The 288,358-nt window shown below is 42.2% G+C and overlaps 3 protein-coding genes across 3 annotated transcripts; all 3 read left to right on the top strand.

Moving 5' to 3' along the window:
* The first annotated feature begins 43,337 nt into the window (after positions 1–43,337).
* On the top strand, positions 43,338–226,263 carry LOC134353480 (mucin-2-like). The gene is made up of 62 exons (XM_063061484.1): positions 43,338–43,458; positions 44,196–44,273; positions 45,276–45,537; positions 47,450–47,564; positions 50,704–50,791; positions 50,875–50,981; positions 53,226–53,445; positions 53,558–53,683; positions 66,593–66,710; positions 66,835–66,973; positions 71,605–71,715; positions 71,821–71,890; positions 79,875–80,012; positions 80,121–80,285; positions 84,301–84,395; positions 87,767–87,893; positions 88,806–89,058; positions 98,428–98,480; positions 100,043–100,143; positions 109,256–109,407; positions 109,519–109,657; positions 110,253–110,363; positions 115,824–116,003; positions 117,022–117,261; positions 119,126–119,282; positions 119,940–120,068; positions 120,812–120,959; positions 122,496–122,539; positions 125,181–128,231; positions 129,177–129,386; positions 131,947–132,156; positions 134,657–134,869; positions 137,370–137,582; positions 140,085–140,297; positions 142,803–143,006; positions 145,501–145,713; positions 150,929–151,141; positions 156,349–156,561; positions 159,062–159,274; positions 161,779–161,991; positions 164,487–164,699; positions 167,196–167,399; positions 169,903–170,115; positions 172,618–172,830; positions 175,332–175,544; positions 178,040–178,252; positions 180,756–180,968; positions 183,469–183,681; positions 186,185–186,388; positions 188,892–189,104; positions 191,604–191,807; positions 194,311–194,523; positions 197,027–197,239; positions 199,740–199,952; positions 202,456–202,668; positions 204,300–204,509; positions 205,171–205,383; positions 207,017–207,226; positions 210,316–210,525; positions 221,748–221,966; positions 223,839–224,023; positions 226,078–226,263. The coding sequence occupies exons 1-62, from the start codon at positions 43,338–43,340 to the stop codon at positions 226,261–226,263; spliced, it is 13,767 nt and encodes a 4,588-aa protein (XP_062917554.1).
* A 25,625-nt stretch (positions 226,264–251,888) lies between these two features.
* On the top strand, positions 251,889–262,321 carry LOC134353481 (intestinal mucin-like protein). The gene is made up of 8 exons (XM_063061485.1): positions 251,889–251,961; positions 253,070–253,139; positions 253,244–253,353; positions 253,711–253,742; positions 253,848–254,025; positions 259,800–259,904; positions 260,024–260,064; positions 262,172–262,321. The coding sequence occupies exons 1-8, from the start codon at positions 251,889–251,891 to the stop codon at positions 262,319–262,321; spliced, it is 759 nt and encodes a 252-aa protein (XP_062917555.1).
* A 65-nt stretch (positions 262,322–262,386) lies between these two features.
* LOC134353846 (mucin-5B-like) lies at positions 262,387–282,897 on the top strand. Its single transcript, XM_063062317.1, has 5 exons — positions 262,387–262,472; positions 270,558–270,686; positions 270,774–270,813; positions 274,455–274,572; positions 282,407–282,897. Exons 1-5 carry the CDS (start codon positions 262,389–262,391, stop codon positions 282,600–282,602), a joined length of 567 nt encoding a protein of 188 aa, XP_062918387.1. The 5' UTR covers positions 262,387–262,388; the 3' UTR covers positions 282,603–282,897.
* The last annotated feature ends 5,461 nt before the right edge of the window (positions 282,898–288,358 follow it).

The raw sequence follows: 288,358 nt of genomic DNA on the forward strand, positions 1-288,358 counted from the left end.
AGAGAATGTGGAGCATTTGGAGAAGATGCGAATGAGGTTCATCAGGATACTGCCTGGATTAGAGGGTTTATGCTATAAGGAGATGCTGGATAAACTTGGGTTGTTGTACCTGGAGGCTAAAGGGAGACCTGATCAAAGTTTATAAGGTTAAGAGAGGCATAGACAGAGGAGGTAGCTTGTATCTTTTCCTCAGGGTTAAAATGTCTAATATTAAGAAGCATGCATTTAAGAAGAGAGGAGGTAGTAGCAAAGAGATGTGTAGAGCAAGTTTTTACAGAGATTTGCTGATGCCTGGAATGTGCTGCCAGGGGTGATGGTTGTGGCAAATTTGTTAGAGGCATTGGAAAGGTTCTTGGATAGGCACATGCATGTGCATAGAATGGAGGGATATGAACATTATTTCAGCAGCAGGGATTAGTTAGGCATTTAATTATTCACCATTTAGGCTTGCTGCTGAAGAAAAGCACACTCATCGGAAAAACAGCTCCAAGATAACAATAGAGGACAACGCCTTCAAGTGCAGTCGATGCAGCCGAGACTGTCACTCCCGTGTGGGCCTCTACAGCCACAACAGACGCTGCTCTAACACAGACTGAAGCAAGACCTTCCAGGCGCAGATCCATGGTCTCGCGAGACTAACGGATGCCACCAATTTATCCTGTTCCTGTGCTGTTCTGTTTCAGTCCCTAAAAGCATGCTCCAACTTGACCAATAAACACCTTAATTGGCTGGAGGATGTTATGGTTAAGAGGCAGTGTTGGAGCTTTTGAAAAACACTAGGAGAGATATGTTTCCAAGGCAGGACAAGATATATCCCAGGTTACAATGGGATGCAACTGAAGGGATTGCTGTCAGGTTGGCAATGATCTTTGTGTCCTCACTGTCCGGAGAAGTAGTAGCAACAATTAGAGGATAGCAAATGATGCTCTGTACTTCAAGAAAGGTAATAAGGGAAAGCTTGGGAATTATAGACCAGTGAGTCTTACATCATTGGAAAGTAAACATTTGACAAGGATTCTAAGGGACAGGATCTACAAGCATTTGTGAAGCACATTCTTATTGGGGATAGTCTGCATGGCTTTGTGAGGAGCAGCGTGTTCCTCAAGCCTGATTTACTTTTTTGTAGAAGTGATAAAATAAATTGATGAAGGTAAAGTGGTGAACATGCTCAGAAGGATTTGAGTAAAGTTCCCATGGTAGACTCATTACAACAGTCAGGAGGATTGGGATAGAAAGAAACATCGTGTGGATTTGGATTTGCTTGCCCACAGAGCATGAGAGTGGATAGAACGTACTCTGCCGGATCAATTCTGGGTCCCTGACTCTTTGTGATATTTTTTATTAATGATTTTGAGAAAGTGGAAGGGTGGTTTAGTAAATCTGCAGATGACACGAACATTGATTGTGTTGTAGATAGTATAGAAGGTTGTTGTAGGTTATGACGGGATATAGACAGGATGCAGAGCTGGTTGGAAAAGTGACAAATGGAGTTAAATTTCAAGGTTAAACTTGATGGCAGACTACAATTATTAATGGCAAGGTTCCTGCAGTATGGAGGAACAGCCAGAACTTGAGACCAAGTCCCCAGATCCCTTAAAGTTGTCACGCAATTTGATAGGGTGATTAAGAAGGCAGGTGATATGTTGGCCTTCATTATTGGTGGAGTAAGTTGAAGAGTTGCGAGGTGATACTGCAGTTCTGTAAATGCCTGGTTACACCATACTGGAGTATTGTGTTCATTTCTGGTCACACGTTATAGGAAAAATGTGGAAGATTTAGAGAAGATGCAGAAGAGATTTACAAGGATTACTATTTTACGTTCTGTGAAAGATGGGCCAAACAATCAAGGTTATGATGTTGAGTAAGACCATAAGACCATAAGACATAAGAGTAGAATTAGGCCATTCAGCCCATCGAGTCTGCACCACCATTCCACCCTGATCCCACTCAACCCCATACACCTGCCTTCTCACCATATCCTTTGATGTCCTGACTAATCAGGAAACGATCAACATCCACCTTAAATATACACATGGACTTAGCCTCCACCACAGTCTGTGGCAGTGCATTCCACAGATTCACTACTCTCTGGCTAAAAAAATTCCTTCTTAATTCTGTTCTTAATGGTCACCCTCAATTTTGAAGCTGTACCCTCTAGTTCTGGATACCCTCACCATAATAAACATCCCCTCCACGTCCACCCTATCTAGTCCTTTCAACATTCAGTAGGTTTCAATGAGATCCACTTGCATTCTTCTAATTTCCAGTGGTTACAGGCCCAAAGTTGCCAAATGCTTCTATATATTAACTCCTTCATTCCCAGAATTATCCTCATTAACCTCACTACAGGTCACCTCACTACAGGAAGGATGTGGAAACCATAGAAAAGGTGCAGAGGAGATTTACAAGGATGATGCCTGGATTGGGGAGCATGCCTTACGAAAACAGGTTGAGTGAACTCGGCCTTTTCTCCTTGGAGCGACGGATGAAGAGAGGTAACCTGATAAAGGTGTATAAGATGATGAGAAGCACTGATTGTGTGGATAGTCAGAGGCTTTTTCCCAGGGCTGAAATAGCTTGCATGAGAGGGCACAGTTTTAAGGTGCTTTGAAGTAGGTACAGAGGAGATGTCAGCGGTAAGTTTTTTTTACGCAGAGAATGGTGAGTGCCTGGAATGGACTGCCTGCGATGGTGGTGGAGGCGGATACGAGAGGGTCTTTTAAGAGACTCCTGGATAGGTATATGGAGCTTAGAAAAATAGAGGGCAATGGGTAATCCTAGATAATTTCTAAGGTAAGGACATGTTTGGCACAGCTTTGTGGGCTGAACGGTCTGTATTGTGCTGTAGGTTTTCTATGTTTCTATGTTTCTAAAATAAGTCAAAATCAGCATAGTTTCCATAAAGGGAAATCGTGCCTGACGGATATGTTAGAGTTTGAGGATGTAACAAGCAGGTGGACAAGAATGAGGCAGTGGATGTCACTTACTTGGATTTTCAGAAAGTGTTTGATAAGGTGCCACACGAGGCTGCTTAACAAGAAAAAACCCTATGGTTACAAGAAAGGTACTGGCATGGATAGCGGAATGGCTGACAGGAAGGAGGCAGAGAACATGCAGACTGTGTAGCATTAGAAAACATGCAGATTGTGTACTGATAAAAAATATGCAGACTATGTCCAAGAGAGAAAATGCAGACTGTGTACAAATAGAGAACATGCAGACTGTTCACCGGTAGAGAACATGCAGACTGTGTCCCGATTGAGAACATGCAAACTGTGTACCAATACAGAACATGCAGACTGTGTACCGATACAGAACATGCAGACTGTGTCCCGATTGAGAACATGCAAACTGTGTACCAATACAGAACATGCAGACTGTGTACCAATACAGAATATGCAGACTGTGTACCGATAGAGAACATGCAGACTGTGTACCAATACAGAATATGCAGACTGTGTCCCGATAGAGAACATGCAGACTGTGTCCCGATAGAGAACATGCAGACTGTGTCCCGATAGAGAACATGCAGACTGTGCCGATAGAGAACATGCAAACTGTGTACCAATACAGAACATGCAGACTGTGTACCGATAGAGAACATGCAAACTGTGTACCAATACAGAATATGCAGACTGTGCCGAGACAGAACATACAAACTGTGTCCCGATAGAGAACATGCAGACTGTGTCCCGATAGAGAACATGCAGACTGTGCCGATAGAGAACATGCAGACTGTGCCGATAGAGAACATGCAGACTGTGCCGATAGAGAACATGCATTCTGTGTCCAACAGAGAACATGCAGATTCTGTACCGATATAGAACATGCAGACTGTTTTCAATAGAGAAAATGCAGACTGTGTCCAATAGAGAAAATGCAGACTGTGTCCAATAGAGAAAATGCAGACTGTGTTCAATAGAGAAAATGCAGACTGTGTACCGATAGAGAACAGGCAGACTGCGTACCGGTAGAGAACATGCAGACTGTGTACTGATAGAGAACATACAGACCATGTGCATCATACAGACTGATATCTCTTTTGAATGTAGATTCAAAAATATTTTCAAAAATTCTAGCCACTAAGTTAGAGAAGGTATTACCTCAAATTATATCTATAGATCAAACCGGGTTTATTAAAAATCGTTATTCATCTTTTAATATTAGGAAGTTAATGAATATTGTTTATACCCCTTCACTTACTACTCCAGAATGTATTATCTCATTAGATGCCGAGAAAGCCTTTGACAGAGTTGAATAGCCTTATTTATTTAATGTCCTTGAGAAATTTAATTTTAGTCGGACATTTATATCTTGGATTAAATTGTTATATTACTCCCCGGTAGCCTTGGTTTGTACTAATAATCATAGGTCTTCTTTTTTTTGGCTCTTTCGTGGCACTAGGCAAGGATGTCCTCTTAGTCCTTTATTATTCAATATTGCCCTTGAACCTTTAGCAATTACTATCCACGACTCGCCCAATATTTTTGGTATTACCCGCGGAAATGAAATACATAAATCATCATTATACGCAGATGATTTGTTGCTATATATCTCTAACCCGGATAAGTCAATTCCTGCTATTCTAGATTTGTTGGCTCAATTTAGTAATTTTTCTGGTTACAAATTGAATCTTAATAAGAGTGAATTATTTCCCTTAAATAAGCAGGTACCTATCTATGGATGTTTACCATTTAAATTGGTTACTGATTCATTTATATATTTAGGGATAACAATTACGAAAAACTATAAAGATTTATTTAAAGCTAATTTTTTACCTTTAATTGATCAGATTAAGCTGTTGTTTACTAAATGGTTACCAATCTCTTTGTCTTTAATTGGCTGAATTAATGCTATTAAGATGATTATTTTGCCCAAATTTCTATATGTATTTCAATCGGTTCCAATTTTTATCCCAAAATCTTTTTTCGATAACGTAGATTCAAAAATTTCCTCATATATATGGCAGAACAAAAATTTTAGGTTAAGTAAAAAGTATTTACAGAAATCTAAAAAGGAGGGGGGGGGCGCTTGCCCTCCCGAATTTTAGATTTTATTATTGGGCAATTAATATCTGATATTTTAATTTTGGTTATGAGATTTGGAGGTACCTTTAAATCCACATTGGGTAAATCTTGAATGTAATTCTTTACAAGGGTTCTCCTTGGGCTCAATTTTAGGAACTTCGCTTCCTTTTACTTTTTCTAAATTGTATAAACAAATCAATAATCCAAAAGTTAAGCACACTTTACGTAATGGTTTCAATTTCAAAGATTTTTTGGGTTTAATCAATTTATTTTAGCAAGTCCTATCTTATCTAATTTCCTTTTTCAACCTTCCACTATGGATAAAGCTTACTTTGATTGGAAAACCAAAGGTATAATATGTTTTCGTGATTTATTTTTGGATAATTGTTTCATGTCATTTGATCAACTTTCTAATAAATATAACTTACCCAGATCTCACGCTTTTAGATATTTACTGATTAGAAACTTCTTAATTACTGTTTCTCCTAATTTTCCACACCCATACCCAATGGACACTTTGGAAAAAATTTTAGATTTAAATCTTTCTCAGAAAAGTGTTGTAGCAATTATATATAATATAATTATGAATTTATCCCCTGATGTTTCCAATAAAATTAAAGCTGATTGGGAAAGAGAACTTAAGATTGTCATACCGACTGAAAAGTGGAAAAAAATTCTTCAATTGGTTAATTTATCCTCTATATGTGCCAAACGTGTGTTGATACAGTTTAAAGTAGTGCACAGGGCCCATATGTCCAAAGATAAACTATCTCGTTACTACTCTTACATTAACCCAATATGTGATAGATGTCATTGCGAGATAGTTTCTTTAACTCACATGTTTTGGTCATGTCCTTTGTTGGAAAAATATTGGAAAGATATTTTTCTCATTATTTCAACGGTTTTGAATATAGACTTATTACCTCACCCAATTACTGCTACCTTTGGATTACCAATGATAGATTCAAGTTATTTAACCTCTTCAGCACGTAGGATGATTGCATTTCTTACTCTAATGGCTAGAAGATCTATTTTGCTGAATTGAAAGATATTAACCCTCCTACTGTATTCCATTGGTTTTCACAAACTATGGTGTGTTCAAATTTGGAAAAAATTACAAGTGCGGTTTATGACCCTTCCAATAAATTTGAAAAAATTTGGAGACCATTTATTCAGTATTTTCATTTGATGTAAGTTGACCATTTCCAAACTTGTTTTATCTCTCTGTACTGCTGGTTGAGAGGAGCGGAGTTGTCGACACTAAGGTTTTCTTCTTTCCCATTTTTAAGTTGTTAGTACTGCCCAAGTCTTTAGTTTAGTTGACTAATTCTGTTTAGTTTTTTTGGGGGGGATAGGATTCTTTTTTTCTTTTTTTTTCTTTTTCATGTTTTTTTTGCTTTGTTCCTATTCTACACGATTGGGAGTTTTGTCAATTTATACTATTTGGTCTTATAATTATTTATTTTAACTGTAACAATGTATCTCCTATTTGTAATATTGTTATGTTATGTTTTCATTCTATGAAATTAATAAAAAGATTGAAAAAGAAAGAAAAGAGAACATACAGACTGTACCGATAGAGAACACGCAGACTGTCTACCGATAGAGAACATACAGACTGTACCGATAGAGAACATGCAGACTGTGTACAATAGAGAACATGCAAAGTGTGTACCGATAAAGAACATGAAAACTGTGTACCGGTAGTGAACATACAGACTGTGTACCGATTTAGAACATGCAGACTATATACCTATAGGGAGCGTGCAGACTGTACCGATAGAGAACATGCAGACTGTGTACTGACAGACAATATGCAGACTGTGTACCGATAGAGAATATGCAGACTGTCTATCGATAGAGAACATGTAGACTGTACCGATAGAGAACATGCAGACTCTGTACCAACAGAGAACATGTAGACTCTGTACTGATACAGAACGTGCAGACTGTGTAACAAAAGAGAAAATTCAGGCTGTGTACTGATACAGAACATGCAGACTATGTCCAATAGAGAACATGAAAAAGTGTGTACCCATAGAGAACATGGAAACTGTGTACCGATAGAGAACATGAAGTGACTGGGAGAGAACATACGGACTATGTACCGATAAAGATCATGCAGGCTGTGTACCGATAGATAGGATGCAGACTGAGTACCGATAGAGAACACACAGACTCTGCACTGATAGAGAACACGCAGACTGTATACCGATATAGAAAATGCAGACTCTATACCGATAGAGAACACGCAGACTGCGTACTGACAGTGAACATGCATACGGTGTTTCGATAGAGAACATGAAATCTGTGTGACACATGTAGACTGTGTACTGACAGAAAACCTGCAGACTGTAGACTGATAGCATTTATCATGTTCAGGAGTGAACGTGCCTCAGGACCTGCACCACCTTATCACTCATTCTAAGTGCAAAGTGTGCCTTTACAATGAATATATGTTGTTCTGGATTAGAAAAGTCCTCAGAAAGAGTGAGACTGACATGCACCTGTGGAATTTAGCAAACAAACAAGTAGTGTCCTTGAGCAAGGTGCTGACTTCTGGTCACATGGATTCAAAATTATGAGCTTGTGGTAGATACCTGCTTGTGTAAACTGAGTGGTCTGCAGTGGAAATGGTGGTGGGCCTATCCTGGGGCCTGCACATAGATGCAATCAGTTTCTCTATTCTCATAGATATTTACAGAGATTCAGCACATCAATACAGGTCACCGGAGGGCAGGACTAAACACAGGTCACTGGAGGTCAGGACCGAACGCAGGTCACTGGAGGTCAGTATTGAATACATGTGACTGGAGGTCAGGATTGAACACAGGTTACTGAGGGTTGGGAGTGAACACAGGTCACTGGAGGTCAGGATCAAACGCAGATCACTGGAGGTCAGGACTGAACGCAGGTCACTGGAGGCAGTATTAAACACATGTGACTGGAGGTCAGGATTGAACACAGGTCACTGAGGGTCAGGATTGAACACAGATGACTGGAGGTCAGGACTGGACACAAGTCACTAGAGATTAGAACTGAACACAGGTGACTGGAGGGCAGGATTGACACAGGTCTGTGGATCTGCAAGGCAGCAGCACTACCAGATGAGTGACTTTAACTTCCCTAATATTGATTGGCACCTGATTAGTTCCAAGGGTTTAGATGGGGCAGAGTTTGTTAAGTGTGTCCAGGACGGATTCCTGTCACAGTATGTGGACAGGTCGACTGGGGGGAATGCCATACTAGATCTAGTACTAGGTAATGAATCGAGTCAGGTCACAGATCTCTCAGTGGGTGAGCATCTGGGGGACAGTGACCACTGCTCCCTGGCCTTTAGCATTATCATGGGAAAGGATAGAATCAGAAAGGACAGGAAAATTTTTAATTGGGGAAGGGCAAATTATGAGGCTATAAGGCTAGAACTTGCGGATGTGAATTGTGTTTTTGCAGGGAAATGTACTATGGACATATGGTCGATGTTCAGAGATCTCTTGCAGGATGCTAGAGAAAAATTTGTCCTGGTGAGGAAGATAAAGAATGGTAGGGAGAAGGAATCATGGGTGACAAGTGAGGTGGAAAATCTAGTCAGGTGGAAGAAGGCAGCATACATGAGGTTTAGGAAGCAAGGATCAGATGGGTCTATTGAGGAATATAGGGAAGCAAGAAAGGAGCTTAAGGAGGGGCTGAGAAGAGCAAGAAGGGGGCATGAGAAGGCCTTGGTGAGTAGGGTAAAGGAAAATCCCAAGGCATTCTTCAATAATGTGAAGAACAAAAGGATGACAGGAGTGAAGGTAGGACCGATTAGAGATAAAGGTGGGAAGATGTACCTGGAGGCTGTGGAAGAGAGCGAGGTCCTCAATGAATACTTCTCTTTGGTATTCTCCAATGAAAGGGAACTTGATGATGGTGAGGACAATATGAGTGAGGTTGATGTTCTGGAGCATGTTGATACTGAGGGAGAGGAGGTGTTGGAGTTGGTAAAATACATTAGGATGTTTAAGTCCCCGGGGCCTGACGGAATATTCCCCAGGCTGCTCCATGAGCCTTTGGCTAGGATCTTTATGTCCTTGTTGTCCACGGGCATGGTACCGGAGGATCGGAGGGAGGCGAATGTTGTCCCCTTGTTCAGAAAAGGGAGTAGGGATAGTCTGGGTAATTATAGACTAATGAGCCTTACGTCTGTGGTGGGAAAGCTGTTGCAAAAGATTCTTAGAGATAGGATCTATGGGCATTTAGAGAATCATGGTCTGATCAGGGACAGTCAGCATGGCTTTGTGAAGGGCAGATCGTGTCATCGTGTCTAACAAGCCTGATAGAGTTCTTTGAGGCGGTGACCCGGCACATAGATGAGAGTAGTGCAGTGGATGTGATCTATATGGATTTTAGTAAGGCATTTGACAAGGTTCAGAAAGTCAGAAGGCATGGGATCCAGGGAAGTTTGGCCAGGTGGATTCAGAATTGGCTTGCCTGCAGAAGGCAGAGGGTCATGGTGGAGGGAGTACATTCAGATTGGAAGATTGTGACTAGTAGAGTCCCACAAGGATCTGATCTGGGACCTCTACTTTTCGTGATTTTTATTAACGAATTGGATGTCGGGGTAGAAGGGTAGGTTGGCAAGTTTGCAGACGACACAAAGGTTGGTGGTGTTGTAGATAGTGTAGAGGATTGTCGAAGGTGGCAGAGAGACATTGATTGGATGCAGAAGTGGGCTGAGAAGTGGCAGATGGAGTTCCACCCGGAGAAGTGTGAGGTGGTACACTTTGGAAGGACAAACTCCAAGGCAGAGTACAAAGTAAATGGCAGGATACTTGGTAGTGTGGAGGAGCAGAGGGATGTGGGGGTACATGTCCACAGATCCCTGAAAGTTGCCTCACAAGTAGATAGGGTAGTTAAGAAAGCTTATGGGGTGTTAGCTTCCATAAGTCGAGGGATAGAGTTTAAGAGTCGCGAGGTAATGATGTAGCTCTGTAAAACTCTGGTTAGGCCACAATTGGAGTACTGTGTCCAGTTCTGGTCACCTCACTATAGGAAGGATATGGAAGCATTGGAAAGGGTACAGAGGAGATCTACCAGGATGCTGCCTGGTTTAGAGAGTATGCATTATGATCAGAGATTAAGGGAGCTAGGGCTTTACTCTTTGGAGAAAAGGAGGATGAGAGGAGACATGATAGAGGTGTACAAGATAATAAGACGAATAGATAGAGTGGATAGCCAGCGCCTCTTCCCCAGGGCACCACTGTTCAATACAAGAGGACATGGCTTTAAGGTAAGGGGTGGGAAGTTCAAGGGGGATATGAGAGGAAGGTTTTTTTACTCAGAGAGTGGTTGGTGCATGGAATGCACTGCCTGAGTCAGTGGTGGAGGCAGATACACTCCTGAAGTTTAAGAGACTACTAGACAGGTATATGGAGGAATTTAAGGTGGGGGGTTATATGGAAGGCAGGGTTTGAGGGTTGGCACAACATTGTGGGCCGAAGGGCCTATAATGTGCTGTACTATTCTATGTTCTATGTTATGCTTCCACAGTCGTTCAGATGATTGCAGAAAATTATAGTGTGGACATAAATTTCAACACAGAATTCAATCTGGAAAGTGAATTGTTTAAAGGCAACAAAAATGAAATGTTTCTTACATGACAGGAACAATAAGCACTGAGGAACAACCAGTCATAAAATCAAGCTGCATCAGAGAGTTAATTTATTTATTTATTGAGATACAGCATAGAATTGGCCCTTCTGCCCCTTCAAGCTGCACTGCTCTGCAATCCACCAATTTAATCCTCACCTAACGCTGGGACAATTTACAACAACCATTTAAGCTGCCAACCTGTACGTCTTTGTACTGTGGGAGGATACCGGAGCTTCCGAGGAAAACTCATGTGATCGTATAACTCCTTACAGGCAGCAGCAGGATTTATATCCATTAAATCAAAACAGTTTGATCGATTCTTGATTAATTTGTTGATTGGGGAATTAATAACTCGGGGACAAAGAGTTTTCGATGAGTAGGGAGAGATTTAATAGAAACCTGTGGGACAACTTTATCACCCAGAATGTGGTCAGTATGTGGAAAAAGTCATCAAAGGAACACGTTGGAAAGGTACTTGAACAGGAAAGGTTTAGAGGGGAAATGGGACTAGTCTAGATGGTCCAGTTAGGTCAAAGGGTAAGTTTTCATGTTATACCTATGATGTGGTGTTTTACTGAGAGAGCTTTATGATTCAGTTGAGTAGCTGGACTCCACATTTTGCCTGTATAGAATCTTGTGCTTTCATGAGCTGCTGGAAGTCTCCAGTATTTCCTGTGATTGCCTATGGAGGGCTGTGCTCAGTTTTGGGGGCCCAGAAAGGGTCCAGTGTTTTATCACCATTGGTTCTGAAACACAAGGAGTGGGAAAACAGACTGTTCAGACTTTTGAGCTTCCCCAACACTCATTCAGATGCTGACTGTCCCTGAATCCCGGATACCATCCCCTGCCACCCCACTCACTCTCAATGATCTCCTGCTTGGCCTGTCCTGAGCCTGAGCCTGAGTCTGACACTTGCTGGCAGAGTAAGATCCAGTGTTACAACCACGGATTCGGCAGTGCAGCAGATCGTGAATATGCATGTGTCAGCTAATTATTATTTCATTCTGATGGTAATTAACTCCATTCTTTTCGTCGTAGCGCTTGTCAAGACTTCAACAAAGTATAGCAACACTTCACTACCTGCTTGCATTCTGCCTTGCTTGAGAAATTGGACTGTTCAGTTAACTAACTCTGAAGACTAGTGGTATTTATTTTATATTTAGTTACTCCTTTCAGCAGTAGTGTTGGCTTCGTTTTCCATTTGAGAGTTTTAGGCCTGTTTGGCCTAGCATTTATTGTTTTCTTTTCCCTCTAACTCTGTTCGCATTAAAGTCTGTGAACTACTGACCAGCTTCAGTGTCTCTCACACTGCACTTTGGCCATATCTGAACACAGTGACACCCAGGCCTTCAGTTCCCCCTCAAACCATTCACAACTCTTGATCTGCATTGATGACGTACAGGTTTCCGTCTTCTCAGAACTGGAGAGCATTTGAAAGTGCAGAAGGTACAGCCTGCAACGTGTGCACTGCTGATTTGAGGGTTGTTGGACCTGCATCTAGTTTTTTGACTTGTACTCTATCATACAGTTAACACTGCATTATGTTTGGACTTTCTGTCATCACTAGATTCTATCAGAGCTGTCGACACTTCTAAAGCATCTTCAGCACCTTGTTCACCACCTGGCTGAGAAAGGCTAAACAGTTTGGGTGAATCTTTAAATTTAACAGAAGTCAGAAGTACTGCAGACAATATGCAACGTTGGACAGTCATGACATTTCGTGAGTATTATTTCCATTTTTCCCCTTGCCACTCCATCCATTTCCTCCCAACCCCTTACTCACTTTTCCCCAGCCTTCACAAACTCATCCTCACAATGTGTACCATTTTACCTCTGTCTCTCTGAGACACGGCCCGTCCCTGGTAATCCCTTTACACTCCTCATTTTCATCCATTCCACACTGCTCCCAATCCACTGTCCATGTCTTCCTAACCCTGCCATCCTTATCACTTCCCCTCTCACCATGCATCCCCAACACTTCGCACACCTTCCTCATCCCCCTCACAAACACTCCTTCTCTTTTGCACAACACCCCCACCTTCATCATCCCCAAACTTCCCAATGGTTCTCCATACAGACTCCATTCCCCTTTCTAAAACCTCCTCACAACCCTGCACCCCCCATGGCATACAATCCCACTCTTTCTCAAATCTCCCACATTCCATAACCATTACCCATATGTGCAACCCCACCCCCCCCAGCCCCTGTCCATACAGCCTGCACCTCCACCATGCTCCCCCCCATACATGACTTCTTTCTTTGGAAGATGAAAGACTGAGGGGACACTTGATAGAGGTATACAAAATTATGACAGGTATAGATGGGGTAAATGCAAGCTGACGTTTTCCACTGATGTTGGGTGGGACTACAACCAGAGGTCATGGGTTAAGGGTGAAAGATGAAAAGTTTAAGGGGAACATGAGGGAAACCTCAGAGGATTGTGAGAATGTGGAACGAGCTGCCAACACAAGTGGTGCATGTCAGCTCTATTTCAACATTTAAGCGAACTTTCGATGGTGCATTGATGGTAGGGCTATAAGACCATAAGGCATAGGAGCAGAATTAGGCCATTCAGCCCATCGAGTCTGCTCTGCCATTCCATCATGGCTGATCCAGGATTCCACTCAACCCCATACACCTGCCTTCTCGCCATACCCTTTGGTGACCAGACCGATCAGGAAACAAATAACTTCTGACTTAAGTATACCCACAGATGGAGGACTAAGGTCCCGGTGCAGTTCGATGCAACTAGGCATTTTAAATGGTTTGGTACAGACTAGATGGGCCAAAGGGCCTGTTTCTGTGCTGTACTTCTCTATGACTCTACAACATGAGTTGCTGCCAGTGGCATTTAAGTCTTTATCATTAAGTTAATGATACCACCAAACTGTCTCAGCAGCCAATCACATCAAGACATTATCAACCCGTGATGTGAAAAACACTTAAAAAATATTTGAAATACTCGACAGAAGGCAACATAATGACAGACATCTGAGATTAAGGGAAGAATTTGAAGTATCAAATTTTAGAATGATTTCTTAAAATTTAGAACATAGAACAGTATAACACAGGAGTATGACCTTCAACCCAGGATATGCCAGACTAATTAAACTAATAAATAGCTAACTAAACAAATCTTGCTGCCTGCACAATATCCATATCTCTCCATTCACCACACATCCATGTGTCTAAGAACTTGTTAAACATTTCTATCGTATTTACCTCTATCACCCTGGCAGGCTCCGACCACTCTGTAAAGGTAAATCTCATTTAATCTTACCCCCATGACCTTAATGCATACTCATTAGCATTAGATATTTCAAATTTGGGAAAAAGATACAAGTTGTCTATCTATACCTTTGTTAATCTTATAAGCTTCTGTCAGGACTCCCCTTAGCTTCTTAGTATTAAATGTAAATCTGTTACAAAGGAAAACATTGCGTTTTGCAAATACACTTCTGTGCTACTTCCTTTCTGCATTCTCTGCCATTGATTGATTGAAGAGGAGAATTTTGCATCAATTTAAAATGCACGTGGTTCCTTCAGGTTGTCATAGCTTGGAGGTAGGCATGGTGGCAGGTGATGGTAGTGGGGCTGAGTTATTAAATGCTCCCAATGACATGAGTTTCAAATAGCCTCTGACAAGCAAGTCCAGCTCAGCTCCTGCCCTCCACATGTGGTTTAGTTACTAAGCCTGGCAGAGCCATTTCTACTGACAAGGCAGGTTACTGGTGCCTGAAAGCCAGTTGCTCCAGAAAGATGGGGATCAACAGGGTGGTTGGCAGCTTATGATCTCAAATCTCCAACACACACAAAGTGCTCAGTAGGCCAGGCAGCATCTGTGGAAAAGAGTAAACAGTCAATATTTCAGCAGGACTGGAAAAACAAGATGAGAGGTAGATTTAAAAGGTGGGGAGAGGGAAGGGAGAAACACAAAGCTGATAGATGAAACCGAGGGCAGGGGGGTTTCGGTTGAAGTAGAGAGCTGGGAAGTTGATTGGTGAAAGAGATACAGGGCTGGAGAGGGGGGTAATCTAATAGGAGAGGACAGAAGGAAATGGAAAAAAGAAAAAGTTGGAGGTGCACCAGAGGGAGGTGATGGACAGACAAGGATATGAGGTGAGAGAGGGAAAAGGTGATGGTGAAGTTGAGGTGGCGGGGGGGGGGGCAGGGTTCCATTACCAGAAGTTTAAGAAATTGATGTTCATGCTATCAGGTTACCCAGATAGGTTACTCCTACTGAGTGTGGCCTCTTCGCAAAAGTAGAAGAGGCCATGTATTGACATATCAGAATGGGAATGGGAAGTGGAATTAAAATGGGTGGCCACTGGGAGAACCTGCTTCTTCTGGTAAGAGCACAGCAAAGTAGCCTCCTAAACTATGTCGAGTCACACCGATATACAAGAGGCCACACCAGGAGCACTGGATACAGTAGGTGACCCTACTAGTCTCACAGTTGAAGTGTTGACTGTTCAGGGCCATGAATAGTTGAGAGGAGGAGGTATAGGGGCAGGTGCAGCACATGTTCCACTTGCAAGGATAAGTGCCTGGAGGGAGATCAGTGTGGGGAGGGACAAATGGACAGGGAAGTCAAGTAGGGAGAGATCCCTGCGGAAAGCAGAAAGTGGGGAGGTGGGGGGAGGAAAGGTGTGATTGGCGGTGGGATTCGAGATGGCGGAAATTATGGAGAATTATGTGGTGGATGCAGAGGCTGGGGTGAAGACAAGAGGAACCTTACCCTGGTAGGGTGGCGGGAGGATGAGGTGAGAGCAGACGTGCGTGAAATGGAGGAGATGTGGCTGAGGGAAACGTTGATGATGGAGGAAGGGAAGCCCCTTTCCTTGAGAAAGGAGAACATCTGCTTCATTCAAGAATGAAAATCCTCATCCTGAGAGTAGATGCAGCAGAAACACGAATTGAGAGATGGGGATGGCATTTTTACAAGTTAGAGTGAGACCCGACGTAGATCCTTCAGTCCTGCTGTAGGGTCTCAGCCCAAAATGTCAACTGTACTCTTTTCCATAGATACTGCCTGGTCTGCAGAGTTCCTTCAACATTTTGTGTGTGTTGCTTGGATTTCAAGCATCTACAGATTTTCTCTTGTTAGTGATCTCAAACCTCTGCTGCCTTGTAGCCTGAGGGAAAAATCTGGAGCTGGAGTCCCTCAGACTGTCTTGTGTTGACAGGCAACTGCTGCGACTCCACTGGTGCCAAACTCTTATCAGTGTCTGCCATTCCTTTGGATTGATCAGCTGCGTGTAAAGGGATAACCTGCTGCATGGGCAATGGCTTGCTCTCTATATCGCACTGCCCAGGCTTTCATACTGGCTTGTATACATCTAGAATATTACATCCATGGTCAACCCTGACCAATGAAGAGCTTGCTCCTCAAAATATATGACCGACTAGCTCTTGGTTATTGCATTTGCACTTGACGGCAATTACAATCTTCATGTGCAAAATTTAAATTATCTGAGAATTGATTATCTCAGAATTGTAAGCTCTCAGTTTGCATCCAGAATTCTCATGTCACTGACAAAGAATATCTAATAATATTGAGCCTTCCATTTTGAATCACAAAAGTTCTGTTGAACCTGATGAAATGTCACTAGAGCATCAGAGCACAGGAAATAAGTTGCACTGCTCTTTTAAAGTTTAGAATTATGTGATTTTAATTTGAGTGGTTGCCTGGGTTATACTTAATCTACAATAGTCGTTTTGCTTTTTATGAAAATAAGCTGAAATAGTGAATTTCATTCCCAATATTATGCAAAATAAATGTAAAAACACATTTTTAGTCTCTTTATATTTAATAAGAGACGAGCAGATGTAGACTAAAGCTAGAGGATATAAGTTGAAGGCGAGAGGGAATATCCTGAGAGGTATTATTTTCATACAGAATGTGGTGGGTATGTTGGAGAAACTCATTAGAAGTGATAGAAGTGGGGGCATTACAGTTTTAGCACATTTGGAAGGATGTGTAGGTAGGAACGGTTGAGAGGGGTTTGCAGACAAATTGGATCAGCTCAAGTAGGTGAGGATGGCTGAAGAACCTGTTTCTGTTCTGCATAGGTCTATGAGCAACATTTGACACTTCCTATGATGGTGGGTTTTGTTTGTGTTTTACCCTCAACTTAAGATTTCGAATTGCAGTGTAAAGCATAATTATTTAAAGGGTAAGGAGATAACATATAACTTGTTAATGTGTTCCTACAGTGATCTGATGAACCCTTTGAAGGATTTGTTTGAACAATTGCGAAATTTAGAGCTTATCACTTGATGCCTCTATTCTCAGTTGGGCATTATGACGGGAATGTCAGGATACAAGGATGAAATTCTGATGGCCCAATCAGTGGCTGGAGTAGGCTACAGTGATGAGGTTTCTTGAAGGTTGGCAACACTTGTTTAAATATATAGAAGGGACAAGCAGTACAGCCTTGGTTGGGAGCAGACCAGTGGTGAGGGTAGGAGAGTGGGTCAGGCTTTGGCTCAAAGGAGACTTCAGCTTGGAAGAGCTGTTGGCTCTGGGTAAGGTTCTGTTAAGGTTCCATTTTTGTTTTCTCTTACTGTACCTAGTGTAGTAAATGGCTGTTGTGTGCTCTTCATGTCAGATGTTGGAGTCCTGGCAGACCCGGAGTCTGTATGAAGTGCATCCGGCTGCAGCTCGTTGGAGCAGCAGCTGGTTGACCTTCAGCTTGTACGGAGGAGTGAGAAGATAATCAGAGTTAGAGAAAAGTAGTCACCCCTAAGTTGCAGGAGGTGAGTAGATGGGTGATTGTCAGGAGAAGAAATGGAAATGTGAATAGGCAGTTAGCACAGAGCACCCCTGTGGCCATTCCCCTCAGTAATTGTACCGTTTTGGATACTGCTGTAGGGGATGACCTTCGAGGATACCATGGTTAATGGCACTGAGTATGCGTTCATGGTGCAGAAGGGAAAGAGGGAGAAGAGGGTAGTGATAGGGGACTTCACATTCAGGGGAATAGAAAGGAGATTCTGTGGACATGAACAGAACACCCGGATGGTACGTTGCCTCCCAGGTGCCAGGGTCAGGGACGTCTTGGATTGTGTTCACAACATTTTGGAGAGGGAGAGAGAGCAGCCAGATGTCCTGATACATGTTACATTGGAAGGAAAAGCAAAAAGATCCTGAAAAGAGAATTTAGAGAGCTAAGCAGAAAGCTGAGAAGCAGGGCTTTCAGTGTAGCAATTTCTGGATTGCTGCCCGTGCCACACGCCAATGAGGGTAGAAACAGGATGATCTGGCAGATTAATGTGTGGCTGAGAAGCTGGTACAGGGGGCAGGGCTTCAGGTTCTTGATCATTGGGATCTCTTCTGGGGGAAGTATGGCCTGTTCAAAAGTGACAGGTTGCATGGGAGGCCAATGTTCTCACGGGCAGGTTTGTTAGAGCTGTCGGGGAAGGTTTAAAGTAATTTGGTGGTGGGAGGAATGGGAATCAGAGTGAAGGGACTCAGGATAGGACAGATGTTAAGCAAATATAGCGTGCAATCAGACTGTCAGGAAGGGCAGGAAGATAGCAGGCTGAGTATCAGTGCATTAGGGATGTAGAATCAAAAAGGGCAGCAAATGCAGCACTCAGAGTGTTAATCTCTATGCACAGAGAATAAGAAATTAAGTGGATGATCTTGTTGCACCAGTACAGATTGTCAGGTATGATGTTGTGGCCATTAATGAACCCTGCTGAAGGATGGTTGTAGTTGAGAGCTGAATGTCCAAGGTTACACATTATATCAGAGGTGTAGGAAGATCAGCAGAGGAGATGGCGTGGCTCTGCTGGTAAAGGATGGAATCAAATCAGTAGAAAGATGTGACATAGGATCGGAAGATAATGAATCCTTGCGGATTGAGTTAAGAACCTGCTGAAAGGACCCTGATGGCAGCTACATACAGATCTTTCAACAGAAGCTGGGATGTGGACCACAGATTGCAACAGGAAATAGAAAAGGCAAGTCAAAAGGGCAATGTTTTGATAGTCATGGCAGATTTCAACAGGTCGATTGGGAAAATCAGGTTGGTAATGGATCCTGAGTTTGTTGAATGCCTACGAGATGGCTTTTTAGAGTAGTTTGTCATTGAGCCTATGAGGGGATTAGGTACTGAACTGGGTGTTATGTAATGAACCAGAGGTGATTAGGAAGCTTAAGGTAAAAGAGCACTTAGGAGATAGTTATCACAATATGATTGAGTTCAACTTGAAATTTGATAGGGAGAAAGTAAAGTCTGACATAGTAGTATTTCAGCAGAGTAAAGGAAATTACAGTAGTATGAGACCGGAGTTGGCCAAAGTAAATTGAAAGGAGCATCTGGCAGGGATGACAGCAGAGCAGCAATGGCTTGAGTTTCTAGGAAAAATGAGGAAGGTGCAGGAAATACGTATTCCAAAAAACAAAGAAATACTGAAATGGCAAAATAGTACAACCGTGGCTGACAAGGGAAGTCAAAGCTAACGTAAAAACAAAAGAGAGGGCATACAACAAAGCAAAAATTAGTGGGAAGACAGAAGATTGAGAAGCTTTTAAAACCCTAGAGGGCAACTAAAAGAATCATTAGGAGGAAAAAGATGAAATATGAAAGCAAGCTAGCTAACAATATCAAAGTGGATAGTAAAAACTTATTCAAATTTTTTTTAAAAAATAAGAGGTAAGTGGATATAGGTGCGCTAAAAATGTGGACGGATAAATAATAGGAGACATGGAAATGGCAGGTGAACCATATGAGTATTTTGCATCAGTCTTCACTGTGGAAGACACTAGCAGTGTGCCAGAAGTTGAAGGGTGTAAGGGAAAAGAAGTGAATGCAGTTACTATTAAAAGGGAGAAGGTGCTCAAAAAGCTGAGAGACATAAGTCACCTGGGTCAGATGAACTGCATCCTAGGGTTCTGAAAGAAGTAGTGGTAGAGATTGTGGAGGTATTAGTAATAGTCTTTCAAAAATCGTTGGACTCTCGCATGGTGCCAGAGGACTAGAAAATTGCAAACGTAACTCCACTCTTTAAGAAAGGAGGAAGGCAGCAGAAAGGAAATTAGACCAGTTAGCCTGACCTCAGTGGTTGGGAAAATGTTAGAATCAGTTGTTAAGAATGAGGTTATGGAGTACTTGGTGACACAGGATAAGATAGGACAAAGTCAGCATTGTTTCCCTAAGGGGAAATCTTGCCTGATGAACCTCTTCGAGTTCTTAAAGGAGATTACAAGTAGGATAGATAAAGGGGATGCAGTGGATGTTGTATATATGGACTTTCAGAAGGCCTTTGACAAGGGGCCACACATGAGACTGCATACCAAGTTAGAGCCCATGGTATTACAGGAAAATTACTGGCTTGGTTAGAGCATTGGCTGATTGGTAGGAAGCAGCAAGTGGGAATAAAAGGATCCTTTTCTGGTTGGCTGCCAGTGACTAGTGGTGCACCACAGGAATCACAGGGGTCGGTGTTGGGACCATTTTATTGCTGTATATCAATGATTTAGATGATGGAATAGATGGATTTGTTGCCAAGTTTGCAGATGATACGAAGATTGGTGGAGGGTCAGGTAGTGTTGAGGAAACAGGTAGGCTGCAGAAGGATTTAGACCGTTTAGGAGAATGAGCAAGATAGTGGCAAATGAAATACAATGTTGGAAAATGCATGATCATGTACTTTGCTAGAAGAAATAAATGTGCAGATTATTTTCTAAATGGGGAGAAAATCCAAAAATCTGAAATGCAAAGGGATTTGGGAATCCTTTACAGAACACGTTAATTTCAAGAGTTTTAGAATGCAAAAGCAGAGATGTGATGCTGAGGCTTAATAAGGCCTTACCTTGAGTATTATGACCCGTTTTGGGCTTTTCATCGAAGAACAGAAGTACTGGCATTGGAGAGGGTTCAGAGGAGGTTCTCAAGGATGATTCCGGGAATGAAAGGGTTATTGTACAAGGAACATTTGGCTCTGGGTCTGTACTCACTGGAATTTAGAAGGATGATCAGGGGGATCTCTTTGAAACTTTTTGAATGTTGAAAGGCCTAGTTAGAGTAGATACGGAAAGGATGTTTCCCACGGTGGGGGAGTCTAGCTCAAGACGGCACAGCCTCAGGATAGTGGGGCGTCCATTTAAAACAGATGCTGAGAAATTTCTTTTGCCAAAGGGTGATGACTTTGTGGAATTTATTACCACAGGCAGCTGTGGAGACCAGGTCATTGGGTGCATGGCATCAAAGGAAGAAGGCTGAGGAGTTGGGTTGAGGAAGGGAAAAAAGCATCAGCCATAATTGAATAGTGGAGCAGACTGGATGGGCCAAATGGCCTAATTCTGCTCCTATGTCTTATGGTCTTACAGGTGGTGGTAGTATGGTTGAGCTCCCACTACCTATTAAATGCTCCCAATGAAAATGCCAACAAACAAAATCGAATCAGGTTTGCAAAGTAAGACACTGGAGCAAAATTTCAATTTCTTCATAACTCTGTTGTCGCTGCTCTGAAGTGATGGGGAAGGGAAGATTTACAAGATCACAATCTTGAGTGTTCCACAGGCTTGTTCTCTACAGCAATAAAGTAGCCTGTTGCCCTTGTGAAATAGGAGCTGAGAAGGATGAATTCCAGTTCTTGACTAGGGAGCAATATTTACAGAAATTACAAATTTGTGATGGGCAAATTGGTATTACAGCTCAGATTAGATTAGATTAGATTATGAGAACACTCAGTCCTCTTTTATTGTCATTTAGAAATGCATACATGCATTAAGAAATGATACAATGTTTCTCTGGAGTGATATCACAGAAAACAAGACAGACCAAAGACTAATAAATATTCTGATTGTACTTGCCGTAAATAGCTTGCAATGATGTGAACACTGTGCACAATTATTCCACAAGCCTTAACCACCCTATTGACCTGTGTAGCCACTTTCAAGGAGCTATGAACTTGGATCCCAAGGTCTCTCTGTTCAACACCACTGTTAAGGATCTTGTACTTAACACTGTACTGTCTCCTTGCACTTGTCCTACCAAGGTGAAACTCTATCTGCTCATAACTGCAACTGGTCTATCTCACCCTATATTCTTTGCCAGTCTTCTACATTATCCACAACTCCAAAGATCTTGGTATCATCTGCAAATTTACTAACCCACCCATCTACATTTTCATCCAGGTCTTTTATATACATCACAAACTGAGAAGTCCCAGCACAGATCCTTGTGAAACACCACTAATTACAGACCTCCAGCTTGACTAAGTCCCTTCAATCACTACCTTCTGTCTTCTATGCACAAGCCGATTCTGAAATCAAACAGGCAATTTTTCCCAGACCCCATGCATCTCAACCTTCTGGATTAGCCTCCCATGAGGGACTTAGTCAAACACCTTACTAAAATCTATGTAGACAACTTTCACTGCCCAATGCTCATCAATCTCTCTCAACACCTTGGCTCTCTCTAATTAGGCCACGGGTTTCCAAATGCTCATATTTCCTATCCCTGTGAATTTTCTCCAGCAATTTCCCTAAAACTGATGTGAGACTCACCAGTTTATAGTCCACAAGATTTTCCCTTTTTCCCTTCTTAAATAGAGGTTCAACATTAGCCAGTCCTCCAGGGCTGCCTGTGGCTGGAAAGGACACAAAGATACCGGTCAAGACCACAGCAATCTCATTTCTTGTCTCCTTCAATAACCTGGGGTAAATCCCACCACGTCCTGGGGCCTTTTCTCCGTAACGCTCATTGAGACCTGTTACGTACCCCGTAACTGGGTTGCCAAACCAGCAGAAATGGATCACTCAGTTGGAGTCTGGAGTACTAGAACTAAGAAAGTTTTATTAAAGAAACAAGCAACACAGTAATCGAAAGGATAATAAATGCAACAGTTCAGCGATGATAAACACACATGTGCACAGAATTAAGATAACAGCATCAATCAAGCTCTATCGTTGTCTAGGGGTAAAAAATGACCAAATTTCAAAGTGACTCAAAGTTCAGTTCGCAGTAATCGTTGCCATGGCGATGGACAATGTGGGGGAAGAGAGAGATAGAACAGGAACAACTGATCATTCAGCACAGCTTCACTCACAGACCGGCGAGATTGCTCACAAGCAACTTTTGGGTGGGTCCTTGGTGATGTCACCTGAGGTCACCGACTGTGACCCCTCCTCCAGATGCGGTCGATCCTCTGCAGTGAACCCGGCACCCAGGCAAGGGCGGACACACACCGGGTTCCCGCTGATCGTACCTTTCCACCCTGGTCGTTGTCTGATACTTCTCACCCACTCGTGAGAGGTGCACCGCTTCCAGGGTCTCGTTACCTCGGGTGGCGTGTGTGTCCTGCCTTAGTGAACCGGTCCCTTTTTATCCCCCTGCTGGGCTATCGCCTGTCCATCACTTCAAACAGTTCAGGGTTCAAAGGGGGAGCCGCTCCAGACAGCTCTCTCTCTCCCACGTCCCTTCATTACACATCTCCAGACGCTGCTCCATTGTTCCTTATCTCTCCTTCCCCTGAGGGCAGGTGGCAGACCACTTGCTGATGTCACTGATGTTAACCCAGGCCAGCAAACATCTTAATTTTATGTGTATTCTCGTCACACTTCCCCCCTTTAAGGATTTTTACCGGGAGGTAAAAATTACAAACATGAATACATTATTTGATACATACACAAATATACATCTTTAACAGCTATTTGGCTAGCACAGCGAGTTTGAAGCTGTCAACACCTTGACAGACAGTCATCACATTTTCTGTTCCTTTTACACGTGTTATTAATAATCCCTTAGACCAGGCTCCAACTCAGCAAACTTCATAGTGGCCAAAAACACTGATGAATTGCGACCAATGTAACCTCTCATTTGGTTTTGTCCCGGACCACAATAACAAGGGTCGTCCCATTCCGACTCAGTTTTCTCTCGCAAGGGCTTAGTAGGAGGGGGACGGGTATTGACCACAGAGTAATTGCAAAACTTCCTGCAGTACCCCACCATCTCCAAGAGCCTTCTGAGGGCCCTCTTGTCTGTCGGGGTTGGGAGATCAGCGATAGCCTGCACTGTAGCTTGCATCGCTGCCAGCTGCCCCTGTGTCACCACAATTCCCAGGTAAGTGACCTTCGTGTGGCCGAATTCATTTTTTTCAAGGTTCACTATCAAGCTGGCTTCAGACAGCCGTATTAAATTGCCAATACACACCTCTGTGTTCATCAGCCCTTTAGTCACTGAATTACTCATTAAATATGGGTGTTGTTTACTTGGCTGCAACACTTCCCCTTTTTGACCTCTAAACACCCTAATGTTTTTATACACACAGCACTGATTTCCTGATCTTCCATATCCTTTTCCTTGGTAAATACTGAATCAAAGTACTCATTAAGTACCTCACTCACACTGCAATCTGTTGTGATTTATTTATATTTGAATTATTTGCTTTTCAAGGTGTGGGAAGTTTTGATGTAACCACCTACAATTCTCCTTTGTGCAGCGCTTACAATCTTGTGCTGTCATTCCAGTGCCACAATTACACCTCATTGAAACTTCACATTACATATTATCTTTCATATTATAATGGGTGCCCTGGAAGGGGCCAGTCACTGTAGCAACCACATTTTACATTGATTTTACCTGTAAATGTATTACAACGGCTTCTCTGTACAACACCCACTCAGAGACATGCACCTACGAGCAATTAAAAAGTTGGAAAAGTGAAAGGGCTATTGCCAGGTGAACTTCTCAAAACAGATACAGACATTATGGTAGAAGTTAAAGGAAAAGCCTATTTCTGTACATACGGGAAAGATGGAGTGGTGTGGCATTCCATAGGATGTCAAACTTAATTATTTAAACTAAATTAAAACTTTTGCAAAAGAACGATTGTTACAGAGACTGGGCTTGAGAACAGTCTGGCGACATTTCCTTTACCCATTCTCACTACAAGATTGTCAAAGGCCTTCTGAAAATACAAGTACACAACATCCAATGATTCTCTGTGTCTATCCTGCTTGTTATTTCTTCAAAGAATTCCAACAGATTTGTCAAGCAAGAATTTTTCCTTAAGGAAACCATGGTGACTTTGGCCTACTTTATCATGTGCCTCCAAGTACCTTAAAATTGCATCCTTAACAATCGACACCAACATCTCCCAAACTACTGAGCATGTGGCTATTGACTATGTTCCCGTTGAAGATCAGCAAGAAACTGGGCCAGTTAACCTTGAGGAGAGCATGAGTTGATTAGCTAGGAACATGATCATGTGGGTTGAAACCAGGAACATAGTTCAATTGGTTCTTCTGGGTTGTATGCCTGGATCCTAGTTTCACTAAATATATATAACTGGTAACCTACCTGAGTTCAATCCTGACTTTGGTTGCTCTCTGCGTGGAGTCTACAAGTACTACGTGTGACTATGCGAATTTCCTTCGGATGATGTGGGTGAAGTGGTTAAGAAAGCATACAGTGCATTGGCCTTCATCAATCATGGGACTGAGTTTAGGAGTCGAGAGGTAATGTTGCAGCTATATAGGATGCCGGTCAGACCCTACTTGGAGTACTGTACTGTACTCAATTCTGGTTACCTCACTACATGAAGGATGTGGAAACCATAGAAAGGGTGCAGAGGAGATTTACAAGGATGTTGCCTGGATAGGGGAGCATGCCTTATGAAAATAAGTTGAATGAACTCGGCCTTTTCTCCTTGGAGCGACGGAGGATGAGAGGTGTATAATCGTGTGGATAGTCAGAGACTTTTTCCCAGGGCTGAAATGGCTAGCACGAGAGGGCACAGTTTTAAGGTGCTTAGAAGTAGGTACAGAAGAGATGTCAGGCAACACACACAAAATGCTGGCGGAATGCAGCAGGCCAGGCAGCATCTATAGGAAGACTTCTTCCTACAGATGCTGCCTGGCCTGCTGCGGTCCACCAGTATTTTCTGTGTGTTGCTTGAATTTCCAGCATCTGTAGTTTTTCTCGTGTTTGAGGAGATGTCAGGGGTAAGTTTTTTATGCAGAGAATGGTAAGTGCATGGAATGGGCTGCCGGCAACGGTGGTGGAGGCGGATACGATAGGGACTTTTAAGAGACTCCTGGACAGGTATATGAAGCCTAGAAAAATAGAGGGCTATGGGTAACCATGGGTAATTTCTAAGATAAGGACATGTTCGGTATAGCTTTGTGGGTCAAAGGGCCTGTATTGTGCTGTAGGTTTTCTGTTTCTATGATGTTGTGTCCTCCCACATCCCCAAATCATACAGGTACTTGGCTGCTATAAGTGGTCATCTGGATAAGTGAGAAGTGGAATCCGGTAGGAGTTGGTGGACAAAAAATGGGGCTAGTGAAGGATGGTGTAAATGGGTGTCTGGTGGTCAGGATGGTTACTGTTTCTGTGCTCTATATCTCTATAACCATCTAAAGATCTGTCTCTCTCTGTTTTGAACGTATATTATTGAAGCCCCACCCACCCAATTGTGCCAGGAATGTGGTGAAAATTTATGCATCTATTAAATCTAATTATAAAACAATCATGGGGCCTTCACATATTGACTGGTTAGATGAAATTGTGCGTGTAGGTTATAGAGCCATTGAGAAAGACAGCATGGATACAGGTCCTTTGTCCCCTGTTGACCATGGAGTTCACATTGCTTGTCCTCATTTCCTGTGCTCAGCCCATATGCCTCAAAGTCCCACACCTCCATGTACCACCTATCCAAGTGTATTTTAAATTATGCAAAGAGCCTGAATTTATAGAGTTGGCTTTCCAGATTATTATGTTGAGGGGTTGAAGAAGCAAGAGGTCGTTCAGGTATCTTAATATTGTTCCATTGACATTGGCTCAGAAAACAGAATGACACCTCAAAGCTGAGCATCTAGGAAACACTGTGGACAGTTTGCGGAAATGTTCACAACCACACACTGTAAGCTCCTGCCATGGCCTCTCTTAGCTGTTACAGCCAGATCAGAACTGAGAGTGGTTGCCACACCATCCTGATAGTAATGGATTGCAGAGCCGTAGGAGCCGAGATATTGAGAATCAAAAGGGAAACACTGCATGGTTAGAATCACATCTCACACAAAGAAAGCCCAAGGACATCCCAGATGCAAACATCTTCAGTTGCCTCATCAATGACCTCATAGAGGAAACTCACAATGGTCAGGTCTCTGGCACTGAGTCTGCCTTTTGTGACTCAGATGGGAAGGGGGAAGATGCACACTGTAGTGATAGGGGATTTATTAGTTTGAGGAATGGACAGGAGGTTCCGTGGTGAGAACAAGATACCAGGATGGTATGTTGCTTCATGGGTACTAGGGTCCAGGATATCTTGGATTGAGTCCTCAGCACTCTTAAGTTGGAAAGTGAACAGCCAGAAGTCGTGGTCACGTAGGTACCGAATGGTAAGGGTAGGTTCTGCATAGGGGGTTAGATGCTAAGTAAAAGGCCAGGACCTCCAAAGTTCTGATCTCAGCATTGCTACCCATGTCATGTACTAGTGAGGCCAGATCTAGGAAGATTATACAGTTTCATACATGGCTAAGGAGTTGGTGTAGGAGGGAGGGCATAAATTTTTTGGATCATTGAGCTTTCTTCCAGGGAAGGTGAGACCTGTACAGAAGGGACGGTTTACACCTGAACTGCAGAGGGACTAAAATCCTAGTGCAGTGGTCCCCAACCACCGGGCCGCGGACTGGTACCGGGCCACAAAGCATGCGCTACCGGGCCGTGAGGAAACGATATGCTTTGGCGATACGAGTCAGCTGCACCTTTCCTCATTCCCTATCACGGCCACTGTTGAGCCATTACACATGCAAGGTCAGTATCCGCGCGTTATCCGTGTTGATCCGTGAAGGAGATCAACTCCTCGAGCTTGCAAATGATGGCGGGCTGAAAACTATGTTTGACATAACATCTCTGCCGGCATTCCGGATCAAAGTCAAGGCTAAATATCCTGAGATAGCCACAAAAGCACCGAAAACGTTGCTTCCAACATATTTCTGTGAAATGGAGTTTTCTGCAATGAATGCAATGAAAACTAAACTGCGGAATAGACTGGACACAAGGAACCCCCTTCGAGTATCATTGTCTCCCATCACCCTTTGATGGGACCGTCTTGTTGCAGGGAAACAAGCCCAGGGCTCCCACTGATTCAGCGATATTGGTGTGTTGCAATGATTTTATATGTTCATACAGGGAAAATATGTGCTGTGTGTTTAATATCCAAACGTTACTTAAAATGTTATGATGCTATTGACTTATATAACCATATAACAATTACAGCACGGAAACAGGCTATCTCTGCCCTTCTAGTCCGTGCTGAACACTACTCCCACCGACCTGCACTCAGCCCATAACCCTCCATTCCTTTCCTGTCCATATACCTATGCAATTTTTCTTTAAATGATAATATTGAACCTGCCTCTACCACTTCTACTGGAAGTTCGTTCAACACTTACTTCAAGCTCCCCTGTCCTCCCCTGTCCTCTCCTGATAATTGACATCACTGTATTCATGCGAGGAAAATATGCGCTGGGTGTTTAATATTAAATTCATTAGATAAACCCTTTTAGGAATGAACTTGAGTGTATTAGCCATTTATCACCTATATTCTGGTCGTGATTAACCCCCACCCAACCAAACAGAATCGCCAAAAACAATTTGCAGGGAAAAAAAATCGGCAGGCACACGCATACGCAGGTTACGCATGTGCACTAGTGCCCGCCCAAGGCTTCACAGTCATTGTAGTCTCTCTTGGGGTAAGCACAATGTATTTGACTGTTACTCTTGTCCGTTGGCAACCCTACCCCCCCCACCCACCCCCCCAGGTTGGCCAGTCTGCAAGAATATTGTCCACATTAAACCGGTCCACAGTGCAAAAAAGGTTGGGGACCCCTGTCCTAGTGGGAAAGTTTGCCAATGCTGTATAGTGGAGTTTAAACTAGAAATGCAGGAGGATGGAAACCAGCATGGCAAAAAGTTAGTGGAGAGGTTGTGGAGGCAGATGTTAGTAAGACCTCAGACAAACTTAGTAATCAGAAGGTTGAGCGTGGTATGACAAAATTGAAAAGGACTGAAGTTGTATTTGAATGTGTACAGAATACGGAATAACGTAGATAAAATTGTAGCATAGCTGCAGATTGGCAGGTATGATAGAAACATAGAAAATAGGTGCAGGAGTAGGCCATTCGGCCCTTCGAGCCTGCACCGCCATTTATTATGATCATGGCTGATCATCCAACTCAGAACCCAGCCTTCCCTCCATACCCCGTGACCCCTGTAGCCACAAGGGCCATATCTAACTTCCTTTTAAACATAGCTAATGAACTGGCCTCAACAGTTTGCTGTGGCAGAGAATTCCACAGATTCACCACTCTCTGTGTGAAGAAGTTTTTCCTAACCTCGGTCCTAAAAGGCTTCCCCTCTATCCTCAAACTGTGACCCCTCGTTCTAGACCTCCCCAACATCGGGAACAATCTTCCCGCATCTAGCCTGTCCAATCCCTTTAGGATCTTATACGTTTCAATCAGATCCCCCCTCAATCTTCTAAATTCCAACGAGTACAAGCCCAGTTCATCCAGTCTTTCTTCATATGAAAGACCTGCCATCCCAGGAATCAATCTGGTGAACCTTCTTTGTACTCCCTCTATGGCAAGGATGTCTTTCCTCAGATTAGGGGACCAAAACTGCACACAATACTCCAGGTGTGGTCTCACCAAGGCCTTGTACAACTGCAGTAGTACCTCCCTGCTCCTGTACTCGAATCCTCTCGCTATAAATGCCAGCATACCGTTCGCCTTTTTCACCGCCTGCTGTACCTGCATGCCCACTTTCAATGACTGGTGTATAATGACACCCAGGTCTCGTTGCACCTCCCCTTTTCCTAATCGGCCACCATTCAGATAATAATCTGTTTTCCTATTTTTGCCACCAAAGTGGATAACTTCACATTTATCCACATTAAATTGCATCTGCCATGAGTTTGCCCACTCACCCAACCTATCCAAGTCACCCTGCATCCTCTTAGCATCCTCCTCACTGCTAACACTGCCACCCAGCTTCGTGTCATCCGCAAACTTGGAGATGCTGCATTTAATTCCCTCATCCAAGTCATTAATATATATTGTAAACAACTGGGGTCCCAGCACTGAGCCTTGCGGTACCCCACTAGTCACCGCCTGCCATTCTGAAAAGGTCCCGTTTATTCCCACTCTTTGCTTCCTGTCTGCTAACCAATTCTCCACCCACACCAATACCTTACCCCCAATACCATGTGCTTTAAGTTTGCACACTAATCTCCTGTGTGGGACCTTGTCAAAAGCCTTTTGAAAATCCAAATATACCACATCCACTGGTTCTCCCCTATCCACTCTACTAGTTACATCCTCAAAAAATTCTATGAGATTCGTCAGACATGATTTTCCTTTCACAAATCCATGCTGACTTTGTCCGATCATTTCACCGCTTTCCAAATGTGCTGTTATCACATCCTTGATAACTGACTCCAGCAGTTTCCCCACCACCGACGTTAGGCTAACCGGCCTATAATTCCCCGGTTTCTCTCTCCCTCCTTTTTTAAAAAGTGGGGTTACATTAGCCACCCTCCAATCCTCAGGAACTAGTCCAGAATCTAACGAGTTTTGAAAAATTATCACTAATGCATCCACTATTTCTTGGGCCACTTCCTTAAGCACTCTGGGATGCAGACCATCTGGCCCTGGGGATTTATCTGCCTTCAATCCCTTCAATTTACCTAACACCACTTCCCTACTAACATGTATTTCGCTCAGTTCCTCCATCTCACTGGACCCTCTGTCCCTTACTATTTCTGGAAGATTATTTATGTCCTCCTTAGTGAAGACAGAACCAAAGTAATTATTCAATTGGTCTGCCATGTCCTTGCTCCCCATAATCAATTCACCTGTTTCTGTTTGCAGGGGACCTACATTTGTCTTTATCAGTCTTTTCCTTTTTACATATCTATAAAAGCTTTTACAGTCCGTTTTTATGTTCTCTGCCAGTTTTCTCTCATAATCTTTTTTCCCCTTCCTAATTAAGCCCTTTGTCCTCCTCTGCTGAACTCTGAATTTCTCCCAGTCCTCAGGTGAGCCACTTTCTCTGGCTAATTTGTATGCTACTTCTTTGGAATTGATACTATCCCTAATTTCTCTTGTCAGCCACGGGTGCACTACCTTCCTTGATTTATTCTTTTGCCAAACTGGGATGAACAATTGTTGTAGTTCATCCATGCAACCTTTAAATGCCTGCCATTGCATATCCACCGTCAATCCTTGAAGTGTCATTTGCCAGTCTATCTTAGCTAATTCATGTCTCATACCTTCAAAGTTACCCCTCTTTAAGTTCAGAACCTTTGTTTCTGAATTAACTACGTCACTCTCCATGTTAATGAAGAATTCCACCATATTATGGTCACTCTTACCCAAGGGGCCTCTCACGACAAGATCGCTAATTAACCCTTCCTCATTGCTCAAAACCCAGTCCAGAATAGCCTGCTCTCTAGTCGGTTCCTCGACATGTTGGTTCAAAAAACCATCCCGCATACATTCCAAGAAATCCTCTTCCTCAGCACCTTTACCAATTTGGTTCACCCAGTCTACATGTAGATTGAAGTCACCCATTATAACTGCTGTTCCTTTATTGCACACATTTCTAATTTCCTGTTTAATACCATCTCCGACCTCACTACTACTGTTAGGTGGCCTGTACACAACTCCCAGCAGCGTCTTCTGCCCCTTAGTGTTACGCAGCTCTACCCATATCGATTCCACATCTTCCCGGCTTATGTCCTTCCTTTCTATTGCGTTAATCTCTTTTTTAACCAGCAACGCCACCCCACCTCCCCTTCCTTCGTGTCTATCCCTCCTGAATATTGAATATCCCTGAACGTTGAGCTCCCATCCCTGGTCACCCTGGAGCCATGTCTCTGTGATCCCAACTATATCATAATCATTAATAACAATCTGCACTTTCAATTCATCCACCTTATTACGAATGCTCCTTGCATTGACACATAAAGCCTTCAGGCGCTCTTTTACAACTCTCTTAGCCCTTTTTAATGCTTGCCCTGGATTTGTCGGCCTGCCACTTTTACTTTTCCCCTTTGTACTTTTTGCTTCTACGCTCACTTTACACTCCTCTGTCTCTCTGCACTGGTTCCCATCCCTCTGTTGTGAACTAACCTCCTCACACCTAGCCGCTTTAATTTGATTCCCACCCCCCAACCATTCTAGTTTAAAGTCACCTCAGTAGCCCCCGCTAATCTCCCTGCCAGGATATTGGTCCCCCTAGGATTTAAGTGTAACCCGTCCTTTTTGTACAGGTCACACCTACGCCAAAAGAGGTCCCAATGATCCAAAAACTTGAATCCCTGCCCCCTGCTCCAATCCCTCAGCCACGCATTTATCCTCCACCTCATCGCATTCCTACTCTCACTGTCGCGTGGCACAGGCAGTAATCCCGAGATTACTACCTTTGCGGTCCTTTTTCTCAACTCCCTTCCTAGCTCCCTATATTGTAGGAATGTTGTAGGAATCATGGAATCATAGCTGAAAGAAGAATATAAGAGCAGGAATGTGATGTTGAGGCTCTATAAGGCACTCGTGAGACTACACTTGTGTGCAGTTTTGGGCTCCTTAGTCTAGAAAGGATATACTTACATTGGAGAGGGTTCAGAGAAGATTCACAAGAATGATTCCAGGACTGAAAGGGTTACCGTATGAGAAACGGCGGGCAGCTCTTCGGCTGTATTCCCTGGAGTTCAGGAGAATGGGAGGATCTCATAGAAATATTTCAATGTTAAAAGGCCTAAAGAGATTAGATTGGCAAATTAATTTCTTAGGACAAGTGGGCACGACTCCAGGATTGAAGGACGTCCATTTAGAACAGAGATGCGGAGAAATTACTTTTGTCAGAGGGTAGCAAATCTAAGGAATTTGTTGCCACAAGTGAGTGTGGAGGCCAAGTAATTGAATACATTTAAGGCAGAGATAGATAGGTTCTTGATTAGCCAGGGCATCAAAGGGTATGGGGAGAAGGCAGGGGAGTGGGGATGACTGGAAGAATTGGATCAGCCCATGATTGAATGGCCTATTTCTGCTCCTATGTTTTATGGTCTTATGGTCTTATTAAGATTATAGCTGGAAGCTTAATGTCGCAGGATACACAGTCTACTGAAAGGATAGGCAGGAAGGCAGAGGGGGTGGTGTTGTTCTGTTGGTAAAAATTGAAATCACATCATTAGAAAGGGGTGACATAGGATTGGAAGGTGTTGAAAAACTGTGGATAGAGCTAACGAAATGCAAGGGCAAAGAGATCCTGATGGGAGTATAAAGACCCCCAAACAGTAATAAGGATGTGGCCTACAATTTACAATGGGAAATAGAAATGCATGCTAAAAGCACAATGTTACAATAGCCATGGGGGATTTTCTAGAATGTCTAATGAGGTGGCTTTCTAGAGCAGCTTATGGCTGAGAGTTGAGGGTAGAAGACACCAACAGAATCAACAAACTCATTCGTAAGGCCAGTGATGTTGTGGGAATGGAACTTGACTCTCTGACGGTGGTATCTGAAAAGAGGATGCTCTCCAAGTTGCATGCCATCTTGGACAATGTCTCCCATCCACTACATAATGTACTGGGTGGGCACAGGAGTACATTCAGCCAGAGATTCATTCCACCGAGATGCAGCACAGAGCGTCATAGGAAGTCATTCCTGCCTGTGGCCATCAAACTTTGCAACTCCTCCCTTGCCACCATTCAGGGCCCCAAACAGTACTTTGAAGTGAGGTAACACTTCACTTGTGAGTCTGTTGGGGTCATCTATTGCATCCGGTGCGGCCTCCTCTACATCAGTGAAACCCGACGCAGATTGGGGGACCGCTTCGTCCAGCACCTCTGCTCCATCCGCCACAACAGACAGGATCTCCCAGTAGCCACCCACTTCAACTCTGCTTCCCACTCCCATTCAGATATGTCCATACATGGCCTCCTCTACTGCCATGATGAGGCTAAACTCAGGTTGGAGGAGCAACACCTCATATACCGTCTAGGTAGTCTCCAGCCCCTTGGTATGAACATAGAATTCTCCAACTTCCGGTAATTCCCTCCCCCTCTCTTCCCCTATCCCTATGTCACTCTGCCCCCTCCCCCAGCTGCCTATCACCTCCCTCATGGTTCCGCCTCCTTCTACTACCCATTGTGTTTTCCCCTATTCTTTCTTCACCTTTCCTGCCTATCACCTCCCTGCCTTCTTCCCCCCACATCTTTATCTTTCCCCTTACTGGTTTTTCACCTGGAACCTACCAGCCCTCTCCTTCCCACCCTCCCCCCACCTTCTTTATAAGACCTCTGCCCTTTCCCCCTACAGTCCTGACGAAGGGTTCCGGACCGAAACGTCAACTGATCATTTCCACGGATGCTGCCCGACCTGTTGAGTTCCTCCAGCGTGTTGTGAGTGTTGCTTTGACCCCAGCATCTGCAGATTATTTTGTGTTTACAACTCCTCCCTTGGAGGGTCAGACAGCCTGAGCCAATAGGCTGGTCCTGGACTTATTTCCTGGCATAATTTACATATTACTATTTAACCATTTATGGTTTTATTACTATTTATTATTTATGGTGCAACTGTAATGAAAACCAATTTCCCCCGGGATCAATAAAGTATGACTATGACTATGATTGAGCCCACTACTAGAGAATCAGCTATTCTGGGTTGGGTGTTGTGCAATGAACCAGAATGGATTAGAGAGTTTAAAGTAAAAGAACCCTCAGGGGTAAGTGATCATAATATGATCAAATTTACCCTGAAATTTGAGAAAGAGAAGCTAAAGTCAGATGTATCAGTATTACAGTGGAGTAAAAGGTATTAAAGGCACAAGAGAGAGGCCAGGGTTAGCCTCCTCACAAAAATGATTCCAGGATTAGCTCAGCAGGTCGGGCAGCATCCATGAAAACGATCAGTCAATGTTTTGGGCCGGGACCCTTTGTCAGTCAGTCCTGATGAAGGGTTCCGGCCTGAAACGTTGACTGATCATTTCCACGGATGCTGCCCGACCTGCTGAGTTCCTCCAGCGCGTTGTGAGTGTTGCTTGGACCCCAGCATCTGCAGAGTATTTTGTGTTTAAGATTCCAGGACTAAATGGCTTGTAATATGAAGAACGCCTGATAGCTCTGGGCCTGTATTCACTAGAATTCAGAAGAATGAGGGGTGACTTCATTGAAACCTAGCAAATGGTGAAAGGCCTTGATAGAGGGGATGCGGAGAAGATGTTTCCTATGGTGGGAGAGTCTATGACCAGAGGATACTGCCTCATAATAGAGGGGTTTCCTTTTAGAACAGAGATGAGGAGGAATTTCTTTAGCCAGAGGGTGGTGAATGTGGAGTTCTTTGCCACGGGCAGCTGTGGAGGCCATGTCTTTATGTATATTTAAGGCAGAGGTTGATAGATTCTTGATTGGTTTGGGTACGAAGGCAGCCGGGCAGAAGGCAGGAGACTGGGGCTGAAGAAAATTGGATCAGCCATGATGAAATGGCAGAGCAAACTCAATATGCCAAATGGCCTAATGTTCCTCTTAAATCTTACGGTCTTATGAACTTTATTTATTGAGATACAGTGTGGAATAGGGCCCTACAAGCCTTCGAGTCACACCACCCAACAACCTTTGATTTAATCCTAGCCTAATATGGAACAATTAACAACAAATTAACTTACCGACTGGTACGACTTTGGACTGTGGGAGAAAACCAGAGCACCCGGAGAAAGCCCAGGTACTCAGGGGGAGAACATACAAACTCCATATAGACACTGGTGGGAAATGAACCCAGTTCACTGGGACTGTAAAACGTTGTGCTAACCACTACACTGTCGTACTGCTCTTCCACCATAGGGATATTTGTTCATGTCTACACAATACCATTCCCAGACCTCTGCAAGTGAAACACCCCACGCCAAGACAATATTCAGGCAAGGACTGGTAAGTGCGTCAAAAGTGCCAGGCAATGACCATTTCCCATGTGAGGGAATTTACAACCTGCCTTTAACATTCAAAGTCATGAGATAGGTTTGCCCCTACTAGTGTCCCAGGTTTACCATTTAACCAGAATAACAGCTAATCATATAAATGAAAATGTCACAATAGCAGGTTGGAGGCTGAGGATCCTGCAGCAAGTGACCTTCCCCCTGCCCCCCACCACCACCACCACCATATCTCTACCATCTTCAAGTCACATGTTGTGTTGGGAATGTGATAGAATGCTCTACAACATGCCTGAGTGCAACTTCAACTACTTTCAAGGATCTCAAAAGTATCCAGCAGAAAGCAACCTGCTGAACTGACACCCTTACACCTTGTTCATTCATTCACATCAACAGCAGTGCAGTGTGGCTGTGGTGCACAGCACCTACAACATGCACCGACTACTCTAACAGCACCTCCGAAAGCCTATGACCTCAACACCTTGGAGACCAGGGGCAGTGGGCATAGGTTCCGCTTCAAACACCATGCTGACTTGGAAGTGAATTGAGACTTATGTCCAGCTCGCTATTTCTTCAGACCCTCTAAAGTTCAAGGGAACAGTCATTGCATTTATCAGCTAAATATAAGGGAAATGTGAAAAGATAGATTTGCAGAAAATTTGTTTAATTGAATTTAAAGAAAACAACTCCAGTATTGTCCTGAACGACAGACACAAAGTGCTGGTAGGACACAGGCATGAAGGGTCTTGGCCTGAAACATTGACTGTTTATTCATTTCCATAGCTGCTGCTGAGTTCCAGCAGTATTTTGTGTGTGTTGCTCTGGATTTCCAGTATCTGCAGGAGCTCTTGTGTTTACCTAGTATTGTCTCATTAGGATAGTGTGGTGGAGTAGCTAGTAGAATTGCAGCCAATTCAGATAAGGGCAATGGACACAGTGGGCTGAAGTGCCTGTGTCTGTACTGTGTGACTCCAGTGTGACCAGCGACCCAATTCAGTCCTGATCTCAATTAGTGCTTGTCTGAAGATTGCATGTTCTCCATGTGACTTGCTATGGATGCCCTGGTTTCCTTCTGCACTCCAGAGGCTAGTGGGTTGATACGTTCATTGGCAGCTGCAAATTGTTCCTGGTGCGTGAGCTCCACCATTTCATTATAGCTGATCCCAGATCCTATTTATCCCCATACACCTGCCCTCTTACCATATCCCTTGATGCTCTGACCAATCAGGAACCTATCAACTCCACTTTACCGTGGCAAACATTCCACAGATTCACCACTCTTTGGTTAAAAATTTCCTCCTTACCTCTGTTCTAAAAGGTCACCCTCAGTTTTGAGGCTGTGCCCCGTATTTCTGGATACTCCCAGCACAGGAAACATCCTCTCCACATCCACCCTATTTCATCCTTTCAATATTCGGTAGGTTTCAATGAGATCTCCCCTGCATTCTTCTAAATTCCAGTGAGCAAAGGCCCAAAGCTGCCAAATACTCCTCATATGTTAACCCCTTCGTTCCTGGAATCATCCTCGTGAAACTCCTCTGGACTCTCCAATGACAACAGATCTTTTCTGAGATAAGGGGCCCAAAACTGTTGACAATACTTCAAGTGCTGCTCGTTTACTGATTGGTCCGGACATCAAGCGGTATGGTGAGAAGGCAGGTGTACGGGGTTGTCTGGGATCCAGGATCAGCCATGATGGAATGACAGAGCAGAGTCAATGGGCTAAATGGCCAAATTCTGCTCCTATGTCTTATGGTCTTAAGTGCGGTCTGACTAGTGTCTTATGAAAACAACAGGAATTCTGCAGATGCTGGAAATTCAAGCAACACACATCAAAGTTGCTGGTGAACGCAGCAGGCCAGGCAGCATCTATAGGAAGAGGCGCAGTCGACGTTTCAGGCCGAGACCCTTCGTCCTGACGAAGGGTCTCGGCCTGAAACGTCGACTGCGCCTCTTCCTATAATGTCTTATGAAACCTTTTTTGCACTGCGGACCCGGTTTAATATTGACAATATTCTTGCGGACTGGCCGACCCGGGGGGTGTGGGGTGGGTGGGTAGGGTTGCCAATGGACAAGAGTAGCAGTCAAATACGTTATGTTTACCCCAAAAAAAGACTACAATGACCACGAAGCCTTGCGCGGGCACCAGTGCGCATGCGTAACTTGCGTATGCGTGTGCCTGCCGATTTTTTCCCCTGCAAATTGTTTTTGGCGATTCTGTTCGGTTGGGTGGGGGTGGAGGTGGGTGTTAATCACGACCGGAATATAGGTGATAAGTGGCCAATACACTCAATTTCATTTCTAAAAGGATTTATCTAATGAATTTAATATTAAACACACAGCGCATATTTTCCTCGCATGAATACAGTGATAAGTCAAAACGAACTTCCAGTAGAAGTGGTAGAGGCAGGTTCGATATTATTATTTAAAGAAAAATTGGATAGGTATATGGACAGGAAAGGAATGGAGGGTTATGGGCTGAGTGCAGGTCGGTGGGACTAGGTGAGAGTAGCGTTCGGCACTCTAAGTCCTGTTGCAATCGCATTACTTCCACAGCACTACCTACCCATCCACTTATCTTCGTTATCATCTGCAGGCTTTGCCACAAAGCCATCAATTCCACTATCTACATCATTGACAAGCAATGTGAAAAGTAACTATCCCAATACTGACCCTTGAGGAACACCACTAGTCGAACAGAAAAGACCCCCTTTATTCCCACTCTCTCCCTCCTGCCTGTCAACCATTCCTCTATCCATGCCGTATGTTTCCTGTACTGCCAAAGGATTTTATCTTGTTAAGCAGCCTCATGTGAGGCACCTTTATCAAATGCCTTCTGAAAATCCAAGTAAATGACATCCACGGCCTCTCGTTCGTCCACCCTGCTTGTTACTTCCTTGAAGAACAGATTTGTTAGGCAAAGCAGATTTGTGGGGAGAATAAAACAGGATTAACATAAAATCAGTGTAAATCTCTTAAGGTTGTTTGATGCCTGGGTCTGTTTCTGTGCCGTTTTATCCATGAATCAATCCAGCAAAACATTTGTCACAATCTGACAAGTTTATGTATCAAAAATTTCACTATATTTCTAATAAACATATCTTATGCGAATAAAATATCAATATTGGTGGCTAGAATCCTCTTTCACTTGCAGATCAATCACTTCAATATTAATATGACAGAGTACAGAATAACTTGTTCTCATTTTAATTTCAGAAGTGTATATTTATAAAACAATTACATCCCTTCACTGTTTGAGCAGAATTTTACCTATAAGTATCAATTTTTGGCAAGTTCTGGGAAATTAATGGAAATACCTTGAAGATTGCACTGCTTAAAACATTTACATCTGTAAGGGAATTTTGCAGGATTATGTTTTGCTGTGGGAATCTGTGAATTGATTTATTTTCAGAAAAAAAATGTTTCTGTGTTTCTCAAGATTGCCGACAAATAATTTTAAATTAGGAAATAATTTGTCAACCTGTCAGTTACATTCTGATTGTTACTTCTTTTATCTTTTTCACTTTTTTGAGTAAACAAACCACGTAGTTTCTACTCCCACTTAGCAAACAATCTTTGGTTAAATCAGATCGCAATATTGTTTTGCCGTTTACCATTGGGCATGAAACAAATTCTGTCTTCACAAGCTCCACCCGATAATCACTTGCAATCTGGACACATGCCGAATTTTCTTGTATAAAAGACTGAGCCACAGGTATTCAACATCCTACGTGAACCTCGGTATCTCATACCGAGTTCTCACCAAGATGACAACCAGTAGGACTTCATCAGTATGGATCCTAATACTGATAATTTCATCCTCTTATGGTTTGAGCGGCTCAAAATGTAAGAATATCCTTTTCATAACTTTTTAATAACTTAGATGTAAATTGTAAGTAAGGTTCATGGTTTTGCAAAAATAAAGACTAGTCTATTGGCCTGATGAAGTGCATGCTTTGAGGCTCTGTTGCAAGACTATGCTGTGGAGGTTCAGAAAAGCACACCGAAAATAACTTGCTGATCTGCTGTGCAAGAAGTATTCTAAATTTACATGAAGTCTATTTTCTGTTAAATAAGTCTGTTGATTATTACAGAAAATAAAGTAATTTTATGTTCTTAATGAATTTCTACAGATTTGATCAATTAAAATTCCAAATGACTTGATAATTTTTGTTAAAAAGTGTTCACAATATACATTAGAATTTCACATTTAATTAAAAGTAACATTCTTTTGGATTCATCATTTTTCCCTGAATATGTGGCCATTCCTATGTGCTAATTTTATCTTAGGCATTTGTATGTTACCTTCAAAAAGAGAGGAAATTATGGAAACATGCACAAAATCTTGGGAATATGTAAATTCCTTTTAATTTAAACTGGAAAATCTTAGAGGGATAGATAATATTAAGGTAATAGCGGTGTTTGCTGTAGGATGTTTTGTGAATGGTATTTACTGTACTTGCAGTGTCTTGGCAGTGGAGAGAGTTAATACTTAAAGTAGTGAACCAAGTGAGCATGCCTTATCCTGACTCTGCACTTATAGAGAAAATAGGTAGAGTTCTATCACACTCTTGACATATGATCTGTATGACCATAAGATATAGGAACAGAATTGGGCCATTCAGCTTATCGAGTCTTCTCTGCCATTCCATCATGGCTGATTTATTAACCCTCTCAACCCCAATCTCCTGCCTTCTTCCCGTAACCTTTGATGCTCTAACTAATCAAGAACTTAGCAACATTCACCTTAAATATTCCCAAGGACTTGGCCTGCACAGCTGTCTATGGTTTTGAATTTAACGAATTCACCATCTTCTGGCTAAAGAAATACCTTCACACACGTCTGTTTTTGAAGGGATGTTCCTCTATTCTGAAGCTGTGCTCTCTGGTGTCACCCACTAGAGCAAACATCCTCTCCACATCGACTCTGCTTAAGCCTTTCAGTATTTGATAGGTTTCAATGAGATCCCCACCTCATTCTTTTAAACTCCAGTGATTACAGGCCCAGAGCCATCAAACACTACTTGTACATAAGAAACAAGAAAGGTTTAGGGAATCAGAATACCCAGCCTCTGACTCTGCCTTGAAGTCAGTGCATTTGGTGGCTGCTCATGGTACGTTTTTGGCCGTCTTATAGAACATTGAAGAAACAGAATTCAATTCTATCACACCTTCATCTCTTCACTTTCCATAAAATGAGGAGATCCACCATGAATCAGCCAGGAGTGTAGAGCAGCACAGCAGCAGTAGCTGCAGAATTCAGAAGAGGCATAATATTTTTTAAGACACAACACATATGTGCTACACAATTGAAAACAGTGTGCAGTCGGTGTAGATAAATGTCCTTAGATCAAGCCACAGGAGCATTCCAATTCCAACAATGACTGATCCCAGCCCATGTGAGCAAAGAAAAGCTTCAAGCTTTTGCAACCATCTTCCACTGAGTGACAAGAGGACAGCCCATCTTGGTTTCATTATTGTGGAAGCTAAACTTCCAGTCTTTCCCCAAATCAAATCCCTCCATGTGCAACTGGGACAGTGAGCAGAATGTGTGTGAAACCACACTAACTGAACTGAAGAACTAACCATGCCTTTAACAAGAGAAAATCTGCAGATCCTGGAAATTCAAGTATCACACACAAAATGCAGGAGGAACTCAGCAGGCCAGGTAAAAAGTACAGTCGACGTTTCAGGCTGAAACACTTTGTTAGGACTGGAGAAAAAATGCTGAGGAGTAGGTTTAAAAGGTGAGGGGAGAGGAGGGTGAAACATCAGGTGATAGGTGAAATCTGAAGGGGGAGGGATGAAGTGAAGAGCTGAAAAGTTGATTGGTGAAAGAGACAGAAGACCATGAAAGAAAGAAAAAAGGGGGAGGACAGCAGCAGAGGGAGATAAAATGACCAAGGGACAAGGGGATGGGAATGGTGAAGGGATGTTACGAGGGGGAGGCATTACCAGAAGTTTGAGAAATCGATGCTCATGTCATCAGGTTGGAGGCTACCCAAACGGAATGTAAGGTGTTGTTCCTCCAACCTAAGTGTGGTCTCATCACAACAGTGGGGGAGGCAATGGGTGGACATATCGGAATGGAAATGGGAAGTGGAATTAAAATGGGTTGCCACTGAGAGATCCTGCTTCTTCTTGTGGCTGGAGAATAGGTGCACACTGAACAATTGCAGAATATTCTGTGTTACTTCGATCTGAATCCAAAATTAGCAATAATTGAAGGGTCATGATTGATAGATATTTGAGACTGTTGAAGGCTTTTTATAGTGGAATTCTGCAAAACTCCAGTTTGTGGGCTCTGTTGTCAGTAACATGCATACAGTTCATTCCTGTTTGCAGCAATATTTGGGTGTGGTTGGGTCATACCAAATTATTTGTATTGCCACAGGGTTATCTCCACCAAGAGTGTCTAATCTCTTTACAACCAATTGAGTTCTTACCATCAGTTGAATTGCAGTACCAATAGTATCTATAATGAAGTAGCCCACTTCTCTGGTGTCTATCCGCCACATTAAACATTCACTGCTTCTGCACTGTCGTCATTTAGATAACCATATATCAATTACAGCACGGAAACAGGCCATTTCGGCCCTTCTAGTCCGTGCCGAAACAGCTGTTGCTACAGCCTCTCACCCTGTGCCTTCTATCACCAAGAGGGCAAGAAGAGGAAGTAGAACCCCTTCAAGTTATACCTGAACATGTTACCTCCTGATGCTGAATATCCTGTTGAATGGTATTCTGGCATTACTTTCACCAAAAGCTTCTGGAAAGTGGTCCAGCACCACCTTTTCAAACGAATTAGGCTCCCATCTCAGAAACAAAGTCAAATATAAATCTGGGTCCATGAGGTTTGTAAATACAACTTGACCTGAGTATAAAACTGTCTATGCAGTGTTTTGATAAAGTAATCTTTCGTACAATATTAATGCATGAGGTAGGCAGAGGATGGCAAATAGAATTAAGTCCGGAGAAATAGGAAGCAGTGTACCTGCAGAGGATGGATTGAGATACATGTGGTCATAGAGGTATAGTACATGGAGGAAGACCCTTCAGTACAACTTGTCCGTGCTGAGAAAGATACACACACAAAATGCTGCAGCAATGCCAATTCTGGCAGCATCCATGTAGGGGGAAAAAACAGTTGATATTTCAGGCCAAGACCTTCATCAGAACTGGAAAGAAAGGGGAAAGAAGCCAGAATAAGAAGGTTAAGGGAGGGGAAGAATTACATGGTAGCAGGCAATAAGTGAAATGAGGTGAGGGAGTAGTTAGATGTGTGGGGAAGGAGGGATGAAGTAAAAAGCTGGAAGGTGATTGGTAGAGAATAAAGGCTGAAGAAGAAGGCAGATAGAAGAGGACAGTGGACCATGGGAGAAAGGGAAGAAGGACACCAGAAGGAGATGATGGGCAGATGAAGAGAAGAGAGAAGGAGGGAGAGGGAATCCAGAATGGGGAATGAAAAAAGTGAGGAGGTGGAGTGGGGAAGAATTATTGGAAGCCAGAGAAATTGATGTTCATGTGATTAGGTTGGAGGCTACCCAGATAGAAAACGAGGTGTTGCTTCTCAAATCTCAATGTGGCCTTATTGTCTAAACTGAGGAGGCCATAGACTGACAATGTCAGGATGGGAATGGGAAGTGGAGTCGAAATTGATGACCACTGTAAAATCTTGCTATTTGTGGCTGCCAGAGGGAAGGTGCTTGATGAAACAGTCCCCTAATCTATGTCAGATCTCATCAACGTAGAGGAGGTTGCACTAGTAGCACTGGATTCAGTAAATGACCCCGACAACCTTAGTGATAAAGTTTTGCATCACCTGGAAGGACTATTTGGGACACTAAATGGTAATGAGATTGGAAGTATAGTGGCAGGTGCAGCACTTGTCCTGTTTGCAAGGATAAGTATGAGGAAAGAGATCAGTGAGGAGTGATGACTGGACAAGGGAGTGCTACACTAAGGTATACTATTGGGATCTAAGATAATCCCAGTTGCTTGCATTTGGCCCATATCCTTTCAAACCTTTCCTATCCAAGAAGAACCTATTCAAATGTGATTTTTTTTAATTGTACCTGGCTCTTCCACTTCTTCTAATCAGTCTTTCACATACAAACCATCCTTTGTGTGGAAAAGTTACCCCTTAGGTCCCCTTTAAATCTCTCCTCTCTCATCTTAAATCTGTGCCTTCTTGTTTGAGGCTCCCCTATTCTCGAAATAAAACTGTGACCATTCACCTTATCTGTGTCATTATGATTTTATAAACCTCTCTCAGGTCACCCCTCAATTTCCTTCACTTCAGGGAAAACAGTTTCAACCAATTCAATATCTCCTTATAACCCAAGGAGTTATGGATTGAAAGCAAGAAAATTGGGATTAGTCTGAAATTGTTCTTTTGCAGCTCCGTTGGACATGATGGGTCAATCAAATAACGGGCTTCTTTGCCATTCTATACAATTCCATGTTCTTTTGAATTTGAATAGACCCTTCTTCTAATAGTGTGCTGTTAAAACTGTTTTAAACATGTGGCTATTCACATTTCTGTGATCAGTCCACTATTAAAATGCAATTTGTCATGTGTTTTTAGACAAAGCGCCTGAAGCCACTTTCGCTAACAAGAATGTGATACTGCTTCCTGGAATATCATCGGCTCCAGTTTTCACAAGTAACTAAACAACAAATTAACACAATTATTTCCCTGCATTAAAACTTTATCTCTTTTATGAAAATTGAGAAAAATATTATTAGTTAAGTTTCCTAGCTTGGATATTTCAATGCTTCAAAATGGTAAATTGGGATTAATGAACAAGTAGTGACAGTTCAAAATTTAACTCCTGAAAAGTTAACAGTTTAGAAGAGAAGATTAAGGGAAATAACAACTTACAAAGTTTTCAAATCTAAGCAAAGAACTAGTATGATAAATTCTAGTGAGGACTCTAGTGGGAAAAAAGATGATTTGTACAACACATGGTACATATAGAATAAAAAGGAATAAAAGGAACACTCAGAAGGTTAATGACTGAAAGAAGCACAGAACTCAGAAAGAGAACAAAAATATGACATAGTGGAAAATGCTGAAGGATAGAAAAGGGAGAGAAAACCAATCCACTATGAATTTCATTTTTGTATAATACGAATAAAATTTGACAAATGCTTACAGTGCCTTTCCAGAAATATGAGTGGTTTCCAATTCCTGATTTAATTCAGCTTCAGATAAGGGGACAGAAATTTGATTTCCTTGTACCATTACACCAGAAAAGGTGATGACATTTTCTGCAAACAGAAGTTCTTTGCAGTGAAAAGCAGGTAGACAAAAGTCAGAATTTCTCAGAAAAAAACAGCTTTTGAAGTATGTACCAACAGTAGCACCTTTACATGACTAATTGCATGTTGTGTACCCACTAGCCATGATTAGGAAAATGTGACCAATAAAGCACAACCTAATTTATTTAAATATACATGGTAGATCTTTCTTTCTGAAAACAATGATGAATCAGATATGTGTGTTCTAAATATTATCACTGTATCAGACATAAAACCTGCAAGAGGATAATCTTACATGTGCAAATACTTTTTTTAGAACCTGGTATTCTATGGGTTATCTTTTGAAAATCATCATGCAAATCACCTCTCCTCAAAGTGATTGTACACTTTTCTCACTCCATAGGTCACAATCCAAACCACAATCACAGAGTTTGCAGTACCTGGGGCAATTACCACTTCAAAACTTTTGATGGAGATGTTTATTATTTCCCTGGAACCTGCAATTATGTCTTCGCCTCACAGTGTTTGAATTCTTATGAGGATTTCAACATCCAACTGAGGCGTAACAGTGTTGAAGGACATCCAAGGATCACTCAAATTGTCATGAAAGTTGATGGATTGGTTGTAGAAATAATTAATTCAATTATTTCGGTCAGTGATAAAGTGTAAGTAGTTTGTGATGCAATATCTGAATTTGCTTTTTTAAATATTTTGCTCTCAAACTGGTACATTGCACTGTGTGGTGAGAAGGTCCACAATAGATGCCATCACATTGGCTCTTCACACAACTTGAATCATCCAGACAGCAAAGGTGCATACATCAGGATGCTCTTTATTGATTACAACTCAACATTTAATACCATCATCCCTCAAAACCAATAAGTAAACTCCAAGATCTGGTCCTGTATACCCCCTTGTGCAATTGGATCCTGGATTTCCTTACTTACAGGCCCCTGCTTGTTTGGATTGGTTGGCAAAATCATCACCTCCACAATCTCCATCAGCACAAACGTACCACAGGGCTGCGTGCTTCACTTCCTGCTCTACTTGCTTTACACCTATGACTGTGTGGCTAAGTACAGTTCCAACACCATATTCAAATTTGTTGATGACACCACTGTCGTGGGCTGTATCAAAGGGGGTGATGAATCAGCATACAGGAGGGAGACTGAATCTGAGTGGTGTCATAACAACCTCTCACTAAATGTCAACAAGACCAAGGAACTGATTGTAGACTTCAGGAGAGGGAAACCAGAGGTGCATCCAGTTCTCATCGGAGAATTAGAGGTGGAGAGGGTCAGTAACTTTAAATTCTAGGAAGTCACCATCTCAGAGGACCTGGGCCGATCCTATAAATATAATTGCAAATAAAGCACGGCAACACCTCTACTTCCTCAGGAATCTGTGGAGATTTGGTATGACACCAAAAAAACTGACGAAGTTCTATAGATGTGTAGTGGAAAGTGTATTGACTTGCTGCATTATGGCCTGGTATGGGAACACCACTGCCTTTGAATGGAAAATCCTACAACAGGTAGTGGATTCGACCAAGTACATAATGAGTAAAGCCCTCCCAAGCACTGAGCACATATACATGAAAGACTGTCGTAGAAAAGCAGCATCCATCACCACCCAGGCCATGCTCTTATCAGGCAGAAGGTACAAGTGCCTCAGGACTTGCACCACCAGGTTCAAGAACCGTTACTACACCTCAACCATCAAGCTTTTGAACAAAAGAGGATAATTACACTCATCTATTTATATGTTCCCACTACCAATTATCTCATTATAAGGACTCTTTATTTCATGCTCTCATTATTTACTGATATTTATTTATAGTTGCATTTCAAGTTTGTTGTCTTCTATGCTCTTGCTCTTTCATTGATCCTGTTTATAGATTTGCTGAGTATGCCTGCAGGAAAAAGAACCTTAGGGTTGTATGTGGTGACATATACGTATTCTGATAATAAATTTTACTTTGAACTTCAGTAGTGATCAAGTGTATTGGGACCCCTGGTGCTGCAGGCTATATGTTGATGATAATTGGACAGAGATTTTTTTCAAACAAATCTGATGATTTCCACAACTATGATTTGAAAGTTGTTTCTTGTTTGTTGTTTTAATATCTTGAGTGCTCACATAATGTCGGCCTTTGGTCGTATATAAACTGCAGTAAGGATAATGGAGGAGAAGTCTCTTGGTAAGAAAAACGGTTGACTCTTAGATGTTGCTGGTTGGGAGAACAAGGTTGTGACAAAATGGCTGCATCCAAGCACCACAAGAGTTTATCATGAAACAGAGTCCTTCTTTTATCCTTCTCTAAATCAACAGTCTGGTCCACCCTATATATCAAGAACCCCTTGGGTCTTATCAATGTATCTGGCATGTCCAGATTCAGCCATGTCTTCGCAAAACACCTATCTATCATCAGTGCACTTATATACCATGACCTGTACATGCACAAACACAGTGGTTCCTATCGGGGAAATTTGGGGCCAGAAGCATAAAATCATTATGCTAGTTAACAAAGAAACTTAAAAACCATGCTGAAAATTGAATTCATTCTTTTTATTGCAGGGTGACACCACCTTTTGCCTATTCTGGGATTATGATTGAGAATGTCAGTAATTACACCCGAATTACAGCAAAGATTGGCTTGGTTGTCACTTGGAATGGAGATGATGCCCTAGAGGTACGTGAATCCCAAGTTCAATAAAGCAGCATATAAAGCGTGTTTTACAAGAAATTTTCTGTGTTTCAAGATCCTTACCATCATTAAATGATGGATGTTGGGTTTCCTGATTTTTGTTTTGTTACTTTTTCTTCACTGTTTTTTTTACACAGAGTGAATTTGTTTTTTTCATAACTATGTATCTACTGTGATTACTGGACATGTTGTGTCATCCACATTCAGTACCTTGAGAAACATTTTTGTCCATGCAAATACTGTGGCAATGGGATCAGGTCAGAGACTTGCAGTGAGTGACTTCCTTTTGCCAGAATAGTGTAGGTCTGTGGAGACCTAAACTGTGCAACGATGAGTGGGTGATTGATAGGTGCTGTGAGAAAGTATTTGCTAGGAAAGGACATATGTATTTGCCATCTTTTTCTTCAGGTGGTAGAGTATTTCAAATCTGGGAGGAGCCGTAAGACTATACGATATAGGAGCAGATTTAGGTCATTTGGCCCATCAAGTATGCTCTGCCATCTCATCATGGCTGATCCATTTTCCCTCCCAGCCCCAAACTCCAGCCTTTTCCCCATATTCCTCCTTGCTCTGACTAATCAAGAATCTATCAACATCTGTCTAAAATATACTCAGTGACTTGGCCTCCACAGCAGCCTGTGGCAATGAATTCCACAGATTTATCACTATCTGTGAAAGAAACTCCTCCTCATCTCAGTTCTAAAAGGAAAACCTTTGAGGCTGTATCCTCTAGTCTGAGACACCCCCACCATGGTAAACATCCTCTCCACATCCACTCTATCAAGGCCATTCAACATTCGTTAGGTTTCAATGAGGTCAGCCCTCATTCTTTTGAATTCCAGTGAATACAGGTCTAGAGCCATCAAATGCTTTTCATATGACAAGCCTTTCCATCCCAGAATCATTTTTGTGAACCTCCTCTGAACCCTCTCCAACGTCAGCACGTCCTTTCTCAGATAAAAGGCTCTAAACTGCTCATAATACTCCAAGTGAGGCTTCACCAGTGCTTTATAAAGCATCAACATTACATCCTTAACACGAAATACTCTGCAGATGCTGGGATCAAAGCAACACTCACAACACTCTGGAGGAACTCAGCAGGTCGGGCAGCATCCGTGGAAACGATGAGTCGACGTTTCAGGCCGGAACCCTTCATCAGGACTGTAGAGGGAAGGGGCAGAGGCTCTATAAAGAAGGTGGGGGAGGGTGGGAAGGAGAAGGCTGGTAGGTTCCAGGTGAAAAACCAGTAAGGGGAAAGATAAAGGGGTGGGAGAGGGGAAGCAGGGAGGTGATAGGCAGGAAAGGTGAAGAAGGAATAGGGGAAAACACAATGGGTAGTAGAAGGAGGCGGAACCATGAGGGAGGTGATAGGCAGCTGGCGGAGGAGGCAGAGTGAAATAGGGATAGAGGAAGGGGGGGGGAAGGAATTACTGGAAGTTGGAGAATTCTATGTTCATACCAAGGGGCTGGAGACTACCTAGACAGTATATGAGGTGTTGCTCCTCCAACTTAGTGAGGCAACACTTCACTTGTGAGTCTGTTGGGGTCATCTACTGCATTTGGTTCTCCCAGTGCGGCCTCTTCTACATCAGTGAAACCTGACGCAGGTTGAGGGACCACTCCGTCGAGCACCTCCGCTCCGTGCACCATAACTGACAGGATCTCCCGGTAGCCACCCACTTCAACTCTGCTTCCCATTACCATTCAGATATGTCCATACATGGCCTCCTCTACTGCCATGATGAGGCTAAACTCTGGTTGGAGGAGCAATTTTCTCTCCACTTATTTCTTCCACCAAAATACATGACCAGACACATCCTGACACTGTATCCAGCTTCCACTTCTTTGCCCCTTTTGTCTGTAGCCTTTCTTCTTCAAAACTATCTGCCCCTCCGACTATATTTGTATCATCCGCAAACTTTGCAACAAAGCCCTCAATTCCATCATCCAAGTTATTGACATATAATGTAAAAAGCAGTCCCAACACAGATCCCTGTAGAACACTGCTACTCACCAGCAATCAACCAGAAAAGGCTCTCTTTATTCATATTCTTTTCCTCCTGTCAATCAGCAACTGTTTTATCCATGCTAATATCTCTCCTGAAATACTATGGGATCTTGTTAAGCAGCCTCATGTCAAAGGAAAAGTCTTGAAGAATTAAATCAAATCGGATGGTAGCACTGCACCAACCATACGTTTGTGATACAGGATTGCGTACTCAAGGCTGGATCTGCATGCCTATCTATAGGGCTATTTGTCTAAGATGATGTCAACCGTAAGGGGAGAATCTTACATCGTGACTTGTAGGCAGTGAAAGGCTATGAGACTCATCAGAACCAGTTTAGTAAAGCTATGGCTACAAATGCAAGTCAAACACTGAGAAGGCAGAAACAACTAACTTACTTCCTGACACCGAATGCCTTTTCCACCGATTGCAGGGCACATATCAGGAGAATGATGTAATACTTCTCACTCACCTGGTTGAGTGCAATTCCAATAATTTAAGAGGTTTAGCACCATCAAGGAAAAAACATCTCTCTTAATCAGCCTCATATTCAATGCCCCAAACATTCATTAGTTGGTACACCTTGGCAGTAGGATTCAACGTCTATAAATAGAACATGTTATTCATTCTGACTAAGAGAACCTCCCAAACCCACAACCTGTACCACCAACTGTATCAGAACCCCACCACCTGAAAAGTACATATAGATAGATAGATACTGTATTGATCCCAACAGAAATTACATTGGCACAGTAGCATTACAAGTTACTTCACTTGGAAATATCAACATCACTTGGAAATTTCTTGCTAGTCTTTCATCATTACTGTGCCCTGATCTTGGAACTTCCTCTTTAACAGCGCTGTGAGTACATCTTCACCAGTAAGATTACAGCAATTTAAGGCTCACCACCATCTTATTAATGGCAATTAGGAATGGGCAATAAATGCTTACCTTGCCTTGCCGGTCATGTCCAGATCCAGAAAATGAACAAATAAAGCAATCATGTCTAACTATTCAGCTCTTTTCAAAGCTTTCTTACTGAAAACAATATTTTTAATAACTTACTTGAAATGAGACTGACAGTACTTTTCTAAAAGCATTCTTTCTTTTGCATTAGCTTGAACTGAGTCAGCAGTTTGTCAATACAACTTGCGGATTATGTGGTGACTTTAATGGCATACGTGATAATGAATTTTTTTCAAATGGTATGTATAATGGATAGCATTTAGTTGTAATTTAGCTAATATTGGATGTATAGCATTTATTCATTGTCCATCATTGATTACAGGCTATCACCTGACTCCTATCCAGTATGGAAATTTGCAAAAACTGAACGGCCCCACAGAACAATGCAAGGATGTGCCATCTGACAGTGCAAAAAATTGTTCAGAATTTGTGAGTGGGTCATTCTCTTTCATTCAACTCCACCTCCTATAGTCAATTTAATTCTGCTCTGTCAATGTTACAACTGATGCTTACAGGTTTAAAAAATGGTTTCTTTCCACTGCAGGCAATCCCCATCTGGGAGGATAAATGCCCTACTAGAAAATAGTCCTTATGATGATTTTCTATGATGTTAAACTTTATCATGTGTGTATACATCTAAAAATGCAAGTTGAGAAATAGATTTTACTCATTTTCTTTACATAAATTCCATGAGCACAAATTTTATTCCATAACTGAAATTTTTTGATAGTGATTTGTGAATTCTGTAAAGGTGAATTCCCATTACCTGAATGGCCATTATGTGAGTGTCACCTGTAGCATCCTAGAGCAGGCTAAAGCCTCAGATCATTTCTTGGTATTTATGTATCTAGCTATTTATTTATTGATTGATTGATTGATTGAGACACAGGACAGAAAATGCCCTTCGAGCTGAACTGACCAGCAATCCCCGCCTAATCACAGGACAATTTACAGTGACCAATTAACCTGCGACCGATATGCCTTTGGATTGTGGGAAGAAGCCGGAGCACGCAAAGGAAACCCACACGGTGACAGGGAACATGTAAAAGTTCTTACAGACAGTGGCAGGAATTGGACCCTGGGACGCTGGTGCTGTGCTAACCACTATGACATCGTGTCGGCTTTTTGTACCAAGAAAGTAAAATTCCATCCCGGCATTTTTTCTCAATAAGTACACTTCTGTCCTGATTTCTGTGGATGGAAATAATTCATACAGAGTCTAGAATTTACCTTCAGAACATATTCTCTCTTTATTTCAAGCTGACATCAACAGGAGAGTCACTCATCCTAAACCGAGTGTTCCTCCAAAGTTTTCATTATTCTTACACTATTTCCAATTTACTTCCCCACCTCTCTCTACCTCTGTACTGCTTGTACCACGTATGCATAGTGAGGAAGCTCTTTGTAGTGTCAAGCTTCAGCAACTATGTTCCATGTGAGCTGTGTACGGTTCCACTTTTAACTTGTATATACAATGGTAATCCTCCATCCTAGAGTTTCATGAAACAGGCATGAGTTTACTATAGCAACACACATCAAAGTTGCTGCCTGGCCTGCTGCGTTCACCAGCAACTTTGATGTGTGTTGCTTGAATATCCAGCATCTGCAGAATTCCTGTTGTATGAGTTTACTATTGTTCACATTGGCCTGCAGATTGTGGCTCCACCCACTCAAGCCTGTTACAGATGTTCATTGCCTTATCCTTACCCCATAGGGTCCTTTTACCTCACTACTGCATGCTCATCACTCCCTCTCTGTGTGCTGCAGTATAGAACCAATTTTCTATTCTGAATCAGGATTTGCTGGGGCAGTGTGGTTCGAAAGGCCGGGAAAGCCTGTTCTGTTAATGTGGATGTCTCAGGGATAGCCTGCATTACAGAGAAGGTAATAGAGGCATTAAGAAGTATGTAGGGAGGTAAATTTCCAGGGCTAGATAATGAATATCCAAAATCACCCTGGGAAGCTAGAGGAGAAAATGCGGGACCCTGACCGAGTTATACGCTCCTTCATTAGTGATGGATGAGATTCCAGAAGACTGGAGTTTGCTAATGCTATGACTTTATTTAGAAAGGGCTGCAGAGCAAAACAAGGGAACCATAGACCAGTAAGCCTAGCATTTGTGATAGGTAACCTACTGGAGAAGGTTGCAAGAGAAAAGGACTGATTAAGCTGGGCTTTGTGTATGACTGATCATGCCTCAAGAATTTGATTGAACTTTTTGACGAAGTGACCAAAAAGTTTAATGAGGGCAGTAGACATAGCGAATGCCTTGACATTTTACAAATTTCTTGAGAGAAGTAGTTACCAAGCTCATGAATAAGTAACCATTTTACAGGATGATGTACAGAAGATATTGGGGTCCAAGTCCACAGCTCCCTGAAAGTGGCTGTACAAGTTTACAGCATGGCAAAGGTGGTGCTTCATGTTTGCCTTCATTAGTCAAGAACAGAGTTCAAGAGTCAGGAAATTATACTACAGCTTTATAAAACTGATTTGGCTGTATCTGGAGTATTGCATTCTACTCTGGTCACCTCATTACAGATATGGACAGATTAATTTAATTAGGCATCATTAGCTTGATTAATTCAGCATAACATGGTGGGTTGAAGGGCTTGTTTCTATGCTGAATTCTGATTTTCATTCTTATCCCCATTAAATAATTTGCCTTTACAGAAATCTGTATGTGAAAGTATACTCTCAAGGCCAGAGTTTTCTAGCTGCTACAACATACTGGATGTATCATCCTTCATCAAGAGCTGCACACTGGACTTATGCCTATGCACAGATTTGAATAAATCATCATCCTGCCTCTGTGAAACCCTGTCAGAGTTTTCTAGACAGTGTGCCCATGTTGGAGGGAAACCGGCCAACTGGAGAGGGAAAGATTTATGTGGCAAGTACCTTCTAAAGTAATCTCCCCCAATCTATTTGTTTTATTCCTGATGTGCTTATTTACATATGTAAATGATGATGAATCTAAAGCAGGTCATTTTCCCTCTCTTTAGAGGAAACATGCCAGCTAAATATGATCTATGAAGAATGCGGGACTTCATGTGCAGATACTTGCTCAAATCCTGACAGGAGTCATATCTGTGATGACCACTGCATTGATGGCTGCTTCTGCCCTCCCGGTAAGATACCAAACATCAGAAAATATCATGGCTTGTGACTATATTTTCCTGCTCTGATGCAGGCAGAGAGTAAGCTTCATATGACCATATAACGTTTTGGTTAAAGGTATCTAGACCATCACACATTCAACAGAAAATATTTTATTGTTCTGCTTCATGACTTTTAGATGTCCATTGTCAGTATTTTATGGTTTTGTTAGTTTAGCACCACTTGCAGTATCTTATAATTTACCTCTATTACTGCGGCACTGATGTGGGATGTGCTGATCACTGAACCAAAGAGACAAAATCTAAGCTCTATATCCCTCCTGTGAAGAGCTTTGGGACATCTTTTAATAAATTGTGGGTCTGCACAACTGGAAGCTGTTGCTATTGATTAGCAGTAGGATTGTTACAAATTAATTACAGCTCGAAGCACTGCACTGCAAGTAAAAGTTAGGAATTAAAGCAAAAAGTGAACTCAGCAGACCAGGCATAATCTGTGGAAGCAGGGTGACTGTCAACATGACAGCATAGGGCCCTGTATCAGGACTGAGAGAGTAGTGCAGATAACCAGTATAAAGACGTGAGTGGGAGGGAAAGCAAGCACTAGTAGGCGATAGGTGGATCCAGTGGTGGAGAGTGATTGATAGATGGAGTCAGGTAAGGGATGAAAGAGTGGAAGTAGTGACAGAGTCTGTGAAGTGAGGGTGAAGGCAGGTGATGTGAAAGGAAGATGGTGAATGGAACTACCTAAGGGAGGGGAAGAGGCAGACAGGAAAAGTCAGGGATGGGTTAACGGGACCCAATGGGAGGAGTGTGCGAGCAACAAGTAGATAGTGTAGTGGAGAGGGGACATGAATTTGTTAACTGTTTTGGGAGTGGGTGGGGGGTTGGAAGGAAGGGTGTGTGCATGTCTGTGTCCGAGCATGTCTGAGTATGTATATGTGTGTGTGTATAAATATATATATACATACACACACACACACCCCTACATAGATTTATATAATCACCTATGTACATGTAGTTATTTAGAGAATTTTTCAGTTATTATGATGAAATTGCTGTGCTTCTGTATTTTTTGTAAACTTCTTACTTTTTAGTAGCAGGTGTCATGCCCCCTGAATCTAGCTGTTGTGTAGGTTAATTATTGTCATTGCAGTTTGCTATTATCTGTGGTTTTGTATGAGATGACTACGATTACCTTTATAGACTGGATTTACAGCTGTAACCAACATTCTTGACTTCCAAAGATTCATTTGGAACACAGATTACAATAATTTGACCATGAATCAATGGTAGATACTGAAAATCTGAAATAAAATTAGAAATAGCTGCCTGCACAGGTGAGTAGGTCACAGCAGAGGATAGACTGGCCATGGAGCAGTGATAGAACTGCAGAGAAGGCATCACTTTCTTAATTGTAAGAGGCTTTACTGATTTACATAAGCAAACTTGCCTTTGGTTCTGAAAAACTCAGCAGAAGCATGCTTGAACTTTTATTAGCAAATCCAGAAGAATCTCACTACAATGAAATTAGCCCATAAGAGGTAAATATCAGTAAAGGCCTAGCACTGACGAGTAGACTACCATTAATTGTTTTGGTAAAGCTTCAAGCCAGTAACTTGAACATGGAACACAAAACAGCATGGGATAGGAACAGGCCCTTTGGCCCATGATAGTACACTCAGCTAATTAAGCTATTGACACTGAATTCAACAAATCCCTTCTGCCTTCACAAGGTGCATATCCCTCCATACGCTGCATAATTCTCTACTCATTGGTGACAACACAGATTGCCATCTTGTGTGGTGGGTAACACACACAGCCAACATACTTTTCGTCCCTCTTCCCTCCGGGAGAAGGATCAGGAGCTTGAAGACTCGTACGGCCAGATTTGGGAACAGCTTCTTTCCAACTGTGATAAGACTGCTGAACGGATCCTGACCCAGATCTGGGCCGTACCCTCCAAATATCCGGACCTGCCTCTCATTTTTTTTGCACTACCTTACTTTGCAAAGACGAGTGGGAAGCCGAAGAATTGGGAAACTTTTAAAGAGCAAGAAAAGGTAACTAAAAAGGCAATATGAGGAGAAAAAAATGAGGTACAAAGGTAAACTAGCCAAGAATGTAAAGGAGGATAGTAAAAGCTTCTTTAGGTATGTGAAAAGGAAAAAAATAGTTAAGACCAAAATTGGGCCCTTGAAGACAGAAGCGGGTGAATTTATTATGGGGAGCAAGGAAATGGCAGACGAGTTGAACAGCTACTTTGGATCTGTCTTCACTAGGGAAGACACAAACAATCTCCCAGATGTAATAGTGGCCAAAGGACCTAAGGTAATGGATGAATTGAAGGAAATTTATATTAGAAAGGAAATAAGACGAGGCAAGACAAAGGAGCAGAACTCGGCCATTCGGCCCATCGAGTCTGCTCCGCCATTTTATCATGAGCTGATCCATTCTCCCATTTAGTCCCACTCCCCTGCCTTTTCACCATAACCTTTGATGCCCTGGCTACTCAGATACCTATCAATCTCTGCCTTAAATACACCCAATGACTTGACATCCACTGCTGCCTGTGGCAACAAATTCCATAGATTCACCACCCTCTGACTAAAAAAAATTTCTTCGCATTTCTGTTCTGAATGGGCGCCCCTCAATCCTTAAGTCATGCCCTCTCGTACTAGACTCACCCATCATGGGAAACCACTTTGCCACATCCACTCTGTCCATGCCTTTCAACATTGAAAATGTTTCTATAAGGTCTCCCCTCTTTCTTCAAAACTCCAAGGAATACAGTCCAAGAACGGACAAATGCTCCTCATGTGTTAACCCGCTCATTCCCAGAATTATTCTAGTGGATCTTCTCTGTACCCTCTCCAACGTCAGCACATCCTTTCTTAAATATGGAGACCAAAACTGCCCACAGTACTCCAAGTGAGGTCTCGCCAGTGCCTTATAGAGCCTCAACATCACATCCCTGCTCCTATACTCTATTCCTCTGGAAATGAATGCCAACATTGCATTCCCTTTTTTCAATACCGACTCAACCTGGAGGTTAACCTTAAGGGTATCCTGTACAAGGACTCCCAAGTCCCGTTGCATCTCAGAACTTTGAATTCTTTCCCCATTTAAATAATAGTCTGCCCGTTTATCACTTCTGCCAAAGTGCATAACCATATACTTTCCAACATTGTACTTCATTTGCCACTTCTTTGCCCATTCTTCCAATCTATCCAAGTCTCTCTGCAGACTCTCCGTTTCCTCAGCAGTACCGGCCCCTCCACCTATCTTCGTATTGTCAGCAAACTTAGCCACAAAGCCATCTATTCCATAATCCAAATCGTTGATGTACAATGTAAAAAGAAGCGGCCCCCAACACGGACCCCTGTGGAAAACCACTGGTAACCGGCAGCCAATCAGAATAGGATCCCTTTATTCCCACTCTCTGTTTCCTGCCAATCAACCAACGCTCTATCCACGTATGTAACTTTCCCATAATTCCATACTTGTTAAGTAGCCTCATATGTGGCACCTTGTCAAAGGCCTTCTGAAAATTCAAATATACAACATCCACTGCATCTCCCTTGTCTAGCCTACTGGTAATTTCCTCAAAAAAATTGTAATAGGTTACAATCCAGAACCATGCCAGAATCTATCGACTTTTGAAAGATCATCGCTAATGCCTCCGTAATCTCCACAGCTACTTCCTTCAGAACACGCGGGTCCATTCCATCTGGTCCGGATGATTTATCTACCTTTAGACTACTCAGCTTCCTGAGTACTTTCTCTGTCGTAATCGTGACTGCGCACACTTCTCTTCCCTGCCACTCTTGCGTGTCCGGTATACTGCTGATGTCTTCCTCAGTGAAGACTGATGCAAAATACTTGTTCAGTTCCTCTGCCATCTCCTTATCTCCCATTACAATTTCTCCAGCATCATTTTCTATCGGTCCTATATCTACTCTCACCTGTCTTTTACTCTTTATATACTTTAAAAATCTTTTAGTATCCCCTTTGATATTATTTGCTAGCTTCCTTTCATAGTTAATCTTTTCTCTCTTAATGACCTTCTTAGTTTCCTTTTGTAAGATTTTTAAAACTTCCCAATCCTCTGTCCTCCCACTAATTTTTGTTTCCTTGTATGCCCTCTCCTTTGCTTTAACTCTGGCTTTGACTTCTCTTGTCAACCATGGTTGCATCCTCTTTCCATTCAAAAATTTCTTCTTTTCTGGAATATACCTGTCTTGCACCTTCCTCACTTCTCGCATAAACTCCAGCCACTGCTGCTCTGCCGTCTTTCCCGCCAGTGTCCCTTCCCAGTCAATTTTGGCCAGTTCCTCTCTCATGCCACTGTAATTTCCTTTACTCCACTGAAATACATCAGATTTCGGCTTCTCTTTTTCAAATGTCACAATGAACTCAATCATGTTATGATCACTGTCTCCTAAGGGTTCCTTCACCTCAATCTTTCTAATCACCTCCGGTTCATTACACAATACCCAATCCAGTACAGCCGATCCCCTAGTGGGCTCAACAATGAGCTGTTCTAAAAAGCCATCTGGCAGACATTCTACAAATTCTCTCTCTTGAGATCCAGTGCCGACCTGATTTTCCCAATCCACTCGCATGTTAAAATCCCCTACAATTATCATAACACTGCCCTTCTGACAAGCCTTTTCTATTTCCTGTTGTAATTTGTAGCCCACATCCCTGCAGCTGTTTGGAGGCCTATAAATAACTGCCATCAGGGTCCTTTTACCCTTGCAATTTCTTAGCTCAACCCATAAAGATTCTGCACCTTCTGATCCAAATCACCTCTTTCTAATGATTTAATATCATTTCTTACCAATAAAGCCACGCCTCCCCCTCTGCCTACGTTCCTATCTTTCCGATACACCATGTATCCTTGGACGTTCAGCTCCCAGAGACATGTATCCTTTAGCCAGGTCTCAGTGATGGCCACAATATCATACCTGCCGATCTGTAGCTGTATGACAAGATCATCCACCTTATTCCTTATGCTGCGTGCATTTAAGTATAACACCTGAAGACCAGAATTTGGTACAGAAAATGGTATTGGATAGGCTGTTGGGTCTGAAGGCTGATAAGTCCCCAGGACATGATGGTCTGCATCCCAGGGTACTTAAGGAGGTGGCTTTAGAAATCGTGGACGCATTGGTAATCATTTTCCAATGTTCTATAGATTCAGGATCAGTTCCTGTGGATTGGAGGGTGGCTAATGTTGTCCCTCTCTTCAAGAAGGGAGGAAGAGAGAAAACAGGGAATTATAGACTGGTTAGCCTGACGTCGGTGGTGGGAAAGATGCTGGAGTCAATTATAAAAGATGAAATTACGACACATCTGGATAGTAGTAACAGGATTGGTCCAAGTCAGCATGGATTTACAAAGGGGAAATCGTGCTTGACTAATCTTTTCGAATTTTTTGAGGATGTAACTATGAGAATGGACAAGGGAGAGCTAGTGTACCTGGACTTTCAGAAAGCCTTTGATAAAGTCCCACATAGGAGATTAGTGGGCAAAATTAGGGCACATGGTATTGGGGGCAGAGTACTGACATGGATTGAAAATTGGCTGGCTGACAGGAAACAAAGAGTAGTGATTAACGGGTCCCTTTCAGAATGGCAGGCGGTGACCAGTGGGGTACCGCAGGGTTCAGTGCTGGGACCGCAGCTGTTTACAATATATATTAATGATTTAGATGAGGGAATTAAAAGTAACTTTAGCAAATTTGCCGATGACACAAAACTGGGTGGCAGTGTGAAATGTGAGGAGGATGTTATGAGAATGCAGGGTGACTTTGACAGGCTGGGTGAGTGGGCAGATGCATGGCAGATGCAGCTTAATGTGGATAAGTGTGAGGTTATCCACTTTGGTGGTAAGAACGGGAAGGCAGATTATTATCTAAATGGAGTCAAGTTAGGAAAAGGGGAAGCACATCGAGATCTAGGTGTTCTTGTACATCAGTCACTGAAAACAAGCATGCAAGTACAGCAGGCAGTGAAGAAAGCTAATGGCATGCTGGCCTTCATAACAAGGGGAATTGAGTATAAGAGCAAAGAGGTCCTTCTGCAGCTGTACAGGGCCCTGGTGAGACCACACCTGGAGTACTATGTGCAGTTTTGGTCTCCAAATTTGAGGAAGAACATTCTTGCTATTGAGGGAGTGCAACGTAGGTTCACAAGGTTAATTCCCGGGATGGCGGGATTGTCATATATCAAAAGATTGTAGCGACTGAGCTTGTATACTCTAGAATTTAGAAGGCTGAGAGGGGATCTTATTGAAACATATAAGATTATTAAGGGATTTGCCATGCTGCAGGCAGGAAGCATGTTCCCACTGATGGGTGAGTCCAGAACCAGAGGCCACAGTTTAAGAATTAGGCATAGGACATTTAGAACGGAGTTGAGGAAAAACTTTTTCACCCAGGGAGTGGTAGATATATGGAATGCTCTGCCCCAGAAGGCTGTGGAGGCCAAGTCTTTGGATGCTTTCAAAAAAGAAATGGATAGAGCTCTTAAAGATAGTGGAATCAAAGGTTATGGGGATGAGGCAGGAACTGGATACTGATTGTGGATGATCAGCCATGATCACAGTGAATGGCGGCGCTGGCTCGAGGGGCCAAATGGCCTACTCCTGCACCTATTGTCTATTGTCTATTTCCATTTTCTATTCTCTATTTATGATTTATAATTTAAATTTTTAATATTTACTATCGATTTGTACTCCAGGGAGTGGGAAGCGCAGAATCAAATATCGTTGTGATGATTGTACGTTCTAGTATCAATTGTTCAGCGACAATAAAGTATAAAGTATGTAGCATAAGCCCCTTTCTGGAGAGGGCAACAAGTAATGAAACCTGTTCAACTTGACTCATCAATATTTTCACACTGCATACATCATTACAAAACAAACTGGGTGTTAGAAATCCAAAATAAAAAGACAGAAGGTTTTGGCTGCTCAACAAGTCAGGCAATATCAGTAAACGTAAACAGTGTTTCAGCTCAATCACCTTTCAATGGAACTGGGGATACTTAAAGATAAAATTGCAAGCTTTCACAAATAAACCAAAGTGAGACATTTTATGTTTAATGAAACCAGTAACACATTTTATTGAATTCCAAAACCTAAACACAAAAGCGCACCAAAAATCCTACTGCAACAACGTCATCACATCAGACCTGTCCCTTAGGATGAGCAGGTTTCATTACTCGCAGAAAGGGGTTTATGCTTCACACCCACAACACTGGATGGCAATCTGTGTTGTCAATGAGTAGAGAGAATTATGTCAAGCCAGTGTGAATTATGTACATTTCTCCCAGTTGTCTTACGCTACACAGTAACCCCCTCCCCCCCGAACCAGAATTCACTAAAACTGGCATTGTGAACCCATCTGGAGGTCTGATGAGCTGCCCAGCTTGGGTCCTGTGTTTCATGGGTACCTCTGCCTCATCCAGAGGTGTGTTGGCACGCTCATGGTCATCTTGTGATGCTGGGGGCAAGGCAGTGGAATATTCCAAATCTTAGGCCAGTTTAAGGTAACCTACCAAAATATGTTCAGATTTACCCCTCTTATCTATAATAGAAATCTTTTCTCCTCATTCCAAAATGCATAACAGGCCATTATAAGGGGGCCTAAGGGGATGTTGGTTCCAACAGGAACCCAAGACTGCTGGTATGCCATGATGGGAGGTAGGAATAGGTGAAAAGGAATCAAATTTACTGAGGAGGGTGGAATGCTGTTGAGAGGCTGACCAGGCGATCATGGTCTCAGGACTGAAATCACCTGGCGCTTTTAACACCTGCCTGTATACCAACTCAGCCAAGGATGACTGCAGATCCTCTTTTGGAGCTGTTCTGAGCCCCAGCAGGACCCAAGGGAGACGATCACACCAAAACTCATTGGTCAGGGAAGCTCTCAGAGCATCCTTTAAGGTGTAGTGTAACTACTCACATAGGACATTGGACTGTCGGTGATAAGTTATGGTGTGATGTAGCCTAACACCAAGGTTCTGGGCCATCACAGCTCAGAGGTCTGATAGGAATTGGGTCAGAGGAAATACCAGATGGGTGCCAAACCGAGCAACCCAGGTGCTGATGAACACTTGAGTCACTTCTGTGGCCGTCATTGCTGCTAGAGGGATGACATCTGGCCACCTGCTGGTATGGACCACCAAGGTAAGGAGGTGCGTGAATCCCCGTGGGGGGGGGGCGCAGAAAGAGGATCAACAAGCTGCACTTTGACATGGTCAAACTGTGGATCAGGGACCTCAAAAGGTGCCTTTAGCACTTGAACATGATGGTTAATTTTTGCCCACTGCCACTCTACACAGGCTGCAGTGCAATCCCACATGTTCTTTCTGAAACCTTGCCAAACAAACTTCAGTACAACCAAGCCTTGGTGAAGCCTTCCCACCCATATGTTAGGGACCATATATGGAATTGAAAGCAGTCTGTCTCCAGTTTGCGGACATGATGGGGCAAGGGTGACCAGTTGAGCGATCACACAGCGCAAGCCAATCTTAAGGTCCTCGACCTTAAGGTCAGCCAACTGCAGGCACATGGCTGCTGTTGGTAAGTCAGAACCTCTGGGTCAATTGCTTGGTCAGCTACCATGCCAGCAGAGTTAACCCTAATGTGTACGGCCTCAACAGATGCCCGTGAAAGACAATAAGCCATGGCATATTATGTTGTATATCTGTTGTGAACTCAGATATGTAGGCTAGTTGGTGTTGCTGCTGTGCAGATCAAAAGTCTGATATTTTGGTTTTCATGTGCGCGAGGGATTTGTGGTCAGCAAACACAGTGAAATGGCAAGCAACTGGAAGGAAACAAAAGTGGCGGACAGCTGGATAGAGACCAAGTAGTTCATAGTCAAACGCACTGTACTTCCTTTCATGAGGATGGAGCTGGCAGCTGGAGGCGGCAAATGGCTGCCACACACCTCTGAGGCATCAGTAGTAATGGCTATCGGTGCATTGGGGAGTGGGTGCAACAGTAGAATTGTGTTACAAAAAGCTCATTTCATCAGATACCCTGGTCATGCCCGCTGACCTTCAAGCAAGTGATTAGGGATATTGCCTTTAAACGCATTATATAGGGGGAGCATAAGTTCAGCAGCTCACAGAATGAAGCGGTAACAGAACTTCACCATGACTAAAAACTCCTGTGGTTTTTCAGTAGTGCAGGGTGGTGGGAAATCCATAACAGTGGCTACTTTCGATGGGAGGGATTTTGCACCTTCTGCAGAGATGCAATGGCTAAGGAAATCAATGATTGACACCTCAAGCTGTCATTTAGCAGGGTTAATAATCAATTTTATTAACCTTGGATTAAGGGCTCGAAAAGTGTACAGAGATGAAATATGTGCTCAGATTTGGACACACTGGTGACAAGTATGTCATCCAAGTAAACAAAATGAAAATCTAAGCCTTTTAATATAGAGCCCATCAGCCATCGGAAAGCCTATGCTGCACTTTTCCATCCAAACAGCGTGCACGGAAACACAGAGGCCAAATGGGGTTATCACAGCCATTTTAGGAATGTCCTTCAGGCATACGGGTACTTGATGGCAGCCCCCTAACTAGATTGACTTTGGAAAAACTTAACTAACTGGCTGAATGAGCCAAAATGTCTTGGATGTGTGGGATTGGGTAATGATTGGGGATGGTGGCCTCATTAAGCCGTCAGTAATCACCACATGGGCGGCAATGACCACTGGACTTAGGGACCATATGGACGGGGTGAAGCCCAGGGGCTATTTGACCAGCATACAATGCCAAGTCTTTCCACCCTGGCAAAACTTGGACTTTGCGGTTGCCAGGTTCTCTGGGTCCAGGCTACATGCGCCAGTATAGACTGGTCGGCCAGTTGTGGTAATGTGGTGCTTGACTCCATGTTTTGTGACCGTTGTGGAGAAAGAGGGCTTGGGTTGTGGAGAATGAGGGCTTGGTGAGGTTTGGGAATTTGCTAAGCAGTCGACTAAACTCAGATGCGGTCGTGTATGCACTTGATGGAGGGAGTTGTTGAGGAGATGCAGGGTAATGACCCAAAGTCCTTGACATCCACAAGCCAGCAGTTCTTAAGATCGACCAACAGGCACACAGGAAATCTGCACCGAGCAGAGGTTTAGCCACTTTAGCCAGGACGAAGTCCCATGTGTAGTGTCACCCACTGAAGCAGAGCATCACCCATCCTGTTCCACAAGTCTGTATCAGCCTCCAGTGAGGTTTTGTTGCTCTTTACCTTCTCATCAATAGGTGATGCCGGCAGCACAATCACTTGAGCACCCACATTACACAAGAAGCGTCGCCCTGAAAGGGGGTCCATAATGTACAACAGACGTCTGATGTCCCGACGCACTTGCACTGTTGAAGCTGGAAGGCGGTCGGTACTTCCTAGTGTTCGTACCAAAGCAAGCGTAGCAAAAACACAGGCCCGGCATCGTCTGTTCCGTAGCCCCAGGCATCCTTACATTGGAGGCTTTGCTGACCGGGTTTATTGAGGTAGAGAAAAGAGTTGGAATGATGCACCACTGCCTGGCTGAGAGTAGACTATCAGCAATTTTAGCAAGCTCCATATAGTCCTTCACAGGTGCATTAGTGAGAGCTATGCAAACTTCATCAGCCATTCGCTGCATGAAGAGTTCTTTAAAAATAAAACAAGAATGGTGATTTCCCAGGAGAGACAGCAGGAGAGACCATTAGCTCTGAAGGCCTAGCATCGCTGAGATCAGGTAAGGGCAGCAACTGATTACCGCACTCAGACTCCAATAGTTCAAAAGTTTGAAAAAATTGAGTTTTCCGTGATGGTATTTATCATGTTCAGGCGGCTGTTCAAGCAGACTTTCCACTCTCACAGACATGAAATTGTTGAGCAATGCTACCACATAGTAGAATTTGGTGCTGTTGGCAGAGATTTCTTGCAGATCAGCTTGTACGAACCATGCGACGGCATTTTGTACCAAAACTCCAGCAGTTTGAAAGCAACTGTTGGCAAACATGTTTAATAACTCAAATTGTCCCAGAGCATTGGGGTCACCAATGTAAGTTTTCGTAAATAAACAGAAGTGAGATGTTTTAAGTTTAATAAACCCATAAAATATTTTATTGAACTCCAAAACCCAAACACGAAAGTGTGCTAAAATATTTACATAACATTATGTCAGACCAGCCTCTTAAAGCGTAGCTACGAATTATGTACATTTCTCCCAATTACGTTAACCTACAAAATATGTTGTAAGTTGCAGAGGAAGGGAAAAGGGGAGAAGAGAACAAAAGGAAATCATAGTATCTGTGACAAGATGGAAGGCAGGTCGCAAAGAATTATAAAATAACGATTGTGCATGCAGAATCGCAGTTTTATTATGAGGAGGCATTTAGGAGTATACCCACATGAAGGTGGAGTGATGATGGAATCTTCCGAATGAATACCATTGAATTTGTCTGTATTACCTTTATCTTTTATCCAAGGCTGTAAGAAATCACACACGATGGACATGCGTACACTGCTCTATACAGAACTTTCAGGCAGGCTTCAATGTCCTGCTTCACAGTTGGATACAACTGATGGAGGAGAAGGTGTTTGTGAAGAGTCAAAGGACAGGAGCTTCAAGAACATTAGCAACTCTCTCGTCAACCCATTTTCTTCCTGATTATTTATTTATTATTTCCTTCCCTTCAAAATAAAGGCATGATGTATCTCTCCTGTGGTCTACACTAACTGACAAACTCACAGTTTGAGAGCTCCAACTACTGGCTAGAGGAAGTGGCAGTGAGTGTGGACAACTTTGAACAACATTTGCCTAGCCAGCTCTAGATCGAACATTCGATGCTTGCTGTGAGCTGAAAATGAGTTGTCAGACACCTCCTGCTAACACCACAGTGCCACTGCTAACCACACAAGCCTGGCTTTAAAGACAGTGCAACAATATTTCTGCCATTGCCACCTTGAGATTTGTGACCAGCTTGAGAGCAGCAGTACTCTGCTCCCTCCTGGTGAGAACAAAGTGTGGTCCTGTTGGAATCTCTCTGCTCCTGGCAACGTCTACTGCAGGTGTCAACAAACAGACCCCTTGCTGAGATTCCTGAGAGTTCATTGAGCCACAGAGATCTCAGCTGGCCTCTTACTCTGTCTCAGTGGAAGCAACTGACATTAGATTCCCTGGCATTTCACTGTTAAAGATGGAGGAAAGGAGATGTTGAGGTAGCAAGATGGAAAGATAAGTATAAAGATGCTGGAAATCTAAGCAACAGACACAAAATGCTGCAGGAACTCAGCAGGCCTAGCAGCATCTATGGAAAAGGGTACAGTCGACATTTCGGGCCAAAACCCTTCAGCAGGTCTGGAGAAAAGAAGATGAGGAGTAGAATTAGAAGGTGGTGAGAGAGGAAAGAGAAACAAGGTGATGAGTGAAACCGGGAGAGGGAGGGGTGAAGTAGAGAGCTGGGAAGTTGATTGGTGAGAGATACACGATTGTAGAAGGGGGAATCTAATAGGAGAGGACAGGTGGTATGGAAGAAAAAAAAGAGGAGGAAGAAAGGTTGGTGATGGGCAGGCAAAGAGATAAGATGAGAGAGGGAAAAGGGGATGAGGAATGGTAAGGGGGGGCATTACCGAAAGTTTGAGAAATGGACAATCATGCCATCAGGTTGGAGGCTACCCAGATAGGTGTTCTTCCTCAAACCTGAGTGTGGCCTTGTCACGACAGTCAAGGAGGCCATGGATAGACATTTCGGAATGGGAATAGGAAGTGGGATTAAAATTAATTATAAAGGGGCATTATACTTGAAATTATGTTATGATGTTGAATACAACATTAACCGGCATAATGTGGCATTAATGCTAATTGAACAATACTGGACAATATTTAAATCTGTGCAAGTCTAACTTCAATTTTTTTAAATTTAGGTACTGTTTTGGATGATATCTCCAACGGTGGATGCATTGCAAGGGAGCAGTGTCCTTGTACCTACAATGGATTGTCCTATGCAACTGGAAAGTCTTATTCCACTAAGTGCAGTAAATGGTAATAAATCTTTAACTTGACCTTTGCTAAATAGTATATTTTCAGTTCTGTCTTTTCCAGTTGTTATATCTTTATCTTCATTTATGAAAAGAACGTTTCTAACATTGTCTTTTCAACCTGTTAGTATTTGCAATGGAGGGCAATGGTCCTGTACTGATCTATCCTGCCCTGGCATCTGTTCCGTTGAAGGAGGTTCTCACATTAACACATTTGATGAAAACCATTACATATTCCATGGAAGGTGCTATTATGTTCTTGCTAAGGTAAGAACTTTAGTGACTTGGTAACTATTAAAATGGAGGTTCAATAACTTTACACCAACAGCGTTGTTGTTTTATTACTGGCTGTACAAGATGTTAGAGAGAGTTGTTCTTTGTAGCTTAGCTTTGTCCTTAGTGCAGTATTCAAATTCTAACAGCATTTTTCAGTGTTAATGTATCGGCAAATCATATTCATAAAACACTGATGACATAAATCGCTTCCTTGCCATATTCATTGTATACACAAGTGCAATGAAATGAAAATCTAGCTAGCCATTATAATACCAGAGGGTGCATTGAAGTGCAGAGTGAAAAGTTGTTGGTTGATGACTGTTAAGGTTCGTTTAGCGGGTATAGATTCTCTCCAGAGAAAAGGTGGTACCTGAGACTGTGTTACTAACCAGCTCATTTGTGCCAATGTGTCGACTGTTTTCCTTGAAACACTATCAGGGTCATGGCTCTGTGCGACAGTAGACAAAGGGAATCAACCAGTTCTGCATGTTGGATAATTATAAGCTCAATCAACTGAACATAAAGACCATAAGACATTGGAGCAGAATCAGGCCATTCAGCCCATCGAATCTTCTGCGCCATTCCATCATAGCTGAAACCTGATCCCTCTTAACTCCAAACACCTGTTTTCTCACCTTATCTTTTGATGCCCTGACCAATTGGTAAACGATCAATGCCAGCCTTAAATATATATTTTTTGTGATATCACTGGAGGAACATTGTATCATTTTTTAATGCATGCATTTCTAAATGAAAATAAACAAGGACTCAGTGTCCTCATAATCTAATCTAATGCACTGCAGTCGGTGGGAAAGCATTCCAGAGATTCACTACTCTGGCTAAAAAATGCTCTTCCTTATTTCTGTTCTAAAGGGTTGCCCCTCAATTTTGAGGCTGTGTCCTCTAGTTATGGACACCACCACCATAGGAAAACATCCTCTCCACATCCATCCTATTTAGACCTTTCAACGTTCAATAGGTTTTAATGAGATCCCCCCCACATTGTTCTAAATTCCGGTGAGTACAGGCCCAAAGCTGCCAAACGCTCCTCATATGTTAACCCCTTTACTCCTGGAATCATCCTTGCGAACATCCTCTGGACTCTGTCCAGTGACAACACATCCTTTCTGAGATATGGGGCTGAAAACTGTTGACAATACTCCAAGTGTGACCTGACTAGTGTCTTATAAGGGCTCAACATTATCTCCTTCCAATATTCTATTCCCCGTCAAATAAATGCCAATGTTGCACTTCCTTTCTTTACCACAGAGTTAACCTGTAAATTAACCTTTTAGGAGTCTTGCATGAGGACTCCTAAGACCCTCTGCACCTCTGATGTTTGAACTTTCTCCCCATTTAGATAATAGTTCGCACTATTATTCCTTCTAGCAAAATGCGTCATCATACATTTCCCACTGTATTCCATTTGCCACTTTTTGCCCAGTCTTCCAATTTGTCTAAGTCCTGTTGCAAATTGCATTGCTTCCTCAGCACTACCTAAACCTCCACCTATCTCCGTATCATCTGTAAACTTTGCCACAAAGCCATAATTTCCATTATCTAAATCATTTAAAAATAATGTGAAAAGCAGCAGTCCCAATACTGAGCCCTGAGGAACACCACTCATCACTGGCAACCAGAAAAGACCATCAGAAAAGACTACCATAGTTCCCACTTGCTGCCTCCTGTCAACTATTCCTCTATCCATGCCAGTGGATTATCAGCACCCAATTGCCCACCATTGAGAACATCTACCTGGGCAGGGCGAAAAGCATTATCAAGAATGCATCTCACTCTAACCATGGACTTTTTATTCTCCTCCCATCTGGTAGGCTCTACAGGAACCTCCGCTCCCGCACTAGCAGGCACAGGAAGATCTTCTTTCCTGAGGCTGTGACCCTGCTGAACCTCACATCACAGTGATAAGCAATATTGCATCCATATTGTACTGTCTCAGTACTTTTATATTTGTGTGCTGTAGCACTTACTTTTTTTTCACAGTTATTTTGAAAATAACACTATTCTTTGCATTTCTGATCAGATGCTAACTGCGTTTCATTGGCTTTGTATCTGTACTTGGCACAATGACAATAAGGTTGAATCTAATCTAATCTATTATTTCCTGTAACACCATAGGGTTTTATCTTGTTGCAGCTCATGTGTGGCACCTTATCAAATGCCTTCTGTAAATTCAAGTAAATGACATCCACTGCCTCTTCTTTGGCCATCCTGCTTGTTATTTCCTCAAAGAACTCTAACAGGTTTGTCAAGCAAGATTTCCCTTCAGAGAAACCATGCTGACTTTGACTTATTTTATCATTAGTCTCCAAGTACTACGAAACCTCATCCTTAATAATGGATTCAGACACTTTCCCAAACACTGAGGTTAGGCTAACTGGCCTATAATTTCTTTTGTTTGCCTTCCTCCCTTCTTAAAGAATGGAAAGTCATTTGCAAACTTCCTGTCCTCCGGGACGATGCCAGAATCAAGTGATTCTTGAAAGATCATAACCAATGCGTCCATTATCTCTTCACCAGCATCTCTCAGAACTTTGGGATGTAGTCCATCTGCCCCAGGTGACTTAGCCACCTTAAGACCTTTCAGTCTGCCTGGCACTTTTCCCTTTGTAATAGCAATGGCACTCACTCCTGCTCCCTGACACTCATGGACCTCTGGCACAATACTAGTGTCTTCCATAGTGAAGACTAATGCAAAGTACTCATTAAGTTCATCTGCTATTTCTTTGCCCACTATTACTACCTCACCAGCATCATTTTCCAGTGGTCCAATATCAACTCTCACCTCTCTTTTACTGTTTATATAGCTGAAAAAAACTTCTGGCATCCTGCTATATATTATTGGCTACTTTGCCCTCATATTTAATCTTTATTCTTGTTGTAGCTTTTTTAGTTGCCTTTTGTTGGATTTTAAAAGCTTCTCAATCATTCAACTTCCCACTCACTTTCGCTACCTTATATGTCCTTTCCTTGGCTTTTATGCAGTCCTTAACTTCCCTTGTCAGCCATGGTTGCCTATCCCTGCCATTGAGAACAACTTCTTCTGTGGGACATATCTATCCTGCGCCTTGTGAATTCTTCCCAGAAACCTCAGCCATCTCTGCTCTGCAGTCATCCCCGCCAGTATCCTCCTCCAATCCACCTGGGCAAGCTACTCTCTCATGCCTCTGTAATTCCCTTTATTCCTTCGCGATTCTGATACATGTGAGTTATGCTTCTCCCTCTCAAATTGCAGTATAAATTCAATCATATTACGATCACTGCCTCTTTAGCGTTCCTTTACATTAAGCTCCCTCTTAAAATCTGGCTTAATACACTGCACATAATCTAAGGTTGCATTTCCCCAAGTAGGCTCAAGCACAAGCTGCTGTAAAAAGCCATCTTGTAGGCATTCAACGAATTCCTTCTGTCGTGATTCAACACCAACCGGATTGTCCCAATTCCCTTGCATATTGAAGTCCCCCACTATAATTGTGACTTTGCCCTAATTACATATGTAAGGGGGTTTCTTTTTTTATATGTCACTGCATAGTATAATTAAAATGGCTTCTTTGTTATGTTATAATTGAAAGGGCTTCTTTGTTATGTTAACTGCTGAGAAAGTCCTCCCACTAGCAGTTTGTTTGGATCACGTTACTGATAAAACAGGTGTTACGAACCAATTGGAATAGTTGTTATGCTTTTGGTGTGTCTGAAGATATTGTATGTGCGGGGTTTTGGGGGAGAAGGCGGGAGAGAGAGACAGAGGATGGACCAGGAGCTGTGAGTCCGCTAACGGGGTCAGACCCCGAGTGGGGCATTCAGTGAGGAGAGGAGACGGAGACGGACTCGTGTGGAGCATCTGGTCGACCACCGTTGTTGGTCCCAGGCAGCCAGTCGAGGTGGTCCGAGGGGTCGCAGGGTGAAAAGAAGGGTCCTGAGCTCCAACTGTTTGTGCACAAAGAGATTGAACTTTGATAAGTGTGGCGCCTTTGAGTTTCCTTTTATATTTTATTATATTGTATTAATTATATAGTTCCAGTAATATCTATAAACTGTAAATCATTTAATCGTATCTGGTGTATTGTCTGTTATTTGGGCGGGGTGGGTTACATCACACAGCATCCACACAAACTGATTACCCAGTTTGGCGGGGCCGAGGGCTGTTTCCCTAGACAACAGTGAGCCGAGTGGCCCTGAGGCTGGCCTGGGGGCTACATGTGTGTTTTCCAGCTCCCTTTGCAATCTCAACCCCACATCTTGGCTACTATTTGGAAGTCTATATATGATTCCCATAATGGTTTTTTCACCCTTGCAGTTTCTTAACTCTGCCCACAAAGGTTCAATATTCTCTGATCCTGTGTCATTTCTTTCTAAAGATGTAATTCCTTCTCTTGCCAACAGAGCCACACCACCACCTATTCCTTTCTGCCTGACCTTTTGATACAAAGTATATCCTTTGATGTTAAACTCCCAACTCTGGCCTTTCAGTCATGACTCAGTGATGCCCACAACATCATATTGACCAATCTCTAATTGTGCCACGAGTTCATCCACATTATTCTGAATGCCTTGCAGGTTATTTACTGGTGTCAAGATCTTATTCTTCTAATATTTTACCTCAGGACTGCAAAAATACAATGTTCACTGTTTTGGGAGAACTGCAGCCATGTGGTATAACAGAATCTGAGACTTGTCTAAAGTCAGTGGTACTGACTGCTCATGGATCTCAAACAGTAAGTGAATATCACCTTGCATTCTCACAGATGAGTGATTTTGAGAAAGATGAACCATAATATGTAAAATGACATATTTAGTAAGTTTTGTTTTTTGTCCCACAGATTATCTCCACTAACCCCAGTGGCAGTGTTTTTGTCAATGGAATCTTAACTCTGTTGCCTGCAACCACTGGTAAGCATTAGTGTGGAGCTGAAAGAAATAAACATTTGTGTAAAAATTATAACTAGAGAAATTAATAGAACTAAAAATTCAATAAATCCTTGGATCTGATCGTAGTTTTGAGGAGGAATTTGTCTGTGAGGATTGTCAAAATTCTAACCATTCTCAAACATCTCCTACAAGTTTCATGGTAATGAACAGGACCTCACTCTTTAAGAAATTGGCGGGGGGTGGGGGAAGAGAGAGAAAACACAGGAATGTGACTTGGAAATGCTAACAGAACACTGAGAAAATAATAATAAGATCGGATAGAGTCAGTACTTGATGTATTAGTGGGCTTAAAGGTGAATATTTCCCAGGGTTGAATGAAATTTATCCCAGGCTTCTGTAGGAGACATAGAAGAAGCATACAAATTAGCCAGAGATAGTGGCTCACCTGGTGACTGGGAGAAATTCAGAGTTCAGCAGAGGAGGACAAAGGGCTTAATTAGGAAGGGGAAAAAAGATTATGAGAGAAAACTGGCAGGGAACATAAAAACGGACTGTAAAAGCTTTTATAGATATGTAAAAAGGAAAAGACTGATAAAGACAAATGTAGGTCCCCTGCAGACAGAAACAGGTGAATTGATTATGGGGAACAAGGACATGGCAGACCAATTGAATAATTACTTTGGTTCTGTCTTCACTAAGGAGGACATAAATAATCTTCCAGAAATAGTAAGGGACAGAGGGTCCAGTGAGATGGAGGAACTGAGCGAAATACATGTTAGTAGGGAAGTGGTGTTAGGTAAATTGAAGGGATTGAAGGCAGATAAATCCCCAGGGCCAGATGGTCTGCATCCTAGAGTGCTTAAGGAAGTAGCCCAAGAAATAGTGGATGCATTAGTGATAATTTTTCAAAACTCGTTAGATTCTGAACTAGTTCCTGAGGATTGGAGGGTGGCTAATGTAACCCCACTTTTTAAAAAAGGAGGGAGAGAGAAACCAGGGAATTATAGACTGGTTAGCCTAACGTCAGTGGTGGGGAAACTGCTGGAGTCAGTTATCAAGGATGTGATAACAGCACATTTGGAAAGCAGTGAAATGATCAGACAAAGTCAGCATGGATTTGTGAAAGGAAAATCATGTCTGACGAATCTCATAGAATTTTTTGAGGATGTAACTAGTAGAGTGGATAGGAGAGAACCAGTGGATGTGGTATATTTGGATTTTCAAAAGGCTTTTGACAAGGTCCCACACAGGAGATTAGTGTGCAAACTTAAAGCACACGGTATTGGGGGTAAGGTATTGGTGTGGGTGGAGAATTGGTTAGCAGACAGGAAGCAAAGAGTGGGAATAAACGGGACCTTTTCAGAATGGCAGGCGGTGACTAGTGGGGTACCGCAAGGCTCAGTGCTGGGACCCCAGTTGTTTACAATATATATTAATGACTTGGATGAGGGAATTAAATACAGCATCTCCAAGTTTGCGGATGACACGAAGTTGGGTGGCAGTGTTAGCAGTGAGGAGGATGCTAAGAGGATGCAGGGTGACTTGGATAGGTTGGGTGAGTGGGCAAATTCATGGCAGATGCAATTTAATGTGGATAAATGTGAAGTTATCCACTTTGGTGGCAAAAGTAGGAAAACAGATTATTATCTGAATGGTGGCCGATTAGGAAAAGGGGAGGTGCAACGAGACCTGGGTGTCATTATACACCAGTCATTGAAAGTGGGCATGCAGGTACAGCAGGCGGTGAAAAAGGCGAATGGTATGCTGGCATTTATAGCGAGAGGATTCGAGTACAGGAGCAGGGAGGTACTACTGCAGTTGTACAAGGCCTTGGTGAGACCACACCTGGAGTATTGTGTGCAGTTTTGGTCCCCTAATCTGAGGAAAGACATCTTTGCCATAGAGGGAGTACAAAGAAGGTTCACCAGATTGATTCCTGGGATGGCAGGACTTTCATATGAAGAAAGACTGGATGAACTGGGCTTGTACTCGTTGGAATTTAGAAGGTTGAGGGGGGATCTGATTGAAACGTATAAGATCCTAAAAGGATTGGACAGGCTAGATGCAGGAAGATTGTTCCCGATGTTGGGGAAGTCCAGAACGAGGGGTCACAGTTTGAAGATAGAGGGGAAGCCTTTTAGGACTGAGATTAGGAAAAACTTCTTCACACAGAGAGTGGTGAATCTGTGGAATTCTCTGCCACAGGAAACAGTTGAGGCCAGTTCATTGGCTATATTTCAGAGGGAGTTAGATATGGCCCTTGTGGCTACGGGGGTCAGGGGGTATGGAGGGAAGGCTGGGGCGGGGTTCTGAGTTGGATGATCAGCCATGATCATAATAAATGGCGATGCAGGCTCGAAGGGCCGAATGGCCTACTCCTGCACCTATTTTCTATGTTTCTATGTTTCTATGAGACAGGGAAACAGATTGTTGGCATTTTAATTGGGATTTTTAAATCCTCACTGTGAATTTCCTGAAAACAGACTCAACAGGGACAGGCTCAAATGTAGCCCCCTTTGCAAGAAGGGCAGTAGGGACACCCTGGTAATTACTGACCTGTGAGCCTAACATCCCAGGATAAAATGCTGAGGGAGAGGATTAATTATCACTTGAAATGACAGGATCTAACCAGAGACAGACAAAATAACTATGTCAAGGGTAATCCAACTGAATTGTTTGAGCAAGTAACAACATGTTTGTATTAATGAGGGCTCTACAGTAGATGTGGTTTACATGGATTTCAGTAAGGCCTTCAACAAGGTCCCACATAGACAATTGCTCCAATAAGATACAGGGCGATTTAGCAAATAAGATCCAAACTTGGCTCAGCAATGAGAGAGAGATGGTGATGGTATACAGTTTTGTGATGGGTTCCATGTGGATCAGTGCTGGGACCCTCATTTATACAGGAATTATTAGATGTAGATATGCATGATCAGTAGTTCACAGATGACAAAAATTGGTGGAGACTAATGATACAATAAGTCAAAGTCAGCATGGTTTCTGTAAAGGAAAATCTTGCCTGATAAATCTGTTAGGAGTTCTTTGAGGAAGTAACAAGCAGGGTGGACAAAGGTGAGGCAGTGGATATCATTTACTTGGATTTTCAGAAGGCGGCTGATAAGGTGCCACACATGAGGCTGCTTAACAAAATAAAACCCTATGGCATTACAGGAAAGGTACGGGCATGGATAGTGGAATGGCAGGAGTGGGAATAAAAAGGGCCTTTTCTGGATGGCTGCCAGTGACTAAGTGGTATTCCTCAGGAGTCAGTATTGGGATCACTACTCTTCACATTGTTTGTCAATGATTTGGATAACGGAATTGATGGCTTTGTGGCAAAGTTTGCAAATGATACAAAGATAGGTGAAGGGTAGTGCTGAGGAAGCAATGCGATTGCTGCAGGACTTAGACAAATTGGAAGAATGGGCAAAGAAGTGACAGATAGAATACAGTGTTGGGAAATGTATGATAATGCATTTTGTTAAATGGAACAATAGTGCAGACTATTATCAAAATAGTTTAAAAAATTCAAGCCGAGGTGCAGAAGGACTTAGGAATCTTCGTGCAAGACTCCCAGAAAGTTGAGTCTGTGGTAAAGAAGGCAAATGCAATGTTGGCATTTATTTCAAGGGGAATAGAATATAAAAGCAAGGAGATAATGCTGAGCTTTTATAAGACTATAGTCAGGCCACACTTGGAGTATTGTCAACAGTTTTCAGCCCCATATCTCAGAAAGGATGTGCTGTCATTGGACAGAGTCCAGAGGAGGTTCCAGAAATGAAGGGGTTAACATATGAGGAGCGCTTGGCAGCTTTGGTCCTGTACTCACTGGAATGCAGAAGAATGCAGGGGAATCTCACTGAAACTACTGAATTTTGAAAGGAGTAGTTAGGGTGGATGTGGAGAGGATGTTTCCTATGGTGGGGGTATTCAGAACTAGTCCATAATGACAGATGAGGAAGCTTGTTAACTCAACAACCATTTTATTGTGATTAACACAAAACAGACCGGGCACCATGACCCAGAGAGTGAACCCATCCAGTCTCATACAGACCACAGAGGTGACCTGGTTACAGTTAGTGTGACCCACAAATACACAAGTGAATAACTGTATAACCCAAGCTAAAATGTAACAATAAATGACCTGGAACTTCCCACCATAATCCCACAAATGTATGTTAACTCAAGAACAATAAACAGTGCTGATCATTAGAAATGCAGGGGCAGGCTGTAGAAGATGCCTCTCCCCAACCTCCGGCCCCCAGAGCGTCACACTGCCCCTGAGTGGTGTGCCGTTCTCGGCAACCCCAGAGTCCATAACAAAATCCAAAAGTCCCAGTAGGTGTTGCCGCTGCTGCCTGGGGCGCTGGGGGGGGGCGCGGTTGCTGGCGACCCCTCCAGGGGAGGCCCTGTTTGTGTGAGGCAAGAGAACAGGCAAGACACACGGGTGTCACTTCCTTCCTTCAGCCTCACTGGAGTTAGTGGTGGCAAGTGCTGACACGGTGCCAGCCCGTCTCGGTGCAACACAACTGCCTTCCGAACCAGCCATCCCCGCTCAGGCAACCGCACCTGCCATACCACATGTGGTCAAGCACCTGTCCCGGCCCATTCCAGTGGCTTGCAAGCCTGGGGGAAAGGTCCATTATTCAGGGAGGGGCAGTAGACCTATACTAGGGCTCCCACCATGTACTGCTGCATTGGTACCCTAGGCTGGCAGCCCAGCCCCTTCTGGGATGTGCAAACATCTCAGCAGTGCACGAAGAGCTCCACATCCTGTCTGTACCCAGGCCAGTAGAAGCGTTCGTGCAGCCTGCCCAACGTCTTTACAACTCCGAGATGGCCAGTCCCCACCAGCCCGTGCCCCGAACACAGCACCGTGACGCAGAGCCCTCGGGGGACCACCAGCTGCTGGAGGTGAGGGCTTCGGTCGCTGGGTCCAGGGCGGAGACCACTGTCCACTCGGTTGGCCGGTATCCCACACTCAGCCATCCCCTCACCCGGGCCAGCACAGAATCGCTCACCTGTTCATCTCACTGGTCCATGGTGGGGAGGTGGTTGCCGGCAGTCACCGTCGCTTGCTCCTGGTTCAGCGGTGTTGCGTTGGGCTGCTGCCGGCTGTGCTGCACTACTGCGGGCCTCGTGCTGCATCGTGTTTTATCGACTGTGATGAGCCTTCACTTTCCTCACATTGCCCCCCCAGTCGCCGGTGTCTGTAGCCAGCTGAACCGCCGTCATTGTCCACCCAGGTGAGGATGGCTGGTCTGTGTTGGGGAGGACACCGGGACTGATGATAGTGATGGTTGACGCCGTGTCCACCAACGCATGGCATCTGATGCTCTCTACCACGCAGTCCACGTATAAGCCTTGCTCTTCCCCAAACAGTCCACCCAGAGGGGCAGCAAAGGCAGAATCCCTCCGAATCCGGGCGGCACTGCCCACTTGGCGATTCCCGACGGTTGAGCCTGGCTGTGGCGTGGTGCCGGTACGGGGCAATCTGGAGCCAAATGGCCTCCCTCCCCGCACCGGTAGCAGAGATCGTTTCATGGCCCCGGCAGGGTCAGGCCTGTCTCACAGGCTCCTCCTTGTCAGTTTCCTCCTCCGCCTGGATGACACAGGCCCGGGCTCACTGATGCGGGGCGATGCTGGAACTCCTTGGAGGACTAAGATTGCTTCTGCCCGCCTCTGCCAGCGCTTCATCCAGCGATGATGGCGAGGTCAGACGAACACGCTGCCAAAGGCGCTCCGGCGTCAGTGTCTTTACAAAGGCTCGGTGGGCACATTCTTCCTGAGCCGCGGAAGGGAACTATGGGTTGCCATGCCGAGCACAGAGCTGTCAATGTCTCCAGGCTTTCTCCCATACGGTGTCGTCTGCTGCACAGTTCTTCCCTCACTGCTTCCGCCAACGGCCTCTGCTCGAAACGCTGCTCCAGCGCCCTGTAGTCACACAGCTCTACCGGCGTTAGGTCGAGGAGGGCCCGCAGGGCATCTCCCTCCAGTGCCAGGGCAAGCGGCACCGCTGTCTCAGTAGGGCTCTACCCGTTGTGCCATGCGGTAAGTTTGACTTAACGCTGGGTAAGGCTCCAGGCGGCTGGTACCGTTGTATTTGGGGAGCTTCAGGGTGGATCTTGTGGCGCAAATCGCTGAGGCCCTTTGGCCTTCCTCTTTCTCCGGCGGCGTCTGCCATGGGGCCCATCTGTCCATGACTACAGCGTCTTGAGTTCCCCGGTGCGGGTCGCGACAGGGCCAAGTAGTCCGCTCTGTCGTGTCCCCCGGTTCCAGGTTGGGGAGCCTGGGTCAGCTCGCTCCATCGGGGCTCCTTGGGAAGGCACAATGCTCGGTTCCCAGGACCTCCCACCGGGTTTCCTCTTCATGAGCCCGGTGCGGGGAGGCAGACAGCTGGGTCCCTCCTCTTATTCCCCGGGTCTTAAGGCACTCTATCGGACATTGTAGCTCGTCAATCTCGCATCCCACTCCTGACACCAACGTGGCACGCATTGGGTCCATAATGACAGACAAGAAAGCTTGTTAGCTCAACAACTGTTTTATTGTGATAAACAGACCGGGCACCATGACCTGGAGAGAGAACCCAACCAGTCTCATACAGTGACCCACAAATACACAAGCAAATAACTGTATAACCCGAGCTAAAATGTAACAATAAATGAACTGGAACTTCCCACCATAATCCCACAAAATTATGTTAACACAAGATCAATAAACAGTACTGGTCATTAGAAATGCAGGGGAAGGCTGTCGACCCCCCATCACTACCAGAGCATCACAGTATACTTAAGGCAGAAGTTGATAGTTTCCTGATCGGTCAGGGCATCAAAGGATATGGCAAGAAGGCAGGGGTATGGGGTTGAGTGAAATTCGGGATCAGCCATGACGGACCAGACTCGATGGACTGAATGACCTAATTCTGCTCCTATGTCTATGGTCTTGTCTTGTTGAAATTACAAAGTGGCTGTATATCATTTGGGGTTTGAGAAGATTTGGTATGTCACCAAAGTCACTTGCGAATATTTAAAGATGTATAAAGATATATATAAAGATTCATATATGAAGAGCATTCTAATTGGTTGCATCACCATTTGGTATGGAGTAGCCACGGCACAGGATCAGAAAAAGCTGCAAAAAGTTGGAAACTCAGCCAACTCCATCATGGGCACTAGCCTCCCAGGCCTCCAGGACGTCTTCAAACGGTGATGCCTTAAAAATGGGTCACCTATCCTTAAGGACCCTCATCATCCAGGACAGACCCTCTTCTCTCTGCTACCATCAAAAAAGAGGTACAGGAGCCTGGAGACACTGACACAACATTTTTGGAACAGAATGTTCCCCTCCACCATCAGGTTTCTGAATGGACTATGAACCTATGAACACTGCCTCAGTATTTTTTCCTCTCTTTTTACAGTACTTATTTAATTTATTATATAGTAATCTGTAGTTTTTATTCTCATGTATTACATTGTTCTGAGATGGTGTCACAAAAAACTGTGGGTCAATTGTTTAAGAAAAATAACCAGATGGCTTGAGTTGCAAAAATAAATTGAGGTACTTTTATTTACCTCAAAACAAGACAAAACCTGGAAAAAAAACTATATATATATATATATATATATATATATATATATACACCTTCATCACAGATGGTATGGTGTAAATGAATACCCACTGGTTGCCATGGATTGCTGGTTTGAAAAGCCTCTTCCCTGCTCTATATCTCTGTGACTTCAGGACCTGTGCCATTGTGCTGACAGTTTGAGCTTGACTTGAAATAGTTAAATCATGTGACATTCATATATCCAATGTGCACACTGCACAAGAGGATGCTAAACCTGTCCAGGCAGATGTGCTGTAAAAAGGACCTTATTATTATTTAGTAATAGCTTTTAATTTAAGCTTAAATTAGTTTACTTTTGTTTAGAAGTATTTAGTTCCAATTATCTTGATATTTATTTCTGATCCTCAGTCTATGATTTTCCTCTTGTTTTCACAGCCAATATCACAATATTCAAACCTTCAAATTTCTACATTATTCTTCACACTCCCTTCGGTCTGCAGCTTCGGATTCAGCTGGTGCCCCTGATGCAAGTCTATATAAGTCTGGATCCTTTCTTCAAAGGCCGGATGTGTGGTCAGTTACAATCTCCTTGTACCTTTACTATACAGTACTGGTTACTGGTGCTTCGTTTTCAGTATAGTAATCATCAAACACTGTAAAATTTACTTTTTATGTTCTTAGGTCTTTGTGGAAACTTCAACAACATACTTAATGATGAATTTAAAGTAGCTAGTGGTCTTGTGGAAGGAACAGCTGCAGCCTTTGCAAACACATGGAAGACCAAAGCCAGCTGCCCTAACAAAAAAGATATTCATGAAAATCCATGTTCCCTCAGTGTTGAAAATGGTAAGCTGATACAACATACAAGTTCATTGAAAATCTTACTACAATAGTACAATCATCATGATTAAACCTGGTGAAGAATGAATATGACATGGATATCAAGACTAACAAAGTGGCAAGTGTTGAATGTGTAGTCAGCATGGCAGGAAAGAAAACAATCACATTAAGTTCTTACATATATGAGATTGATATTGATTAAGAAAGATTCTAAAATTCAAATATTCATAGTGCATTTATTATCAAAGTATGTATGCAATATACAACGCTGAGATTTGTCTTCCAATACATAGCCATGAAATAAGGAAACACCATGGAACCCATTCAAAGAAAACAGCAAACAGACAACACAAAAAATAAAACAAATTGCGTGAATGGCAAAAAAAAAGCGAGAAACACACAGAATATGAAACATCAAACCACAGAGTCATTGGAACAGTCCAGGGATGTTCTGTTCTGTTCTGTTCAGCTCAGCTCAGCTCAGTTTAGCTCTGTGTCATTCATTGACTACAGGCTGCAGATCCAGTCCATCCAGATCAACTTTGCACAAAATAGCAATAAAAAAGGAGTAACCAGAAACACATATAACATGAGCTACAGAGTCTGATCCGCAAACAGCATTGGTTAAACTTTGCCCAAAACCCAAGACTGGCAGCAGCAAGTGAGAGGGAAAGAGACCAGTTCAATGCAAGCACGTTCCTCTGGCAAAGGTGAGTGAGGGAAAGAGCGAGACCAGGCAGATGGTCACCCGCTCATCTTCTTCTCTCATCCTCGTTGATTTCAATCTTGCTTAACACTTTAATCAGTGATATTGGCAAGAAATGGAATGGAACATGGATTTTCACCTTGTCTCTAGGCTTCCTGGCCTCTAGGTCACACACTCCACTCCAGACCTCATCAAACCTCCCTGGAGACATCAAAGTGCCAGATTGCCCAATCAGACCACCAAAATTTAAATCACAGGTTCCAATTGGTATGCAGCCTAACAATAGAATCATATTTGAAAGAAGAAGTAAAAGTAGTAGTTCTGTAAACTGCCTGGAGGACATCGCCATTGGTTGCATTGTTTGCCGGTGTCATCATCCACAGAGCAAGAAGTATATGCAGAAGCTATGGTGTACCGAGTAAATCCTGAAGCAGACTGCCTTCTCACTGAGATCTTTTCTTCCATTCTGAAATAATTCCCTCAAATCCCCACATGCGCCATTGAAAACAAAAAGTAATCTATACATCTGCTGAGTAAAATGAGTTTTTCAGAGTACTAACCTTGTGAATCACCTAAGACACCAGAATTTCCCAAATCAGAGATTCTTGGCATAAGAAGAATTGGATGTTCTGTTCATTATAATCGTGTATTAATCACATTTAATGGGTTCTGATCATCTTTACTTTCACTGTGTCTAATGAGTCATACCTACATCCAGTGATAAAATGCTTTCACTTTAAAGCAACCCAATGATGCCCCATGATATAACTTTGATGGAAAACTGCAAGACTATCTCTTTGATTTTTTTGTTTCTCTCTTAATCCTGGTACATGACGTCAATATGGCAGCAATGTCTACCTTGGCAGGTGATTTTAAAAAATCATATAAATAAAATCCAATGTGTTGGTATTTCAGTGGAATAAAGGAAATTACAATGGCATGAGAGGGGAATTAGTCAAAGTTGACTGGAAAGGGACATTTGCAGGAAGGACAGCAGAGCAGCAATGGCTGGAGTTTTTCCAAAAAAATTAGGGAAGTGCAAGGCAGATATATTCCAAATAAGAAATTTTCAAAGGCAAGAAGGACACTACCGTGACTGACAAGTGAAGTCAGAGCCAAAGTGGAAGCAAAAGAGAGAGCATATAAGGAAGCCGGAGCTAGTGGGAAGATAGAGGATTGGGGAGCTTTTAAGAACTTGCAGAAGGAAACTAAGAAGATTATTCAGAGGGAAAAGATGAATTATGAGAGGAAGCTGGCGACTAATATCAAAGAAGTTACTAAAAGCTTTTTTAAGTATATAAAGGGTAAAAGAGAATCGAGGGTAGATATAGGACCAATACAAAATGATGCTGGAGATACTGTAATGAGAGATGCAGAGGTGGCAGAGGAACTGAATGCATATTTTGCATCAGTCTTCACAGTGGAAGACGTCTGCAGTATACGGGACATTCAAGAGTATCAGGGAAGTGAAGTTTGTGCAGTGAAAATTACGACTGAGAAGGTGCTCAGGAAGCTTAATGGTCTGAGGGTGGATAAATCTCCTGGACCTGATGGAATGCACCCTTGGGTTCTGAAGGAAGTAGCTGGAGAGATTGTGGAAGCACTAGCAATGATCTTTCAAGAATCGATAAATTCTAGCATTGTACTGGATGACTGGAAAATTGCAGATGTTACTCTGCTATTTAAGAAGGGTGGGAGGCAGCAGAAAGGAAACTATAGACCTGTTAGCCTGACATCAGTGGTTGGGAAGTTGTTGGAATCGATTGTTGGGGATGAGATTATGGAATACCCGGAGGCACATGACAAGATAGGTCAAAGCCAGCATGGTTTCCTGAAAGTAAAATCCTACCTGACAACCCTACTGCAATTCTTTCAGGAAACTACAAGCAGGGTAGACAAAGGAGATGCAGTAGACGTGGTGTGCTTGGATTTTCAGAAGGCCTTTGACAAGGTGCCACACATGAGGCTGCTTAGCAAGATAAGAGCCCATGGAGTTACAGGGAAATTATTAGCACGGGTGGAGCATTGGCTGGTCGGCAGAAAACAGAGTGGGAATAAAGGGATCCTATTCTGGCTGCTGCTGGTTACCACTGGAGTTCCACAGGAGTTGGTGTTGGGACCGCTGCTTTTTACAATGTATGTCAGTGATTTGGACTATGGTATTAATGGATTTATGGCTAAATTTGCCGATGATCCAAAGATAACTGGAGGAACGGGTAGTGTTGAGGAAGCAGAGAGCCTGCAGAGAGACTTAGATAGTTTAGGGGACTGGGCAAAGAAGTGGCAAATGAAATACAATATTGGAAAGTGTATGGTCATGCACTTTGGTGGAAGAAATAAATGGGCAGACTATTATTTAGATAAGGAGAGGATTCAAAATGCAGAGATGCAAAGGGACTTGGGAGTCCTTGTGCAAGATACCCTAAAGGTTAACCTTCAGGTTGAGTTGGTGGTGAAGAAGGCGAATGCAATGTTGGCATTCATTTCTTGAGGTATAGAATATAAGAGCAGGAATATGATGTTGAGGCTCTATAAGACATTCGTGAGACCACATTTCGAGTATTGTGTGCAGTTTTGGGCTCCTTAGTTTAGAAAGGATATACTGACATTGGAGAGGGTTCGGAGAAGATTCATAGGAATGATTCTAGGAATTAAAGGGTTACTGTATGAGGAACGTCTGGCAGCTCTTGGGCTGTATTCCCTGGAGTTCAGGAGAATGAGGGGGTTCTCATAGAAACATTGCGAATGTTAAAAGGCCTGAACAGATTAGATGTGGCAAAGTTATTTCCCATGGTAGTGGATTCTAGGACAAGAGGCACAACGTCAGGATTGAAGAACATCCTTTTAGAACTGAGATGCGGACTTTAGTCATTGGGTGGTAAATCTGTGGAATTTGTTGCCACGAGCGGCTGTGAAGGCCAAGTCATTGGATGTATTTAAGGCAGAGATAGATAGGTTCTTGATTATCCAGGGCATCAAAGGGTATGGGGTGGAAGTAGGGAAGTGGGGATGACTGGATACTTCTGCTCCTATATCTTATGGTCTTATGTTACAGTCAGAGCCATTCACGAGTGATTAATAATGTTCTGATATCTGTCTTCAAAAGAAGGCGTCAGTGGGTAGCCTAACAGAAGACTTCATAAATCTGTTGCAATTTGTCCATTCTTAAGATCGGAAAGATAAACATGTTATCATTCACACACTTGATTTCTGCACTACAAATTTGAAAGAACAGCTTGTGAAGGTGATATTTCTATTGCAAATTAATCAGTTATTAAATTGCTTTCATTAAAAAAAAGTCTTGTTTTTAAATAGAAAAATATGCCAAACATTGGTGTGGGCTGCTGTTGGCTGATGACTCCCCATTTGCCCTGTGCCATTCAGAGATTGACCCCAACATCTACTATCAGGTATTAAGCTGCAATTGTTTTAATTCTTTTGGTGTAATGGATAAAACCACATCAGCTACATCAAGATGAAGCCCCAACTCATCTTGAGGTGGGCAGTGGCATGGTAGCATAGTGGCATTAATGATCTGGATGATGGGGAGGTAAATTGGATTAGTAAGTATGCAGATGATACTAAGATAGGTGGCATTGTGGATAATGAAGTAGGTTTTCAAAGCTTGCAGAGAGATTTGGGCCAGTTAGAAGAGTGGACTGAAAGATGGCAGATGGAGTTTAATGCTGATAAGTGTGAGGTGCTACATCTTGGTAAGACTAATCAAAATAGGACATACATGGTAAATGGTAGGGCATTGAGGAATACAGTAGAACAGAGGGATCTAGGAATAATGGTGCATAGTTCCCTGAAGGTGGAATCTCATGTGGATAGGGTGGTGAAGAAAGCTTGTGGTATGCTGGCCTTTATAAATCAGAGCATTGAGTATAGGAGTTGGGATGTAATGTTAAGATTGTACAAGGCATTGGGTGAGTCCAAATTTGGAGTATTGTGTACAGTTCTGGTCACCGAATTATAGGAAAGATGTCAACAAAATAGAGAGAGTACAGAGGAGATTTACTAGAATGTTACCTGGGTTTCAGCACCAAAGTTACAGAGAAAGGTTGAACAAGTTAGGTCTTTATTCCTTGGAGCATAGAAGGTTGAGGGGGGACTTGATAGAGGTATTTAAAATTATGAGGGGGATAGATAGAGTTGATGTGGATAGGCTTTTTCCATTGAGAGTAGGGGAGATTCAAACAAGAGGACATGAGTTGAGAGTTAAGGGGCAAAAGTTTAGGGGTAACACGAGGGGGAACTTCTTTACTCAGAGAGTGGTAGCTATGTGGAACAAGCTTCCAGTAGAAGTGGTAGAGACAGGTTCTATTTTGTCATTTAAAAAAAAATTGGATAGGTATATGGACAGGAAAGAAAAGGAGGGTTATGGGCTGAGTGCAGGTAGATGGAACCAGGTGAGAGTAGGCGTTCAGCACAGACTAGAAGAGCCGAGATGGCCTGTTTCCGTGCTGTAATTGTTATAAGGTTATATATGCTATATGGTTTGCATAATGCTTTATAATACAACTGACCTCGGTTCAATTCCCGCCGCTGTCTGTAAGTTTGTATGTTCTCCATGTGCCCATGTAGGTTTCCTCTGAATGCTCTGAGTTTCTCCCACAGTCCATGACATACTGGTTGAAAGGTTAATTGGTCATTGTAAGTTGTCCCATGACTAGGGAGGATTAAATCCGTGGATTGTTGGACAGTGTGACTCGAAGGGCCAGAAGGGCATATTCTGTGTTTTGTCTCAATAAATAAATAAATAGATCTCCTTCATTTCATTTTATAAAGTTTAGTTGGGTAGGGCAATGCAGGATTCAGACCCAGTGACAAAAAAGTAACAGAGAAATATTTCCCAGTCAAGCGGTATACCACCTTGAAGGAACCAATCAAATGGACTGTCTTGTCCTGGATGATGGCAACATTTTTGTCTGTAGTGGAACTGGATGTATTGAGGCAAGGATTCTAAGATACTCTTGTCTGTGCCAGGATGGTGAAATTATTTTGGAGAGGGGAGATGTCAGGGGATATTGATGGCCTTTATAGATACCCAAGCTCTGATTTGGCCTTGATGGCAGAGTTCTTGTAAAACTGGACACTTTTTAAGTGTCTAGTCACCGGCCCAATTATTTCTTGTTACTTATCAGCTAATGTTAGAATATTGTCCAGGCTTGCAGGAGTTGCGAATTGAACTGAACATTGTGCAATCAAAGTCAAAGTGAATTTATTATCAAAGTATGTGCAGTACAGTGCATGTTGCCATACACTACCGCAAGTTTCACTTTCCAGCAGGCATTTACAGGAAAACAAAGAAAGAAATACGATAGACGGACAAACAACCAATGTGCAAAAGAAAATGAATTATGTAAATAATACTAAAATGTCAATAAATAATACTGTGAACGTGAGTGTGAAATCCTTGAAAGTGAGTCTATAGGTTGTGGAGTCAGTGCATGTTAATGTGAGAAGTTATCTACACTGGTTCAGGAAACGGATGGCTGAAGGGTAATAACTGTTCATGAACCTCGTGGTTTAGGCCCTAAGACTCATGTATGTCTTGCCCCGTGGTTGCAGTGAGAAGAGATCAGCACCTGGATGATCGGAGTCCTTGATGAAGGATGCTGCTCTCTTGAGGCATTAGAGAACACCCCGTTTTTGACCTGGACAAGAAAGATTATTGATGAAATAATGGGAGTTGGGTGGGCTGAGGGTACTGTTTGCTGGGACTTATGCAGTGTCCTGGGGAAGGAAAAATTTAATTTCAAAAATTTCAGCATCTTCTTTTGATGTAGGATGAAGTAAGTGAAGCGTTTTCACTTTGTAACAACTGACTTAATTATTTTATCAGGATAGCTGATATATGCTCATTAATTGGTAGTGGGCTCCTAACTCAGTTCATTAAAGTGACAGGATCTTAATTGTTATATTCTGCCCATTATTCATATTATTTCTCACATTTTCACATAATATGGAAGCCCAATAAGTCAACTCTTGCTTTCAGAGCTGGTTCATCAATACCACGTCCCACTAATTTCACTATAGAGTTTTGATAGAGTTTTTTCAGGGGTGACCAGGTAAATTAATGACGGGGTACTGAACTACTAGACAACTTCTTAAGTTCTGTGAGAGCACCTGACTTTTCTATGTTTCTATGTTACACTTTCTCAGGCAGTGCATTCCAGATTCCAACCACCTGGATAGAGAATTCTTTCCAATGTCCTCTCTGGACCTCTCACCCTTCATTCTCTGACCTCTAGTTTTAGATACCAGTGTTATGAGGATACTCTTATCAATACTCCTCATAACTTAGTATACCTCTGTCTGGTGTTGTTTTGGCCTCCTCCATCTCAAGGAATGCAAACTCAGCCTCTCCAGCCTCTCTTCATAACTGAAACATTCCATCTTGGGCAACACCTTGGAGTATCTCCCCTGCACTCTCTCCAACAGATTCTTTTGTGTAGCAATTTGAACGGGATACAATGTTGGACTCTGTTTTCTCTGATTGGACCATCCTGCTCATCTTTTCTACTACCACCAATCTACAAGAGGGACAACTTACAGTAGCCTCACAATAAGCAAATTCCTGGGTTGTGTGTGGGGAGGAGCTGGAACAATTGAAGGAAACCCACCCACCAAGAGAACATGCAAACTCCACATGGATAGTACCAGAGCTTAGGATTCTGGAGCTGAGTGATATGATCAAAGGATTTTCTCTTGGTTCAATATTTACTTTTCAATGATATGAATGTGTGTTTGACGAGGAAGGTTTTCTGTTTTACAGCATTGTAAATATGACAGCTGTAATTGTGAGAAGAGTGAGGACTGTATGTGTGCTGCCCTCTCCTCGTACGTTCAGGCTTGTGCAGCCAAGGGTGTAGTCATCTCCAACTGGAGAGCTAATGTGTGCTGTAAGTATTTGTATTGTAACCAGATTTATCACCTCTACATCCAATTTGCAGAGTTAAGCATTTGTTTTTTTCCCTATAATACACATGCTCTCCTATGTGCACAGAGAAAGTGATGGACAATGAAAGTAACTGGAAGACAGACCCTGTTCCGTTCACAGACTCCATTTATCAGCCTCTAGCTTCAGCGATAGCAGCTGTCTGAGACTAAATCAGATGGTTTGACCTAATGCTGATCTTTTGGCATGTCTGAGCATAGTCACCACTATTGACCCTCTACACCTTATAGACTGTTGTAACTTCCATCCACATTTTTGTTGCCTCTGGAATGGATCTGCACCATCTCTACTCCTGCTCCCTTTAACTCAATATGATGTCCCTTGAGTAGGCTGACCACCCTCAGCTACATTAACTTGACGAAACTTTGTACACTTACCTTGAGCCACTCTTTCATACATCCACATAGTTGGTCAATCTCAACTTTCAATAATATTTGTATTCCTAGGACTTGGAATACAGGACAGTATAGAACAGGAGCAGGTTCTTTGTCTGAACTAATTAAGCTAATGACACCTAATCCGTCCTGGGGTCAGATATCTGACTTGCCTGATCCCTGATCCCTGATCTGCTTTAGAATGCCTCTTAACAAACTGGAGATCAGGCTGATTTGTAAGTGGGAGTCTAACCGAAAAAAGGCTTCTGCTTTGAACTGCAATAAGTGTAGAGCATCTTGGATTCTAGGTTCCATGGGCTCTGCATTTTCTCTCTCTCATTTCTGCCCACATATCTCAACCTGTAAATGACTAGCTCTTTCTGCATTCATAATTGACATCGAAATTATTTTTCAAAGAGTTATTGTTTTATAGTTTAAATTTTGGTTGTGGGAGTTCCTCAAATTGTGTTTTGACATTGCAGCAAAATACATCAGTTGTCCAAAAACACTCGTCTACAGCTACAACATGACCAACTGCCACCGTACCTGTCAGTCGCTGGCCACACCAGACAGAACATGTGAGATTGACTTTGAGCTGGTTGATGGGTGTGGTTGCGCCGAGGGAACTTACATGGACGATAATGGGAAATGTGTGGATCCCTCCAGCTGCCCATGCTACTACAGGGGGTCATTCATCCCAGCAGGGGAGGTTGTTCATGAGGACGACACCATATGGTGAGCTTGTATTAAAAGTAATAATTTTATGAACATGAAACTCAAGATGGATGATAACACACGATGGGAGCTGAGTTTGGAGGAATATGTACTTAGTATCATCTCGGATAGAGTAGAATCAGAATCAGAATCTGATTTATATAACTTGAAATTTGTTGTTTTGCAGCAACAGTACAAGGATATAAAATTATAATAAATTCCAAACTAAATAGTGCAACGAAACAGGTATAAAGCAGTAGTGTTCATGGGTGCATGGAATCTAATGCCAGAGGAGAAGAAGCTGTTTCTGAATTACTTCTGGCTTGATCTTCTCAGATGGTAGTATTGAGAAGAGGTGAAGGTCCTCGTTAAAGGCTGCTATCTGTAACATGACGGGTCTGTGACACGACAGGGAGTGAGGAGGGTCAGTGGCACAATGGAGTGAGGAGGTTCAGTGACACGACAGGGAGTGAGGGGGGTCACTGACATGACGGATTAAGGAGGGTCAGTGACACGACAGGGAAAGAGGAAGGTCAGTGACACGATGGAGAGCGAGGAGGGTCAGTGACATGACGGAGTGAGGAGGGTCGGTGACATGACAGGGAGTGAGGATGGTAAGTGACATGACGGAGTGAGAAGGGTCAGTGACATGACAGGGAGAGAGGAGGGTCAGTGACATGATGGAGTGAGGAGGGTCAGTGACACAATGGGGAGTGAGGAAGGTCTGTGACATGACGGAGTGAGGAGGGTCAGTGACACGACAGGGAATGCAGAGGGTGAGTGGCACGATGGAGTGAGGAGGGTGAGTGGCACGACAGGGAGTGAGGAGGGTCAGTGACATGACAGGGAGAGAGGAGGGTCAGTGACACGATGGTGAGGGCGAGGAGGGTCAGTGACATGACGGAGTGAGGAGGGTCAGTGACATGACAGGGAGTGAGGAGGGTCGGTGACACGACAGGGAGTGAGGGGGGTCACTGACATGTCAGAGTGAGGAGGGTCAGTGACATGTCAGAGTGAGGAGGGTCGGTGACACAACGGGGAGTGAGGAGGGTCGGTGACACAACGGGGAGTGAGGAAGGTCTGTGACATGACAGAGTGAGGAGGGTCAGTGACATGACGGAGTGAGGAGGGTCAGTGACATGATGGAGTGAGGAGGGTGAGTGGCATGACAGGGAGTGAGGAGGGTCGGTGACATGACAGGGAGTGAGGAGGGTCTGTGACATGACGGAGTGAGGAGGGTCAGTGACATGATGGAGTGAGGAGGGTCAGTGACACGACAGGGAGTGAAGAGGGTGAGTGGCACGATGGAATGAGGAGGGTCAGTGACATGACGGAGTGAGAAGGGTCAGTCACGTGACAGGGAGAGAGGAGGGTCAGTGACACGATGGCGAGGGCGAGGAGGGTCAGTGACATGACGGAGTGAGGAGGTCAGTGACATGATGAAGTGTGGAGGGTCAGAGACACGACAGGGAGTGAGGAAGGTCTGTGACATGACGGAGTGAGGAGGGTCAGTGACATGACAGGGAGTGAGGAGGGTGAGTGACACAACGGGGAGTGAGGAAGGTCTGTGACATGATGGAGTGAGGAGGGTGAGTGGCACGACAGGGAGTGAGGAGGGTCAGTGACACGATGGAGAGTGAGGAGGGTCAGTGACATGGCGGAGTGAGGAGGGTCAGTGACATGATGAAGTGTGGAGGGTCAGTGAAACGATGGAGAGCGAGGAGGGTTAGTGACACGACAGGGAGTGAGGAGGATCTGTGACATGACGGAGTTAGGAGGGTCAGTAAAATGATGGAGTGACAAGGGTCAGTAACATGACGGAGTGAGGAGGGTCAGTGATACGACAGAGTGAGGACAGTCAGTAACATGACGGAGTGACAAGGGTCAGTGACACGACAGGGAGTGAGGAGGGTCTGTGACACGACAGGGAGTGAGGAGGGTCTGTGACACAACAGGGAGTGACAAGGATCAGTAACACGACAGGGAGTGAGGAGGGTCTGTGACACGACAGGGAGTGAGGAGGGTCAGGTACACGACAGGGAATGAGTAGGGTCAGCAACGTGACAGGGAATGAGTAGGGTCAGCAACGTGACAGGGAGTGAGGAGGGTCTGTGTCACGACAGGGAGTGAGAAAAGTCAGTTTGATTAGATTGTCTTCATTTCAATGCAAGGCACCTGAGAAGTAATGCAGATGAACGCAAGGAATGGAATGTGATATGGGACTGGGATGTTACAGCCCTTTAAGACACTATGACAACACAAGGGGTCAGAATTTGGAGATTAATTTCCTGTACTGCCAGTTAGAAATTTGTATTCTCTCCCTGTAAGCCCTTGGCTTCCTCTGGGTGCTTTGGTATCCTCCTTCTGTCCAAAGACATACCAGATTGTGTTTTAATCAGTCATTGTAAATTGTCTTGCGGTTTGGCTAGAATTAAATGGGGGGCGTGGTGTTGTTGCTGGGATTTTAAATGTGAGTTGTACAGTTCAAAGTCTAAATGTTCCTCTTCCTGCTCTGACCTCAGGGATTGCTAGGATGTTGGAGTTGATCGTTAAGGATGTGGCTTCAGGATACTTCGAGACAGATGATGAAATAGGCCATAGTCAGCATGATTTCCTTCAGGAAAAATCTTGCTTGACAAATCTGATGGAATTCCTTGAAGAAATAACAAGCAGGATAGACAAAGAAGAACTAGATGATATTGTATTCTTGGATTTTCAGAAGGCTTTGAGGTTGCTTAACAAGTTAAAAGCCCATGGTATTACAGGAAAGATGCTGGCATGGATAGAGCATTGGCTGATTGGCAGGAGGAAAAGAATGGGAATAAAGGGATCCTTTTTGGGTTGGCTGCTAGTAACTAGTGGTGTTCCTCAGGGATTTAGGTCTGTGGATCATTGAGACCTCTTCTGTACAAAACATGTACAGAACATGTACACATAAACTCAAGGTGAGCAGGTTTGCTAGAGCTGCTGAGGAGTGTTTAAACTAGGCTGGCATGGAATGACATGGTATCAGTGTGATAGGTCAAAAGATGGAGCTGTTGTTGTAAAGGTAAATGCAATATGTAGAGAGACTGTGAACAAACATAGGCATTGTTAGGGCATGAATATAGTCAATTGTGTGAGTTGAAATTTAATGCATAAGTTTCAGGAACAAGGGTGTTTCAGGAACATTGGTCAGTACACGGATCTACAAAACTGTGGCGATTACAGAGAACACGGCAGGAATGGCTGCTGCATGTTCCAGAGTTTAGAAGTTCCAAAATGAAAAGCAAGGGAGGTAAAAGAGATGGTGGAGTGGTATTGATATCAGGGAAAGTATCACAGGGAGGATGTTGTTGAGGGAGTACTTACTGAGTCACTGTGGGTGGAAGTTACTGCTAGAGGAGATATGATGACTAGAGGTGAGTCCTGATGAAGGGTCTCAGCCTGAATCATCAGCTTTCTATTCTTCTCAATTGATGCTGCCTGACCTGCTGTGTTCTTCCAGCATTCTGTGTGTGTGTTGCTCTGGATTTCCAGCATCTGCAGAATCCCTTGTGGAGAGGAAAAGCTGTACTATATATAGTACTAGGCAATGAACCTGGTCATGTGATAGATCTCTTGAGGGGTGAGTATTTCAGAAAGTGACCAGAACTCCCTGACCTTTAGTATATTTTTGGACAAGGATAGGAGCAGATGGTATAGGAAAGTATTTAATTGGTGGGGTGGGGGGAGTGAAATGTGATGCTATTAGGCAAGAATTTAGGAGCTTAAATTGGGAACATGTGGAGAATATATGTGCAATGGTAGTGAGGCAGCACAGTTAGCGTAACACTGTTACATCACCAACAACCCAAGTTCAATTCCACTGCTGTCTTAAGGTGTTTGTACATAGTTTAAATGTACAAAATAGTTTAAATGCAGTCCATTTATTTTTAGTGGCACATGTTTAAATTCAAACAACATTCTTTACATAGAAACATAGAAAACCTACAGCACAATACAGGCCCTTCGGCCCACAAAGCTGTGCCAAACATGTCCTTACCTTAGAACTACCTAGGCTTACCCATGGCCCTCTATTTTTCTAAGCTCTATGAGTGATTATGCAGAAAGTTTGAAGTTAATAACTCATCAGGGGTGATTGATAAGTTTGTGGCCTCAGGTAGAAGGAGATGAGTTATTAACTTCAAACTTTTTGCATAATCACTCAAAGAGTTGAACTGCATGTGCATGTAACGAGAACTGTATAACTCATCTCCTTCCACCTCAGGCCACGAACGTATCAATCACACCTGCTGTGGACCCTTTCTGGAGGTCCAAGCTCCGTATGCTCCACGACCGCTGGATTAAGTGTGTAAATGTGGAGGGGACTATGTTGAAAAATAAATGTGCTAGGTTTTCTAAAGTTGACCCCTTCTACCCTAGGCCACAAACTTATCAATCACCCCTCATACTAACCCATCCCTCTGCTTCTTCATCCAGGTCATTTATAAAAATCACAAAGAGTTGGGGTCCCAGAACAGATCCCTGAGGCACATCACTGGTCACCAGCTTCCATGCAGAATATGACCCATCTACAACCACTCTTTGCCTTCTGTGGGCAAGCCAGTTCTGGATCCACAAAGCAATGTTCCCTTGGATCCCATGCCTCCTTATTTTCTCAGTAAGCCTTGCATGGGTTACCTTGTCAAATGCGTTGCTAAAATCCATATACACTACATCTACGGCTCTACGTTCATCAATGTGTTTAGCCACATCCTCAAAAAATTCAGTCAGGCTAATAAGGCACGACCTGCCTTTGACAAAGCCAGGCTGACTATTCCTAATCGTAATTTGTAATTTGTAAGACTTTTATAAGATAGAAATTCTCAGTGAGTTTTAATGTGTTTACAGTGAGTTTAATGTGATTGGCATCTCCTTTAGATGGGGTGGAGTTTGTTACGTGTGTTCCAGAAGGTTTCTTGACACAACATGTAGATAAGCCGACAAGAGGTGAGGCTATACTTGATCTGGTATTGGGAAATGAACCTGGCCAGGTGTCAGGTCTCTCAGTGAGGGAGCATTTTGGAGATAGTGATCACAATCCTCTCCAAATGTTCATAAATCCTGCCTCTCAGGATCTTCTCCATCAACTTAGCAACCACTGAAGTAAGACTTACTGGTCTATAATTTCCTGGGCTATCCCTACTCCTTTTCTTGGATAAGGGAACAACATCCACAACCCTCCAATCCTCCAGAACCTCTCCCGTCCTCATTGATGATGCAAAGCTCATCAACAGAGGCTCACCAATCCCTTCCCTCGGTTCTCACAGTCGCCTGGGGTACATCCTGTCCATTCCCAGTGACTTATCCAACATGATGCTGTCCAAAAGCTCCAGCACATCCTCTTCCTTAATATCTACATGCTCAAGCTTTTCAGTCTGTTACAAGTCATCCCTACAATCACCAAGATCCTTTTCCGTAGTGAATACTGAAGCAAAGTATTCATTAGGTACCTCTGCCATCTCCTCTGGTTCCATACACACTTTTCCCCTGTCACACTTTATCAGTCCTATTCTCTCACGTCTTATCCTCTTGCTCTTCACATACTTGTAGAATGCCTTGGGGTTTTCCTTAATCCAATCCGCCAATGCCTTCTCATGGCCTCTTCTGGCTCTCCGAATTTCATTCTTAAATTCCTTTCTGCTAGCCTTATAATCTTCTAGATTCCTATCATTGCCTAGTTCTTTGAACCTTTCGTAAGCTCTTCTTTTCTTCCAGACTAGATTTACAACAGCCTTTGTACACCACTGTTCCTGTACCCTACCATCCTTTCCCTGTCTCATTGGAATATATACACACAGAACACCATGTAAATATGCCCTGAACATTTGTCACATTTCTTCTGTACATTTTCCTGAGAACATCTGTTTCCAATTTATGCTTCCAAGTTCCTGTCTGATAGCCTCATATTTCCCCATACTCGAATTAAACACTTCCCTATCCCTCTCCAATGCTATGGTAAATAAAGAAGACAGAATTGTGATCACTATCTCCAAAATGCTCCCTCAGATCAATACCAGATCAAGTATAGCCTCACCTCTTGTCGGCTTATCTACATGTTGTATCAAGAAACCTTCTGGAACACACGTAACAAACTCCACCCCATCTAAAGGAGATGCCAATCACATTAAACTCACTGTAAACACATTAAAACTCACTGAGAATTTCTATCTTATAAAAGTCTTACAAATTACAAACTATTTCTAACATACAAAAGATTTCAAAAACACAGGTACAATTACTATAAGCTAAAGAGACAGACCAATGATGCAGACGAACGAGCCATCTATTGAAGAATTGGAACCAGAGGGATAGATTTTAGTTCACTCTGCATTTCTGTCATTCTTCTTGATATTCTTGAATTATTCTTAAAACGCCTGGACTGCTTTCTACATTTATACTGTTTCTTTGCCATTTGAGTGAGTTCACATGTGTGTGATACCCTTTTTATACAAATGGTCTAAAGGCTTCTTAGAGACAGAAATCCCAGGTATTCATAATTAATGTTGTGAGGCTGACTCCACAAGTACACAGATCTTCCAACTTACTAATGTATCACCCATTTGAAATACTAAGTGATATTGTCCTTCTGGTCTGCAAGCTTCCTTGAACCTTAAGAACTTATCCAGTGCTGTCTGTTTTGAGACAAGCCCAATTGCCATAGCCATTGTCTTATAATGCACCTGTTGAAAAGCCCATGCTGTGGCCCAACATCCTGCTTTCCATAGACAGTGTTTCTGTTTGCAAAGCTATCTATTCAACTTCAAACTGATTATTGCTTGCCATTTACACTAAAAACTTAAGTCTAGCTCCCATTTATGAACAGCACCGAAACAAAGCATATAGTTGGATAAGTAAATAAAATACATAAGCTGAACATCTGTAGTAGTAAGTAAGTTGCAAGAGGGGACACTGAGGGATAAAATGTACAAGTACCTGGAAAGACAGGATGATTAAGGATAGGCAGCAAGGCTTTGTACGCAGAAGATCATGTCTTTCAAATCTGAGCTTTTTGAAGAAAGTCATAGAGGGCAGAAGTATAGAAACAATAGGGACTCTGTAAGGTCTTTGATAAGGTTCTGCATACAGGGCTATTAAGGAAACTTAGCGAGCTAGTGAATTGCATATATAGTTGTTCTGATGGAGGGAAGAAGAGGATCATTGTGGAAAATTGTTTTTTGGATTGGAGGGCCATGTCTTATCCAGGACTTAGTGCTAAACCCATTGTCATTTGTCATTGACTTGAATAAAAACATACAATGCATGGTTATGCAACACACATCAAAGTTGCTGGTGAACGCAGCAGGCCAGACAGCATCTCTAGGAAGAGGTACAGTCGACGTTTCAGGCCAAGACCCTTCGTCAGGACTCAATTTACTATGTTTGCAGATAATGTTAAAATAGGTGTTGTTGTTGAGAGTGAGGATGGTTATCAGTAATTACAGTGGTATCTTGAGCTAGGTCGGTGTTGGGAATCAGGAATTACAATTGGTGTTGGAGTATTTCTTTTTACATCATTTGGATGACAGAACTGATGGCTTTGGGGCCAGATCTGAAGATGATACAAAGATAGATGGAAGGGCAGGTGGTGTTGAGGAACCAGAAGGATGCTTTAGGAAAATAGGCAAAGAAGAGTCAAATGGAATACAGTGTTGGGAAGTGCATGGTCGTTCACTTTAGTAGAAGGGTCAGAAGTGCAGACTATTTTTTTAAGCAGGCAAAATTTTCAAAACTCTGAGGTGCAAAGGGATTTGGGAGTCCTCGTGAAGGATTCATGAAAGGTTAACTTGTAAGTTCAGTCAGTGGTGAGGAAAGCTAATGCAACATTGGCATTCATTTCAAGAGGAGTAGAATATAACAGCAAGAACGTAATGCGGAGGCTTTATAAGGCACTGGTGAGGCCTCAAATGGAGTATTGTGAGCATTTTTTGGGTCCCTTATCTAAGAAAGGATGTGCTAACATTGGAGAGCATTCAGAGGAGGTTCAAGAAAATGAAAGGTTTATTGTATGACGAGAGATTGAAGGCCTGTAATCACTCAAAGAATTAGAAGAAATGGAATTTTAGAAGAATGAGCAGGGATCTCATTGAAGTGTATTGAATGTTGAAAGGCCTCGATGGAGTGGATGTGAAGAGATGTTTCCCATAGTGGGGGAACATAGGACCCGAGGGAACAGCATCAAAATAGAAATATGTCTATTTAGAATGGAGATGAGAAGGAATTTCTTTAGACAGAGGGTGGTGAGTTTATGGAATTCGTTGTCACAGGCAACTATGAAAGCTAGGTCACTGGTTAAATTTAAGATGTTGGTAGGTTCTTGATTGTCGCTTGAAAGGTTATGGGGAGAAGGCAGGAGAATGAGAGGGAAAATAGATCAGGCTTGATGAAAAGGTGGCAACAAACACAAAATACTGGAGGAACTCTATGGAACTCAGGCAGCATCTATGGAAAAGAGTACAGTCAACATTGCTGAAGGGTCTCAGCCGAAATGTTGACCGTACTCTTTTCCATAACGCTGCCTGGCCTGCTGAGTTCTTCCAGCATCTTGTTTGTCTTGCTTGGATATCCAGCGGCTGCAGATTTTCTTTTGTTTGTGATGAAATGGTGGAGTAGATTTGATGGACTGAATGGCCTAATTCTGCTCCTATCTCTTATGGTCTTATGGTTTTTTTTGAGTAAGTGGTTTGAGGAATGGCAAATAGAGTTAAATTGGGATAAGTGAGAAGCACTGCAGTTTGTGAAGACAAGTGAGATTAAGCCTTTCACAATGAATGACAGGGCCCTGGGGAATGTTGTAGAACAGAGTACAGTTAACTGGTTCCCTGAAAGTGCTGTCACAGATGGACTTTTGGAACACTGGTCTTTATCAGTCAGGGTACTGAGTACAGAAATTGTAATGTGACGTTGCAGTTCATGGGGCCACATTTGGAAAATTGTGTTAGTGTTCTCCATATCCTTCTCTTCCACATTCTACCAAAATTTTATTCACTCTATTTTAAGTACATCAATTGATCCAGCAACTGGGTAAGGATTTTCACAGGTTCACCACTCTCTCAGTTCCCTTCTAACACTGTGCTCTAGTTTGAACATCTCCCATCAATGATATATATGAATTCTGTGAATTCTGAATTTAGGGCACTACAACAATGTAGTATTTAGTGTCAGCGATCAGGGTCCAATTCCAACACTGTCAGTTAAGGAGCTTTTATGTTTGTCCATGGGTTTCTTCCAGGTTTCTTCCTATATTCCAAAGATGTGACAGATGAATAGATTGATTGGTCACATGGGTGTAATTGGGTGGTGTGGGCTTGTTGGGCCAGAAGAGCCTGTACTGTATCTAAATAAATAAATCTTGTTCTTATATTGTAGCACCTGCAATATGGGGAAACTTGAATGTATTGGAAAAGATTTAACTTCCCAAGGTAATGTATTGAAAAAGAGTAACTTTTCAAAGAGAAATATAAGTTCAAAGTACATTTATTATCAAAGTTTTTACAGTATACTGTATATATCCTTGAGATTCGTCTTCTTGCAGGCAGCTACAAAACAAAGAGACACTAGAGAACCCCTTCAAAAAACCCAGACCACAAAATCATCAAACAACCAATGTGTGAAATAAAGAACAAATGGTGCAAACAATAAAAAAGGAAACAAATAACACACAGGAAATTAACTGCAGAATCCCTGAAAGTGAGCCCACAGCCACAGAGCCAGTTCAGTGCTATAATGAGTGCCAATGGTTGAGACCACAGTCACCGGATCAGTTCCGTGCTGTGATGAGTGCCAATGGTTGCAGGCTCCAGTCACAGAGTCAGTTCAGAGCTGTGATGGGTGCCAATAGTTGAGGCCACTGTCACAGGGTCAGTTCAGAACTGTGGTGGGTGCCAATGGTTGCAGGCTACAGCCACAGAGCTGTGATGGGTGTCAATAGTTGCAGGCTACAGTCACAGAGCCCCTTCAGTGCAGTGATGGGTGCCAACGGTTGAGACCACAGCCACTGGTCAGTTCAGAACTGTGATGAGTGCCAACGTTTGAGACTACAGCCACAGAGCCAGTTCAGTGCTGTAATGAGTGCCAATGGTTGCAGGCCACAGCCCAGGTCAGTTTAGTGCTGTGATGTCTGCCGATGGTTGCAGGCTGCAGTCACAGAGTCATTTCAGTGCTGTGATGGATGCGGATGGTTGCAGGCTACAGTCACATAGTGTGTTCAGAGCTGGAGCACCTTGAGCAAATCATGCAAGTAGTTTTAAAAAAGTATACAATAATACATGGAACCTGAAATGCAGAGTCTTCAGTCAGCACTGAGGTGAGTGAAGCTGGTCCAGGAGCGCAATGTGTGCAAGTCATAGCACAGAAACTCTACAGCTGCAGATCAAGTTTGCTGAAATGTCTTGATCAAATCATATATAAAAAAAGTAAACAAAGACACATGGAACATGAACTCACACAAAATGCTGGTGGAATGCAGCAGGCCAGGCAACATCAATAGGAAGAAGTACAGTCGATCTTTCGGGCCAAGACCCTTATTCAGGACTAACTGAAAGAAGAGATAATTACACCAGCATTTTGTGTGTGTTGCTTGAATTTCCAGCATCTGCAGATTTTCTCCTGTTTACATGGAACATGAACTGCTGTCCCCGAAAGTGAATTACAGTTCTGGTGATTTTAATCTTGACTGATGTTTTAATCAGTGTGGAGTAGTGGAGCCGACCACTGGTTTGTGATCTACCATCATCTTTGTCGTAGCTCCACTGGGTGATCGCAGAAGTCCCAGATCATTTAGTCAGCTTTAAAGTACATGCTTAAAAGGGAAATTATAGGCTGCAACCTGCAGTAAATGCAGTTCACAAGATGTTTATCCAGAAAATAAAGGGTATCAAGTTGTTTTGTGAACCATCTGCAACATGTTGCTGTTGATCACTGGTACCATCTTTCTCCATTTTTTCTCATTATTCATAGATTGATGTTTGTCTTTGCTTTGCAGAATGTGTGGCTCCCATGATTTACTTTGACTGCAATAATGCTTCAGCTGGCAGCACTGGCACAGAATGTCAGAAGAGTTGTCAAATCCTGGACATGGAGTGTGTAAGTGCAAGTATACTGTCACACAGCAGAGTGCTATAATGTGCTTGATAGAAATAAAACAGTATTGGCATCACACGTCCCTCACAAAGCCATGTTGACCGTCCCTAATGCTTCTGCAAATACTTGTAAATCCTATCCTAAGGAATACTGTCTATTGCCTACATCTGAAGTAAGAGTCAATTTTCTATAATTCTCAGAATTATAACCCTTATGGAACAAAGTTACAATATTTGTCATCCTCCAATCCTCTGATACTACTCTTGTGGCATTGTCAACACCTCAGTGATCTCTTGGGGTAAATCCTAATGTTTTTCAAAAGCTCCAATGCTGCATCTTTCTTAACCTTAACATGCTCCAGTACATTAACCCGTTCTACGCTAACCACACATTTCTCAAGGTCCCTCTCACTGGTAAACACCCTCTTCATCCCAGAATAGTCCTTTTCCCACTCTTGTCATCCTCCTATTCTTCATGTACATTTAAAATGCTTTGGGGTTACCCACCAAGCCATTCGCATATCGCCTACCAGTTCTCCTAATTCCCTACTTAAGCTCCTTTCTGGCTACTTAACAACTCTCAAGAGTCCTGCCTGATTTTTGCTTCCTGTTCCTTCAATATGCTTTCTTCTTTCTCTTGATGAGATATTCCAGCTCTCTTGTCAACCATGTATCCATCACCTTACCATCTTTTCTCTGTCTCAATGGGACAAGGCTATTCAGAACCCTATGCAAGGGCCCCCTAAACAGCCTCCATATTTCCGCTCTGCACTTTCCGGAAAATATCTGCACTCTTAAGTTCCTGCCTACATAATACTTTCATCATTTCTTCCAATTAAATACTTCCCGTTCCACCTGCCTTGTCCATGTCTATGCTAAATGTTGGGGAAGTCTTTTGCATGAGGAATATATAAGCACTCATTTACAATATCGCACTTCTCGGGTCTCAAAGAATCATAGAGATATAGAACACCACAGCACAGAAACAGCCCTTCAGCCCATCTAGTCTGTACTAAACTATTAATCCACCTTGTCCCATCGACCTCCACCCAGACCATTGCTCGCTGTACCTCTGCCATCCATTTACATATCCAAATTGCACTTAAATGCTGAAATCAAACCCCTATTCATCTCTTCCGCTGGCAGCTCGTTCCACAGTCTCACTATTCTGAGTGAAGAAGTTCTCCCTCATGTTCCCCTTAAACATTTCACCTTTGACCCTTAACCCATGACCTCTAGTTCTAGTTTCACCAACCTCTGTGGAAAAAAAAACTGTTTGAAGTCATCTATCTAAACACTTCATAATTTGTAAACCTCGATCAAAGCTCTCCTCATTTTCCTATGCTCTAGTCCTACCCTATTCAACCCTCTCCTGCAAGTTGTGTCCTCTAGTCTTGGCAACATCCTTGTACATTACCTCTGCATTCTTTCAATCTTATTGACATCTTTCCTGCAGGTAGCTGACCAGTGCTGCACACAATACTCCAAGTTAGGGCTCACCAACATCTTGCACAATTTCAACATTACAGCCCATCTCCTGTACTCAATATGACCTAATTATGAAGGCCAATGTCCCTATCTGCCTATGATGCCACTTTGAAGGAATTTTGGATCTGTATTCCTTATACTGCACTCCTCAATGCCCTACTGCTCACTATCTAAGTGCTACCCCTCTCAAAATGCAACACCTCATACACTTGTCTGCATTAAATTTTATCTGCCAACTTTCCAGCTGGGCCAGATCCCATTACAAGCTCTGATGGTCTTCCTCGCTGTCCACTACCACCCTCAATCTTCCTATCATCTATGAATTTGCTGATCCAGTTTGCCACATTATCATCCAGATTGTTGATACAGATGACAAACAACTTACCCAGCACCGACCGCCGTGGCACACCACTAGTCACCGGCCTCCAGTCAGAGAGGCAACCATCTACTACAACCCTCTGGCTTCTTCTGCAAAGCCAATGTCTAATCCAATTTGCTACCTCATCTTGAATGCCAAGCGACTGAACCTTCTTGGTCAGCCTCCTATGTGAGACTTTGTCAAAGGCCTTGAAGTCCCTGTCTCCACTGTCTTACCTTCATCAGCTTTCCCAGTAACTGTCTCAAAAGTCTGTATAAGATTAGTTAGATATAACCTATCATGCATAAACCCAAGTCAACTATCCCTATTCAGTCCTGTCTATCCAAATACTTATATATATCTGATTTCTTAGAATATCTTCTAATAATTTGCCCACTACTGATGTCAGGCCTACTGGCCTATAATTTCCCTGCTTATTCTTAGAGCCTTTCTTAAACAATGGAACAACATTAGCCATCCTCCAGTCCTCCGGCACCTCACCCATGGCTAAATACATTTTAAATATCTCTGCTAGGGCCCCTGCTATTTCTGTACTAGCCTCACAGATCCAAGGGAACACTTTGTCAGGGCCCAGACCTCACTGCTACTTTGCATCATTTGTATAGACTTGTGTCTGTTTCTCAAGTAAATACAGATACAAAAAATCCATTTAAGATCTCCCCATCTCTTTCAGCCCCAGACATAGACAACTACTCAGATCTTCAAGTTGATCTAGTTTGTCCTTTGCCATCCTTTTGCTCTGAATATATCTGTCGAAACCTTTGAGATTCTCGAGCAACCTCACACCCTCATTAAGCCCTCCTGATCTCCTTCTCAAGTGTAATCTGCATTTCTTATATGCCTCAATATCTTATTTGATCCATCCTACCTATACCTTTTATGCACCTCCTCCTCCTCTTAACCAGGGCCTCAATGTGTCTCAAAAACCAAAGGAACACTCACACACTCAAACACTCACTCACATCTGCAGATTATTTTGTGTTCTCAAAAACAGTTTCTAAATCTGTCATCCTTGCCTGTTAATTCTGAAGGAAAATATAAACTCTGTATCCTCAACATTTTACATTTAAGACCATAAGACAAAGGAGCAGAAGTCAGCCATTCGGCCCATCGAGTCTGCTCCACCATTTTATCATGAGCTGATCCATTCTCCCATTTAGTCCCACTCCCCCACCACCATAACCTTTGATGCCCTGGCTACTCAGATACCTATCAATCTCTGCCTTAAATACACCCAATGACTTGGCCTCCACTGCAGCCCGTGGCAACAAGTTCCATAGATTCACCACCCTCTGGCTCAAAAAATTTCTTCGCATTTCTGTTCTTCAATCATTAGGTCATGCCCTCTCGTACTAGACTCGCCCATCATGGGAAACAACTTTGCCACATCCACTCTGTCCATGCCTTTCAACATTCGAAATGTTTCTATGAGGTCTCCCCTCATTCTTCTAAACTCCAAGGAATACAGTCCAAGAGCGGACCTTCAACTTATCAAGCACATATTTGCCAGAAAACAGCCCAATCCACATTTACCAGATCCTTTCTGATACATCAAAATTGGCCTTTCTCCAATTTAGAATCTCAACCCGAGGACCAATCTATCATCCTCCATAATTATCTTGAAACTAATAGATTATGATCACTAGTTTCAAAGAGTTTCCCTACACCTGTTCTGTCTCATTCCCTAATAGGAGATTCAATATTACACTCGCTAGTTTATCAATATCAGAATACGCTCTTTGACTGAACTAGTCCATACCAACCAAGATTCCCATCAATGCTAATTTGACTTGAACATAGAACATAGAATAGTACAGCACGGTACAGACCCTTCAGCTCACAATGTTGTGCCGACCCTCAAACCTTGCCTCCCATATGACCCCCGCACCTTAAATTCCTCCATATACCTGTCTAGTAGTCTCTTAAATTTCACGAGTTTATCTGCCTCCACCACTGACTCAGGCAGTGTATTCCATGCACCAACCACTCTCTGAGTAAAAAACCTTCCTCTAATATCCCCCTTGAACTTCCCACCTCTTACCTTAAAGCCATGTTCTCTTATATCGAGCAGTGGTGCCCTGAGGAAGAGGTGTTGGCTGTCCACTCTGTCTATTCCTCTTAATATTTTGTATACCTCTATCATGTCTCCTCTCATCCTCCTTCTCTCCAAAGAGTAAAGACCCAGCTCCCTTAATCTCTGATCATAATGCATGCTCTCTGAACCAGTGTTCAGACCTTTCCAATGCCTCCACATCCTTCCTATAGTGAGGCGACCAGAACTGGACACAGTACCCCAAGTGTGGTTACTCCACAGAGGTTTATAGAGCTGCATCATTTCCTCTATCCCTCGACTTATGAAAGCTAACACCCCATAAGCTTTCTTAACTACCCCGAGTGAGGCAACTTTCAGGAATCTATGGACATGCACCCCCAGATCCCTCTGCTCCTCCACACTACAAAGTATCCTGCCATTTACTTTGTACTCTGCAAAGTGTACCACCTCACACTCTCTGGGTTGAACTCCATCTGCCACTTCTCAGCCCACTTCTGCATTCTCTCAATGTCTCTCTGCAATCTTCGACAATCCTCTACATTAGCTACAACACCACCAAACTTTGTGTCGTCTGCAAACTTGCCAACCCACCCTTCTACCCCGACATCTAGGTGGTTAATAAAAATCATGAAAAGTAGAGATCCCAGAACCGATCCTTGTGGGACACCACTAGTAACAACCCTACAATCCGAATATACTCCCTCCACCATGACCCTCTGCCTTCTGCAGGCAAGCCAATTCTGAATCCACCTGGCCAAACTTCCCTGGATCCCATGCCTTGTGAATTTCTGAATAAGCCTACCATGTAGAACGTTGTCAAATGCCTTACTAAAATCCACGTAGATCACATCTACTGCACTACCCTCATCTATATGTCTGGTCACCTCCTCAAAGAACTCTATCAGGCTTGTTAGACACGATCTGCCCTTCACAAAGCCATGCTGACTGTCCCTGATCAGACCATGATTCTCTAAATGCCCATAGATCCTATCTCTAAGAATCTTTTCCAACAGCTTTCCTATCACAGGTGTAAGGCTCACTGGTCTATAATTACCCGGACTAACCCTATTACCTTTTTTGAACAAGGGAACAACATTCGCCTCCCTCCAATCCTCCGGATTGTTGTTCCCGTGGACAACAAGGACATAAAGATCCTAGCCAGAGGCTCAGCAATCTCTTCCCTCATCTCATGGAGCAGCCTGGGCAATATTCCGTCAGGCCCCGGGGACTTATCCGTCCTATTGTATTTTAACTCCAACACCTCCTCTTCCTTAATATCAACATGCTCCAGAACATCAACCTCACTCATATTGTCTTCTTCGTCATCAAGTTCCCTCTCATTGGTGAATACCAAAGAATTCATTGAGGACCTTGCTCACTTCCACAGCCTCTGGGCACAACTTCCCGCCTTTATCTTGCAGCGGAGTAGTTTCCACAGATGCTGACCGACCTGCTAAGTTCCTCCAGCATGTTGTGAGTGTTGCTTTGACCCCAGCATCTGCAGAGTATTTTGTGTTTACGATTCGCTACTCCGCTGTGAAGTCTCCTCGAGGTATGCCTACCCTGAAGAAGTTTAAATCTTCCCTTCGGGAGTTCAGTGAGACCCTCTCTCACTGCTCTCCCTCTGTGATCTCCGCCTCTGTCCCACTCTTCGACCATATCCTGAAGTAGACCCGCTACCACAGCCACGTCTCCTTCCTGGGAACGTGTCTCTTTCCCCCATTCCTTCTTCACCTTTCCTACCTATCCCCTCCCTGCTTCCCCTCCTCCACCCCTTTATCTTTCCCCTTACTGATTTTTCACCTGGAACCTACCAGCCTTCTCCTTCCTACCCCAGTTCCCCCGCCTTCTTTATAGAGCCTCTGCCCCTTCCCTGTTCAGTCCTAACGAAGGGTTCCGGCCCGAAACGATGACTGATAGTTTCCACGGATGCTGTCCGACCTGCTGAGTTCCTCCAGCGTGTTGTGAGTGACATAGTACTCCAAATTCAGCCTCAACAATGCCTTATACAACCTCACCATAACATTCCAACTGTTATACTCAATATTTCGATTTATAAAGGCCAATGTACCAAAAGCTCTCTTTACGACCCTATCTACCTATAACGCCACTTTTAGGGAATTTTGTATCTGTATTCCCAGATCCCTCTGTTCTACTGCACTCCTCAGTGCCCTACCAATTACCTTGTATGTTCTGCCTTGGTTTGTTGTTCCAAAGTGTGATACCTGTCTGTATTAAACTCCATCTGCCATTTTTCAGCCCATATTTCCAGCTGGTCTAAATCCCTCTGCAAGCTTTGAAAACCTTCCACACTATCCACTACACCTCTAATTTTTGTATCATTAGCAAATTTGCTGATCCAATTTACCACATTATCATTCAGATCATTGATATGGATGACAAATAACAATGGACCCAGTAAAAACGGGTGAGGTGCCAAAATAGATACCGGCATTTTAAATATATCTGCCAGGGCCCCTGCAATTTCAACACTAGTCTTCTTCAAGGTCCGAGGGAATACCCTGTCAGGTCCTGGGGATTTATCTACTTGTACTTCACATAATTGAAAAATGCTTTGGGGTTTTCCTTTACCCTACTCACCAAGGCCTTCTCATGCCCCTTCATGCTCTCCTCGGCCCCTTCTTAAGCTCCTTTCTTGCTACCCTATATTCCTCAGTAGACCCATCTGATCCTTGCTTCCTAAACCTCATGTATGCTGCCTTCTTCCACCTGACTAGATTTTCCACCTCACTTGTCACCCAAGCTTCCTTCACTGTACCTTTCGTTATCTTCCTCAACGGGACAAATTTATCCCTAACATCCTGCAAGAGATCCCTAAACATCAACCACATGTCCATAGTACATTTCCCTGCAAAAATATCATCTCAATTCAGACCCACAAGTTCTAGCCTTATAGCTTCATAATTTCCTTGCCGAATTAAAAATTTTCCTGTCCTCTCTAATTCTATCCTTTTCCATGATAATGCTGAAGGCCAGGAGCGGTGGTCACTGTCCCCCAGATGCTCACCCATTGAGAGATCTGTGACCTGACGCAGTTCGTTACCTAATACTAGATCTAGTATGGCATTCTCCCCGGTCGGCCTATCAACATACTGTGACAGGAGTCTATCCTGGACACACTTAACAAACTCTGCCCCGTCTAAACCCTTGGAACTAGTCAGATGCTAATCAATATTAGGGAAGTTAAGGTCACCCATGATAACAACCCTGTTATTTTTGCACCTTTCCAAAATCTGCCTCCCAATCTGCTCCTCGATATCTCTGCTGCTTCCATGGGGCCTATAGAATACTCCCAATAGAGTAACTGCTCCCTTCGTTTTCCTGACTTCCACCCATGCTGACTCAAAAGAGGATCCTGCTACAATACCCACCCTTTCTGTAGCTGTAATAGTATCCCTGACCAGTAATGCCACCCCTCCTCCCCTTTCCCCCCTCTCTATCCCTTTTAAAGCACTGAAATCCAGGAATATTGAGAATCCATTCCTGCCCTGGTGCCAGCCAAGTCTCTGTAATGGCCACTACATCATAATTCCATGTATGTATCCAAGCTTTCAGTTCATCACCTTTGTTCCTGATGCTTCTTGCATTGAAGTACACGCACTTTAGCCCTTCTACCTTATTACCTTTACACCCTTTATTCTGCTTCTCTTTCCTCAAAGCCTCTTTATATGATAGATCTGGCTTTACTCCATGCACTTCTTCCACTGCTCTATTGCTCCGGGTCCCATCCCCCTTGCAAATTAGTTTAAACCATCCCGAACCATGCTAGCAAACCTACCTGCAAGGATATTGCTCCCCCTTGAGTTCAGGTGCAACCCATCCAATCTGTGCAGGTCCCACCTTCCCCAGAAGAGATCCCAATGATACAAAAATCTAAAACCCTGCCCCCTGCACCCTCAGCCACACATTCAACTGCCATCTCCTCCAATTCTTACCATCACTATCACGTAGCACTGGCAGCAATCCTGAGAACACCACCCTTGAGGTCCTGTTCTTCAGCCTTCTGCCTAGTTCCCAAAACTCAGACTTCAGTTTGCCCCCATTTGGCCCATATCCTTCCAGATCTTTCCTATACATGTACTTGTCCAAACATCTTTTAGATTCTAATGTACTTGGCTGAATTACTTCACTCTGGGTGAAAATGTTGCCCCCCTCCCTGCCCCCCCCCCGGCCCCCCATGTTCCTGTTAAATCTCTTCTGCCTCATGAACCTATACTTTCTAATTTCTAATTCCCCAACCCTGGGAAAAAGACTATGCACATTGCCCCTATATTTCCCTCTTTATTTTATACACCACTATAAAATCACACCTCAGTCTCCTGTACTCCAATGAAAGAAGTCCCAACTAGTTGAACCTTTTTTCATAACTCAGTTTCTCAAGACATGGCAACATCCTTGTAAATTTCTTCTGCTCTCTTTACAATTTGATGACTTCTTTGGAAGAGCAGTGTGACCAAAATTGAATGCAATATTCCACATGTGGCCTCACCAACATCTTGTACAACTGCAACATAATATCCCAACTTCTGTACTCAGTGTCCTGACTGAAGAAGGCCAGGATGCCAAAACTCTTCTTTACCATCCTGTATACCGATGATGCCATTTCCAGGGAACTATGCACTTGTGCTCCTGGGTCTCTTTGTTCCTCATCACTTCCCAGAATAATGTCAAAGCCTGAGCCTCATTTGTCTTCCCAAAATGCAACTCCTCACACTTAACTGAATTAAACTCCATCACCATTTTCTCTCAGTCTCGAATAAATTCTTAACCTGTGAGTTCTAGTAAGCCCAATAAACCTGAAAACCATAGGGGGGGGGGGCGGAATTAGAATCATAGAAAACCTACAGCACAATACAATCCCTTCGGCCCACAAAGCTGTGCTGAACAAGTGTTTACCTTAGAAATTACCTCGGGTTACCCATAACGTTCTAGTTTTCTGAGCTCCATGTACTTGTCCAGAAGTGTCTTAAAAGACCCTTTCGTATCCGCCTCCACCACTGTCGCCGGCAGCCCATTCCACGCACTCATCAATCTCTGCATAAAAAACTTAACCCCTTTTAGCTTAATTAAATACAATATCAGCTCCACTGCCAGGTTGTTAGCAAAGAACTAAGAATGGAGAATCAAGTACGGAGATCAGATTCTAAATTCAATTCAAAAAAATTGTCTCTGCAGTATACCATGGATTGTGTCTCTGGGTGTGTCTGTCCTCAAGGATTGATCTCTGATGGAAATGGTGGCTGTATTCCCATAAGTGAGTGTCCCTGTACACACAATGGCCACAGTTACAAGTCTGGTGAAATCATAGAAGTGGACTGCAACTCATGGTGTGTAGAACATACTTTTGTTCTTTCTGCTGAGGTAATCCATATGAAGCAAATGAGAAAACTCAGAGCTAATACTTTCTGGTCAGTAAAAATCCTGTTTGCTTTTTTCAGCCAATGTAGCAACAGATCATGGAGCTGCACAGATCAAGATTGCCATGGAATGTGCATGATCTATGGAGATGGGAATTACATCACTTTTGATGGGCAACGCTACACTTTTAATGGAGATTGTGAATATGTAGTTGCACAGGTATTGTTTGACAAATATGTCTTTCATTATTATAAGTAGTTATATTGTAAATACTCTGCCATAGTAGCCATGCTGTGGTAGTGTAGCAGTTAGCCTGACACTGTTACAGCTCAGGGTGTTCCAGAGATGGGAATTTAATTCCGGTGGCATTCTAGAAGGAACCTCTCAACGTCCTCTCTGGAATGTGTGTGTTTTCCCCGGTGCTCCAGTTTCCTCCAAGGTTGTACCAGGTAATTGTTCATTGTAAATTATCCCACAGTTACGTTAGAATTAGTCAGGGTTGTGCGGTTGCTGGGGTGGTGTGGTTAGAAGGGTGGGAATGGCCTATTCCATGCTGTATTGCTAAATAAAATAAATAAAACAAAGTAATTATTTTAATAGACATATATGTGAAATACAGTATATAATGTGAGGTGCTGATGATAAAGTCTGTGTATAGTTTGCTTGAATGCTCCAAATTTTAAAACTTTTTGGACAAAATCTATCCTTTAAGACAAAATAATGTACAATGTACACAATTTTTGAGCCTATATTTGTTTAGTGTCTATATCTGTGGATAGTCTTTAATTCTGACTTTATTCAATGATTGTTTCAGGATTATTGTGGAAACAATCCTAACAATGGAACTTTCAGGATAATCACAGAAAACATCCCTTGTGGTACCACTGGGACAACATGCTCTAAATCAATCAAAATCTTCTTGGGTGTAAGTGTGTAACCTGTGTTACTCCTTCATTGTTCTTTACAGTGGTAAGGTCCAACTAGGAGTGAAAAGATGAGCTTGAAGCTTAGCTATAAACCTGGATACATATGATCATTTCTGAATTATTATCTAAGCTGTGCCGGAAGTCTTCCAGGTATTCATGTCACAATTGATACTCAGTGCTACATGAGGGCATCACTGATGCACCTTCTCTGCTCAACAAGGTGAGATACAGTGTCAGGAAGTGTATCATCATGTAATTTGGGAGAAGAAATGAAAAGATTATCTATTTTCTAAAAGGAGAGAAAATACAAAAATCTGAGGGACAAGGGATTTAGGAGTCCTTGTGCAGGATTCCTTGAAGGTTAATTTGCAGGTTGAGTCTGTGGTGAGGAATGCAAATACAATGTTATCATTCATTTCAAGAGGACTAGAATATAAAAGCAGGGATGTAATGTTGAGACTTTATAAAGCACTGGTGAGGTCTCATTTGGAGTATTGTGAGTAGTTTAGTAAGTTTGTGCTGAAACTGGAGAGGGTTCAAAGGAAATTCACAAAAATGATTCCAGGATTGAATGGCTTGTCATGTGAAGAGTGCTTGATGGCTCTGGGCCTGTACTCACTAGAATTTAGAAGAATGAGGGATGACCTAATTGAAACCTATCGAATAGTGAAAGGCCTTGATAAAGTGGATGTGGAGAGAATGTTTCCTATGGTGGGAGAATCTAAAACCAGAGGACACAACCTCAAAATAGAGAGCATCCTTTTAGAATGGAGATGACGAGGAATTCCTTTAGCCAGAGTGTGGTGAATCTGTGGAATTCTTTGCCACAGGCAGCTGTGGAGGCCACATCTTTATGTATATTTAAGGCAGAGGTTGGTAGATTCTTGATTGTCAGGGTATGAAGTGATGAGGTGGGGGGGAGGGCAGGTGATTGGAGAGGGAAAATGGATCAGTCATGATAAAATGGCAGAGCAGACTCAATGGGCGACATGGCCTAATTCCACTCCTATATCTTATGGCCCTTCTGCGTCAAATTATCCACCATTGTCCCCGTACCAAAAAAGACCATGGTAACATGCCTGAGCAACTGATGTTCTGTCGCACTCATCTCAATAATAAGCAAATGCTTTAAGAGGCTGGTCAGGGATTACACCTGCAACTACCACCCAAACTGGACCCGCTACAATTCACCTACCGACACAACTGATGGACAGATCTACATGTAGAGCCACTGCTCTACATACTGTCCTTACACATCTGGAGAAGAAGGATGCTTATGTGAGAATGCTGTCCTTGGACTACAGTTCAGCATTCAACACCATAGTTCCATCCAGGGTTGACAAGAAACTCAGAGACCTCAGCCTTGACCCTGCATTGTGCAGCTGGATCCTGGACTTCCTCTCAGATCACCTGCAGGTTGTAAGAGTGGGCTCCCTCACCTCCAACCCTCTGACTCTCAATACAGGAGCCCCTCAGGTCTGTGTACTGAGTTCCCTCCTTTACTCCCTGTATACCCATGACTGTATCACCACCCACAGCTTCAATCTACACTACATTGATTGGCCTTATCTCAAACAATAACGAGGTGGCCTACAGGGAAGAAGCCATCTCTCTAACACAGTGGTGTCAAGAAAGCAACCTCTCCCTCAATGTCACAAGAACAAAGGAGCTGGTTGTGGATTACAGGAGGAATGGAGATGGGCTAACCCCTATAGACATCAATGGATCTGTGGTTGAGAGGGTAAACAGCTTTAAGTTCCTTGGCTTCCACATCACCGAGGACCTCATGTGGTCTGTACACACCAGCTGTATGGTGAAAAAGGCACAACAGCACCTCTTTCACCTCAGACAGTTGAGGAAGTTTGGTAAGGGCCCCCAAGTCCTAAGAACTTCCTACAGGGGCACAACTGACAGCATCTTGACTGGCTGCATCACTGCCTGGTATGGGAACTGTTCCTCTTTCAATCGCAGGACTCCACAGAGAGTGGTGCGGACAGCTCAGCACTTCTGTAGTTGCGAACTTCCCATGATTCAGGACATTTACAAGGACAGATGTGTAAAAAGGGCCCATAGGATCATCAGGGACCCAAGTCATCCCAACCACAATCTGTACCATCCGGGGAACGGTACTGCAGCAGAAAAGCCAGGACCAATAGGCTCCGGGATAGCTTCTTCCACCAGGCCATCAGACTGATGAATTCACGCTGATCTGAGTGTACTCTATATTCAAATGATTGTTCTATTTATTATAAATTACTATGATTGCACGTTGCACATTTAGACGGAGACGTAACGTAAAGATTTTTACTCCTCATGTATGTGAAGGATGTAAGAAATAAAGTCAATTCAATTCAATTCTTATATCATCAATCTTCCAATAGCCCTCAGGAGCAGATAGATATTGCATGGGTATTTGCTGCTATTGCAGTTTCTGCTTCATTACAGCTTCCATTCTCAAACACAAAAAATGTTGAGCAGTAATGAATCCATTCACTCAACAGCAGACCATCAGAGAACATTTCTGGTTGTAAATTCCAAGAGAGTTATGACTTCCCACCATATTCACTCCTTGTCAGTGAGTCACACTTATCCCTTATCCTTCAGGGATAGACGAGGGAATTAAATGCAGCATCTCCAAGTTTGCGGATGACATGAAGCTGGGCGGCAGTGTTAGCTGTGAGGAGGATGCTAAGAGGATGCAGGGTGACTTGGATAGGTTAGGTGAGTGGGCAAATTCATGGCAGATGCAATTTAATGTGGATAAATGTGAGGTTATTCACTTTAGTGGCAAGAACAGGAAAACAGATTATTATCTGAATGGTGGCCGATTAGGAAAAGGGGAGGTGCAACAAGACCTAGGTGTCATTGTACACCAGTCATTGAAAGTGGGCATGCAGGTACAGCAGGCGGTGAAAAAGGCGAATGGTATGCTGGCATTCATAGCAAGAAGATTCGAGTACAGGAGCAGGGAGGTACTACTGCAATTGTACAAGGCCTTGGTGAGACCACACCTAGAGTATTGTGTGCAGTTTTGGTTCCCTAATCTGAGGAAAGACATTCTTGCCATAGACGGAGTACAAAGGAGGTTCACCAGATTGATTCCTGGGATGGCAGGACTTTCATATGATGAAAGACTGGATTGGCTAAGCTTATACTCTCTGGAATTTAGAAGATTGAGGGTGGATCTTATTGAAACGTATAAAGTTCTAAAGAGATTGGACAGGCTAGATGTAGGAAGATTGTTCCCGATGTTGGGGAAGTCCAGAACGAGGGGTCACAGTTTGAGGATAAAGGGGAAGCCTTTTAGGACCGAGATGAGGAAAAACTTCTTCACACAGAGAGTGGTGAATCTGTGGAATTCTCTGCCACAGGAAACAGTTGAGACCAGTTCATTGGCTATATTTAAGAGGGAGTTAGATAAGGCCCTTGTGGCTAAAGGGATCAGGGGGTATGGAGAGAAGGCAGGTACAGGGTTCTGAGTTGGATGATCAGCCATGATCGTACTGAATGGCAGTGCAGGCTCAAAGGGCCGAATGGCCTACTCCTGCTCCTATTTTCTATGTTTCTATGTTTCTAATTTGAGAGGTAGATTCTGCTCATTGTGTTCATAGCACCAAACACATCAGATGAGCAAAGTTCTAGTCATAGCCACACCACAGCCAGAACCCGAAGCTGAAAGGAAACTGAATGGATCAGAATGAGATCCAGTGTTTTGTGCCAGATGAGTGCTCCCCTGCCATATTCAGCAGCTAGGATGTCTTTCGTGGAAAATGAAAGTCAAAAACTGCAAATGCTAGAAACTTGAAATAAATAATGAAAATGCTGAATACACTGGCCAGTTCAGGTATTATCTGTAGAGTGAGGAATATCTCAGGTTGAAGACCTTTGCAGTGAATGCAACAAATTAAAAAAAAAACAAATTGCGGAGAGGGTGGGGGTCTGACAGATGGATCAAAACCTTGCTTATATCAAACTTTGGTTAGGCTGCACTTGGGGCATTGTAAGCAACTCTGGTTATGCAGTTACAGGACACTTGTGGAAGCACTGAAAATGATGCAGGAGATGCTTGCCAAGATGTTACCTGGATTAGAGGATTTGAGCTATAAGGAGAGGTCCTTACTGAGGAAGATAATTATCCGAAAATATTAATTCTGCTTTTCTCTCCAAAAACAGTAGTAGTTCCAGTATATCTCAGTTTTTTTGGTGTGTTTGCTTTTATATCAGCACTTCATCTATCCATTTCATTTAGTGCTTTGAATAGCATGAGAGTGCAGCAGTGTTGCTGGTTTGACATTTCTGTTGATGGTATCATACTTTCGACTGAACGCTTTCATTACTTTCTGCACTGTCTATCACCATGTTGCCTTTCAATGATCACTCACAGACCATGGTCTAACTCCAGTGCATTAACGTTCTGCACTGTGTGTTGGGGCTGCTAAGCAGTGTGACAAAAAACCAAGTTATCAGAAGATTGATGCTGATGAGAGAGATAAGAGAGACAAATGGAGAAACGTTCAAAATGTTGATGAGAGAGGAGAGAGAGAACGAAAAGAGACACAGTTCTGAGTATTGACAGACCGGTTGCTTTGAACCTGAACTGTTTGAAGTTTGATGGACAGGCGATACCCCAGCAGGGGGATAAAAGGAACAGGTTCACTAAGGCATGACACACACCGCGAGATCACGAGATAACGAGACCCTGGAAAAGCGGTGTGCCCCCACAAGTTGGTGTGAGTTTGGAGGTCTGGTCGCGGGACCGACCATAGACGCACAGGGTGAAAAGGTACGATCGGCGGGAACCTGGTGTGTGTGTCCGCCCTTGCCTGGGTGCCGGGTTCACCACGGAAGAATGGTCGTATCCGGAATGGAGGGGTCACAGTCAGTGACCACAGAAGACATTAAAAGGGTTCGCCCGAAAGCTAACTGCGGAGAACATCAAAGTCTGTCTGAATCCGATTTGCATATCATCCTTCTCTCTCTCTCTCTCCAACAGCACAACAGTGATTGCTGCAAACTGTACTAAGCTGAACTGAACTCTGTGTCACTTGAGACTGATCATTTTACCCCTAGACTGCGATAGAGCTTGTTTGATTCCTATTACCCTAGTTCTGTGTACATGTGTGTTTTATTATTGCTAACCTGTTGCATTTATATCCTTACGATTAGAGTACTGTGTTACTTATTTCTTTAATAAAACTTTCTTAGTTCCAGTAATCCAGACTCCAACTAAGTGGTCCATTTCTGCTGGTTTGGCAACCCAGTTATGGCATACGTAACAGCAGAAATCCCGATATGTCCAACCAGTAGCACATCTGTTAATTTTCTAAGTATGATAACTTATATGTGCATTAGTACTGGAAGGAGTTGTTCAAACCCCATTATTTTCCCAGGAAGATTAACACAGTAGTTTCTGAATGGGGTAATGCACTTGTCTAATGTGATTATTTAAAAAATTTCAGAATACTGAAATAAAACTATCGGATGGAAATTATGAGATTACGAAGCTTACTTATGGTATAAATGTGCCTTATGAAGTACGTCACCTTGGCATTTATCTTGTATTGGAGGCCAAAAATGGACTGATATTGCTCTGGGATAAGAAAACAAGCCTGATTATTAAAATGAGTCACTCATTCAAGGTAAGGACTTGCTGTATATTGAAGCTTGTGCATATTCCCAAGTTTATACTGTGCAGGAAAAGCAATTTAATTGTTTTGAACAAAAAAATCTTTCATTTGTAACGTTTCTGTCACACCTCTCAAAAATATTTTAAATTCCAAGAATATACCTTATTATGCGGGTGCAAAGGGAATATGCAGCAGATGAACAGTTTCACTACAGGTGAATGAGTAGTTCCCAGCTGTCAGTCAGTCGGTTATAATCATCCAGATGGGGAAATAAGGGGGACTTCTGTCTCTGCCATGCGTTTGGACAGCGAGTTTCTGAGTGAAAATACTCTTCCTCACCTTCACTCTGATACTTGCGTCAATGAACTCAATCCGCCCAGTTATTGGTCTATTTGCCCATCCGACTCGCTCACCATTTTATATATTTTAATCAAATCTCTCTAGGCCTTCTTTTTTCAAATAAAACAATGACTTGTATCATTACCATAATGTTCTGGTTCTGACCATGCACTTACAAACTACTCATACCCTTTCTGAAGTGATTTGGTGTTAGGATCCATCCATCTATTCTAGCTGAGGCCTAACTTATGTTTTCTTTAATCATTCTTTTTTTGTGCCTTGGAACATATTGACAAGAATTTTGTGTGCCTTCTTCACCACTTTATCTAACTGTTCTAATATTTCTAGGGTTTCTGTGTGCCAATGTCTGTTTGACACAATCAAAGCAACTTGCAATTTTTCAATGAAAACTAGAACAGAAAAGCAGAGCGCAAGTCATTAAACAACAGTAATTTGTAATAGTCAGTGGTCTACACCAATATGATAGCTCCTTTGAAGTCTAGCTATATGAGTTGTAAATAAAATCAAATATATTTTCTAGAACTATTACTATCTATTTATTACATGGTTAATTCAATTGCAAAGAGATTTCTTTGTTCAATTTAAGACATCAAATATGGTAGGTGCACTCAAACCTTATTTTGGTGATTGACTGTTTTGGGTTAATTATCGTCCTTTTTGGGTATTGCAGCATACCATCTGTGGATTGTGTGGCAATTATGATGGGAATGTTCAAAATGATTTCACCACAAGAAGCCAATTAGTCGTTGCAAATGTGGATGAGTTTGGAAACAGTTGGAAGGTGTCTCCTGCATGTGCAAATGTAAAAGACAATGAAGATCCCTGCTCAGTCAATATTCATCGAGATGCATGGGCTCAGAAACAGTGTAGCATCCTCAAGAATGAGCCATTCCTGCTTTGTAATTCTCAGGTACAATTCTGAATGCCAAAGTGTTTTCTATGCCTTGCCATTGCATTGCACAATTAGTCTTTACATAACTATATTTGTAAACAGCAATTATTTTGAGTTTACCATTGACAAAGGACAACTATATGGGTATCAAAATTTCTGATTCCAGAGGATAAATTCTCTTCAGCCTTCCAATGACAACTAAAAGTTATTCCAAAAGTTATAGTCCTTTACAATTTATGGCACTATTTAAAGCATCTCCCCTTGAGGTATTTGACCTATCATTTTAGAATTGAAGAACTTGCTGAAATGAAATCCTTGTAATGCCTTAATTTGTCAGAGAGTCACAGAAAAAGACCCCCAGCTCACCAAGTCCATGCGAAATAATGTCCCCATCTATACTAACCCAATTTACTCCACTGGTGCATAGCTTTCTAATTCAAAGCAGTTCCGGTGCTCATCCATGTACCACATAAACATTGTGAAAGTACCTGCCTTCAACAGTCTTCAGGCAGGGAGTGCCTGCTTTTTATCTGCCGGGTGAAAAAATATCCTCAAATCCATAGAATATAGAACTGCATAGCATAGGAACAGCCCTTCACCCACCATATTATGCCAAACTAATTAAACATGAAACTAAACAAATGTTTGCACACGGTCCTTATTCCCTGTACATCCCTGTGCCTATCTATGAGGCTCTTAACCTGCCCTCTAATATCTTTGGCAGTGCATTGCAGGCACCAATTCTATCTTAAAGAAAACCTCTCCTGCACGTCTCTACTAACCTTTCCTCCATAAATACTGCCTGGCCTGCTGAGTTCCTCCAGGATTTTATGTGTGTTACTTTGTATTTATGATCATAATTCCATTAATTTCAACAACTTGGATGAGGAAGTGGAGGGATAGGTTAGTAAGTTCACTGATGACTCCAAGGTTGGAGGTGTTGTGGATAATGTGGAGGGCGGTCAGAGGTTACAGCGGGACATTGATAGAATGCAAAACTGGACTGAGAAGTGGCAGATGGAGTTCAATACAGATAAGTGTGAAGTGGTTCATTTTGGTAAGTCAAATACCATGACAGAATATAGTATTAATGGTAAGACTCTTGGCAGTGTGGAGGATCAGAGGAATCTAGGGGTCCGAGTCCATAGGACGCTCAAGACAGCTGCACAGGTTGACTCTGTGGTTAAGAAGGCTTACGGTGTATTGGCCTTCAATTGTGAAATTGAATTTAGGAGCCGAGAGGGAATTTTGCAGCTATATAGAACCCCAGTCAGACCCCACTTGGAGTACTGTGCTCAGTTCTGGTCGCCTCATTACAGGAAGGATATGGAAGCCATAGAAAGGGTGCAGAGGAGATTTACAAGGATTTTGCCTGGATTGGGGAGCATGCCTTATGAGAATAGGTTGAGTGAACTTGGCCTTTTCTCCTTGGAGAGACAGAGGATGAAAGGTGACCTGATAGAGGTGTATAAGATGATGAGAGGCATTGATCGTGTGGATAGTCAGAGGCTTTTTCCCGGGGCTGAAATGGTTGCCACACGAGGGCACAGGTTTAACTTGCTGGGGAGTAGGTACAGAGGAGATGTCAGAGGTAAGTTTTTTACTCAGAGAGTGGTGAGTGCGTGGAATGGGCTGCCAGTAATAGTGGTGGAGGCGGATACGATAGGGTCTTTTAAGAGACTTTTGGATGGGTACATGGAGCTTAGAAAAATAGAGGGCTATGGGTAAGCCTAGTAATTTCTAAGGTAGGGGCATGTTCGGCAAAAAGGGCCTGTATTGTGCTGTAGGTTTTCTATGTTTCTATAATTATAGAGATGGATAGAACTTTTGATCCATATTTTTTTCAAACAAATTGTCTATCTTTCAAATGTTTACTTTTCAGGTCGACCCAGCCCCATATTATGAGGCATGTGTCCGTGACGCCTGTGCCTGTGACACTGGTGGAGATTGTGAATGTCTGTGTACAGCTATCGCTGCTTACTCTTTGGCTTGCAGGATGGTTGGAGTTTGTATTTCCTGGAGGACCCCTGAACTTTGTCGTGAGTCATATTCTGCTTTCATTCACTTTCAGGATTGTAGTATTTATTCAACAGACCCTTTAAATTGTCAATCCACCAGCATTTCTAGTTATGAACTACACACTGCAGAACATACAGAGGGTCTTGATTCCCAAGATTTTCTTCACTGAAAACAAATCTCTCTGTTGTTTTCACAAAGGAACCTGAAATTAAAATTCAACAGTGTGAGAATTTCCCTTCCATCTTGTATTAACCTTCACTGTCTCCACTTCACACTGGGCACCCCAGGGTCTGTGTGTCGATCACCCTGCATTACCCCTACTGTCTCCAAACCACTCTGGGCACTCACTGTCTCTGCATCTCACTAGGCACCCCAAAGACCATTTGCCAGCCATTAGTTTCTTTCAGCTATTAAGCTGGATTTAGAACACAGATAAATTAATAAATTAAAAGATAAATCTTTGGGACAATTTTATTCTTTACAGTTAAAATTTGAGAAAATCCTTTCACAAACTTGTTTTGTTTTAAGTTATTTATTGGGATCTCCACTCAGATTTTTTTAAGTTATTGAAGAAAAATCTGAATATATTCTGTGGGTTACTATCAGTGCAACTTTTTGCTATCAGTGCAACTTTTCCCTCTGCTACAATAACTACTCAGATGGCTCCTCTGTTACAGCTCTCTTTTGCGATTATTATAATCCCAGTGATGAGTGTGAATGGCACTATGCACCATGTGGAATTCCATGCCTAAAAACGTGCCAGAATCCCAGTGGATCATGCTCCAAAATTATCCCCAAGCTTGAAGGTAATATTTCTATTTTAGTTAATGTGATTATGTAATTTACTATTTTATTATATTTTCAGATATAAACTGAAACATTTTAATATTTCTTATGTTCTGAGAAATGAACAAAATTCATTTATAAAAAAACCTGTTTTATAATTACATCTGAGATTTTTCCCTTCACTTCATACATCAGTTGTGAGAAGAAATTACCTAGAAAATGAATGGATTTCACTCTGTGCTAAACAATTCATTGAAATAACAAAAGTGAACACTTTGATTAACCCTTCATTCACTTAATCCCTGAATGTCTGGCTTCCCAAACGCATAATGTATTTATGTTGCCAAGGTTTTTAGTTCAGCATTTCACATTACTTTCATCATGAGGATCAAGGGCAGTACTTGAGAACATTGCTGCCTCTAAATTGTTATCGTCTTATTTAATATTTTGTTGCTGGGTTAAACTCATATGTTACAGTCGTGAATGGATCTCTATAACACAAAGCTGTGCCAAAGCCAGAAGAAAGTGACTCTTCACTGCATTCCCAAGGGTATCTGGACAAATGGCACCATTTCTGAGGGGCCCATTTCCTGATCATAGGCACCATACAGTATAAACAGTATTAGGGTGCTTGGTGAAGTTTAAGTTTTGCTGAACGTCTTTGTGATTCAGACTAAATTAATCTGCTAGAGATCAACAGAAGAGTGACATTGCTGGTTTTGAGTATCAGTAGTTAATTCTGTACTGTTGTTAATTTTTGTAGGTTGCTACCCAGATTGCCCTGAGGATAAGCCATTCTTAGATGAAGATAAAATGGAATGCGTTCCATTGAACCAGTGTCCCTGCCATTTTAATGGAAAAAATTATGAGCCAGGTGAATCTGTCCCATCAACACAGAACTGTGATTCCTGGTAAGTTTTATTCTCTTATTTGGTTTAATCAAAGAAACTTTGCATTAACAACATTTCCTTTTGGGCAAGTAATATTTTAATTCAGAGGGGGAACTGATCTGGACGTTAGGGATTCTTGTTTTTTTTACATTTCAGTGCTAACTGAAGTGATTTAAAAACCAGCATGTTTCAACATTCGGAAATTTCCTCCATTCCACGTTATTTTTTCTGCTATCGATAACTGTTCGTTCCCTCTGTGCTAAAGAGCTTGGGATATTCATAACTCAATTACAAGTTCTTTTTGACATTCTCTTCATGCTGGTACAAGTTTTCCTGAGTGTTTGCTCACATGATATTCTGACTACTTGAAACCGGGTCCTCTGGTTGCCATTGTCGTCCTGACTCTATTGGTAGAATCCCACTCTTTGCATATTTTCCTGTGTTGGTTTTCCCAGCATGCATTGTATTTGAAGTTCCAAGAATCAAGCATGAACAGGACAAGATTGTTGGTTAACTAAAGGTGGGAAATTAAAGACCTGAATAAGCAGTCTTCCATCCAGTTTGCAGTCTTGTCTTCTCCACGACGACCTGAAACAACAGACGGAATAGGAACAGGAGTAGGCCTTCTGGCCATCAAGCCTGTTCCGCCATTCAGTAAGATATTGGCTGATCTGGTCATGGTCTTTTAAATCTACTCCCTTGAACCTTGAAGTTATATCATATAGTTCTCATCTCACTTATCAGTGGAACAACTTTCCTGCCTCTATCTTTTCATAGTTGTATAATTTTTGATAAGATCCCCTCCCATTCTTCTGAAGTCTAGTAAGTATCATTCCAGGAGTCTCAATCTCTCCTCAGAGGCTAACCAGCTCATCTCCAGATTCAAGCTGCTGAATCTTCTCTTCATCACCTACAAATCAGTATCTCTTTTCTCATGTGAGGAGACCAGAACTGCCCAGGTGCATCATCACCAGTACCCTGTACAGGGGCTGCAAAACCACCCACTCGTGAATTCAGCCACTGTACAATGAAGGCCAATATTCCATTTGCCTTCATCATAATCTATTACACCTGCAAAACAACTTTTTGTGATTTATGCACAAGCACTCCCAAGTCCCCATGCACAACAGTCCCCATGCAGTCATCTGGCTAGTCTCATTTCCAACAATAGGTTCATATGGGCTTCAAATGATTTGGACAATCCGCAAACTATTTTAAGAAGCTCTCCTCGATGCACCTAATAAATTCTACTCCATCTAAACCTCTTGCTAGCTTTGAAATCTTCCACAAGACAACTTAGTTGTTTATGCACCTTTTCCTGTTCTGACTGTACATCTGTTCCTCGATGTACTGGTGGCTAATTGGGAGTCTGTAATACGATCCCATCACTGTCTTCACCAGTCTTATTTATATGTTACACTAAGAACATTAAGTACTGCAGAACTTTCTTGATATCAATTTGTGAAGATAGTTAAAGTTGTACTTTTATATTGCACATTCTTAAACAACATTGACATGTATAATTAAATAACCAACCTATGTTGTTAATATTTTTAGCAAATGTAAGAATGGTGAAGTAGACTGCACCTATGCCAGATCAGGTAGGTTCATTCCACATCATGCTTGGATGATTTATTCTTTTATGGATACAAAGACTGTTTGATTTAAAGTACTGTGCAAGAGTCTTAAGCACCTATATACAGTTCCTACAAAAAGTATTTACCTGCCATCCCTTGGAAATTTTCATGTGTTATTGTTTTACAACATTGAATCACAGTGGATTTAATTTGGCTTTTTGACACTGATCCTTTGTGTCAAAGTGAAAACAGATCTCTAGATCTGTTGATTACAAATATAAAGCACTATATAATTAATTGCATAAGTATTCACTCCCTTTAATATGACACACCAAATCATCACTGGTGTAGCCAATCTGTTTTACATGTCACATAATTGTGAAGCCACAACATCAAAAACACACCATCCCTACCATGAAGTGTGGTGGTGGCTGCATCATGCTGTGGTGATGCTTCACTGCAGCAGACCCTGGAAGGCTTGTGAAGGTAGAGGGTAAAATGAATGCAGCAAAATACAGGGGAAGATCTAATGCAGTCAACAAGAAAACTGTGACTTGGGAGATTTGTTTTCCAGCAAGATAATAACACCAAGCATAAAACCAAAGCTACACAGGAATGGCTTAGAAACAACAAAGTTAATGTCCTGGAGTGGCCAAGTCAGAGTCCAGACCTCAATCCAATAGAGAATTTGTAGCTGGATTTGCAAAGAACTATTCACTCATGCAATGCAATCTGACAGAGCTTGAGCAGTTTTCTAAAGAAGAATGGGGAAAAATTGCAGTGACCAGATGTGCAAAGATGACAGAGACCTATCCACACAGACTCAAGGCAGTAATTGCTGCCAAAGGTGCATCTACTAAATACTGACTTGAAGGTGTGAGTAATGATGCAATCAATTATTTTGTGTTTAATAATTGTTATAAATTTAAACCAATTTGTAGAAATTTATCTTTACTTTGACACAAAATAATCTTTTCTGTTGATCAGTGTCAAAAAAGCCAAATTAAACCCACTGTGATTCAATGTTGTAAACTTACAAAGGGGGGAAAGTACTTCTTATAGGCACTGTATATACCTATATACTGAAGACTTTTGCACAGTATTGTCATATTGATGATTGAAATATTAAAGAATGCTGAAAGAGTATAGGAACATTGAAAACCTACAGCACAATACAGGCCCTTCGGCCTGCAAAGCTGTGCCAAACATGTCCTTACCTTGGAAATTACCTAGGATTATCCACAGCCCACTATTTTTCTAAGCTCCATGTACCTATCCAGGGGTCTCTTAAGAGACCCTATCGTATCCGCCTCCACCACTGTCACCAGGAACCCATTCCACACACTCACCACTCATTGCAAAAAAACTTACCCCTGACATATCCTCTGTATCTACTTCCAAGCACTTTAAAACTGTGCCCTCTCGTGCTAGCCATTTCAGCCCTGGGAAAAAACCTCTATCTAGCCACACGATCAATGCCTCTCATCATCTTATGGACCTCTCAGTTCACTCAACCTATTCTCATAAGGCATGCTCCCCAATCCAGGCAACATCCTTGTAAGTCTCCTCTGCATCCTTTCTATGGTTTCCACATCGTTCCTGTAGTGAGGCAACCAGAACTGAGCACAGTACTCCAAGTGGGGTCTGACCAGGGTCCTATATAGCTGCAACATTACCTCTCGGCTCCTAAACTCAGTCCCACGGTTGATGAAGGCCAATGCACCGTACGCCTTCTTAACCAGAGTCAACCACAGCTTTGATTGTCCTATGGACTTGGACCCCTAGATGTCTCTGATCCTCCACACTGTCGGCTGCATACAGTAAATCGAGGGAAGACAATCTCTGGCCCCACCAAACGTGTGAGATTAAGGTGCAAAACCTCCTGTTTGTGTGGATGCTGTGTGATGTGTTACTTTGTTACAAATCAGTACCACAAAATAACAGACAGTGCAATTAAATGATATAGCTTTATAATTCTGAATTTGACTAAAGTAAAACAAAAAGAAAAGGGCCCATTTTAATGAAACAGTCTAATGTGCACAAGTTGGTGCTCACAGTTTCCCTTCTCCATTGATTTCCCTGGGCTTCGTCCACACCTGGCCCCACTCCAAGGCCATTCCTTTCTGGTGTCTAAGACCTCTCTTTTTTGGCACTCTTCTCTCCTCATCTTCTGTCGCACAAAAGACCTAGAACACCTCGGTCTCAGGCACTCAACATAAAAAAAAACACTCTGTTCATTGGACAGCGCACATTCCAAAGCCCCCGTTATCTCTAAACATAAACCAAACAATGCTGCTACAGAAAAAAACATTACATTAGCAGTGAAACCTTTCCCACGGTGTTACAGGTAGATAGAGGGAAACTCTTAGTTTCTAGTTGTGAAATAGGAGAAAAAGCAAAAAAATCATACCCAAATATTTCAGAATTCAATTTTGGAGAGGATTTTATTTGCAAGCACAGATTGAGTATGGATCTTACTCCTGCAAATGGCAGGTCAGACTGATTTGAATGGGAAGTTAAAATCTGAGATTTACCAAACTTCATTACCAAAAGTGAAGGTGATATGGGCAAACAGGGACACAGCGTGTTCGGTAGGTCACAATCAATGTGTTGATATTACAGTTTCTTCCGTTCACATCTCATAATTATTAATATTCCTTATCAGAATGTACCTGTACCTATGATGGCAAAACCTTCCACGAAGGAGAAATCATCTATCATACTACGGATGGAATTGGTGGATGCATCAAAGCAACATGCAGTGTGAATGGAACTATAATCCGACAAGTGTATCCGTGCCCACCAAAGACCAGTACAGTTCCCAGTACAACACTGAGCTTTGAGACGACACCAACCACATCATCTGGAACCACAATCAAAGTTACATCAGCACACAATGAAGCAACTGCAACAGTTTCTACCACAACAGCTCCAGTCACTACACACATTAGCACAACTACAACCACCACTGAGACTGCACCAACTCAAGCTCAGCTAATGTCAACTATGACCTCACCAACAACAGTCACCACCACAACAGCTCCAGTTCCTACACATAGTCGCTCAACTACAACCACCACAACAGCTCCAGTTCCTACACATACAGCTACAACCACCACTAAGACTACATCTGAAAAAACCCAGTCAACATCGACTACCACCTCACCAACAGCAGTCACCACCACAACAGCTCCAGTTCCTACACATAGCCGCACAACTACAACCACCACTGAGGCTACATCTGAACAGCCAAAATCGACTACCACCTCACCAACAACAGTCACCACCACAACAGCTCCAGTTCCTACACATAGCCACACAACTACAACCACCACTGAGACTACATCTGAACAGCCAAAATCGACTACCACCTCACCAACAGCAGTCACCACCACAACAGCTCCAATTCCTACACATAGCCGTACAGCTACAACCACCACTGAGACTACATCTGAACAAACCCAGACAACATCGACTACCACCTCACCAACAACAGTCACTACCACAACAGCTCCAGTTCCTACACATAGCCGCACAACTACAACCACCACTGAGACTACATCTGAACAAACCCAGACATCGACTACCACCTCACCAACAACAGTCACTACCACAACAGCTCCAGTTCCTACACATAGCCGCACAACTACAACCGCGACTGAGACTACATCTGAACAAACCCAGACAACATCGACTACCACCTCACCAACAGCAGTCACCACCACAACAGCTCCAGTTCCTACACATAGCCATACAGCTACAACCACCACTGAGACTACATCTGAACAAACCCAGACAACATCGACTACCACCTCACCAACAGCAGTCACCACCACAACAGCTCCAGTTCCTACACATAGCCGCACAACTACAACCGCGACTGAGACTACATCTGAACAAACCCAGACAACATCGACTACCACCTCACCAACAGCAGTCACCACCACAACAGCTCCAGTTCCTACACATAGCCATACAGCTACAACCACCACTGAGACTACATCTGAACAAACCCAGACAACATCGACTACCACCTCACCAACAGCAGTCACCACCACAACAGCTCCAGTTCCTACACATAGCCGCACAACTACAACCACCACTGAGGCTACATCTGAACAGCCAAAATCGACTACCACCTCACCAACAACAGTCACCACCACAACAGCTCTAGTTCCCACACATAGCCGCACAACTACAACCACCACTGAGACTACATCTGAACAAACCCAGACAACATCGACTACCACCTCACCAACAACAGTCACTACCACAACAGCTCCAGTTCCTACACATAGCCGCACAACTACAACCGCGACTGAGACTACATCTGAACAAACCCAGACAACATCGACTACCACCTCACCAACAACAGTCACTACCACAACAGCTCCAGTTCCTACACATAGCCGCACAACTACAACCGCGACTGAGACTACATCTGAACAAACCCAGACAACATCGACTACCACCTCACCAACAGCAGTCACCACCACAACAGCTCCAGTTCCTACACATAGCCATACAGCTACAACCACCACTGAGACTACATCTGAACAAACCCAGACAACATCGACTACCACCTCACCAACAACAGTCACCACCACAACAGCTCCAGTTCCTACACATAGCCGCACAACTACAACCACCACTGAGACTACAACTGAACAAACCCAGACAACATCGACTACCACCTCACCAACAACAGTCACCACCACAACAGCTCCAGTTCCTACACATAGCCGCACAACTACAACCACCACTGAGGCTACATCTGAGCAGCCAAAATCGACTACCACTTCACCAACAACAGTCACCACCACAACAGCTCCAGTTCCTACACATAGCCGTACAGCTACAACCACCACTGAGACTACATCTGAACAAACCCAGACAACATCGACTACCACCTCACCAACAACAGTCACCACCACAACAGCTCCAATTCCTACACATAGCCGTACAGCTACAACCACCACTGAGGCTACATCTGAACAGCCAAAATCGACTACCACCTCACCAACAACAGTCACCACCACAACAGCTCCAGTTCCTACACATAGCCATACAGCTACAACCACCACTGAGACTACATCTGAACAAACCCAGACAACATCGACTACCACCTCACCAACAACAGTCACCACCACAACAGCTCCAGTTCCTACACATAGCCGTACAGCTACAACCACCACTGAGGCTACATCTGAACAGCCAAAATCGACTACCACCTCACCAACAACAGTCACCACCACAACAGCTCCAGTTCCTACACATAGCCGTACAGCTACAACCACCACTGAGACTACATCTGAACAAACCCAGACAACATCGACTACCACCTCACCAACAGTCACCACCACAACAGCTCCAGTTCCTACACATAGCCATACAGCTACAACCACCACTGAGACTGCATCTGAAAAAACCCAGACAACATCGACTACCACCTCACCAACAATAGTCACAACAGCTCCAGTTCCTACACATAGCCGCACAACTACAACCACCACTGAGACTACGTCTGAACAGCCAAAATCAACTCCCATCTCACAGACAACAGTTTCCACCACAACAACAGCTCCAGTTCCTGCACATAGCAGTACAACTACAACTACCACTGAGACTACATCTGAACAAACCCAGACAACATCGACTACCACCTCACCAACAACAGTATGTTCATGCAGTGTACAAGGATTAAAACTGAAACCTGGTAATTTTGCTAATTAATTATTTTATTCTATTATATTAATTTCTCAGAAGATGTCAGTATATTACAAAATATAACAAGATGTCTGGAAAGGGAATTTGCTGGTCCAGGCCGTTCCCTGACTCTTATCACCGAATACCTCCTGAAGTGGTCAGACAAACAAGAGAGCTCAGTGAATCTGTTGGTAACTGTCAAATCATGATAAGGTTTATCAGTACCACTGAAGCCCTCAATGAGATGAGGAATGATCCATCAAGCAGTAATCAGCAACCTGCTATATCTGGGTCAAATACTGTTTAAGTTTATCCTTGCCATAGGCCAACATTCACAGGGTATAAGTGCCAAAAGTGTATAAAACTTTGGGCTGTACGCTAACACACATCAAAGTTGCTGGTGAACGCAGCAGGCCAGGCAGCATCTCTAGAAAGAGGTTCAGTCGACGTTTCAGGCCGAGACCCTTCATCAGGACTAACTGAAGGAAGAGCTAGTAAGAGATTTGAAACTGGGAGGGGGAGGGGAAGGGGGAGATCCAAAATGATAGGAGAAGACAGGATGGGGAGGGATGGAGCCAAGAGCTGGGCAGGTGATTGGCAAAAGGGATATGAGAGGATCATGGGACAGAAGGCCCAGGGAGAAGGAAAAGGGGGAAGGGGGGAAACCCAGAGGATGGGCAAGGGGTATAGTCAGAGGGACAGAGGGAGAAAAAGGACAGTGAGAGAAAGAACGTGTGTATATAAATAACGGATGGGATACGAGGGGGAGGTGGGGCATTAGCCGAATACCAGAACCTCCTAGTGTGGCTAATCATTTGTGAAATGATATTCACACGTCCAGGACCATTTTTCATTTTTTTCACTGAATGATATTTTACCGATGCAGGATATTTTGTTTTTAATTTTATATTGCATCCAGATGAACACAGGGTGATTTTCTTTCCCTTGTCTCCAGGTCAGGCGATTGTGACATCTGCAGAGAATTCAGGCCTCTGCAAATTCACTCTCTGTACTATGGATTGCAAAATTTTGAAGTATACCGGAAGATGTGAAAGTACGACTACCACTCCAGAACCCACAACATCTACAGTAGTAACTGTAACTCCAAAAACTCCAGTAACAACAACCTGTGGCTGCCAAGTGGATGGACGAAAAATGGCCGCTGGTAAGATTATTTGTAACAATTGTGCTGTGACACTCTCAATTCCATGAAGTGATTTACCAGCAATTTGTCCCTTTGATGTTTGTTTTCAGTGGCACAATGAATAAAGTTCTGAAGCTAATGGTCCATTCCAAATCTTTAAATTAATTGAATCACAGTGGAAATTTATTTCATTGTTTTGCAGCCTTGTGTGTTAAGTAGATTCAGGAATCCATTGAAAAATGTAACGTAGAAGAATATGCAATTTGGATTGATGTCTCGGGCCATGATGATATCCCCAACAAGTTAAATTAGTGATCAACAGAAGCACTATCACACCTCAGTGTGCTCAAATCCACATTGTTCCATTCTCTGCATACTCAGTGCTGGTCTCGAATCCCTAGATTATTGGTCATCATGGCACGGTGACACTAACAATTCCATGAAGTGCATTGACAGTAATGTCTCCTGACAAAATGTTTGGATGGAAGAATGAATCACATGGTGAAGGTGATGGTACATTCAAAAGTTTTGACAAAATTGAATTGCAGTGAAAATTAATTCATTACCTTTTCTGACAATGTGATTTAAATGATCTCAAAATATTAATTAATAGTTAGAAGTATAACACAGGCATAGTTATTTTGAATGCAGATAATTGAAAACTAAGTTAAACAATCTTCTAAAAGTAATTAATGTAGAATCTCAGCATGCACAGCTCAACGTTGTTGCACTTTTTCCGTTGTCACTAGTCATCTCAGATCTATTGAAGCACCTATGTTGTATTTGACAACTCAAACATTGTGGAAGTGAATAACGGGCCACTACACTCTTGTTGTAGCTGAGCACTCTATGCAGCTTCTCCGAATGGATCCCCACACTCCTGAAGTGCTTGATTCATGTTCTTAGAGATCTGGAAGTTCCAAAAAAGATATCCAAAGTGTCCTTCACCTCTGACATTCTTTACATCATAGTCTTGAATCAGCTCACTCATCAGCCTCTGAGATTTCAGATGAAGCAACTGCAGATTTTCAAGGGTACCCAATAAATGCAACACAGTTTTAGCCAAATTCTTCTCATGGTACATGGGCATAATCAACCAAATTCTGCCAAGGACTTTCTTTGCATTCTTCACCAACTTTCGGTTTCTTAGAATAAATGGGTAAAAGATTTGGATCCATTATTTCGATAGACTTACTTCAACAAGAACTCATGCTTCTAATTGCTGACTTCAAATTGTTGTGGATGAGATGGCAGATTTCACGCTCTTTTCAACAGTGACACGTCATGACGATGAAGACAGTGTTGCCAATACCAGGAATATTGATCGTCTGTACCCGACAACCTGCACATATATTGAATATGTTAGGTACCCTGTAACTGGGTTGCCAAACCAGCAGAAATGGTCCACTTAGTTGGAGTCTGGATTACTGGACCTAAGAAAGTTTTATTAAAGAAATAAGTAACACAGTACTCTAATAGTAAGGATATAAATGCAACAGGTTAGCAATGATAAAACACACATGTACACAGAACGAGGATAACAGGATCAATCAAGCTCTATCGCAGTCTAGGGGTAAAATGATCAGTCTCAAGTGCGACAGAGTTCAGTTCAGTTTAGTTCAGTTTGCAGTAATCGCTGTTGTGCCGCTGGGGAGAGAGAGAGAGAGAGAGAGAGAGAGAGAGCGAATGATGATATTCAAATCGGATTCAAACAGACCTTCGATATTCTTCACAGTTAGCTTTCGAGCGAGCCCTTTGTAATGTCTTCTGAGGTCACCGACTGTGACCCCTCCGTTCCGAATACGATCATTCTTCTGCCGTGAACCCGGCACCCAGGCAAGGGCGGACACACACACCGGGTTCCCGCCAATCGTACCTTTCCACCCTGTGCGTCTATGGTCGGTCCCGCGACCAGACCTTCAAAGCTTCCACCAACTTGTGGGGGTGTGGGCATAACGCACTTCCAGGGTCTCGTTATCTCGTGCTGTCGTGGTGTGTCGCTTGCCTTAGCGAACCTGTTCCTTTTATCCCCCTGCTGGAGTATCGCCTGTCCATCAAACTTCAAACATTTCAGCTTCAAAGCAACCGGTCTGACAATACTCGGAACTGTTTCTCTTTTCGTTAATCTCTCCAGTCTCTCTCTTATTAGCATTTTGAATCTTTCCCCCATTTGTCTCTCTCTTATCGGCATCAATCTTCTGATAACTTGGTCTTTTGTCACAAATATAGCACTTAGAGCATTGATGTAAACTCTTTGCTATTGAGCAAATTATTCATCAGAAATGTGTATAATCAGTATATCACCCAACAACACACAATAAAACAAATAACTTTGCCTCGTAGTCACTTGCACCATCTCAATACAGACTGTACACTGAGATAGTTGAGTGGTACCATATAGTTGCACTGCATCTACAGTAGTTTTGCCCAGAAACTCCTTGTGTGGATTATTGGTTGCGAAATGATATTCATGGCTCTGAAAATATACTCGATACATTCAACTGAATGAAGCTGTTTTCTCGATGCAAGATTTTTTTAAAATACAAAATAAATGGAATGATTCTCTTGTTTTTGTCACCAGGTCAGGCGATTGTGACGTCTACAGGGAAATCAGGCCTCTGCAACTTCACGCTCTGCACTACAGGTTGTGAAGTTATGAAGTTTACCGGAAGATGTGAAAGTACAACGGCCGCTCCAGAACCCACAACTTCTACAGTAGTAACTGTAACTCCAATAACACCAGAAACAACAACCTGTAGCTGTCTCACAGATGGAGGAAAAATGGCACCTGGTAAGATTATTTGTAACAACTGTGCTGGAACGTACACAATTCCTAGAAGTGATTTAATAGCAATTTTTCCCTTTGATGTTTGTTTTCAGTGGCACAGTGAACAAACTTGTAAAGGTTATGGTCCATTCCAAACTTGAATACAATAGAATCACAGTGGAAATTTATTTCATTGTTTTATAGATTTGTGTGATAAGTAGATTCAGGAATCCATTAAAAAATGTAACGTATAGGAACGTGCAATGTGGATAGATGTTTCGTGTCATTATGACGTCCCAAACAAGTTAAATTTGTGATCAATAGAAGCAATATGCTACCTCAGTGTGCTCAGCTCGACATTGTTCAATTCTCTGAATATTCAGTGCTGGTCTCGAATCCTTTGAAAAACTTCTATTTCATTTTCCAACTCAAACAACAAGGAAGTGAAAACAGGCCCCAACATTTCTCAGGAAATGCACTCATTCTATACAGCTCCTATTAATAGATCTCCACACACCTGAAATGCTTGATTCTGTTTTGAGAGATTTAGAACTTGCAAAGATATTATCCACTGTATACTCTGTTTGTTGCACTCTTTAAATCATAGCCATGAAGCAGCAACCACCTCAGCTTCTAAGACAAGATATAATGCATTTCAATATTTTCCAGGGCACCGGATAAATGTGAGACAGGTTGAACCAAATGCATCTCATGAAAGATGTCGGTAATCAGCAACACTCTGCAATAAACCTGGTTTGCACACTTGCACAGCCTTCAGTTTCTTTCTATCAGTGGGTAACAGAATTGGATGCATTACTTCAATACGCTTGCTTCATCATGAACACAGGATTCAAGTTGCTGAGGATGAGATGGCAGATTTCACATTCTTTTCAATGTTGGCATGACATCACGATGTAGACAGTGTTGCCAATAATAGAATTTTTGATTGTCAGTGCTTTGCGGCCTGTCAATGAATATATCACCTGCGGCATTATAATAAACTCTTTGCCATTGAGCAAAATACTCCTCAGAAGTGGGTGTAATCAGTAGCTCACCCAAGAACACACAATCAAATGAATATCTTTGCCTCGTTGTGATTTCCATCATCTCAATACAGACTGTACCCTGACATATTTCAATGGTAGACAATCGACATTAGGTGCAGGAGCAGGCCATTCAGTCCTTCAAGCCAGCACCGCCATTCACTCTGATCATGGCTGATCATCCACAATCAGTATCCATTTCCTGCCTTATCACTATAACCTTTGATTCCTCTATCTTTAAGAGCTTTTCCATGTGTTTCTTGAAATCATCCAGAGACTTGGCCTCCATTGCCTTCTGGGGCAGAACCTTCCAAGTACCCACCACTCTCTGGGTAAAAAAGTTTTTCCTCAGCTCACTTCTAAATGGTCTACCCCATATTCTGAAACTGTGGCCTCTGCTTCTGGAGTGATCTATTTGCACTCTATCTGCAGAAGCTTTGTCCAGGAACTCCTCGTGTGGCTAATCTTCTGTGAAATGATATTTACAGCTCGGAAACATTTTTCAGCGTTTTCACTGAATGAAGCTGTTTAATCACTGCAGGTCATTTTGTTTTTAATGTTTTATACATTCAAGATAAACACAGTGTGATTTTCTTTACTCTGTCTCCAGGTCAGGCAATTGTGACTTCTGCAGGGAAATCAGGCCTCTGCAAATTCACTCTCTGTACTATGGATTGCAAAATTTTGAAGTATACCGGAAGATGTGAAAGTACGACTACCACTCCAGAACCCACAACATCTACAGTAGTAACTGTGACTCCAGAAACAACAGGACCAACAACCTGTAGCTGTAACGCAGATGGATTTAAAATGGCACCTGGTAAGATTATCCGTCATCATACAACAATGCACTTCCAGGGTCTCGTTATCTCGTGGTGTCGTGCTGTGTCGCTTGCCTTAGCAAACCTGTTCCTTTTATCCCCCTGCTGGGGTATCGCCTGTCCATCAAACTTCAAACAGTTCAGCTTCAAAGCAACCGGTCCGACCATCCTCGGGACTGTGTCTCTTTTCTTTAATCTCTCTCCTCTCTCTCTTATTAGAATTTTGAATGTTTCCCCCATTTGTCTCTCTCTTATCTCTCTTATCGGCATCAATCTTCTGATAACTTGGTCTTTTGTCACAAATATAGCACTTAGAGCATTGACGTAAACTCTTTGCTATTGAGCAAAGTACTCGTCAGAAATGTGTATAATCAGTATATCACCCAACAACACACAATAAAACAAATAACTTTGCCTCGTAGTCACTTGCACCATCTCAATACAGACTGCACACTGAGATAGTTGAGTGGTACGATATAATTGCATTCCACCTACAGTCGTTTTGCCCAGAAACTCCTTGTGTGGATTATTGTTTGCGAAATGATATTCATGGCTCTGAAAATATTCTCGATACATTCAACTGAATGAAGCTGTTTTCTAGATGCAAGATTTTTTTAAAATACAAAATAAATGGAATGATTCTCTTGTTTTTGTCACCAGGTCAGGCGATTGTGACGTCTACAGGGAAATCAGGCCTCTGCAACTTCACGCTCTGCACTACAGATTGTGAAGTTATGAAGTATACCGGAAGATGTGAAAGTACAACCACCGCTCCTGAACCCACTTCTTCTACAGTAGTAACTGTAACTCCAATAACACCAGCAACACCAGCAACCTGTAGCTGTCTCACAGATGGAGGAAAAATGGCACCTGGTAAGATTATTTGTAACAACTGTGCTGTAACGTGCACAATTCCTAGAAGTGATTTAATAGCAATTTTTCCCATTGATGTTTGTTTTCAGTGGCACTGTGAGCAAAATGTAAAGGTTATGGACCATTCCAAACTTGAATATAATTGAATAATATACAGTGGAAATTTATTTCATTGTTTTATAGATTTGTGTGTTAAGTAGATTCAGGAATCCATTAAAAAATGTAACGTATAAGAACGTGCAATGTGGATAGATGTTTCGTGTCATGATGATGTCCCAAACAAGTTAAATTTGTGATCAATAGAAGCAATATGCTACCTCAGTGTGCTCAGCTCCACATTGTTCAATTCTCTGAATATTCAGTGCTGGTCTCGAATCCTTTGAAACACTTCTATTTCATTTTCCAACTCAAACAACAAGGAAGTGAAAACAGGCCCCAACATTTCTCAGGAAATGCACTCATTCTATACAGCTCCTATTAATAGATCTCCACACACCTGAAATGCTTGATTCTGTTTTAAGAGATTTAGAACTTGCAAAGATATTATCCACTGTATACTCTGTTTGTTGCACTCTTTACATCATAGCCATGAAGCAGCAGCCACCTCAGCTTCTAAGACAAGATATAATGCACTTCAATATTTTCCAGGGCACCGGATAACTGTGAGACAGGTTGCACCAAATGCATCTCATGAAAGATGTCGGTAATCAGCAACACTCTGCAATAAACCTGGTTTGCACACTTGCACAGCCTTCAGTTTCTTTCTATCAGTGGGTAACAGAATTGGATGCATTACTTCAATACGCTTGCTTCATCATGAACACAGGATTCAAGTTGCTGAGGATGAGATGGCAGATTTCACATTCTTTTCAATGTTGGCATGACATCACGATGTAGACAGTGTTGCCAATAATAGAATTTTTGATTGTCAGTGCTTTGCGGCCTGTCAATTAATATATCACCTGCTGCATTATAGTCAACTGTTTGCCTTTGAGCAAAATACTCCTCAGAAGTGGGTGTAATCAGTAGCTCACCCAAGAACACACAATCAAATGAATATCTTTGCCTCGTTGTGATTTCCATCATCTCAATGACTGTACCCTGACATATTTCAATGGTAGACAATCGACATTAGGTGCAGGAGGAGGCCATTCAGTCCTTCAAGCCAGCACCGCCGTTCACTGTGATCATGGCTGATCATCCACAATCAGTATCCATTTCCTGCCTTATCACTATAACCTTTGATTCCTCTATCTTTAAGAGCTTTTCCATGTGTTTCTTGAAATCATCCAGAGGCTTGGCCTCCATTGCCTTCTGGGGCAGAACCTTCCAAGTACCCACCACTCTCTGGGTAAAAAAGTTTTTCCTCAGCTCACTTCTAAATGGTCTACCCCATATTCTGAAAATGTGGCCTCTGCTTCTGGAGTGATCTAATTGCACTCTATCTGCAGAAGCTTTGTCCAGGAACTCCTCGTGTGGCTAATCTTCTGTGAAATGATATTTACAGCTCGGAAACATTTTTCAGCGTTTTCACTGAATGAAGCTGTTTAATCACTGCAGGTCATTTTGTTTTTAATGTTTTATACATTCAAGATAAACACAGTGTGATTTTCTTTACTCTGTCTCCAGGTCAGGCAATTGTGACTTCTGCAGGGAAATCAGGCCTCTGCAAATTCACTCTCTGTACTATGGATTGCAAAATTTTGAAGTATACCGGAAGATGTGAAAGTACGACTACCACTCCAGAACCCACAACATCTACAGTAGTAACTGTGACTCCAGAAACAACAGGACCAACAACCTGTAGCTGTAACGCAGATGGATTTAAAATGGCACCTGGTAAGATTCTCCGTCATCATACAACAATGCACTTCCAGGGTCTCGTTATCTCGTGGTGTCGTGCTGTGTCGCTTGCCTTAGCGAACCTGTTCCTTTTATCCCCCTGCTGGGGTATCGCCTGTCCATCAAACTTCAAACAGTTCAGCTTCAAAGCAACCGGTCCGACCATACTCGGAACTGTGTCTCTTTTCGTTAATCTCTCTCCTCTCTCTCTTATTAGAATTTTGAATGTTTCCCCCATTTGTCTCTCTCTTATCTCTCTTATCGGCATCAATCTTCTGATAACTTGGTCTTTTGTCACAAATATAGCACTTAGAGCATTGACGTAAACTCTTTGCTATTGAGCAAAGTACTCGTCAGAAATGTGTATAATCAGTATATCACCCAACAACACACAATAAAACAAATAACTTTGCCTCGTAGTCACTTGCACCATCTCAATACAGACTGCACACTGAGATAGTTGAGTGGTACGATATAATTGCATTCCACCTACAGTCGTTTTGCCCAGAAACTCCTTGTGTGGATTATTGTTTGCGAAATGATATCCATGGCTCTGAAAATATTCTCGATACATTCAACTGAATGAAGCTGTTTTCTAGATGCAAGATTTTTTTAAAATACCAAATAAATGGAATGATTCTCTTTTTTTTGTCACCAGGTCAGGCGATTGTGACGTCTACAGGGAAATCAGGCCTCTGCAACTTCACGCTCTGCACTACAGGTTGTGAAGTTATGAAGTTTACCGGAAGATGTGAAAGTACAACGGCCGCTCCAGAACCCACAACTTCTACAGTAGTAACTGTAACTCCAATAACACCAGCAACACCAGAAACCTGTAGCTGTCTCACAGATGGAGGAAAAATGGCACCTGGTAAGATTATTTGTAACAACTGTGCTGGAACGTACACAATTCCTAGAAGTGATTTAATAGCAATTTTTCCCTTTGATGTTTGTTTTCAGTGGCACAGTGAACAAACTTGTAAAGGTTATGGTCCATTCCAAACTTGAATATAACTGAATAATTTACAGTGGAAATTTATTTCATTGTTTTATAGATTTGTGTGTTAAGTAGATTCAGGAATCCATTAAAATATGTAACGTATAAGAACGTCCAATGTGGATAGATGTTTCGTGTCATGATGATGTCCCAAACAAGTTAAATTTGTGATCAATAGAAGCAATATGCTACCTCAGTGTGCTCAGCTCGACATTGTTCAATTCTCTGAATATTCAGTGCTGGTCTCGAATCCTTTGAAACACTTCTATTTCATTTTCCAACTCAAACAACAAGGAAGTGAAAACAGGCCCCACATTTCTCAGGAAATGCACTCATTCTATACAGCTCCTATTAATAGATCTCCACACACCTGAAATGCTTGATTCTGTTTTGAGAGATTTAGAACTTGCAAAGATATTATCCACTGAATACTCTGTTTGTTGCACTCTTTACATCATAGCCATGAAGCAGCAGCCACCTCAGCTTCTAAGACAAGATATAATGCACTTCAATATTTTCCAGGGCACCGGATAACTGTGAGACAGGTTGAACCAAATGCATCTCATGAAAGATGTCGGTAATCAGCAACACTCTGCAATAAACCTGGTTTGCACACTTGCACAGCCTTCAGTTTCTTTCTATCAGTGGGTAACAGAATTGGATGCATTACTTCAATACGCTTGCTTCATCATGAACACAGGATTCAAGTTGCTGAGGATGAGATGGCAGATTTCACATTCTTTTCAATGTTGGCATGACATCACGATGTAGACAGTGTTGCCAATAATAGAATTTTTGATTGTCAGTGCTTTGCGGCCTGTCAATTAATATACCACCTGCTGCATTATAGTCAACTCTTCGCCTTTGAGCAAAATACTCCTCAGAAGTGGGTGTAATCAGTAGCTCACCCAAGAACACACAATCAAATGAATATCTTTGCCTCGTTGTGATTTCCATCATCTCAATACAGACTGTACCCTGACATATTTCAATGGAAGACAATCGACATTAGGTGCAGGAGGAGGCCATTCAGTCCTTCAAGCCAGCACCGCCATTCACTCTGATCATGGCTGATCATCCACAATCAGTATCCATTTCCTGCCTTATCACTATAACCTTTGATTCCTCTATCTTTAAGAGCTTTTCCATGTGTTTCTTGAAATCATCCAGAGACTTGGCCTCCATTGCCTTCTGGGGCAGAACCTTCCAAGTACCCACCACTCTCTGGGTAAAAAAGTTTTTCCTCAGCTCACTTCTAAATGGTCTACCCCCTATTCTGAAACTGTGGCCTCTGCTTCTGGAGTGATCTGATTGCACTCTTTCTGCAGAAGCTTTGTCCAGAAACTCCTCGTGTGGCTAATCTTCTGTGAAATGATATTTACAGCTCGGAAACATTTTTCAGCGTTTTCACTGAATGAAGCTGTTTAATCACTGCAGGTCATTTTGTTTTTAAAGTTTTATACATTCACGATAAACACAGTGTGATTTTCTTTACTCTGTCTCCAGGTCAGGCAATTGTGACTTCTGCAGGGAAATCAGGCCTCTGCAAATTCACTCTCTGTACTATGGATTGCAAAATTTTGAAGTATACCGGAAGATGTGAAAGTACGACTACCACTCCAGAACCCACAACATCTACAGTAGTAACTGTGACTCCAGAAACAACAGGACCAACAACCTGTAGCTGTAACACAGATGGATTTAAAATGGCACCTGGTAAGATTATCCGTCATCATACAACAACGCACTTCCAGGGTCTCGTTATCGCGTGGTGTCGTGCTGTGTCGCTTGCCTTAGCGAACCTGTTCCTTTTATCCCCCTGCTGGGGTATCGCCTGTCCATCAAACTTCAAACAGTTCAGCTTCAAAGCAACCGGTCCGACAATCCTCGGAACTGTGTCTCTTTTCGTTAATCTCTCTCGTCTCTCTCTTATTAGCATTTTGAATGTTTCCCCCATTTGTCTCTCTCTTATCTCTCTTATCGGCATCAATCTTCTGATAACTTGGTCTTTTGTCACAAATATAGCACTTAGAGCATTGACATAAACTCTTTGCTATTGAGCAAAGTACTCATCAGAAATGTGTATAATCAGTATATCACCCAACAACACACAATAAAACAAATAACTTTGCCTCGTAGTCACTTGCACCATCTCAATACAGACTGCACACTGAGATAGTTGAGTGGTACGATATAATTGCATTCCATCTACAGTCGTTTTGCCCAGAAACTCCTTGTGTGGCTTATCGTTTGCGAAATGATATTCATGGCTCTGGAAACATTCTCGATACATTCAACTGAATGAAGCTGTTTCCTTGATGCAAGATTTTTTTAAAATACAAAATAAGTGGAATGATCTCTTTTTTTTGTCACCAGGTCAGGCGATTGTGACGTCTACAGGGAAATCAGGCCTCTGCAACTTCACGCTCTGCACTACAGATTGTGAAGTTATGAAGTATACCGGAAGATGTGAAAGTACAACCACCGCTCCTGAACACACTTCTTCTACAGTAGTAACTGTAACTCCAATAACACCAGCAACACCAGCAACCTGTAGCTGTCTCACAGATGGAGGAAAAATGGCACCTGGTAAGATTATTTGTAACAACTGTGCTGTAACGTACACAATTCCTAGAAGTGATTTAATAGCAATTTTTCCCTTTGATGTTTGTTTTCAGTGGCACAGTGAACAAAATGTAAAGGTTATGGACCATTCCAAACTTGAATATAATTGAATAATATACAGTGGAAATTTATTTCATTGTTTTATAGATTTGTGTGTTAAGTAGAATCAGGAATCCATTAAAAAATGTAACGTATAAGAACGTGCAATGTGGATAGATGTTTCATGTCATGATGATGTCCCAAACAAGTTAAATTTGTGATCAATAGAAGCAATATGCTACTTCAGTGTACTCAGCTACACATTGTTCAATTCTCTGGATATTCAGTGCTGGTCTCTTATCCTTTGAAACACTTCTATTTCATTTTCCAACTCAAACAACAAGGAAGTGAAAACAAGCCCCCACATTTCTCAGGAAATGCACTCATTCTATACAGCTCCCATTAATAGATCTCCACACACCTGAAATGCTTGATTCTGTTTTGAGAGATTTAGAACTTGCAAAGATATTATCCACTCTATAATCTGTTTGTTGCACTCTTTACATCATAGCCATGAAGCAGCAGCCACCTCAGCTTCTAAGACAAGATATAATGCACTTCAATATTTTCCAGGGCACCGGATATCTGTAAGACAGGTTGAACCAAATGCATCTCATGAAAGATGTCGGTAATCAGCAACACTCTGCAATAAACCTGGTTTGCACACTTGCACAGCCTTCAGTTTCTTTCTATCAGTGGGTAACAGAATTGGATGCATTACTTCAATACGCTTGCTTCATCATGAATACAGGATTCAAGTTGCTGAGGATGAGATGGCAGATTTCACATTCTTTTCAATGTTGGCATGACATCACGATGTAGACAGTGTTGCCAATAATAGAATTTTTGATTGTCAGTGCTTTGCGGCCTGTCAATTAATATACCACCTGCTGCATTATAGTCAACTCTTTGCCTTTGAGCAAAATACTCCTCAGAAGTGGGTGTAATCAGTAGCTCACCCAAGAACACACAATCAAATGAATATCTTTGCCTCGTTGTGATTTCCATCATCTCAATACAGACTGTACCCTGACATATTTCAATGGTAGACAATCGACATTAGATGCAGGAGGAGGCCCTTCAGTCCTTCAAGCCAGCACCGCCATTCACTCTGATCATGGCTGATCATCCACAATCAGTATCCATTTCCTGCCTTCTCACTATAACCTTTGATTCCTCTATCTTTAAGAGCTTTTCCATGTGTTTCTTGAAATCATCCAGAGACTTGGCCTCCATTGCCTTCTGGGGCAGAACCTTCCAAGTACCCACCACTCTCTGGGTAAAAAAGTTTTTCCTCACCTCACTTCTAAATGGTCTACCCCCTATTCTGAAACTGTGGCCTCTGCTTCTGGAGTGATCTAACTGCGCTCTATCTGCAGAAGCTTTGTCCAGAAACTCCTCGTGTGGCTAATCTTCTGTGAAATGATATTTACAGCTCGGAAACATTTTTCAGCGTTTTCACTGAATGAAGCTGTTTAATCACTGCAGGTCATTTTGTTTTTAATGTTTTCTACATTCAAGATAAACACAGTGTGATTTTCATTACTCTGTCTCCAGGTCAGGCAATTGTGACTTCTGCAGGGAAATCAGGCCTCTGCAAATTCACTCTCTGTACTGTGGATTGCAAAATTTTGAAGTATACCGGAAGATGTGAAAGTACGACTACCACTCCAGAACCCACAACATCTACAGTAGTAACTGTGACTCCAGAAACAACAGGACTAACAACCTGTAGCTGTAACGCAGATGGATTTAAAATGGCACCTGGTAAGATTATCCGTCATCATACAACAACGCACTTCCAGGGTCTCGTTATCTCGTGGTGTCGTGCTGTGTCGCTTGCCTTAGCGAACCTGTTCCTTTTATACCCCTGCTGGGGTATCGCCTGTCCATCAAACTTCAAACTGTTCAGCTTCAAAGCAACCGGTCCGACAATCCTCGGAACTGTGTCTCTTTTCGTTAATCTCTCTCGTCTCTCTCTTATTAGCATTTTGAATGTTTCCCCCATTTGTCTCTCTCTTATCTCTCTTATCGGCATCAATCTTCTGATAACTTGGTCTTTTGTCACAAATATAGCACTTAGAGCATTGACGTAAACTCTTTGCTATTGAGCAAAGTACTCATCAGAAATGTGTATAATCAGTATATCACCCAACAACACACAATAAAACAAATAACTTTGCCTCGTAGTCACTTGCACCATCTCAATGCAGACTGCACACTGAGATAGTTGAGTGGTACGATATAATTGCATTCCATCTACAGTCGCTTTGCCCAGAAACTGCTTGTGTGGCTTATCGTTTGCGAAATGATATTCAGGGCTCTGGAAACATTCTCGATACATTCAACTGAATGAAGCTGTTTCCTTGATGCAAGATTTTTTTTAAATACCAAATAAGTGGAATGATTCTCTCTTTTTTTTGTCACCAGGTCAGGCGATTGTGACGTCTACAGGGAAATCAGGCCTCTGCAACTTCACGCTCTGCACTACAGATTGTGAAGTTATGAAGTATACCGGAAGATGTGAAAGTACAACCACCGCTCCTGAACACACTTCTTCTACAGTAGTAACTGTAACTCCAGCAACACCAGCAACCTGCAGCTGTCTCACAGATGGAGGAAAAATGGCACCTGGTAAGATTATTTGTAACAACTGTGCTGTAACGTACACAATTCCTAGAAGTGATTTAATAGCAATTTTTCCCTTTGATGTTTGTTTTCAGTGGCACAGTGAACAAAATGTAAAGGTTATGGACCATTCCAAACTTGAATATAATTGAATAATATACAGTGGAAATTTATTTCATTGTTTTATAGATTTGTGTGTTAAGTAGAATCAGGAATCCATTAAAAAATGTAACGTATAAGAACGTGCAATGTGGATAGATGTTTCGTGTCATGATGATGTCCCAAACAAGTTAAATTTGTGATCAATAGAAGCAATATGCTACCTCAGTGTGCTCAGCTCCACATTGTTCAATTCTCTGGATATTCAGTGCTGGTCTCTTATCCTTTGAAACACTTCTATTTCATTTTCCAACTCAAACAACAAGGAAGTGAAAACAAGCCCCCACATTTCTCAGGAAATGCACTCATTCTATACAGCTCCCATTAATAGATCTCCACACACCTGAAATGCTTGATTCTGTTTTGAGAGATTTAGAACTTGCCAAGATATTATCCACTCTATAATCTGTTTGTTGCACTCTTTACATCATAGCCATGAAGCAGCAGCCACCTCAGCTTCTAAGACAAGATATAATGCACTTCAATATTTTCCAGGGCTCCGGATAACTGTAAGACAGGTTGAACCAAATGCATCTCATGAAAGATGTCGGTAATCAGCAACACTCTGCAATAAACCTGGTTTGCACACTTGCACAGCCTTCAGTTTCTTTCTATCAGTGGGTAACAGAATTGGATGCATTACTTCAATACGCTTGCTTCATCATGAATACAGGATTCAAGTTGCTGAGGATGAGATGGCAGATTTCACATTCTTTTCAATGTTGGCATGACATCAGGATGTAGACAGTGTTGCCAATAATAGAATTTTTGATTGTCAGTGCTTTGCGGCCTGTCAATTAATATACCACCTGCTGCATTATAGTCAACTCTTTGCCTTTGAGCAAAATACTCCTCAGAAGTGGGTGTAATCAGTAGCTCACCCAAGAACACACAATCAAATGAATATCTTTGCCTCGTTGTGATTTCCATCATCTCAATACAGACTGTACCCTGACATATTTCAATGGTAGACAATCGACATTAGATGCAGGAGGAGGCCCTTCAGTCCTTCAAGCCAGCACCGCCATTCACTCTGATCATGGCTGATCATCCACAATCAGTATCCATTTCCTGCCTTCTCACTATAACCTTTGATTCCTCTATCTTTAAGAGCTTTTCCATGTGTTTCTTGAAATCATCCAGAGACTTGGCCTCCATTGCCTTCTGGGGCAGAACCTTCCAAGTACCCACCACTCTCTGGGTAAAAAAGTTTTTCCTCAGCTCACTTCTAAATGGTCTACCCCCTATTCTGAAACTGTGGCCACTGCTTCTGGAGTGATCGAATTGCGCTCTATCTGCAGAAGCTTTGTCCAGAAACTCCTCGTGTGGCTAATCTTCTGTGAAATGATATTTACAGCTCGGAAACATTTTTCAGCGTTTTCACTGAATGAAGCTGTTTAATCACTGCAGGTCATTTTGTTTTTAATGTTTTCTACATTCAAGATAAACACAGTGTGATTTCCTTTACTCTGTCTCCAGGTCAGGCAATTGTGACTTCTGCAGGGAAATCAGGCCTCTGCAAATTCACTCTCTGTACTGTGGATTGCAAAATTTTGAAGTATACCGGAAGATGTGAAAGTACGACTACCACTCCAGAACCCACAACATCTACAGTAGTAACTGTGACTCCAGAAACAACAGGACCAACAACCTGTAGCTGTAACGCAGATGGATTTAAAATGGCACCTGGTAAGATTATCCGTCATCATACAACAACGCACTTCCAGGGTCTCGTTATCTCGTGGTGTCGTGCTGTGTCGCTTGCCTTAGCAAACCTGTTCCTTTTATCCCCCTGCTGGGGTATCGCCTGTCCATCAAACTTCAAACAGTTCAGCTTCAAAGCAACCGGTCCGACAATCCTCGGAACTGTGTCTCTTTTCGTTAATCTCTCTCGTCTCCCTCTTATTAGCATTTTGAATGTTTCCCCCATTTGTCTCTCTCTTATCGGCATCAATCTTCTGATAACTTCGTCTTTTGTCACAAATATAGCACTTAGAGCATTGACGTAAACTCTTTGCTATTGAGCAAAGTACTCATCAGAAATGTGTATAATCAGTATATCACCCAACAACACACAATAAAACAAATAACTTTGCCTCGTAGTCACTTGCACCATCTCAATGCAGACTGCACACTGAGATAGTTGAGTGGTACGATATAATTGCATTCCATCTACAGTCGTTTTGCCCAGAAACTCCTTGTGTGGCTTATTGTTTGCGAAATGATATTCATGGCTCTGGAAACATTCTCGATACATTCAACTGAATGAAGCTGTTTCCTTGATGCAAGATTTTTTTAAAATACAAAATAAATGGAATGATTCTCTTGTTTTTGTCACCAGGTCAGGCGATTGTGACGTCCACAGGGAAATCAGGCCTCTGCAACTTCACGCTCTGCACTACAGGTTGTGAAGTTATGAAGTATACCGGAAGATGTGAAAGTACAACCACCGCTCCTGAACACACTTCTTCTACAGTAGTAACTGTAACTCCAATAACACCAGCAACACCAGCAACCTGTAGCTGTCTCACAGATGGAGGAAAAATGGCACCTGGTAAGATTATTTGTAACAACTGTGCTGTAACGTACACAATTCCTAGAAGTGATTTAATAGCAATTTTTCCCTTTGATGTTTGTTTTCAGTGGCACAGTGAACAAAATGTAAAGGTTATGGACCATTCCAAACTTGAATATAATTGAATAATATACAGTGGAAATTTATTTCATTGTTTTATAGATTTGTGTGTTAAGTAGATTCAGGAATCCATTAAAAAATGTAACGTATAAGAACGTGCAATGTGGATAGATGTTTCGTGTCATGATGATGTCCCAAACAAGTTAAATTTGTGATCAATAGAAGCAATATGCTACCTCAGTGTGCTCAGCTCCTCATTGTTCAATTCTCTGAATATTCACTGCTGGTCTCGAATCCTTTGAAACACTTCTATTTCATTTTCCAACTCAAACAACAAGGAAGTGAAAACAGGCCCCCACATTTCTCAGGGAATGCACTCATTCTATACAGCTCCTATTAATAGATCTCCACACACCTGAAATGCTTGATTCTGTTTTGAGAGATTTAGAACTTGCAAAGATATTATCCACTGTATACTCCGTTTGTTGCACTCTTTACATCATAGCCATGAAGCAGCAACCACCTCAGCTTCTAAGACAAGATATAATGCACTTCAATATTTTCCAGGGCACCGGATAAATGTGAGACAGGTTGAACCAAATCCATCTCATGAAAGATGTCGGTAATCAGCAACACTCTGCAATAAACCTGGTTTGCACACTTGCACAGCCTTCAGTTTCTTTCTATCAGTGGGTAACAGGATTGGATGCATTACTTCAATACGCTTGCTTCATCATGAACACAGGATTCAAGTTGCTGAGGATGAGATGGCAGATTTCACATTCTTTTCAATGTTGGCATGACATCACGATGTAGACAGTGTTGCCAATAATAGAATTTTTGATTGTCAGTGCTTTGCGGCCTATCAATTAATATACCACCTGCTGCATTATAGTCAACTCTTTGCCTTTGAGCAAAATACTCCTCAGAAGTGGGTGTAATCAGTAGCTCACCCAAGAACACACAATCAAATGAATATCTTTGCCTCGTTGTGATTTCCATCATCTCAATACAGACTGTACCCTGACATATTTCAATGGTAGACAATCGACATTAGGTGCAGGAGGAGGCCATTCAGTCCTTCAAGCCAGCACCGCCATTCACTCTGATCATGGCTGATCATCCACAATCAGTATCCATTTCCTGCCTTATCACTATAACCTTTGATTCCTCTATCTTTAAGAGCTTCTCCATGTGTTTCTTGAAATCATCCAGAGTCTTGGCCTCCATTGCCTTCTCGGGTAGAACCTTCCAAGTACCCACCACTCTCTGGGTAAAAAGTTTTTCCTCAGCTCACTTCTAAATGATCTACCCCCTATTCTGAAACTGTGGCCTCTGCTTCTGGAGTGATCTAATTGCTCTCTATCTGCAGAAGCTTTGTCCAGAAACTCCTCGTGTGGCTAATCTTCTGTGAAATGATATTTACAGCTCGGAAACATTTTTCAGCATTTTCACTGAATGAAGCTGTTTAATCACTGCAGGTCATTTTGTTTTTAATGTTTTCTACATTCAAGATAAACACAGTGTGATTTTCTTTACTCTGTCTCCAGGTCAGGCAATTGTGACTTCTGTAGGGAAATCAGGCCTCTGCAAATTCACTCTCTGTACTGTGGATTGCAAAATTTTGAAGTATACCGGACGATGTGAAAGTACGACTACCACTCCAGAACCCACAACATCTACAGTAGTAACTGTGACTCCAGAAACAACAGGACCAACAACCTGTAGCTGTAACGCAGATGGATTTAAAATGGCACCTGGTAAGATTATCCGTCATCATACAACAACGTACTTCCAGGGTCTCGTTATCTTGTGGTGTCGTGCTGTGTCGCTTGCCCTAGCGAACCTGTTCCTTTTATCCCCCTGCTGGAGTATCGCCTGTCCATCAAACTTCAAACAGTTCAGCTTCAAAGCAACCAGTCCGACAATACTCGGAACTGTGTCTCTTTTTGTTAATCTCTCTCGTCTCTCTCTTAATAGCATTTTGAATGTTTCCCCCATTTGTCTCTCTCTTATCTCTCCTATCGGCATCAATCTTCTGATAACTTGGTCTTTTGTCACAAATATAGCACTTAGAGCATTGATGTAACCTCTTTGCTATTGAGCAAAGTACTCATCAGAAATGTGTATAATCAGTATATCACCCAACAACACACAATAAAACAAATAACTTTGCCTCGTAGTCACTTGCACCATCTCAATACAGACTGCACACTGAGATAGTTGAGTGGTACGATATAATTGCATTCCATCTACAGTCGTTTTGCCCAGAAACTCCTTGTGTGGCTTATCGTTTGCGAAATGATATTCATGGCTCTGGAAACATTCTCGATACATTCAACTGAATGAAGCTGTTTTCTTGATGCAAGATTTTTTTAAAATACAAAATAAGTGGAATGATTCTCTTTTTTTTGTCACCAGGTCAGGCGATTGTGACGTCTACAGGGAAATCAGGCCTCTGCAACTTCACGCTCTGCACTACAGATTGTGAAGTTATGAAGTATACCGGAAGATGTGAAAGTACAACCACCGCTCCTGAACACACTTCTTCTACAGTAGTAATTGTAACTCCAATAACACCAGCAACACCAGCAACCTGTAGCTGTCTCACAGATGGAGGAAAAATGGCACCTGGTAGGATTATTTGTAACAACTGTGCTGTAACGTACATAATTCCTAGAAGTGATTTAATAGCAATTTTTCCCTTTGATGTTTGTTTTCAGTGGCACAGTGAACAAAATTGTGAAGGTTATGGTCCATTCCAAACTTGAATATAATAGAATCACAGTGGAAATTTATTTCATCGTTTTATAAATTTGTGTGTTAAGTAGATCCAGGAATTCATTAAAAAATGTAACGTATTAGAACGTGCAATGTGGATAGATGTTTCGTGTCATGATGATGTCCCAAACAAGTTAAATTTGTGATCAATAGAAGCAATATGCTACCTCAGTGTGCTCAGCTCGACATTGTTCAATTCTCTGAATATTCAGTGATGGTCTCGAATCCTTTGAAACACTTCTATTTCATTTTCCAACTCAAACAACAAGGAAGTGAAAACAGGCCCCCACATTTCCCAGGAAATGCACTCATTCTATACAGCTCCTATTAATAGATCTCCACACACCTGAAATGCTTGATTCTGTTTTGAGAGATTTAGAACTTGCAAAGATATTATCCACTGTATACTCTGTTTGTTGCACTCTTTACATCATAGCCATGAAGCAGCAGCCACCTCAGCTTCTGAGACAAGATATAATGCACTTCAATATTTTCCAGGGCACCGGATAACTGTGAGACAGGTTGCACCAAATGCATCTCATGAAAGATGTCGGTAATCAGCAACACTCTGCAATAAACCTGGTTTGCACACTTGCACAGCCTTCAGTTTCTTTCTATCAGTGGGTAACAGAATTGGATGCATTACTTCAATACGCTTGCTTCATCATGAATACAGGATTCAAGTTGCTGAGGATGAGATGGCAGATTTCACATTCTTTTCAATGTTGGCATGACATCACGATGTAGACAGTGTTGCCAATAATAGAATTTTTGATTGTTAGTGCTTTGCGGCCTGTCAATTAATATATCACCTGCTGCATTATAGTCAACTGTTTGCCTTTGAGCAAAATATTCCTCAGAAGTGGGTGTAATCAGTAGCTCACCCAAGAACACACAATCAAATGAATATCTTTGCCTCGTTGTGATTTCCATCATCTCAATACAGACTGTACCCTGACATATTTCAATGGTAGACAATCGACATTAGGTGCAGGAGGAGGCCATTCAGTCCTTCAAGCCAGCACCGCCATTCACTCTGATCATGGCTGATCATCCACAATCAGTATCCATTTCCTGCCTTATCACTATAACCTTTGATTCCTCTATCTTTAAGAGCTTTTCCATGTGTTTCTTGAAATCATCCAGAGGCTTGGCCTCCATTGCCTTCTGGGGCAGAACCTTCCAAGTACCCACCACTCTCTGGGTAAAAAAGTTTTTCCTCAGCTCACTTCTAAATGGTCTACCCCATATTCTGAAACTGTGGCCTCTGCTTCTGGAGTGATCTAATTGCACTCTATCTGCAGAAGCTTTGTCCAGGAACTCCTCGTGTGGCTAATCTTCTGTGAAATGATATTTACAGCTCGGAAACATTTTTCAGCGTTTTCACTGAATGAAGCTGTTTAATCACTGCAGGTCATTTTTTTTTTAATGTTTTCTACATTCAAGATAAACACAGTGTGATTTTCTTTACTCTGTCTCCAGGTCAGGCAATTGTGACTTCTGCAGGGAAATCAGGCCTCTGCAAATTCACTCTCTGTACTATGGATTGCAAAATTTTGAAGTATACCGGAAGATGCGAAAGTACGACTACCACTCCAGAACCCACAACATCTACAGTAGTAACTGTGACTCCAGAAACAACAGGACCAACAACCTGTAGCTGTAACGCAGATGGATTTAAAATGGCACCTGGTAAGATTATCCGTCATCATACAACAATGCACTTCCAGGGTCTCGTTATCTCGTGGTGTCGTGCTGTGTCGCTTGCCTTAGCGAACCTGTTCCTTTTATCCCCCTGCTGGGGTATCGCCTGTCCATCAAACTTCAAACAGTTCAGCTTCAAAGCAACCGGTCCGACCATACTCGGAACTGTGTCTCTTTTCGTTAATCTCTCTCCTCTCTCTCTTATTAGAATTTTGAATGTTTCCCCCATTTGTCTCTCTCTTATCTCTCTTATCGGCATCAATCTTCTGATAACTTGGTCTTTTGTCACAAATATAGCACTTAGAGCATTGATGTAAACTCTTTGCTATTGAGCAAAGTACTCGTCAGAAATGTGTATAATCAGTATATCACCCAACAACACACAATAAAACAAATAACTTTGCCTCGTAGTCACTTGCACCATCTCAATACAGACTGCACACTGAGATAGTTGAGTGGTACGATATAATTGCATTCCACCTACAGTCGTTTTGCCCAGAAACTCCTTGTGTGGATTATTGTTTGCGAAATGATATTCATGGCTCTGAAAATATTCTCGATACATTCAACTGAATGAAGCTGTTTTCTAGATGCAAGATTTTTTTAAAATACAAAATAAATGGAATGATTCTCTTGTTTTTGTCACCAGGTCAGGCGATTGTGACGTCTACAGGGAAATCAGGCCTCTGCAACTTCACGCTCTGCACTACAGATTGTGAAGTTATGAAGTTTACCGGAAGATGTGAAAGTACAACGGCCGCTCCAGAACCCACAACTTCTACAGTAGTAACTGTAACTCCAATAACACCAGCAACACCTGAAACCTGTAGCTGTCTCACAGATGGAGGAAAAATGGCACCTGGTAAGATTATTTGTAACAACTGTGCTGGAACGTACACAATTCCTAGAAGTGATTTAATAGCAATTTTTCCCTTTTTATGTTTGTTTTCAGTGGCACAGTGAACAAACTTGTAAAGGTTATGGTCCATTCCAAACTTGAATATAATTGAATCACAGTGGAAATTTATTTCATTGTTTTATAGATTTCTGTGTTAAGTAGATTCAGGAATCCATTAAAAAATGTAACGTATAGGAACGTGCAATGTGGATAGATGTTTCGTGTCATGATGATGTCCCAAACAAGTTAAATTTGTGATCAATAGAAGCAATATGCTACCTCAGTGTGCTCAGCTCGACATTGTTCAATTCTCTGAATATTCAGTGCTGGTCTCGAATCCTTTGAAACACTTCTATTTCATTTTCCAACTCAAACAACAAGGAAGTGAAAACAGGCCCCACATTGCTCAGGAAATGCACTCATTCTATACAGCTCCTATTAATAGATCTCCACACACCTGAAATGCTTGATTCTGTTTTGAGAGATTTAGAACTTGCAAAGATATTATCCACTGAATACTCTGTTTGTTGCACTCTTTACATCATAGCCATGAAGCAGCAGCCACCTCAGCTTCTAAGACAAGATATAATGCACTTCAATATTTTCCAGGGCACCGGAGAACTGTGAGACAGGTTGAACCAAATGCATCTCATGAAAGATGTCGGTAATCAGCAACACTCTGCAATAAACCTGGTTTGCACACTTGCACAGCCTTCAGTTTCTTTCTATCAGTGGGTAACAGGATTGGATGCATTACTTCAATACGCTTGCTTCATCATGAACACAGGATTCAAGTTGCTGAGGATGAGATGGCAGATTTCACATTCTTTTCAATGTTGGCATGACATCACGATGTAGACAGTGTTGCCAATAATAGAATTTTTGATTGTCAGTGCTTTGCGGCCTATCAATTAATATACCACCTGCTGCATTATTGTCAACTCTTTGCCTTTGAGCAAAATACTCCTCAGAAGTGGGTGTAATCAGTAGCTCACCCAAGAACACACAATCAAATGAATATCTTTGCCTCGTTGTGATTTCCATCATCTCAATACAGACTGTACCCTGACATATTTCAATGGTAGACAATCGACATTAGGTGCAGGAGGAGGCCATTCAGTCCTTCAAGCCAGCACCGCCATTCACTCTGATCATGGCTGATCATCCACAATCAGTATCCATTTCCTGCCTTATCACTATAACCTTTGATTCCTCTATCTTTAAGAGCTTTTCCATGTGTTTCTTGAAATCATCCAGAGTCTTGGCCTCCATTGCCTTCTCGGGTAGAACCTTCCAAGTACCCACCACTCTCTGGGTAAAAAGTTTTTCCTCAGCTCACTTCTAAATGATCTACCCCCTATTCTGAAACTGTGGCCTCTGCTTCTGGAGTGATCTAATTGCTCTCTATCTGCAGAAGCTTTGTCCAGAAACTCCTCGTGTGGCTAATCTTCTGTGAAATGATATTTACAGCTCGGAAACATTTTTCAGCATTTTCACTGAATGAAGCTGTTTAATCACTGCAGGTCATTTTGTTTTTAATGTTTTCTACATTCAAGATAAACACAGTGTGATTTTCTTTACTCTGTCTCCAGGTCAGGCAATTGTGACTTCTGTAGGGAAATCAGGCCTCTGCAAATTCACTCTCTGTACTGTGGATTGCAAAATTTTGAAGTATACCGGACGATGTGAAAGTACGACTACCACTCCAGAACCCACAACATCTACAGTAGTAACTGTGACTCCAGAAACAACAGGACCAACAACCTGTAGCTGTAACGCAGATGGATTTAAAATGGCACCTGGTAAGATTATCCGTCATCATACAACAACGTACTTCCAGGGTCTCGTTATCTTGTGGTGTCGTGCTGTGTCGCTTGCCCTAGCGAACCTGTTCCTTTTATCCCCCTGCTGGAGTATCGCCTGTCCATCAAACTTCAAACAGTTCAGCTTCAAAGCAACCAGTCCGACAATACTCGGAACTGTGTCTCTTTTTGTTAATCTCTCTCGTCTCTCTCTTAATAGCATTTTGAATGTTTCCCCCATTTGTCTCTCTCTTATCTCTCCTATCGGCATCAATCTTCTGATAACTTGGTCTTTTGTCACAAATATAGCACTTAGAGCATTGATGTAACCTCTTTGCTATTGAGCAAAGTACTCATCAGAAATGTGTATAATCAGTATATCACCCAACAACACACAATAAAACAAATAACTTTGCCTCGTAGTCACTTGCACCATCTCAATACAGACTGCACACTGAGATAGTTGAGTGGTACGATATAATTGCATTCCATCTACAGTCGTTTTGCCCAGAAACTCCTTGTGTGGCTTATCGTTTGCGAAATGATATTCATGGCTCTGGAAACATTCTTGATACATTCAACTGAATGAAGCTGTTTTCTTGATGCAAGATTTTTTTAAAATACAAAATAAGTGGAATGATTCTCTTATTTTTGTCACCAGGTCAGGCGATTGTGACGTCTACAGGGAAATCAGGCCTCTGCAACTTCACGCTCTGCACTACAGATTGTGAAGTTATGAAGTATACCGGAAGATGTGAAAGTACAACCACCGCTCCTGAACACACTTCTTCTACAGTAGTAATTGTAACTCCAATAACACCAGCAACACCAGCAACCTGTAGCTGTCTCACAGATGGAGGAAAAATGGCACCTGGTAGGATTATTTGTAACAACTGTGCTGTAACGTACATAATTCCTAGAAGTGATTTAATAGCAATTTTTCCCTTTGATGTTTGTTTTCAGTGGCACAGTGAACAAAATTGTGAAGGTTATGGTCCATTCCAAACTTGAATAGAATCACAGTGGAAATTTATTTCATCGTTTTATAAATTTGTGTGTTAAGTAGATCCAGGAATTCATTAAAAAATGTAACGTATTAGAACGTGCAATGTGGATAGATGTTTCGTGTCATGATGATGTCCCAAACAAGTTAAATTTGTGATCAATAGAAGCAATATGCTACCTCAGTGTGCTCAGCTCGACATTGTTCAATTCTCTGAATATTCAGTGATGGTCTCGAATCCTTTGAAACACTTCTATTTCATTTTCCAACTCAAACAACAAGGAAGTGAAAACAGGCCCCCACATTTCCCAGGAAATGCACTCATTCTATACAGCTCCTATTAATAGATCTCCACACACCTGAAATGCTTGATTCTGTTTTGAGAGATTTAGAACTTGCAAAGATATTATCCACTGTATACTCTGTTTGTTGCACTCTTTACATCATAGCCATGAAGCAGCAGCCACCTCAGCTTCTGAGACAAGATATAATGCACTTCAATATTTTCCAGGGCACCGGATAACTGTGAGACAGGTTGCACCAAATGCATCTCATGAAAGATGTCGGTAATCAGCAACACTCTGCAATAAACCTGGTTTGCACACTTGCACAGCCTTCAGTTTCTTTCTATCAGTGGGTAACAGAATTGGATGCATTACTTCAATACGCTTGCTTCATCATGAATACAGGATTCAAGTTGCTGAGGATGAGATGGCAGATTTCACATTCTTTTCAATGTTGGCATGACATCACGATGTAGACAGTGTTGCCAATAATAGAATTTTTGATTGTTAGTGCTTTGCGGCCTGTCAATTAATATATCACCTGCTGCATTATAGTCAACTGTTTGCCTTTGAGCAAAATATTCCTCAGAAGTGGGTGTAATCAGTAGCTCACCCAAGAACACACAATCAAATGAATATCTTTGCCTCGTTGTGATTTCCATCATCTCAATACAGACTGTACCCTGACATATTTCAATGGTAGACAATCGACATTAGGTGCAGGAGGAGGCCATTCAGTCCTTCAAGCCAGCACCGCCATTCACTCTGATCATGGCTGATCATCCACAATCAGTATCCATTTCCTGCCTTATCACTATAACCTTTGATTCCTCTATCTTTAAGAGCTTTTCCATGTGTTTCTTGAAATCATCCAGAGGCTTGGCCTCCATTGCCTTCTGGGGCAGAACCTTCCAAGTACCCACCACTCTCTGGGTAAAAAAGTTTTTCCTCAGCTCACTTCTAAATGGTCTACCCCATATTCTGAAACTGTGGCCTCTGCTTCTGGAGTGATCTAATTGCACTCTATCTGCAGAAGCTTTGTCCAGGAACTCCTCGTGTGGCTAATCTTCTGTGAAATGATATTTACAGCTCGGAAACATTTTTCAGCGTTTTCACTGAATGAAGCTGTTTAATCACTGCAGGTCATTTTTTTTTTAATGTTTTCTACATTCAAGATAAACACAGTGTGATTTTCTTTACTCTGTCTCCAGGTCAGGCAATTGTGACTTCTGCAGGGAAATCAGGCCTCTGCAAATTCACTCTCTGTACTATGGATTGCAAAATTTTGAAGTATACCGGAAGATGCGAAAGTACGACTACCACTCCAGAACCCACAACATCTACAGTAGTAACTGTGACTCCAGAAACAACAGGACCAACAACCTGTAGCTGTAACGCAGATGGATTTAAAATGGCACCTGGTAAGATTATCCGTCATCATACAACAATGCACTTCCAGGGTCTCGTTATCTCGTGGTGTCGTGCTGTGTCGCTTGCCTTAGCGAACCTGTTCCTTTTATCCCCCTGCTGGGGTATCGCCTGTCCATCAAACTTCAAACAGTTCAGCTTCAAAGCAACCGGTCCGACCATACTCGGAACTGTGTCTCTTTTCGTTAATCTCTCTCCTCTCTCTCTTATTAGAATTTTGAATGTTTCCCCCATTTGTCTCTCTCTTATCTCTCTTATCGGCATCAATCTTCTGATAACTTGGTCTTTTGTCACAAATATAGCACTTAGAGCATTGACGTAAACTCTTTGCTATTGAGCAAAGTACTCGTCAGAAATGTGTATAATCAGTATATCACCCAACAACACACAATAAAACAAATAACTTTGCCTCGTAGTCACTTGCACCATCTCAATACAGACTGCACACTGAGATAGTTGAGTGGTACGATATAATTGCATTCCACCTACAGTCGTTTTGCCCAGAAACTCCTTGTGTGCATTATTGTTTGCGAAATGATATTCATGGCTCTGAAAATATTCTCGATACATTCAACTGAATGAAGCTGTTTTCTAGACGCAAGATTTTTTTAAAATACAAAATAAATGGAATGATTCTCTTGTTTTTGTCACCAGGTCAGGCGATTGTGACGTCTACAGGGAAATCAGGCCTCTGCAACTTCACGCTCTGCACTACAGGTTGTGAAGTTATGAAGTTTACCGGAAGATGTGAAAGTACAACGGCCGCTCCAGAACCCACAACTTCTACAGTAGTAACTGTAACTCCAATAACACCAGCAACACCTGAAACCTGTAGCTGTCTCACAGATGGAGGAAAAATGGCACCTGGTAAGATTATTTGTAACAACTGTGCTGGAACGTACACAATTCCTAGAAGTGATTTAATAGCAATTTTTCCCTTTTTATGTTTGTTTTCAGTGGCACAGTGAACAAACTTGTAAAGGTTATGGTCCATTCCAAACTTGAATATAATTGAATCACAGTGGAAATTTATTTCATTGTTTTATAGATTTCTGTGTTAAGTAGATTCAGGAATCCATTAAAAAATGTAACGTATAGGAACGTGCAATGTGGATAGATGTTTCGTGTCATGATGATGTCCCAAACAAGTTAAATTTGTGATCAATAGAAGCAATATGCTACCTCAGTGTGCTCAGCTCGACATTGTTCAATTCTCTGAATATTCAGTGCTGGTCTCGAATCCTTTGAAACACTTCTATTTCATTTTCCAACTCAAACAACAAGGAAGTGAAAACAGGCCCCACATTTCTCAGGAAATGCACTCATTCTATACAGCTCCTATTAATAGATCTCCACACACCTGAAATGCTTGATTCTGTTTTGAGAGATTTAGAACTTGCAAAGATATTATCCACTGAATACTCTGTTTGTTGCACTCTTTACATCATAGCCATGAAGCAGCAGCCACCTCAGCTTCTAAGACAAGATATAATGCACTTCAATATTTTCCAGGGCACCGGATAACTGTGAGACAGGTTGAACCAAATGCATCTCATGAAAGATGTCGGTAATCAGCAACACTCTGCAATAAACCTGGTTTGCACACTTGCACAGCCTTCAGTTTCTTTCTATCAGTGGGTAACAGAATTGGATGCATTACTTCAATACGCTTGCTTCATCATGAACACAGGATTCAAGTTGCTGAGGATGAGATGGCAGATTTCACATTCTTTTCAATGTTGGCATGACATCACGATGTAGACAGTGTTGCCAATAATAGAATTTTTGATTGTCAGTGCTTTGCGGCCTGTCAATTAATATACCACCTGCTACATTATAGTCAACTCTTTGCCTTTGAGCAAAATACTCCTCAGAAGTGGGTGTAATCAGTAGCTCACCCAAGAACACACAATCAAATGAATATCTTTGCCTCGTTGTGATTTCCATCATCTCAATACAGACTGTACCCTGACATATTTCAATGGTAGACAATCGACATTAGGTGCAGGAGGAGGCCATTCAGTCCTTCAAGCCAGCACCGCCATTCACTCTGATCATGGCTGATCATCCACAATCAGTATCCATTTCCTGCCTTATCACTATAACCTTTGATTCCTCTATCTTTAAGAGCTTTTCCATGTCTTTCTTGAAATCATCCAGAGACTTGGCCTCCATTGCCTTCTGGGGCAGAACCTTCCAAGAACCCACCACTCTCTGGGTAAAAAAGTTTTTCCTCAGCTCACTTCTAAATGGTCTACCCCCTATTCTGAAACTGTGGCCTCTGCTTCTGGAGTGATCTAATTGCACTCTATCTGCAGAAGCTTTGTCCAGAAACTCCTCGTGTGGCTAATCTTCTGTGAAATGATATTTACAGCTCGGAAACATTTTTCAGCGTTTTCACTGAATGAAGCTGTTTAATCACTGCAGGTCATTTTGTTTTTAATGTTTTATACATTCAAGATAAACACAGTGTGATTTTCTTTACTCTGTCTCCAGGTCAGGCAATTGTGACTTCTGCAGGGAAATCAGGCCTCTGCAAATTCACTCTCTGTACTATGGATTGCAAAATTTTGAAGTATACCGGAAGATGTGAAAGTACGACTACCACTCCAGAACCCACAACATCTACAGTAGTAACTGTGACTCCAGAAACAACAGGACCAACAACCTGTAGCTGTAACACAGATGGATTTAAAATGGCACCTGGTAAGATTATCCGTTATCATACAACAACGCACTTCCAGGGTCTCGTTATCTCGTGGTGTCGTGCTGTGTCGCTTGCCTTAGCGAACCTGTTCCTTTTATCCCCCTGCTGGGGTATCGCCTGTCCATCAAACTTCAAACTGTTCAGCTTCAAAGCAACCGGTCCGACAAACCTCGGAACTGTTTCTCTTTTCGTTAATCTCTCTCGTCTCTCTCTTATTAGCATTTTGAATGTTTCCCCCATTTGTCTCTCTCTTATCTCTCCTATCGGCATCAATCTTCTGATAACTTCGTCTTTTGTCACAAATATAGCACTTAGAGCATTGACGTAAACTCTTTGCTATTGAGCAAAGAACTCATCAGAAATGTGTATAATCAGTATATCACCCAACAACACACAATAAAACAAATAACTTTGCCTCGTAGTCACTTGCACCATCTCAATACAGACTGCACACTGAGATAGTTGAGTGGTACGATGTAATTGCATTCCATCTACAGTCGTTTTGCCCAGAAACTCCTTGTGTGGCTTATCGTTTGCGAAATGATATTCATGGCTCTGGAAACATTCTCGATACATTCAACTGAATGAAGCTGTTTCCTTGATGCAAGATTTTTTAAAAATACAAAATAAGTGGAATGATTCTCTTTTTTTTGTCACCAGGTCAGGCGATTGTGACGTCTACAGGGAAATCAGGCCTCTGCAACTTCACGCTCTGCACTACAGATTGTGAAGTTATAAAGTATACCGGAAGATGTGAAAGTACAACCACCGCTCCTGAACACACTTCTTCTACAGTAGTAACTGTAACTCCAATAACACCAGCAACACCAGCAACCTGTAGCTGTCTCACAGATGGAGGAAAAATGGCACCTGGTAAGATTATTTGTAACAACTGTGCTGTAACGTGCACAATTCCTAGAAGTGATTTAATAGCAATTTTTCCCTTTGATGTTTGTTTTCAGTGGCACAGTGAACAAAATGAAAAGGTTATGGACCATTCCAAACTTAAATATAATTGAATAATATACAGTGGAAATTTATTTCATTGTTTTATAGATTTGTGTGTTAAGTAGATTCAGGAATCCATTAAAAAATGTAACGTATAAGAACGTGCAATGTGGATAGATGTTTCGTGTCATGATGATGTCCCAAACAAGTTAAATTTGTGATCAATAGAAGCAATATGCTACCTCAGTGTGCTCAGCTCCACATTGTTCAATTCTCTGAATATTCACTGCTGGTCTCGAATCCTTTGAAACACTTCTATTTCATTTTCCAACTCAAACAACAAGGAAGTGAAAACAGGCCCCCACATTTCTCAGGAAATGCACTCATTCTATACAGCTCCTATTAATAGATCTCCACACACCTGAAATGCTTGATTCTGTTTTAAGAGATTTAGAACTTGCAAAGATATTATCCACTGTATACTCTGTTTGTTGCACTCTTTACATCATAGCCATGAAGCAGCAGCCACCTCAGCTTCTAAGACAAGATATAATGCACTTCAATATTTTCCAGGGCACCGGATAACTGTGAGACAGGTTGCACCAAATGCATCTCATGAAAGATGTCGGTAATCAGCAACACTCTGCAATAAACCTGGTTTGCACACTTGGACAGCCTTCAGTTTCTTTCTATCAGTGGGTAACAGAATTGGATGCATTACTTCAATACGCTTGCTTCATCATGAACACAGGATTCAAATTGCTGAGGATGAGATGGCAGATTTCACATTCTTTTCAATGTTGGCATGACATCACGATGTAGACAGTGTTGCCAATAATAGAATTTTTGATTGTCAGTGCTTTGCGGCCTGTCAATTAATACATCACCTGCTGCATTATAGTCAACTGTTTGCCTTTGAGCAAAATACTCCTCAGAAGTGGGTGTAATCAGTAGCTCACCCAAGAACACACAATCAAATGAATATCTTTGCCTCGTTGTGATTTCCATCATCTCAATACAGACTGTACCCTGACATATTTCAATGGTAGACAATCGACATTAGGTGCAGGAGGAGGCCATTCAGTCCTTCAAGCCAGCACCGCCGTTCACTGTGATCATGGCTGATCATCCACAATCAGTATCCATTTCCTGCCTTATCACTATAACCTTTGATTCCTCTATCTTTAAGAGCTTTTCCATGTGTTTCTTGAAATCATCCAGAGGCTTGGCCTCCATTGCCTTCTGGGGCAGAACCTTCCAAGTACCCACCACTCTCTGGGTAAAAAAGTTTTTCCTCAGCTCACTTCTAAATGGTCTACCCCATATTCTGAAAATGTGGCCTCTGCTTCTGGAGTGATCTAATTGCACTCTATCTGCAGAAGCTTTGTCCAGGAACTCCTCGTGTGGCTAATCTTCTGTGAAATGATATTTACAGCTCGGAAACATTTTTCAGCGTTTTCACTGAATGAAGCTGTTTAATCACTGCAGGTCATTTTGTTTTTAATGTTTTATACATTCAAGATAAACACAGTGTGATTTTCTTTACTCTGTCTCCAGGTCAGGCAATTGTGACTTCTGCAGGGAAATCAGGCCTCTGCAAATTCACTCTCTGTACTATGGATTGCAAAATTTTGAAGTATACCGGAAGATGTGAAAGTACGACTACCACTCCAGAACCCACAACATCTACAGTAGTAACTGTGACTCCAGAAACAACAGGACCAACAACCTGTAGCTGTAACGCAGATGGATTTAAAATGGCACCTGGTAAGATTCTCCGTCATCATACAACAATGCACTTCCAGGGTCTCGTTATCTCGTGGTGTCGTGCTGTGTCGCTTGCCTTAGCGAACCTGTTCCTTTTATCCCCCTGCTGGGGTATCGCCTGTCCATCAAACTTCAAACAGTTCAGCTTCAAAGCAACCGGTCCGACCATACTCGGAACTGTGTCTCTTTTCGTTAATCTCTCTCCTCTCTCTCTTATTAGAATTTTTTAATGTTTCCCCCATTTGTCTCTCTCTTATCTCTCTTATCGGCATCAATCTTCTGATAACTTGGTCTTTTGTCACAAATATAGCACTTAGAGCATTGACGTAAACTCTTTGCTATTGAGCAAAGTACTCGTCAGAAATGTGTATAATCAGTATATCACCCAACAACACACAATAAAACAAATAACTTTGCCTCGTAGTCACTTGCACCATCTCAATACAGACTGCACACTGAGATAGTTGAGTGGTACGATATAATTGCATTCCACCTACAGTCGTTTTGCCCAGAAACTCCTTGTGTGGATTATTGTTTGCGAAATGATATCCATGGCTCTGAAAATATTCTCGATACATTCAACTGAATGAAGCTGTTTTCTAGATGCAAGATTTTTTTAAAATACAAAATAAATGGAATGATTCTCTTGTTTTTGTCACCAGGTCAGGCGATTGTGACGTCTACAGGGAAATCAGGCCTCTGCAACTTCACGCTCTGCACTACAGGTTGTGAAGTTATGAAGTTTACCGGAAGATGTGAAAGTACAACGGCCGCTCCAGAACCCACAACTTCTACAGTAGTAACTGTAACTCCAATAACACCAGCAACACCAGAAACCTGTAGCTGTCTCACAGATGGAGGAAAAATGGCACCTGGTAAGATTATTTGTAACAACTGTGCTGGAACGTACACAATTCCTAGAAGTGATTTAATAGCAATTTTTCCCTTTGATGTTTGTTTTCAGTGGCACAGTGAACAAACTTGTAAAGGTTATGGTCCATTCCAAACTTGAATATAACTGAATAATTTACAGTGGAAATTTATTTCATTGTTTTATAGATTTGTGTGTTAAGTAGATTCAGGAATCCATTAAAAAATGTAACGTATAAGAACGTCCAATGTGGATAGATGTTTCGTGTCATGATGATGTCCCAAACAAGTTAAATTTGTGATCAATAGAAGCAATATGCTACTTCAGTGTGCTCAGCTCGACATTGTTCAATTCTCTGAATATTCAGTGCTGGTCTCGAATCCTTTGAAACACTTCTATTTCATTTTCCAACTCAAACAACAAGGAAGTGAAAACATGCCCCACATTTCTCAGGAAATGCACTCATTCTATACAGCTCCTATTAATAGATCTCCACACACCTGAAATGCTTGATTCTGTTTTGAGAGATTTAGAACTTGCAAAGATATTATCCACTGAATACTCTGTTTGTTGCACTCTTTACATCATAGCCATGAAGCAGCAGCCACCTCAGCTTCTAAGACAAGATATAATGCACTTCAATATTTTCCAGGGCACCGGATAACTGTGAGACAGGTTGAACCAAATGCATCTCATGAAAGATGTCGGTAATCAGCAACACTCTGCAATAAACCTGGTTTGCACACTTGCACAGCCTTCAGTTTCTTTCTATCAGTGGGTAACAGAATTGGATGCATTACTTCAATACGCTTGCTTCATCATGAACACAGGATTCAAGTTGCTGAGGATGAGATGGCAGATTTCACATTCTTTTCAATGTTGGCATGACATCACGATGTAGACAGTGTTGCCAATAATAGAATTTTTGATTGTCAGTGCTTTGCGGCCTGTCAATTAATATACCACCTGCTGCATTATAGTCAACTCTTTGCCTTTGAGCAAAATACTCCTCAGAAGTGGGTGTAATCAGTAGCTCACCCAAGAACACACAATCAAATGAATATCTTTGCCTCGTTGTGATTTCCATCATCTCAATACAGACTGTACCCTGACATATTTCAATGGAAGACAATCGACATTAGGTGCAGGAGGAGGCCATTCAGTCCTTCAAGCCAGCACCGCCATTCACTCTGATCATGGCTGATCATCCACAATCAGTATCCATTTCCTGCCTTCTCACTATAACCTTTGATTCCTCTATCTTTAAGAGCTTTTCCATGTGTTTCTTGAAATCATCCAGAGACTTGGCCTCCATTGCCTTCTGGGGCAGAACCTTCCAAGTACCCACCACTCTCTGGGTAAAAAAGTTTTTCCTCAGCTCACTTCTAAATGGTCTACCCCCTATTCTGAAACTGTGGCCTCTGCTTCTGGAGTGATCTGATTGCACTCTTTCTGCAGAAGCTTTGTCCAGAAACTCCTCGTGTGGCTAATCTTCTGTGAAATGATATTTACAGCTCGGAAACATTTTTCAGCGTTTTCACTGAATGAAGCTGTTTAATCACTGCAGGTCATTTTGTTTTTAAAGTTTTATACATTCACGATAAACACAGTGTGATTTTCTTTACTCTGTCTCCAGGTCAGGCAATTGTGACTTCTGCAGGGAAATCAGGCCTCTGCAAATTCACTCTCTGTACTATGGATTGCAAAATTTTGAAGTATACCGGAAGATGTGAAAGTACGACTACCACTCCAGAACCCACAACATCTACAGTAGTAACTGTGACTCCAGAAACAACAGGACCAACAACCTGTAGCTGTAACACAGATGGATTTAAAATGGCACCTGGTAAGATTATCCGTCATCATACAACAACGCACTTCCAGGGTCTCGTTATCTCGTGGTGTCGTGCTGTGTCGCTTGCCTTAGCGAACCTGTTCCTTTTATCCCCCTGCTGGGGTATCGCCTGTCCATCAAACTTCAAACAGTTCAGCTTCAAAGCAACCGGTCCGACAATCCTCGGAACTGTGTCTCTTTTCGTTAATCTCTCTCGTCTCTCTCTTATTAGCATTTTGAATGTTTCCCCCATTTGTCTCTCTCTTATCTCTCTTATCGGCATCAATCTTCTGATAACTTGGTCTTTTGTCACAAATTAGAGCATTGACGTAAACTCTTTGCTATTGAGCAAAGTACTCATCAGAAATGTGTATAATCAGTATATCACCCAACAACACACAATAAAACAAATAACTTTGCCTCGTAGTCACTTGCACCATCTCAATACAGACTGCACACTGAGATAGTTGAGTGGTACGATATAATTGCATTCCATCTACAGTCGTTTTGCCCAGAAACTCCTTGTGTGGCTTATCGTTTGCGAAATGATATTCATGGCTCTGGAAACATTCTCGATACATTCAACTGAATGAAGCTGTTTCCTTGATGCAAGATTTTTTTTAAATACAAAATAAGTGGAATGATTCTCTTTTTTTTGTCACCAGGTCAGGCGATTGTGACGTCTACAGGGAAATCAGGCCTCTGCAACTTCACGCTCTGCACTACAGATTGTGAAGTTATGAAGTATACCGGAAGATGTGAAAGTACAACCGCCGCTCCTGAACACACTTCTTCTACAGTAGTAACTGTAACTCCAATAACACCAGCAACACCAGCAACCTGTAGCTGTCTCACAGATGGAGGAAAAATGGCACCTGGTAAGATTATTTGTAACAACTGTGCTGTAACGTACACAATTCCTAGAAGTGATTTAATAGCAATTTTTCCCTTTGATGTTTGTTTTCAGTGGCACAGTGAACAAAATGTAAAGGTTATGGACCATTCCAAACTTGAATATAATTGAATAATATACAGTGGAAATTTATTTCATTGTTTTATAGATTTGTGTGTTAAGTAGAATCAGGAATCCATTAAAAAATGTAACGTATAAGAACGTGCAATGTGGATAGATGTTTCGTGTCATGATGATGTCCCAAACAAGTTAAATTTGTGATCAATAGAAGCAATATGCTACCTCAGTGTGCTCAGCTACACATTGTTCAATTCTCTGGATATTCAGTGCTGGTCTCTTATCCTTTGAAACACTTCTATTTCATTTTCCAACTCAAACAACAAGGAAGTGAAAACAAGCCCCCACATTTCTCAGGAAATGCACTCATTCTATACAGCTCCTATTAATAGATCTCCACACACCTGAAATGCTTGATTCTGTTTTGAGAGATTTAGAACTTGCCAAGATATTATCCACTCTATACTCTGTTTGTTGCACTCTTTACATCATAGCCATGAAGCAGCAGCCACCTCAGCTTCTAAGACAAGATATAATGCACTTCAATATTTTCCAGGGCTCCGGATAACTGTAAGACAGGTTGAACCAAATGCATCTCATGAAAGATGTCGGTAATCAGCAACACTCTGCAATAAACCTGGTTTGCACACTTGCACAGCCTTCAGTTTCTTTCTATCAGTGGGTAACAGAATTGGATGCATTACTTCAATACGCTTGCTTCATCATGAATACAGGATTCAAGTTGCTGAGGATGAGATGGCAGATTTCACATTCTTTTCAATGTTGGCATGACATCACGATGTAGACAGTGTTGCCAATAATAGAATTTTTGATTGTCAGTGCTTTGCGGCCTGTCAATTAATATACCACCTGCTGCATTATAGTCAACTGTTTGCCTTTGAGCAAAATACTCCTCAGAAGTGGGTGTAATCAGTAGCTCACCCAAGAACACACAATCAAATGAATATCTTTGCCTCGTTGTGATTTCCATCATCTCAATACAGACTGTACCCTGACATATTTCAATGGTAGACAATCGACATTAGATGCAGGAGGAGGCCCTTCAGTCCTTCAAGCCAGCACCGCCATTCACTCTGATCATGGCTGATCATCCACAATCAGTATCCATTTCCTGCCTTCTCACTATAACCTTTGATTCCTCTATCTTTAAGAGCTTTTCCATGTGTTTCTTGAAATCATCCAGAGACTTGGCCTCCATTGCCTTCTGGGGCAGAACCTTCCAAGTACCCACCACTCTCTGGGTAAAAAAGTTTTTCCTCAGCTCACTTCTAAATGGTCTACCCCCTATTCTGAAACTGTGGCCTCTGCTTCTGGAGTGATCTAACTGCGCTCTATCTGCAGAAGCTTTGTCCAGAAACTCCTCGTGTGGCTAATCTTCTGTGAAATGATATTTACAGCTCGGAAACATTTTTCAGCGTTTTCACTGAATGAAGCTGTTTAATCACTGCAGGTCATTTTGTTTTTAATGTTTTCTACATTCAAGATAAACACAGTGTGATTTTCTTTACTCTGTCTCCAGGTCAGGCAATTGTGACTTCTGCAGGGAAATCAGGCCTCTGCAAATTCACTCTCTGTACTGTGGATTGCAAAATTTTGAAGTATACCGGAAGATGTGAAAGTACGACTACCACTCCAGAACCCACAACATCTACAGTAGTAACTGTGACTCCAGAAACAACAGGACCAACAACCTGTAGCTGTAACGCAGATGGATTTAAAATGGCACCTGGTAAGATTATCCGTCATCATACAACAACGCACTTCCAGGGTCTCGTTATCTCGTGGTGTCGTGCTGTGTCGCTTGCCTTAGCGAACCTGTTCCTTTTATCCCCCTGCTGGGGTATCGCCTGTCCATCAAACTTCAAACTGTTCAGCTTCAAAGCAACCGGTCCGACAATCCTCGGAACTGTGTCTCTTTTCGTTAATCTCTCTCGTCTCTCTCTTATTAGCATTTTGAATGTTTCCCCCATTTGTCTCTCTCTTATCGGCATCAATCTTCTGATAACTTGGTCTTTTGTCACAAATATAGCACTTAGAGCATTGACGTAAACTCTTTGCTATTGAGCAAAGTACTCTTCAGAAATGTGTATAATCAGTATATCACCCAACAACACACAATAAAACAAATAACTTTGCCTCGTAGTCACTTGCACCATCTCAATGCAGACTGCACACTGAGATAGTTGAGTGGTACGATATAATTGCATTCCATCTACAGTCGCTTTGCCCAGAAACTGCTTGTGTGGCTTATCGTTTGCGAAATGATATTCAGGGCTCTGGAAACATTCTCGATACATTCAACTGAATGAAGCTGTTTCCTTGATGCAAGATTTTTTTTAAATACCAAATAAGTGGAATGATTCTCTCTTTTTTTTGTCACCAGGTCAGGCGATTGTGACGTCTACAGGGAAATCAGGCCTCTGCAACTTCACGCTCTGCACTACAGATTGTGAAGTTATGAAGTATACCGGAAGATGTGAAAGTACAACCACCGCTCCTGAACACACTTCTTCTACAGTAGTAACTGTAACTCCAGCAACACCAGCAACCTGCAGCTGTCTCACAGATGGAGGAAAAATGGCACCTGGTAAGATTACTTGTAACAACTGTGCTGTAACGTACACAATTCCTAGAAGTGATTTAATAGCAATTTTTCCCTTTGATGTTTGTTTTCAGTGGCACAGTGAACAAAATGTAAAGGTTATGGACCATTCCAAACTTGAATATAATTGAATAATATACAGTGGAAATTTATTTCATTGTTTTATAGATTTGTGTGTTAAGTAGAATCAGGAATCCATTAAAAAATGTAACGTATAAGAACGTGCAATGTGGATAGATGTTTCGTGTCATGATGATGTCCCAAACAAGTTAAATTTGTGATCAATAGAAGCAAAAAGCTACCTCAGTGTGCTCAGCTACACATTGTTCAATTCTCTGGATATTCAGTGCTGGTCTCTTATCCTTTGAAACACTTCTATTTCATTTTCCAACTCAAACAACAAGGAAGTGAAAACAAGCCCCCACATTTCTCAGGAAATGCACTCATTCTATACAGCTCCTATTAATAGATCTCCACACACCTGAAATGCTTGATTCTGTTTTGAGAGATTTAGAACTTGCCAAGATATTATCCACTCTATAATCTGTTTGTTGCACTCTTTACATCATAGCCATGAAGCAGCAGCCACCTCAGCTTCTAAGACAAGATATAATGCACTTCAATATTTTCCAGGGCTCCGGATAACTGTAAGACAGGTTGAACCAAATGCATCTCATGAAAGATGTCGGTAATCAGCAACACTCTGCAATAAACCTGGTTTGCACACTTGCACAGCCTTCAGTTTCTTTCTATCAGTGGGTAACAGAATTGGATGCATTACTTCAATACGCTTGCTTCATCATGAATACAGGATTCAAGTTGCTGAGGATGAGATGGCAGATTTCACATTCTTTTCAATGTTGGCATGACATCACGATGTAGACAGTGTTGCCAATAATAGAATTTTTGATTGTCAGTGCTTTGCGGCCTGTCAATTAATATACCACCTGCTGCATTATAGTCAACTCTTTGCCTTTGAGCAAAATACTCCTCAGAAGTGGGTGTAATCAGTAGCTCACCCAAGAACACACAATCAAATGAATATCTTTGCCTCGTTGTGATTTCCATCATCTCAATACAGACTGTACCCTGACATATTTCAATGGTAGACAATCGACATTAGATGCAGGAGGAGGCCATTCAGTCCTTCCAGCCAGCACCGCCATTCACTCTGATCATGGCTGATCATCCACAATCAGTATCCATTTCCTGCCTTCTCACTATAACCTTTGATTCCTCTATCTTTAAGAGCTTTTCCATGTGTTTCTTGAAATCATCCAGAGACTTGGCCTGCATTGCCTTCTGGGGCAGAACCTTCCAAGTACCCACCACTCTCTGGGTAAAAAAGTTTTTCCTCAGCTCACTTCTAAATGGGCTACCCCCTATTCTGAAACTGTGGCCTCTGCTTCTGGAGTGATCTAATTGCGCTCTATCTGCAGAAGCTTTGTCCAGAAACTCCTCGTGTGGCTAATCTTCTGTGAAATGATATTTACAGCTCGGAAACATTTTTCAGCGTTTTCACTGAATGAAGCTGTTTAATCACTGCAGGTCATTTTGTTTTTAATGTTTTCTACATTCAAGATAAACACAGTGTGATGTTCTTTACTCTGTCTCCAGGTCAGGCAATTGTGACTTCTGCAGGGAAATCAGGCCTCTGCAAATTCACTCTCTGTACTGTGGATTGCAAAATTTTGAAGTATACCGGAAGATGTGAAAGTACGACTACCACTCCAGAACCCACAACATCTACAGTAGTAACTGTGACTCCAGAAACAACAGGACCAACAACCTGTAGCTGTAACGCAGATGGATTTAAAATGGCACCTGGTAAGATTATCCGTCATCATACAACAACGCACTTCCAGGGTCTCGTTATCTCGTGGTGTCGTGCTGTGTCGCTTGCCTTAGCAAACCTGTTCCTTTTATCCCCCTGCTGTGGTATCGCCTGTCCATCAAACTTCAAACAGTTCAGCTTCAAAGCAACCGGTCCGACAATCCTCGGAACTGTGTCTCTTTTCGTTAATCTCTCTCGTCTCTCTCTTATTAGCATTTTGAATGTTTCCCCCATTTGTCTCTCTCTTATCTCTCTTATCGGCATCAATCTTCTGATAACTTGGTCTTTTGTCACAAATATAGCACTTAGAGCATTGACGTAAACTCTTTGCTATTGAGCAAAGTACTCATCAGAAATGTGTATAATCAGTATATCACCCAACAACACACAATAAAACAAATAACTTTGCCTCGTAGTCACTTGCACCATCTCAATGCAGACTGCACACTGAGATAGTTGAGTGGTACGATATAATTGCATTCCATCTACAGTCGTTTTGCCCAGAAACTCCTTGTGTGGCTTATTGTTTGCGAAATGATATTCATGGCTCTGGAAACATTCTCGATACATTCAACTGAATGAAGCTGTTTCCTTGATGCAAGATTTTTTTAAAATACAAAATAAGTGGAATGATTCTCTTTTTTTTGTCACCAGGTCAGGCGATTGTGACGTCTACAGGGAAATCAGGCCTCTGCAACTTCACGCTCTGCACGACAGATTGTGAAGTTATGAAGTATACCGGAAGATGTGAAAGTACAACCACCGCTCCTGAACACACTTCTTCTACAGTAGTAACTGTAACTCCAATAACACCAGCAACACCAGCAACCTGTAGCTGTCTCACAGATGGAGGAAAAATGGCACCTGGTAAGATTATTTGTAACAAGTGTGCTGTAACGTACACAATTCCTAGAAGTGATTTAATAGCAATTTTTCCCTTTGATGTTTGTTTTCAGTGGCACAGTGAACAAAATGTAAAGGTTATGGACCATTCCAAACTTGAATATAATTGAATAATATACAGTGGAAATTTATTTCATTGTTTTATAGATTTGTGTGTTAAGTAGATTCAGGAATCCATTAAAAAATGTAACGTATAAGAACGTGCAATGTGGATAGATGTTTCGTGTCATGATGATGTCCCAAACAAGTTAAATTTGTGATCAATAGAAGCAATATGCTACCTCAGTGTGCTCAGCTCCTCATTGTTCAATTCTCTGAATATTCACTGCTGGTCTCGAATCCTTTGAAACACTTCTATTTCATTTTCCAACTCAAACAACAAGGAAGTGAAAACAGGCCCCCACATTTCTCAGGGAATGCACTCATTCTATACAGCTCCTATTAATAGATCTCCACACACCTGAAATGCTTGATTCTGTTTTGAGAGATTTAGAACTTGCAAAGATATTATCCACTGTATACTCTGTTTGTTGCACTCTTTACATCATAGCCATGAAGCAGCAACCACCTCAGCTTCTAAGACAAGATATAATGCACTTCAATATTTTCCAGGGCACCGGATAAATGTGAGACAGGTTGAACCAAATCCATCTCATGAAAGATGTCGGTAATCAGCAACACTCTGCAATAAACCTGGTTTGCACACTTGCACAGCCTTCAGTTTCTTTCTATCAGTGGGTAACAGAATTGGATGCATTACTTCAATACGCTTGCTTCATCATGAACACAGGATTCAAGTTGCTGAGGATGAGATGGCAGATTTCACATTCTTTTCAATGTTGGCATGACATCACGATGTAGACAGTGTTGCCAATAATAGAATTTTTGATTGTCAGTGCTTTGCGGCCTGTCAATTAATATACCACCTGCTGCATTATAGTCAACTCTTTGCCTTTGAGCAAAATACTCCTCAGAAATGGGTGTAATCAGTAGCTCACCCAAGAACACACAATCAAATGAATATCTTTGCCTCGTTGTGATTTCCATCATCTCAATACAGACTGTACCCTGACATATTTCAATGGTAGACAATCGACATTAGGTGCAGGAGGAGGCCATTCAGTCCTTCAAGCCAGCACCGCCATTCACTCTGATCATGGCTGATCATCCACAATCAGTATCCATTTCCTGCCTTATCACTATAACCTTTGATTCCTCTATCTTTAAGAGCTTTTCCATGTGTTTCTTGAAATCATCCAGAGTCTTGGCCTCCATTGCCTTCTCGGGTAGAACCTTCCAAGTACCCACCACTCTCTGGGTAAAAAGTTTTTCCTCAGCTCACTTCTAAATGATCTACCCCCTATTCTGAAACTGTGGCCTCTGCTTCTGGAGTGATCTAATTGCACTCTATCTGCAGAAGCTTTGTCCAGAAACTCCTCGTGTGGCTAATCTTCTGTGAAATGATATTTACAGCTCGGAAACATTTTTCAGCATTTTCACTGAATGAAGCTGTTTAATCACTGCAGGTCATTTTGTTTTTAATGTTTTATACATTCAAGATAAACACAGTGTGATTTTCTTTACTCTGTCTCCAGGTCAGGCAATTGTGACTTCTGTAGGGAAATCAGGCCTCTGCAAATTCACTCTCTGTACTGTGGATTGCAAAATTTTGAGGTATACCGGACGATGTGAAAGTACGACTACCACTCCAGAACCCACAACATCTACAGTAGTAACTGTGACTCCAGAAACAACAGGACCAACAACCTGTAGCTGTAACGCAGATGGATTTAAAATGGCACCTGGTAAGATTATCCGTCATCATACAACAACGCACTTCCAGGGTCTCGTTATCTTGTGGTGTCGTGCTGTGTCGCTTGCCCTAGCGAACCTGTTCCTGTTATCCCCCTGCTGGAGTATCGCCTGTCCATCAAACTTCAAACAGTTCAGCTTCAAAGCAACCAGTCCGACAATACTCGGAACTGTGTCTCTTTTTGTTAATCTCTCTCGTCTCTCTCTTAATAGCATTTTGAATGTTTCCCCCATTTGTCTCTCTCTTATCTCTCTTATCGGCATCAATCTTCTGATAACTTGGTCTTTTGTCACAAATATAGCACTTAGAGCATTGATGTAACCTCTTTGCTATTGAGCAAAGTACTCATCAGAAATGTGTATAATCAGTATATCACCCAACAACACACAATAAAACAAATAACTTTGCCTCGTAGTCACTTGCACCATCTCAATACAGACTGCACACTGAGATAGTTGAGTGGTACGATATAATTGCATTCCATCTACAGTCGTTTTGCCCAGAAACTCCTTGTGTGGCTTATCGTTTGCGAAATGATATTCATGGCTCTGGAAACATTCTCGATACATTCAACTGAATGAAGCTGTTTTATTGATGCAAGATTTTTTTAAAATACAAAATAAGTGGAATGATTCTCTTTTTTTTGTCACCAGGTCAGGCGATTGTGACGTCTACAGGGAAATCAGGCCTCTGCAACTTCACGCTCTGCACTACAGATTGTGAAGTTATGAAGTATACCGGAAGATGTGAAAGTACAACCACCGCTCCTGAACACACTTCTTCCACAGTAGTAACTGTAACTCCAATAACACCAGCAACACCAGCAACCTGTAGCTGTCTCACAGATGGAGGAAAAATGGCACCTGGTAAGATTATTTGTAACAACTGTGCTGTAACGTACATAATTCCTAGAAGTGATTTAATACCAATTTTTCCCTTTGATGTTTGTTTTCAGTGGCACAGTGAACAAAATTGTGAAGGTTATGGTCCATTCCAAACTTGAATATAATAGAATCACAGTGGAAATTTATTTCATCGTTTTATAAATTTGTGTGTTAAGTAGATACAGGAATTCATTAAAAAATGTAACGTATTAGAACGTGCAATGTGGATAGATGTTTCGTGTCATGATGATGTCCCAAACAAGTTAAATTTGTGATCAATAGAAGCAATATGCTACCTCAGTGTGCTCAGCTCCACATTGTTCAATTCTCTGAATATTCAGTGATGGTCTCGAATCCTTTGAAACACTTCTATTTCATTTTCCAACTCAAACAACAAGGAAGTGAAAACAGGCCCCCACATTTCTCAGGAAATGCACTCATTCTATACAGCTCCTATTAATAGATCTCCACACACCTGAAATGCTTGATTCTGTTTTGAGAGATTTAGAACTTGCAAAGATATTATCCACTGTAAACTCTGTTTGTTGCACTCATTACATCATAGCCATGAAGCAGCAGCCACCTCAGCTTCTGAGACAAGATATAATGCACTTCAATATTTTCCAGGGCACCGGATAACTGTGAGACAGGTTGAACCAAATCCATCTCATGAAAGATGTCGGTAATCAGCAACACTCTGCAATAAACCTGGTTTGCACACTTGCATAGCCTTCAGTTTCTTTCTTTCAGTGGGTAACAGAATTGGATGCATTACTTCAATACGCTTGCTTCATCATGAACACAGGATTCAAGTTGCTGAGGATGAGATGGCAGATTTCACATTCTTTTCAATGTTGGCATGACATCACGATGTAGACAGTGTTGCCAATAATAGAATTTTTGATTGTCAGTGCTTTGCGGCCTGTCAATTAATATACCACCTGCTGCGTTATAGTCAACTATTTGCCTTTGAGCAAAATACTCCTCAGAAGTGGGTGTAATCAGTAGCTCACCCAAGAACACACAATCAAATGAATATCTTTGCCTCGTTGTGATTTCCATCTTCTCAATACAGACTGTACCCTGACATATTTCAATGGTAGACAATCGACATTAGGTGCAGGAGGAGGCCATTCAGTCCTTCAAGCCAGCACCGCCATTCACTCTGATCATGGCTGATCATCCACAATCAGTATCCATTTCCTGTTTTGTCACTATAACCTTTGATTCCTCTATCTCTATGAGCTTTTCCATGTGTTTCTTGAAATCATCCAGAGACTTGGCCTCCATTGCCTTCTGGGGCAGAACCTTCCAAGTACCCACCACTCTCTGGGTAAAAAACTTTTTTCCTCAGCTCACTTCTAAATGGTCTACCCCCTATTCTGAAACTGTGGCCTCTGCTTCTGGAGTGATCTAATTGCACTCTATCTGCAGAAGCTTTGTCCAGAAACTCCTCGTGTGGCTAATCTTCTGTGAAATGATATTTACAGCTCGGAAACATTTTTCAGCGTTTTCACTGAATGAAGCTGTTTAATCACTGCAGGTCATTTTGTTTTTAATCTTTTATACATTCAAGATAAACACAGTGTGATTTTCTTTACTCTGTCTCCAGGTCAGGCAATTGTGACTTCTGCAGGGAAATCAGGCCTCTGCAAATTCACTCTCTGTACTGTGGATTGCAAAATTTTGAAGTATACCGGAAGATGTGAAAGTACGACTACCACTCCAGAACCCACAACATCTACAGTAGTAACTGTGACTCCAGAAACAACAGGACCAACAACCTGTAGCTGTAATGCAGAGGGATTTAAAATGGCACCTGGTAAGATTATCCGTCATCATACAACATTGCACTTCCAGGGTCTCGTTATCTCGTGGTGTCATGCTGTGTCGCTTGCCTTAGCGAACCTGTTCCTTTTATCCCCCTGCTGGGGTATCGCCTGTCCATCAAACTTCAAGCAGTTCAGCTTCAAAGCAACCGGTCCGACAATCCTCGGAACTGTGTTTCTTTTCGTTAATCTCTCTCGTCTCTCTCTTATTAGCATTTTGAATGTTTCCCCAATTTGTCTCTCTCTTATCTCTCTTATCGGCATCAATCTTCTGATAACTTGGTCTTTTGTCACAAATATAGCACTTAGAGCATTGACGTAAACTCTTTGCTATTGAGCAAAGTACTCATCAGAAATGTGTATAATCAGTATATCACCCAACAACACACAATAAAACAAATAACTTTGCCTCGTAGTCACTTGCACCATCTCAATACAGACTGCACACTGAGATAGTTGAGTGGTACGATATAATTGCATTCCATCTACAGTCGTTTTGCCCAGAAACTCCTTGTGTGGCTTATCGCTTGCGAAATGATATTCAGGGCTCTGGAAACATTCTCGATACATTCAACTGAATGAAACTGTTTTCTTGATGCAAGATTTTTTTAAAATACAAAATAAGTGGAATGATTCTCTTTTTTTTGTCACCAGGTCAGGCGATTGTGACGTCTACAGGGAAATCAGGCCTCTGCAACTTCACGCTCTGCACTACAGATTGTGAAGTTATGAAGTATACCGGAAGATGTGAAAGTACAACCACCGCTCCTGAACACACTTCTTCTACAGTAGTAACTGTAACTCCAATAACGCCAGCAACACCAGCAACCTGTAGCTGTCTCACAGATGGAGGAAAAATGGCACCTGGTAAGATTATTTGTAACAACTGTGCTGTAACGTACACAATTCCTAGAAGTGATTTAATAGCAATTTTTCCCTTTGATGTTTGTTTTCAGTGGCACAGTGAACAAAATGTAAAGGTTATGGACCATTCCAAACTTGAATATAATTGAATAATATACAGTGGAAATTTATTTCATTGTTTTATAGATTTGTGTGTTAAGTAGAATCAGGAATCCATTAAAAAATGTAACGTATAAGAACGTGCAATGTGGATAGATGTTTCGTGTCATGATGATGTCCCAAACAAGTTAAATTTGTGATCAATAGAAGCAATATACTACCTGAGTGTGCTCCGCTCCACATTGTTCAATTCTCTGGATATTCAGTGCTGGTCTCTTATCCTTTGAAACACTTCTATTTCATTTTCCAACTCAAACAACAAGGAAGTGAAAACAAGCCCCCACATTTCTCAGGAAATGCACTCATTCTATACAGCTCCTATTAATAGATCTCCACACACCTGAAATGCTTGATTCTGTTTTGAGAGATTTAGAACTTGCAAAGATATTATCCACTGTATACTCTGTTTGTTGCACTCTTTACATCATAGCCATGAAGCAGCAGCCACCTCAGCTTCTGAGACAAGATATAATGCACTTCAATATTTTCCAGGGCACCGGATAACTGTGAGACAGGTTGAACCAAATCCATCTCATGAAAGATGTCGGTAATCAGCAACACTCTGCAATAAACCTGGTTTGCACACTTGCATAGCCTTCAGTTTCTTTCTTTCAGTGGGTAACAGAATTGGATGCATTACTTCAATACGCTTGCTTCATCATGAACACAGGATTCAAGTTGCTGAGGATGAGATGGCAGATTTCACATTCTTTTCAATGTTGGCATGACATCAGGATGTAGACAGTGTTGCCAATAATAGAATTTTTGATTGTCAGTGCTTTGCGGCCTGTCAATTAATATACCACCTGCTGCGTTATAGTCAACTATTTGCCTTTGAGCAAAATACTCCTCAGAAGTGGGTGTAATCAGTAGCTCACCCAAGAACACACAATCAAATGAATATCTTTGCCTCGTTGTGATTTCCATCTTCTCAATACAGACTGTACCCTGACATATTTCAATGGTAGACAATCGACATTAGGTGCAGGAGGAGGCCATTCAGTCCTTCAAGCCAGCACCGCCATTCACTCTGATCATGGCTGATCATCCACAATCAGTATCCATTTCCTGCCTTGTCACTATAACCTTTGATTCCTCTATCTCTATGAGCTTTTCCATGTGGTTCTTGAAATCATCCAGAGACTTGGCCTCCATTGCCTTCTGGGGCAGAACCTTCCAAGTACCCACCACTCTCTGGGTAAAAAAGTTTTTCCTCAGCTCACTTCTAAATGGTCTACCCCCTATTCTGAAACTGTGGCCTCTGCTTCTGGAGTGATCTAATTGCACTCTATCTGCAGAAGCTTTGTCCAGAAACTCCTCGTGTGGCTAATCTTCTGTGAAATGATATTTACAGCTCGGAAACATTTTTCAGCGTTTTCACTGAATGAAGCTGTTTAATCACTGCAGGTCATTTTGTTTTTAATCTTTTATACATTCAAGATAAACACAGTGTGATTTTCTTTACTCTGTCTCCAGGTCAGGCAATTGTGACTTCTGCAGGGAAATCAGGCCTCTGCAAATTCACTCTCTGTACTGTGGATTGCAAAATTTTGAAGTATACCGGAAGATGTGAAAGTACGACTACCACTCCAGAACCCACAACATCTACAGTAGTAACTGTGACTCCAGAAACAACAGGACCAACAACCTGTAGCTGTAATGCAGAGGGATTTAAAATGGCACCTGGTAAGATTATCCGTCATCATACAACATTGCACTTCCAGGGTCTCGTTATCTCGTGGTGTCATGCTGTGTCGCTTGCCTTAGCGAACCTGTTCCTTTTATCCCCCTGCTGGGGTATCGCCTGTCCATCAAACTTCAAGCAGTTCAGCTTCAAAGCAACCGGTCCGACAATCCTCGGAACTGTGTCTCTTTTCGTTAATCTCTCTCGTCTCTCTCTTATTAGCATTTGGAATGTTTCCCCCATTTGTCTCTCTCTTATCTCTCTTATCGGCATCAATCTTCTGATAACTTGGTCTTTTGTCACAAATTAGAGCATTGACGTAAACTCTTTGCTATTGAGCAAAGTACTCATCAGAAATGTGTATAATCAGTATATCACCCAACAACACACAATAAAACAAATAACTTTGCCTCGTAGTCACTTGCACCATCTCAATACAGACTGCACACTGAGATAGTTGAGTGGTACGATATAATTGCATTCCATCTACAGTCGTTTTGCCCAGAAACTCCTTGTGTGGCTTATCGCTTGCGAAATGATATTCAGGGCTCTGGAAACATTCTCGATACATTCAACTGAATGAAGCTGTTTTCTTGATGCAAGATTTTTTTAAAATACAAAATAAGTGGAATGATTCTCTTTTTTTTGTCACCAGGTCAGGCGATTGTGACGTCTACAGGGAAATCAGGCCTCTGCAACTTCACGCTCTGCACTACAGATTGTGAAGTTATGAAGTATACCGGAAGATGTGAAAGTACAACCACCGCTCCTGAACACACTTCTTCTACAGTAGTAACTGTAACTCCAATAACACCAGCAACACCAGCAACCTGTAGCTGTCTCACAGATGGAGGAAAAATGGCACCTGGTAAGATTATTTGTAACAACTGTGCTGTAACGTACACAATTCCTAGAAGTGATTTAATAGCAATTTTTCCCTTTGATGTTTGTTTTCAGTGGCACAGTGAACAAAATGTAAAGGTTATGGACCATTCCAAACTTGAATATAATTGAATAATATACAGTGGAAATTTATTTCATTGTTTTATAGATTTGTGTGTTAAGTAGAATCAGGAATCCATTAAAAAATGTAACGTATAAGAACGTGCAATGTGGATAGATGTTTCGTGTCATGATGATGTCCCAAACAAGTTAAATTTGTGATCAATAGAAGCAAAAAGCTACCTCAGTGTGCTCAGCTACACATTGTTCAATTCTCTGGATATTCAGTGCTGGTCTCTTATCCTTTGAAACACTTCTATTTCATTTTCCAACTCAAACAACAAGGAAGTGAAAACAAGCCCCCACATTTCTCAGGAAATGCACTCATTCTATACAGCTCCTATTAATAGATCTCCACACACCTGAAATGCTTGATTCTGTTTTAAGAGATTTAGAACTTGCAAAGATATTATCCACTGTATACTCTGTTTGTTGCACTCTTTACATCATAGCCATGAAGCAGCAGCCACCTCAGCTTCTAAGACAAGATATAATGCACTTCAATATTTTCCAGGGCACCGGATAACTGTGAGACAGGTTGCACCAAATGCATCTCATGAAAGATGTCGGTAATCAGCAACACTCTGCAATAAACCTGGTTTGCACACTTGCACAGCCTTCAGTTTCTTTCTATCAGTGGGTAACAGAATTGGATGCATTACTTCAATACGCTTGCTTCATCATGAACACAGGATTCAAGTTGCTGAGGATGAGATGGCAGATTTCACATTCTTTTCAATGTTGGCATGACATCACGATGTAGACAGTGTTGCCAATAATAGAATTTTTGATTGTCAGTGCTTTGCGGCCTGTCAATTAATATATCACCTGCTGCATTATAGTCAACTGTTTGCCTTTGAGCAAAATACTCCTCAGAAGTGGGTGTAATCAGTAGCTCACCCAAGAACACACAATCAAATGAATATCTTTGCCTCGTTGTGATTTCCATCATCTCAATACAGACTGTACCCTGACATATTTCAATGGTAGACAATCGACATTAGGTGCAGGAGGAGGCCATTCAGTCCTTCAAGCCAGCACCGCCATTCACTGTGATCATGGCTGATCATCCACAATCAGTATCCATTTCCTGCCTTATCACTATAACCTTTGATTCCTCTATCTTTAAGAGCTTTTCCATGTGTTTCTTGAAATCATCCAGAGGCTTGGCCTCCATTGCCTTCTGGGGCAGAACCTTCCAAGTACCCACCACTCTCTGGGTAAAAAAGTTTTTCCTCAGCTCACTTCTAAATGGTCTACCCCATATTCTGAAACTGTGGCCTCTGCTTCTGGAGTGATCTAATTGCACTCTATCTGCAGAAGCTTTGTCCAGGAACTCCTCGTGTGGCTAATCTTCTGTGAAATGATATTTACAGCTCGGAAACATTTTTCAGCGTTTTCACTGAATGAAGCTGTTTAATCACTGCAGGTCATTTTTTTTTTAATGTTTTCTACATTCAAGATAAACACAGTGTGATTTTCTTTACTCTGTCTCCAGGTCAGGCAATTGTGACTTCTGCAGGGAAATCAGGCCTCTGCAAATTCACTCTCTGTACTATGGATTGCAAAATTTTGAAGTATACCGGAAGATGCGAAAGTACGACTACCACTCCAGAACCCACAACATCTACAGTAGTAACTGTGACTCCAGAAACAACAGGACCAACAACCTGTAGCTGTAACGCAGATGGATTTAAAATGGCACCTGGTAAGATTATCCGTCATCATACAACAATGCACTTCCAGGGTCTCGTTATCTCGTGGTGTCGTGCTGTGTCGCTTGCCTTAGCGAACCTGTTCCTTTTATCCCCCTGCTGGGGTATCGCCTGTCCATCAAACTTCAAACAGTTCAGCTTCAAAGCAACCGGTCCGACCATACTCGGAACTGTGTCTCTTTTCGTTAATCTCTCTCCTCTCTCTCTTATTAGAATTTTGAATGTTTCCCCCATTTGTCTCTCTCTTATCTCTCTTATCGGCATCAATCTTCTGATAACTTGGTCTTTTGTCACAAATATAGCACTTAGAGCATTGACGTAAACTCTTTGCTATTGAGCAAAGTACTCGTCAGAAATGTGTATAATCAGTATATCACCCAACAACACACAATAAAACAAATAACTTTGCCTCGTAGTCACTTGCACCATCTCAATACAGACTGCACACTGAGATAGTTGAGTGGTACGATATAATTGCATTCCACCTACAGTCGTTTTGCCCAGAAACTCCTTGTGTGGATTATTGTTTGCGAAATGATATTCATGGCTCTGAAAATATTCTCGATACATTCAACTGAATGAAGCTTTTTTCTAGATGCAAGATTTTTTTAAAATACAAAATAAATGGAATGATTCTCTTGTTTTTCTCACCAGGTCAGGCGATTGTGACGTCTACAGGGAAATCAGGCCTCTGCAACTTCACGCTCTGCACTACAGGTTGTGAAGTTATGAAGTTTACCGGAAGATGTGAAAGTACAACGGCCGCTCCAGAACCCACAACTTCTACAGTAGTAACTGTAACTCCAATAACACCAGCAACACCTGAAACCTGTAGCTGTCTCACAGATGGAGGAAAAATGGCACCTGGTAAGATTATTTGTAACAACTGTGCTGGAACGTACACAATTCCTAGAAGTGATTTAATAGCAATTTTTCCCTTTTTATGTTTGTTTTCAGTGGCACAGTGAACAAACTTGTAAAGGTTATGGTCCATTCCAAACTTGAATATAATTGAATCACAGTGGAAATTTATTTCATTGTTTTATAGATTTCTGTGTTAAGTAGATTCAGGAATCCATTAAAAAATGTAACATATAGGAACGTGCAATGTGGATAGATGTTTCGTGTCATGATGATGTCCCAAACAAGTTAAATTTGTGATCAATAGAAGCAATATGCTACCTCAGTGTGCTCAGCTCGACATTGTTCAATTCTCTGAATATTCAGTGCTGGTCTCGAATCCTTTGAAACACTTCTATTTCATTTTCCAACTCAAACAACAAGGAAGTGAAAACAGGCCCCACATTTCTCGGGAAATGCACTCATTCTATACAGCTCCTATTAATAGATCTCCACACACCTGAAATGCTTGATTCTGTTTTGAGAGATTTAGAACTTGCAAAGATATTATCCACTGAATACTCTGTTTGTTGCACTCTTTACATCATAACCATGAAGCAGCAGCCACCTCAGCTTCTAAGACAAGATATAATGCACTTCAATATTTTCCAGGGCACCGGATAACTGTGAGACAGGTTGAACCAAATGCATCTCATGAAAGATGTCGGTAATCAGCAACACTCTGCAATAAACCTGGTTTGCACACTTGCACAGCCTTCAGTTTCTTTCTATCAGTGGGTAACAGAATTGGATGCATTACTTCAATACGCTTGCTTCATCATGAACACAGGATTCAAGTTGCTGAGGATGAGATGGCAGATTTCACATTCTTTTCAATGTTGGCATGACATCACGATGTAGACAGTGTTGCCAATAATAGAATTTTTGATTGTCAGTGCTTTGCGGCCTGTCAATTAATATACCACCTGCTGCATTATAGTCAACTCTTTGCCTTTGAGCAAAATACTCCTCAGAAGTGGGTGTAATCAGTAGCTCACCCAAGAACACACAATCAAATGAATATCTTTGCCTCGTTGTGATTTCCATCATCTCAATACAGACTGTACCCTGACATATTTCAATGGTAGACAATCGACATTAGGTGCAGGAGGAGGCCATTCAGTCCTTCAAGCCAGCACCGCCATTCACTCTGATCATGGCTGATCATCCACAATCAGTATCCATTTCCTGCCTTCTCACTATAACCTTTGATTCCTCTATCTTTAAGAGCTTTTCCATGTGTTTCTTGAAATCATCCAGAGACTTGGCCTCCATTGCCTTCTGGGGCAGAACCTTCCAAGAACCCACCACTCTCTGGGTAAAAAAGTTTTTCCTCAGCTCACTTCTAAATGGTCTACCCCCTATTCTGAAACTGTGGCCTCTGCTTCTGGAGTGATCTAATTGCACTCTATCTGCAGAAGCTTTGTCCAGAAACTCCTCGTGTGGCTAATCTTCTGTGAAATGATATTTACAGCTCGGAAACATTTTTCAGCGTTTTCACTGAATGAAGCTGTTTAATCACTGCAGGTCATTTTGTTTTTAATCTTTTATACATTCAAGATAAACACAGTGTGATTTTCTTTACTCTGTCTCCAGGTCAGGCAATTGTGACTTCTGCAGGGAAATCAGGCCTCTGCAAATTCACTCTCTGTACTATGGATTGCAAAATTTTGAAGTATACCGGAAGATGTGAAAGTACGACTACCACTCCAGAACCCACAACATCTACAGTAGTAACTGTGACTCCAGAAACAACAGGACCAACAACCTGTAGCTGTAACACAGATGGATTTAAAATGGCACCTGGTAAGATTATCCGTTATCATACAACAACGCACTTCCAGGGTCTCGTTATCTCGTGGTGTCGTGCTGTGTCGCTTGCCTTAGCGAACCTGTTCCTTTTATCCCCCTGCTGGGGTATCGCCTGTCCATCAAACTTCAAACTGTTCAGCTTCAAAGCAACCGGTCCGACAATCCTCGGAACTGTTTCTCTTTTCGTTAATCTCTCTCGTCTCTCTCTTATTAGCATTTTGAATGTTTCCCCCATTTGTCTCTCTCTTATCTCTCCTATCGGCATCAATCTTCTGATAACTTGGTCTTTTGTCACAAATATAGCACTTAGAGCATTGACGTAAACTCTTTGCTATTGAGCAAAGTACTCATCAGAAATGTGTATAATCAGTATATCACCCAACAACACACAATAAAACAAATAACTTTGCCTCGTAGTCACTTGCACCATCTCAATACAGACTGCACACTGAGATAGTTGAGTGGTACGATATAATTGCATTCCATCTACAGTCGTTTTGCCCAGAAACTCCTTGTGTGGCTTATCGTTTGCGAAATGATATTCATGGCTCTGGAAACATTCTCGATACATTCAACTGAATGAAGCTGTTTCCTTGATGCAAGATTTTTTAAAAATACAAAATAAGTGGAATGATTCTCTTGTTTTTGTCACCAGGTCAGGCGATTGTGACGTCTACAGGGAAATCAGGCCTCTGCAACTTCACGCTCTGCACTACAGATTGTGAAGTTATAAAGTATACCGGAAGATGTGAAAGTACAACCACCGCTCCTGAACACACTTCTTCTACAGTAGTAACTGTAACTCCAATAACACCAGCAACACCAGCAACCTGTAGCTGTCTCACAGATGGAGGAAAAATGGCACCTGGTAAGATTATTTGTAACAACTGTGCTGTAACGTGCACAATTCCTAGAAGTGATTTAATAGCAATTTTTCCCTTTGATGTTTGTTTTCAGTGGCACAGTGAACAAAATGTAAAGGTTATGGACCATTCCAAACTTAAATATAATTGAATAATATACAGTGGAAATTTATTTCATTGTTTTATAGATTTGTGTGTTAAGTAGATTCAGGAATCCATTAAAAAATGTAACGTATAATAACGTGCAATGTGGATAGATGTTTCGTGTCATGATGATGTCCCAAACAAGTTAAATTTGTGATCAATAGAAGCAATATGCTACCTCAGTGTGCTCAGCTCCACATTGTTCAATTCTCTGAATATTCAGTGCTGGTCTCGAATCCTTTGAAACACTTCTATTTCATTTTCCAACTCAAACAACAAGGAAGTGAAAACAGGCCCCCACATTTCTCAGGAAATGCACTCATTCTATACAGCTCCTATTAATAGATCTCCACACACCTGAAATGCTTGATTCTGTTTTAAGAGATTTAGAACTTGCAAAGATATTATCCACTGTATACTCTGTTTCTTGCACTCTTTACATCATAGCCATGAAGCAGCAGCCACCTCAGCTTCTAAGACAAGATATAATGCACTTCAATATTTTCCAGGGCACCGGATAACTGTGAGACAGGTTGCACCAAATGCATCTCATGAAAGATGTCGGTAATCAGCAACACTCTGCAATAAACCTGGTTTGCACACTTGGACAGCCTTCAGTTTCTTTCTATCAGTGGGTAACAGAATTGGATGCATTACTTCAATACGCTTGCTTCATCATGAACACAGGATTCAAATTGCTGAGGATGAGATGGCAGATTTCACATTCTTTTCAATGTTGGCATGACATCAGGATGTAGACAGTGTTGCCAATAATAGAATTTTTGATTGTCAGTGCTTTGCGGCCTGTCAATTAATATACCACCTGCTGCGTTATAGTCAACTATTTGCCTTTGAGCAAAATACTCCTCAGAAGTGGGTGTAATCAGTAGCTCACCCAAGAACACACAATCAAATGAATATCTTTGCCTCGTTGTGATTTCCATCTTCTCAATACAGACTGTACCCTGACATATTTCAATGGTAGACAATCGACATTAGGTGCAGGAGGAGGCCATTCAGTCCTTCAAGCCAGCACCGCCATTCACTCTGATCATGGCTGATCATCCACAATCAGTATCCATTTCCTGCCTTGTCACTATAACCTTTGATTCCTCTATCTCTATGAGCTTTTCCATGTGGTTCTTGAAATCATCCAGAGACTTGGCCTCCATTGCCTTCTGGGGCAGAACCTTCCAAGTACCCACCACTCTCTGGGTAAAAAAGTTTTTCCTCAGCTCACTTCTAAATGGTCTACCCCCTATTCTGAAACTGTGGCCTCTGCTTCTGGAGTGATCTAATTGCACTCTATCTGCAGAAGCTTTGTCCAGAAACTCCTCGTGTGGCTAATCTTCTGTGAAATGATATTTACAGCTCGGAAACATTTTTCAGCGTTTTCACTGAATGAAGCTGTTTAATCACTGCAGGTCATTTTGTTTTTAATCTTTTATACATTCAAGATAAACACAGTGTGATTTTCTTTACTCTGTCTCCAGGTCAGGCAATTGTGACTTCTGCAGGGAAATCAGGCCTCTGCAAATTCACTCTCTGTACTGTGGATTGCAAAATTTTGAAGTATACCGGAAGATGTGAAAGTACGACTACCACTCCAGAACCCACAACATCTACAGTAGTAACTGTGACTCCAGAAACAACAGGACCAACAACCTGTAGCTGTAATGCAGAGGGATTTAAAATGGCACCTGGTAAGATTATCCGTCATCATACAACATTGCACTTCCAGGGTCTCGTTATCTCGTGGTGTCATGCTGTGTCGCTTGCCTTAGCGAACCTGTTCCTTTTATCCCCCTGCTGGGGTATCGCCTGTCCATCAAACTTCAAGCAGTTCAGCTTCAAAGCAACCGGTCCGACAATCCTCGGAACTGTGTCTCTTTTCGTTAATCTCTCTCGTCTCTCTCTTATTAGCATTTTGAATGTTTCCCCAATTTGTCTCTCTCTTATCTCTCTTATCGGCATCAATCTTCTGATAACTTGGTCTTTTGTCACAAATATAGCACTTAGAGCATTGACGTAAACTCTTTGCTATTGAGCAAAGTACTCGTCAGAAATGTGTATAATCAGTATATCACCCAACAACACACAATAAAACAAATAACTTTGCCTCGTAGTCACTTGCACCATCTCAATACAGACTGCACACTGAGATAGTTGAGTGGTACGATATAATTGCATTCCATCTACAGTCGTTTTGCCCAGAAACTCCTTGTGTGGCTTATCGCTTGCGAAATGATATTCAGGGCTCTGGAAACATTCTCGATACATTCAACTGAATGAAGCTGTTTTCTTGATGCAAGATTTTTTTAAAATACAAAATAAGTGGAATGATTCTCTTTTTTTTGTCACCAGGTCAGGCGATTGTGACGTCTACAGGGAAATCAGGCCTCTGCAACTTCACGCTCTGCACTACAGATTGTGAAGTTATAAAGTATACCGGAAGATGTGAAAGTACAACCACCGCTCCTGAACACACTTCTTCTACAGTAGTAACTGTAACTCCAGCAACACCAGCAACCTGCAGCTGTCTCACAGATGGAGGAAAAATGGCACCTGGTAAGATTATTTGTAACAACTGTGCTGTAACGTACACAATTCCTAGAAGTGATTTAATAGCAATTTTTCCCTTTGATGTTTGTTTTCAGTGGCACAGTGAACAAAATGTAAAGGTTATGGACCATTCCAAACTTGAATATAATTGAATAATATACAGTGGAAATTTATTTCATTGTTTTATAGATTTGTGTGTTAAGTAGAATCAGGAATCCATTAAAAAATGTAACGTATAAGAACGTGCAATGTGGATAGATGTTTCGTGTCATGATGATGTCCCAAACAAGTTAAATTTGTGATCAATAGAAGCAAAAAGCTACCTCAGTGTGCTCAGCTACACATTGTTCAATTCTCTGGATATTCAGTGCTGGTCTCTTATCCTTTGAAACACTTCTATTTCATTTTCCAACTCAAACAACAAGGAAGTGAAAACAAGCCCCCACATTTCTCAGGAAATGCACTCATTCTATACAGCTCCTATTAATAGATCTCCACACACCTGAAATGCTTGATTCTGTTTTAAGAGATTTAGAACTTGCAAAGATATTATCCACTGTATACTCTGTTTGTTGCACTCTTTACATCATAGCCATGAAGCAGCAGCCACCTCAGCTTCTAAGACAAGATATAATGCACTTCAATATTTTCCAGGGCACCGGATAACTGTGAGACAGGTTGCACCAAATGCATCTCATGAAAGATGTCGGTAATCAGCAACACTCTGCAATAAACCTGGTTTGCACACTTGCACAGCCTTCAGTTTCTTTCTATCAGTGGGTAACAGAATTGGATGCATTACTTCAATACGCTTGCTTCATCATGAACACAGGATTCAAGTTGCTGAGGATGAGATGGCAGATTTCACATTCTTTTCAATGTTGGCATGACATCACGATGTAGACAGTGTTGCCAATAATAGAATTTTTGATTGTCAGTGCTTTGCGGCCTGTCAATTAATATATCACCTGCTGCATTATAGTCAACTGTTTGCCTTTGAGCAAAATACTCCTCAGAAGTGGGTGTAATCAGTAGCTCACCCAAGAACACACAATCAAATGAATATCTTTGCCTCGTTGTGATTTCCATCATCTCAATACAGACTGTACCCTGACATATTTCAATGGTAGACAATCGACATTAGGTGCAGGAGGAGGCCATTCAGTCCTTCAAGCCAGCACCGCCATTCACTGTGATCATGGCTGATCATCCACAATCAGTATCCATTTCCTGCCTTATCACTATAACCTTTGATTCCTCTATCTTTAAGAGCTTTTCCATGTGTTTCTTGAAATCATCCAGAGGCTTGGCCTCCATTGCCTTCTGGGGCAGAACCTTCCAAGTACCCACCACTCTCTGGGTAAAAAAGTTTTTCCTCAGCTCACTTCTAAATGGTCTACCCCATATTCTGAAACTGTGGCCTCTGCTTCTGGAGTGATCTAATTGCACTCTATCTGCAGAAGCTTTGTCCAGGAACTCCTCGTGTGGCTAATCTTCTGTGAAATGATATTTACAGCTCGGAAACATTTTTCAGCGTTTTCACTGAATGAAGCTGTTTAATCACTGCAGGTCATTTTTTTTTTAATGTTTTCTACATTCAAGATAAACACAGTGTGATTTTCTTTACTCTGTCTCCAGGTCAGGCAATTGTGACTTCTGCAGGGAAATCAGGCCTCTGCAAATTCACTCTCTGTACTATGGATTGCAAAATTTTGAAGTATACCGGAAGATGCGAAAGTACGACTACCACTCCAGAACCCACAACATCTACAGTAGTAACTGTGACTCCAGAAACAACAGGACCAACAACCTGTAGCTGTAACGCAGATGGATTTAAAATGGCACCTGGTAAGATTATCCGTCATCATACAACAATGCACTTCCAGGGTCTCGTTATCTCGTGGTGTCGTGCTGTGTCGCTTGCCTTAGCGAACCTGTTCCTTTTATCCCCCTGCTGGGGTATCGCCTGTCCATCAAACTTCAAACAGTTCAGCTTCAAAGCAACCGGTCCGACCATACTCGGAACTGTGTCTCTTTTCGTTAATCTCTCTCCTCTCTCTCTTATTAGAATTTTGAATGTTTCCCCCATTTGTCTCTCTCTTATCTCTCTTATCGGCATCAATCTTCTGATAACTTGGTCTTTTGTCACAAATATAGCACTTAGAGCATTGACGTAAACTCTTTGCTATTGAGCAAAGTACTCGTCAGAAATGTGTATAATCAGTATATCACCCAACAACACACAATAAAACAAATAACTTTGCCTCGTAGTCACTTGCACCATCTCAATACAGACTGCACACTGAGATAGTTGAGTGGTACGATATAATTGCATTCCACCTACAGTCGTTTTGCCCAGAAACTCCTTGTGTGGATTATTGTTTGCGAAATGATATTCATGGCTCTGAAAATATTCTCGATACATTCAACTGAATGAAGCTTTTTTCTAGATGCAAGATTTTTTTAAAATACAAAATAAATGGAATGATTCTCTTGTTTTTCTCACCAGGTCAGGCGATTGTGACGTCTACAGGGAAATCAGGCCTCTGCAACTTCACGCTCTGCACTACAGGTTGTGAAGTTATGAAGTTTACCGGAAGATGTGAAAGTACAACGGCCGCTCCAGAACCCACAACTTCTACAGTAGTAACTGTAACTCCAATAACACCAGCAACACCAGAAACCTGTAGCTGTCTCACAGATGGAGGAAAAATGGCACCTGGTAAGATTATTTGTAACAACTGTGCTGGAACGTACACAATTCCTAGAAGTGATTTAATAGCAATTTTTCCCTTTGATGTTTGTTTTCAGTGGCACAGTGAACAAACTTGTAAAGGTTATGGTCCATTCCAAACTTGAATATAATTGAATCACAGTGGAAATTTATTTCATTGTTTTATAGATTTCTGTGTTAAGTAGATTCAGGAATCCATTAAAAAATGTAACGTATAGGAACGTGCAATGTGGATAGATGTTTCGTGTCATGATGATGTCCCAAACAAGTTAAATTTGTGATCAATAGAAGCAATATGCTACCTCAGTGTGCTCAGCTCGACATTGTTCAATTCTCTGAATATTCAGTGCTGGTCTCGAATCCTTTGAAACACTTCTATTTCATTTTCCAACTCAAACAACAAGGAAGTGAAAACAGGCCCCACATTTCTCGGGAAATGCACTCATTCTATACAGCTCCTATTAATAGATCTCCACACACCTGAAATGCTTGATTCTGTTTTGAGAGATTTAGAACTTGCAAAGATATTATCCACTGAATACTCTGTTTGTTGCACTCTTTACATCATAACCATGAAGCAGCAGCCACCTCAGCTTCTAAGACAAGATATAATGCACTTCAATATTTTCCAGGGCACCGGATAACTGTGAGACAGGTTGAACCAAATGCATCTCATGAAAGATGTCGGTAATCAGCAACACTCTGCAATAAACCTGGTTTGCACACTTGCACAGCCTTCAGTTTCTTTCTATCAGTGGGTAACAGAATTGGATGCATTACTTCAATACGCTTGCTTCATCATGAACACAGGATTCAAGTTGCTGAGGATGAGATGGCAGATTTCACATTCTTTTCAATGTTGGCATGACATCACGATGTAGACAGTGTTGCCAATAATAGAATTTTTGATTGTCAGTGCTTTGCGGCCTGTCAATTAATATACCACCTGCTGCATTATAGTCAACTCTTTGCCTTTGAGCAAAATACTCCTCAGAAGTGGGTGTAATCAGTAGCTCACCCAAGAACACACAATCAAATGAATATCTTTGCCTCGTTGTGATTTCCATCATCTCAATACAGACTGTACCCTGACATATTTCAATGGTAGACAATCGACATTAGGTGCAGGAGGAGGCCATTCAGTCCTTCAAGCCAGCACCGCCATTCACTCTGATCATGGCTGATCATCCACAATCAGTATCCATTTCCTGCCTTCTCACTATAACCTTTGATTCCTCTATCTTTAAGAGCTTTTCCATGTGTTTCTTGAAATCATCCAGAGACTTGGCCTCCATTGCCTTCTGGGGCAGAACCTTCCAAGAACCCACCACTCTCTGGGTAAAAAAGTTTTTCCTCAGCTCACTTCTAAATGGTCTACCCCCTATTCTGAAACTGTGGCCTCTGCTTCTGGAGTGATCTAATTGCACTCTATCTGCAGAAGCTTTGTCCAGAAACTCCTCGTGTGGCTAATCTTCTGTGAAATGATATTTACAGCTCGGAAACATTTTTCAGCGTTTTCACTGAATGAAGCTGTTTAATCACTGCAGGTCATTTTGTTTTTAATCTTTTATACATTCAAGATAAACACAGTGTGATTTTCTTTACTCTGTCTCCAGGTCAGGCAATTGTGACTTCTGCAGGGAAATCAGGCCTCTGCAAATTCACTCTCTGTACTATGGATTGCAAAATTTTGAAGTATACCGGAAGATGTGAAAGTACGACTACCACTCCAGAACCCACAACATCTACAGTAGTAACTGTGACTCCAGAAACAACAGGACCAACAACCTGTAGCTGTAACACAGATGGATTTAAAATGGCACCTGGTAAGATTATCCGTTATCATACAACAACGCACTTCCAGGGTCTCGTTATCTCGTGGTGTCGTGCTGTGTCGCTTGCCTTAGCGAACCTGTTCCTTTTATCCCCCTGCTGGGGTATCGCCTGTCCATCAAACTTCAAACTGTTCAGCTTCAAAGCAACCGGTCCGACAATCCTCGGAACTGTTTCTCTTTTCGTTAATCTCTCTCGTCTCTCTCTTATTAGCATTTTGAATGTTTCCCCCATTTGTCTCTCTCTTATCTCTCCTATCGGCATCAATCTTCTGATAACTTGGTCTTTTGTCACAAATATAGCACTTAGAGCATTGACGTAAACTCTTTGCTATTGAGCAAAGTACTCGTCAGAAATGTGTATAATCAGTATATCACCCAACAACACACAATAAAACAAATAACTTTGCCTCGTAGTCACTTGCACCATCTCAATACAGACTGCACACTGAGATAGTTGAGTGGTACGATATAATTGCATTCCACCTACAGTCGTTTTGCCCAGAAACTCCTTGTGTGGATTATTGTTTGCGAAATGATATTCATGGCTCTGAAAATATTCTCAATACATTCAACTGAATGAAGCTGTTTTCTAGATGCAAGATTTTTTTAAAATACAAAATAAATGGAATGATTCTCTTTTTTTTGTCACCAGGTCAGGCGATTGTGACGTCTACAGGGAAATCAGGCCTCTGCAACTTCACGCTCTGCACTACAGATTGTGAAGTTATAAAGTATACCGGAAGATGTGAAAGTACAACCACCGCTCCTGAACACACTTCTTCTACAGTAGTAACTGTAACTCCAGCAACACCAGCAACCTGTAGCTGTCTCACAGATGGAGGAAAGATGGCACCTGGTAAGATTATTTGTAACAACTGTGCTGTAACGTGCACAATTCCTAGAAGTGATTTAATAGCAATTTTTCCCTTTGATGTTTGTTTTCAGTGGCACAGTGAACAAAATGTAAAGGTTATGGACCATTCCAAACTTAAATATAATTGAATAATATACAGTGGAAATTTATTTCATTGTTTTATAGATTTGTGTGTTAAGTAGATTCAGGAATCCATTAAAAAATGTAACGTATAATAACGTGCAATGTGGATAGATGTTTCGTGTCATGATGATGTCCCAAACAAGTTAAATTTGTGATCAATAGAAGCAATATGCTACCTCAGTGTGCTCAGCTCCACATTGTTCAATTCTCTGAATATTCAGTGCTGGTCTCGAATCCTTTGAAACACTTCTATTTCATTTTCCAACTCAAACAACAAGGAAGTGAAAACAGGCCCCCACATTTCTCAGGAAATGCACTCATTCTATACAGCTCCTATTAATAGATCTCCACACACCTGAAATGCTTGATTCTGTTTTAAGAGATTTAGAACTTGCAAAGATATTATCCACTGTATACTCTGTTTCTTGCACTCTTTACATCATAGCCATGAAGCAGCAGCCACCTCAGCTTCTAAGACAAGATATAATGCACTTCAATATTTTCCAGGGCACCGGATAACTGTGAGACAGGTTGCACCAAATGCATCTCATGAAAGATGTCGGTAATCAGCAACACTCTGCAATAAACCTGGTTTGCACACTTGGACAGCCTTCAGTTTCTTTCTATCAGTGGGTAACAGAATTGGATGCATTACTTCAATACGCTTGCTTCATCATGAACACAGGATTCAAATTGCTGAGGATGAGATGGCAGATTTCACATTCTTTTCAATGTTGGCATGACATCACGATGTAGACAGTGTTGCCAATAATAGAATTTTTGATTGTCAGTGCTTTGCGGCCTGTCAATTAATACATCACCTGCTGCATTATAGTCAACTCTTTGCCTTTGAGCAAAATACTCCTCAGAAGTGGGTGTAATCAGTAGCTCACCCAAGAACACACAATCAAATGAATATCTTTGCCTCGTTGTGATTTCCATCATCTCAATACAGACTGTACCCTGACATATTTCAATGGTAGACAATCGACATTAGGTGCAGGAGGAGGCCATTCAGTCCTTCAAGCCAGCACCGCCATTCACTCTGATCATGGCTGATCATCCACAATCAGTATCCATTTCCTGCCTTCTCACTATAACCTTTGATTCCTCTATCTTTAAGAGCTTTTCCATGTGTTTCTTGAAATCATCCAGAGACTTGGCCTCCATTGCCTTCTGGGGCAGAACCTTCCAAGAACCCACCACTCTCTGGGTAAAAAAGTTTTTCCTCAGCTCACTTCTAAATGGTCTACCCCCTATTCTGAAACTGTGGCCTCTGCTTCTGGAGTGATCTAATTGCACTCTATCTGCAGAAGCTTTGTCCAGAAACTCCTCGTGTGGCTAATCTTCTGTGAAATGATATTTACAGCTCGGAAACATTTTTCAGCGTTTTCACTGAATGAAGCTGTTTAATCACTGCAGGTCATTTTGTTTTTAATGTTTTATACATTCAAGATAAACACAGTGTGATTTTCTTTACTCTGTCTCCAGGTCAGGCAATTGTGACTTCTGCAGGGAAATCAGGCCTCTGCAAATTCACTCTCTGTACTATGGATTGCAAAATTTTGAAGTATACCGGAAGATGTGAAAGTACGACTACCACTCCAGAACCCACAACATCTACAGTAGTAACTGTGACTCCAGAAACAACAGGACCAACAACCTGTAGCTGTAACACAGATGGATTTAAAATGGCACCTGGTAAGATTATCCGTTATCATACAACAACGCACTTCCAGGGTCTCGTTATCTCGTGGTGTCGTGCTGTGTCGCTTGCCTTAGCGAACCTGTTCCTTTTATCCCCCTGCTGGGGTATCGCCTGTCCATCAAACTTCAAACTGTTCAGCTTCAAAGCAACCGGTCCGACAATCCTCAGAACTGTTTCTCTTTTCGTTAATCTCTCTCGTCTCTCTCTTATTAGCATTTTGAATGTTTCCCCCATTTGTCTCTCTCTTATCTCTCCTATCGGCATCAATCTTCTGATAACTTGGTCTTTTGTCACAAATATAGCACTTAGAGCATTGACGTAAACGCTTTGCTATTGAGCAAAGTACTCATCAGAAATGTGTATAATCAGTATATCACCCAACAACACACAATAAAACAAATAACTTTGCCTCGTAGTCACTTGCACCATCTCAATACAGACTGCACACTGAGATAGTTGAGTGGTACGATATAATTGCATTCCATCTGCAGTCGTTTTGCCCAGAAACTCCTTGTGTGGCTTATCGTTTGCGAAATGATATTCATGGCTCTGGAAACATTCTCGATACATTCAACTGAATGAAGCTGTTTCCTTGATGCAAGATTTTTTAAAAATACAAAATAAGTGGAATGATTCTCTTTTTTTTGTCACCAGGTCAGGCGATTGTGACGTCTACAGGGAAATCAGGCCTCTGCAACTTCACGCTCTGCACGACAGATTGTGAAGTTATAAAGTATACCGGAAGATGTGAAAGTACAACCACCGCTCCTGAACACACTTCTTCTACAGTAGTAACTGTAACTCCAATAACACCAGCAACACCAGCAACCTGTAGCTGTCTCACAGATGGAGGAAAGATGGCACCTGGTAAGATTTTTTGTAACAACTGTGCTGTAACGTGCACAATTCCTAGAAGTGATTTAATAGCAATTTTTCCCTTTGATGTTTGTTTTCAGTGGCACAGTGAACAAAATGTAAAGGTTATGGACCATTCCAAACTTAAATATAATTGAATAATATACAGTGGAAATTTATTTCATTGTTTTATAGATTTGTGTGTTAAGTAGATTCAGGAATCCATTAAAAAATGTAACGTATAAGAACGTGCAATGTGGATAGATGTTTCGTGTCATGATGATGTCCCAAACAAGTTAAATTTGTGATCAATAGAAGCAATATGCTACCTCAGTGTGCTCAGCTCCACATTGTTCAATTCTCTGAATATTCAGTGCTGGTCTCGAATCCTTTCAAACACTTCTATTTCATTTTCCAACTCAAACAACAAGGAAGTGAAAACAGGCCCCCACATTTCTCAGGAAATGCACTCATTCTATACAGCTCCTATTAATAGATCTCCACACACCTGAAATGCTTGATTCTGTTTTAAGAGATTTAGAACTTGCAAAGATATTATCCACTGTATACTCTGTTTCTTGCACTCTTTACATCATAGCCATGAAGCAGCAGCCACCTCAGCTTCTAAGACAAGATATAATGCACTTCAATATTTTCCAGGGCACCGGATAACTGTGAGACAGGTTGCACCAAATGCATCTCATGAAAGATGTCGGTAATCAGCAACACTCTGCAATAAACCTGGTTTGCACACTTGGACAGCCTTCAGTTTCTTTCTATCAGTGGGTAACAGAATTGGATGCATTACTTCAATACGCTTGCTTCATCATGAACACAGGATTCAAATTGCTGAGGATGAGATGGCAGATTTCACATTCTTTTCAATGTTGGCATGACATCACGATGTAGACAGTGTTGCCAATAATAGAATTTTTGATTGTCAGTGCTTTGCGGCCTGTCAATTAATACATCACCTGCTGCATTATAGTCAACTGTTTGCCTTTGAGCAAAATACTCCTCAGAAGTGGGTGTAATCAGTAGCTCACCCAAGAACACACAATCAAATGAATATCTTTGCCTCGTTGTGATTTCCATCATCTCAATACAGACTGTACCCTGACATATTTCAATGGTAGACAATCGACATTAGGTGCAGGAGGAGGCCATTCAGTCCTTCAAGCCAGCACCGCCGTTCACTGTGATCATGGCTGATCATCCACAATCAGTATCCATTTCCTGCCTTATCACTATAACCTTTGATTCCTCTATCTTTAAGAGCTTTTCCATGTGTTTCTTGAAATCATCCAGAGGCTTGGCCTCCATTGCCTTCTGGGGCAGAACCTTCCAAGTACCCACCACTCTCTGGGTAAAAAAGTTTTTCCTCAGCTCACTTCTAAATGGTCTACCCCATATTCTGAAAATGTGGCCTCTGCTTCTGGAGTGATCTAATTGCACTCTATCTGCAGAAGCTTTGTCCAGGAACTCCTCGTGTGGCTAATCTTCTGTGAAATGATATTTACAGCTCGGAAACATTTTTCAGCGTTTTCACTGAATGAAGCTGTTTAATCACTGCAGGTCATTTTGTTTTTAATGTTTTATACATTCAAGATAAACACAGTGTGATTTTCTTTACTCTGTCTCCAGGTCAGGCAATTGTGACTTCTGCAGGGAAATCAGGCCTCTGCAAATTCACTCTCTGTACTATGGATTGCAAAATTTTGAAGTATACCGGAAGATGTGAAAGTACGACTACCACTCCAGAACCCACAACATCTACAGTAGTAACTGTGACTCCAGAAACAACAGGACCAACAACCTGTAGCTGTAACGCAGATGGATTTAAAATGGCACCTGGTAAGATTCTCCGTCATCATACAACAATGTACTTCCAGGGTCTCGTTATCTCGTGGTGTCGTGCTGTGTCGCTTGCCTTAGCGAACCTGTTCCTTTTATCCCCCTGCTGGGGTATCGCCTGTCCATCAAACTTCAAACAGTTCAGCTTCAAAGCAACCGGTCCGACCATACTCGGAACTGTGTCTCTTTTCGTTAATCTCTCTCCTCTCTCTCTTATTAGAATTTTGAATGTTTCCCCCATTTGTCTCTCTCTTATCTCTCTTATCGGCATCAATCTTCTGATAACTTGGTCTTTTGTCACAAATATAGCACTTAGAGCATTGATGTAAACTCTTTGCTTTTGAGCAAAGTACTCGTCAGAAATGTGTATAATCAGTATATCACCCAACAACACACAATAAAACAAATAACTTTGCCTCGTAGTCACTTGCACCATCTCAATACAGACTGCACACTGAGATAGTTGAGTGGTACGATATAATTGCATTCCACCTACAGTCGTTTTGCCCAGAAACTCCTTGTGTGGATTATTGTTTGCGAAATGATATTCATGGCTCTGAAAATATTCTCAATACATTCAACTGAATGAAGCTGTTTTCTAGATGCAAGATTTTTTTAAAATACAAAATAAATGGAATGATTCTCTTATTTTTGTCACCAGGTCAGGCGATTGTGACGTCTACAGGGAAATCAGGCCTCTGCAACTTCACGCTCTGCACTACAGGTTGTGAAGTTATGAAGTTTACCGGAAGATGTGAAAGTACAACGGCCGCTCCAGAACCCACAACTTCTACAGTAGTAACTGTAACTCCAATAACACCAGCAACACCAGAAACCTGTAGCTGTCTCACAGATGGAGGAAAAATGGCACCTGGTAAGATTATTTGTAACAACTGTGCTGGAACGTACACAATTCCTAGAAGTGATTTAATAGCAATTTTTCCCTTTGATGTTTGTTTTCAGTGGCACAGTGAACAAACTTGTAAAGGTTATGGTCCATTCCAAACTTGAATATAATTGAATCACAGTGGAAATTTATTTCATTGTTTTATAGATTTCTGTGTTAAGTAGATTCAGGAATCCATTAAAAAATGTAACGTATAGGAACGTGCAATGTGGATAGATGTTTCGTGTCATGATGATGTCCCAAACAAGTTAAATTTGTGATCAATAGAAGCAATATGCTACCTCAGTGTGCTCAGCTCGACATTGTTCAATTCTCTGAATATTCAGTGCTGGTCTCGAATCCTTTGAAACACTTCTATTTCATTTTCCAACTCAAACAACAAGGAAGTGAAAACAGCCCCCCACATTTCTCAGGAAATGCACTCATTCTATACAGCTCCTATTAATAGATCTCCACACACCTGAAATGCTTGATTCTGTTTTGAGAGATTTAGAACTTGCAAAGATATTATCCACTGAATACTCTGTTTGTTGCACTCTTTACATCATAGCCATGAAGCAGCAGCCACCTCAGCTTCTAAGACAAGATATAATGCACTTCAATATTTTCCAGGGCACCGGAGAACTGTGAGACAGGTTGAACCAAATGCATCTCATGAAAGATGTCGGTAATCAGCAACACTCTGCAATAAACCTGGTTTGCACACTTGCACAGCCTTCAGTTTCTTTCTATCAGTGGGTAACAGAATTGGATGCATTACTTCAATACGCTTGCTTCATCATGAACACAGGATTCAAGTTGCTGAGGATGAGATGGCAGATTTCACATTCTTTTCAATGTTGGCATGACATCACGATGTAGACAGTGTTGCCAATAATAGAATTTTTGATTGTCAGTGCTTTGCGGCCTGTCAATTAATATACCACCTGCTGCATTATAGTCAACTCTTTGCCTTTGAGCAAAATACTCCTCAGAAGTGGGTGTAATCAGTAGCTCACCCAAGAACACACAATCAAATGAATATCTTTGCCTCGTTGTGATTTCCATCATCTCAATACAGACTGTACCCTGACATATTTCAATGGAAGACAATCGACATTAGGTGCAGGAGGAGGCCATTCAGTCCTTCAAGCCAGCACCGCCATTCACTCTGATCATGGCTGATCATCCACAATCAGTATCCATTTCCTGCCTTATCACTATAACCTTTGATTCCTCTATCTTTAAGAGCTTTTCCATGTGTTTCTTGAAATCATCCAGAGACATGGCCTCCATTGCCTTCTGGGGCAGAACCTTCCAAGTACCCACCACTCTCTGGGTAAAAAAGTTTTTCCTCAGCTCACTTCTAAATGGTCTACCCCCTATTCTGAAACTGTGGCCTCTGCTTCTGGAGTGATCTAATTGCACTCTTTCTGCAGAAGCTTTGTCAAGAAACTCCTCGTGTGGCTAATCTTCTGTGAAATGATATTTACAGCTCGGAAACATTTTTCAGCATTTTCACTGAATGAAGCTGTTTAATCACTGCAGGTCATTTTGTTTTTAATGTTTTATACATTCACGATAAACACAGTGTGATTTTCTTTACTCTGTCTCCAGGTCAGGCAATTGTGACTTCTGCAGGGAAATCAGGCCTCTGCAAATTCACTCTCTGTACTATGGATTGCAAAATTTTGAAGTATACCGCAAGATGTGAAAGTACGACTACCACTCCAGAACCCACAACATCTACAGTAGTAACTGTGACTCCAGAAACAACAGGACCAACAACCTGTAGCTGTAACACAGATGGATTTAAAATGGCACCTGGTAAGATTATCCGTCATCATACAACAACGCACTTCCAGGGTCTCGTTATCTCGTGGTGTCGTGCTGTGTCGCTTGCCTTAGCGAACCTGTTCCTTTTATCCCCCTGCTGGGGTATCGCCTGTCCATCAAACTTCAAACAGTTCAGCTTCAAAGCAACCGGTCCGACAATCCTCGGAACTGTGTCTCTTTTCGTTAATCTCTCTCGTCTCTCTCTTATTAGCATTTTGAATGTTTCCCCCATTTGTCTCTCTCTTATCTCTCTTATCGGCATCAATCTTCTGATAACTTGGTCTTTTGTCACAAATATAGCACTTAGAGCATTGACGTAAACTCTTTGCTATTGAGCAAAGTACTCATCAGAAATGTGTATAATCAGTATATCACCCAACAACACACAATAAAACAAATAACTTTGCCTCGTAGTCACTTGCACCATCTCAATACAGACTGCACACTGAGATAGTTGAGTGGTACGATATAATTGCATTCCATCTACAGTCGTTTTGCCCAGAAACTCCTTGTGTGGCTTATCGTTTGCGAAATGATATTCATGGCTCTGGAAACATTCTCGATACATTCAACTGAATGAAGCTGTTTCCTTGATGCAAGATTTTTTAAAAATACAAAATAAGTGGAATGATTCTCTTTTTTTTGTCACCAGGTCAGGCGATTGTGACGTCTACAGGGAAATCAGGCCTCTGCAACTTCACGCTCTGCACTACAGATTGTGAAGTTATAAAGTATACCGGAAGATGTGAAAGTACAACCACCGCTCCTGAACACACTTCTTCTACAGTAGTAACTGTAACTCCAATAACACCAGCAACACCAGCAACCTGTAGCTGTCTCACAGATGGAGGAAAAATGGCACCTGGTAAGATTATTTGTAACAAGTGTGCTGTAACGTACACAATTCCTAGAAGTGATTTAATAGCAATTTTTCCCTTTGATGTTTGTTTTCAGTGGCACAGTGAACAAAATGTAAAGGTTATGGACCATTCCAAACTTGAATATAATTGAATAATATACAGTGGAAATTTATTTCATTGTTTTATAGATTTGTGTGTTAAGTAGATTCAGGAATCTATTAAAAAATGTAACGTATAAGAACGTGCAATGTGGATAGATGTTTCGTGTCATGATGATGTCCCAAACAAGTTAAATTTGTGATCAATAGAAGCAATATGCTACCTCAGTGTGCTCAGCTCCACATTGTTCAATTCTCTGAATATTCAGTGCTGGTCTCGAATCCTTTGAAACACTTCTATTTCATTTTCCAACTCAAACAACAAGGAAGTGAAAACAGCCCCCCACATTTCTCAGGAAATGCACTCATTCTATACAGCTCCTATTAATAGATCTCCACACACCTGAAATGCTTGATTCTGTTTTAAGAAATTTAGAACTTGCAAAGATATTATCCACTGTATACTCTGTTTGTTGCACTCTTTACATCATAGCCATGAAGCAGCAGCCACCTCAGCTTCTAAGACAAGATATAATGCACTTCAATATTTTCCAGGGCACCGGATAACTGTGAGACAGGTTGAACCAAATGCATCTCATGAAAGATGTCGGTAATCAGCAACACTCTGCAATAAACCTGGTTTGCACACTTGCACAGCCTTCAGTTTATTTCTATCAGTGGGTAACAGAATTGGATGCATTACTTCAATACGCTTGCTTCATCATGAACACAGGATTCAAGTTGATGAGGATGAGATGGCAGATTTCACATTCTTTTCAATGTTGGCATGACATCACGATGTAGACAGTGTTGCCAATAATAGAATTTTTGATTGTCAGTGCTTTGCGGCCTGTCAATTAATATACCACCTGCTGCATTATAGTCAACTCTTTGCCTTTGAGCAAAATACTCCTCAGAAGTGGGTGTAATCAGTAGCTCACCCAAGAACACACAATCAAATGAATATCTTTGCCTCGTTGTGATTTCCATCATCTCAATACAGACTGTACCCTGACATATTTCAATGGTAGACAATCGACATTAGGTGCAGGAGGAGGCCATTCAGTCCTTCAAGCCAGCACCGCCATTCACTCTGATCATGGCTGATCATCCACAATCAGTATCCATTTCCTGCCTTCTCACTATAACCTTTGATTCCTCTATCTTTAAGAGCTTTTCCATGTGTTTCTTGAAATCATCCAGAGACTTGGCCTCCATTGCCTTCTGGGGCAGAACCTTCCAAGTACCCACCACTCTCTGGGTAAAAAAGTTTTTCCTCAGCTCACTTCTAAATGGTCTACCCCGTATTCTGAAACTTTGGCCTCTGCTTCTGGAGTGATCTAATTGCACTCTATCTGCAGAAGCTTTGTCCAGAAACTCCTCGTGTGGCTAATCTTCTGTGAAATGATATTTACAGCTCGGAAACATTTTTCAGCGTTTTCACTGAATGAAGCTGTTTAATCACTGCAGGTCAGTTTGTTTTTAATGTTTTATACATTCAAGATAAACACAGTGTGATTTTCTTTACTCTGTCTCCAGGTCAGGCAATTGTGACTTCTGCAGGGAAATCAGGCCTCTGCAAATTCACTCTCTGTACTATGGATTGCAAAATTTTGAAGTATACCGGAAGATGTGAAAGTACGACTACCACTCCAGAACCCACAACATCTACAGTAGTAACTGTGACTCCAGAAACAACAGGACCAACAACCTGTAGCTGTAACACAGATGGATTTAAAATGGCACCTGGTAAGATTATCCGTCATCATACAACAACGCACTTCCAGGGTCTCGTTATCTCGTGGTGTCGTGCTGTGTCGCTTGCCTTAGCGAACCTGTTCCTTTTATCCCCCTGCTGGGGTATCGCCTGTCCATCAAACTTCAAACTGTTCAGCTTCAAAGCAACCGGTCCGACAATCCTCGGAACTGTGTCTCTTTTCGTTAATCTCTCTCGTCTCTCTCTTTTTAGCATTTTGAATGTTTCCCCCATTTGTCTCTCTCTTATCTCTCTTATCGGCATCAATCTTCTGATAACTTGGTCTTTTGTCACAAATATAGCACTTAGACCATTGACGTAAACTCTTTGCTATTGAGCAAAGTACTCATCAGAAATGTGTATAATCAGTATATCACCCAACAACACACAATAAAACAAATAACTTTGCCTCGTAGTCACTTGCACCATCTCAATACAGACTGCACACTGAGATAGTTGAGTGGTACGATATAATTGCATTCCATCTACAGTCGTTTTGCCCAGAAACTGCTTGTGTGGCTTATCGTTTGCGAAATGATATTCATGGCTCTGGAAACATTCTCGATACATTCAACTGAATGAAGCTGTTTTCTTGATGCAAGATTTTTTTAAAATACAAAATAAGTGGAATGATTCTCTTTTTTTTGTCACCAGGTCAGGCGATTGTGACGTCTACAGGGAAGTCAGGCCTCTGCAACTTCACGCTCTGCACTACAGATTGTGAAGTTATGAAGTATACCGGAAGATGTGAAAGTACAACCACCGCTCCTGAACACACTTCTTCTACAGTAGTAACTGTAACTCCAATAACACCAGCAACACCAGCAACCTGTAGCTGTCTCACAGATGGAGGAAAAATGGCACCTGGTAAGATTATTTGTAACAACTGTGCTGTAACGTACACAATTCCTAGAAGTGATTTAATAGCAATTTTTCCCTTTGATGTTTGTTTTCAGTGGCACAGTGAACAAAATGTAAAGGTTATGGACCATTCCAAACTTGAATATAATTGAATAATATACAGTGGAAATTTATTTCATTGTTTTATAGATTTGTGTGTTAAGTAGATTCAGGAATCCATTAAAAAATGTAACGTATAAGAACGTGCAATGTGGATAGATGTTTCGTGTCATGATGATGTCCCAAACAAGTTAAATTTGTGATCAATAGAAGCAATATGCTACCTCAGTGTGCTCAGCTCCTCATTGTTCAATTCTCTGAATATTCACTGCTGGTCTCGAATCCTTTGAAACACTTCTATTTCATTTTCCAACTCAAACAACAAGGAAGTGAAAACAGGCCCCCACATTTCTCAGGGAATGCACTCATTCTATACAGCTCCTATTAATAGATCTCCACACACCTGAAATGCTTGATTCTGTTTTGAGAGATTTAGAACTTGCAAAGATATTATCCACTGTATACTCTGTTTGTTGCACTCTTTACATCATAGCCATGAAGCAGCAACCACCTCAGCTTCTAAGACAAGATATAATGCACTTCAATATTTGCCAGGGCACCGGATAAATGTGAGACAGGTTGAACCAAATGCATCTCATGAAAGATGTCGGTAATCAGCAACACTCTGCAATAAACCTGGTTTGCACACTTGCACAGCCTTCAGTTTCTTTCTATCAGTGGGTAACAGAATTGGATGCATTACTTCAATACGCTTGCTTCATCATGAACACAGGATTCAAATTGCTGACGATGAGATGGCAGATTTCACATTCTTTTCAAAGTTGGCACGACATCACGATGTCGACAGTGTTGCCAATAATAGAATTTTTGATTGTCAGTGCTTTGCGGCCTGTCAATGAATATCGCACCTGCGGCATTATAATAAACTCTTTGCCATTGAGCAAAATACTCCTAAAAAGTGTGGGTAATCTGTATCTCACCCAACAACACACATTCAGACGAATATCTTTGCTCGTTGTGATTTCCACCATCTGAATACAGACTGTACCCTGACATATTTCAATGGTAGACAATCGACATTAGGTGCAGGAGGAGGCCATTCAGTCCTTCAAGCCAGCAACGCCATTCACTGTGATCATGGCTGATCATCCACAATCAGTATCCATTTCCTGCCTTATCACTATAACCTTTGATTCCTCTATCTTTAAGAGCTTTTCCATGTGTTTCTTGAAATCATCCAGAGACTTGGCCTCCATTGCCTTCTGGGGCAGAACCTTCCAAGTACCCACCACTCTCTGGGTAAAAAAGTTTTTCCTCAGCTCACTTCTAAATGGTCTACCCCCTATTCTGAAACTGTGGCCTCTGCTTCTGGAGTGATCTAATTGCACTCTATCTGCAGAAGCTTTGTCCAGAAACTCCTCGTGTGGCTAATCTTCTGTGAAATGATATTTACAGCTCGGAAACATTTTTCAGCGTTTTCACTGAATGAAGCTGTTTAATCACTGCAGGTCATTTTGTTTTTAATGTTTTCTACATTCAAGATAAACACAGTGTGATTTTCTTTACTCTGTCTCCAGGTCAGGCAATTGTGACTTCTGCAGGGAAATCAGGCCTCTGCAAATTGACTGTCTGTACTGTGGATTGCAAAATTTTGAAGTATACCGGAAGATGTGAAAGTACGACTACCACTCCAGAACCCACAACATCTACAGTAGTAACTGTGACTCCAGAAACAACAGCACCAACAACCTGTAGCTGTAACGTAGATGGATTTAAAATGGCACCTGGTAAGATTATCCGTCATCATACAACAACGCACTTCCAGGGTCTCATTATCTCGTGGTGTCGTGCTGTGTCGCTTGCATTAGCAAACCTGTTCCTTTTATCCCCCTGCTGGGGTATTGCCTGTCCGTCAAACTTCAAACAGTTCAGCTTCAAAGCAACCGGTCTGACAATACTCGGAACTGTGTCTCTTTTCATTAATCTCTCTCGTCTCTCTCTTATTAGCATTTGGAATGTTTCCCCCATTTGTCTCTCTCTTATCTCTCTTATCGGCATCAATCTTCTGATAACTTGGTCTTTTTTCACAAATATAGCACTTAGAGCATTGACGTAAACTCTTTGCTATTGAGCAAAGTACTCATCAGAAATGTGTATAATCAGTATATCACCCAACAACACACAATAAAACAAATAACTTTGCCTCGTAGTCACTTGCACCATCTCAATACAGACTGCACACTGAGATAGTTGAGTGGTACGATATAATTGCATTCCATCTACAGTCGTTTTGCCCAGAAACTCCTTGTGTGGCTTATCGTTTGCGAAATGATATTCACGGCTCTGGAAACATTCTCGATACATTCAACTGAATCAAGCTGTTTTCTTGATGCAAGATTTTTTTAAAATACAAAATAAGTGGAATGATTCTCTTTTTTTTGTCACCAGGTCAGGCGATTGTGACGTCTACAGGGAAGTCAGGCCTCTGCAACTTCACGCTCTGCACTACAGATTGTGAAGTTATGAAGTATACCGGAAGATGTGAAAGTACAACCACCGCTCCTGAACCCACTTCTTCTACAGTAGTAACTGTAACTCCAATAACACCAGGAGCACCAGCAACCTGTAGCTGTCTCACAGATGGAGGAAAAATGGCACCTGGTAAGATTATTTGTAACAACTGTGCTGTAACGTACACAATTCCTAGAAGTGATTTAATAGCAATTTTTCCCTTTGATGTTTGTTTTCAGTGGCACAGTGAACAAACTTGTAAAGGTTATGGTCCATTCCAAACTTGAATATAATTGAACAATATACAGTGGAAATTTATTTCATTGTTTTATAGATTTGTGTGTTAAGTAGATTCAGGAATCCATTAAAAAATGTAATGTATAAGAACGTGCAATGTGGATAGATGTTTCGTGTCATGATGATGTCCCAAACAAGTTAAATTTGTGATCAATAGAAGCAATATGCTACCTCAGTGTGCTCAGCTCCTCATTGTTCAATTCTCTGAATATTCACTGCTGGTCTCGAATCCTTTGAAACACTTCTATTTCATTTTCCAACTCAAACAACAAGGAAGTGAAAACAGGCCCCCACATTTCTCAGGGAATGCACTCATTCTATACAGCTCCTATTAATAGATCTCCACACACCTGAAATGCTTGATTATATTTTGAGAAATTTAGAACTTGCAAAGATATTATCCACTGTATACTCTGTTTGTTGCACTCTTTACATCATAACCATGAAGCAGCAACCACCTCAGCTTCTAAGACAAGATATAATGCACTTCAATATTTTCCAGGGCACCGGATAAATGTGAGACAGGTTGAACCACATCCATCTCATGAAAGATGTCGGTAATCAGCAACACTCTGCAATAAACCTGGTTTGCACACTTGCACAGCCTTCAGTTTCTTTCTATCAGTGGGTAACAGGATTGGATGCATTACTTCAATACGCTTGCTTCATCATGAACACAGGATTCAAATTGCTGAGGATGAGATGGCAGATTTCACATTCTTTTCAAAGTTGGCATGACATCACGATGTAGACAGTGTTGCCAATAATAGAATTTTTGATTGTCAGTGCTTTGCGGCCTGTCAATGAATATAGCACCTGCGGCATTATAATAAACTCTTTGCCATTGAGCAAAATACTCCTAAAAAGTGTGTGTAATCTGTATCTCACCCAACAACACACATTCAGACGAATATCTTTGCTCGTTGTGATTTCCACCATCTCAATACAGATTGTACACTGACATACTTCAATGGTAGACAACAGCCATTAGGTGCAGGAGGAGGCCATTCAGTCCTTCGAGCCAGCACCGCCATTCACTGTGATCATGGCTGATCATCCACAATCAGTATCCATTTCCTGCCTTATCACTATAACCTTTGATTCCGTGACCTTTAAGAACTTATCCATCTCTTTCTTGAAATCATCCAGAGAATTGGCCTCCACTGCCTTCGGGGGCAGAGCATCCCAGGCACCCACCACTCTCTGGGTGAAAAAGTTTTTCCTCGTCTCCCTTCTAAATGGTCTACCCCTTATTCTTAAACTGTGGCCTCTGGTTCTGGAATTTTATAATTGCACTCTCTCTGCAGAAGCTTTGTCCAGAAACTGCTTGTGTGGCTAATCGTTTGTGTAATGATATTCACAGCTTCGGAAACATTTTTCAGCATTTTCACTGAATGAAGCTGTTTTATTAATGCAGGACGTTTTGTTTTTAATGTTTCATACATTCATGATAAACACAGTGTAATTTTCCTTACTCTGCCTCCAGGTCAGGCGATTGTGACCTCTGCTGGGAAATCAGAACTCTGCAACTTCACTCTCTGTACTGTGGATTGCAAAATTTTGAAGTATACCGGAAGATGTGAAAGTACGACTACCACTCCAGAGCGCACAACATCTACAGTCGTAACTGTGACTCCAGAAACAACAGGACCAACAACCTGTAGCTGTAATGCTGATGGATTTAAAATGGCACCTGGTAAGATTATTCGTCATCATTGCACGGTAATAGTCACATTTCCATGAAGTACGTTGACAGTAATGTGTTCCGATAAAACGTTTGGATGGAAGAATGAATCACATGGTGAAGGTGATGGTACATTCAGAAGTTTTGACAAAATTTAATGGCACTGAAAATTAATTCATTCCCTTCTCTGATGATGTGTTTTGAATGATATCAACATATTTATTAATAGTAGAATACAAACATATAACACAGGCATAGTCATTTTATAGAACATACATAGAATAGTACAGCACAGTACAGGCCCTTCGGCCCACAATGTTGTGCCGCCCCTCAAACCCTGCCTCACATATAAGCCCTCACCTTAGATTCCTCCATATACTTGTCTAGTAGTCTCTTAAACTTCACTAGTGTATCTGCCTCCACGACTGACTCAGGCAGTGCATTCCATGCACCAACCATTCTCTGAGTATAAAACCATCCTCTAATATCCCCCTTGAAATTCCCACCCCTTACCTTAAAGCCATGTCCTCTTGTATTGAGCAGTGGTGCCCTGGGGAAGAGGCGCTGGGTATCCACTCTATCTATTCCTCTGATTATCTTGTACACCTCTATCATGTCTCCTCTCTTCCTCCTTCTCTCCAAAGAGTAAAGCCCTAGCTCCCTTAATCTCTGATCATAATGTATACTTTCTAAACCAGGCTATATCCTGGTAAATCTCCTCTGTACCCTTTCCAATGCTTCCACATCTTTCGTATGGAGAAGTGACCAGAACTGGACACAATACTCCAAGTGTGGCCTCACGAGAGTTTTATAGAGCTGTATCATTACATAGCGACTGTTAAACTCTATCCCTCGACTTATGAAAGCTAACACCCCATAAGCTTTCTTAACTACCCTGTCCACCTGTGAGGCAACTTTCAGGGATCTGTGGACATGTACCCCGAGATCCCTCTGCTCCTCCACACTACCAAGTATCCTGCCATTTACTTTGTACTCTGCCTTGGAGTTTGTCCTCCCAAAGTGTACCACCTCACACTTCTCTGGGTTGAACTCCATCTGCCACTTCTCAGCCCACTTCTGCACCCTATCAATGTCTCTCTGCAATCTTTGACAATCCTCTACACTATCTGCAACACCACCAACGTTGGTGTCATCTGCAAACTTGCCAACCCACCCTTCTACCCCCACATCCAGGTTGTTAATAAAAATCACGAAAAGTAGAGGACCCAGAACAGATCCTCGTGAGACACGACTAGTCACAATCCTCCAATCTGAATGTACTCCCTTCACCATGACCCTCTGCCTTCTGCAGGCAAGCCAATTCTGAATCCACCTGGTCAAACTTCCCTGGATCCCATGCCTTCTAACTTTCTGAATAAGCCTTATTATTAAAATCCATATAGATCACATCCATTGCACTACCCTCATCTATATGCCTGGTCACCTCCTCAAAGAACTCTGTCAGGCTTGTTAGACACGATCTGCCCTTCGCAAAGCCATGCTGACTGTCCCTGATCAGACCATGATTCTCTAAATGCCTATAGATCCTATCTCTAAGAATCTTTTCCAACAGCTTTCCCACCACAGACATAAGGCTCATCGGTCTATAATTATCTGGACTATCCCTACTACTTTTTTGAACAAGGGAACAACATTCGCCTCCCTCCAATCCTCCGGTACCATTACCCTGGACAATGAGGACATAAAGGTCCTAGCCAGAGGCTCAGCGATCTCTTCTCTCACCTCGTGGAGCAGCCTGGGGAATATTCCATCAGGCCCCGGGGACTTATCTGTCCATATGTATTTTAAAACTCCAACACCTCCTCTCCCTTAATATCAGAATGCTCCAGAACATCTTCCTTACTCATATTGTCCTCACCATCATCAAGTTCCCTCTCATTGGTGAATACCGAAGAGAAGTATTCATTGAGGACCTCGCTCATTTCCACAGCCTCCAGGCACATCTTCCCACCTTTATCTCTAATCGGTCCTAACTTCACTCCTGTCATCCTTTTTTTCTTCACATTTTGAACCCAGATAATTGAAAACTAAGTTAAACAAACTTCTAAAGTTAATTAATGTAGAACCTCGGCATGCACAGTTCAACGTTGTTTCACTTTCTCCGTTGTCACTAGTCGTCTCAGATCTTTTGAAGCACCTATCCTGTATTTGACACCTCAAACATCGTGGAAGTGAATAACGGGCCACCACACTCTCATTGTAGCTGTGCACTCTATGCAGCTTCTCCCAATGGATCCTCACACTCCTGAAGTGCTTGATTCATGTTCTTAGAGATCTGGAAGTTCAAGGAAGATATGCAATGTTTCCTTCGTCTCTGACATTCTTTACATCATAATCTTAAATTAGATCACTCATCAGACTCGGAGATTTCAGATGAAGCAACTGCAAATTTTCAAGGGTACCCAATAAATGCAACACAGTTTTAGCCAAATTCTTCTCATGGTACATGGGCATAATCAACCAAATTCTGCCAAAGACTTTCTTTGCATTCTTCACCAACTTTCGGTTTCTTAGAATAAATGGGTAAAAGATTTGGATCCATTATTTCAATAGACTTGCTTCAACAAGAACTCGTGCTTCCAATTGCTGACTTCAAATTGTTGTGGATGAGATGGCAGATTTCACGTTCTTTTCAAAAGTGACATGTCATGACGATGTAGACAGTGTTGCCAATACCAGGAATATTGATCGTCTGTGCCCTACAGCCTGCACATATATTGAATATAGCACTTAGAGCATTGAAGTAAACTCTTTGCTATTGAGCAAAGTACTCATCAGAAATGTGTATAATCAGTAGATCACCCAACAACACACAATAAAACAAATCACTTTGCCTCGTTGTCACTTCCACCGTCTCAATACAGACTGTACACTCAGATAGTTGAGTGGTACCATATAATTGCACGCCGTCTACAGTAGTTTTGTCCAGAAACTCCTTGTGTGCGTTATTATTTGTGAATTGATATTCATGGCTCTGGAACCATTTTCAATACTTTCAACTGAATGAAGCTGTTTTATCGATGCAAGATTTTGTTTTAAATACACAATAAATAGAATGATTCTCTTTTTTTTGTCACCAGGTCAGGCGATTGTGACGTCTGCAGGGAAATCAGGCCTCTGCAACTTCACACTCTGCACTACGGATTGCGAAATTATGAAGTATACCGGAAGATGTGAAAGTACGACCACCAGCCCAGAACCCACAACTTCTACAGTAGTAACTGTAACTCCAATAACACCAGGAACAACAACCTGTAGCTGTCACGCAGCTGGACAAAAAATGGCACCTGGTAAGATTATTTGTAACAACTGTGCTGTGACGTACACAATTCCTTGAAGTGATTTAACAGTAATTTTTCCCTTTGAAGTTTGTTTTCAGTGGCACAATGAATAAACTTGTGAAGGTCATGGTTCATTCCAAACCTTGAATATAATTGAATCACAGTGGAAATTTATTTCATTGTTTTACAGACTTGTGTGTTAAGTAGATTCAGGAGTCCATTGAAAAATGTAATGTATAAGAACGTGCAATGTGGATAGTTGTTTACTGCCATGATGATGCCCCAAACAAGTTAAGTTTCTGATCAACAGAAGCAATATGGAACCGCAGTGTGCTCAGCTCCACATTGTTCAATTCTCTGCATATTCAGTACTGGTCTCGAATCCTTTGAAACGCCTCTATTTTATTTGCCACCTCTACCATCATGAAAGTGAAAACCATCCCCCCCTCACTCTCTCAGTAAATGCACTCACTGTATTCAGCTCCTCTGAATATATCCTCACACACCTGAAATGCTTGATTCTGTTTATAAAGATTTGGAACTTGCAAAACAGATGTCCACTGTATACTCTAGCTATTGCACTCTTTACATTATAGTCTTCAATTTACTCCCTCCTAACTTCTCAGACAACATCTAATGCTCCTCTAGATTTTCCAGGGCACCAGAAGGCAACATCGGGTGAGCCAAATTAATCTCATGGAACATGTTCGTAATTAATAGAAGTCTGTCATACACCTGCTTTCGACATCTACACAGCCTTCAGTTTCTTTCTATAAGTGGGGAAGAGAATTGGATACATGACTTCAATACTCTTGCTTCATCATGAACACAGGATTCCAATTGCTGACTTCAAATTGCTGTGGATGAGATGCTAGATTTCCCAGTCTCTCAACACTGACATGACATGACGATATAGACTGTGTTTCCATACCAGGAATATTTATCGTCGGTGATTAGCAGCCTGTCCTTGAATATAGCAGTTGCGGCATGAATGTTAACTCTTTCCTTCTTCCCCTCTGCCATCTGATTCCTAAATGCACACTGGTGCTTTGGACACTACCTCACTTTTTAATATACAGTATTTCTGTTTTTGCAGATTTTTAAAAAATCTATTCAATAAATCTAATTGATTTACTTGTTTATTTATTATTTTTATTTTAGTTATTATTTTTCTTCTTCTCTCTGCTAGATTATGTATTGCATTGAACTGCTGCTGCTAAGTTAACAAATTTCACATCATATGTCGGTGATAATGAACCTGATTCTGATTCTGATTCTGAGTTTCACCCCACTTAAAAAATAGTCTGCCCATTTATTTCTACTACCAAAGTGCATGATCATGCATGTTCCAACATTATATTTCATTTGCCATTTTCTTACCCATTCTTCTTATCATCTTAGAGAATTCCAACACGTTCATCAGGCAAGATTTTCCCTGAACGAAACCATGCTGAATTTGTCCTATCTTTTCCTGTGTCACCAAGTACTCCATCACCTCATCCTTAACAATTGACTCTATCATCTTCCCAAACACTGAGATCAGGCTAAACGGTCTAGAATTTCCTTTCTACTGCCTTCCTACTTTCGTAAAGAGTGGAGTGACATTTGGAATTTTCCAGTCCTTTGGGACCATGACAGAGTACAATCATTTTTGAAAGATCATTTCTAATGCTCCCACATTCTCAAACGTCACTTCTTTCAGAACCCTAGTGTTCAGTTCACCTGGTCTGGGTGACTTGTGTACTTTTAGGTCTTTCAGCTATTTGAGCACCTTCTCCTTGTAATAGTAACTGCACACACTTCTCGTCCTTCACACACAACATCATCAGGTGCGTGTACTTCAATGCAAGAAGCATCAGGAACAAAGGTGATGAACTGAGAGCTTGGATACCTACATGGAATTATGATGTAGTGGCTATTACAGAGACTTGGCTGGCACCAGGGCAGGAATGGATTCTCAATATTCCTGGATTTCAGTGCTTTAAAAAGGGATAGAGAGGGGGGAAAGGGGAGGTGGGATGGCATTACTGGTCAGGGATACTATTACAGCTACAGAAGGGTGGGTAATGTAGCAGGATCCCCTTTTGAGTCAGTATGCATGGAAGTCAGGAACAAGAAGAGAGCAGTTACTCTTTTGGGAGTATTCTATAGGCCCCCTGGTAGCAGCAGAGATACCGAGGAGCAGATTGGGAGGCAGATTATGGAAAGGTGCAAAAATAACAGGGTTGTTATCATGGGTGACTTTAACTTCCCTAATATTGATTAGCACCTGATTAGTTCCAAGGGTTTAGACAGGACAGAGTTTGTTAAGTGTGTCCAGGATGGATTCCTGTCACAGTATGTTGACAGGCCGACTAGGGGGAATGCCATACTAGATCTAGTATTAGGTGACAATCTGGGTCAGGTCACATATCTCTCAGTGGGTGAGCATCTGGGGGACAGTGACCACCGCTCCTGGCCTTTAGCATTATCATGGAAAAGGATAGAATCAGAGAGGACAGGAAAATTTTTAATTGGGAAGGGCAAATTATGAGGCTATAAAGCTAGAACTTGCGGGTGTGAATTGCGATGATGTTTTTGCAGGGAAATGTACTATGGACATGTGATCGATGTTTAGGGATCTCTTGCAGGATGTTAGGGATATATTTGTCCTGGTGAGGAAGATAAAGAATGGTAGGGTGAAGGAACCATGGGTGACAAGTGAGGTGGAAAATCTAGTCAGGTGGAAGAAGGCAGCATACATGAGGTTTAGGAAGCAAGGATCAGATGGGTCTATTTAGGATAGCAAGAAAGGAGCTTAAGAAGGGGCTGAGGAGAGCAAGAAGGGGGCATGAGAAGGCCTTGGCGCGTAGAGTAAAGGAAAACCCCAAGGCATTCTTCAGTTATGTGAAGAACAAAAAGATAACAGGAGTGAAAGTAGGACTGATTAGAAACAAAGGTGGGAAGATGTGCCTGGAGTCTGTGGAAGTGAGCGAGGTCCTCAATGAATACTTCTCTTCGGTAATCACCAATGAGAGGGAACTTGATCACGGTGAGGACAATATGAGTGAGGTTGATGTTCTGGAGCATGTTAATATTAAGGGAGAGGAGGTGTTGGAGTTGTTAAAATACATTAGGACGGATAAGTCCCCGGGGCTTGACAGATTATTCCCCAGGCTGCTCCACGAGGCGAGGAAGGAGATTGCTGAGCCTCTGGCTAGGATCCTTATGTCCTCATTGTCCATGGGAATGGTACTGGATTGGAGGAAGGCGAATGTTGTCCCCTTGTTCAAAAAGGTAGTAGGGATAGTCCGGGTAATTATAGACCAGTGAGCCTTACGTCTGTGGTGGGAAAGCTGTTGGAAAAGATTCTTAGGGATAGGATGTATGAGCATTTAGAGAATCATGGTCTGATCATGGACAGTCAGCATGGCTTTGTGAAGGGCAGATCGTGTCTAACAAGCCTGATAGAGTTCTTTGAGGAGGTGACCAGGCATATAGATGAGGATAGTGCCGTGGATGTGATCTATACGGATTTTAGTCAGGCATTTGACAAGGTTCCACAGGGTAGGCTTGTTCAGAAAGTCAGAAGGCATGTGATCCAGGGAAGTTTGACCAGGTGGATTCAGAATTGGCTTGACTGCAGAAGACAGAGGGTCATGGTGGAGGGAGTACATTTGGATTGGAGGATTGTGACTAGTGGTGTCCCACAAGGATCTATTCTGGGACTTCTACTTTTCGTGATTTTTATTAACAACCTGGATGTGGGGTAGAAGGGTGGGTTGGCAAGTTTGCAGATGACACAAAGGTTGGTGGTGTTGTGGGCAGTATAGAGGATTGTCGGAGATTGCAGAGAGACTTGATAGGATGCAGAAGTGGGCTGAGAAGTGGCAGATGGAGTTCAACCCAGAGAAGTGTGAGGTGGTACACTTTGGAAGGACAAACTCCAAGGCAGAGTACAAAGTAAATGGCAGGATACTTGTTAGTGTGGAGGAGCAGAGGGCTCTGGGGATACATGTCCACAGATCCCTGAAAGTTGCCTCACAGGTAGATAGGGTAGTTAAGAAAGCTTATGGGGTGTTAGCTTCCATAAGTCAAGGAATAGAGTTTAAGATTCGCAAGGTAATGATGCAGCTCTATAAGGGATTAAGGGAGCAAGAGCTTTACTCTCTGGAGAGAAGGAGGATGAGAGGAGACATGATAGAGGTATACAAGATATTAAGAGGAATAGATAGAGTGGACAGCCAATGCCTCTTCCCCAAGCCAGCACTGCTCAATACAAGATGACATGGCTTTAAGGTAAGTGGTGGGAATTTCAAGGGCGATATTACAGGAAGGTTTTTTATTCAGAGAGTGGTTGGTGCGTGGAATGCACTGCTGAGTCAGTGGTGGAGGCAGAGAGACTAGTGAAATTTAAGAGACTACTAGACAGGTATACAGAGGAATTTAAGGTGGGGGGTTATATGGGAGGCAGGGTTTAAGGGTTGGCACAACATTGTGGGCTGAAGGGTCTGTACTGTGCTGTACTATTCTATGTTCTATATTCTATGTTCTATGTTCTGTGAATTGTTCACTCCAACCTGCAAGGGTGCAATCCCAAGTGTGTCAGTCTTACAGAACACCAGCAGGGCACATCCCGCTAATTCGCTTTACTTTTACTTGCTTCTTCATTGCTTGCGGGGATAGTTTACCACCATTTACTTTTTTTAAAAAAAGCGTTATTGTTAATGGCTTAATTGAATTCATTTGTTTTCGAACTACCAGTGTGTTGTCGCACATCTTTGGTAGTGCCATCTTAAAACTGGATTCATTCACGATTCCATGAAGGGATTTGACAATAATGTCTTCTCTAAAAGATGATTGTGTGGTAAAATAGATCAGATGATGAAGCTAATAGTCCAATCTAAATTTTGAACATTTTTGAATGATGGTGGAAATCTACTGCATTGTTTTTTTACTACGCGAGATAAATAGTTTCAAGGTCTTAATTAAAAAACAGAACATGCAAGACTTTGCCACAGGCATAGTTAATTTGGACCAGGATGATGTGCCAAACAAGTTAAATGTATTTGTAAACTTATGCAATGTCATACATCAGTGTGCACAACTGCACATTCTGGCATTTTCTGCATGTCCAGGGTCCCTCTATTACAGGGCACCACCCTCTCACGGTAAAAACACTCACTACACAACTCCTTTGAACTGATCACTTTTCACCTGAATTGCTTGAACTCTGTTAGTTTGAGATTTAGGCATCAGAGAATCCATCACAGATTTGGCCAAACTGTCCTTATTGTACATAGACATAATCCAAACAGTTTCTTGCACACTCTGCACACTTCACATTCTTTCTATAAGGGTGTAACAGAACTGCGGGACATTTCGTTCAACTTGAATTGATGCCTCCTGCTTCCCATTGCTATGTTCTTTGATGAAATGCCAGATTTGACATTATGTTCGAAAGTTGCCAGTAGCAGAAGCATTGATGACAGGTTCTTTGCATCGTGTCATTCACAGTCTAACATGTGGCATTCAAGTAAACACTGTGTAACTGAGCAAAAATAATACTGAAAACTGTGCATGTTCAGAACCTTACCCAACATTACACACTCAAACAAGCAACTTTGTTGTGTTGTAACTTACAACACCTCCAATTCCACTTGTGGACACAGATAGTAAAGTTAAAAGTTCAAAGTACCTTTATTAACAAAGTATGGAAGCAGTATAGAACCCTGAGATTCATTTTCCCATGGTCAGCCACGAAACAAAGAACTCTTTTAAAGAATAACATCAAATCCACACAAACTGCAAAAAAAACAAAAAACAGAATTCAAAACACCAAATCACAAAGGCATTGAAAGAGTCCAGGCATATTCAGATCAGCTCAGTTCAGTTCAATCCTGCGCTGTGTTCCTTACTATCTGCAGGTCCGTCCCAATCAAAATCACATAAAACAGCAACAATAAAAAAGAGCAACCAAAAACCAGAATCTCATCCTAATGTGAACTACAGAGTCCAATCCACAAATCGCTTAGATTAAATCTTGCCCAAGACCCATGGACTCTAGCATCGAGAAGAGGGGGGTGGGTGAGAGAGAGAGAGCTTTTATAGGTAGGCAGCTTCCTCCAGGAGCAGTTTGTGAGAGAGAGAGAGAGAGAGACCTTTCACACACATATCGATGGTGCCAAACACCCATTCACCTTCCAACTCGTCCTCGTTAATTTAAATCTCCCTCAACGCTTTAATCAGCAAGATCAGTGAGAAATGGGGTTGATCATAGACTTGCACCCAGTCTCCAGGCACTACGTCACTGGAAACCTCGCAAACTCCCATGGAGACAGCAAAATGCCAGATCACTCAGTCGGCCTAAAAACACACCACCAAAATGTAACTCACAGGCTCCAGAACCACATCTGAAAAAAAAGATAAAGTAAACAAAATGAAGGAAGTACTGTAGTTTAGTAATCCATCTGAAGACTATCAACCTTGCTCGTGTTACTCACTGGTGCTATCTTCTTCTGGAAATGGAAGTGGTTTCATAAAGTTGAGAGCTGTTTGCGCAAGGATCATTCAGACAATACTGGTGTTGAGAATAGTTGATAAAATGATATTCGCACCTCCAGATTGTGAAGTTGATTGTCCAATCCAAAATTTGAGCATTATTGAGTTACTGTGGAAATGTTTTCAATGCTTCAATGCTTTTTATTTAACTTTGTGTGTTAATTTGTTTCAAAATCTTAATTAAAAGATAGAATATAGAATGGTATGGTACAGGCACTTGTATTTCCTATCATGATGTTAAATAAACTAAATGTAGCTGCAGTATATACTTAACTAATCTGGTACCTCCTGACTGCACATGTGCAAATTTTTGTAATCCCTGCATGTTAAAGCTTGTACTTGGAAACACCTTCAATACACTTACTGCCTCTAATATCTTGGAAGTGTGTTCCAGGCACCCATATTCTCTGTGTAAATATACTTACTCTATATATCTCCCCTTTGAACTGATCCCCTCTGAATTGAAATGTACGAACTCTGTTTTTAGAGATTTAGACCTTGAGAAAACTATACATGCTGTCTACTCTATCTATAATCTGAGAACTGTGAATCAGATCACCCACCAGCTTCTGAGATATCAGAGAAAGCATCGCAAATTGGAACAAACTCTCCTGATAGCACATGCCCATAATCTAGACTGGTTCACCTTAATGTTCTTGTGTACCCTCTCCATAAAGATATTCTTCCTATAATGTGGTATCAAAACTAGATGCCATATCGTAACTGCAATACATTTGCTTCGACTTAACTGGATGCTTCCTGCTTGCAACTGCTGAGCTCTGCGATGACTTGCCATGTTTCACATTACATACAAAAATAAGATCATATTATGATATAGACGGAGTTGCCAATATCATGAACATGAAGTGGAAAACTGTTTGTTCAAACGTTGTTCAGCTATTCCTAGTGTCCACAATAGGTAGTGAAGCCAGAGAGTCATGGAGAACTATAGTAGAGAAACAACCCATGTCTTCCAGCCTAAACTATTATTCTAGCTTGTGCAATTGACCTGTACCTAGACCATTGCCCTCCATACTCCTTCCATCTATGTACTTTTCTGAAATGTTGAAATTGAACCTGCTGACAGCTCGGTTCACACTGTCACAACCCTCTGAGCGAAGAGGTTTCCTTCTTCTTCCCCTTGTGCATTTCACCTTTCACGTGACCTCTGGTTCTCGTCTCCCCCAACTTCAATGGGTAAAGCCTGTTTGCCTTATCTATACCCCTCATAATTTCATATACCTCAATCAAATACCCCCTCATTGTCCTGTGTTTCAGGAAGTGAAATCTCAACATATTCAACCTTTTCCCATAACACTGGTCCTCCAAACTAGGTAGTATCCTTGTAAATTTTCTCTGTACTCATTCAATTGTATTGATATATTTCCTGTAGGTGACCAGAACTGCATACTGCAGGTTGGGCCTTGGCAACATCTTTTACAACTTCAGTATAGCTTCCCAACTCCTGTACTCAGCGCTCTGATTTCTGAAGACCAATGTGCTGAAAGCTTTTTTTATGACCCCATTTGCCTGTGATGCCACTTTCAATGTATTCCCAGATCCCTCTGCTCTACTGCACTGCTCGGTGCTCTGCTGCTCACTGTGCAATTACTCCCTCAATCTTGCCATCTGCAAATTTGATGATCCAGTTGCCATATTATCATCCAGATCATTGATGTAGGTAACAAACACCAACCTCTGCAGAATACCACTAGTTACAGGCCTCTACTCAAAGAGGAAACTATCTACTACCGCTCTCTCACTTTTACTGTGAAGCCAATATCAAATCCAACTTACTACCTCATCCTGAATACAGGTGACTGAAACTTCTTAACGAATGTCCCTTGTGAGACCTTGTCAAAGGCCTTGCTAGAGCCCATGTAGACAACATTCACTGACTTTCCTTCAATAAATTTCCTTGTAACCACCTCGAAAAAATCTGCAGGAATAAGTAGACATGACCTACCAAGTCAATCCTTAATCAGTCACTGTCTCTCCAAATACTTGTGTATCAGAGTACCTTTCAGTAACTAACCCACTACTGACGTCAGGATCACCAGCCTATAATATCCTGGCATATTCTTGGAGCTGTTCTTAAACAACAGAAGAACATTAGCTATACTCCAATCCTGTGGTACCATGGCTAAGGACACTTTAAATACCTGTGGTAGTGCCTCTGCAATTTCTGCAGTAGGGTTCCACAAGGTTCAAGATTATACATCGTCAGGCCCTTTGGATTTATCCACCCTAATTTGCCCAAGACAGCAAGCATCTCCTCCTCTGTAGTCTATATACAGTCCATGACCCTACTGCTGTTTTGCCTCTGTTCTATAGTTTCTGTGTCCATCTTCTGAGTAAATACAGATTTATCCACTTCAGATCTCCCCCCATCTCTTTCAGCTGCAAGGGAGATCACCAAGCTGATTTTCAAGCCCACTAATGTTGTCCCATGCTATCCCTTTGCTCTTAATATATCTGTAGAAGCCATATAACCATATAACAATTACAGCACGGAAACAGGCCATCTCGGCCCTTCTAGTCCGTGCCGAACTCTTACTCTCACCTAGTCCCACCGACATGCACTCATCCCATAACCCTCCATTCCATTCCTGTCCATATATCTATCCAATTTAACTTTAAGTGACAACATCAAACCTGCCTCAACCACTTCTGCTGGAAGCTCTTTCCACACAGCTACCACTCTCTGAGTAAAGAAATACTCCTTCATGTTACCCTTAAACTTTTGCCCTTTAACTCTCAACTCATGTCCTCTTGTTTGAATCTCCCCCATTCTCAATGGAAAAAGCCTATCCACGTCAACTCTATCAATCCCCCTCATAATTTTAAACACCTCTATCAAGTCCCCCCTCAACTTTCTACGCTCTGAAAAATAAAGACCTAACTTGTTCAACCTTTCTCTGTAACTTAGGAGATGAAACCCAGGCAACATTTTAGTAAATCTCCTCTGTACTCTCTCAATTTTATTGACATCTTTCCTATAATTTGGTGACCAAAACTGTACACAATACTCCAAATTTGGCCTTACCAATGCCTTATACAATTTCAACATTACATCCCAACTCCTATACTCAATGCTGTGATTAATAAAGGCCAGCATACCAAAAGGTTTCTTCACCACCCTATCCACATGAGATTCCACCTTCAGGGAACTATGCACCATTATTCCTAGATCCCTCTGTTCTACAGCATTCCAGCATTTACCATTTATGTCCTATTTTGATTAGTCCTACCAAAATGTAGCACCTCACATTTTTCAGCATTAAACCCCATCTGCCATCTTTCAGCCCACTCTTCTAACTAGCCTAAATCTCTCTGCAAGCTTTGAAAACCTACTTCATTATCCACAACAGCACCTATCATCTTACATCTTACCAGCCACCTATCTTACCAGCCCTTGGAATTCTCTTTCATCTTGTCTGCTAGAGCAACCGCATGCCTCCTTCTAAACCTCCTGATCTCCTTTGTTTTCGTGAATTTTTATCAGAGTCATATATAAAGTTAAAATCACCTATTATACTCCTCAAATACCTCATTTCTTCCTTGCTGCCTATATCTGATACGCACAACCTTCTTAACCAGGGCTTCAATCAGTCCCAGTAAGAGATCCGATATTGCACTCTCTCATTTGGAACTCTATACCTGTATATTGACGAAGAAAACTTCCCTGAACACATCTGAAAAACTTTGTCCATTGAGCTCTTTTACAGTATGGGAGTCCCAGTCAATATGTAGAAAGTTAAAATCACCTATTATCACAACCTTATTCTTCTTATAGTGTCTGTGGTCTCTCTGCAAATTTACTCTTCTAAATCCTACTGAGTTTTAGATGTCTCTAACAATTCCATTAACATGGCCATCCGTTACTTATTGCAATGCACACAAAAATGCTGGAGGAACTCTGCAGCTCAAGCAGCATCCATAGAAATGAATAGATCGTCAATATTTAGGGCCGAGACCCTTCTTCGGGATATGAATATTCCTTTCCATAGATGCTGCCTGACTTCCTGAGTTTCTCCAGCATTTTCTGTGTGTTGCTGTGGATTTCCAGCATCTGCAGATCTTCTCATGTTTATTCATTACTTATTCCTCAGTTCCAGCCAAATAGCCTCAATAGACTGTAGTGACATTTCTTCTACCGGCCACCTTATCCTGTCTACAACAACAGAATCATGAAACGTTGAGCTGTCAGTCCTGCCCCGCCTGCAGCCAAGTCTCACTTATGGCTGCAATGTCATTATTCCATGTGGTGATCCATGCATTTAGCTCATCTGCCTTGCCTAAAATACTGCAATTTAGAATATTCCCATCATCATATCTTTGTGTGTACATTTAACAACATTTTTCCCCACAACGACTCCACTGTTTGCCCTGGCACTCTGGTTTCCAAATCCCTACAATGCCAGTTTAAACCCCATCCCCCGGAGTAGCACTGACAAACCTTCCCACAATTATATCGATGTCCCTCCAGTTCAGATGAAAACCATCCTGTATGTACAGGTCCCACCTTCACTGAGAGAGGGCCCAATGATCCAATACATAATATCAGCAGTAATACTGATGCCTGAAGAATGAATACTGAAAGTGCCTTCTCTTTTTATAATATGACAGTTTTTTTCTTGTACAAACTTAATTCACATATAAAGCATAATTTCTGTTGCTTTGGCATGCAGGGCAGGTCATCGTGACTTCTGATGATAAATCAGGCCAATGCACTTATGTGCAATGCACTCCAGGTTGTAAGATTGTGACATCTTCGAGACAGTGTGACACTACCTCTCCATTCACTGCATCCAGTACAGCCAAATCCACAACAGTCGAATCTACAACTCTCAGTCCACCAGCTACATCAAACTGCACCTGCATAGTCAATGAGAAATTAATATTACCAGGTAAGTATATTGGCTGTTGATAGCATCTAGAATAAGTAACTAAGGAAAACAATCATTGAATCATACCATTCCCGTGACAATCCAATCCCTTTCAGAACTTGTGTCACACTCCATGACTGTTTTTAAGACGTTTATACAAGCTTGGCAGGTGAAATGATACAAATTACTGTTTCATGTAATTTCCACAGTTACTGTACGCATGGTCCAGAGCAGTAGAAGCGGGACTTACTTCTCTTCCCATGTGTGAAGTCATCTACCTCAGTCGTGTACTTCTCTTTGTTTATTATGACTTTTACTTTAGTTGTTTGTTTCCTGTTCTGGCCTTGTTCCCATAGAACACAGGCGTAAATGGACAGGTAGCACGTAAGTAAAATCACTAAGCATGTCTGGATTTTATTGTCAATGATGACATTCGAGAAGGGTAAGTTACTACATTGTCACACTGAAGCTGCCAGGAATTTGTTGGGAGCAGCTGTTATCAGAAAAGTCCACGGGTCTCATGCGGGAAATTGTTTAAAGACAGCTGATCAGAATTCAGGTCTGCCATGTTCCAGTTGGACAAGAAGCTGCTTCCCATTCCCATTCAGATATGTCCGTACATGTCCTCCTCTACTGCCATGATGAGGTTAAACTCAGGTTGGAGGAGCAACACCTCATATACCGTCTGGGTAGTCTCCAGCCCCTTGGTATGAACATAGAATTCTCCAACTTCCGGTAATTCCCTCCCCCTCCCTTCCTCTATCCCAGTTTCACTCTGCCCCCTCCCAGCTGCCTATCACCTCCCTCATGGTTCCACCTCCTTCCACTACCCATTGTGTTTTCCCCTATTCCTTCTTCACCTTTCCTGCCTATCCCCTCCCTGCTTCCCCTCCCCCACCCCTTGATCTTTCCCCTTACTGGTTTTTCACCCGGCACCTACCAGCCTTCTTCCCACCCTCCCCCCACCTTCTTTATAGGGCCTCTGCCCCTTCCCTCTACAGTCCTGACAAAGGGTTCCGGCCCGAAGCGTCGACTGATCGTTTCCATGGTTGCTGCTCGAACTGCTGAGTTCCTCCAGCGTGTTGTGAGTGTTGCTTTATGTAGACAGTTTCTGCTACCTGGTATTATCAGTCAACTTCGTTATCTTCTCAAAATATGTCAAAACTTTTCAAAAGCTATGTAATGATCAGAATAGAAGAGAAGCTTTTCACTGTAACTTGGTATATGTGGTAATAATAAACCAGTACCAGTACCATTACTCAGGGATAAATGAGTACTTAAGGAAATTAGGAATGCACACAAAATCATGAAATATACTGAGAAATCTGAAGTCATTCCATGTTCATTAGGATCAAGAGAGCACCTGGGCAAAGTGTATGATGTCCATTGGAACCAGGAGAGCAAATTATAAGTGAAGCCAGGAGATGTGGGTGAAGTCCTAAGTGAACATTAGTCACGTGTGTTCACCAAGGAGGATATGGAGGATGCTGAATTCAAAAATGCAAAGCCAGCTCTATTGCAGTGATGATAACTCCTAACTCAGAGGGGACCATGAACAATTGCTGCAGATAATGTTCCCTGGCAAATACAATAACTATTAAAAGCTTGCAATTTTGTCCTCTCTACATACTATACCTGACCATAGTTATTCATGTCTCTGTCCTCACCGCAACAAGTAAAACAATTGACCTGAAGAAGAGGTGCAATTCATAATTGTTGTGTGTGAGATTTGGATCCCAAATATACCAATTAATATTCCAACGTACAACATATAAATAGGTATTCCCTGTGATGCAATGTGTCAAATGTAGTATAAGGGACTATATTTTTACCTAAATGCTGTAATGCAGTGTTTTCAAGACTTACAGAATTTATGTCTGTATTTCTTTCCAGGAAAGAAAATCTACTATACCAGTGATAAAGCAGGCTGGTGTTATTTTGGGTTCTGTTCCAAGACCTGTGAAATTGTGAAACACACGATACCATGTGTAACCAGCACGTCATCTCCACCAGCCACAGAGTCACCTGTACCAACAACAACTCCGAGTGGTTGCTCAGCTCTCCACCCACCTAGAGCTGTGAGTAATCTTTGTGATATTAGTAATTGTCGTTAGAAGGAGGTGTTGCTGTATTGATGAATATTAAGGCTGGTAAGTCCCCAGGAACCCCTGGTGAGATGCACCCAGGTTTATTGAGTAAAGCAAGTGATAAAACTATTGGGGCCATGACAAAAATCTTGGTGACTTGAAAAATCTCAAGTGCTGATTGAGGTTATAAGGTTTTATAACAGCATAAAAATATTAGCATGTTTTTCGCCTATTGGTTCTTTTGCCTAGTCCAATTGGAGCATCAAAGAATCCTCTTTTTGTTTCAAGTTCATAGTTTTCTTGACCAATTACTTTCAACGTACATGTCTTCAGAAAACTTTAATAAGCCATTTAGCCTAAGTCACAGTACGGTATTTCAAAGGAAATAGTTTTAAGGGAAATCCGGGAACATCCTCTTTCTAGCCCTCATCACAAAATTTTCTATCTCTTTCTCTTTATATCTATATATATATATATTTGGTTATCTATACTGTCTATACTGTTCTTAAAACATAGAACAGTACAGGACCTTCAACCCATCATGTTGCCCCCAAATAATTAAGCTAATTATTTAAACTGCTCCTCACTGGCTGCACATGGTTCATATCCTTCTATTCTCTGCACATTCATGTACACATCTAAGAGCTTCTTCAACAGTTCTATCCTATCTGCCTCCACCACCACTCCTGACTCCTGGTAGCACATTCCAGGCCTCCACCAGAAAATATCCTCACATACCCTTTGAATTTAACCCTTCTCTCCTTAAATGCATGCCCTCTAGTTTTAGACATTAGAATCCTGGGAAAATGATGTCATCTTTTTATGTTATCTATTCCTCTCATTACCTTTTTTTTTTATCAGATCTCCGCTCAGCCTCCACTGTTTCAGAGAAAACGATCCTAGTTTGTTCAAACTCTCTTTACTGCACGTTTGCTTATCCAGACAGTATCCTTGTAAACCTCTTGAGCACCCTTTTCAAAGACTCTACGTTCTTCCTGTAATGGGGCAACCAGAATTGAATACAATATTCTAGATGAAGACTAACATGGTTCAGGAAGCTATGATGTAACTTGACTGATGAAGACAAGTGTGCTATACAGCTTCTTTAGTACCCTGTCAACTTATTCAACCACGTTCAAGTAGTTGCACCAAGGTTTGATCTTGGGATCTGCTAAAATTCCTGCCATGAATTGTGTACTTTCCCTTAACAATTGATCTCCCAAAGTACAATATGTTATACTTCCCCAGATTAAACGCTGCCCGTTATTTCTCCACCCATATCTTTAATGATCTATGTCCTCCTGTATCCTTTGGCAATCATCTACATTATAGACAAAGCTACCATCCCACCCATGCACATTTTCATCCAGATCATTTATCTGTATATCACAAAACAGTAGATTTCCTAGTACGGATCCCTGCAGAACACCTCTAGTCATAGGCTCTGGCTAGAAGAAATTCCATCAACCACTCCCCTCTGTCTTCTATGGAAAGGCTAATTATGAATTTAAATAACCAAGTCACCATTGATTCCATGCATTTTATTCTTCTGAATAAGCTTACCATGTGGGACATTGTGGGGTCTTACAAAATTCCATGCAGATAACATTCACGCCTCTGTCTTCATTATCATCTTTGTCATCTCCTCAGAAATACTTAGTCATAAGTAAGACATGACTTACCTCCCAAAAGGACATGCTAAATGACCTAATTAGTCCATAGTTTACCAAAGGCTTACTGTATAAATCCTATTCCTAAGAATCTTCTCGGATAGCTCACTATCACTGACATGAGAATTGCTGGTCTATAGTTTCCAGGAATCCTTATTTTCCTGCTTGAGGAAAAGAGCAATCTTAGATTTTCACCAGTCCTTTGAGACCTGGCCTGTTGTTAGAGACTTCTGACCCTGCCTACAATTTAGAGTTATGATCTAAGTTAGTGGTTCCTGGCACAGTCAGCTTCAAAACTGACGGGTTTTATCTCCTCTTCAGCCACAGGAACTTGGTAAGTTCTTACAAATATTATTTTCTTCCCATAAATTACAGATGAATGAAACTTGGAAGATTGACAACTGCACAATAGGAATGTGTACAGGGAATAACACCATTTCAATAGTGCCAATGAAATGTCCAAAAGTTAAACCAGTCACTTGTCAAAATGGACTGCAACCCAGTAAAACCTATGACCAATCTGGCTGCTGCTATCAGAATCATTGTAACTGTGAGTATTAAGGAAGAACATTCCTTAAGTTAAATGTGCTGTAATGTGTGGAGGGATGGAGGCAATATGTTGGAGGAGCACATTGTTAGTTACAGGCAAACTAAGGATTACAGTTCCTCAAATTAATGAGAATTCACAAATCACTACAGAGAAATTTGAGACATAGATTCAAATTCACTGAATTTATGCAAAAAAAAACACAAAACTTACTACTTCAAAATTTGCTTTTCTTGATGCATATACAGACGCATGGACAGTTTTATAGGAAAGCAATAGCCCTGTAATGCAAAGGTTGCCTGTATTCACTGTGCTGGCTTGGTTTATGATGCAGTGTCTGAACAGTTCCCACCAGCTGAATTACCTCAGCTTTATCTTTGAATGGTTTTGTCTATGTAACTCATTGCACTCCAACAAAACCTGGATTCAGACAGAGGCAGGGTGATGGGTGTACAGTAGGTAGGAAGTGGGGGTGAGGAATATTGAGAAAATAATCCTCCCTCCAGTCTGGAAGATCAGAGCACCATGTCCAAGGTTCAGAACATAGCCAGTGCGAATCTGTGATGGGAAGAGAGATTTTGTGGAATTATTTCACCAACCTGGTTGGTGGTATTTAAGGAATTCTCTTGGGGATGAGTTGCTGATAACTTAACTACTTGCAAAATAACTTGCAAGCAATTAATGTGGGGATGCATCAAGAATTCCTTCTGAAGGGACCTAGATTTCAGTAGGTAAGAACTACAAGTTGCCAGGTTGTGCTTGAACAGGTTGAAGCCGGCTCTTTCACTTTAGAGAACTCCTGCTCTACAGCTCTGAATCTCTCCCCTACAGAACAAGCAAATGTGTTTTAATTCAATGCTTGCTTAATGTCTCATTTTAAAGACACCACCTCTGCAGTATGATGTTCTCCCAGTAACACATTGGAACCTTGATTGCTGAGTGGGTCCTCAACCTCCACCCACAAAATGCTGGAGGAACTCAGCAGGCCAGACAACATCTATGGAAAAACATACAGTCAACGTTTTGGGCTGAGACTCTTCAGCAGGACCTTCAGAGACCCTTCTCCAGTCCTGCTGAACGGTCTTGGCTGAAACATCAAGCGTAACTCCTTTCCATAGATACTGCCTGGCGCGCTGCATTCATCCAGCATTTTCTGGGTGTTGCTTGGATTTTCAGCATCTGTAGATTTTCTCTTAGAACCATAGAACATTACAGGACAGAAACAGGCCTTTTGGCCCTTCTTGGCTGTGCCGAACCATTTTACTGCCTAGCTCCTCTGACCTGCACCTGGACCATATCCCTCCATACATTTCTCATCCATGTACCTGTCCAAGTTTTTCTTAAATGTTAAAAGTGAGCCTGCATTTACCACTTCATCTCGCAGCTCATTCCACACTCCTACCACTCTCTGTGTGAAGAAGCCCCCCCAATGTTCCCTTTAAACTTTTCCCCCTTCACCCTTAACCAATGTCCTCTGGTTTTTTCTCCCCTAGCCTCAGTGGAAAAAGCCTGCTTGCATTCACTCAATCTATATCCATCATAATTTTATATACCTCTATCAAATCTCCCCTCATTCTTCTACGCTTCAGGGAATAAAGTCCTAACCTATTCAACCTTTCTCTGTAACTCAGTTTCTCAAGTCCCGGCAACATCCTTGTAAACCTTCTCTGCACTCTTTCAACATTATTGATATCTTTCCTGTAATTTGGTGATCAAAATTGCAAACAATACTCCAAATTCGGCCTCACCAATGCCTTATACAAACTCATTATAATATTCCAACTCTTGTACTCAATACTTTGATCTATAAAGGCCAATGTACCAAAAGCTCTCTTTACGACACTATCTACCCGTGACGCCACTCCTAGGAAATTTTGTATCTGTATTCCCAGATCCCTCTATTCTACTGCACTCCACAGTGCCTTACCATTTACCTTGTATGTTCAACCTTGGTTTGTCCTTCCAAAGTGTAATACCTCACACTTGTCTGTATTAAACTCCATCTGCCATTTTTCAGCCCATTTTTTCAGCTGGTCCAAATCCCTCTGCAAGCTTTGAAGACCTTCCTCACTGTCCACTACACCTCCAATCTTTGTATCATCAGCAAATTTGCTGATCCAATTTACCACATTATCATCCAGATCATTGATATAGATGACAAATAACAATGGACCCAGCACTGATCCCTGTGGCACACCACTAGTCACAGGCCTCCACTCAGAGAAGCAATCCTCCACTACCACTCTCTGGCTTCTTCCATTGAGCCAATGTCTAATCCAATTTACTACCTCTCCATGAATACCTAGCAACTGAATCTTCCTAAATAACCTCCCATGCGGGACCTTGTCAAAGGCCTGACTGAAGTCCTTGTAGACAACATCCACTTTCCTGGTAACCTCCTCGAAAAACTTTAATAAATTGGTTAAACATGACCTACCACACACAAAGCCATGTTGACTCTCCCTAATAAGTCCCTGTCTATTCAAATATTTGTAGATCCTATCTCTTAGTACTCCTTCCAATAATTTACCTACTACCGACGTCAAATTTACCGGCCTATAATTTCCCAGATTACTTTTAGAGCCTTTTTTAAACAACGGAACAACATGAGCTATCCTCCAATCCTCTGGCATCTCACCCGTAGATACCGACATTTTGAAATATATCTGCCAGGGCCCCTGCAGTTTCCACACTAGTCTCCTTCAAGGTCCAAGGGAATACCCTGTCAGCTCCTGGGGATTTATCTACTCTGATTTGTCTCAAGATAGCAAGCACCTCCTCCTCTTCAATCTGTATAGGTTCCATGACCTCACTACTTGTTTGCCTTATTTCCATAGACTCCATGCCAGTTTCCTTAGTAAATACAGATGCAAAAAACCCATTTAAGATCTGCCTCATTTCTTTTGGCTCCATACATAGCAGACCACTCTGATCTTCAGGAGGACCAATTTTATCCCTTACTATCCTTTTGCTCTTAATATACCTGTAGAAGCTCTTTGGATTATCCTTCACCTTGACTGCCAAAGCAACCTCATGTCTTCTTTTAGCTCTCCTGATTTCTTTCTTAAGCATTTTTTTGCACTTTTTATACTCCTCAAGCACCTTATTTGCTCCTTCTTTCCTATACATGGCATACATCTCTCTCTTCTTCTTTATCAGAGTTCCAATATCCCTTGAGAACCAAAATCCCTTGAGAAAATTAAAATCCCCTACTATCACAACTTTATGTTTCCTATCTATAATGCAACCCAATTAATGTTTGTAATTGGGTCCCCATCCTATTGTCTTCTCAGCCAGCGGCATAAATTCAGCTGACAGAGCAATAAATACTGCTAGTTTCATGGGAAGTTAGAAGCTCTTGCCAGTAGCTGGATGCTGTCTAAAACCTTTAGAAATGGCCAATGAGGATAGCAGTCAAAGATGGTTTGCAGCATCAACAGTCTGGACTGATTTAAGCTAGAATTTTAAATTGCCATGTCCTTCTGCATTTCTAAAATGAAACTCCAGATTTTTCTTTAAATTGCCAATCAATTGTATAACCTCAGTGAATATTTCACTGCATTTTCAGTTTCGGTAAAGAATTAATAAATTCTTATTCATTAACCTGAAAAACTAACTGTCCTCTCCCCACATTTGCTGCTTGACCTGCTCAATACCTCCAGCATTTTCTGATATTATTTCAGATATTCAGTACCTGCATTTTATTTTACCTCTTCATCTTAAATAATTATTCTTGGCAACTCCAAATATGACCTTGAAATTCCAGGTTTCTGCAGCGGATGGGCTGGTTCTCACTACCGTACATTTGATGGAACAGACTATATATTCCAAGGAAACTGCACCTACATTCTGGTGAAGCAAGTCACAGAAAAAATCAAGAACTTCAAGATTTACATTGATAACATCAATACTGAACCAGATATGACATTTCCAAAAGCCATCAAAATATTCTACAAATCTTGGGAAATATCACTGGTTCAGGTGACTGTCAACAACTTGAAAAAAATCAAGGTACGTGGTTCTGTATTTTCTGTTCATTGACAAAAAGATAGAAGGTTTCGTCATCCACTTATGGACTCTCATACCATTTGCAAATACAGCTGTCAGATTAAGGTTGGGATAATTTTTGGAGTTTTGGCCTCTACAACACTGAACTACTGTAGAAGAGGACTTTTGTTCCACCTCAATGCCCACTGATATAGAATTTGAGGGATTATCATTTCAGGTCAAAACAATTTAGAAACTGGCCATTTGACCCAATTGGTCTTTGCCAACCAAATGCCCATCCAAGCTAATCTTATTTGCCTGCATTTGGCACACATCATGCTAAATCTTTTCAACCCATGTATCTGTCTTCTCAACCACCTACTCTAACAGTTCAGTCCACACACTGAAAACCTTCAGTGCAAAAATGAAATTGCCCTCATATTCCTCCCCTCTCACCTTGAATCTATGGCTTTTGGTTCTTGATGTCCCAAACCTGGAAGAAAACACTATTTACCTAATTCTGCCTGTGAAATTCTCCCTATAACTCAGTCCTTCAAGTCCAGGAAATGTCCTTATAAGTATTGTCTGCACTCTTACCAGTTTAATAACATCTTTCCTTAGCAGTGTGACGAAACTAGAACTCTATTATCCAAGTGCAGGCTTATCAGGGTCTTGTACAAGCCCATCATGACCTCTTAACATTTGTACTCAAATGCCCTGACTAATGACAGCCATAGGATCGAAAGCCTTCTTCACCATCCTGTCGACCAGTACCTCACTTTCAGGTAAACATTTACTTGTTCCACAATTAAACCTCAGTTGCCATGTCTTGGGTGACTTATTCATCTGATCAAGATCCCTCTGTAATTCTTGATAACCAAGAATTAATGCATTCATCAGACATCACACTACTAGTTACTACAAGCAGTTGAAATGTAGTCAATCAAAGGTGAAAAGTTAAGAAATAAACAAAGCACAAAACTAAAGATAATAAATTATCTAAGCTGTGTAGTGTTTAATTTCCTCCCCACACCACAATGAGGAAAACTAGATCACGTGCACCAGACATTTAATTCAGCTGCTTCGCCAGAACATCTCAGCAATTCTAGGTTTAGATCATTTGAAATGGAAGCCACTTTTAGTTGGAAATTGATTCCTGATACTGGAGAAAAGAGTCAACTGATGATGCATTCAATACTGTGTTGTCACAGACTTTTCCCACAAAAGTTGGGAGTGACTAGAACTAAGTCAAGTGTTTAAGGAGAACATGAGGGGGAACCTCTTTACTCAAAGGGTAGTATGAGTGTAAGTGAGCTGTCAGCAGAAGTTGGATAGGTATATGGATGAGTGGGGTATGGAAGCCTTTGATCTGGATGCAGGTCAATAAGACTAGGCAGATTAATAGTTTGGCACGGACCAGGTGGACCAAAGGGCCTATTTCTGTGCTGTAGTGTTCTAAGAATCTATGATTTGTTACCATGTTATTAATTCCCTTATGTGTCATATGTGTCATCTCTGCTGAAGAACCTGTTGTATGGAATTATCATCATTATGTGCTGTTTCATATGATGCGTGGAATCATGGTCTTCCATCTGTTGACCACGATTCTTGTTATCAAATTTTTCGACAAAAATGGTTTGCCCTTGCCTTCTTCTAAGAAGTATCTTCATAAGACAGGTGAGCCCAGACATTAACAATGCTCTTCTGGTCACATAACCAGGAATTGTGATGTGCACCAGCTGTTCATGGGTACATCCACCACCCAATCCCATGGCTTCACGTAACCCCGAACAGGGAGGGGGTAAGCAGGTGCTACACCTTGTCAAAGGGTGACTTGCAGGCTAGCAAAGAGAAGGAATACCTTACACCTCCTTTGGTAGAGATGCATCTCCACCCTGCCATCCTTATTAGAAATATAGAAACATAGAAAACCTACAGCACAACACAGGCCCTTCGGCCCATAAAGTTGTGCCGAACATGTCCCTACCTTAGAAATTACTAGGCTTACCTATAGCCCTCTATTTTTCTAAGCTCTTCTATCCAAAAGTCTCTTAAAAGACCCTATCGTATCCGCCTCTGCCACCGTTGCTGGCAGCCCATTCCATGCACTCAGCACTCTCTGAGCAAAAAACTTACCCCTGACATCTCTTCTGTACCTACTCCCCAGCACCTGTGTCCTCTTCTGGCAACCATTTCAGCCTGGGAAAAAGCCTCTGACTATCCACCTGATCAATGCCTCTCATCATCTTATACACCTCTATCAGGTCACCTTTCAAACCTCCATCGCTCCAAGGAGAAAAGGCTGAGTTCATTCAACCTTTTCTCATAAAGCATGCTCCCCAATCCAGGCAACATCCTTGTAAATCTCCTCTGCACCCTTTCTATGGCTTCCATAGCCTTCCTGTAGTGAGGCAACCAGAAATGAGCACAGTACTCCACGTGGGGACTGACCAAGGTCCTATAAAGCTGCAACATTATCTCTCGGCTCCTAAATTTAATTCCATGATTGATGAAGGCCAATACACCGTATGCCTTCTTAACCACAGAGTCAAACTGCACAGCTGCTTTGAATGTCCTATGGACTTGGACCCAAAGATTCCTCTGATCCTCTACACTGCCAAGAGTCTTACCATTAATACTATATTCTGCCATCATATTTGACCTACTAAAATGAACCACTTCACATTTATCTGGGTTGAACTCCATCTGCCACTTCTCAGCACAGTTTTGCATCCTATCAATGTCTCACTGTAACCTCTGACAGCCCTCCACACTATCCACAACACCTCCAACCTTTGTGTCATCAGCAAACTTACTAACCCATCCCTCCACTTCCTCATCCAGGTCATTTATAAAAATCACAAAGAGTAAGGGTCCCAGAACAAATCCCTGAGGTACCCCACTAGTCATCGACCTCCATGCAGAATATGACTTGTCTACAACCACTCTTTGCCTTCTGTGGGCAAGCAAGTTCTAGATCCACAAAGAAATGTCCCTTTGGATCCCATGCCGCCTTACTTTCTCAATAAACATTACATGGGGAATCTTATCAAATGCCTTGCTTGAAATTCATATACACTACACCTACTGCTCTTCTTTCATCAATGTGTTTCGTCACATCCTCAAAAGATTCCATCAGGCTCATAAGGCATGACCTGCCCTTGACAAAGCCATGCTGACTATTCCTTATTATACCTCTCCAAATGTTCATAAGTCCTGCCTCTCAGGATCTTCTCCATCAACTTAGCAACCACTGAGGTAAGACTCACTGGTCTATAATTTCCTGGGCTATCTCTGCACCCTTTCTTGAATAAAGGAACAACATCTGCAACCCTTCAATCCTCCAGAACCTCTCCCGTCCCCATTGATGATGCAAAGATCATCGCCAGAGCCTCAGCAATCTCCTCCCTCACCTCCCACAGTAGCCTGGGGTACATCTCATCCGGTCCCGGCAACTTATCCAACTTGATGCTTTCCAAAAGCTCCAGCACATCCTCTTTCTTGATATCCACATGCTCAAGCTTTTCAGTCTGCTGCAAGTCGTCACAACAATCACCAAGATCTTTTTCCATAGTGAATACTGAAGTATTCATTAAGTACCTCTGCTATTTCCTCCAGTTCCATACATATTTTTCCACTGTCACACTTGATAGGTCCTATTCTTTCACGTCTTATCCTCTTGCTCTTCACATACTTTTAGAATGCCTTGGGGTCTTCCTTAATCCTGCCCGCCAAGGCCTTCTCATAGCCCCTTCTGGCTCCCCTAATTTCCTTCTTAAGCTCCTTCCTATTAGTCTTATAATCTTCTAGATCTCTAACTTTACCTAGCTCTCTGAACCTTTTGTAAGCTTTTCTTTTCTTCTTGACTCGATTTATTACAGCCTTTGTACACCATGGTTCCTGTACCCTACCATAACTTCCCTATCTCATTGGAATGTTCCTATGCAGAACTCCACACAAATATCCTCTGAACATTTGCCATATTTCTTCCATACTTTTCCCTTAGAACATCTATTTCCATTTTAAGCTTCCGATTTCCTGCCTGATAACCTCATAATTCCCCTTACTCCAATTAAACGCTTTTCTAACTTGTCTGTTCCTATCTCTCTCCAATGCTATTGTAAAGGAGATAGAATTATAATCACTTATATCACACTATATCAGAAATCTTCTGAAAGTCCATGTACTGACATCTTAAAACATTGCCCTCATCAACTCTCTTTGTGAGGCAAGGAAACTTGTGTTAGCCTTAAAGCCCAATGAGTTCTTTATGCCATTCTTAAATTTTACAGCTGATTTTACCTCAGCGATATTTTCCAGCATTAACATGATATATCTGGAATTCCTCAGTAACCTGAAATTCAGAATCAAAATCAAATTTATTATCGCTGACATAGAAACATAGCAACATAGAAAATAGGTGCAGGAGTGGGCCATTCGGCCCTTCGAGCCTGCAACGCCATTCAGTATGATCATGGCTGATCATCCAACTCAGAACCCTGTACCTGCCTTCTCTCCATAACCTCTGATCCCTTTAGCCACAAGGGCCATATCTAACTCCCTCTTAAATATAGCCAATGTACTGGCCTCAACTGTTTCCTGTGGCAGAGAATTCCACAGATTCATCACTACCTGTGTGAAAAAGTTTTTTCCCCATCTCAGTCCTAAAAGACTTCCCCTTTATCCTCAAACTGTGAACCCTCGTTCTGGACTTCACCAACATCGGAACAATCTTCCTACATCTAGCCTGTCCAATCCCTTTAGAATTTTATACGTTTCAATAAGATGCCCCATCAACCTTCTAAATTCCAGAGAGTATAAGACTAGTCGATTCAGTCTTTCATCATATGAAAGTCCTGCCATCCCAGGAATCAATCTGATGAACCTTCTTTGTACTCCCTCTATGGCAAGGATGTCTTTCCTCAGTTTAGGGGACCAAAACTGCACACAATACTCCAGATGTGGTCTCAGCAAGGCCTTGTACAACTGCAGTCGTACCTCCCTGCTCCTGTACTCAAATCCTCTTGCTATGAATGCCAGCATTCCATTCGCCTTTTTCACCGCCTGCTGTACCTGCATGCCCACTTTCAATGACTGGTGTACAATGACACTCAGGTCTCGTTGTACCTCCCCTTTTCCTAATTGACCACCATTCAGATAATAATCTGTTTTCCTGTTCTTGCCACCGAAGTGGATAACCTCACTTTTATCCACATTAAATTGCATCTGCCATGAATTTGCCCACTCATCTAACTCACACTCACCCTGCATCCTCTTAGCATCCTCTTCACAGCTAACACTGTCGCCCAGCTTCGTGTCATCTGCAAACTTGGAGATGCTGCATTTAATTCCTTCATCTAAGTCATTAATATATATTGTAAAAACTGGGGTGACAGCACAACACTAGTCACTGCCCGCCATTCTGAAAAGGTCCCGTTTATTCCCACTCTTTGCTTCCTGTCTGCCAACCAATTCTCTGTCCACATCAACACCATACCCCCAATATCGTGTGCTTTAAGTTTGCACACTAATCTCCTGTGTGGGACCTTGTCAAAAGCCTTTTGAAAATCCAAATATACCACATCCACTGGTTCTCCCCTATCCAGTCTACTAGTTACATCCTCAAAAAATTCTATGAGATTCGTCAGACATGATTTTCCTTTCACAAATCCATGCTGACTTTGTCCGATGATTTCATCGCTTTCCAAATGTGCTGTTATCACATCTTTGATAACTGACTCTAGCATTTTCCCCACCACCGATGTCAGGCTTACCGGTCTATAATTCCCCGGTTTCTCTCTCTCTCCTTTTTTAAAAAGCGGGGTTACATTCGCCACCCTCCAATCCACAGGAACTAATCCAGAATCTAAAGAGTTTTGAAAAATTATCACTAATGCATCCATTATTTCTTGGGCTACTTCCTTAAGCACTCTGGGATGCAGACCAACTGGCCCTGGGGATTTATCTGCCTTTAATCCCTTCAATTTACCTAACACCACTTCCCTACTAACATGTATTTCCCTCAGTTCCTCCATCTCACTAGACCCTCAGTCCGTTACTATTTCTGGAAGATTATTTATGTCCTCCTTAGTGAAGACAGAAGCAAAGTAGTTATTCAATTGGTCTGCCATGTCCTTGTTCCCCATGATCAATTCACCTGTTTCTGACTGTAAGGGACCTACATTTGTCTTAACCAATCTTTTGCTTTTCACATATCTATGAAAGCTTTTACAGTCAGTTTTTATGTTCCCTGCCAGCTTTTTCTCTCTTATTTTTTTCCCCTTTCCTAATTAAGCCCTTTGTTCTCCTCTACTGGACTCTGAATTTCTCCCAGTCCTCGGGTGTGCCACTTTTTCTGGCTAATTTGTATGTTTCTTCTTTGGAATTGATACTATCCCTAATTTCCCTTGTCAGCCACGGGTGCACTACGTTCCCTGGTTTATTCTTTTGCTAAACTGGGATGAACAATTGTTGTAGTTCATCCATGCGATCTTTAAATGCTTGCCATTGCATACCCACCATCAACCCTTTAAGTGTCATTTCCCAGTCTACCTTATCACGTCTCATACCTTCAAAGTTACCCTTCTTTAAGTTCAGAACCTTTGTTACTGAATTAACTATATCACTCTCCATCTTAATGAAGAATTCCACCATATTATGGGCACTCTTACCCAAGGGGCCTCGCACGACAAGATTGCTGACTAACCCTTCCTCATTGCTCAATACCCAGTCTAGAATGGCCTGCTCTCTAGTTGGTTCCTTGACATGTTGGTTCAGAAAACTATCCTGCATACATTCCAAGAAATCCTCTTCCTCAGCACCCTTACCAACTTGGTTCACCCAATCTATATGTAGATTGAAGTCACCCATTATAACTGCTGTTCCTTTATTGCATGCATTTCTAATTTCCCGTTTAATGCCATCCTCAACCTCACTACTACTGTTAGGTGGCCTGTACACAACTCCTACAAGCGTTTTCTGCCCCTTCGTGTTATGCGGCTCTACCCCTATCGATTCCACATCCTCCCGGCTAATGTTCTTCCTTTCTATTGCGTTAATCTCCTCTCTAACCAGCAATGCCACCCACCTCCTTTTCTTTCATGTCTATCCCTCCTGAATATTGAATATCCCTGAATGTTGAGCTCCCATCCTTGGTCACCCTGGAGCCATGTCTCTGTGATCCCAACTATATCATATTCATTAATAACTATCTGCACATTCAATTCATCCACCTTGTTACGAATGCTCCTTGCATTGACACACAAAACCTTCAGGCTTGCTTTTACAACACTCTTAGCCCTTATACAATTATGTTGAAAAGTGGCCCTTTTTGATTTTTGCCCTGGATTTGCCGGCCTGCCACTTTTACTTTTCACCTTCCTACTTTTTGCTTCTACCCTCATTTTACACCCCTCTGTCTCTCTGCACTTATTCCCATCCCCCTGCCACATTAGTTTAAATCCTCCTGAACAACAGTAGCAAATGCTCCCCCCAGGACATTGGTTCCAGTCCAGCCCAGGTGCAGACCGTCCTCTTTGTACGGCTCCCACCTCCTCCAGAACTGGTTCCAATGCCCCAGAAATTTGAATCCCTCCCCCTTGCACCATTTTTCAAGCCATGTATCCATCTGAAATACCCTCCTATTTCTACTCTGACTAGCACTGGCACTGGTAGTAATCCAGAGATTATTATCTTTGTGGTCCTACTTTTTAGTTTATCTGCTAACTCCCTAAATTCACCTTTTAGGATCTTATCCCATTTTTTACCTATATCGTTGGCACCTATGTGCACCACGATCACTGGTTATCTGTTTAGGAGGGAGATGACCTCAGGGGACTCCTGCACTACCTGCTTACTGCTACGCTGTTTAGTGGCCACCCATATGTCATGAAATTTGTTGTTTTGCATCAGTAGTACAGTGCAATATATTAGAAATTCCTATTAGTTACAGTACGAAATTTAGTTAAAATAAGTAAGTGCAAAAAGAGAGCAAAAGGTGAGGTAATGTTCATGGGCTTGTAGTGATATCTGATGGTGGAGGAGAAGAAACCGTTCCTAAAACATTAAGTGTGTGTCTTCAGGTTCCTGTCCCTCCTCCCTGACAATAGCAATGGGAAGAGGACATGTTCTGGATGGTGAGATCCCTTAATGATGCATGCCACCTTATAGAGCCTATGGTGGCATGGAGCCTTTGGAGCCTATGTCACCCTGTTAAAGATATCCTTAATCTTTGCCGTGAGGAGCTCAGTGGATTAAGGGTGACCAGGGATATCTAGTAATGAAGAAGGAAAGGCACAATGGGAAAGGACACAGAGTAATGTTATTACACCTCTTATGAGGGTAGAGTGTCTGGGAGAGTGGGGCTTGGAGTGGAGGGATGAATGAATTATGAAGTTACAGAGAGCACAATCCCTGTATGAAGTGAAGAGAGGAGAGGGAGGGAAGGTATGCCTGCTGGTGGAATCCTATTGTAGTTAGGAAGAAGAGTATATCAGGTGCAAAGGGTGGCCGTGCAGTAGGTGAGGACCAAGCAAAATCTGTCCATGTTTTGTCTAGTGTGGGGATTTAGGATATTGTTTTGTGAGTTGACTTTGATAGATTGGAGAACAATAATTTTAGGATTAACAATGACAAGCATTTAAAGACCACATGGATGAATTGTAAAAAATATTCATTCCTGCCTAATGCAAAAGTGGAACAGAAAGGGAGGCTCAAGCATGGATTTTAAGGGATATTAACAGGAGAAATATAAAAAGTCAGAAAATGATTCATACTGCTTCATTCATATGAAAGGTCCAAATGATAGCCAAGGCTGGAGGTCTACCAGGCAAAGTCTCCATGCAGTTAGGGACATATCACCAACAAATCGATCAAAAACCTAAACTGAACTGTTTGCTACCTGAATTCAGACTGACGTTGTGTCAAGCTTATGAAACAAGTCATTGATTTTCATTATACAGGCACTGGTTAATGATCAGGAGATTATCCAACCTTATTTCCATGATGGGATAAGGATCAGTTCTTCGGGGATCACTGAAAAGGTTGAGATTATTGCTATAAACACTACTATTACTTTTGATGGCCTGGAATTTACAATTGACCTTCCTTACAAGCTCTTTGAGGGAAATGTTGAAGGACAGTGTGGTATGTATCATGGACTTTACTAATTCAGTGATCAGAACTGTAAGATGTTTTTTGATGAAATGTAATATCACTGTGCATGGATTGACGCTCTCGAAGTTTATTTTCCTTTCCTTCGGTCTAATGGAAATAATGTAACCCTGCTCTCCAACATAGCTCTGCAGTTTTCTCTTATTCATGTGCCTATAGTGGCCCCTATTGTACCTGCTGCTACCACCATACCTGGCAAAGCATTCCATGCACTCACCATTCTACGCGTAAAAAAACTTACCCCTGACATCACCACCCCTCCTCCACATAATTTCCTTCAATTAACTTAAAATTATGGCCCCTCGTGTTAGCGATTTCTGCACTGGGAAATTGTCTCTAGCTATCCACTCAATCTATGCCTCTTATCTTTCTGCAAACCTATGTCAAGTCAAAATCAATCCTCATCCTCCAAACAGAAAAGTCCTAGCTCAGTCATCCTATCCTCAAAAGATACACTCAGTGGCGGCGCCAGAGATTTTTTCTTGCTGGTGCTACTGTGGGGCTGAATTATTCAGTGATGGTGCTGAGGGATGTACTATATGGTAATATGTATTCGCAAGGCCAGACGTGTGGCATTCAAAAGTCAGTTTCAAGCATCATGTGCCTACTATAAATGCTGATTCACTATAATACTATAAATGTTGACTCACAAGCAACAGCAATTGATAGATATAATATAGACGTGAACTGTGACTGTGTCTACAGCATCGGAGACAACCCAGGCTACACAGAGCATAAACAAACAAAGCAGCAGAGCATCCGAACCACAGCGCACAACGTGAATCACGCACAAGTCCCACAATCAGCAGCAAATGCGTGCTTTTCAACTGAAAAACACAACACCATCCCACAATGTCCACTGCTATTTGCATTACATATTCCAACAATGCCAAAAGATACACCGGTATTAAAGTCAAATAAGGCAAACAGATGCAAGTCTTTACCAGGAGTTGGACAAATCGTACTCTGACCATGCAATACCTCAATTAATTTGACTACTGAATTTAAAACAAAAATCAACAGAATCACCACTTGGAAGTCTAAGCAAAACCAGTAGGCTTTATAGCAGTAAATGAAATATTTTAGGATTTGCAGGAATCATAAGGACTATGGGGTATCCACCACAAAATAATAATAATCATCAGCATTAGTCTTGGCCCAAATTTTTAAAAAATCAACTGCACTCACCATTGATGTTTTGAGAGAAGCACAATCCATCTGTTGTTGTGATTGGTGGCGAAAGCATCAATGATTTTCTAGATGTCAAGTGCTTTGGTCCTCCGGCTGTTTATGACCAACAGGGCCAAGTTGCTGTTCCAAGCATCACCGCTGCTATTCCTTAGGTAGTTTTTGAGGCATCTGAGGCAAAAGAAACTCCGTTTGCATGAGGTAGATGTCACAGGTACAGTCAGTGATAATGCAGATTAGTTTGTATAAATCTATAAATGCATTGCAGTAGGGTCTCATTAGAGTTAGAAATTCCACTGTGTAATTCGCTGTCTGCCCTTGCTTTTGTTTTGTTTCTAGCAGATGCTGAACCTGATGTAGCTCTGCAGTCAGGTTCACTTCAGTCACTCCATAATATTGGGCCATTGGCCAAAGACAATTCTTGTCTAGGAAGAACTTGTGTTTGGGACTCAATGCTGAGACTCCAGTCAGAACACCCCCAGTCTCAACTAAGAACCGTCTTTTCATTTCAGTCAGAAGTCTGTCTATAACTGGATAGAAACAGTGCTTGCGAAGGTCATCAGAGGATGTGACAGGTGTGCATTCAGTTTGGCCCTCAGCAACAAAATCATGTAGGTGGCGGGGTGGCTGGGCCTGTCTTCTTTCATGTGGTCTGCTCTGTATACCGGCTTTGACGCACAGGTCCCTAGCTCTTGCCTGAATTTCACTCCATGATTTCTCTCCCCGTTTTGCTGAGTGTGCATCGATAATAGACTGAGCCAAGTCCACAGCGGATAAAAGCACCAACCTGGGAGATTGTAGCTGGTCTGACATGAACTTGGTGACTCGGAATAAATCCTCAGAGTGAGAAGTAAAGCAAACCGCTCATCAATCAGTTCATTTACAGCTCTTTTCCTCCCAGCATTTGGTTGACCCATAATTTCCTGCAGTGTAGCTAGAATGGCAGGGAGTAATTTGCTTATAGTCCACAAAGCTGTATACTGCCATGCCCCGCGTGTATCTGATCATTTCTTCAACTCCACGGGCTGTGCAGTTGATTCCAGTTCTCTTGGCTTCTTCATGAAAAGATTGTGGGCAACTGAGTTTGAAAAGAAGTTGTAAAGCGGCTGCAGAGTTTCAAAAAACTCACCTGCCCACTTGTTAAGTCAAGGTTAAGTCTGTGAGCATGGCAGTGTATATATAATGCCTGCGGGACCTCTTTCCTGAACCTCTCTTGTACCTCATTATTGCACCTGGACATCGCTGCCGCCCCGTCATAACACTGACCTATGCACGCACTCGTTCTTATCAATAACTCACTGGGCGAGTGTTTGTTCAATGTTTTTAAGAAGTGACTCTGTGTCCAACCCTTCTGCTGGAGTGAAGTGTAAGAATTCTTCAAGCACTGTTTCGTTGTTCGAATACCGCACCACCACTGATATTTGCTCGTTTTTACTCAAGTCTTTACTTTCATCCACCATGATGGCAAAATGTTCAGCCTCCTTGATTTCTGCACTTATTTGATGTCTGACCATATCTGCCATAATACCCATAATTTCATTTTGGATATCGTGATGGGTGTTTTTTGCTTTTCCAGGATTTTGCTCTTTTTTTTAGCTACATTCTTATCAAACTGTCCAATTACACTGAACATCTCAACAAAGTTTCCCCATTGCCAGATTCATCATCCTCCCAGTGACCTCGCTGGGCAATGCCTTGGCACGCAGTATAGCGTAGAGAGACTCAACCACTGCTCTTATATACTCTCGATTTTCTTGGACAATCTTTGCATGTCCTATGTCAAGCATATTTCCCAATCTTGAACTGTCTTGTTTTCTCAATCTGAATTCGGTCCATGCCTCCATAGCAAACTTATGAGCTGCACTTACATGGTGGATTATGAAAGCTGTTGTAGCTTTCCGCCAGTTACGGTAACCGGTGACAGTGAAGGTAGACTCAGAATGGTACCCATGTCCTCTACACAGGAAATGCCTGCATGCGAAGCAGAATGTAATCTCTTTCGTGATCGAATATTCCAGCCAGTCAAACCAGCCACGAATAAAACTCCTTTGCTGATTGCCAAACTGTTGCGAGCAGCAAAGGGTACTTTTTCAATGCTGGCCAACGGGGTCCTTCCTCAGGGTGCTGGCTAATATCGCTAACAGTATTCCCACAAGCACTAAGAGCAGGTTCATCCACGTTCTCTTCCGAATCCAGCTCCATTTCTTGTTCCTCTATTTCACTCTCACACTCCTTCAATGAACTGCTGTCGTCTTCATCCCCACATACTTCTTTCTGCATGTCCATAAGACCATAAGCCAAAGGAGTAGAAGTCAGCCATTCGGCCCATCGAGTCTGCTCCGCCATTTTATCAGGAGCTGATTCATTCTCCCATTTAGTCCCATTCCCCTGCCTTCTCACCATAACCTTTGATGCCCTGGCTACTCAGATACCTATCAATCTCTGCCTTAAATACACCTAATGACTTGGTCTTCATGTCCGCCTGAGGCAAGAAATTCCATAGATTCACCACCCTCTGGCTAAAAAAAATTTCTTCCCATCTCTGTTCTGAATGGGCGCCCTTCAATCCTTAAGTCAAGCCCTCTTGTGCTAGACTCCCCCATCATGGGAAACAACTTTGCCACATCCACTCTGTCCATGCCTTTCAACATTCGAAATGTTTCTTTGAGGTCCCCCCTCATTCTTCTAAACTCTAAGGAATACAGTCCAAGAGAGGACAAACGTTCCTCATATGTTAACCCTCTCATTCCCGAATCATTCTAGTGAATCTTCTCTGTACACTTTCCAACGTCAGCACATCCTTTCTTAAATAAGGAGCCCAAAACTGCCCACAGTACTCTAAGTGAGCTCTTACCAGCACCTTACAGAGCCTCAACATCACATCCCTGCTCCTATACTCTATTCCTCTGGAAATGAATGCCAACATTGCATTCGCCTTCTTCACCACCGACCTGGAGGTTAACCTTAAGGGTATTCTGCACGAGGACTCCCAAGTCCCGTTGCATCTCAGAACTTTGAATTCTCACCCCATTTAAATAATAGTCTGCCCGTTTATCACTTCTGCCAAAGTGCATAACCATACACTTTCCAACATTGTATTTCATTTGCAACATTGTATTTCATTTCATGTCACTTTCAATTAAGACAGCAGCAGGCTGAGACACCACTGATTCCTCTGAATGAGGTCATTTTCTCACTAAAAATCTATCCATTTTTCACGCTGGCCAAAATAATGCATGTGCCAGGCCCACTCTAGCTTGTAAAAGCACAATGTCTGTGTGTGTGTGGCATCCGTTAGTCTCACGAGACCACGGATCGGTGCCTGGATGTATACTATCAATCTCTCGTGTGAGTGAGAGTGAGTGACATCACTACCTTAAGTGATCTTAGATCAGCTTAACTGATCTGAGGACAGCAACGGCAAGACACTGACAATGAATGAGTAAGCAGAAGTGTAGAGTGGACGCATTTCAGTTAATTTCTTGGTGGTGTTATTGTAATTTCTGCTGGTGCTATAGCACCAGCTAGCACCTCCTTAGCGCCACCCCTGGACACACTCTTTAAACCAGGTAGTATCCTGGTAAATCTCCTCTGCACACCCTCTAATGCTCCCAACATCCTACCCCGATGAGGTGATCAAAAGTGAGCACAATATTCCAAGTGTTTTATAGAGCTGCAACCTCACCTCAAAGCTCTTGAACTCAATAATCCAACACACCATAAGCCTTCTTTAACAATGCTATCTAATTGCCATTAACCGTGTAATTTTCCTTAAAATTCAACTTTCCAAAATGCATCACTTCACACTTTTCCAGATTAAAATCCATCTGCTACTATTCAGCCCAGCTCCACATGCTATCAATGTCCTGTTGTAACCTGCAACAATTTTCTGCCATATCCAAACTTCAATAACCTTTATGACATCCGCAAACTTACTAACCCATCCTTCCATTTTCTCATCGAAGATATTTATAAAAATCACAAAGAGCAGAGGTCCCAGAACAGATCCCTGTGGAACACTGATTTCCAGGCAGAAAACACTCCATCTACAATCACCCTCTGCTTTCTCTGACAAGCCGATTCTGTATCCACACAGCCAAGTTTCACTGGATCCCATGCCTCCTGACTTTCTGGCTTTCTGAATAAACCAACCTCATCAGATAGAGTCATCGAGAAGTACAGCACAGAAGCAGTCCCTTTGGCCGATCTAGTCTACACCGAAAACCATTTACTTCATTTGGAGAGGTGTAATATGATTAGGAATAGTCAGTATGGCTTTGTCAAGGACAGGTCGTGCCTTACGAGCCTGATTGAAGTTTTTGAGGATGTGACTAAACACATTGATGAAGGAAGAGCAGTAGATGTAGTGTAAGTGGATACGATAGGGTCTCTTAAGAGACTTTTGGATAGGTACATGGAGCTTAGGAAAATAGAGACTATAGGTAACCCTAGTAATTTCTAAGGTAGGGACATGTTCGGCACAGCTTTGTTGGCTGAAGGGCCTGTATTGTGTTGTAGGTTTTCTATGTTTCTAAACCAACATCATAACCCTCCATATCCTTACTATCTATGTGCCTATCCAAACTTCTCTTAAATGCTCAAATCGAGTTTGCATGAACCACTTGTAGTAGCAGGTCACTCCACACTTTCACCCACCATAAGACCATATGAAATAGGAGCAAAATTTGGCAATTAACCATATAACCATATAACAATTACAGCACAGAAACAGGCCATCTCGGCCCTTCTAGTCTGTGCCGAACTCTTACTCTCACCTAGTCCCACCGGCCTGCAGCCCATAACCCTCCATTCCTTTCCTGTCCATATATCTATCCAATTTAACTTTAAATGACAACATCAAACCTCCCTCAACCACTTCTGCTGGAAGCTTGTTCCACACAGCTATCACTCTCTGAGTAAAGAAGTTCCCCCTCACGTTACCCCTAAACTTTTGCCCTTTAACTCTCAACTCATGTCCTCTTGTTTAAGTCTCCCCCACTCTCAATGGAAAAAGCCTATCCACATCAACTCTAACTATCCCCCTCATAATTTTAAATACCTCCATCAAGTCCCCCTTCAACCTTCTATGTTCCAAAGAATAAAGACCTAATTTGTTCAACCTTTCTCTGTAACTTAGGAGATGAAACCCAGGCAATATTTTAGTAAATCTCCTCTGTACTCTCTCAATTTTATTGACATCTTTCCTATAATTCGGCGACCAGAACTGTACACAATACTCCAAATTTGGCCTCACCAATGCAAATTCAGCCCATTGAGTCTGCTCCGCCATTCCATCTTGGCTGATTCCAAATCCCACTCAGCCCTTACACCTGCCTTTTCGCCATATTCTTTGATACCCTGACCAATCAGGAAACTATCAACTTATGCTTTAAATACACCCATGGACTTGACCTCCACCGCAGTCTGTGACAGAGCATTCCACAGATTCACTACTCCGGCTAAAAAAATTCCTCCTCACCTCTGTTCTAAAAAGTTGCCCCTTAATTTTGAGGCTGTACCCTCTAGTTCTGGATACCTCCACCATAGGAAACATCCTCTCCACATTCATCTTATCTAGTCCTTTCAAGATTTAGTAGGTTTCAATGAGATCTGCCTGCATTCTTCTAAATTCCAGTGAGTACAGACCCTCTGAGTGAAGAAGTTTTCCCTCATGTTCCCCTTAAACTCCTCACCTTTCAGCCTTAACCCATGACGTCTGGTTGTAGTCCCACCCAACCTCAGTGAAAAAGCCTGCTTGCATTTACTGCATCTAAACCCCTCATAATTTTGTATACCTCTATCAAATCTCCTCAATCTATGTTCTAAAGAATACAGTCCTAACCTATTCTATTTTTCCTTATAATTCAGGTCCTCCAGACCCAGGAACATCCTTGTAAATTTTCTCTACACTCTTTCAACTCAATACTTCAGTCACAAACAAGAGAAAATCTGCAGATGCTGGAAATCCAAGCAACACACACAAAATGCTGGAGGAACACAGCATGCCAGGCAGCATCAATGAAAAAGTGTACAGTTGATGTTTCAGACCAAGACCATTCAGCAGGACTGGAGAAGGGCCTCTGAAGGGTCTTGGCCCGAATCGCAACTTTACTCTTTTCTATAGATGCTGCCTGGACTGCTGAATTCCTCCAGCGTTTTGTGTGTGTTACACAATACGCCAGATTAGGCCTCAGCAGCGTCTTATACAACTTCAACATAACATCCCCTCTTCTGTGCTCAATATTTTGATCTATGAAGTCCAATGTGCCAAAAGCTTTCTTAATGACCTTATCTCCCTGTGGTGCCACTTTCAATGAATTCTGTACCTGTATTCCCAAATCCCTTTGTCTACCACACACCTCAGTGCCCACCATTCAAAGTATAAGACCTAGCCTGGTTGGTCCTACCAACGTGCAAAACTTTGCGCTTGCCTGCGTTAAATTCCATCTACCATTTTCCAGCCTGTTTTTCCAGCTGATACAGATCCTTCTGCAAGCCATGATAGCCTTCCTCACTGTCCACTACACCCCCAATCTTAGTGTCATCAGCAAAATGATAATTCTGTATACCACATTATCATCCAGATCATTCAGAGATTACAAGCAACAAAGGACCTGTGGTACTCCACTAGTCACAGACCTCTAGACAGAGAGGCAACCTTCTGCGACCCCCACAAAGCCAATGTCTATTCCAATTTACTACTTCACCGTGACTGCCGAGTAACTGAACCCCTGCAGGACCTTGTCAAATGTCTCACTAAAGTCCATGTAGAAGGCCTTGCCTTCATCCACTTTCCAGGTAACTTCCTTGAAAAACTCTATAAAACTCTATAACTCTACCATGCACGAAGCCATGCTGACTATCCTTAATCAGAATATGTCTATCCAAGTATTGATATATCCTGTCCCTCAGAATACCTTCCAATAACTTTCCCTCTACTGAAGTCAGATTCAACGGCTTATAATTTCATGGTTTCTCTTTCACCTTTTTTAAACAGCAGAATAGCATTGGCTATCTTCCAAACCTCTGGTACCTCTCCTGTCGCTAAGGATGATTTAAATAACTCAGCTTGGGCCCTGGCAATTTCTGCACTTGCTTCCTGTAGGGTCCGAGGGAGCACCTTGTCAGACTCTGGGGATTTATTCACCCTGATTTGCCTCAGAATAGCAAACACCTCCTTTGTAATTTGTACAGGGTCCATGAAGTTGATGCTACTTTGCCTCACTTCTGTAGACTCTTTATCTGTTCCCTAAGTAAACACAAATGCAAATAATGCATTTAAGATCTCCCCCATCTGTCTTAGCTCTGCACTGTAATTACTGTCCTGATCTTCCAGAGGACCAATTTTGTCCCAGCAATCTTCTTGGCTCTTAAACATACCTGCAGAACCCCTTAAGATTCTCCTTTGCCTTGTCTGCCAGAGCAAATTCATGCCTTCTTTTACTTTTCTGATTTCTTTCTTAGGTGTTCTCTTACATTTCTTGAACTTCATAAGCACCTCATTTGTTCTCTAAACCAGAGCCTCAATATCTCTTGAAAACCAAGTTTCCCCATACTTGTTATCTTTTCCTTTTATTCTGAAAGGCACATACAAGCTTTGTACTCTCAAAATTTCATTTTTGCAGATCTCCCACTTTCCAAGTACACCTTTGTCAGAAACCAACCTGTCCAAACCAAATCCATACTTCCCAGACAATTTCTGATACCAGCAAAATTGGCCTTTCTCCAGATTAGAATCTCAACTTGCAGACCAGACCTATCTCTTTGCATATTTACTTTGAAACTAATGGACATTATCAGACTTCATCCACTGTTCTACCTTCATCAATGTGCTTTGCTGCATCCTCAAAGAATTCAGTCAGGCTCGTGAGGCATGACCTGCCCTTCATAAAGCCATATTGACTATCTATAATCAAACTATGCATCTTTAAATACTCTGAGGTCTCTTGTCTAAGAATCCTCTCAAATAATTTGCTCAGCAGTCGTCTATAATTCACATGGTTATCCCTACTCTCTTTCTTGAATAAAGGAATATTTGTGTGTGATCTCCAATCATGTGGTCTTACTCCTGGTGCCAATAACACAATGATCATTGGCAAGAGTGCCACAATCTTTTCCCTTGTTTCCCAAAAAAAACCTAATGGGTATGCCACTGGCACCCAGGATTTACTTAACCTTCTTATTTACAAAAGTTCTGGCACATCCTCTTTCTTAACATCGGCAGGTTCAAGCATATCAGTCTGTTTTACAGTCATCAAGGAACCACACCCTGGTGAACACTGAAGCAATTTATTCACTAAGGACCTCCTCTACCTCCTCCAACTCCAATCACATGTTTCATCTTCTATCCCTTAATCAGTCCTACCCTCACACTAGTCATCCTCATTGTCCTGTTCTTCACGTAGTGTAGAATTCCCTGAGGTTTTCCTTAATCCTTCCTGCCAAAGCCTTCTCATGCTTTCTTCAGCTCCTTCCAGGCTACCTTATAACTCTCCAGAGCCATGAATGCCCCTTGCTTCCAAAGCCCTAAGTATGTTTCTTGCTTCCCCTTTTCAGCCCTCTTCATCCTCTTTTCATCTCTCATCAGCCATGGTTTCTTCGCTCCACCACCTTACCTTGCCCTAATAGGACATACCTATCCAGAGCCCCATTCAAATGCTCCCTAAACAACTTCCACATTTCTGTGATGCATTTCCCTGAGTACATCCATCTGATCCAAGTTTATGCTCCTAAATTCCTGCCTAATAGCTTCATAACTCCTCCTCCCCCAATTAAATTATTTAGTTTAATAAAGTATAATATGTTTAATATGCTCCAATCCATCTCCAAGCCTATGGTAAAGGTTAGGGAGTTGTGGTCACTCTCTGAAATGCTCACCTATGGAGATATCTGACACTGTCGTCCTCTAATCAGCCTGGATGCACGTAACAAATTTCACCTCATCTAAACTTTTTGCACTAAGAAGGGGCAAATCAATATCACGTAAGTTGAAGTTACCCATAACAACAACCCTGTTATTTTTGCATCTTTTTAAAACCTGCCTCATGATCTGTTTCTCGGTGTCCTTTCATTATTGGAGTTCTACAGAATACTCCCTGTAGTATGGTTACTCCCTTCCTATTTCTGACTTCTACCCAAACTGTCTCTTCCACAAGCTCCTCTCTTTTTGCTGCTGTGATAATTCACTGATTAGCAATGCCACTTCCCACCTCTTTTACCTCCCTGTCTGTCCTTCTTGAAACATCTACAGAATATCCAGCTGCTTTTCCTGCCCTTGTGACAGCAAGACTCTGTAATGGCCACGAGGTCACAGTTCCATGTACCAACACATGCTCTAAGTTTGTTCCTGATCACCTTTGTTCCTGATGCTTCTTGCTTTAAAATAGGCACACTTCAACCCATCCCACTGCCTATCCTTTCTCACAGCCTCTGTACACATTACATTTACCTATACATCAACTGCCCCATCCTCTGTCCTATTTCTCTTGTTTCTATTGAGGACAACAGCCACAGCGATATTCTGCACTGTCTGATTATTCTCTTTTCCTCTTCTGACAGTCACTTAGCAACATGCCTCCTGCAACTTAAAGTAACTACCACCCTATACCTCTTATTTATCACCTCCTTGTTTTCTCAGATGAGCTGTATGTTATCCTGCTGCAGTGCCAGTTCCCTAATATGATCTGAGAGGAACTGCAGCTGGATGCACTTCATGCAGATGTAGATGTCAGGAAGATTGAAGGTCTTTCAGATCTCCCATATCAGACATGAACGACACACCACTGACCATGCATCCATTCTTCCTACTCCAGCAAGACACCAATAGACAAATAAAAAAAGAAACTTACCTTAGCCTCCACCTCTTCTTCCCAAAGACCCTTAAGCCAAAGCCTCAAGCTCTCCATTCTAATAATGCCTGCAAAATTTCCTTATGAAATTTACTAAATTAAGAAAAAAATATTGTTCATCATCATGGTCAGATCTTCTACTTAGTGAGGCTTTTTTTTCACTTTTCCACTATCACTGGTTTCCCAGAATGTTGTTTGTTTGAGAGAAAATACAGCAACTGATCTCGTGGAAATGCCTCTCCCAATGTATCTGACCTTCCACTTTGGGATCAACATGTTCAAACCAGAGCCAGGACTGCAAGTAAACAGATTATGAAATTCTTCTTAAAACAATGACATATACATTGAATATCAAAAAGAGACGCTCACTGGACAGGTGAGGACACTAGACACTAGACCTGGATGGATGTGGAAATGGAGTGGAGCAACTTCTTCAGTTATGACTATCTTACAATGTTGTAAGTACATTTGAAATAATGTCTCAATTTTCAATTCTCACTTGCATAGGTACCTGTACCAACAACAAGACAGATGACTGCAAATTGCCTGATGGAACCATAGCATCTTCTTGCTCTGATTCAGCTGTTCACTGGAAAGTTACAGACAAGAACAAGACATTTTGTGAAACAGGAACTACAACCCCAGTGCCAATTCATCGTTCAACTACACTGCCTGCGGAAAGCACATTCAGCCCCATAACAGTACCGCTTAGCCCTTGCGCAGCATCAAACATCTGCATGATTATTTACGGCCCGTAAGTATATCCGAGCATGAAGGTCAAGGGTGTGGATTGTAGTCAGTGGACAGCAATAATTAACCATCTACTTCTTGCCCTTCATGTGGCCACCTAGTCAGAGATATTTAGTAATTTTAACAAACAGAATTTTATTCTCAAAGATGAGTCGCTGTCGTCTCTTTGTGTTCTTCATAAATGGATAGCCCCAGATGAGATCAATTAGTGATGTCTCATGGTCCCCAGCTTGAAACAGTTGCCCACGAGCTCCAGCTAACCTCAGTGACCAATGTTTGTAACACCCACCACAAACTCTCTAGCTACCAAAATTTGTTCACAAATTTCTAGTTTCTTCAGGGATTTCTGCCCTATTATATTTTTTACAAGCATCTCTGTTGACTGGGGTCTTTTAACATTTTATCAAGTGTCGATGAATGGTCTGAATACTAATACTCAGAGAGTAAAAGAAATGGATCAGTAAAGGGAACAGTGGGCTTGGGATGGAGGGACAGAGCAGAGGGAGATGGACATTGTCAACATGCATGAAGATAGACAGTTACAAGCAGAACCTCTTGGATTCTAACATCATTATTCTTCCCTTAGCATCTTCTCAAAATGCCACGACAAGGTTCCTCCAGGCCCATACTATGATGCATGTGTATATGATGGATGCCATGCCAAGAATGATACAATAACATGTTCCAGTATAGCGATGTATGCTAAGATGTGCAAGAGTAAAGGTGATGTCTGTGTGAAATGGCGAGATCACACCAATGGAACATGTGGTAAGTAAGTAGTAATGTCTTCATAGAAGGAGCTTTTTCAGCTCAATCTTTCCATATCCAGACCACTGTTCTCTCTTTATGCCCTTGCTAAATAAATTCCCTGCATGTAGTTTTCCAAATTCTTTACAAAAGTTATTGTTGCATCTGCTTTTGTCATCCTTTGCAACGGTACATTCCAGAGCAAAATAATTCAGTTTTGAAAGATGGTACAACTAGAAATTTTATTCCTATTTAGGTTTCATGCCATGTAATATTAAACATATTTTCTAAAACATGGCAATAGTTGTTTTATGTCAGCTCAGAAACTGGACCAACCCCTTGCAGGTTTCAGTCATACAACTAACGATCTACATGAGATACACATAAGAGATTAAATTCCTTGCTGTGCAGTCCTCCTTTTGGAGAACAACAGGACAGCTTGGACTGCATTGCCTTTGCAGTGGTTGTTGGGCCAACCAGAGCAATGTAATCTTTCCTGTGCAGGGTTGACCTGAGTCTTACAGTACATCACCTCCTCCCTTCCCAAGACTCCACTACCACTTTAAAAACCTGCACATCTTGACTTCAGGGCCAAATACTCATGATCTTCAGATCCTGTCTCAATTCTCTGATCTCTCACTCCATCCAAAATACTACTACCACTTTATCATCTTCCCTTTACTTCCCCTTCAACTGACCCATAAACATCATATAGTTCATCTCTGAACTTCATCTCTCACCGCATGTCTTCGGAAACAGACCTCCTGCTCCGACTGTTTGCCCTCCTTCTACCACTGTGAGAGTAGAGCATATCACCCCACATTATCCGCCACCCTACTAACCTCCATCATTTCAACACATGGTTCCCCACCCATGGGATGCCTTTCCAGCTTGTGATTCTTTTGTCATTTCTTAAAACATTTCTCCTTTGGTGATCAGTGAGTTTGCCATGGGAAACTAGCCTCCTCCCTTACTCCTCTGCTACATTCATGTTCTGAATCTGGGTATTTCAAGTGTGGTGGAGTGCCAGACATTGCAACCATTGACAAAAAGTGTTGTGTTGTGTAATAGTGCAATCTTATGTAGATCTAATGTTTAATTTTGTGTATTCTTGTTCACTTTAATCCAGTATATCACTGCCCTGGAACAATGGAATATAAACCATGTGCATCAAAGGAACAGCCAACTTGTAGTTTGAGGTTTGTTGTGTTTATTTAACCAAACATTCCTAATGGCTATTCAAAATATTATTTTCTTCACCTTTCTCTCCATATATTATAATTTTCACACTCTTTCTGATTAGGCATGCTGACAGCAATGCACCCGTTGATAACAGTGGTGTTGATGAAGGCTGTTTCTGTCCCGATGGAAAGTTCCTTTTTACGCCATCAGACATCTGTACAGATAGCTGTGGTAGGTGTTTTATTATGCAACCTTAAAGTCTGTGAAGTTCAATCAACAGTACCTCGCTTTCAACAACAGAAGAAATATCTGTTGCTGAAGACAAGGTACTATTCATATGATAAAAGTAGGTAATTGAAATTGAACAATGCACACTGAGAGGGTTAGAATGCATTGTACAAGAAAATCAAGGGACACAGCTCAGCTCAAGCTGCACTGTATTGAGCAGACCAATTTGCGTGATAGTATTATGCTGGACTGAAATATGTTGACCCATCTGATCAGCGTTCACTTTATTGTATCATTCACCTCTTTCTTCATTCATTCAATAATAACAATAATAATGATTTTACTTTCTGCCTGTTACAGACTGTATTGGGCCTGATGGAAAGCCAAGGCAGGTTGGTATTTCAGATAAGCAGGCGAGATCTGTCTTTGAGATTTATATTAATTTCATCTTTCATCTTTATAGAAACCTATTGCATATCACTGTGTGTTTGTGACAGGTTGGTGAAACATGGCAAAGCAATTGTCAAGACTGTTCTTGCAACAATGTAACATTGAGTGTTGTCTGCAAACCACATAAATGCCCACCATCACCATCAATCATATGCAACGATCAAGGATACGTGCCAGTTGTTCAAAGAAATGAACATGACTTGTGTTGTACAGAAACCAAGTGCAGTAAGTAAATACCTTATAAATTATAAAAACAGAAAATGCTGGAAATATGCAATAGATCAGTCTAAGAAATACAGTTAACACTTCAGTTCTTTGATCCTTCATTAAAATTGGAAATAACCTATCATCAAAACTTTTCTAATTCTTTTGAAGGATCATTGACCTGAAAATATTCTGCTTCTCTTTGTGGCTTTTGATGAACAATCTTGCAAGTTACGGTGTATATGAATATTTAATTTTTCAATACCAGAATGAATTGTTCTGTTATCTCCATGTGCATTATGAGTTTGCCTGTTTGACTGGAGGGAGTTTTGTTTATTGATATAATTCTTAGGAGATATGAATTTCAAAATCAGGATGGCAACGTGGATGCGTTTAAATCAATTAACTTCAGAAACTGTCATTGTGTAATATATACTTGTACTAAAGTTGGGTTTGCAGTCCTATACAGAAGTACATGCATGCACAGGTGCAATAGACAACTCACAGCAGCATCACAGATACTCTACATAACATCAGATACACAATAATCACAATTAAATCAACTTAAATTGTACATATTTTTATAAAAAGAATATCATTATAACACAGAAAAATAAAGTTAATTGTAGTGCAAAGTGATCATAGTGTTGCTAATCACAAACACAAGGAAGTCTGTAGATGCTGGAAATCCTGAGCAACACACTTAAAATGCTCAACAGGTCTGACAGCATCAATGGAAGTGAATAAACAGTCACTGTTTCGGGACAAAACCCTTCTTCAGGACTGTACTGAGATATTGATTGGAGTTTTGCTGGTTACTTCAGGAGCCAGGACAGTCACCTATATTATTATTTTATTGGAAAGTAGGCTGAATTTCACTTCATTCTGCTTATTCATGAAAAAAAAACAGGAGAGCACAAAAGGAAGTCATTTGGACCTTTTGGTCAATGCAGCACTGTGTAGAGCTATATTCTGGCCTTTTCCCTTGCTGTATTCTCATTCAGTGTCCTTCTGAACTCATTAAACATTTGCACTCCCTCACCCTTGTCAGTGAGTTGTAGGTCACTAGTTCTAACTATGTAATGGAGTTACTCCTCGTATCCCAGCCTATCTTTTGCATAGAACATAAAATCTTTGTTCCCCCTTCCCTTGGTGTCTGGTTAGTATCTGTGCATTCACTGATCCTTCTTTCCCGTAACCCTCATACTCAAGGACCCTGCTGAAATTAGTTAGCCCAACAACTGGGTATTTACCTTGAAAAAGAGTTAGCTCGATAATAAATCTTTTTTACCTTGAAGAACAGTAAAAGTTGGGAAGAGGTACGTGGAAAAGGAGAAGATGAAGAAGACTAAATTTAAAGCCTTGAACTTGCTGGAGGAATTCAACAGTTTGTGAACCAACTGTGGGAAGAAAGGAATTGTCAGTGCTTTGTCTGTTGTTCTGGGTTCCTGCATGTTTCAGTCTCTTGCTTCTCAATTTTTGAAGCATGGTGTATATAAGACAGAACACACTTTTAGGTAAAATAAAGTGAGAAAGACTGTATTGAAGACACAAGGCTTACACAAAAATAGCATGGGTACAATTAAACCTGCAAATTATTCTTGAGGCACAGTTGTAGGATGATCAATCTGAGTGTGAGGTGGGTGGAGTGGAGTGGCTGTAGTGTATCTGAAATTTCCGAAAGCATATGAGAGCCATTCACCTTCAAGATTCAGGATGGTTTCATGTTATGACCAGTCAACATTCCCTCTAAATAATTTACAGCTGTGTAAACCAAGCATAAAACTTTAAATGTTTTTCTTTTGTAATATGCACATCAAAAAGACCCAGACCATAAGTAAACAATGTCAGGCAGTCAAACCAACTGACAGGCACAATGGCAAAAGTAAAATGTTTTGACTGGTCAGTGGACCAGCTGTTTACTCACAATGAGTTACTGACATTGTCGGTATTTATTGTTACAATTTATAACATGTTTTAACTTGAAAAATTGGCAATGTAAACATCTTGAAATTCTAAAATGTTTCGAAGTAAAGCTTGTGGTATATTTATTATTTAGAAAAAATATGGATTATATTCATTAACACATAATTACAAGGTATTTCACAATTATATTAACATAGATTTGAAAATTGTATGCATGATTTCAAATTTATATTAACATTAACATTAACAAAGGAAAGTTCCAGCTGCATGGCACCAAAGCTCATGTACATGGGAGGGTTTTAGTTACTATACACCCATTCAGCTTAGAGGGAACAGTGTTTCCAGTATCCAAGGGTAATGGGTAACAAAATAATTATTACTCCAGATCCGATGCAACACAAAAAGCACATTAAGATAAAAACACAATAATAAAAATACACTATAAATTTAAATACATATGATTGCTGACTGTAAGTCCCTAAGTTGACACTAGGCACTGTACATAAGGTTGCTGACAGGAAATGACCAAGTTGTGGTGCTAGGGGGTGTGACGGAGTTGGTTAGTAGGTGGAGATGTTGGTCAGCCTTACTGCTGGGGGAAAGTAGCTGTTTTGTGTCTGGTGGTCATAGTGTGGATGCTATGTAGCCTCCACTCTGATGACCATGGGTCAAACAGTCCACAAGGAAGGTGGGTGGAATCATTCATGATGTTACTGGCCCTTTTCCAGAACTTTTCTGTATATGTTTCCTTGATGTTGGGTAGGCTGTGCCGGTGATGCCCAAAACTTGGAAATGTGATGTGGTGGCCATTACAGAGACTTGGATGGCTCAGGGACAGGAATGATTACTTCAAGTGCTGGGTTTTAGATGTTTCAGAAAGGACAGGGAAGGAGGCAAAAGATGTGGGGGTGTGGCACTGTTGATCAGAGATAGTGTCACGGCTGCAGAAAAGGTGGACGCCATGGAGGGGTTGTCTACGGAGTCTCTGTGGGTGGAGGTTAGGAACAGGAAGGGGTCAATAACTTTACTGGGTGTTTTTTATAGGCTGCCCAATAGGAACAGGAGCAAATAGGGAAACAGATCCTGGAAAGGTGTAATAATAACAGAGTTGTTGTGATGTGAGATTTTAATTTCCGAAATATCGATTTGCATCTCCCTAGAGCGAGGGGTTTAGATGGGGTGCAGTTTGTTAGGTGTGTTCAAGAAGGTTTCTTGACACAATATACAGATAAGCCTACTAGAGGAGAGGCTGTACTTGATTTGGTATTGGGAAATGAACCTGGTCAGATGTCAGGTCTCTCAATGGGAGAGCATTATGGAGATAGTGATCATAATTCTGTCTCCCTTACAATAGCATTGGAGAGAGATAGGAACAGACAAGTTAGAAAAACATTTAATTGGAGTAAGGGGAATTATGAGGCTGTCAGGCAGGAAATTGGAGGCTAAAATTGGAAACAAATGTTCGCAGGGAAAAGTACGGAAGAAATGTGGCAAATATTCAGGGGATATTTGTGTGGAGTTCTATATGGATAATGAGACAGGGAAGTTATGGTAGGGTACAGGAACCGTGGTGTACAAAGGCTGCAATAAATCGAGTCAAGAAGAAAAGAAAAGCTTACAAAAGGTTCAGAGAGCTAGGTAATGTTAGATATCTAGAAGATTATAAGGCTAATAGGAAGGAGCTTAGGAAGGAAATTAGGAGAGCCAGAAGGGGCCATGAGAAGGCCTTGGTGGGCAGAATTAAGGAAAACCCCAAGACATTCTACAGCAAGAGGATAAGATGTGAAAGAATAGGACTTTTCAAGTGTGACAGTGGGAAAGTATGTATGGAATCGGAGGAAATAGCAGAGGTACTTAATGAATACTTTGCTTCGGTATTCACGATGGAAAAGGATCTTGGTGATTGTAGTGATAACTTGTAGCAGACTGAAAAGTTTGAGAATGTAGATATTAAGAAAGAGAATGTGCTGGAGCTTTTGGAATGCATCAAGTTGGATAAGTTGCCGGGACTGGATGAGATGTACCCCAGGCTACTGTGGGAGGTGAGGGAGGAGATTGCTGAGCCTCTGGCAATTATCTTTGCATCATCAATGGGGACGGGAGAGGTTCCAGAGGATTGGAGGGTTGCGAATGTTGTTCCTTTATTCAAGAAAGGGAGTAGAGATAGCCCAGGAAATTATAGACCAGTGAGTCTTACCTCAGTGGTTGGTAAGTTGATGGAGAAGATCATGAGAGGGAGGATTTATGAACATTTGGAGAGGTATAATAAGATTAGGAGTAGTCAGCATGGCTTTGTCAAGGGCAGGTCATGCCTTATGAGCCTGATTGAATTTTTTGAGGATGTGACTAAACACATTGATGAAGAAGAGCAGTAGATGTAGCGTATGTGGATTTCAGCAAGGCATTTGGTATGGTACCCCATGCGAGGCTTATTGCGAAAGTAAAAAGGCATGGGATCCAAGGGGACATTGCTTTGTGGATCCAGAACTGGCTTGCCCACAGAAGGCAAAGAGTGATTGTAGACAGGTCATATTCTGCTTGGAGGTCAGTGACCAGTGGTGTGCCTCAGGGATCTGTTCTGGGACCCTTACTCTTCGTGATTTTTATAAATGACCTGGATGAGGAAGTGGAGCAATGGGTTAGTAAGTTTGCTGATGACACAAAGGTTGGAGGTGTTGTAGATAGTGTGGAGGGCTGTCAGAGGTTACAGCGGGACATTGATAGCCTACACAAATGGGCTGAGAAGTGGCAGGTGGAGTTCAACCCAGATATGTGTAAAGTAGTTCATTTTGATAGGTCAAAAATGATGACAGAATATAGTATTAATAGTAAGACTCTTGGCAGTGTGGAGGATCAGAGGGATCTTGTAGTCTGAGTGCATAGGATGCTCAAAGCAGCTGCGCAGGTTAACTCAGTGGTTAAGAAGGCATATGGTGTATTGGCCTTCATCAATCGTGGAATTGAATTTTGAAGCCGGGAGGTAATGTTGCAATTTTATATAGGACCCTGTTTAGACACTACTTGGAGTACTGTGCTCAGTTCTGGTCGCCTCACTACAGGAAGGATGTGGAAGCCATAGAAAGGGTGCAGAGGAGATTTACAAGGATGTTGCCTGGATTGGGGAGCATGCCTTTTGAAAGCAGGTTGAGTGAACTTGACCTTTTCTCCTTGAAGTGACGGAGGATGAGAGGTGACCTGATAGAGGTGTATAAGATGATGAGAGGCATTGATCGTGTGGATAGTCAGAGGCTTTTTCCCAGGGCTGAAATGGTTGCCACAAGAGGACACGGGTTTAAGGTGCTGGGGAATAGGTACAGAGGAGATGTCAGGGGTAAGTTTTTCACTCAGAGAGTGGTGAGTGCGTGGAATGGGCTGCCGGCAACGGTGGTGGAGGCGGATACGATAGGGTCTTTTAAGAGACATTTAGATAGGTACATTTCGCTTAGTAAAATAGAAGGCTATAGGTAAGCCTTGTAATTTCTAAGGTAGGGACATGTTCGGCACAACTTTGTGGGCCGAAGGGCCTTTATTGTACTGTAGGTTCTCTATGTTTCTAAAACAGAAACTGACTAAATTTCCACAGAGTGAACATTGGTTATCAGATGTAAAACAGAGTAGGTATAAACAAATCACTTCCACATTCATCACTGTCCACCAGAAATTTTGGCCTCACCATTGAATGATATAACGGAGACAGAAAGAGTTAATCATGGTCGGAATTCAGAATCCTCTGGTGAATCAAGATCTGATCCAAAGGACTAGTATTAGGGGGAAAAATCTTGTTCAACCTGTAAATGAAACCTCTCTAATTAATATCTCTCACAGCCAAAGAAGTTGTACTTAACAAGAGTCAATTGTTTCTCATTCAGAATGTAATGTGACTCACTGTCCTGCTATGAAACCTCTTTGCAAAACTGGATATGCACCAGTGATCCATATGCATGAAGGCAGATGTTGCCCAAAATATACTTGTGGTAAGCACTTCACTTTTCTCAATCTGTAGCTTCACATTCATTACCTTGATGATCTGAATCAACATACTTCGTCTGAAGTAAATGAATTGTTAAGGTAATGGTTACTATTTTATTTTCAGAACCAAATGCCGTCTGTGTGTACAATGATACTGAATACAAGGTAAGATATGCTGACATACACTGAGATATTAGTGAGATCATCATTGAATCACAGAACCATCTAACATGGAAACAGAGCAGTCTTACCCCAATCACACAGCATGTAGTCCATACCCCTCCATGTAGTCCATATCCGTCCATGGTCCATATCCGTCCATGGTCCATAACTCGCCAGGTAATCTATATCCCTCCATGTAGACCATATCCCTCCATGTAGTCCATATCCCTTCATGCCTCAAGAATTAAAGCACTCAGCCTACCTTCCATTACTTGGTTTATATTTTTCATGTTTCTGTCTCATCTTCCAGTTCATGAATCTGCAGAGATAATATTCATTTTAACTCAGAAGAGGATAAAATGTCAGAAAAAAATGTGAAAATGTAGTGAGGTGAAATTGGAATAGAGCTACATTCATGAGGACATTAGTTGAAAACAAAGGAGATTGAAATTGTAGTCAGCATTTAATTAATGGGTAAAGGAAGTTGTGAGGAAGCTATCAAGAAGATAGAGTGACATTGTTTGGTTCAGTGAAGAGAGAATCTGCAGATGCTGGAAATCCAAGCAACACACAAAATGCTGGGGGAATTCAGTAGGCCAAGCAGCTAACGATGGAAAGGAGTAAACAGTCCATATTGCAGGCCAAGACCCATCATCAGGACTGGAAAAAGAATAAGATGTTGGAGCAAGAAGATGGGGGGAGGGAGAAGAAGTACAATTGATAGGTGAAATCAGGAGTGGGGAGAGGTAAAGTAAAGAGCTGGGAAGCTGACATGTGAAAGAGATAAAAGGCTGGAGAAGGGGGAATTTGATTGGATGGGGTAGAAGACCATGGAAGAAAAGAAAGGGGGAAGAGCACCAGAGGGAGGTGATGGGCAGGTAAGGAGATGAGGTGAAAGTGGGAAATGAGAATGGAAATGGTGAAGGGAGTGGGGCAATTACTGGAGATTCAAGAAACTGGTGTTCATGTCATCAGGTTGGAGGCTACCCAGATGGAATATAAGGTGTTAATCCTCCATCCTGAGTGTGGCCTCATCATGGCAGTAGAGGAGGCAGGTGGCGGGAGGATGAGATGAGGGCAGACTTGCGCGAGATGGAAGATATGTAGGTGAGGGCAGTGTTGATGGTGGAGGATGGGCAGCCCTTTTCTTTGAAGAAGGAAGACATCTCTTTAGTTCTAGAATGAAAAGCCACATCCTGAGAGCAGATACGGTGAAGATAGAAGAAACATAGAAAATAGGTGCAGTAGTAGGCCATTTGGCCCTTTGAGCCTGCACCACCAATGAGAAAACAATGAAAACTGAGAAAAGGGATGGCATTCAGATAGGTTGAGTGAGCGAGCAAGGATCTAGTAAATGCAATGTAACAAGGAAAATGGTCTCATTCAACAAAGAAAATAAAGCACATTGTCTGAATGGTGAATTATTGCAGAGTTCTGAAATTTCCAGAGATGCAGTTGTCCAAGTGTAAGATTCACAGGAGGCTAGCAGGAAAATCAGCAGAAAATGAAGAAGCTAACATTGTATTGAAATTTATTGCTGGTTGAATGGAAAATGGAACTGGAGGAATTATGCTTCAGTTACAATGGGCATACTTGTGATCGCATGTGTACAGTATAACTTGCTGTTGGAAGGATGTTACTGCTTTGGTAATAGTTTATTAGACTAATCCCCGGAATAGTAGGGTTGATAAATGAGGAAAGTTGGACAGGTTAGACTGGTAACTAGGAAAACTTGACTAGGACATATAAGACCAAAAAGTAAAGAATCACTCATTTAAGGCAAAAGTGAGGTATTTTTTCTTTGCCAGAGTCACATATCTTTCCATTCTGCAGAGTCTGAATATTGCTAAGGCAGCTTCTCCATCAGCAAGGGGATGAAAGATAGAAGTGTTGATTTACAACCAGAGTAGCTGTGACATTTTTGAAAAGTGGAGTAGGTATGATGGCAAGCTCCTGTTTCTGACTTTTAAACTAATAACTCTGAATTTCACACAACACTTGAGGACCAGGATACATCTAATACTCCAGAGGCTTATTACTTTGTGAAATCTAACAGTTCCACAGCACAAATTGAAAACATATCTCTACATAAACTTTACTTGCGTTCCAGCCAGGAATGATTGTTCCTCAGGATACGTGCAAGAATTGCAAGTGTACTGATAAAGTGGATCCATCTACCAAGCACCATATTATTGAATGCACTGCTGTGAAGTGTGATACTCACTGTGCAGAGGTAACTATCCACTCCTCAGATCTTTAATTATTCTATTTATAGTCAAAGAAAGGAGACTAATTATTGATGTCTTCCTCAGGGCTTTGAGTATAAGATGAAGGAAGGACAATGTTGTGGAAATTGTACACAGGTTTCCTGTATAATTGAAGTGCCAAACAAACCACCAATTATTCTTCAGGTATGTATTACACACATTGAAAGTTGATTACCATGATTATTTTCATCTGCTAAAGTATGTGAGGAAAAGATGAACTAGAAAGAAATTAACTTGATTTAGAAGACCAAGATGTAGAATCGTTAGGATGAAGAAAAGAAAGATGTCTATAGCGCCCCCTTCCCCCCGCCCAAAGTTCGGCAAAGTGTATTTCAGTATCTATGATGGTTTAAGATAGTTGCTGCAATAATCATGAGTACCCTTAAGCTTTACACAGATTAGACAAACCAAAGTAGCAAAGCTAGTGTTAGAGACCAGTTCATTAAGTACATTTGGGACCAAAAGCAAATATGAAAGCAGAAAATAAGAGCTTCTTCAATTATATATATAAAAAAAGATTAGTAGAAGGAATTAATAATAATTGTTAAAATTCTGGAATTATCAGGGGAATAAAGAAATGGCAGATATGCTGAATAAATAGTTTACGAAAAGAAAAAAAATGTAGAAAACACTAGAAATAACCAACAGTAGTAGAATATCAGGGAAATCAAGTATAATCACTGTTCCTTAAGGGTTCAAAAAACTAATAGGACAAAGGCTGCCAGTCTTCAAAGTCTGAGGATATAATGGATCTTGAAAAGAAATGATCACAGAGATAGTGGATGTGTTGATTGTGATTTTCCAAATTTACAATTCTCTATAAGGTGCCAGTGTGGTGGAAAACAGCCAAAGTAGTATCTTTACTAAAGAAAGGTGGTAGATTAACCTAACAGCAATAATTTGTAAAATGTGGAATCTGTTATAAAGGAAGCAGCAGACAGATATAGAGAACATAATGAAACAGGCATTATGAAAAGGAAATTGTTTTTAATAGTTTTATTGGACTTAGTAGAGAATGTAGCCTCTAAAATGAGGTACATTAAAATCTGATTATACAGCATGATGGTACTCGGCTAGTGCTCAATGGATGGATTCTATGGATTATTGGATTGATGCACTATCAATTACTCCAAAAGACTAAGTAGAGTAAATACTGAAACGCTTTTATTAGCAGTAAATGGACCCACGTACATGCACAATATCTGTCCTGGACTGAGGGAGGAGCAGTGACACAATCACCTTTATTCAGGGGTCTGTGGGAGGAGCCACAGGAGCAGTCAGCAGAGGGGCGTATCCAGACAGGTAGCCCAGTTACAACCTATATACACGGTTTACCACATTCATCCCTCCTTTGTAAAAAAAAGGAGAGTCCCGCGGGTGAAGTGACTGACAATATTTAAAACAAGTATAATTACAGATCAAGACTATCAGGTGGTCGAGTCTGTCGCTGTGATCCACGTAGCACCGGTGGTGATTGTACCGGCAACGGTGGTTGTGCTGGCTTCAGCCTGACTTGAGATGTCAGCATGTTAGGTGTCGGTAATCCCTCATGCGTGTGCGTCCCACCGGGTATCGGAGTTTCGTGTGGTGTCTGTGTAGGGCTTGGAGTGCGCGGTGTCTCATGGGTATATATATCGGTGGGTACGGGGTTAATAGTCACTATGGAGTGTTCGGGGTAGGGGCCCGGTGCTCCTGCGGGTGCCAGGTCGCGGATGGAGACCGTGTCCTCCCGCCCATCAGATAAAACCATGTAGGCTTACTGGGGGTTCGCATGAAGTAAGTGAACCCTCTCGACCATCAGGGAGTATTTATTGCTCCTCGCATGTTTCCGGAGCAGCACTGGCCCCCGGGACGTCAGCCAATTTGGTAGGGTTGTCCCGGTGGTCGACTTCCTGGGAAAAGAAAAGAGTCACTCATGAGGGGTGGCATTGGTGGACGTGCATAACAGGGAGCGGATGGAGTGGAGTGCCTCGGGAAGTTTCTCCTGCCAGCGGCAGTCCTTTTAACCTGAGGGCTAAGAGTGTGGCCTTCCACACTGTGGCATTCTCCTTCTCCACTTGTCCTTTGCCCCGGGGATTATAGCTCATGGTCCTACTAGTTGCAATACCCCTAGCCAGCAGGTATTGGCACAGCTCGTCACTCATAAACGAGGACCCTCTGTCACTGTGGATATACGCATGGGTATCCGAACAGAGTGAAAAGCTTGCGCAGGGCTTTTATGACTGACATAGTAGTGGTATCGGGGCAGGGGATGGCGAAGGGGAACCGCGAGTACTCGTCGATTATGTTAAGAAAGTACACATTGCAGTCGGTGGAGGAAAGGGGGCCCTTAAAGTCAACACTCAGTCGCTCAAAGGGGCGGGTGGCCCTGATTAGTTCTGCCTTTTCGGGTCGGTAGAAGTGTGGTTTGCACTCTGCGCAGACTTGGCAGTCCCTGGTCATCGTCCTGATCTCCTCAAGAGAGTAAGGCAGGTTCCGGGCTTTCATGAAGTGGAAAAGCCGGGTGACCCCCGGGTGGCAAAGATCTGCATGTAGGGCGTATAGCCGGTTGATGTGCGCGCTGGCGCACATTCCCCGGGATAGGGCATCGGAGGGCTCATTTAGCTTCCCAGGCCTGTACATGATGTCATAGTTGTAGGTGGAGAGTTCGATTCGCCACCTCAGAATTTTATTATTTTTGATTTTGCCCCACTGTTGGTTACTAAACATGAATGCGACTGAGCGCTGGTCAGTCAGCAGGGTGAACTTTTTGCCGGCGAGATAGTGCCTCCAGTGCCTAATAGTTTCCACTATGGCCTGGGCCTCTTTCTCCAACGTGTAGTGCCGAATTTCAGGGCCTTGAAGGGTACGGGAGAAGAACGCCATGGTCTTCCCGTCTGGTTGAGGTTAGCAGCAAGCGCGAAGTCAGAGGCGTCACTCTCTACTTGTAAGGGAATTGTCTTGTCCACCACATGCATTGCTGCTTTGGCAATGTCCCCTTTTATGCAGCTGAAGACCACGCGGGCTTCGGCTGAGAGGGGAAATGTGGTGGACTTTACCAGGAGGCGGGTCTTGTCTGCGTAGTTAGAGACCCATTGGGCATAATATGAAAAGAAGCCCAGGCACCTTTTGAGGGCTCTGAGGGTGTTGGGAAGAGTGAATTCCAACAGGGGGTGCATACAGTTGGGGTCAGGGCCAATGACTCCATTCTCCACGACACACCCAAGGAAAGCAAGTCGGGTGGTTCCGAACACACACTTGTCCTTGTTATGGGTGAGATTGAAAGCTCTGGTTGCTTGGAAAAATTTTCGGAGGTTGTTGTCGTGATCCTGCTGGTCGTGACCGCAGATGGTGATGTTATCCAGATATGGGAACGTGGCCTTCAGTTGGTACTGGTCCACCATCTGGTCCATTTCCCTCTGGAAGACAGATACACCATTCGTGACACCAAAGGGGATGCGCAAGAAGTGGTAAAGCCTGCCGTCCACCTCGAAGGTAGTGTAAGGGCGGTCATCCCGACAGATGGGAGCAGATGGTAAGTGGATTTTAGGTCTATGGTCGAGTACACATTGCATTGTGCTATCTGATTGACCATATCTGCGATGTGAGGTAGAGGGTACGCGTCGAGCTGCGTGAACCTATTGATTGTCTGGCTATAGTCCACGACCATCCTATTCTTCTCCTCATTCCAAACAACGACCACCTGCGCCCTCCAAGGACTTGTGCTTGCTTCAATGATCACTCCCTGAGCAGCCGCTGCACCTCCGACTTAATGAAGACTCTGTCCCTCGCGCTGTACCTCCAGCTTTTAGTTGCCACAGGTTTACAGTCGGGGGTCAGATTGGCAAACAGCTGTGTGGGAGGGATCCGGAGGGTGGAGAGGCCACAAGTGGTGTCGGTAGTGCGGCTGTGGCATGGTGTTGGGTGGGATGTGCGGGTCAGTGTGTGGAGGTAGTCAGTAGTGGGGTATGTGACGTATTCCTACAAAACAGAGGATTTCTGACAGTGATTGGTGGGAGGGTCCAGTCATACTCCATTGTCACGCTTTTCAGGTGGCTCTGGAAGTTGAGCCCCAATAGCACAGGGGCACACAGTTGAGGCATGACCAGCAATGTAAAGTCTCTATATTCTGTGCCCTGCACCACTAGCTTCACTACACAACTCTTCCTGGATGTCTGTTGTATGTGACCCGGAAGCCATGGCAACCCTCTGGCTTACCAGCCATATCGCGAGTCTGAAATGCTGCACTGTGCCTGGGTGGATAAAACTCTCTGTGCTGCCCGTGTCAAACAGGCAGCTTGTCCTGCACCCCTCCACCAGGATGTCCATCATTGACTTTGCGAGCTGGTGGAGAGCGCTTTGGTCGAGGGTCATGGAGGCCAGAGTTGAGTCGCTGTTTTGGTCCGGCGCAGTGGGGTGCCTGGTGAGCACCCATGGGTCGTAGGCGGTGCGAGATGGCGCCGACCAAGATGGCCGCCCCCATGTCTCGCACATGGTGGTGGAGTGTAGGCAAGATGGCAACCCACATGCCTCGCATGCGGCGCTACTCAATCCCGCTTGCGGTTTGGACTTACAAGCCTTGGCGAAGTGGCCCTTCTTTCCACAGCTGGAGCAGGTAGCTTCTCCGGCCAGGCAGCGTTTCCAGGGGTGCTTCTCGAGTCCGCAGAAGTAGCATTTTGCGGATCGCGACTGACAGCAGCCGTGGTCGATTCGCCAGCGTCTCGCAGGGTCTGCAGCGTCTACGAGGCCGTCGGGAGATCGCGTGCCTGGAGAGCCTCAGAGTTGTGCAGAGCGGCCTCCAGCGTGTCGGCCAGCTCAATAGCCGAACGTAAGGTAAAATCGGCGTGTTCCAGCAGCCCCTGGCGCACATGCACTGACCTGGTCCCTGTGACGAAGGTGTCTCTTACTAGGAGCTCCGCATGCTCTTCAGCCATCAGCTCCTGGCAATCACAGGCCCACACGAGTGTTAGTAGGGCCCGGACGAACTCAGTGCTCAACTCTCCGGGCCACTGCTGCTGCATCGCCAAGTAATGTCACGCATAGACGGTGTTTACTGGCCGCCGATATTGTCTTCTGAGGGCACTCATCGTGCCATTGTAGCTCGGCTGGTCTCTAATCATTGAGTAGACCCGTGGACTGACCCTGGAGAGGAGAACTCTGCGCTTCGCGGCAGACTCGGTCACTTCAATCTTCTCCAGGTATGATTCGAAGCAGGCCAGCCAGAATTCGAAAGGGTTTCCAGCTCCAGGTGTTTACAGGTCGAGGTCTAGCTTGTCGGGTCTTAGGACGTATTCCATGCTTTAAAATTACTGTTAATAAAATTGATGAACTATCAATTACTCCAAAAGACTGGAAGTAGAGTAAATACTGAAAGGCTTTTATTAACAGTAAATGGACCCACGTCCATGCTGAATATCTGTCCTGGACTGAGGGAGGAGCAGTGACACAATCGCCTTTATTCAGGAGTCTGTGGGAGGAGCCACAGGAGCAGTCAGCAGAGGGGCGTGTCCAGACGGGTAACCCAGTTACAACCTATATACATGGTTTACCACATGGATGTTCTTCCACCTAGTACTCCAACAACTGTGGAAGATCAGAGGGATCTTGGGGTCTGAGTCCATAGGACACTCAAAGCTGCTGCACGTGTTGACTCAGTGGTTAAGAAGGCATACGGTGCATTGGCCTTCATCAATTGTGGGATTGAGTTTAGGAACCAAAAGGTAATGTTGCAGCTATATAGGACCCTGGCCATACCCCACTTGGAGTACTGTGCTCAATTCTGGTCGCCTCACCACAGGAAGGATGTGGAAACCATAGCAAGGGTGCAGAGGAGATTTACAAGGATGTTGACTGGACCAGGGAGCATGCCTTATGAGAATAGGTTGAGTGAACTCGGCCTTTTTCCTTGGAGCGATGGAGAATGAGAGATGACCTGATAGAGGTGTATGAGATGATGAGAGGCACTGATCGTGTGGATAGTCAGAGGCCTTTTCCCTGGGCTAGTATGAGAGGGCACAGTTTTAAGATGCTTGGAAGTAGGTACACAGGAGATGTCAGGGGTAAGTTTTTTTACGCAGAGAGTGGTGAGTGCATGGAATGGGCTGCCTGCGATGGTGGTGGAGGCGGTTACAATAGAGTCTTTTAAGAGACTCCTGGACAAGTGCATGGAGCTCAGAAAAATAGAGGGTTATGGGTAACCCTAGGTAATTTCTAAGGTAAGGACATGTTCGGTACACCTTTGTGGGCTGAAGGGCCTGTATTGTGCTGTAGGTTTTCTATGTTTCTATGAGTCATTGTGGAAGGAAGCTCTTTGAACATGTCCCATGAGAAGCCCTACCAGCCCCCCCCCTGCCCCCACCACTCTAAAACTATGAGAGAGCCAGGCTGCATTTTCATTTGTCCAGGTATCTCTCAGTGTGGGAACTGTGAATTTGGTGGACTCCCTAAAGTCATTGATGGGTTTCAGTAATGAACGCAAATGTAAATCCCACCTGAATTGCACTTATGCGTTGACTACTTCGGTCTAGACCCGCAGCAATTCCAATCCTGGGGTCCACAGACCCTTTGGTTAATGGCAGGGGTCCATGGCATAAAGAAGGTTGGAAACCCCTGGTGTCGAGCATTCTTATGGTGATTTATCAGAAGTTCCTGATAGAGAGCTAGAACATGAAAACAGGCTTTCTGCCTCTCCAAGTCCACGGCAGGCATCAAACCCCCATTTACAATAAAACTACACTAACCCAGTCTATTCTTACCAAATTCTACCAACTTCTCCCAGAGTCTCATCTCAAAAATGAGATCTCACTTGGAGTATTCTGCTTAGTTTTGTGTGCTCTGCTGTGGGAAAAATGTTTAATAAACTGAAAAGAGTGTAGAAAAAATTTACAAGGATGTTGATATGGCTTGAGGAACCAAGTTATAGAGAGAGTTTGGACAGGCTAAGACTTTATTCCTTGGAGTGTATGAGACTGACGAGTGATCTCATGAGGGGCATAGGTAGGATGCCCTTTTCTCAGGGTAGCGAATCAAGAACTAGAAGGCATAGATTTTAGGTGTTAGAAGAAAGTTATAATAGCTACATCGTTATGCATATGTTAGTATGTGTGTGGAATGAGCAACCAGAGAAAATAGTCGAGGCAGTTACAATAACAATTAGATAGTTAGACAGGAATATGGAAAGGATGAGAAGGTTATAGGAAAATTGGACTCGCTTGGATTAGATACCTTGGTTAGCGTGGGTCAGTGGGGCCTAAAGACATGTTTGCATGTTGTATGACTCTATAATTCTTTGACTCACCCACACACCAGGGGCAAGTCATGGTGACTGATTATCCAACCAGCCCATAGGACTTTGGGAATGGGGAAATGCCCATCAATCACAGAGTACCATTGGCTCAGGCATGACTCTGATTTGCTGGAGATTGTCCATGGCTCCACATTTCACAGTTTACGTGTTCTCTCTCCCTCTCCTTGTTAACCCAATGAATAGCTTGTCACCATGCCAACCCAGATTCACCCAATCACAGATATACTGTCTGTCAAAATGCAGTTCTATTTTGTCTCTTCTACTGTCTTGCTGAAGTGCCTTTGATCTAGGACATGAACAGTTTCACTAGCTTTTTGTGTTTTTTTTTCCGGATTTCCAGCTCTTAGGGTTTTCAGTGGAAGTGGAATCAGTTTGAATGGAATCAAGACTTAGCACAGGGCCCCAAATAGCAACGTTACAGGGAGATGGAAATACATGTATTGTAATAAGGGTACACAATACACTGGGAGACATCAATTTATTCGACAGACCAGAAAAGCAGGGATAATGCTGGATTTGTGACTTTTCGGAGTGTAAATGGAATGGATATTTGGATTAGGATATAGAGAAACATAGTAATTCATATTTCGCTCCTCACCTTTGATATTCCATCATAGACTTGACCAAATTTTAGCTTTTATTTTCTATGTATTTTACTCCAACTATTCACTTCCAAAATCAAATTTCTGTTCTGCAGCATTTGTCCTGAGCAGATGGATAATACAAAAAACTGAGCTGCACAAATACTGTGACTAGTCTTTTAATGAATAGCATTCATATATTAACGTGTACTCATTGTTTTTTAGTATCATTTAATGTTTGGTATGTGAGGGCCAGGGTGAAAGTGAGCAAATGAAGGAGAGGGAATTTTACATGAAGTCCAAAGCTCCAAAATGTTATGTTATTTCCCATTTAAAACTCTTTTCTTTTCTGTTATTGCACAGCCTGGAAAGAAAATGCCAGATGAAAAAAACAACTGCACTATGTATGAATGTGAGAAAATAAGGGGACACTTTATTCCAAACATCTATAACCAATGGTGCCCACCCCTAGATTACGATAACTGTGAGCCCGTAAGTTCAAAACATATAGATAATGAATTAATATCTATTCAATGCCTCCAAATATGCTTGTTTTTAATGATTTATTTTCTGTGACAGGGAACAATACATATGGATTCTGATGGCTGTTGTCAAACATGTAAGTACTTGACTTAGACAATTATAAAATATCTCCCTACTATTAAATTGTGAAGTAAATGTGGTTTGTAAATTCTGGATGAAGTTATTGCAATTAACTTAGTCCTAGCTCAATTACAAAAACATAAGCTCATGAAGGTTCATATGGGCAAAGCAGTGGCTGATGGAATACAATGTCAGGAAGTGTATGGTCATGCACTTTGGTCGAAGAAATAAAAAGTTAGATTATTGTCTACATGGAGAGAAAATTCAAAAATCTGAGCTGCAAAGTGACTTGGGTTAACGTGTAGGTTGAGTCAGTAGGGAAGAAGGCAAATGCAATAACATTCATTTTAAGAGGAAGAGAATATGAAAGCAAAGGTGTAAGGTTGAGTCTTTATAAAGCACTGGTGAGGCCTCACAGAGTAATGTGTACTGTTTGGGCCCCTTGTCTAAGAAAGGATGTGCTGACATTGGAGAGGATTCAAAGGTGGTTCATGAATATTATTATTCTGGAATTATTATTCTGGAAAATTATTATTCTGAAAAAATTATTCTGGAATTGAAAGACTTATCATATGAGGAGCGTTTGATGGCTCTGGGCCTGAAATTCAGAAGAATAATGAGGGGATCTCATTGAAACCTATCGAATGTTGAAAGACCTTGATAGTGTAGATGTGGAGAGGATGTTTCCTATGATGAGGTAGTATAGGACCAGGAAACAGCCTCAGTAAAGAGGGACATCCTTTTAAGAACAGAGATGTAGAGAAATTTCTTTGGCCAGAGCAACACGCACAACACGCTGGAGGAACTCAGCAGGACGAGCAGCATCCGTGGAAACGAGCAGTCAACATTTTGGTCCGAGACCCTTCATCAGGACTGGAGAGAGGGGGCAGGGGCCCTATAAAGAAGGTGGGGGGAAGGGTGGGAAGGAGAAGGCTGGTAGGTGCCAGGTGAAAAACCAGTAAGGGGAAAGATCAAGGGATGGGGGAGGGGATAGGCAGGAAAGGTGAAGAAGGAATAGGGGAAAGTACAATAGAGGGAGGCAGAACCATGAGGGAGGTGATAGGCAGCTGGAGGAAGGGGCAGAGTGAAACTGGGATGGGACAAGGGAGGGGGAGGGAATTACCGGAAGCTGGAGAATTCAATGTTCATGCCAAGGGGCTGAGACTCCCCTATCCCTTCTTCAACTTTCCTGCCTATCTCCTCCCTGCTTCCCCTCCCCCACCCCTTGATCTTTCCCCTTATTGGTTTTTCACCTGGCACCTACCAGCCTTCTCCTTCCCACCCTCCCCCCACTTTCTTTTTAGGGCCCCTGCCCCCTCCCTCTTCAGTCCTGATGAAGGGTCTCGGCCCGAAACGTTGACTGTTCATTTCCACAGATGCTGCCCGACCTGCTGAGTTCCTCCAACATGTTGTGTGTGTTGCTTTGACCCCAGCATCAGCAGAGTATTTTGTGTTTTCTTTGGTCAGAGATTGGTAAATCTCCAAAACCTCCACCACCTCCAAAGGGATCCCACTACCAAACACATCTTTCCCTCCCCCTGACCTTTCTGCTTTCCGCAGGAATCGCTGCCTATGCGACTCCTTTGTCTACTCATCCCTCCCCACTGATCTTCCTCCTGGAACTTATCCTTGCAAGCGGAACAAGTGCTATACCTGACCCTACACCTCCTTCCGCACTACCATTCAGGGCCCTAAACAGTCCTTCCAGGTGAAGCAGCACTTCACCTGTGAGTCTGCTGGGGTCATTTACTGTGTTCGGTGCTCCCAATGTGGCCTCCTGTATATCGGTGAGACCCGATGTAGATTGGGAGAACGCTTCACCAAGCATCTACACTGCCAGAACAAGCAGGATCTATCAGTGGACATCCATTTTAATTCCACTTCCCATTCCCTTGCAACTTCAGTCAAGCTCTGCCTTCTGTCTCTTTCATCAATCAACTTCCCAGCTCTTTACTTCATCCCTCCCTGGCCAGGTTTCATCTATCACCTGGTGCTTCTCTCTCCCCTTCCCCCGTCTTTTAAATCTACTCCTCAGCCTTTTTTCTCCAGTCCTGATGAAGGGTCTCAGTCCGAAATGACGACTGTACTTTTTTCCACAAATGCTGCTCAGCCTGCTGAGTTCCTCCAGCATTTTGTGTGTGTTGGTTGAATCTGTTGCCTCAGGCAGCTGTGGATGCCAAGTCTTTATGTGTATTTAAGGCCAAGCTTGATAGGTTATTAATTAGTCAGGACATGAAGGGTTATAGGGAAAAGGCAGGATATAGGTGCTGAAAGGAAAATGGATGGCAAAATGGCAGGGAGTAATCAATGGGCCAAATGGCCAAATTCTGTTCCTATATCTTATGGACAGAGTAACTTGTTGCATTTCAGGGGCCTGTCACAGAAGACAGTGATGAATGAAGCCCCTGTTAAGGACTAGTGAAGTGGATTGCCCAATCAGGCATTCATTCTGGCACAGATCACAGATCTCACCACGGTTACAGCAGCGATTAATGTTGAGCATAGGCAGGTTAAAATGTGGGCATAACATAGTAGCATGAGTCTGTTCAGATTTTGTGCTTGATTTCCTCAATATCACGTGGTCAATGCGTGCAATGAATAACAGTTAGCGAACATGGCCAGGACTTTCAGTGGTAAAAACATACACTTGGATATAATGGTGCCTATTCCCACTCCCCAGCAATGTATTTTTCATTTGAAATATCCAATGCCATTATTGATGAAACATGTGATCAACATTTATACATCGATCAATATCTCTGAAACAGACGCTATCACTGCCTAGGGGACCAGTTGAATGCAAATTGTCCTCAAAATAGTGAATGCAGTTTACAAGTTATTAAATGGCTGTGAAACTATCAAGGCTATTATGAAAGTGCATTTTTTAATTGTAACACTTTGGTGATTTTTTTCATTACAGGAAAGTAATTAATATTGAAAGATTAGTTGAAAGAAAACCCCTTATAAAAAGATAAGGTTGTGCAAATCTATTTCAGGAGTGGTCATGCAAAAGGCAGTTCATTAAAGGTAGAAGCTAAGACTCTGCACAAATAATGAAGCATTTTTGAAGTATCAGGAGCTGTGCCGACAATTTTGCACACTTCAAGATCCAAATACTGCTATATGATAACAACCAGATCTTCAGTTTTAGAAATCTTGATTGAAAAATAACATTGACCTATGATCCTCAGATAACTGAGAGCTTGTGTATTTTGTTAAATGCAAACGAGTTCTGCCATTAGTAATAGTACCCAGTGTGTATTTTTCCTTCAGCTTCTTGTAATAATTACTGTAACAATTCTTGTAACAACTTTCGTACTTGTCCTTTAATTAAATCTCAACCAAGATATTGATAGAGATAATTATAACAAAATAAATACTGCTAGTCTGCTCCAAAGACACTATAACCTTTCCTTTCTGTGGAGTTGCATCACTCCGGGCTACCAGAAGATCTCAGTGTGAGTAGATATCGATGAAAGAGAAATGGATTTCTTATGCTTCTCCACAAATTAAATCTCTACAAAGTAATGCACCAAACCAGTATAAAATCAGATAATATTCTGATTACAAAACTCTTCCCTGCAATGGATGAAATAATTTGAAAATCTGACTGAAGTTCACTGATCTTTAACAAATTCAATTCTGATTCATTTTCAGGTACTCCAAAGGCATGCAGTGTTACCAAGAACATCACCTACATCACTCACCAGGGATGTCAATCAAAACAGGAAGTGCCAATGACCTCTTGTGGTGGCCACTGTATGACCTCTTCAGTGTACGTATAAACCGCAAAACTCAGCAACGTTACCTCCAGAATTGCCCCACCACTATTCAATATGATCAGGGTGGTCTTCCCTACATCCCATCACTTTTCTGTGTCAGTTCCCCAGAACCTTAATTCCCCGATGTTGCAAAGGATTATCAATATCCACTGTAATTTCTAATCCATATACAGTTAATGAGCTCATTGCTGTTTTGATTCAGTTCTGTAGGCTCTGTGTCCAACTTCTGAGTCGATACAGATGCAAAAGATCCCCAACTCTTTTGGCTTCATGACCATGGTGAAATTCAACAGGACCAATTTTGTTCCATGCTATCTTTTTGCTCTTATTTTATCTGTTGAAGCCCTTCGAATTCTCCTTCACCTTGCCTGCTAGAGCAACTTCTTGCACCTTTTGATTCTGATTTCCCTTGCATTTTTTATACTCTTCAAGTAACTTAATTGTTCCTACTATGCACTTCCTCCTTCTTCTTACTCAATATCTCTCAAAAACCAAGGTTCCCTATTTTGACAGGAACATACAAACTCTGTATTCTCAAAATTGCCCTTCTGAAGACTTCTTACTTACCAAGCTCCTCGTTTCCTGAAAACATCCTGGCACAATCCATACTTGCAGTATTGTCCTTCCTGATAGCATCAGAATTGGCCTTACTTCAAATTAGAAACTCAAACTAAGGACAAGACCTATCTTTCTCCAAAATTACATTTAAACTAAAGGAATTTGATCAGCTGATCAAAAGTGTTTCCCTACGCAAGCGGTCACCTGTCCTGTCTCATTTCATAATAGGAGATCTAGTATCACACTCCCTCTAGTTGGGACTTCTATGTACTGTTGAAGGAAACTTGGCTGAACATAGATTCTATCCTATCTAGTCATTTTACAGTATGAGAGTCCCAGTCAATATGTGGAAAGTTAAAATCACCTACTATAACAACCTTATGTTTCTTACAACAAACTGTGATGTCTCTACAAATTTGCTCCTCCAAATCCTGCTGACTATTTGGTTGTCTGTAATATAATCTCATTAATGTGTCCATTCCTTTCTTATTCTTTAGTTCTACCTGTATAGCTACTGTAGACAAGCTCTCCAGCCTGTCCTGTCTAAGCCCTGCCGTGACATTTTCCCTGACTAATAATGCCACCTTTCCCACTTTAATCCCTCCTGCTCTATCATGTCTAAAACAACAGAACCTTGAACCATTGAGCTGCTAGTCCTGCCTTGCCTGCAATCAAGTCTAACAAATTGCTCCAATGTCATAATTCCATGTTCTGATCCACACTCTAAGCTCATCTGCCTTACCTAACACTGAAATAAGCACAACTCAGAACATTATTTATATTATGCTGAATGTTTTAATGCCTGTCATTGTATTTAGACTTAACAGCAACTTTCCCCCAAAATACTCAATTATCTGCCCTGGCACTTTGGTTCCCATCCCCTGCAGCTCTAGGTTAAACCCCCCAGAGCAGCATGAGCAACTCTTCACAAAAGGATATTAGTCCTCCTCCAGTTGATGCTGTTGAACACATCTCAACATCCCTTGGGATCTTTTATGATTCAATAGGCTCTGTACTCCATCCAGAGAGTATGGGCCTAATGTTTTAACCGTCTCTGACAAAACAACTCTCCCACCTCTGGAATATTACTTCTGACCTGACTCCTACCTCATGTATCCTTTCTCAAAAACAGGGACAAAACTTGTGCATAGTCCTTCGGGTGCAACCGCAACAACACCAGCTCCCACCCCTTGCAACATAAGCCAACATGCCATTTTCTTCCTCATCTGGAGGAGCTGGTTTGATCCTGGCCTCAGTTGCTATCCATGTGTACTTTGCATATTCCCTAGTTAACCCAATGCACCTCCCTGCGGTGCTCCAGTATTGGTTAAATTGCCTATTGTGAACTGCCCAACAAAAATGCAAAATAAAGAGTCGGAGCACGCGCGCGCGTGCGCGCACACACTCACACACACACACACAGTGAGTATTCGAGTGCTGATTCAAGGGGGACCATCTTACTTGCAATGAAAGTTCTGACAATATGAGAGTTTGCTGTCAGTGTGGACAAAGTGATAAGATCAGTGAGACTACTGGGAAGAGCTTTGAGTTTGGAGTTGCATGTGTGTATTTACCCAAAAAAAACCAACTAAAGGCAGAGAAATGGCGAGATTAAAAAAGTGGGTAAACATGAAGTGCAGCTGAGTTTAGATGGTTTAGATATCCCACGATCCCTTTGGAAATACCCTTAAAATAGAGACTCTTGTTTGTGGTTGGCTTCCACAAAACCTGAATTAGTGCTTTTGGTATCGTCATTGTGCATGCTCTCACTACTAGAGTGGAAAATCATTTTAGAAAGCAAAAGAGAATAACCAGTAAGAATTTGAAATCTGAGGGAGTCTACAGCAGATCAGCTCAACTCTCGATTCAGAGTTTTTTTATTTGGGTTTGCATTGTCCTCATTTTTGCATTAGTTATCTTGTCCCAGATTCTGTTGTTAGTCTTCCAATAGCAATAGGGTCACACACTCCAATAGCGGTAGGGTCACACTTTCTAACAGCGGTAGGGTCACACACTCTACTTCTTCGAATGTCCATCGAAATCTGATGACGGCGTCCACTCATTTAACGGTGAGATCTTTGATGACTATACAGTCCTATACTGGACCCACAAACTCTGTTGCAGGTGGAACATGTATATGTGGTAGTGGTGGCAACCATAGCTACATTTCTCCTGGCTCTCTTCTGGTTGTTCTTTTCATCTCTGGAATACGAACCCCATCCCTACACAACTGTCGCCAAGTGATACTGTCAGCCACAACATCCTCCAGGTCCTCGGGTCTGATCTTGGACTTCCTTAAAGCATTCTTCATCTGATCCTTATAGCGCTTCTTCAGCCCTCCAGTTGAGCGTCGACCATGATGTAACTGGCCGTATAACACTCTGCGGGGTAGCCGACATGGGGGCATCCTTATCATGTGCCCCAGCCACTGCAGCTGACGCTGGGTGATCATGGCCTCAATACTTCTGCAGTTGGTCTTTACAAGTATTTCAGTGTGAGGTACCCGCTCACACCAGGTAATTCCCAGGATACGCTGGAGGCAGCTTATGTGGAAGCGCTCCAAAGACTTGATGTGACGGCTGTAGGTTACCCAAGTTTCACAGCTATAAAGGAGGGTGGTGACACAGGCCGCTTGGTATACAGCTCCCGTTCTGAAAGACTCTACACCAAAGTCTCCCAAAGCAGTTTAATGCGGCTCTGGATGTCATTGTCAATGCCACTATCCTCAGAGAGAATGCTCCCCAGATATTTGAAAGATGGCACTACTGACAGCTTTTCATCACCAACAGTGAAGGCAGGTAGAGTGGTACTCCATAGGCAAACCACTTCTGCCTTGGTGGTATTGACAGTCAGCCTCATCCTGCTGTACACTCTCACTGCCACGGCAAGGACAGTCTGAAGACCCTCCGGAGTATGGGCCACAAGAGCACGGTCGTCTGCATACTGCAACTCTCTACGGAATTGGTGGTTGCATGGAGCCTCCTTCTGTCAAAGAGGTTGCCATCTAATCTGACGTCCACTGCCACACTGCTGCTGTCTTTAATCTCATTGTGGAGAAGCTTGGTAACACACAAGAGGAAGATGTTACCGGCGTTAGTACACATCCCTGCCCCCTGCCTCACCTGTGCATACAATGAAGGGCTCGGACTCTTGTCCTCCTATAGTCACCCGAGCAGTCACCCCATCGTGGAACTGACGGAGGATGTTAACAAATTTATTGGGACAGCCAAACCTGAGGAGGACATCCCATAAGAGCACTCTTTGCACAGTGTCAAATGCTTTGGAGAGGTCAACAAAGGCCATAAAATGATGTTGTTCCCGACACTTTTCCTGAAGCTGCTGGGCTGTGAAGATCATGTCGATCGTGCTCCTGTTCTTCCTAAATCCACACTGCGATTCAGGCAGCATTGACTCTGAGATGTTGCTGATGAGTGGCTAAAACATCACCTTAGCTAGGACCTTTCCAGCAAAAGAAAGGAGTGATATGCCCCTACCACCCTACTATTGTCGCAGATAGACTTGTCACCCTTATTCTTATAAATGAGAATGAAGTTTGCATTTCTCCATTGCTGTGGGATGTTCTCATAAATCCAGGCCTTGGTGATGTACTGGTAGGGGGTGCGTATACACATGTACCCTTCATTCCTCAGTAACTCAGCAGGGATATTGTCAGTGCTGGAGGACTTGTTGTTCTTAAGGGAATGGACAGCTGATAGAACCTCCGGGAAGGCTAGTGGTAGACTAAGGTCGTGGATAGGAGGAAGTTCAGGCAGTTCATCCAGGATGGTGGAGTCTGCGTCAGAGTCCTGATTAAGCAGAGTGTTAAAATGCTCAGCCCACCTCAGCAGAATGGCATTCTGATTCTTCAGAAGTGTTAGACAATCTGCTGTTTTCAGGGGAGTAGCGCATCGATTTATTGGGCCATAGATGGTTCTGACAGCATTGTAAAAATTATGCATGTCATTATTATCAGCAAAGGACTGAATTTCATGTACCTTTTCAGTCCACCACTCATTTTGTATGGCCCATATTGCTTTTTGCACTTTCCTCCGAGCTGCCTGCCATTGCTGCCTGATGCTGGTGGATGAAGGGTTGTCTAAAGTTGCCTGGTGTGCTTTGTGCATGTCCTTAAGCAAGTTCTGGATGGTGTCTTGGTGGTTACTGCTCTTATGGCTGATGGATTGGGCTGCTGCCTCATGGAGCGCAGAGCTGATATAGGTCCACTGTTGTTCCATGGTACTTTCTGAGCTCAGACAAGGTTCCAGCTCCCTTAGTTTCTCAGCTAGGATGCGTTGAAATTCACTTCTTGCTTCTGTGTTTCTCAGGCGGTTGCAATTTAGCAGCTTTTTATTGGGTTTTTGCAGCTGCGGGGGGGGGGGAGTGGAGGGGACGCACTTTCATATGGAGCTTGGCCATAATCATACGGTGGTCAGTCCAGCACTCTGCACCTCTCATGGCATGGGTAATGAGAACATCCTTGATGTCACTACGTCTCACAATAATGAAGTCGATCATGTGCCAATGTTTAGAGCGAGGGTGCATCCACGAGGTCCCATATTTTGCCTTTTGCTGGAAGATGGTGTTGGTTATAGTAAGGTTATGCTCAGAGCAAAGAGTAAGTAGCCTCATGCCATTTGCATTCACCTTACCAATACCATGCCTACCTAGCACTCCACTCCATATCCTGTTGTTTTGTCCCACCCTAGCGTTGAAGTCCCCAAGCAAAAGGATTTTATCATTCTTAGGGATCTGGCAAAGAGCTTCATCCAATGTCTAATAAAAGCATTCCTTGGCCTCGTTCTCAGATGGCAAAGTTGGTGCATAGGCACTGAGAAGCGTGGCATAACATTTCCTTGCCAGGGGGCTACAGAGGGTCATATGTCTTTCACTAATGCCAACAGGTGTTTCTGTGAGACTTGGTAGAAAGGTGTTCTTGATGGCCAATCCTACTCTGTGGAGATGTTGTCCACCTGGGCAGAAACCTTTCCAGAAGAAGGTGTAACCCATCCCTTCCTCTGTTAAAGAGCCTTCATTCAGGAGCCTGTTCTCACTCAGGGCAGCAATGTCAATGTTGTAGCGCCTCAGCTCAGCAGCGATCAAGGCTGTTCTCTGGTGAGGTCTGTCAGAGATGCCATACGATTCCAGGAGAGTCCTTACATTCCTTGTTGCCAGTTTTATGTTATATTGCTTCTTATTTTGACTGCAGTAGTGGAATAAACCGATAGGCCCATTCAATCACTATCCAGGTGAATGATTGAATGGGCAATTTTTAGGCCACCTTTTCTAGGCCCTTCCCCAATTGGGGTGAGCAGTGCGGTTCCTAAATAGGACTGCTCAGTCGCACAGGGGTCTGCCGAAAACAGCTGCCACTCAATCCAGCTGCTAGCAACAAATACCCTGTGCCACTACCATGCAGGGTTCTGACTAGGAGCTCCCAGTCATACCAGCTCCTGTTGCCAGATGCCCCATCGCCATCAGACTTCAACCAAAGGTAAAGTCCAGGTATTGTTCACCGTGGTCAGAGGTGGAGACCTGCGCAAGGAAGATTTTAAAGTGCCACAGGGGGTGCGCCATTCCCAGTAGCACTATCTTCACCATGACGAGGTAAATCCTGTTGGCAAGGGTGACCCCAGGACAACCGGTCCCACATCTTGGCTGCAGGAGGCTGCCGGATCCTTTGTCTGTTAAGGCCGTTTGTCTATTGCGCGCCGCCAGCGCATTGCTTTTCTGTCAGGGTGAGCCTTGTCTCAACAGACTTACTGCAAAGGCAGTGGGGCTATTTGCCCATAGCTGGGATAGTGGTTGACGGGCGCCAGGGTGTGTCCACACAGTGGTGGGCCTGCACACCATGTCTCTGGGGGTCGACTGCCGCTCCGAGATTCCCTGTAGTTTAGCCTGGGACCGTAAGATACCCGGTTTCCGTGTGTGGCCCTGAGGAGGCACTGTAGGATTCTTGGTGGTGGAGAGGTTCTGTACTGGCAGGAGGAGGCTTACACACTCGGCTTCCCTTTTCACCCTCTATTAAGAAGGCGAGCCAGTGGCAATAGCTGTAAGCAGAGGGTAGCAAGCAGAGAGCACTATGCAGCATACAGCATGCAGCGTGCACTAACTACAGGCACTACTACACTACTGCACTAGATGCTTCACACACTCACTCACTCTAACAGTGGTAGAGTTACACACTCTAACAGCGGTAGGGTCACACACTCTAACAGTGGTAGAGTTACACATTCTAATTAATGTTCGTGGGGAATGAAGCAAATCATCTGTTAGATGTATAATGTGAGAACTGGAGTAAGAGCCAGGAACTCCCACAGGGCCACTGACATTTTGTGTATTTGACAATGATGAAAGTGCAGCACAAGCAACTTTAGTACATGTATAAAGAGTTCCTGCAGGGAAGTTACAGCACTAGAGCAGATCCTTCTGTCACACTGTTAACATAGTCATAGTCATACTTTATTGATCCCGGGGGAAATTGGTTTTCATTACAGGTGCACCATAAATAATTAAATAGTAATAAAACCATAAATAGTTGAACAGTAATATGTAAATTATGCCAGGAAGTAAGTCCAGGACCAGCCTATTGGCTCAGGGTGTCTGACCTTCCAAGGGAGGAGTTGTAAAGTTTGATGGCCACAGGCAGGAATGACTTCCTATGACGCTCTGTGTTGCATCTCGGTGGAAGAGAGTTTGGAAGAGTGAAGTTTTAGATAGTTGCACCAGCACAGGTTTCAATGGTTGCATTGTGACTACTTTTGTAATGCTGCAGAAAACTGGGTTAAATGTAAGACCATAAGACATAGGAGCATTATTAGGCCATTTGGCCCATCAAATCAAAAACAAAATCCCTATGACCTGGGCCACAGCCATCTGTGGCAATGAATTCCACAGATTCACCACACTTGAGCTAAAGAAATTATTTTCTATTCTATTCTATTTTCTATTCTGTGCCCTCTGCTTTTTTGGTGAAACCAAAAGTCATGAGTTTCACCCACAATCTCTAGTTTGCATTTGGAATATCATTGGGTGCACAGTTGGCACCAAGAAAATGTTAGAATCATTAAGAGTAACAGTGAACTGATTTACCAGGACAATTTCTTATTCGGTGTAATTTCACCCAGAAATAGTGAAAAATAACTTGTGCATAAAAGAGCCATTAATGGATCTAATTTCTAGACCAATTTTATAGTACTAATGGATTATCTAATCATCAGTTGTTTAAGCAGACCTGAATTCTGACTACTCTTTCCTCTTGGTTTTACACAGGTATTCTGCTGAAGCAAACATGATTTCACACAAATGCAGCTGCTGTCAGGAGTTGGAAATCAGCAAGAAAAATATCACCTTATTGTGTCCAAGTGGTGCAACAACTGAGTTTACCTACACCTACGTAACCAAGTGTGGCTGTGTATCAACAGAGTGTAAACGCCTCACAAAGCAATTGGCAGAGCCTCAGGCTTAGGATGTGGCCCACAGAATACTACAGAAAAAGAATAAGGGCAAAGGTTTCCTTGGTAACCATCAAAAATCAATTAGAACTTTCAGTAGAAAATATTTATGAGATGTGACACTAAGACACTGTTTCAACCTTCTTTAAGTAGACATTATAATGTGGTTTATTCATAATTTTTTCAATCCATTCTATAGGGCCCATTAAGCCAGAAAGAAATTAAACTTTATTTCTGAGCTTCTGTCTGAGTTACAGAACCACTCATGTATTTGCTGAGTAATGGGATAATATGTTTTTTTCTTGGCCATTAATAACCTCCCACAGTCAGGCCACCTGTAAATGAAGTGCTATCTCGTCTTTAGTGTTTCTGCATTCATTTTGATTACCAAAAAAATCTTTTATTTCCTTGTGTTTGCAATAATGATCAACAATAAAAAAAATGTCTGCATTTGATGTTCACATTTTCATTGACTGGTTTTAATTCAATGCCACATTCTATTTGACAAACTGAAGAGCTTAAACCAGAGACCAAAGACCATAGATATTAGGCCAGAGACCACAAACCACAGACTGTAGAACATAGTCCATAGAACTGGGGTCTGCGATCATAGAGGACAGATCATATAGCACAGACTGTAGAGTGATCTTTGACCACAAGCCACAGAGCTTCTGCAAGGGACCATAGACTACAGACCATAGAATACAGATGGTAGAGCTAGGGTGAGAGATCACAGGCCACAGACTGCAGAGTATAGTTCGAAGAGTTTAGGCCAGAGGCCATAACCAACAATCTGTACAGCAGAGACTGACAAGCTTCAGCTGAAGACCATGGATCACGAACTGTAGACTTAGGCCAGTGACCATAGACCAGAGATCGCAGAGCTTCTTCAAGAGACAATCGACTCTGGGCAGTAGAGCTTATGCTAGAGACCATAGTCCACAGACTACAGAACACAGTTCAAAGAGTTGAGGCCACAGACCATAGACCACAAACCGTAGAGCATAGAACAACAAGCTTTGGCTAGAGAACATAGACCACAGACCATAGATCTTAGGCCAGAGACCAGAAACCACAAACCGTAGAGCATAGACTGATGAGCTTCAGCTAGAGAACATAGACTACAGACCATAGAGCTTAGGCCGGAGACCATAGACCACACAACATGGAGCTTCGGCCAGAGACCATAGACCACAGACCATACTGCTTATGCCAGAGCCAATAGACTACAGTCCGTATAGCACAGATCATAGAACTTGGGCCAGATACCACAGCCCACAGCATGTAGGGCATAGTCATTAGAGCTTTGATTAGAGACTATAGACAACAGAACATAGAGCATAGGCAGTAGAGATAAGGCTAGAGACCATAGACCACACACTGCAGAACACTGTTCGAAGAGATGGGCCGGAGATCATAGACTACAAACCGTAGACAACAGATCGAAGAAATTCAGCTGGAAACCATAGACCATGGAGCTCAGGCCAGACAGCACAGACCACAAGCTGTAGAGCATAGCCCATAGAGTGTGGGTCAGAGACCATAAACAACAGATTACACAGCACAGACGGTAGAGATTAGGCCAGTAACCAAAGACCACAGACCACAGAGCTTCGTCGAGAGGCAATAGACTACAGGCAGTAGAGTTCATACTAGAGACCATAGACCACAGACTGCAGAACACAGTTCGAAGGTTTAGGCAACATAGACATAGACAACAAACCATAGAGCACAGAACAAAGAGTTCAGGCCAGATACGATAGACCACAGACCAAAGAGATTAGTCCAGAGACCTTAGACAACAGACCGTACAGCTGAAGCCATCGGCCAAAGACCACAGAACATAGAGCTCAGACTGTAGGGCTTAGGCCAGAGACCATAGACCACAGACTGCAAGGTACAGTCCAGAGCAGAGATTGTAGAGCTTAAGCCAGAGACCAGAGACCACAGACTGCAGAGTACAGTCCATAGACCATTGAACAGAGACTATAGCCAACATGATAGAGCACAGATGGTAGAGTTTAGGCCTTGGACCACAGAACACAGACCGCAGAGCTTCGATGAGAGACAATAGACTACAGACACAGAGACAAAGCCGTGGAGCTTAGGCCATATTCTATAGATGATAGACGGTACAGCTGAGACCAGAAGCCATAGAGCACAGACCATAGAGCTGAGACAGTAGAGCTGAGGCCAGAATCCATAGATCAAAGACCGTAGAGTTTAGGCCAGAGTCCATAGACTATAGACATTCAAGCTCATGCTGTATATCTTACGGCAGAGACCATAGTCCATACTCTGTAGAACAACTCATGTCAGAGACCAGAGACCACAGAAAGTAGAGCCTTGACCATAAGGCTTAGGCCAGAGGTCATGGACCATAGACTGCATATCACAGACCGGAGATCTTAAGCCAGAGACCATCAAAAACAGAGGGCAGATCTTAGGCCAGAGAGCATAGGCCACAAACCATAGGGCTGAGGCCAGATACCATTGTCCACAAACTGTAGAACTTAGGCCAGTGTCCATAGACCACAGACCACAGAGCTGCTATGAGAGACCATAGACTACGGACCGTGAAGCACAGGCGGTAGAGCTTTGGCTAGAGACCATAGAATAGAAACTGCAGAACACAGTTCAATGAGTTTAAGCCAGAGACCATAGACCACAGACCAGAGAACTTAGGGCAAAAACCATAGACCATAGGAGAGGAAAAGATGGCGGCACGACGCAACGTGCGCAGCCACTCCGATGATGAATATCTGTTATTTGTCAAGTAGGGTGCTGTGCACAATTCTGATTTGATGGAGGCAGATGTGAGAGCACGGAGGAATATCTGGTGAAACTTCTGAAATGCCTGTTTCACTACCGCTGCTACTGTGTGATCTGAATTCTCCAGAGGGGAAGGCCCCGAGTCCTCGGCTTTGCTTGTTGCTCAGCGGCCGGGGCGGGTACAAAGTGCTCGACAGAGATGGTGCTTGGTGCTTGGTGTTGGAGGGCAGGTCGGAGGCTCGAAGTTTTCCGACGGACTCAGAGTCGGCTGTGGTTGAGTGCTTCCAGGATGCTGTATTGGCAAGTTTGCGGCGCTGAAGGCTCATGGCAGGGAGTGTTGCTCCCTTCTACCGTCTGCGTGAGATGTTGGGGCTATCGGGACTTTGAGTCTTTTTTTTACTGAGCCCATGGTCTGCTCTTTATCAAATTACGGTATTGCTTTGCACTGTTGTAACTACAAACGTTTGTATATGTTATAATTATGTGATTTTTGTCAGTTTTAGTCTTGGTCTGGCCTGTGTTTCTGTGATATCATACTGGAGGAACATTGTATCATTTCTTAATGCATGCATTTCTAAATGACAATAAACAAGGGCTGAGTCATAATCTAATCTAATCTAATAATCTAATCTAATAGACCATAGTCTGTATATCAGAGATTGTAGTGCTTAAGCCAGAGTCCACCGATCACAGACTGCTGAGCATAATCCATAGAGCCTGTCACAGACCATAGAAGACAGATTACGAAGCACAGACCGTAGAGTTTAGGCCAGTGACCATAGAACACAGACCATAGACTACAGACTGTAGAGCACAGGTGGTAGAGTTTAGGCCAGAGACTGCAAACCACAGACTGCAGAACAAAGTTCGAAGCGTTTAGGCCAGAAGCCATACACCACAATCCGTACTGCATAGGCCGACAAGCTTCAGCTAAAGACCATGGACCACAAACCGTAGAACTTAGGCCAGTGACCATAGACCACAGTCCGTATAGCACAGATTGCAGAGTTTAGGCCAGAGACCACAGACCACAGGCTGTGGTGCATTGTCCATACAGCTTAGGGACCACAGCTGACAGGTGATATAGCACAGAACATAGAGGTTAGGAGACCACAGACCACGGAGACCATAGACTACCAACCACAGAGCACAGGCCGTAGAGCTTAGGCTAGAGAACACAGACAACAGACTGCAGAACACAGTTCGAAAAGTTTAGACCAGAGACCATGGACCATAAAACCATAGAGCTTAGACCAGCGACCATAGACTAAAGATAGTAGAGATCATAGACCACAGACTGCAGAACAGAGTTCAAAGAATCTAGGCCAGAGACCATACACCACAAACAGTAGAGTACAGAATGAAGAGTAGAGACTGGAGACTATAGACCACAGAAAGCAGACAACAAGCAGTTGACCACAGACCAAAGAACTTAGTCCAGAGACCATAGACTACAAACCGTACAGCTTTGGCCAGACCCATAGACCACAGACCATAGAAATCAGACTACAGAGCTTTGTCCAGAGAGTGTAGAGCACAGACTGTAGAACACTGTTCGAAGAGTTTAGCAACCATAGACCACAAACAGTAGAGCACAGACCAATGAGCTTATGCCAGAGATCATTGATCACAGTCCATATAGCACAGATCACAGAGATTAGGCCAGAGACCATAGACCACAGGATGTAGAGCATAGTCCATACAGCTTATGTCAGGTACTATAGATGACAGATCATAGAGCACAGACCATAGAGCTTTCGCCACTTACCAGAGACCACAAACCACAGAGCTTCTATAAGAGACCATAGACTACCGACCGTATTGCACAGACAGTAGAGATTTGGCTGGAGACCATAGACCACAGACTGCAGAACACAGTGCAATGAGCTTAGGCCAGAGACCATAGACAGCAAACCATAGAGCACAGACCCATGACCTTCAGGTAGAGACCAGTGACCATGGACCATAAAAACATAGAGCTTAGACCAGCGACCATAGACTAAAGATGGTAGAGATCATAGACCACAGACTGCAGAACAGAGTTCAAAGAATCTAGGCCAGAGACCATACACCACAAACAGTAGAGCACAGAGTAAAGAGCTCAGGCTAGATACAATAGGCCGCAGAATGTAGAGTAGAGACTGTAGACCACAGACCGAAGAGATTAGTCCAGACACCATAGACGACAGACAGCTGAAGCCTTGGCCAAGGACCACAGAACATATAGCTCAGACTATAGAGCTTAGGCCAGAGACCACAGACCACAGTCTGCAGAGTACAGTCCATAGAGCTTAGGTCAGAGACCATAGGTGACAGATGATAGAGCACAGACAGTAGAGTTTGGTCCTTTGACCACAGTACACAGACCGCAGAGCTTCTATGAAAGATCATAGACTACAGACACAGAGCAGAGTCCATAAAGCTTAGGCCAGGTACCATAGATGTTATAACTGAGGCCAGAGCCCATAGAGCACAGACCATAGAGCTCAGATGGTAGAGCTGAGGCCAGAAACCATAGATCACAAGAAAGTAGAGCTTAGGTCAGAGTCCATAGAACACAGACCATAGAGAGACCATATACTACAGACAGTAGACCACAGGTGGTAGAGCTTAGGCCAGAGACCGTACACCACAGACTGGAGAGCACAGTTCGAAGAGTTTAGGCCAGAGATGTAGACCACAAATGGTAGAGCTAAGGCCAGAGAACATAGGGCTCAAACCATAGAGGTTAGGCCAGAGACCATATAACAGAGATTGTCGACCTTAGGCCAGAGACCACAGACCACAGACCACAGACTGTAGAACACAGTTTGAAGAGTTTAGGCCAGAGGCCATAGCCAACAATCCGTACAAGCTTCGGCTAAAGACCATGGATCACAAACTGTAGAGCTTAGGCCAGTGACCATTGACCAGATATCGCAAAGCTTCTTCAAGAGACAATTGACTCTGGGCAGTAGAGCTTATGCTAGAGACTATAGACCACAGACTACAGAACACA

This window comes from Mobula hypostoma, chromosome 11 (genome assembly GCF_963921235.1).
Source record: "Mobula hypostoma chromosome 11, sMobHyp1.1, whole genome shotgun sequence".
NCBI classification, from domain to species: Eukaryota; Metazoa; Chordata; class Chondrichthyes; order Myliobatiformes; family Myliobatidae; genus Mobula; species Mobula hypostoma.

Excerpts from the sequence above, each read along its gene's own strand:
- LOC134353480 (XM_063061484.1), top strand. The coding sequence starts at position 43,338 with ATGTCAGATCTCATCAACGTAGAGGAGGTTGCACTAGTAGCACTGGAT. Across the intron at positions 53,446-53,557 it reads GAGAGGGAAAGATTTATGTG|AGGAAACATGCCAGCTAAAT; the intron begins GCAAGTACCTTC and ends CCCTCTCTTTAG. Across the intron at positions 159,275-161,778 it reads TGGAGGAAAAATGGCACCTG|GTCAGGCGATTGTGACGTCT; the intron begins GTAAGATTATTT and ends TTTTGTCACCAG.
- LOC134353481 (XM_063061485.1), top strand. The coding sequence starts at position 251,889 with ATGTATGCTAAGATGTGCAAGAGTAAAGGTGATGTCTGTGTGAAATGG. Across the intron at positions 251,962-253,069 it reads TCACACCAATGGAACATGTG|TATATCACTGCCCTGGAACA; the intron begins GTAAGTAAGTAG and ends ACTTTAATCCAG. Across the intron at positions 254,026-259,799 it reads TTGTACAGAAACCAAGTGCA|AATGTAATGTGACTCACTGT; the intron begins GTAAGTAAATAC and ends TTTCTCATTCAG.
- LOC134353846 (XM_063062317.1), top strand. The coding sequence starts at position 262,389 with ATGAAGGAAGGACAATGTTGTGGAAATTGTACACAGGTTTCCTGTATA. Across the intron at positions 262,473-270,557 it reads AACCACCAATTATTCTTCAG|CCTGGAAAGAAAATGCCAGA; the intron begins GTATGTATTACA and ends GTTATTGCACAG. Across the intron at positions 270,814-274,454 it reads TGATGGCTGTTGTCAAACAT|GTACTCCAAAGGCATGCAGT; the intron begins GTAAGTACTTGA and ends ATTCATTTTCAG.